Source organism: Balaenoptera acutorostrata, assembly GCF_949987535.1.
Source record: "Balaenoptera acutorostrata chromosome 3 unlocalized genomic scaffold, mBalAcu1.1 SUPER_3_unloc_1, whole genome shotgun sequence".
Lineage (NCBI taxonomy): Eukaryota > Metazoa > Chordata > Mammalia > Artiodactyla > Balaenopteridae > Balaenoptera > Balaenoptera acutorostrata.
The window spans coordinates 813,308-1,098,840 of NW_026645489.1; the positions used below are offsets into that span (position 1 = coordinate 813,308).

The 285,533-nt window shown below is 52.1% G+C and overlaps 4 protein-coding genes and 1 non-coding gene across 11 annotated transcripts; 3 read left to right on the forward strand and 2 right to left on the reverse strand.

Moving 5' to 3' along the window:
• Window positions 1–51,040: 51,040 nt before the first annotated feature.
• CHGA (chromogranin A) lies at window positions 51,041–63,745 on the forward strand. Of its 4 annotated transcripts, none has more exons than XM_007184259.2 (8): window positions 51,041–51,308; window positions 52,115–52,161; window positions 54,458–54,551; window positions 55,405–55,473; window positions 57,699–57,797; window positions 59,345–59,791; window positions 60,522–61,009; window positions 63,263–63,745. In XM_007184259.2, exons 1-8 carry the CDS (start codon window positions 51,263–51,265, stop codon window positions 63,344–63,346), a joined length of 1,374 nt encoding a protein of 457 aa, XP_007184321.2. In that variant the 5' UTR covers window positions 51,041–51,262; the 3' UTR covers window positions 63,347–63,745. The 4 variants fall into 4 exon arrangements, with proteins under 4 accessions (XP_007184321.2, XP_057395206.1, XP_057395205.1 ...); XM_057539223.1 differs by having other exon boundaries at window positions 60,522–60,949; XM_057539222.1 differs by having other exon boundaries at window positions 59,345–59,785.
• A 3,689-nt stretch (window positions 63,746–67,434) lies between these two features.
• Window positions 67,435–230,150, reverse strand: ITPK1 (inositol-tetrakisphosphate 1-kinase). Of its 3 annotated transcripts, XM_057539188.1 has the most exons (11): window positions 230,021–230,126; window positions 229,317–229,548; window positions 189,672–189,696; window positions 134,602–134,727; window positions 112,846–112,963; window positions 89,355–89,453; window positions 88,989–89,029; window positions 84,707–84,872; window positions 78,766–78,833; window positions 73,975–74,137; window positions 67,435–69,598 (listed from the first exon to the last, which is right to left on the reverse strand). In XM_057539188.1, the coding sequence occupies exons 2-11, from the start codon at window positions 229,409–229,411 to the stop codon at window positions 69,240–69,242; spliced, it is 1,260 nt and encodes a 419-aa protein (XP_057395171.1). In that variant the 5' UTR covers window positions 229,412–229,548; window positions 230,021–230,126; the 3' UTR covers window positions 67,435–69,239. The 3 variants fall into 3 exon arrangements, with proteins under 3 accessions (XP_057395171.1, XP_057395172.1, XP_007184320.1); XM_057539189.1 differs by lacking the exon at window positions 229,317–229,548 and having other exon boundaries at window positions 230,021–230,150; XM_007184258.2 differs by lacking the exons at window positions 67,435–69,598; window positions 230,021–230,126 and adding an exon at window positions 69,605–70,410 and having other exon boundaries at window positions 229,317–229,776.
• Window positions 230,151–247,131: 16,981 nt separating this feature from the next.
• LOC114238188 (U6 spliceosomal RNA) lies at window positions 247,132–247,238 on the forward strand. The gene has a single exon (XR_003623601.1). It is a non-coding gene; the product is annotated as a U6 spliceosomal RNA (small nuclear RNA).
• Window positions 247,239–278,468: 31,230 nt separating this feature from the next.
• Window positions 278,469–282,018, reverse strand: MOAP1 (modulator of apoptosis 1). The gene is given in 3 exon segments (XM_007198444.3): window positions 278,469–280,997; window positions 281,000–281,263; window positions 281,266–282,018. Coding segments are annotated over 3 exon segments (1,056 nt in total). The 5' UTR covers window positions 281,357–282,018; the 3' UTR covers window positions 278,469–280,296.
• Window positions 282,019–282,100: 82 nt separating this feature from the next.
• On the forward strand, window positions 282,101–284,379 carry LYSET (lysosomal enzyme trafficking factor). 2 transcript variants are annotated; one of them, XM_057539166.1, is made up of 3 exons: window positions 282,101–282,160; window positions 282,465–282,612; window positions 283,064–284,379. In XM_057539166.1, exons 2-3 carry the CDS (start codon window positions 282,515–282,517, stop codon window positions 283,473–283,475), a joined length of 510 nt encoding a protein of 169 aa, XP_057395149.1. In that variant the 5' UTR covers window positions 282,101–282,160; window positions 282,465–282,514; the 3' UTR covers window positions 283,476–284,379. The 2 variants fall into 2 exon arrangements, with proteins under 2 accessions (XP_057395149.1, XP_057395150.1); XM_057539167.1 differs by lacking the exon at window positions 282,465–282,612 and having other exon boundaries at window positions 282,104–282,160.
• Window positions 284,380–285,533: the final 1,154 nt, after the last annotated feature.

Below are 285,533 nucleotides of genomic sequence, written 5' to 3' on the forward strand. Positions count from 1 at the left end.
ACTGGAGTAGAGTTGATTTACAATGTTGTATTAGTTTCAGGTGTACAGCAAAGTGAATCCGTTATACGTATACACATATCCACTCTCTTTTTTAGATTCTTTTCCATGTAGGTCATTACAGAGTATTGAGTAGAGTTCCCTGTGCTGTACAGTAGGTCCTTATTTGTTATCTATTTTATACATAGTAGTGTGTAGGTGTCAATCCCAATCTCCCCACCCCAGGATTTTGAAGAGTGTGGGCCGGTTATCCTGTAGAAAGACACACAACATGGATGTCTGTTTCCTCACAATTCGATTCAGGTCTCACATTTTGGGGAGGAATTCCCGTACAAGTGATGTCAGGTCAGCACATCAATCCTGGAGCCACGGAATGTCAGTGATGCTAAGTTTGACCACTTAGTTAAAATGGCTCCTGCCCGGTCTCTCCATCATAAAAGCATATTTTTCCTTTTTTTTTTTTTTGGTAATAAGTATTTTGTGGAGTGATACCGTGAGACCATGCAAATACCCTTTTCCCCAACAAATTTTCAGCGGTTTTAGAATGCACTGGCAAAAAGAAAAAACAAAACAAAAAAGAATGCACTGGTGATCCTTGCCTGAATTATTATATTGGTGGTTACAAAATGATGATTTATAAATATATCATTTTTTTCTACCATTGTCAGCTGGCCTTTTTCTTTCTCACCACTCTTTTTTTTTTTTTTAAATACTATCACTGTGTACTTATGAATTCTTTTTTAAAAAATTATTTGTGTTGAAATCCAATGTGGTCGTTATTCTTGTTGATAATTAAACTGTCCCAGGTTTGGCCAGAGGGAGCCCCTTCAAGCCAGCTCTGGCGTCCTTTCCACCTGTCCCCCTTCATTTTGGAGCACATCTTTGCTTTCCAGCATACCAAGATGTTCCAGTCTAATCTGGAACATACCCTGCCCTGGACCTGGAATCAGCCATTTCTGCAAAAAAGGTTCCTTTTCATGGAGAAAGATAGAAAGCAAGATCTCGACATTAGGACCTTCCAGACAATTTTTCAAGTTGCTAACCACATAATATTTCCAGTAACTGGTTGGACCACCACTTAACTATTCCATTAATACTGGGTACTTTGGAGGGAAAGAATCTTTCACTATTCAAAATAACACTGTGATGAAATGCCTTGTGCATAAATATATTTTTTGAACTGAGTGCCTTAGGACACATTCCAGAAGAGAGTCACTGGGTTAAAAGTAGAGGCACTTTTCCGACACGCTTTGCAAGTCACCCAGCTGCCCTCCAGAGAGACAGTAGCCAGCTTGCCGCCCACCAGGAGTAGACCAGTTTCTTAGTGCCTTCTCACCTGCAGCAAGTATTAGAATAAAAACGAGAGAGCAGTTCTTAAAATCCAATGGAGAGCACGGTATCTCATTGGTTTAATTCATTTGACTACTGGTTAGGTTGAATATAATCAGGTAGAACATATTTCATGTTTATTATTTGAATATGTTTTATAAAATCAGGTCATTTTAATGGGAAGACTCAGTAAAAGAGGAACTGCGTGAGTACCATCTAGGTTCTCGTAATTTCTAGATAGTGTATGTGTTTGGTATGATCGCCAAGTGGGAGGGGGACAGACTCTGCTGGGGTCACCAGCAAATGAGGCTCAAAGACCCGAGGCCCCCAGCCTCTGGTCGGTACCTGCTGCAGCACCCAGGGAACCCCCAGGTGACCAGTGCAGCACCCTTCCCTGCGTGCAAAGCCCAGTGGGGAATCACAGCCACAAAGGTGCCCTTAGTCCTGCCAAACAGCTCTATAAGCCCCAAGGGGTGGCCTTCACCCCAAGGATTTTGTTCTTAGAGGTCAGGGCGGCTATCAGGAGGAAGCAGCATGCCACCCGGGGTTTGACTCACTTCCTTCGATGTACTGATCAACAGTCAACGATAGGGAATGCTGGAAAGCGAAGGAGAGAGCTTGTCACTAACATGAGAGCATGCAATGCCACTATTTGTGGCTGAACGGTTAAGTACATAGTCAGCCAGCAATAGGCCATCTGCTTCCAACCAAGCATCTATAGACAGAAGAGCTTTGATCCCATGCCAGCTAGTCATAGATTTAATACCACCATTGTTTCAAAGTAGTGAATGAGTGTAAACAATAATTCAAGATATCTTCAGCAACTGTAATGTGATATCAAAATATCTGTGACTTTCACTGGAAACATATTCACAGGTATAAAATTATGGTTTGTTGTCTATATTCATAATAAAAGGAAAATGCTAAATTTTAGTTCAAGAATAAAGAAAATAATGAGGACTTCCCTGGTGGCGCAGTGGTTAAGAATCCGCCTGCCAGTGCAGGGGACACGGGTTCGAGCCCTGGTCCGGGAAGATCCCACATGCTGCGGAGCAACTAAGCCCATGCGCCACAACTACTGAGCCCATGCGCCACAACTACTGAGCCCATGTGCCACAACTACTGAAGCCCGCATGCCTAGAGCCTGTGCTCCGCAATAAGACAAGCCACCACAATGAGAAGCCCGCGCACCACAACGAAGAGTAGCCCCCTCTCACCGCAACTAGAGACAGCCCGCACTCAGCAACAAAGATCCAACGCAGCCTAAAATAAATAAATGAATAAATAAATTTAAAAAAAGAAAATAATGATATAACTTTCCCCATTTAAGTTCATGGGTCCCCTGAATTCTATCCATAGACCTCTCAAGGGTCCAGCAGTGGTTAACAACCCCTGCATAGATGGAAGGACCCTGGGTCCCTGAGCCCCTGCTGAGAAGGCCACCTGATGACCACCTACTTGCTCTGAGTGAACAATAAATGAACTCTTTTTCTACTAGGCCACTGAGATGTGGAAGTTGTTTGTTACAGCAGCTAGCATGACTTGTTCTAACCAACACAGAAATCAAGCCTTAGATTCAAGAAGTCCAACGAACCCCAGAAAGATGTGCCAGGATGAGAACCTGGCAGTCTGCCCGCAGGGCCCGTCTTTTCCCGCATCCCCACACCCACCCCACTGTCTTCCTGGTTGTGTGAGTGGGTGTACGTCACAATCTCTCTGGGCTTCAGATACTTCAGCCTTTTGTTTTCTCAGTGAACAAATATGAGACAAAGACAAAACAAGACCTGGGAATGCTTTGGAGAAAGAAAAAACACAAGTTCAAGGTCAGAGTGAAAAACAATACCATTAAGATACCATTCCTCAGCAACAAGTAGTGGGAATTATGCACCTGCAGCTCAGACAGACCTGGCTCTGCCAATTGCTTGGAGAGTCACGAGGCCTCTCTGAGCCTCTGTTTCCTTATCTGTAAAGTGGAGACCTAGCCCCTGCAGTGATTGCAAAGATTAGATGAGATAGGGTATGCAACCGTGTCTGATTCTGCCTGGCATACATCAGGCGCTGGATAAATGCAGGCTCCCTTCTCCGGTGTCTCCTGTTCACTGGGAAAACCCCGGGGGCTTGGAAGGAAGACTTGGAGCAGTTTTGCCAGGCCACCTGATGAAAAGAGGGTATCTTTGCAAGCTCCGTTTCCTTGCTCAGCCTATGTGGATTGCTATTTCCTGCCAAGGCTTAATTAAATCCTGGAGCAGTGAGCACAGATAATTAACGGTGAGGCTCATTAGGCGTGACTTTGGTTAATGTCTATGACTGTGGAAGATCCTAGTCATGGGCAATTAGTATTTATCATGTAATTAGGATGCTCAGTTGGCAGGAAGCAGGTGAGCAGCTTGGCTGTGTGGGGCGGCAGGTGGAGGGCTGGGCCTCGCCTGGGCATAGCAGGCTGGATGCGAGCCGGACAGGGACACGCGTCCTGGGAGGGGTTGTGGCCGAGCTTCGCTCTGTGCATGGAGGCCACACGGACAGCTTGAACCCTGAGCAGCTCTGCCTTCAGCCAGACGCTTTCAGCTCAGGGATTCAACAAGCAGAAGCCGGGCGGGGGCGTATGTGAACTTTGAGTTACAATAAAATGGGAAAAAAAACTATTGAAAATTTTACATTGTATTTATTTGCATTCTGAATAGGTAATATATTCACATAACATCAAAATGTATACAAAGACAAACCGCGGAAACCTTCTTCCCGCCCTGACCCCCACCTGCCCAGTTCCCACCCATCCGCACCCTAGGGTGAGACTGATAACTGCTGACCCTGGGTTTCTGTGGATCCTTTTCAGATGTGGTGCTTTGCATGTACGAGCAAATCCAAATATGTACCCTCTCTCCACTTGAAAAAAAAGTATTAGCATAGAAATATACTGTTTTGATTCTTGCTTTTTTTTCTTTTTAACAATAAAGCTTTTCTTTAGGGCAGTGAAACGGCTCTGTATGATACTATAACGGTGGATACATGTCATTATAAACACGTCCAAACCATGGACAAGAGTGAACCCCAGTGTGAACTATGGAGTTTGGGTGATGGTGATGTGTCAGTGTGAGTTCATCAACTGTAGTAAATGCACCTCTCCGTGTGGGTGTTGGTGGAGAATGCTCTGCTTGCCGGGGCGTGTGGTATATGGGAAATATCTGTCCCTTTGGCTCAATTTTGCTATGAATCTAAAACTGCTCGAAAAAAGTCTATTAAATTTTTTAACTTCATTTTTTAAAGAGCTGCAGGGAATTCCACTGGACAGATGTGTCTCAGTTTTTTTAACTGTTGCCTCCTAGTGGACATTTAGGCCGTTTCCAGTCTTCTGCTCTGACAAACAGCACCCCAGTGAATAACGTTGAAGGGGCGATGACCACTGTGATCTTCACGTGGGGGCGTGTCCCTGCAGGCCAAATGCTGTGGCAAAGAGACCTTGGCTGGCAGGAAAGGGTGGTCCGCCATCCCCTGGGCCACTGTCCTGTGCTCTGTTTGCAGGAAGGAGAGAGAGAAAACCCAGGTAAACGAGCCCTTTAAACAGTTGTGTGGATCACTTCTGTCCCCATGCCACTGACACAGTGGCACGGCCGCAGCTGGCTGCTGGGAAGTGTGTCCAGCTGGAAGCATGCCTGGAAGAAGGGGGCACAGAACTGGCAGCACAGATAGCCAGCAATCAGTCCCAAGGGAAATGCCCAGACCTGCATATACTGGACCAATGGATAGAGACTGGAAGATAACGAGTTCTTGGTAAAATGTGTTTGACAGACAAACATCTCTTGAACCGTGAGCTCAAAAGAAAGACATGAAATTTGGAAACCACTGACCAGATGATCCCTTCCGGCTCTTTAAAAGAAATCTCAAAAAAAAACACAAAACAAAACCTAAAATCCAGAAAACAGCAAGTGTTGGCAAGGATGTAGAGAAATTAGAACCCTTTGTGCACTGCTGGTAGGATTGTAAAATAGTCTTACAGTTACAGAAAAACATATGGAGGTTCCTCAAAAAATTAAAAATAGATGACCATATGATCTATCAATCCCACTTCTAGATATGTATCTGAAAGAACTAAAAGCAGTGACTCAAATATTGTTTGTATGTTTATTGCTATATGTTCATAGCATTATTCACGATAATTAAGAGGTGGAAGCAACCCAGATGTCCATCAACACATGAATGGATAAACAAAATATGGTATAAAAATACAAAGGAATATTATTCAGCCTCAAAAAAGAAAGTCGGACACATGCCACAACTTGGATGAATCTTGAGGACATTACGCTAAGTGAAATAAGCCAGTCATGAAAAGATAAATACTGTATGATTCCACTTATATGTGATATCTTAAATAATCAAATTCTTAGAAACAGAAAGTAGAATGGTGGTTGCCAGGGGCTGGGGTAGGGGCAAGGGGACAAGAGAGGAACAGTGAGCTGATGTTCAATGGATACAGACTTTGACTTGCAAGATGTAAAAGTTATGGAGCTCTATTTCATAACAATGTAAATATACTTAACACTGCTCAACTGTACACTTAAAAACAGTTAAGACGGTAAAATTTACGTGTTTTATGCCACAATAAAAAATCTATGAATGTACAACTGAAACTAATACAACATTGTAAATCAACTATACTTCAAGAAAAAGTTGTTTGTTTTGAAAAAAATTTTGTTAATGCATTAAAAGAGAAAGAAAGAAATCTCTGGGCTATCTTTAAAATGTTCATGCTCTGTGACTCAGCTACTCCACTTCTTAGCAAGTAGGGGGAAAACCTATACAATTATTTAAGCGTCAACAGTTCAAGGTGGATTTATTTATATTTATATTAGCATAAAATTGAAAACAACCCCAATGTCTAGAAATGGAAGCGTAGTTGAAGAACTATGGCATCCCCAGTCATAGAAAAATACTGAAGACATTTTAAAAATGCACAAGAAAAAATGCTTACAGAGAATTTATGAACACGGAGAAAGCAAACTTATAATTAATGAAAAAAGAGGAATCAAAATGCTAGGTACCATGCTACGTCAAACCAAAAAAGATCTTCGTACACACACACACACACACACACACACGGAGGAAATGACAGCAAAGTGCTCACAGCATAATCTTCAGGCATAAGATTACAGGGGATTGTTTTTCTTCCTTTCCTCTTGGTCTCTCTCAGTTTCCAAAAGTTAGCAGACAATTTTTTATCATGAAAAATCCCCCACTTGTGGGTAAACAAACTATGGTGCCTCCAGACAGTGGAATATTATTCAGCTCTACCCATTATGCCCTCAAATGACAGGGAGGATCCTGAAAGGCGTACGCTGAGTGAAAGAACCCAGTCTGAAAAGGCCACACTTTTTTAGTTGTATGATTCCAACTACAGGACATTCTGGAAAAGGCAAAAAAAGGATGGAGACAATAAAACGATGATCAGTTGCCAGAGGTTAGGAGGGAAGGGAAGAATGAATAGGTGGGATGTTTAGGGCAGTGAAACTACTCTGTATGACCCTGTGATGGAGGCTACGTGTCAATGCATTTGTCCAAACCCACAGAGTGTGCAGCACCTGTGAGCTCTATGGGGAGTCGCTGTTTAACGGGTACAGAGTTTCTGTTTGAGAGATGGATAGTGGTGATGGTTGCAGAAGAGTGTGAAAGCACTTTATGTCACTGAGCTGTACACTTGAAAATGGTTAGAATAGTGAATTCTGTGTTATGTGTATTTTACCACAACTAAAAAAAAATCGTGAACCCTGTAAACTCTGGACTTTAGGAATAATAATTCACTGATTGTGACAAATGTGCCACACGAATGCAAGGGGTTTGTAGGGGAAACTGAGAGGTGGGGAGGCAGGGGCTCTATGAGAACTCTCTGTACTTTCTGCTAAATTTTTCTGTAAACTTAAAATTGCTCTAAAAAAAATAAAGTCTATTCATTAAAAAAAAAATCCTCACTTTGCTTTTCATTAAAACCACAGCCTGGATTTTGTCAACAGCCGTCTTGCAGGCTGTATGTCTTCCTGGTGGATCTGGACGGGCTCTTGTGCTGGGAGAGAGGGGTCAGCTATGAATCACTCCTTGAATTGGAGAGGTGACCAGTCTCAGCCTGGCCTTGAGAGCAGCCATTTGTCATCCTGGTGGGACACTGCTCTCTCCAGGGACGCTCACGGGACGGGGGACACTTGTGAGTGTCGCCTCCCCTGGGGAGGTCAGTTCTCAGGCAGTGCCAGAGCGTGGTGGGGGGTGGTGTGAGGGTGAGGGGATGTTCCTGGCCATCAGGTGCAGGGGTGGAGGGACAGAGACCATGAAGCCACCCCTCCCCCTGCACTGGGATTCCAATTCCAGCCTCCGGACCTCAGTCACCTCGTCTGCAAATGGGACAATAAACCTCCTTTGCTCCCCACTCCTGCCAAACCTCCTGGGTCTCTGGGGCACCTAGAGGGGTACAGCCCTGTGCTGGATGCTGCAGACATCCTTGCCCCAATCCACAGGGGAGGAGGCAGAGGCCACGGAGAGGGCCAGTGGTCTGCTTCAGGGCACGGCCTCCACCTGCTTTCGTGGGACTGGGCTTTGGGCATACCGATGTACTCTGACGATTGCCTGGAGTGATTTATTGGGGCTTAAGGTAACCTTGAACCTTTTTCCAGAAAGATCCTGTACCCAAGGGCCCTGAGATAAAGGCTGCTCTTTTCCTGCTTGGTATTTATTGTTTTTAAATAATTTACCATTGTTTTTAAGTAATTGCATTTGTTGTAAATAATTTACCAGAAAACGAATCAATGTTCTGTGTGGAACATTTAGACCATACAGATAGAGAGAAGAAAATTAAGATTGCCTCTATTCACACCACCCAGAAATACGGCTCTGGACATTGTGAAGGACATCCTTTTGGTCCCTTTTCCTAGGGCTCTTTACTCGTTCATTATGCAAACTCTTATTACCACTTCCTGGTTGTCAGGCACTGTCCTAGGCTCTGGGAACACAGTATGACAAATAAGATTTGGTTTCTGACCTCAAGGAGATTTAAATGGAGACACACACACGCGCAACACGCACACACACACACACTCTCTCTCTCTCTCTCTCTCTCTCAGTTGGTTTGGCTTTGGTACTCAACATAATGATCATCAGGAACAGGATGTCTTGGGACCATTTTTCCCCACTTAATTTATTATGAACACTTTCCCAAGTGATTAAATATGGTTCCACAGAATCATCTAAATGGCTACATAGTGTTCCATTCTGTGGACGGGCCATCGTTTATTTAACCCGTCTATTGTTGAACATTTAATGCTTCAGTGAAAAGCTTTTATAGCTGTATCTTTGTGCACAGCAATGGTTCTTTCTTTAGGCTAACTACCTAGAAGAGGAATTGCTGGGTCAAGTCATGTTGCTATTTATTGCCTAACTCTCCTCCAGAACACGGAACTGGCTTTCTCTCCCTTTGGCAGGACAATAGTTCTCATGTCCTCCTGCCAGCACTGAGCATTGTCAAGCCTTCTAAGCTTTTTTTTTTTTCACTTTTTGGTATAATTTCAGGTTTACAGAAAGATTGTAAGAATAGTGCAAAGAACTTCCCCCTTACCCAGATTTACCAAGTGCTAACATTACCCCCATTTGCTCGTCTTCTCCCTTTTTTCTGAACAATTTGAGACTACGTTGCAGGTATCATGACTCTTTACCCCAAGTATTTCACTGTGTTTCCTAACAACCTCTTACGTAACCACTGGACAATGATAAAAAAATCAGTAATTTAGCCTTGATACAATACTACTATTTTCTAATCCATAATCCATATTCAAAATTTACCAATTATTCTAATAATGTCCCTCCTGTCCAGGATCCAAATGCAGCATTGATTATACACTGGGTTTAGTTGTCACTTCTCTATGGTCACCTATAACCTGGAGCATTATACATATTTAATACCTTTGCCAATGTGACAGGTCCAAATAGTATCCTGTTGTAATAATGTTCATGTCCTTGACTTCTGGTGAATTGTTCATTTGTCTATCTCCTTTTATGCACTGCCTGCTGGTGTCTCTGTGTCCCCCCGTATGGGGGGATGTCCTCTTTCTCTCATGGATTTATACCAGTACTTTAGGAATCAGACGTGGTTCCTGGAAAAAGGGCTGACCAGTCACCGCCCCCCCACCCGGATCCTCCCGGTGTCCTGTCTCCAGGTAGGCCTTTGGCCAGGGTTTTGAAAGAGCACAGTTGTCTGATCGGAGCAAGGACACCCATCCTTCCTTCTAAACTCTGGGGAGGATGAATGTGATTCCTGTTGGGTTTGACATTTCCTGTGGGATCTGACCCTCTGCCAAGCTGGGCTCTGTTTCCGAGAGGCCACCTGCTGAGTGTCAGCGGCCCCCAAGGTTGCTACTGGTCAATGGCTCCTGGCAACCAAGGCCGGTCTGTGTCCTGGGAGGAGGGATTGTGCGCAATGGAAAGCCCCCCAGGGCGCACCGCAGGGCTGCACCTGGGCCAGCACGGGCCTGCACCTGCCTAAGATGGACAAGCCCTTAACCCATCTGAGCCCTTTCGTCTTCCAGGAAGACGGAAAATGCCAAGGTTCACAGACTCTGAGACACCAGCCGGATGCAGCTGTCAATGCCGGCACACTCCGCATTATCTTATCACTTATAAGTGTTATTTTGTATATAGATTTTATTAAATCAGTTATCACTCTTTTGTGCAGTCATAAAAAGCAAACTATAAAAAAAAAGAAACTTCAGTAGTCACAATCTGACTCTTCTGAATCACATTTTTTTTCCTTCTCTCATGTCTTAATTTTTTCTAATAAGGGAAAATTTAAATACACAAAAGTTAGTGGAAATAGGGTAATGAATTCCCAGGTAATTGTCATCATCTCTGGTCTTATCCATACCCCCCTTCCTGGATTAGTATACAGTAGACTTCAAGACATCATATAATTTCCCCTGTGAACAGTTCAGGTTTTGTCTGCAAAATATAAGGTCCTTTTGTTTTCAACATCATCCTAATATCACATCACACCTAAAAAATAACGTGGGCTTCCCTGGTGGCACAGTGGTTAAGAATCCGCCTGCCAATGCAGAGAACACGGGTTCGAGCCCTGATCTGGGAAGATCCCACATGCTGTGGAGCAACTAAGCCCGTGTGCCACAACTACTGAGCCACTGAGCCTGTGCTCTAGAGCCCGTGAGCCACAACTACTGAGCCCATGTGCCACAACTACTGAGACTGCGCTCTAGAGCCCGTGCTCCATAACAAGAGAAGCCACCGCAATGAGAAGCCCGCACACCACAACGAAGAGTTGCCCCTGCTGGCCACAACTAGAGAAAGCCCACGTGCAGCAACGAAGACCCAACCCAGAAAGAGAGAAAGGAAGAAAGAAAGAAAGAAAGGAAGAAAGAAAGAAAAAGGTAGATGTTAAAAAAAAGAAATCACGTTATTATTTTTTTTAATTTATTTATTTTTGGCTGTGTTGGGTCTCTGTTGCCGTGCATGGGCTTTTTCTAGTTGCGGTGAGCGGGGGCTACTCTTCGTTACGGTGCGCAGGCTTCTCTTTGCTGTGGCTTCTCTTGTTGCGGAGCATGGGGTCTAGGCGCGCGGGCTTCAGTAGCTGTAGCACGCGGGCTCAGTAGTAGTGGCTCATGGGCTCTAGAGCACAGGCTCAGTAATTGTGGCGCACAGGCTTAGTTGCTCCGTGGTTTGTGGGATCTTCCCAGACCAGGGCTCGAACCCGTGTTCCCTGCATTGGCAGGTGGATTCTTAACCACTGCACCACCAGGGAAGTCCCTATAATGTGATTTCTTAATACCATGAAAATATCAAGTCCATGTTAAATGTTCTTATTTTTCTATAGTTGGTTTGTAATGGCCTTCGTGTAAGTCTCTATTTTGTTGATACACCTCTTAAGTCTCTCTGTTATCCCTCCCTCATTTTTCTCCCCTTACAATTTGTTTGTGGAAGAAACTGGGTCATTTGTTCTGCAGAGATTTTCCATTTTGGATTTTTCTGATTGCATTTTACAGTGTCATTTAGCATTCCTCTGTCCCCTGTATTTCCTGCAAACTGGCAGTTAGAGGGTTTTTTAGACAATCAAGAAGAGAAAGTATTCCAGGTGCCTCTCTTGGTCAATGTGAATTTCCCTTAAAGGGGGTTTGGAAAAGCGTTAGAAATGACTGAAGATGTTGGGACGGTGGGATTGGGACCCGCTGGGTAAGCAGTTTGGGGTGGGACACGTCCCCCTCTGGGTCTCCTCTCAGCCGAGGAGCTGAGGGTTGCCTCACTGCCCCTCCCTGGTGCTGACTTTCTGGAATCATTTGGGTAAGGAGGCCTCCGGGGTGCATCACTGATTGGCAACAATGAGCTTGGCCCCGGCTTCTCCAGCCTGAGAACTGAAGGCAGCTGATTCACCTGGTACCAGGCGACCTCAGCTTCCTGTGCAGGCACCGTCAGACCCTTGAACGTGGTGCCCAGGAGTGGGGGCTGGGAAGCCGGCCTGCTTGCAGACGTCCCAGTGGTGTCTAGAACCGCGCTCCTCCTGGTCACATTTATTGGAACATTTACTTCCAAGGTCCCCTGAGTGCTGCTCCTTCCTTAAATAACCCAGAGGGGGCGCCAGTGGGTCTCCTCGCACACAAGTCACAGATCCTAGAAACAGTTCCAAAGCTTTCTTCCCTTCCATTTTCTTTTCTTTTTTTTTTCCCTTTTCTTCCTTCCTTTTCTCCCCCTACCTCCTTCCTACTCTCTCTGGTTTTTTTCCCTCCTCTTTTTTTTTTTTAATTGTTATTGGACTATAGTTGATTTACAATGTTGTGTTAGTTTCTGCTGTACAGCAAAGTGAATCAGTTATACACATATACACATTCTTTTTTAGATTCTATTCCCATATAGGCCATTACAGAGTATTGAGTAGAGTTCCCTGTGCTATACAGTAGGTTCTTATTAGTTATCTATTTTATATACAGCAGTGTGTACATGTCAATCCCAACCTCCCAATTTATCCCTCCCCCCACCTTTCCCCCTCTTTAATGACCAACTCAGTCATTTTTCAGTGCCCTAAGGGGAGCTGCTATTTAACAAAACCTGCAGCAGGTGGGGAACTGCGTGAAGCTGAGTTGCATGAAGCAGGGCCGGCCCCATGGAACTGGCCTTAGTACCCACACAACACAGATGAGGGGTCAGGAGGTCCTGGTTCAAGTCCTGCTTCTGCCGTCAGCTGTGGAAGACCTCCCTTCCCTCCTCCTTCAATTGTCTTACATCCTGACCCTGCCACTTAGCCACTGTGTAAACTTGGGCAAGTTGCCTGACCTCTCTGAGCTTTCCTCACAAGTGATATAAGGCAGGTAGTGGATCCCTACATCACGGGATTAAATAAGGTGACGGTCTGAACACAGAGCCTGGTGCACAGTAAGCGCTCCATAGCGTTATTACTTATAAAGACAAGGTCGGGCTCAGGAACTGCTTTCCCTCTCGGGTCTGAGAAATGCTAGTCTATTAATGATTACAACCTGTGAGCCTACATGTTTGGGGGATGTCGTTTCATTGTGGGTTGAAGTTTTACTTTCCCCCATAAAGTGGCCTCCTCCTCCCCAGGTGATGCAGACCCAACTGGCCCCTGCGAGGTGGCTCTGATCTTCTGCTAGGGCAGGATTATCCCGGGGCCTGCTCCCCACGTGCTCCATGGGCCACACTGGGTCCCTGGCTGGTCCTTTCAGCAGTGGAGGGAGGCAGTGAGCAGACTAAGTGATGGCCTCTAAGTCGAGGCCCGACCCCAAGTGTCTGATGGAAACAGGGTCTGTTTTCCAGGCAGGCTCGGAGTGCCTGGATGTAGGGGTCCCTGTGGGCTCCTGTGGGTGGGGCCCTAGGCCACAAGTTTGGGGGAACAGCAGTGACAGCAAACATGCCTGAGTGCCCGGCCCTAACTTGAGTAAACCAAGAGGAACCGGTCTGTGTGGCAGGGCCTGTGCTTCCCTCGGCGTCACGCCAATGGGTTCTGATGTTTCCATCAGCATAGGAAGAATGGGGCTCAGGTGGCCTTTGTCACGCCTCCAGAGGAACATTTTGCCTCAGTCTCCCTTGGGGCTGGGACCTTCTGAGTCCACCCCGTAGGCCAGGTTTGAGGCAGCTTGGAAGAAGAGGTCTCATCTCCTGCTTCTGGAGTCTTCCCTTGAACCCAGAGCAGGATCCGGGCTTCTCAGGAGCTGCTGGCATATCAGGGCTGGGCTTGGAGACCTCACCCTGCCTGAGGGGAGTGACTGGGGAAGGCAGTTTGTGGGCAGGGAGGATGCTCATCTTCATACAATGGGAATATCTTCTCCATCAGGAAAAGAGGATGATGGGGGAGACATAATAGTGGAAGAAATAACAGCTGAGAATTTTCCATCATAGATGAAAGCTATAAATCCTTAAGTTGAAGAAGCACAAGGAGTCTTGAGCAGGGTTAAAATAAATGACTCCACAAATGGACACACTGCAGATAAACTTCAGGACCCTAAAGTAGAAGAAAAGATCTTAGAAGCTCAGAGAGAAAAGACAAACTGCTTACAAAGGAACAACAGACTATTAACCACAGCAATGGAATCTAGAAGATAATGACATGCTATTTTAATAATAGTTTGAAGTGCTGGGGGAAATACAAGCATCAATTTAAGAATGAGGGAGATACAGAGACTGAGAGAGTTATCACTACCGTGTGTTGAAGGCTCCTAAAGAAAGAATAAAACCCAGTCACAGAGGAAGAATGCATTATAAGAAGGAATCTTGATCAAATCAGTTCAGAAACACGGATACATTTAAACAAATATTCACTGTAGGAAACAACAATCATAAAAATGACTAATTTGAGGAAGCTAAAAAATAAAAATACTGATCAATAAAGACATGTAAGGCAACATGTAGGGCAGAATTGGAGAAAAATACTTGAAGGTTTTTTTATTATTTGGGATAAAAGAGAGATCCTGACAAACCTTAGACTTTATTATATCAAGTGGGTTAAAAATTTAAGAGTAACCTCTAAAGGAAGGAAAATAGAATGTATGACTTCATACCAGTAGAAGAGCAAAGGGGATAAAGAAAATTTCATCAATCCAATGAAAGATACCAAAGAAGGAAAAAAGATGAAATAGACAGGTAAATAGAAAACTGGAAATAAAGGGTTATATATAAGTCTAAACCATCACTATTCACAATAAATGTAAATGAACTAAATTGCCATTTAAAAGGTAAGGATTTTCAGACTGTGTTTCAGAGAAATCCACTGCCTGCTGGTAATAAGAACTCAGACTCTTCTTAATTTCACAGACTCAGACCCTGACTCCAAGATATTTGTCATTTGTTATGAGCACTTTTTTCTTTTCCAACATTTAAAATGCTTTTGTCATCTTCCAACAATCAGATATGATTATACCATTTATACAGTTGAGGAAATCAAGGCTGTGATAAATTTCATAACATCCCAGTTTCCTCAGCTAGTGTGTTGTAGGATTTCAACCCAGGTCAAGAGGACTCCAAGTTTAATGCCCTTTAAAGCCCTAAATCTGCACTTCCTTCTTCTTCCCCTGTTCAAGTGTCTCCCTTGGGTCCCTTATAGCTACAGATCATCCATTAGAGTCACTTCAGTAACATCTGTTCAGGCCATTGATCTGTTTACTCCCTTGCACGGTAACAACATTGTCTTAATTCTTGTCCTTTTATACTTTCATACTAGGTAAGGCTCATTTCTCTTTCAACTTTTTTAAACTGTATGTTTACATTCATTTTCCTATGTTAACTTTAAAATAATTATGCCAAAATTTAAAGACACAGAACTTTACTGGTATTCCATTCAATTTGTTCAATATTCACATTTTCTTGTATTTCCCTCTTTCATCAATCTTAAATGACATTTATTCTCCAGAGGTTCTGCAATAATTTTCTAAGGAGGTCCCACCCTCACAGAGATTCACTGAACTTGGGTTTTCTAAGTAATTAAATTATACCTTCTTCAGATAATGTTACTGTGTTTATTCCTTTCTGGGAGTTATAATTCTTATTCCTGTTTTCTGTCTTTTTGCGTTGGTCAGAACCTCCAAAGCACTATCAAATAATAATGGTGACTGTGGCAGACCTTCTGAATTGTCTACCCCAACCTCCATTCTCTCTTTCCTATTTAATTACAGAATCCTGATTTTTAGCTGGGTACATTGCTATTCAGCATTCTTTGCAGCTACATGGGGCTACATGTCTAAATTCTGATCAATGAGATATAAGTGTTAGTGTTATGTGGGACTTCTTCAAAGTTCCTGTCCTCTGCTCCCTTCTACCTCCTGCTGGCTGGAAAAGTTGATATGATGGCTAGGACTTTAGCTGCCATCTTGGATCACTTGTTAGACAGAATATTGACCCTCAAAGATGTCCATGTCCTAATCCTTAGAACTTGTGAATTTGTTAGTTACTTGGCAAAAAGAATTTTGCTTGTGTGATTAATTTAAAGATCTTGAGATGGGAAGATTATCCTGGTTTATCAAGATGCACTCAATCATAATTACCAGGGTGCTTATAAAGAAAAGAGGAAGGGCACTTCCCTGGCGGTCCAGTGGTTAAGACTCCACACTTCCACTGCAGGGGGCTCCAGTTCGATCACTGGTCAGGGAACTAAGATCCCACATGCTGCATGGCATGGCCAAAAAAGAAAAAAAAGAAAAAGAAAAGAGGAAAGCCGGAGAGTCAGATGAAAGAAAGCAATGTGGAAAAGGCAAGGAAATGGATTCTCCCCTAAAGCCTCCAGAGGGAACACAGCTCTGCCGACACATTGATTTGTGCCCAGTGAGACTCTTTAGGACTTCTGACCTCCAGAACCACAAGATCATAAATTTGTGTTGTAAGGGTGGAAGGCAAGCACTAGGATGGTGGGAAATATAGCAGAAATTTTGTTCCACAATGACAAGGGAGTTGCCCTGGATTTCCTACCTCCAGATTTCTTTTGCCTGATGGAAAATTTTTTTTCTTGTATGAGACATTATTTTTCAGGTCTTTGTTAATTCATAATATTAATATTTGATACAGGGATAGAGACCACCTCATTTTAATCTTGATTTTAATGAGAATTAGTCTAGTCTTCCATCATAAAATGTGATACAAACACGTAAGTTGAGATACTTATTCTTTATTGTGTTAAGACAATTCCTTATACTTTTAATTTTTAGTTTCTAAAATAAAGATGAATTTTTATTGAATGCTTTTGGAGAATCTACTGAGATAATTGTATGCTTTTTCTTGTATGAATTTAATACTTATAAACTTTATTTGTAGCTTTCCATTCTTTTTTTTTTTAAATCTTATTAATTACGAAGTGAATTTTTTTTTAAATTTTTATTTATTTATTTATTTATTTATGGCTGTGTTGGGTCTTCGTTTCTGTGCGAGGGCTTTCTCTAGTTGTGGCAAGCAGGGGCCACTCTTCATCACAGTGCACAGGCCTCTCACTATCACGGCCTCTCTTGTTGCAGAGCACAGGCTCCAGACGCGCAGGCTCAGTAGTTGTGGCTCACGGGCCCAGCTGCTCTGCGGCATGTGGGATCTTCCCAGATCAGGGCTCGAACCCATGTCCCCTGCATTGGCAGGCAGATTCTCAACCACTGCGCCACCAGGGAAGCCCCCCATTCTTGAAATGAATCCTACTTGGTTATGTCATAGTATTCTTTTAATATATAATTGAATCCTAACTACTGAGAAATGTAGACATTTATTCCAGACATCAATGTGATCAACTAGAAATCTGTTATTAAGAGGGGAGGAAAAATGAATACAGTTCTTTCTGTATTTATGACCAGTCTATAGGGTTTGCTCTGTCTACTTCAGATATCATCTAGGGTTATGTTAGATTTGTAAAATAAATTGTGTAGCTCTCTCTATTTTTCTATGTCTCCAACAAGTGTAAATATTTCTTGGGATTATTTGTTCCTTGAAAGTTTGAAAGAATTCATCCATAAAAACATCTGAGTTGAAAACATTTTTAAAAAATAATAACTTGGCCAGTTTCTTTCATGGCCATTACTCCACTCAAATTCTCTATTTCTTGAGTGGAAAGTGTTGAGCTTGGAGTCCTGAATTTGGGTACGGACTTTACCACTTACTGGCTGTCTCTGTTCATTCATTCATTCATTCATTCCATTACTGCCTTTCAACACTAATGCCAAGAGCTGTGCTGAGCACTGGAGATAACAGTGGTAGACAAAATAGTTAGGGTCTCTGCCCTCAAGGCCCTCAAGGTCTTCAGGGGGAGAGAGACCACAAATAGGCAAAGAAAAAGAAAATAAAATGCAAGTGGTTATTGAAAGAAAGAGAGAAAGAGAGAAAGAGAGAAAGAGAGAAAGAAAGAAAGAAAGAAAGAAAGAAAGAAAGAAAGAAAGAAAGAAAGAAAGGAAGGAAGGAAGGAAGGAAGGAAGGAAGGAGAGAAGGAAAGAAGGAAGGAAGGAAGAAAGAAGGAGAGAGAGAGGGAGGGAGGGAGGAAGGTAGGAAAAAAAGGGGCTGAGATTATGAATAAGGGGAAAGCCTTTGAGTGGATGGGTGGTTGAAGATGACCTCTTGGGCAGACACTGTGCCCAGATGCCCTCAGATCCCATCAGCTGGTTCTGTGGCCCATCGCCCTGCATCAGCTCTTCTTCTCAGGGCTCACACCTGCTTCCTTTAGTGAACTGCTCTTGGGTTATTGGAGTGGGAAGTGCCTGAGGTTTAGGTTCCTCCCCCCGGGGACCGGTAGCCACAACTGACCAATGCAGGGGTACAAAGCCCCGGCAGGCCCCTTGCCTGGAGTCAAGGAAAACTCCAAGCAATAAATTACTCTCCAGGGCTCCCCGTGGGGTCAGGCCTGAGATCACACACTTGCTCAGTGTCTCCCCTTTGCCTGTCCTGCATCCCAGCTCCCTTCAGTCTCCCTTCCCCACTCCAGCATTGCTTAATCACTCAATCATGCCTCGCTGTCTCAGGGTTTGCTTTATGTGAACCTGACCTATGATAACCTCTGTGAGGAGATGATCCTAAAGCTGAGATGTAAAGTATGAGAAGTAGCCAGTTAGGGGAAGAGCCAGAGAGGGTCCAGGCGAGAGAAGCTGGATTTGGTGGAAAAGAGAATAACATGTGCAAAGACCCTGAGGTAGAAAGAGGCTTGCTAAATTTGAGACTTGAAAGTGAGTGTTTTGTTTGGGAAATGGTGAGTAGGTGGGAGGGAAGACAGGGCAGCGTCCTGCACCAACATCCTTAGATTTTATCCTGCAGATGGTGGGGGCCAAAGAAAAATTCTGAGCCAGGGAGAGGCAGGATGAGGGCTATGTGCTACGCTGTGAACCTGGGAGCTGAGTAATGCAGCAGAAACGTAGAAGACATCAAGACTTGGGACAGAGAGATCATAGGGGCGGGTGGGGGTTGGCAATGATTTTGGCACAAAGTTATGTGGGCCTGAACTTGGTGGCTGGGGGCGGGGGGAGGGGAGCAAATTGTGGAGAGAGATTAGGAGATAAAATGGAAGAAACTCAGTAGGCTGAGTAGTATAATGGAAAAAATTTCAATTACAAAAGTAATACGTGAAGATATAGTTATTAAGAAATGATTCCAATAAATAAGAAGTGACGGCTTGGGAATAAAGCATTCTTGGATTTGAACTCAAGTGAGGAAGTTCACCTCTCTGGGCGGCAGTTTCAGCATCTGGGAGATGAAGGTGTGCCTAGGCCCCAAGGATTGTTGGGAGGAATAGATGAGAAACGTAGAATTCATCACTTTCCCCCTCTCTCATCCCTTCAAAACGAAAGGGCTGAACCAGAAAGACATTCCCGGAGCTGCCTTTCAGCTCTGACATTCTGTAGTTTTTAACATCCTACAAAACAGGAGCTGAGAGTACAAAAGCCCTGTGTTTGAAGAAGTGTGCTTTCCAAGTAAGCAGAGCACGATTGCAGTCAAAGGCGTTAAGTGGTTTCTGAACGGCTTCAGTGTGATTAAATTCACCACTTAACCAAATTGCTTTCTATTGCCTTGATGGATGCAATTGCAAGGAGGTGAAGGGGCTTAATGTGCAAAGCTCGGCTTGCCTGCCTGACTAATGAATTAACTGTTCCCTCCCCCTGCAGCCTCCCGCCTGCTGGCACCCAGCTTGCTTGCCTGCCCCTAGCCGTTCCCCTGGGCGGAGGTCTCTGGTGTCATAGATTACCACGAGGATGGCCAGCATGGTGTCATCATTGTGTGAAGTCCTGGCCCTGGCATTCCCCCCCATTAGCATTTTCTCCCCAGAGCTGACAATGGTCACAGTAGTCTTTCAGAAAAGAGACAGCATGGTAGGGTAAGAAGACTACTTACTCAAATTTAGGCTCTGGGACCAGCTCTCCTACTTACTAGTGTGGGACCTCCAGCAAGTTACCTAATCATCGAGAGCGCCAGGTCCTAAGCACTTACATGCAACAAGAGCCTTGCTGGATGCTTTCCCACACTATCCCTTTACACGTCCCCTTCCTCAAGGCTATCAGCAGCTCCAAGGGTGGATGTTCTGTTGATCTCTGCATCCCCAGCTCCAAGTCCAGGGTCTGGTGTACAGCAGAGTCTCAGGAAATGATCTGTGTAAAGTGATGAATGTAAGAAAGAATGAATAATTGGGGAAATGATTGGATGAATGAAGGGATGGAGGATAAATGAGTGGAAAGATGGATGGATTGACAGATGGAAAGAAGAAAGGATAAGTGGATAGAGAGTGAAAAGATGGATGGATAATGGATAGAAGGATGCATGATGGTTGGGTGGAAAGATGGATGGATGGAAGGAAGAATGAAAGGATGGATGAAACGATGGAAGAATTAAAGGGTGGGTGGAAGGATGACAGGGTTGAAAGATGGATGGATGCCTGCAGACTGTTCCTCAGAGGGAGGTACCAATCTGAGAGGTCAGCCCCCAATTTTTTTGTCCAAAGCCATTCAACATGTGCCTAGAAGTGACCAGGAGTCTTGAACTTAACTATCTCTCATCCCCACCTATAAAATAATGGGTTAGACTAGCTGATCTTTAAGGTCTTCATTTTAATTCCTGCCCTTGGGAACTTAATTCTTAAGAGAAGTGGGAAAATGATAATATTCAACATTTACAGTTTGAAAGAACATTCACTCACAAACATCATTTCGTGATGATGCCTCAAACAACCTGTGAGAACGGCAGGGCAGCTATATTATAATATTATTTTCCCCATTTGACAGACGGAGACGCTGAGGTTCAGAATAGTAGCACCTGGTATTTAGAACACATACTCTGGAGTTAGACAGCCTAGATTCAAATCTAGGACCAGAGTGACCAGGGATGACTTAATTAACCTCTCTGTGTTTCTGCTTCCTCATCCAAAAAATAATGGGGAGGGCATGGCAAGGATTAATAAAATCATTCATTCATTCATACACACTTATAAGGACACATGTGCTGTGTCCTGTTCTAGGCACTGAAGATGCAGCAGGGAACAAAATTTCCCAACCTCTACCCTTATGGAGCTAATATGCTAACGGAGGGAGAAAACAACAAATAAGCATGTGAGTAAGTTATAAAGTGAGGCAGCTGCAGTAAGTGATGTGGAGAACAGTGGCGCAGGGAAGGGGGAGCGAGTGTTGTCAGTGGGGCCAGGGCTGCAGTTTTAAATTGGGTGACCAGGGAAGGCCTCACTAAGAAGGTGACATTTGGGTGCAGACATAAGGAGGTGAAGGCATGAGCCAGGTGGTACCTGGAGACCTGCATTCCAGGCAGAAGGAGCCATACATGCAAATCCTGTGATCGGGAGCGGACCTGGCATGTTTGAGGAGTAGCATGGGGGCAACACGGGAGGACTAGTTGGGATGAGGTCAGAGAAGTAAGCCGGGAAGGTGCACAGATCCCACAGGACCTTGAGGCCATTGTGGAGACCTCAACCCTCAGAAGCCCCTGGGAGTTTCTGCACAGAGAAGTGACATGATCTGAATGAAGTTTTCAACGGATCACTCTGGCTGCTGGGTCAAGAGTAGACAGAAAGGGATTAAGGGTGATAGTGGGAGGAATTGTTAGAGGGCAAGGGCTGGGAGGGGGGACTTGAGTCAGAGGGGTAGCTGTGGAGGAGGTGAGAAGTGGCTGGATGCTGAACACATGTTGAAGGCAGAGCCAGCAGGGTACTGACAAGCTGGGTGTGGGTGAAAAAGGAGTCGCGGGGATGGACCCAGAGAAGATTCTGCTTAGTGAAATAGAGAGACAAATGCTGTATGACATCACATATGTGGAATCTAAAAAATAATACAAATGAGTGTATATGCAAAACAGAAACGGACTCACAGATATTGTGGTTACCAAAGGGGAGGGGGACAAATTAGGGGTATGGGATTAAGAGACACAAACTACTATGTATAAAATAGATAAGCAACAAGGAAATACATATAGCGGAGAGAATTATAGCCATTATCTTGTAAAAACCCATAATGGAGTATAATCTGCAAAAACACTGTAACGTTGCTGTTTCAGCTGTACAACTGTGCAGCTGAAACTAACACAATATTGAAAATCAGCTATACTTCAATTTAAAAAAAAGATCTTTGGCCTGAGCACCTGGAAGGAGGTCATTGCCGTTTCTTCAGATGGGGAGGTTGCAAAAGGATCACATGTGGTCAGGGAATTTGCCATGAAAATAATGAGATCATCAAGGGAGTTATACTAGATGGAGGGAGTCCAAGGCCTAAGGTTGGGGAGATAGAGGAACCAGCAGTGGAGACTGGGAAGGAGAAGTCAATGGAGTAAGAGGAAAACCAGGAGAGCAAGGTTCCTGGAAGCCAAGAGAAGAACGTGTTTAAAAGAAAGAAGGTGTGTCGAATGTTGTGAAAGGTCAATAAGCTGATGACTGAGAACTGACCGCTAGATTTAGCAATGTGGAGGTCATCGGCGACTGTGTCCAACAATAGAGCAGTGAAAGCCTGATTGAGTGGGTGCATGAGAGTATAAGAGGTGAAGAAATGGAGGCTGGTGTGGTGGACAAGTCTAAAGGAACTTTGATATAAAAGGAAAGAGGGGTGTGGGATTGAGAGAGCTTTTTGTTCTGTTCTTAAGAGGGAGAAATTATATGTTCATATATTGAAAGGAACAATCCTTCATCCATCATCCACCCCCCCCATCCATCCATCCACCCACTCATCCATCCATCCATCCATCCATCCATCCATCCACTCATCCATCTATCCACCTTCCACCCACCCATCCATCCCACCAGCACTTCCTGAGTGCCTCCCTGTGCTGGCCCTGAGCTGGGAGCTGGGATACATAAGCCATCTGCCCTCAAGAGCTCACAAGCTGATAACGGGGGACACAGTCAAAATTGGTAACTGTGGAGTGTAACAAATGCTGTGAACAGGAATATAAAAAAGATAATGGGAGCAAAAAAATATGGAATGCCTGGAGTATTTAGAAGGCTTCACCATGGAGATTGATCTTTGGGCTGGATCTTAAAGGAAACATAGGAGTTTGTCATGTAGACAAAGGAAAGGTAGCTTTGTAGACACACACAGAGAGAGGAACCCCGTGCAAGGAAGTGGGGAGGGCTTGGGTTGGAGCCAGGTTTGAAGGGCTTTGCATCTTCTTTGCAGACACAAGGGAGCCCATGAAAGATCTTGGGCGAGGGAGTGACATGTTGAAGCATAGCTTTTAGGAAGGGGGGGCAGCCTGGAGGGTGGGCTCGGGTGTGGAGAGGACGGCAAGGTCCGTGTCCAGGAAGGGGTCGAAGGCACGGGTGTGAATGAGACCACCAAGAAGGGCGTAGAGTGCAAAGCTAAGAGGGCCCTGAGGCGATGCCAGCCTGGAGAGGGGATGAGGGAGAGGAGTGGTTAAAGGAGGCTGGACCCTCTGCTGCCCTCGACCCTGGTCCAGCTGGTCTCAGTTTGATGTCCACACCCTGCCTGTCCCAAGTGAATTGCTTCTATCTCCCCACTTCCTGGAACCCAGGAAGTATCTGGCTCACCCTCCATCACTGCAGGGACCCCCCCTGCCCCCAGCATCCAGCTTCAGCCTGGACCATCTCCCCCCACCCCCAAACCCCACCGGGAGACCAGAAAGGGGAACTGACTACCTGGGAGGGTCTCATTGCCCTGGGGGGAGTGTCGGTCTCCTTTCCCCTCCTGCTCCCCTGCTCTGCCCCGGCCTCGCCCTTGCTGACCAAGGATTCTCTACCCCCTTGGGCCTTCGAGGGCCCCTGGGCCCCAGAGTCGGAATTCTCCATTTGCAAAAAGAAATGACATTCATCATTTTTGTTTTTCAGATTGAAAAAGGAACAAATGCTTGTTTTATTTTTTAAATCAGATAATCCAGAAAGATAGAAAGGAAATTTAAATTATATACAATTCTATTTCCCAGAGAAAATCACTGTTACCATTTTGCTGTGTATCCTACCAGAATGTTTTCTTTGATAGGCCCAAGTGGGTGTCCACACACACCTTTTTGTGAAACAATAACAGCAGCGCACTCTACACTGTTCTGTGACCTGCTTGTTATTTTTCACTTACATGGTGAGACCAGTCAGCACACCTAGATCTCCAACATTGTTTCTTCTTAGCTGAAGAATATTCTGTGGTGAGAAAGGGCCTTGATTGAATCCCATCCCTCTGCATTTAGGGTCACCTCCTCCAAAACACGTTTCCCGTAAAAACGATGCTCTGTGTACATCTTTGTCCATAAAGCTTTGAGCAAGAAAATGGGGCTGTTCAAACTTGGGGGTTAATATGGCCCCTCCTACTCACATCATGGAGGAAATTGATTTTTATTTTCAAAGTCTGTGGCGATTAAATGAACAATGGTTGCCAGGCAACCCGTGAGTGTGGCCTCAGAGTGGAGGCCAGAGCAAACAGCAGCCTCCACCCTGCCCCCGGGACTCAGAGCATCTCAGGCTCGCTTCTAGGTAATAAGCCCCCTCCCACACTGTCCGGAGCCCCCAGCCCCAGCCATGGCCCCCATCCCATCCTTTCCCCTCCCAAACCGACTCCAGTGGGTCACCAAACGTTTGCTGAAAACAACCCATGTGCGGGGCGGTGTCGGGTGAGGCTGCTGGGATGCACATTATACCCCATGTCCTGGTCAGAGGTAAGCCTCGCGCACTCTTGAGAGGCTCAGGAATTTGGGGGTGTCATCCTACAGAGTCTACAGTGTACACCAGCCATTTTCAAGGTATTTCTTTTTTCTTGTTCTGCCTCGGGTTACCCGGTGGGTAGGACCCACTCCCAGCAGTAATGAGGTATCCAAAGGGCAGGGGTGGGGTGGGAATATCAGTCTCTGAGGAGCCAAGTGCAGTCTGAAAAAGGCCCCTCCACCACGCCCACAGCTGGGGGACCTGGTGTAGCTTCCCAGGGCAGGGGGCACGCCTTTGACCAGCAGGAGCCTGAAGGATTCTGCGCAGGGCAGGGGAACAGAAAAAAATCAATAATGTTGTACTTCTCCCTCCGTGAAGTAGGATTGTTGGTGGGTCTGGAGGCCCAGCCTCCATCACGAAGAGGGACCGCTGGGCCCGCCTGGGCTCTGGGAGTGGCGTGGAAAAGAGCAGAGAGAGTCAGGAGGCGGCAGAGACGGCACCCAGGGAAGGGGGTGGGGTGCTGAGGGAGGAGGAAAGGACCCCCCCTGCAGCCCCAGGGGACCGTGTGGGAGAGGGAAGGAAGCGGGTCAGCAGAAGCGACTTCCAGTCCTGTCCCTCTTACTCCATCCCTCCCCGCTGTGTAGGAATCCCTGCCCTTCCTCACCCAGACAGAAGCTTAACAGCCATAGGTACAAGGAAGGCACCTTCAGTGTCAGTGTGTGCTGGGACTTTACCCACGTTTTCTTCTTCAGCACTAGAGTTGGGCACTCTTATTTCCTCCATTTCACAGATGCAGAAATTGAGGATGAGAACATTCGGTTGTCTTGGCCAAGGGAGAAGAGCCAGTATCAGAACCTGTCTGGCCCACAGCCCCTGCTCCCTCCTACACCACTTTCTTTAAATACGATTTTTTAAAAACAGCTCTTGTTCCTGCACATTTGCTGTTAGAAGTCGCTTTGTGCTAGAAAGAGTAGCTTTGGCCCATGTCCCATCACATGTGACTCCAACCCTGCCCCTCTGGTCTAACACCTGTCACGGCTCATGACACCCATGACAGAGAAGAAAACCAAAGAATCCACCACAGTCATAATCATACCCTCCAGTGGGCCGTCACTGTGCCTTCTGCACTCAAGGGGAAGGGAGAAGCAGATGAGCCCACTGCCATGGTGTTAACCTTGGGCCTGAGGCTGTTCTCAGGGTCCTCCTGGCCATGGTTCTGGGGCGGGGCGGGGGGCAGAGCCACCTACAGGGGTGGGAGAGATGGTGCTACTTTCCTTCTGGATGCGATTCACTCATGCAGGGTTTCTCTCCAGAATGGCAGGGGTGCTTAGGAAGGTGCCCTAGTCGCAGCCACTAGGTGGCCCAGTTCGGCACCCCCCCAAAGTGGCCCCCAATAATCCTCACCTGCATGTGTAGACCTCCCTACGCGGAGCAGGGCTGACCTACGTGAACCACAGGACATTGCAGAAGGGACAGTGAATGGCTTCTGAGGCCAGGTCATGATGGGAAGCCAGCTGTGTGTCATGAGCACCCTCAAGCAGCCCTGTGGGAAGCCCGTGGAGTGAGGAACTGAGGCCTCCTACCAACAGCCAGCACCGGTTTTCCATTCGTGTGAAGGAGCCACCTTGGAAGCAGATCCTTCAACTCCCGTTAAGCCTTCAGATAAGACTGCTGCCCTGGTCGCCATCTTGTCTGCAACCTCACGAGACCCTGAGCCAGAACCATTCTGGGATTCCTAACCCTCAGCCACTGTGGGACAATAAAGGTTTATTGTTGTTTTAAACCAGCTACATGTTGAGGTAATTAGTTACACAGTAATAGATGACTAATACTAACAGAATACCTTAGGGAAACTGGTGAAGCCTGAGGACTGTGTCTGGGTGATTCTGGAAAAATCTTTATTTATTTATTTATTAACGATTACTTATTTATTTGTTTTTAATTTTTTGGCCGTACCAGGCGGAATGTGGGATCCTAGTTCCCTGACCAGGAATCGTACCCACACCCCTTGCACTGGAAGCATGGAATCTCAACCACTGGACCACCAGGGAAGTCCCTGGAAAATTCTTTAAAACAAAGTTTTCGCATCAGGATTCAAGAATGGCACCCAAGAGACGTTAGCCATGGTAGATGCATTAGTGAGAATTCTTTCTGTTACAAAAGACAGAAACTTAACTCATGAGCTTAAGCAAATAAAAAAATGTAAGGGAGGACTTATCCTATCACTAGACTGTGTAACTCGGAAGGATGGGGTGGAGTTAGCTGTAGGCGTGGTGGGATTTGGGTTTACATAATTCCAGGCTCCCAGAAGTGCAAGGGCATGCGCTGGGAGTGGGCTGAGGAGAGGGCTGAGGGTCAGCAGGACTGGAATCCCCAGCATCCTCTGCGCTCTGAATAGGATGGAACGCTGGTGTCAGAGGCTCATCTCCAAGGTCAGGAGAGCAGAGGGTTCCAACATCCCTGTGGGCTGTTCCCCACCTGTTCCTTATATCTCAGTGTCCCCAAGCTTCCACTCTCCACCCTCCCAGGCCTCACTCCACCCCTCCCCCTTCAGCATCAATACCTCCCGGGTCCAGTACCTCTGGACATTGCTACCTGGCCCAGGGCCACTGGCCCTTACCCTCGCCACGGCCAACACTGCCCTCAGTTACCCCAAGCCTTCTGGATTGCAGCAGCAGGCTGCACCATCCACCTGACCACCTGAGTCTGAATCTTCACTTCATCCCCACTCTTCCCTCTCCCTCCATCCCCACCCCCACTGCCCTCTAACAAGCCCCCAGATCGGTCCACAACTGTCTGTCCCACCACCTCCATCCTGCTCCAAGCCATCACCACTTCTCCCCCGGATCACAGTAACCATCTCCCAACTGGTCTCCCTGCTGCCTGTCTTACCTCCCCGCCTCTCCCCTCTCCCCGCCACCCACCACTCTGCCGTCTCTTACTTCTACCTCGGCATCACTTGGCCAGGGCTGTGCATTCCACCTGAAGTTTAATTTCCCACTCTCATCTGCCAGCTGAACTCCCCTTTATCCTTTAGATCTCCGCTCTGGTGTCCCCTCCTCCAAGAAGTCCTCCTGGATGCCCCAGAGCTCATCATTCCCCCCTCGGTGCTGTTGTTGAACCTACCACACTCTGGTTTGTAGAGTGGTTATAAACATGGTGTCCTGAGTCAAAAATGGGATGTTAGCGTTGCCACTCACCAGCTGTAGGACAACCTGGGCAGGGACAGAGTGGGGCCAGCAGCCAGGGAAAGCTCTGGCAATAGAAAAAAGAAGGAGTTCCCCACTTTAGGCAACAGAGAGGGAGAGAAGTGCAGGCAGGGTGTGGGTGGAGAGTAAGGCTGGCCCGGAGTGGAGGGCTGGGGCAGGGATCGGACACTCGTGGGGCACCTGCCTGTGCCTCTCTACATCACCTCGCTTAATCTTTGTAACAAGAGGTGAGCACTATTGTGCACATTTTTACACATTTAGAAAGTGAAGCTCAGGGAGTTTGTGACTTGCTCAGTGTCACGTAGTTATGAAGAACAGAGACAGAATCCAAACTCCAGGTCTGTCGGACTCCAAAGCCTTTCAGCTCTGACACAGAGTCTGTGTAGACCTGGTTGGAGGGTCCTGGGCTTCTCAAGAGGGGAACAAAATGAGAGCTTAGTCAGCCTGGCCCATGGTGGAATATCCCCTCCATTGTGTTGGGTGATAGACTTCTAGTAATACACTCTACGATGGCCCTGGCTTTGAGGTTTCCTCTTCCCAGTTGTTGAATCAGTACAATCCTGCTTACCTCTAGGTCAAAACAGGACACCTTCCCTCATCCAGAGCCTACTCTCCATATCATACCTTGAAATTATCTTGTAATTGCAACATAAGTCCCAATTTATCCCGCCCACCCCTCCACTTCCGCTGGTGCAACATGAGGATGGCCATGGCCAACAGCTCACAGCTCCTGGTGTTGGGTGAAGGGTGTGAAACGGGATGGGGGTAGTCTTCCCTTTCTGGGGATAATTTCGTTTTGTTTCTCTGCTCAGCTCATCTCAGCAGCCAGCCACCTTCAGCCTCCCCAGCTAATTAATCCTTCACTTTCCATCAGCTCTGATTAGATTTTTCTGAGCCGCCAGTCTGAGCAACAGGAAGTCTGGCTTGGACTCCACCTAGGAGGGGAAGTGGCTGACTCAAGGAGGTGGAGGAGGTGTAGAGCTATTGGCAGCAGGAAATCGATGGACTCCCTGGAACTTTCATCCCTTGGAAGCCACATAGGACAAGTTTAATCATTCAATAAATATTTAGTGAGCACCTACCGTGTCCCACCTCTGTTCTCAACATGGCGGTGAACAAGACAGATGAGGTCCCCACCTGTCCTCATGGAGCTGATGTTCTAGATAAACAAATAGAAAACATTGTTTGCTGTGATAAACGCAGTGATGGAAAATAATGTCTGATCCATCTCCTTGTTAGAGTCTCACGGAGATTTGAAGCCGGCTCTCATCCTCACTCTGAATTTCTCCTGCAGGCAAAAGCCCCCACCCTTCCCTCTTCCACTCCTCACGTGGCACATTTTTTATTATGGCCTGTCACCTGCTTAGCACGGTGCTGGCCTGGCTCTCAACTGTTTGCTATTATTCTTTTACAGAAAAGGAAGCTGAGCCACACAGTGAGAGAGTGATGGAGCTGAGATTAGAGACCATGTTCTTCATCTTTCCCGTGGGGAGGGGATGAAACTGACAGCTAAAGGGGAGGCTCTGTGTTTCACTGACCCATCAGGAGCCACGTGGGGATCTGGTGGCTCACACACCCTGGACACACAGGCCATGTCCACAGAAAGTGTCCTCTTTGTACCGTTCTCACTGGAGATCTGAGGATGGCTGGGAGTCAGGAATGTGGGCCCTGGAATTTTACATTTGGACAGAGTTGGGTGGAGATAGATTAATTAAGGTGTCTGCAGGTAAAGTGCCCTCATCCTGAAGGCACAGATCATCCAGCCTGCATTTATCAAACTGCTATCAATGGATCCTCTCTAATGTGAAAACCTCCAAAAGCAAAACAGACACCAGAGGAGCTGCTTTGTTTGAAGCAGGAAGACAGAGCATGGCCAGTGTCCACCAGCCCCAACCCATGACACGTCTGTGTAGCCAGGGCCTCTGCAGAGTACAGTTTCAGAACCACTGAGCTCATCCAACCTCTTCTTTGGAGAAATGGGTGACCCAAGGCCAGATGGTGGATTAGGGACAGAACCTTTAAGGGGCTCACCTGAGATTGGCCAAGTGGAATATAAGGGAAATGGCCACCCTTTTGGCCACACTGCCCTGCTTTCAAACATAGGGAGGTAAGTAGAGACATCAGGGACAAGAGTTACCTGGACTGAGAAGAAATGCCTGGATTCCAGGCTTCCAGCCCAGTTCTGGGCTTGGTTTGTGTATCAGTCAGGATGACTGCAGGTTATGCTGCAGTAACAAGCATCCCCCCAAATCTCTGCTTGAAACAACAAAAGTTTCTCTCTCTCTCTTTCTCTCTCTCTCTCTCTCTCTCTCACACACACACACACACACACACACACAAATTCACTGCCAGTCTGGGCAACTCCAGGGTCACTGTCCCCTGTGAGGTGACCCAGCAACCAAGCTAACCAAGCTGCTTTAATCTTCTGGCACTTACTTCTCAACACTGAGCTTCAGGGTTGGCCAGGGTGGGGAAGGGAACAGGGAGTATCTGGCTCCATACTGCTTTCATCCAGAAGTAAAACACATCACTTCTGCTCACATTTCTTTGGCCAAAGAAAGTCACATGGTCACACAATTCAAGAAGGGGGGCTGGGATCATTGGAAGATGACAGTGCATGTCCAGAAATGGTTGGCAAGCCCTAAACCTGCCAACCACTGTTTCCAAATCAGCAAAATAGACAAAGTAATATCTACCATCATGCCTTCACTCATTCATACATTTACGTATTCAACACACTAATTTTTACTGGGGAAGGTGCTGGCGAAACAGTGACGTAGGGTTGGAACTCGGGTCTCCTGGTTTCTGAGCCAGGGCTTCACCCTCCTCCTACTCATGCTCTCTGCCCGCCTGGCTCACATTTTGGTCTTAGTTTGGCTTCTCCCTAAGGCAGAGCCTGAGACAAGGATTTGGGGGCAGGGAGTTTACTTGGGAGGTGAGCCTGGGAGGCTACAGTGAGGGAGCGAGAAAGAGAGAGACAGGGCAGGAGGGATGCCAACCACGTGCGCATGAGTGAGCTGGTCACTGACATGGGCAACCGGGGCTCCATCCCACCAGGGATCCTCTGAGGAACTGTGTAAAACACACCTCAGAACCGTCCTGAGTGAGGGGAGGCTTGGGCTTGGAGACCCACTGACCACCACCGCCCCGCTGACAGAGGGAGGGCTGTTCCTGCGGAAGTGAATCCCCCAGTTCACTGGGGACAGTGTTGCTGCTGAGGTCCAATGGGGGCTGTGGGATGAGGTGCAGGGCACCAATAGCATCCACTGTAGATGCTGACGGAAAAGCCATGTCCGTCACGAAGCCATATGGAAACCCAACACAAACAGCCCTGCATTGGCCAAACAATGTGGGCGAGCATGTCTCGGGCCAGCTGCTGAGATATTTTCTTCTAACCTCCTTTCCCAATTTGGAAGGAGGTAACTCCTCCACATGCCAACAACGAGGGGAAACAGCAGCACTGTGGTGCCAACTGACTCGGGCGCGGGGAGAGGAGGGCGGGCAGCCACAGGTGCCCCAGGGACAGGTTTCATGCTGGCCTGGACACAGCCTGTCCAGAGGTCAGAAAAATGTGAATGCGACACAACAAGGACACAGAAACCGGTCTATCGGGGCACCTCCTGCGGTCAGCATGTCTGGGAGTCGGAAGACACCACCCCCGTGTTTGGAGCCTCCAGCCCCTTCGAGAACCTTCCATGGTAAGAGGCAGCACGGTGCAGATGGAAGAGTTCCAGCCTCGGAAGCAGATGTTCTGGGTTCAAGTCTTGACTCCGCCACTAACTGCACACCCACCAAGGCTGATAGATCAGAAGGTTGTGTGTGAAGCACACAGTGGGAGCGGTCACTGATCCTCACGGCCAGAGCAAGGCTCGGTCCCCACTGTACAGAGGAGGCAACTGAGATCAGAAAGCCCCAGATCTCGTCCTTCAGAGCATCAGAGCAGGCCCCCCTGAGTCCCTCTGAATCCAAAGCTCCTCTGATCCCACGTTTCTGGAACGAACCCAAAGTCAGCTCTCCAGGTGGGGACACCACAGGAAGACCTCTGCACTGGCGATATGACCCCAGGACGAGGTGAGGCAGGAGGGATGATCACATGACCAGGCCATGTTCCTGGAAAAGTGCAGGTGACTCGCAGGGTCTCAGAAGGAGCCAGGGAGTGAGCTGGGGCCACAAAGGGCACAAGGAATCTTGTTCTTGGGCTGGTCTTGATTTTTCCCTCAAGGTGGGCTTTAGAGCCCTTTTGGAGTCAATGATCTTATTGTCAACGAGTTCTGACAGGTCAGTGGGGGCGGGAGAGTCAGGGGAGGTTCCAAGGGGAGCTGACATTTGGGGTTGGACGGGTCGGGGGGAGGGAAGGCATTCTTGTCCCCTGGGCTCTCACGAAACTAGAACAAATGAATAGAGTCCAGGCTTATTTCAGCAGCGAGGACCCACCGGCTCCTTCCTCTCACTTCCACCACATCTGGATGAGAAGTAGGATTTCCTGGCACCCCATCCTGCTCGCTTCCCATGACCAACTCAGCATCTACCTTCCATACGATGTGTAGGAGGGAAGGGGTGTGGTGGGTGATGGCACAAGGTTGGAGGGGAAAGGCGTCGCATGTCCACCCTGAATGTTTCTCAGAGACCTCCTCCCGTCCTGGGGCTGCTGGGCGGTCCCATAGTCCCATGTACCTCAATCCTGAGCATTTAGTCCAGATAGGCCTATGCCTTGGAGCCAACCTGTGAGCCCTGGGCCAAGGGGCCCATGCTTGTTCTCATGGAGCCTTATATAAAACACACAAGGATGTGAAAGATTGATGCTGGAGCCAGGGACCAGGGAGAGCAAGAGGTGACCTGCCCTGGGGGGAGGGTCTTAACCCTCAGATCAGGTCATATCTGGATCACCCAGAGATCCAGTGATGACTGATAGCTGTCTGGTACCATCTTCAGTGCACAAAACCCTCATCCTTCCTCTGTCTCCGTTTCCTCATCCTGTACAGGGAACAATAACAGTACCTTCCTCGCAAGGCTGTCGTGGGGTGAATGAATGAATAATGTGACGTGCTTAGAACAGTGCCTAGCACATAATAAATTCTCAATGAATGTCAGCTATTTTTTGGTGGTTGTTGTTATGATGATGATTATTCATACATTCATTCAAGTCCAGAGCCTTATAGGTAAGGGTTTGTGTTGGATGAATGATTGAAATAAATGCAAGTGGATAAAATGTTGGCAGCAAATGACATCAAAGATTGAAATAGACACTTGATTTGCACTTGATTTGGTCTGATTAGTTATTATGATCTGGTATCCTGGGAAACTGCTGAATAGTGCGGCTCAGAATAGACAGTTTTCCTCTGTACTGAGTACACCAAGGTACACATGGGGCTTCTGCACTTTGCAACCCACAAAGTGGGCAGGTTCCCTACCCATTTTGCTCATGTCTCTCCTTACCAGACAGTAAACTCTTCCAAGGCAAGGACCATGACTTACGGGCACTCCGAAACCAAGTGTCAACATGGCTGCGGGGACAGAGCATGTGCTTACAAATTTGTATTGAATGAATGAATGAATGAATGAATATTGTCTGATTGACTCAGAAAGTGACAGGACTAAACGTTCGATAAAGGACCTCAGAGGCTTGGCCTGTGAGGGGCTGGGGAATCAGGGGTTAATTATTACCCCTTGAATTGGATTAGATTAGATGTCCACCATTCACTGAAATCGGATTAAGCTGTGTCCAGTTCCAAAGTGGTGAAGAGCTTGGACTTTGGGGTACATCAAGTCTGGGAGGAAATGTTGTCTCAGCCATGCCCCAGCTTTGTAAACTTAGGCAAGTTATTTAATTTCTCTGGGCCTCAGTTTCAGCATCTATAAACTAGACTTGATGATATTTGCTTCTCAGGGATGCTGTGTAAACAAAATTGTCCAGGGTGTGTAAAGCCATTTGCCCCCCAGGGAGGGAGCCATATATTTTTTTTCCCCTTTAAAATTGTTTTATTCAATACAAATTATGTCAGTAGTATAAACTGTTAAAAGAAACGAGTTTTGAGTGAATTGGTCAATTTGCCAAATTGGCTATTTGGCAAAATGATTGTTAGCAAGTTGATTTTTGGCAAAGTAGACCTAGTGTTATCTTACCCCCATCACCATCTCTGCCAGGGCTGGAGGCAATGAAACTTCATCATAGATTCTATGAAGTGGGGATGATAGCAGCCCTCTCCTCTCTCAAGGGATTTGGAACCACTTATGGTGGTGTAAGTGATGGAAGAGTTCTTTGTAAACTGTAGAGTGAGGTGCACATATGAGGAGCACGAGGACGGCTGGAGTAGCAGAGAGAACTCGAACCTGGAGCCCAGCTGGAGTAAACCTCTCAGCCGGGGGGACAGGACTCGGAAAAGACCCAGAAACCCAGTGGCGAGCTTCATCCACAAGGCCGTGGACTCAGGAGTCAGACTGCCTGGGTTCAAGGCCTGCCTCTGCCTCTCGCTACTGTCTGTGACCCTGGGCAGTGACTTAATGTCACAAGGCCTGAATGCCCTCGCTGGTGAGGTAGCGTTACAGTGAGTACTTGGTGGGGCTGGGGGTTAGGACGAGCCTGTGAAGTGCTCAGTCGGGCTCCTGGGACACAGTAGCACCCAGTAAATGCAGCTGCTCCCGGTTCTCCACAACCTCACTCTCCCACCCACTCTCAAGGGGCAGCAAGACCTCCTGCCTCAGCTGGTCCAGTCTTGGGTTTGCACAGTATGAGGAGAAAATAAACCAGAAGGACAGCAAGGGAAGGGGAAGCAGGGTGACCCGCCTTACAGGGGAGGTCATTATCGTAGGAGGCAGGGACCATCGTGACCCCCATTTCACAGGTGGGGTCACTGAGGCGCTGCTGGCACCAGGCCTCACATCCAGGCCTGTTCGTGCTCAAGGCCGGTGCTCGTTCAGCTCAACCAGGATCCCTCTGTGGCGCTGACTCCAGACACCGTGTGGGGCCCCGGGGCCGGAGGAGAACACACGGACGGAAACCAAGCGGGTGCTTGGCCCAGCCCAGCGCCCCATCCCCACCCCGACTCCGACTCCTCCCCCGTTCCTTCCACCCCCTAACTATGCCCTCGTGCCCTGGGGTGCTCTCCTGGGCTGGTGTCCCTGTCGGCCTCTCCAGGATGCTGGGACAGGGTCAGGAATCACCAGCTTGGCCTGTGTCCTTCTCTGCCACAGATAACAGGTAATTGCTTTTGTCCCTTATCTCACTCTTTATTACTTCCCTGGGGAGATGCTATAACCATGGCCTCTCTGCAAATTAGGCCAGTCTCCCGGCTGCAAGCACGAGCCGAGGGGCCACTGTCAGGGAGGAGTGAGCTGTGGAGGGGAGATTATATCTTCCGGTGGCAGGGACACACTGTCCCTTGGCTCAGGACGTGCCGACAGGCCATGGATGACTCCTGGGAGCATGACCAGTGCCCTGCCGAAGAAGTGCTGGATCCAGAGGTAGAAGTGTGAATCTTGTCTTGGGCTCTGCCCTAGGCTTGCTGTATGACCTCAGGCCCAGCACTTAACCTCTCTGGGTTCTAGGTTTTTCTTGGGTCAGAGGGGGACGATAACTCTTTCCCCATGATAATCAAGCCAGCTTGGAACTGGGAGACATCAATTCCGTGTATTCTCAGTGTGTTCTAGATTCTTGCGGCAGCTTCTTTCTTTAAAATAGCTTTATTGACATACATTTGCACATATTTAAAATGTACAATTTGGTAAGTTTTGACATATGTGTACCCCTGGGATGCCATCACCACAATCAAGATAGTGAACACAGGGCTTCCCTGGTGGCGCAGTGCTTAAGAATCCGCCTGCCAATGCAGGGGACACGGGTTCCAGCCCTGGTCCGGGAAGATCCCATATGCCGCAGAGCAACTAAGCCCGTGTGCCAAAACTACTGAGCCTGCGCTCTAGAGCCCATGCCCTACAACAAGAGAAGCCACCGCAATGAGAAGCCCACGCACCGCAACAAAGAGTAGCCCCCTCTCTCCGCAACTAGAGAAAGCCCACGCACAGCAACAAAGACCCAATGCAGCCAAAAATAAATAAATAAAATTAATTAATTAAAAAAAAAAAGATAGTGAACACATCCATTCTCTCCCCACATTTCCTCTTGGTCCTTTGTGATCCCTCCTTCCCCTCCCCACCTCCACATTCCAGGCAACCCACCGCTCATCTGCCTCCTGTCACTATAGATTCATTTGCATGTCCTAGAATTTTATACAAACGGAATTATACACTATGTATTTTTTTTGTCTGGTTTCTATTTTGAGATTCATCCATATTGTGTATTTCAACAGTACATTTCTCTTTATTGCTAAGTCATCGCCCATTAATGGATATGCTACAACATTTTTATTCATTTATCTGTTGATAGATACTTGAGTTGTTTCCAGTTTGGGGTGATTACAAGTAAAGCTGCTATGAATATTCATGTACAAGTATTGGATGCTTTCGTTTCTCTTGGGTAAATACCTAGGAGTGGAATGGCTAGTCATATGGTATAGGTGTTTGTTTAATTTTTCAAGAAATGAAAAATTGTTTTCCAAAATAGTTGTACCATTTTACATTCCCACCAACAGTATATGAGTTCAAGTTCCTCCACATCTTCACAAACACTTGACACAATCAGTCTTTTTAATTTTAGATGTTCCAATAGGCATGTGGTGGTATCTCATTGCAGTGCTTCTTCAGAGAAGCACGTGGGTGTCCACGCCCCCTGCCCAAGGCCAGGTTGTCTTTCTTAATTAGGAGTTGAGGCAGGGCATGGGGACCCCTGGAGTTCTCTGGGTGCATCTTTCACTCTTCCCTTCTGCTACTGGAGAGGCTGTTGAGGACACAAGGTGACCTCCCAAGTACCTTGCCTGCCTCGGGATTCTGGGACAAATGCACTTGAGACCAAGCTTTCACCTTTGGTAAAAATTCTCTGGCCTCTCAATATCATTGTCCTATGTCCACTTGGGCATTTAATATTTATTGGCATTCAATGCCTTGGGAATAAGATCTCTCTCTGGGATCCCAGGATGAGGTGGTGGAGTAGCCTGAACCACCTGGCCTGGAGCTGGGAGCCAAGAGGACTGGGTCCGGGGTGGGACCCATGGCTTCTTCAGAGCACCATCATCAGGGGAATGACAGCAGCTGAAGGCCTCAGAGGCCCTCCAAGCTGGGAGGCTCCCTGGTTCTGAGGCCAAGTCATTGGGCTTTTGCCCCCCAAACCTTCTGTCCAGGCACAGATCTTCTCCAGAAGAGCTGGCACGCACGGAACAAAATTCGTTGTTTACATTTAGGACCAAATGCTTCTCACCATGTGTCTTCCACCAGAGAAAGCTGAGATATGGTTAAAGTCACCTGGAAGTAAGAGTGGAAGAATGGGTGTTTCAAATGTCCTTCTAAGATGCAGTGGGTATCACAGGCTGAGCCCTCCCATTATCGGAAGTGAGGCCACCCACAAAAAAACTGTCTTGAGTTTCATGTGGGAAATGTCCTAGATTTTTTTGTTTATCTTAAAGAGCTTGGGAGGAAGGATTCATGGAGATGTGGGAGACATGGCCAGTGACTCAGGAGGCATGATTTCAGCAAAGAAAGGGACTGCTCAGAAAATCAAGTCCAAAGCCCTCCCTCCATCATTTCAACCATATTTAAAGGAAAAAATTGAGGTCCAGAAAGGTGAACAGACCTGCCCCAGGTCATCCAGTCATTATGAGGTAGAGCTGGGACAATGTCTCTAAAATGAGGCAAGACATGGGGCTGCACTAGTTCCCATGAAGGAAGGAGGGTCCTTAACCACAAAAATATCATTGTGAGGGACTTGATGGAGTAGGCACACGACTCCCCTACCATCCAACTTCTCAGAGGTGGAACATGTCTAACTCTTCGGAAATAAGATGCCATGAAATAAAACAGCTACATCAACTGAGAAACAAAACCACAATTCTAATTATTCTATAATTATCTTAAAATTTCAAAAATTTGAACAAGCTTGGGGGAAAAAAAAAGATATTAAAAACTATGGCCCCTGGGACCTGTCAGACAAAAATCATTAACCAGTGTCCTGGGTTCCCTGGAGGGAGGTGACGGTTCAGAACCGTAGACAGCGGCCCACGAAGCCGCCCTTAATCTTGTTTCATCTGTGCCTCTAGGAGAGCGCTGCCTTCCCCTACAGCCACAGAGTAAATCAGAGAGTTTGTGGAGCATCATTTGAGCTCAATTGCCTCTACACGAAGAGCCAGGGCGAGTATATTCACAGGGTGACACAACATCTATAGGGTTCTGAAAGCACCCACGTCCCCCAGACATCTCCCCGACCAGTATCCCACCTTGTGAGAAATTCCACCATCGTTCTTGTATTTGGGTTAAGCTATTTTCATCTCCGTGAAAAAACACAGGTCATGTTCCTATGACTGTAGGGTTGAGGATGATTTGAAGCAATGTCCTTCTCCCCCAAAGGCTTGAAATCTAGTTGAGTAGATAGAATATTTACATATGAGGTCAATGCCCAGGCTAATACGGTAGCTGATGATGGTCAAATAGTTAAGGGCTAAAAGATCTCTGAGGATAGTGAGATCTGAGTGGTGTGGGCTGGTCAGAAAGCCTTTCTGGAGTGGAAGGTGTCGAGAGGAGTTGATCTGAGCCTTACAGTTTGAGGGAAACAAGCAAAAGCAGAGGCGTTCTTGGCAGGGGGCACATGAGAAAGGTTTGGGGGCAGGAGTGTGTGCGACAACACGTATGACACAGGGGAGGCGGGGAGGGGTGAGGACAGTAATTAGTGTGGTATGGCTGATGGGGGCGGGAGTGGAATAATAGGAGAGGAGGCCAAAGAAATAGGAGGGGACCGTTCTGAGGGGGTGAATTCCTCCCTTTGCTGGAGGGTGAACCTGTGGCACAACCTCACACTCTAGCTCCTCTTGCCCCTGAATAATACTTCCCCACCTCCCTGTGCCTGGTGCCCCGTCACCCCACTCCCGTGGGTCCCCCATACTGTAGAGTAAACGCCTGACAGAGCCGAGACTTTGGCACCTCCTCCTGGGGGTGCAGGTGGGAGAGCAGAGCTTTGACCTCAGCAAAGAAGCACGGAAGCAGAGTCCAGTCCGAGAAGGAAGAGGAGCATTCTGGGGCAGGTGGACAAAGCCGAGGACTCCAGGGTGGCACCTGGACTTAGGTCTCGGTAGGAGGGAAGGTCCACGATTAAACCCCGCCCAGTCCAGGATTTTCTGCCGGCTCCTGCAGGGCGGGGACACAGGAGGAGAAGGGTAGCCCACGTGGCTCGTGGTCTCTGAGCCCGGGGGCTGGGGGAGGGAGGCAGAGAACAGCCTGTTCTTCGGGGGAGAAGGCTGCCCAGCTAACTGGCTCTGAAAGCATTTGGCAGGAGAGAAGATGCTCGAGTGGCCTGCAGGCCCCTGCCGGCGAGGAGCTCCCCGTGCATCCATCCAGGCCGGCGCTCCCCAGAGCCCTTCTACCTGGGCCCCCGGCCCGCAGCTGGGCTGCCTGGGGAGGGGCAGGGCCTGGCGCTGGAGGAATTGCTCACCACCTGCCCGTCTGTGGAGAGCAGATCAGCACCACTCGGGTCTCCAGCGCCCCACCCATAACATCCCCTTTCCGGGCCCCCACTTTGCAGGGCACTAGATGCAGCTGTGAGGAGCTTGAACATCAGAGATACTCAGTCACCTGAAGGAAAACCACATCCCAAAGTTACTACAATGACAGGCAGAGTGACTTGCCACTCACTGTGGGCAGGCCCTGTGTCAAAGCACCCAACTGTACAGCAACTCCTTTTTTTTTTAAATTAATTAATTTATTTTTGGGACTGTGTTGTGTCTTCGTTGCTGCGCGTGGGCTTTCTCTAGTTGCGGCGAGAAGGGGCGCAGGCTTCTCATTGCGGTGGCTTCTCTTGTTGCGGAGCACAGGCTCTAGACACACAGGCTCAGTAGTTGTGGCTCGTGGGCTCTAGAGCGCAGGCTCAGTAGCTGTGGCGCATGGGCTTAGTTGCTCCACGGCCTGTGGGATCTTCCCGGACCAGGGCTCGAACCCATGTCCCCTGCACTGGCAGGCAGATTCTTAACCACTGCGCCAACAGGGAAGTAGCCCCAGGAGGTAAGTAGTATCATCAACACCCCCCATTTTACAGATGAGAAAACGGAGGCACTCCCAGACATTGAGCTGCCCAGCCCTGCTGATGCTGAAGAGTGAAGGACGTGGCTCGTTAGTCAGTCCCATACAAGATGGACCACACGAGCCAAATGCTCCACCGGGGGACAGAGCCTGAGGGAGAGGGGGCAGGGAGAGAGCTACGACAGCCACCTGGGACACCCAGGAACTGTGCTGGAGCTTTCCCTCCTGTTATCAGCTCCCGAGACGCCCCAGACATACTTGGAACTGACAGATGCTGGTGACTGAATTCTCTCAGTTCAATTCATAGAAATCATGCAAAAAATTATTTTGGCCATTTTGTAGAATAGGAACAGAGGCTCAGAAAGGTTCAGTGACTTTTGCAAGGTGACACAGTAGTACCAGGAAGAGCCAGGATTCATACCCAGGCCAGACTCCAAAGTGCAGCCCTTTTCACCATCCTAAGTGGCTTCTGCCAGCTGGTCGGGGGCTCTGGGGACCAGGATCGCCCTGAAATCACCTGAAGACTCTTCCCTGGGAGGCTCTGGAGGCCAGCCTTTTGGGGGCCTGTAGAACTGAGAGGCTGGGGTCCGGGTGGGGTGTGGGGTCCCGTCTCCCTCGGAGTCCTGGCCGCGGGGCCCCATTCCAGAAGCCCCCTGCGTTGCTTTGACCCTGTTGGGAGGGCAGGGGTGCCTCCCGCTTCTCTCCCGACCGCAGTGCCTCGGCCGAACAGTCAGGCCAGCTCCTCTACTCTCCTCTGCCCTGAGCCTGCCTCTCACCCATCCTCTCTCCCCCAGACCCCTGGTTTCCCGCGTCTGGTCTCCTTGGCCTGACTTCAGGGTTGCACGCCACAAAGCAGTTCTTCCACAGTATTGTCTCTATGGAGGCTCTGCAGATCCACCTCCCAGGTGATCTCCCCCTTGGATCCAGAAGTTTCTGACCCAGAGGTGTCTCCCTAGAAAAGACATCCTGCTTGGGAGTGAAGTGCCGCTGCGGCCCCCTGTGGGAATCTGGCTGCAGGAAGGAGGAAGAGAGGTGGGTTATGGGGACGACCTCTCGTGTCGCAGTTTGGCCCAGGCCGGGTCCTTCTTTCCAGTCTGCTGTGCCTCGAGCCCCCGTGAGCTCGCCTCTGCGTCCAGGACTTGGCACCCATGGCAACCTCCCCCTACCTCTCCCGCCACCCTCCTGGGCTGGGGCCCACCGAAGCCCTTGTCCGCCCACTGAGGCCTGTAAACCGCTTTATTAGATTAAAGCAAACATCTGCGAAAGAAGAAAAGCAAAACCTTAATTGGAGGCCCCTGGGGATGTTTGCAGAGACAGATGGGAGAGGATCTAATGAAATCACCTCGTACAACCTCTGTGCAGACCTCGCAGATAAAACACCATTGCCCAGCAACGGAGCTTTGCTACCTGGAAGCCCGATAAGGGGCTTAGAGGAGCTGTGTGTTTGGAAAACGTGATTTTGCAGGCAGGGCCAAGGGTATGTTGACTCTGCCCGATGCCCTGGGCTCCCCCATCACATGAGCAGCTGCCACTTTCTCTGGGGTACAGGCACAAAGCTGCTGCGAAGGACCCCCCTGGCAGGGACTCCCCACGTGGAGGTGTCCTGAGCCTCACAGCCAGAGGAGCAGCGGTTCACTCCCTGGGATCTGGTGCTCCCCAAAGGGAACATTTCAGGGCACCTGGGGCAGTGGTGGCAAAGGCTTCCTCTTCTCTCCCTGGCTCCTGGTTCAGAAGCATCTCTGCAGGCCCTCTGGAATGAAGTGGGGTGTTCGGGCTGCTGGGAGCTAGCTAGGCCTGATGGGCACATCTATACAACACCTTGTAGCCTCTGGGTTCCTCCCACTTTCTGCTGCCCGTCTTCTCCCAGTGATTCCTGTTTTCTTCAAAGTAAAAGCCAAAGTCCTCACCAAAGCCCACGAGGCCCTACCTGATCTGGCCCAATATTGTCTTATCCCCGACTAATCTCTGCCTCACTCACTCTCTTCCAGCCACCTTGGTCTTTTTAATCTGCCTCAAATCTGCCAGGTGTGGTCCTGTCCCACAGCCTTTGCACTGACTGTTCATTCTGCCTGGAATGTTCTCCCAGATGTCCACATGGCTCTCTCCCTTGACCCTTCTCAATGGGGCCCTACCCTGACCACCTGTTTGATGAGGCCACAACTTCCCACCCAGCTATTCTCAGGCCCCTTACTCTGTTCTGCTCCTTCTTTTTTCCCAACATCACCACCTTCTGACCTACTGTATAATGTGCTTATTTATTAGGTTTTATTGGGTTTTTTAACCATTTTTTAAATTGAAGTATAGTTAATTTACAGTGTGTTAGTTTCAGGTGTACAGCAAAGTGATTCAATGATCTATCTACCTATCTATCATCTATTTTTCAGATTCTTTTCCATTATAGGTTATTACAAGATATTGAATAGAGTTCCCTGTGCTATACAGTAGTTCCTTGTTGTTTATCTATTTTATACATAGTAGTGTGTATATGTAAAACTCCTAATTTATCTCTCTCCCTGCCCCCACTAGCTGCTTTGGTAACCATAAGTTTGTTTTCGATGTCTGTGAGTCTATTTCTGTTTTGTAAATAAGTTCATTTGTATCATTTTTTTAGATTCCACATATAAGTGATACCATATTATATTTGTCTTTCTCTGTCTTATGTTTTATTGTTTATTGCCTGTCTCCTCAGCCTCCAAGAAGGCAGGGGTCTTGCTTCTTTTCTTCACCAGCATACTCCAAGCATTGAGAACAAAGCCTGGAACACAGTAGGTGCTCAATAAATGTTTGTTGAATGAAGGTCTCCCCTTCCCTGTCCCCTAACAGATTTGGTAGAACTGGGGAGAAAGAGGCTGGGTCCAGAGAGGCCAGAGTGCACCTCCCGAGGTAACTGTGCACCCCTGGGGAAGACCTGGGGCAGCCCTCCCCGCATAGCCCCACCACTAGCAACCTCAGGGGGAGGGGAAGGCGGTCTTGTCCAGGAAGGAAAACCCAAGGCTGGGCACCAGGAGCACTTGGCTCCCATTACAGCCCTGTGTGACTTGGGACAAGGCGCTGCCCATCTCTGAGTCTCAATTTACTGTCAGATGATATTAACATTTACCTTCTTTATCTAAAAGCAGTAAACTTCCACATTACGGCTTTCCACACGACAGCCTGAGGTCGACTCCTGCCTCTGCCACTCACCAGGCTGTGTGGTATTAGGCAGGTTTGCGACCTCTCTGAACCTCCACCTCCTGATATTAATGAGGATAATGATAGGGTTTCATCACAGGTGTGTGAAGCAGTCACTACGTGCTAAAGGGTCAGGTGCTGCGGTTCAGATCTCATTTACACTCAGCACAACTGTGTGTCCTGCATCTTCACAGCCATGTTTCAGCTGGGGACGCTGAGGCAGAGAGTAGGAAACAAACCAGGGTCACTTGGCGACTCGCTGGTAGCTCCTGGGTAGACTTTGCATCTGGCTCCAGGGCTCTCTCCACCCCCTCATTCCAGCACTGTAGCTTGCCTGATGCAACGTCCGCTCCCCAACCCAGTGGATTCTGGCCTTGGCCCTTCCTCACCATCGGGACCTCACCTTGGTCAGAGGCCTGGAAGTGGTCTAGCGCTGACAAGATACTTCCTGGGTAGGACAGGAGTCTAAAGAGCCACCCTCCAAATTAATGCAAAGAACAATCAAGCTCCAGAGCCAGGGATGGAGGGAAATCTGTCAGGGTCCAGAAGGGCTGGAGTCTTAGGCACTGAGCTCCACGTGGCTCAGGATGGAGGACCATCAAGGGATCGAGAGATGGATGCTGTCAGACCACCCACACCCCACACAGAGCACGGGGGAGCGGGGGAAGGGGCAGTCAGCATCTTGGTGTGGGTTCTGCAAGTCAAGGGTCAAGGATTCGCGGAATCGTGGTGGAGGGGTGGGAAGGAAGCGGGGGTGGAGGGTAGGGGGCGAGGAGAGGAAAGGAAATCAATAAAGAGTGTGCTAGCAATAGTGTGTGCAGGCAAGCCCGACCCCAGGGTGAGGAACCAGCTGAATTCCTCAGGGAGCCAATGAGAAGCTGTACAAAAAACCCCTCCTTGGAATAGCGCCCAGGGGTGAGGAAGGTGGGGTGCTTCTAAATGAACCTCTGACACTTGTCTTCCATTGGCTTCCCCCCAAATATTTACCTTCCCATATTTTGACACCCCTGGAAGCCTAAAATCCTTTTCCTTTCTCTTGTCACTTCTCTACAAACTTATTTGTTAAGATGCTATATAAGCCCAAGTTCTAACCATCCCTTTGAGTTACTCATCACCGAGATTTCTCCTGTGTGAGGTGCACCACATGCATTAATAAACTATTTTTCTCTTGTTGAAAAAATAAATAAATGAACATCTGAGGGCAAGTCCCTGAGCTTTCAGCTTCCAGTGAATGCGAGCAGAGCAGACTTCTGGGTTTCTGTGAAAACCCTTTGGGCACCAAGGGGTAGATCCTGGCAGTGGGAGGTAGCCCAGGACCCTGAGAGGCCCAAGAGACATGGGCAGGGCTTGGACTGCATCTGGTAGAGTTAGGCTCACCGGCTCAACTGGGGCTGCAGCCAGCCCTGAGCCTGCCGCGCCCCATAGGCACAGACAGGCTGCCTCTGGGGTCTCCCTTGGTGGTGTATTCTGGGGGACTGCACTTCTGTGAGAACCACCTCCGAAGTCCTGGGAGACCAGCTCTGGTGGGGGCTCTGGTGCCCCTCCCCAGTGGGCGCCCCCAGCAGGACGCCCACTCCCCCAGCTTAGAGCCCGGAGCGCTCCCAGGGACGCTAGCTGGGGGGCAGCTTCTGCCCCACAGAGGGACTAGGATGCTGATTCTGTCCCCCTGCTCTCACCCCTCAGAGTAGAAGGCCTCCACCTTCATGCAGCCAGCACCCTCCCACAGCAGTGGCCATAGAGAGTGCTTTCAAACTTTTCATTGTGGTAAAATACACAGAACATAAAGTTTACCATTTTAGCCATTTTTAGGTGCACAGCTCAGTGGCATTAAGTACCTTCACATTGTTGCACAACCATCACCATCTATCCCCATAATTTTTTATCTTCTCCAACAGAAATGCTGTTCCCATAATGCAAACCCCCCCATCCCCCCCTCCCCAGCCCCTGCTCCTGGCAACCTCCATTCTATCTTCTGTCTCTGAATTTGACTAAAGAGTGATTTTTTAAAAAGCATTTCAGTGTAGTTCTCACTGCCCAAATCTGCTTTCTGTTCTCTCCTCCTCCCCACCAACCCCAGGTTGGCCCTTGGACTCTGGAGTTAGGGGGTAGCATTTTGGCTGCCAGTCCCATACCTCTTTCATCCATTTCTTCACTCTTTTCAGTCACTGAAGCAGTGGAACAATTGAGGGCCAGGAGAACCAGTTCTGGCTCTTACAACTTGCTGTGTGATCTTAGGTAAGTGCCTTTCTATCTCTGAACCACAGGAATGGGACTAGAATCTTGGCAATACCAGTGTCACTCACTGAGTTTCTTACAGACCTGGAAACTGATAGTTTTAAGGCATTAATTCAGACAACTGCCCATTAACCAGGAGATTTCTATGCCCGTGATCAAACCCTGAAGTGTTGACATCCTTTATAAAGCCTGCATGGTTTGAATGAATTTGAATGGTGTTGTCTGTGATACGGAAATAAATAGTGCCTGGCATTGAGTAGTCCTTTTCCTTTGACATAGTGACAAGGGGTCTATAAACACTCCCACCATCAGCACCCTATTCACCTGGACACCCTCCACCCCAGTGTTGCTGTTTGCTGTCAGAACTGTTCACTGTCCTTACTGGCTATTTCCTTGTTTCAGTAGGGGTTCAAGTGCAGAAAGCAGGATAGTAAACAATTTACAGAATCACTGGGAGGACTGAAGAAGTTGACTGTAGTGTGTTTCCAGAAAGAGCTCACAAAGCCACACCCCAGAACTGAGCTGCCACGGGAGCTGCCCATGCCAGGATCAGGAAACTTCTTGCCAAGTCAGAACGCTGCCACCACAGCCGCTGACTCCAGAGCCACCCACCTCTGCCATGTCCACAGGAGCAACATATTGGCTCTGCACCGTCTCTCTCCACACAGTTCCTGAGCAAGTACCTCTGATTGGTGGAACCTAAATCACAGCCAAGTCTTCAGCTGCAAGGGATTCTGGGAAATGTAGTTTTTAGTTTTCCTACTTCTGCCCAACTGGAGAGGGTCGGAATGCAGATTGAACAATCGAATCCACAGTGTCCTCCATATACTCACAAGGTAAAGAGCTCCTGACTTTGCTTTGCCCCCTACCTCCTGCTCTCGGTGAGCTATGCTATAGCTCCCACCACCTACTCAGCTCAATGCTTCATCTAACATACAAAACCAAGGCAGTATATATACTTAGCTATAATCATAACACATTCTGTGCGTGGATCAAAATTTGGCAGTAGATCTGGGAAACTGTCAGGGGGAGCCATGAGGAGTGGGTAGACTGAGAAATACTGGTTCCCTAGTACTCTAACATGATCCTAAGATGGGCTGCTAAGCCCACCTTCAGAGCAGACCGTCCTTCTCTCTGATTCCTCTTACTGCATAATTGATGGAGAGCTAACCACATCTTGGCTTTAGGATTTTGCATTTCGGCAGGAGTGATTCACAGAAAGAACATTTGTCTGGGAGGAAAAAAAAAAACCAAACAAACAAACAAAAAAAACCAAGGACCTGACCATGGGCACCAGATGAGAGGCATTTGCTTTAAGCAGAAGTGGCTCCAGAATGTCAAGACAAGAGGAGCTTAGGGGCAGTGACCTGATTAGAAATGGGGGTTAGAGAACTTTTTCAAAACTTTATATATAAAGCCAGGACATGGCTTTTTATGAAGATTGCCTGTATAGACTTGGAGCAATAAATAGAGCCTTTCACCATGTTTCATCCACCTAAAGCTGGAAAAACATCAATTGTCTTTCTCAGAGATGAGAAACCTTAGAAAGCCTGAAGGCAGTAGTTTTGGATGGGCGTTGATGATGAAGATCAGTTAAACATAAGGCTGGTAGAGGGCGTAAGGCATGGGAAATGGAGGGGGGTGACACAGACATGACTGGTCCCCCACTCCACCGTTTCCTAGCTGTGTGACCTTGGAAGAGTTCCTCCATCTCTCTGAGCTTTGGCTTCTGCATATGAGAAACAGAGATGTTGATATCTTAGGCACAGGTTTATTGTAAAGATGAAATAAAATAACATGTATAAAGCCCTGTAGCAGAGGTCAGTGTTCCACCTATGTCCCCTTGCACCACCTCGGAGGTTACCTGTAGACAGTTCCCACACATGCCAACAGCTTCCAGTGTTTCTCTGTCTGAGGGTACTCTCTGGCAGTGGGAGTTTGCTTGGCCCTTTCACAGAGCAGACAGGAAGTGCGGGGAAATCAACTTCTTCAGGTGAGACCCTCAGTGAGGGAAAGGAATCGACAGGTAAGTATCCCAGCATCCTCGCTCCAGTGGAAAAATCCCGAGGTGTATCCTACACAGTTTCTCAGTAAGTCCCAGCTAGACTGAGTCTCCACTGCCCTCAGTGGTAACTTGCTTATCAATACACATTTCGTTGGTTCTTTTCTTTTCCTTGTCTCACTTTCCTACTCCCTTGCTGATGGAATAACTTCCAAATGAAGCACTCCCAAATCCTCGCTTAGGGTCTGCTTTTGGGGAAACCCAATCACAGACAAGCATCTGGGGCTTCCCTGGTGGCGCAGTGGTTAAGAATCCGCCTGTCAGTGCAGGGGACACGGGTTCGAGCCCTGGTCCGGGAAGATCCCACATGCCACGGAGCAACTAAGCCCGTGCACCACAACTACTGAGTCTGCGCTCTAGAGCCTGTGAGCCACAACTACTGAAGTCCGCGCGCCTAGAACCTGTGCTCTGCAACAAGGGAAGCCATCGCAATGAGAAGCCCGCGCACCGCAACGAAGACCCAACACAGCCAAAAATAAATAAATAAAATGAATAAATTTATTAAAAACAAAGACAACCATCTAACCCAATGCCTGGCTCCTTAAAAGGGACCCATCAACAGCACCATACAGGGTTCCTCATCAGAACCATAACACAGAAATTATTTGAGTGGCTAGTTTTTCAGTTCTCCCAAGAATGGTGCATAATTTGTACCATTTTAGATGCATGCAAGAGATACTAATTCATGATGAATGCCTTAGGATATTGGGCTTCATTCTCTTGTAAAACTGCATCCGTAAACAAGCATAAGAATTGTGTCTGCCTCATAGGGCTGTATTGTAACTCTTAGAACAGTGCCTGGTTCTTAGCAAGTTTTCCACAAGGGTTAGTTGTGGCATCACCCCCATGGGTTGTGTGGTACAGAATGCACATCGTCCTCCAGTATCCCGTCTTCCTTTAGTAATCAGAACCTCCCCGTGGCTGCCCAGTCTCCCTTACAACTAGGTGTGTCCACGTGCCTAAGTCCTAGCCAGAGGGCTGTGAGAAGTTTTGCAGGCAAGGTCTGCATCAGAACCTTACAGAGAAGCTGCTTGGTCTCCATCTACCCTTTTCCCCCTTTGAGATGGTTGAGAAATGGTGGCAACCAGAATAGCTGCCTTGATATCAAAGGTGGAAAATGTTTGTTGAGGATGACAGAGCCGCCCCATGAATCCAAACTGTTCACTCTGGGACTGTTGTGGAAGAGATACATAAGACCCCATCTTATTTCACTGTATTTTAGGGTCTTTCGTTCCAGTGGCTTATCCTTACCTAACCAATCCAGCCCAAAGCCAAAGATGGGATCAATGGATGTGAGTTTTCTCCTTCTTTCAGTTTTCCATTGTGCCGACCACGTGCCCAGCACTATGCCAGAAACTGAAGTCGAAAGATGAGCAGGATGCAGACCAAATCCCAAGGAGCTCAAAGTGTAACGAGATAGAACGGTCTAGAGGCAAAAAATTCCAACCACGTGTGATAAACGCTCACACAAATGTTGTGGAGGCAGAGAAGAGGGAGCAATTACCTCAGGTCCTAAAAAGGATGGAAGCATTTGCCAGGCTATAGGGGAGGGAGTGGTATGATAATGAGAGGCATTCCAGGGAGCGGTAACAGCATGTGAGAAATCATGAGATGGGGGGAACCATGGACATTTGAGCAAAACAAGCTCTAGGTCCAACTTTACCATTCACTGGCCATGTGGCATCTTGGAAGCTCATGTTAACATCCTGGGTCTCAGTTTCCAAATCTGCAAAGTAGAATAAAGACAATCCTGCTCTAACTTAGGCTGAGGATTATCGTAAGGGCTCAGAGATGGAACATTCTGAAGAGCTCTACGGCGTGGTGTAAGTGCTAGTTACTGGCATCGTCACTTGTAAAGCCTAGTCTGGGACATTTTTGCCGGTTGGTTAAGCTCAGTTTCACGGAGCAAACAGGATCAGGCTTCTGGAGAACTAGTGCTCCCGGGAAGGTGGCAGGCGCTCTGAAACTTCCCAGGAGAAAAATCCACTCGGCTTGGAAAGTGGTTCAACTTTCTTCACGGCAGTTGGGCAATGCACATCCAGTGTCTTAAAATGTCCATTTTCTTCGACTGAGGAGTTCACCTACTGTTATATGAAATGACATGAAAGAATTGCAAATGCTACAGAGGTTTGTGTACAAGGCTGTATGTTGCAAACCTTTGCACCACGTTCAGGATGACCCACATCAGAAGGGCGCTTATGTTTTCAGTGTTTGGCTGAAGTTTTTCACTGGGAACTGTCCTTTACTAAGGGAGCCACCTCCACAAAGACTATAGAACATACACTTTAAAAGGATCAGTACTTCTCTCTGGGTTGTGTGAGTACAGGTGATGTTCTGTATTTCTGTGCATTTCCAAGTTTTTCAGACAGACTCCATGTTACTGTTCAGCTCTATTCTCCAGGCCGTTTCCCCTCTACCTCCTTACTGAACACGCCAGGCACATTCCTCCCTCTGGGCGACTGCACTTGCCGTCCCTCTGCCCCTGGACACATGCAACCCCCTCCCCCAGCAACTTCAGGTGACTTGCTAAAATGTCACTTCCTTCGTGAGGCCTCCTTAGATCCACCCTCTTTACAATATAACCCAACCCCTTCCCCCAGCACACCCATCCCCCTTCCCTGCTTCATTTTTGTCCATAGCACTTGTCCCCACCTGACATACCGTGCATACCTACAGCAGCTAAGTGCTGTCCTAAGCACATAGTAGGTGATTAACAAACAGTGGTTAAATGAATGAATACCTGCATGAACAGGACCTTTTTAGTCTCTTCTGAGCTTCTGCCAGCTTTTCCTTTAGGGGCGGGAAGTGGGAAGTAGCAGCAGCAGATGGGAGGGGACGGTTACAGGAAGAAGGAGGGGCTCTTGGACGATGCCAGCTGATGCCAAACTGTTGCCCAGATACCCGCTTCACTATGACAGCGGGGTCAGGTGGCAAAGGGTGAGAGCAGTAATGTGGCCGGAGCATAAGGGCCTCAGGGCAGAGAGAAACAAACCAGGAAACCAGCCTTACACACAAACCATCCAGGTTTTGAGAACACTCAAGAGGAGGTGAGAGCTGTCCTCAAACACACAAATGGGTTATCAGCCACAGGAAGGTGATCCTAGGGGCTGAACTAGGTCTAATGCGTACAAGTTACAAGGACCTCTATTTCGGTTTGATATCAAGAACTGTCCCCTGCTCCTCCCTCCCCACCCCCCATGAGCGCTGTCCAACAATGGCCAAGGCCCAGGATTCACTCATCTGTGGGTTGAACTTTCAATCAGTACATTCAACAGTTATCAATTAAGGGCATTTACTCTGTCAGGTGCCCTGCTCAGGACTGTAAAAGCAATGAAGACTAAACGTTATTCAAATGAATAAATGCATATTAGAAATCGTGAAAGCACAAAACTCGGTTCAGAGAGAGAGGCCTGATTCAGACAAGGGCTCGGGGACCTCTAGACGGCCTCCTAGATATTTGAGGGAGCCCTGAATGGTGAGCATGCCTCCAGCCAGTGGGATCAAGGAAGCAAGACCCCCTCAAGAGGGACCGTCAGGAGCAAGGAGTGGTGCGCTAGAATTGGCAGGGACCTCAGCGCACTTTGGCGGCACACGAGGTCCAGAGACTGGAGGTGACTTGCCCACGGACACACAGCAAATCGGTGGAGCCGTCGAGGGGTGGACGGTCAGCTGAGTCCCCCGTGCCACCTCCTGGAAGCCAGATATCCGCCTCGCTGCCTCACCCAAGAGCTGTGTGAGGCGGTGGCCATCGGCAACAGCCGTGAGGCTGGGGGTGGAGCGAACTGCGGCCAGACCCCCGGAGGGATGGGAAAAGGGGGTAGGGGCGGGTCCGATGACGTCATTTCCGGGGTCCGGGGTGTATATAAGCGGGGCGCGAGGGTACCGCTGCTGCAGTGCCCGAGCCCAGTGGGGAAAGGCGGTGGGCGGGCCGACAGGCGGACGCACACAGAGACCTTGCGACCCCCATCCCCGCGCCTGCGTCGCCGGGGCCGCCCGGAGCGACCAGTCCAGCCACCCCTCGCCCCAGTGCGCGCCGCGCCCGGCCCCAGACCGCCAGCTGCTCGGCGCCCCGGGTTCGCCATGCGCTCCGCCGCGGTCCTGGCGCTGCTACTCTGCGCCGGGCAAGGTGAGCGAGCGCGGGGCCTTGGGGGAGAGGGTCCCGGGCGCCCCTGCCTGCTCTTGCCCTGCCTGCCCTGAGGTCCGGGCCCCGCGCAGCGCCGCGCGCTCCTCCATGCCTTCCCTCCGGCGCGGCGAGTTTTCAGCGCCACGGACAGCGCCTCGCCTCCCACCCGGCCCCGCAAAGGGGCCCGGGAGCTGATCCCGCAGGCCTGGCTCTTTGACTCGGACTCCCGACCCCGCGGGGCAGGGTCCCCTGACGTCCCCACCCCGTGTCTGGGCTGCTTCGGGGCCGGCGCCGGCTCTGCGTCGTGGCTGGCCAAGGTCATCGGGGTAGGTGGGAGGACGGCTGCGGGCTCCCCACTGGCCTGCCTCCCCCTGCATCCTCCCTCTCCCCGCGTCTGGCTGCCCTTGACTTCTGCCTCTCCCCTCCCCTGTCGCAGTCCTGCTCTTCCATCTCTTCCGCTCACCTCATCCTCTTTTTTGTCACCTCTGGGGTCTCTCTGCCTCTCCCTCATCCTCCCCCACCCCAATCCCACTCAGCCGTTGGCCTGTTTTCACCGCTCTTGCTTTCAGCTCACACACCCCCTCCAGAGCACGAGCTTTCCCACGGGGAAGGGTTAGGGCTCTCAGCGCAGCCTCTGGGAGCCACCTCCGTGCGGGCAGCAGCTGGGGAAGGGAAATAAAATCAGTTCAGCGTCTCATTTGGGTGGAGGTGGTCTTAAGAGGGAGCGCCCCTGATGGAACCAGTCTGGAAGGACCGCGTTCTCCCCTCGGAGCAGAGGAGTGACCCCAGCTCTCTCTTTCTCTTCCTAGTCATTGCCCTCCCTGTGAACAGCCCTATGAATAAAGGGGACACTGAGGTAAGAGGGGGTGCGGGGATGCCCCGGGATGGGGGGCAGGAGCATAAAGCCAAGAGCCAGCACTGCGGCTGCTGAGCCTGGGGACAGCTTCGCCAGAAGAAGACATCGAAGTCTGCTAGATTTCCTTGCTCTCCTCCTGTGGGGCCTTCCCCGGCCTCCTCTGAGTTGGGTGTGCAGCCCGATGGGGCCTGTGTCTTACCCGCGGGGCCCAGGTGCCAGGCCCACTGTCCTGAACACTCCGAATCTCACAGGCCCACCACGGGCTGGCGGGGGTGACTTCTCTGAGGCTGTGGTTGTCCACCGACCTGCGGGAACAGTCTTCATCTGCCTGGCTCTGGCCTCCCGCTTTGCTCTTCCCCAGAGCCCTGCCAGCAACACACCCGCCCCGTCCCCCAGTCACTAAAGCCCTGGCTGGCTCTCCCAAAGTGCCACAGTGAAAACACTCTTGATCATGGCTCCTGCACCCAGGGTCCCAGCCAGTTGGGGCTGCTGGTGGAGGTCACCCAGGAAAGGGCCTTAGAAGACACTGGTGGGGGCTTCTGTGGCCAGCAAAAGACACTCTATGTTGGGTGTACACTCGAAATTTATTCATGTCTGAGTTGGGGCTGTTTTTCCAGTCTCTGATGTTCACAGATACCTCCACTTGGGAGCCAGAAATTTCTACTCCCTGCCTTTTCAGGAGCAGTTTTCTTCTGTTCCAGAGAGGCTGTAGTTGAAACCCGAAACATCAAAGAGATTTCAGCCTCAGTTTGCTCATTTATATTTCCTATTCATTAGTTACAGACAGGCCTAAATTTAAACCTATACCACTCATTGTAGCTGTGTGATGTTGAGAAGATTCCTTAACTTTTCTGAGCTTCCCCTTTTCCTGTCTATAATAATATTTCCTTTGAGGGGAGTTGTAAGGAATTGGAATCATGTGAAGTACCTGGCACATAGTTGGTCCTCAGTAAATAAGCATTTTTATTGCTAGAGCTTCCTTTCATGACCTCCCCATCACTCTTGGGACCCATACCCAATTCCTCTCTCCCAGAATCTGTCCTCATGGAGTGGTGGTTATCTGATATTCCCAGTGCAAGACTTTTGGTTGCAGGGAGATATAGGATGCAGGCTATAAGCTCCTCCCTGCCAGGTCCCTTATGGGAGACACTTTGTCTTCAGCAGCCTGGGGTCAGAGACACCGGAGCAGCTGGTGAAGACCTGCATGTTTTAACCTAGGATGCCATGACTACCGCAGAGCCTGTTTGCCGGTTTGCCATCCTGGATCTTTGGATGGGTTGCCTTGGCATCCCGTAAACACAGCCTTCCACCCCCTCACTCCCCACCAGTGTTGCCTATTGCGTGTCTGATACCTCCTGCTCCTCTGCCCAGCTCTAGGCAGCTGAAGCAGGTTGGGAGTCGTGAATCCCTCCCTGGGTGTGTGTGGCACTTCATGCATTATATTTTCCCATCTGTGCCTCATCACCCTGGGAGGGGAAGTTGGGAAGGTCTTCTCACTCCCATTTTACAAATGAGGAAATTGAGGCTCACAGAGGTCAAGTCGCTTGCCCAAGATCACACAGCTAGGATCTCACACTACCGTTGACACCATCTTCAGATATCATTCACTTACTGGCTGCCTGATTATCCGTAGCACCTTGCTGGGCGCTAGATAAGACGCTCAGAGATATGGCTGCTGTCGGCCTGGGATGGACACCCAGATGTAGCAGATAGAAGTGTGCCCACATCCAGCCGGGGGATTCACCTGCTGGGTGACTATGGAGCCAGACTGTGAGGCTGTCACTCCCCGCCTGTGACAACACCATGGATATCTAGAGACAGTTTTCCAAGTCTTGTTTCCAGACAGGGTAGAGCCAGGAAAGGTCTTTGCTCTCCACTGGGTGGTCCAGAAAGGCTTCCTGGAGATAGCTGACCTTTTGGGCATCTGCAAGACTAAAGTACTTTTGCAAGACACACCTCTAATGCCCAGGAGCATTCCCCATCTTCAGAGAAACCCTTGGGATGAGAGGGTACAGGGTACCCACCCCCACCTTAGAGGGGCTCCTGCCAGCCTGGTGATTGGAGCGCCTGGCACTTGGTAAGCACTGTGTAAGGTTTTTTGGTTTTGTTTTTAATCATTACTATTGCTGTTACTATGTAGCTAAGAAAGCAGAGCTGTGCCCCTGAGCTAGGCGTCCCTGGACTCCTAAAGACACAAGAGAATGTCCTTATGTCCTCTGTAGAAATTTACCCTGGAACTTCAGGGAACTGAGCCCCACGCCCAAACCAGCCCCAACCTGCCCCGCTCTCTTCCCAGGTGATGAAGTGCATCGTGGAGGTCATTTCTGACACGCTCTCCAAGCCCAGCCCCATGCCTGTCAGCCAGGAGTGTTTCGAGACACTCCGAGGAGGTATGAGCCAGGCTTGGGGTGAGGGGCTGCTGCCTGCTGGGCTGGGGGGCAGTGACATGGGTGTGTCGTTTTTGATGGAATTCAGTGATTTAATTCAGTAGTCACTGACCAAGTGCCTGCCTTAGCCAGGCCTGTGCTGGGTGGTATAGAGAGATGAAGGGCTCACAGCCCCTGTGAGCCCAGAGCTTACAGACTAGCAGAAGGGACAGATATGAACACAATTAACCAGAATCCTGGGCAGAATGAAACCAGGGTTGGAACAGCAAGCCACCAGAATGTGAGCTCCCTGTGGACAAAGACTTTGTGTGCTGTATCCCCAGTGCCGAGAACAGCCACTGGCACCTGGTAGATACCCTATAGATGTATGATGAATAAAAGAACACTATGGGTGGGTGGGCATGAGAAGGACAGAGCTTTCCAAGCAGGCAGTCAATGTTGGATAGATCCAACATTAGCACTGGGGTTGGGCTTTAAGATAAAAGTTGAAAATCAGTAAGTAGAAAAATGAAAAAAGAGTACCCCAGGTGGCGTGGACAACACAGGCAAAGGCGTGGAGATGAGAAAACATGTTGTGTTTAGAGACACCCCCGCATCACCTCAGGGGCTGCCATCTCTTGGCGAAGGTCTGGGTGCAGGGACTGTGGCCTACCTTTCTGATATAATAGCAAATGGAGAGAGATACCTTGGAAAGGAGGTCATTTCAGAAGTGTTATCTCAAGACCCAATCTTGCTGCCACCACCCAGGTTTTGAGTTTCCAGAATAAATTCGTTGTGCTCAGCTGAAAATATTGATGGCAATCTCTTTCTGGGCTGTTCTCTGGAAACCACCCGTAACGACTCTTCTTCATTGCAGATGAACGGATCCTCTCAATCCTGCGACATCAGAATTTGCTGAAAGAGCTCCAAGACCTCGCTCTCCAAGGTATTTTCCAACCGCTGCATGCGAATCTGAGTAAATTCCAGTAACTGAGAGTCAGAAAATCATGGTGGAAGGTTGAGCAAGGTCTTGTTTCTGGTACTCAGTTATTGCCTTTCAATTATAGGGTGGCAAGGTGGGGTCCTCTGTACCACCTGGTACGGTCTATAATTAATGTAATTAAAGAGATCAAGGCCCAGAGAGGTTGAGTGACTTGTCCAAGGTCACATAGTAAGTTAAGGACATCCCAAGACCAGATGCAGCTCTTCTAATACCCCATGGTCTCTTGAGTTCAGCCATTTTAGAGGGGACACTTTCAAGACTAGGTTGCAGAGAGGATCCCTTTTCTCTGTTAACGGAAAAGAAAACTGGTCTCCAGGAGAGAGGAGGGGCCCCTTTGCCCTTGTGAGCTTCTGCTCAAGGGGGAGATGGGAGAAGCAGGGTCTTGCTTGCCCCAAAACACAGACCAGACTTGCAGTGTGCTTTCAGAGCGAGACATGGCTTTCTCCAAGAGGTTAAGAAAATCGACTGATGCTCTTGGGAATGGAGTGATTTTGTGAGGTAGTGAGCTCCTTGTCACTGAGGATGTTCAAGCAGAGCCTGGACAGGATGCTGGGAAGGAGGGTTAGGCTGATGTCATCCCACAGAGTTAGCTGCTCTGCCCAACCCCAGGCTCCCCCTTGGGTTCATGTGAGGCACAGAGGCCTCCCTGGCAAATTGGAAACAACGGGTTCTGGCCCTGCATCTGCCCCAGGCTGACTCCCTGTGGGAAGTGGCTTTTATTTGGGGCAGAGCCATAGGCACCCTTGTGCCTCTCCCTGAGAATGGCCCTCAAGCATGAATCTTGCGTCTCCCTCCAGAGAAAGTGAGGGCCCATCTTTAGGGCTGGGCTTGTGTCTTGGATGGGGTAGGGTGGAGGGCATGAAGGCTGCTGGGGCTCAGGGGAGGCCCCCACTCTGAGGCTTCTGGGGCAGACTGGGCCACGTGGGAGAATGGAGAGCGATTTGGGGAGGTGGCAAGTGAAAATAACCACAGCAGGAGGGCTCCCTGAGACCCTCCCCAAGTTAGCACGCCATTCTTTCTCTCACTCGCTCGTCCTCCTGGAAGACAAACATCCACTGCATATCGTTGCTAGGAGGGCAATATGATAATTTTTAAATTAAGTATTGAATGACTGACTTACTGCATTTAAATAATTAAATATAATGTCAATGGAGACTACTATAGGGGATGTGTCCTGAAACATCTGTTTACACACATACACACACATGTGTGTGTGTATCTAATATAAACAGTGTCCAATATACAGGTACATTATTATTTTCTATTAAAAGAGTATGGGATAGATCTATGTGTCTGTCTTTCCATCCATCCATCCATCCATCCATCCATCCATCCACTCATCCGCCCACTCCCTCTTCTGTACTCTCATGTCTTCTGCACACCTCTATCCTAGCATTTACCATGCAGCAACCCTGTTTTATAGATAAGCAACCAGGTGCTGGATCGCCCAAGTCACCCAAGGTCACAGAGCAAGGAATTAACCAGGAAGTGTGAACCCCAGTCGGCCGGGGGCCAGATCTGGACATACCCCCGGCCCACAGCCCCCATGTCAGCCTGCTCTGGCCACCCCAGAAATTCTCATCATGGGAAAAAATCACCACCAGCTGCAGAGTTGGCCTGTCCCGGGCCACCATCAAGAACCAGGGATGGGTGGAGACAGAGCAGACAGCATAGCCTGGGGCTGATGCAGGGAGAAGGGTCTCTGGTGCTGACCCTGGGCTTGGATGCAGACAAGAGCTCAACCTGGGCTTATGGGGTCCAGGGGGAACAGGGGTTGCCTGAATCAAGAGCCCCCACGAGGGGACAAGCAGTCACTATTACCTCTTGCGGCAGGGTCCCCTAGCTACCAGCCAGGTCCTGAGGGCCCCTCCACTCTCTGCTTCTGCCCCTGGGACCATCTGCTCCATCTGCGCCTTTATTGCTCCATGAGCGGCAGGGCTTGTTCTTATTTCCTGGGTGAGAAATGGAGTCTGGAGAGGTGATGGGGCCGGGAGGGGGCAGCCAGCCCTCACCACCCCCCACCAGCTCCTGCCCCCTCAGTCTCTCACTGGGCAAGCCCAGAACACGATGTGCCCACTTTACAGATGAGGAAACAGAGGCCTTCCCTCTCATAGACAAATATGCGGAGCTCAGACCAAATGGGACTTTTTTCTCCATTTTTCATACAGGAGCCAAGGAGAGGACACATCAGCAGAAGAAACACAGCAGTTACGAGGATGAACTCTCAGAGGTTCTGGAGAAGCAGAATGACCAGGCCGAGCTGAAGGGTCAGTGCCGACCAGTCTGGCCAGAGACCAGGGGAGGGAGGATGAAAATAACAGTAGTTATGATAGATCGAGGGCTCCTGGGAGTCAGAAGCCCCTCCTTTAGGCCCTGTAAGGTAGCTCATATTTCCTTCTCTTTACAAATGGGGAAACTGAGTCCCAAGGAGGTTGAAGTACCTTCCCAAGGCATAATTGGAGATGTGAATCTGGGTCTGTCTCACTCCAAAGCCCTTGATCGGTCCCATCTGCCCACTGCAGGGACTGACACTCCTGGGCAGGAAGTCTCTGGCCTGGCAGATGGGCAGCTTCGACTCTTCCCAGTGGCCACCGCAGCAGGGTCCCCACCCCTAGCGCCTGCCCTCCCGGGAATTAGTGGTGCCTTAGCATAGCCTAGTGGCAGCAGGATCCCAGAGGGGTAGGTTTGAAACACTAAATGAACCTGGATCATCTTTCTGGAAACCAGAGAGCTTTTAGGGGTCACAGATCATGGCTTAGGTCAAGGGGATGCTCTGTTACTCACCTTTCTGCCTAGAAACAGCCACACACTTGCCCCTGCAGCCCTGCTCTTTGCATGTGGAAGGTGAGTGAATAGGGCCAGTTCCTAAGAGCGGGGATCTCGGTGGTCTTCCGTCAGGGCTGAGAGGGGAAGCCTGCTGGTGTGGCCGAGGTGCCCTCGCATTGGCCAAGGCTGTCACCCTAGTGGCTGCTTGGGGCACAGCAGGGACTCCCACATTTTGGCTCCATGGAAATGAGTGTCTGGTTGACTCTGGATGTCTGCCATGGGCTGTAGGAGGGGAATAGTGTAGCATTAATGGGGGTGGCAGCCACATGTCAGTGCGAAGAGCACCCGGTACTTGGCATTTGGAAGTTTGGGTTCGAGGCTCAGCTCTGCTGTGAGCACAGACAGGTCACCTTACCTTTCTGAGGATCGGTTTGAGTTTCTGTCAAATGGGCATGGGAGCTCTTCCACCTGGAGTCCTGGAGTCAAATGATGGAATGTACTTGGTAGTGTCTTGTTCAACAGTGATCATTCTAGCAGTGGGAGGGATTTTTACTAGTTAGAAGGCTGTCTTCAAAGCAGCTACAAGAAAATACCTTTTAATGAAACCTGACAAACGTTGAGGAATTGAGCACTTTCACAGGATGCTCAAGACAGAATACCTGCACAGAGGGGAGAATGAAGTTGCGGTAATGGTGCCTCTTACACAGAGAGGTTAAGGAACTTGCCCAAGATCACACAGCAATTCAACTGCTGTCTTAATTTTAAATTCAGGGCTCTATCTTCTGGGGTCATTTTCAAGGTCTTTTTAGAAAAAAAAAAAATCACATCCTGCTTCGAGAGGTAGAATTACAGAGAAAGAAACATAATCCAGTTGTGCTCAGGTCAAACCCAGACATGGAGAGGGCAACCCTAATTCTCTCATGGGTGTCTTGGGCTGGGCTTACTGGAAGCCAAGAGATACAGTGACTAAGATATGAAATTGGGCCCTGGGGAGATCCCACGTGCAGCCTGGTCCTCAGGGCCTGACTTTGCTCTGTTGTTTCTGTAGAGGGGACAGAAGAGGCGTCCTCCAAGGATGCTACAGAAAAAAGAGGAGATTCTAAAGAGGTGGAGAGGAATGGTGAAGATGCGGACGGAGCCAGGCCTCAGGCCGCCCCGGAGCTTGGGCAGGGGTCCAAGGTTGAGGAGGACAACCAGGCCCCAGGGGAGGAGGAGGCCTCCTCCAATACCCACCCCCTAGCCAGCCTCTCCAGCCAGAAACACCCAGGCCCACAGGCCGAGGAGGACAGCGAGGGCCCCTCCCAGGGTCCAGTGGGCAGAGAGAAGGGCCTGAGTGCCGAGCAAGGGCAGCAGGCAAAGAGAGAAGAGGAGGAGGAGGAGGAGGAGGAGGAGGCAGAGGCTGGAGAGAAGGCTGTCCCGGAGGAAGAAAGCCCCCCCACCGCAGCATTTAACCCCCACCCGAGCCTCGGCTACAAGGAGATGCAGAGGGGTGAGAGTATGTATGATGTCTGAGACGTCAACAAATGTGTCGGGGAGAGGGGGATGGGACGGAGGGGGGGGCCTCACCCATAATCTCATTCCACCTTCACAACAGCCCTGAAAGGTAGGTATTATCTCCATTTGCCTGATGGGAAACCAAGGCTCAGAGAGGTTAAGTAATTTGCCCATGGTCACACAGCTAATCTGTGTAAAAGCTGAGATTCCAACCCAGGCTCGTCTGATTCCAAAACCCTGCATCCCCCACTGTCCCACATAGCCCCTCCCCAGCCCCACCCCCCCGAGGGGAGAGGGACTTTGCAGCGTGGGTGGGTGGGCTTTGGGAACAGAGGGACAGCATGACAGGTGGGAACAGGCTGGTCTGGGGACACTGTTAGCTTCACCCAGGGTTTAGGAAAGCCCCTGGCTCCTCGTGAGGCCCTGGTCAGGGTCTTTCCTCCCTCCCCAGCTGGGTGACCCCCGGGTCAGGGCTTCTGGGGTGAGAGGGCCGAAGGAAGAGGCAGGCTCTGGCCAACCCACCCCTCAGAGCTTTATTGGGTCTTGTAAAGCATGGTGTCAAGATGGCTTTTCCCTCCAAATGGAATCCGTTGTGAGGGGCTGAGCTGGACCCCGCATACGGGGTCTGTGGTCCCAACCGTGGCCACAGAGAGGCCCCAGGGAGTGGCAGGGACCGGGGAAAGTGGCAGTCCCTCCCTCATTCTCCTGCTCTTGTCCACCACCTGCTCCAGGTTGGCCCGAGGCTCTGGCTGTGGATGGAGCCGGGAAGACTGGGGCTGAGGAGGCTCAGTCCCCCAAGGGGAAGGGGGAGCGGGAGCACCCCCAGCAGGAGGAGGAGGAGGAGGAGGAGGTGGCAGGGGCCCCTCAAGGCCTGTTCCGGGGCGGGAAGAGCGGGTCACCGGAGAAGGAGGAGGAGGAGGAGCGGCTCTCCACGGAGTGGGAGGACGCCAAGCGATGGAGCAGGATGGACCAGCTGGCCACGGAGCTGACAGCCGAGAAGCGGCTGGAGGGGCAGGAGGACGAGGAAGACCCAGACCGTGCCACGAAGCTCTCCTTCCGGGCCCGGGGCTACGACTTCGGGGGTCCTGGGCTGCAGCTGCGACGAGGCTGGAGGCCATCCTCCCGGGAGGACAGCGTCGAGGCGGGCCTGCCCCTCCAGGTGCGTGGCTACCCGGAGGAGAAGAAAGAGGAGGAGGGCAGCGCCAACCGCAGACCAGAGGTTGGTATGGGGTGGGGGCCGGCCCTGGGCCAGGCCCCGGGAGCATGGGCCCAGCTGGGGGTCAGCTGCAGCCAGACATGTGGCCCCTGCACCACTGAGGGGACACTGTCCCCCTTGGAGTCTGGGACTGGAGGGGCACTCAGACAGGGGGCTCTTGGGAAACCGGGAAGGGACAGGGGGAAAGGGTGTGTCAGGCAGGGGGGCAAGTGAACCCCAGCTCATGGAGGGGGCCACCCAGGAAAGCTGGCGGACAGGAGACAGAAGCGTTCAGGTCAGCGCGCAGAAGCTGGAGAGCTGGTGAGTTAAGCCCAGTTCCCAGAGGTGCTGGGCGGGGACTTTGTCCTGAAGGCAATAGGGAACCTCTGCAGGTTTGGGAGCAGGACAAGGGAGTGACTGGTGGAGCTTGGAGCTTTGGATGGAGAGAGCTTGGAAACTAAAAAGACCTGGCAGGGACTGGCCTGGGGAGGGCTACTTGCTGCCTGGGGGATCCAGGCTCAGGGCAGCATTGGCCTTGAGAGCTGGGAGGGCACGGCAGGAGGGGACACTGAGGCATCCTGGGAAGGCCCTACTGTTGGTCCAGCCATGTCCTCTCCTGGCCCCCGTGCAGCCCAACCGCACCCTCCTCCCAGGTTCAGGCCCTGCCTCCCACCCCGATGGCAAAGGCAGCAGGGGCAGGGCCAGCTGGACCTCAGGGCCTGGTGGTGATGGGTGGGGAAGGCACGGACATGTGCCAGAAGACCTGGGCCCTGCCTCCTAGCTGGGTGACCTTGGGCCACTCACTCCCCTTCTCTGAGCCTCATTGGTTCCCCCGTTTGTGAAATGGGGGTAAGAAGTCCTTTCTGCTCACCTCATTATCATGATCAGAATGCACACGAGCTTTGAAAACCTGGCCATGCCCAGGGCTACTTGGGAAGCTCAGTGGGGTGCAGGGACATGGTCCCATAGGAGGGGATAGGATGGGACTTTGGGGCAGGCTGGCGACACCACCTTGGGGCTGGAGGAGGCCTTGGGGGGTCTTCAGGCCTCAGTGCCCAGGTGGGAATCGGGGCCTTACGGGGGGTGGGACATGTTCAAGGCTCTGGCCCCAGTGCTCTTCTCTGCCCACCCAGAAGAGGATGTGGTCCCTTCCTTGGGTCCCCAAGCCATTCTCTGGGCCTGGGACCAGGGTCCCAGCAGCCTGAGAGGAAGAAGCCTCCTTCTTGGGAGCTGGCGCTAAGAGAGGTCACCTGCCTATGTCTCCAAGGACTGAGGGGACGGGGCTCCAGGAAGCAGCAGCCTGCCCCCCATCCCTCCCCAAGGCTGGGCACCTTTGATCGTTGCCTTCCCCACCCACAGAAGCTGGACAGAGCCAGGTGCCCTGGGGCACCCTCCAGCTTCCCTTCTCCACAGGCAGAGGGAGGCTTGGGCCGCAGGGCGGAGAAACGGGGACCCCTGAGTCCTGTGGACAGGACAGAGCAGGGCCCCGTCCACTCAGCCCAAAGATCTTAGAAACGGCCCCAGAATCACAGAACTCCTGCCCGGGGGCTACTCCAAGATGGGGGCCTCTGGGGTCCCTGTTTCCATGGCAACCATCATCCGTCTGTTCTGACGGGGCCCCAGGTGGGTGCCCTCTGCTTGGCATCAGGCAGGGACCCCAGGAAGACCACCCTTCTCAGGTCAAAGCTGGGGCGTGGCCTTCCCTGACTCCTGCTCTGAGTCTGAGGGCATGCTCTTGTGGGTGTCAGTCCCAGACGGTCCCCTGCTGCCCTGGACCACCCTGGCAGCTGGAGCTCGGGGACCCAGTGACTGGGACTGAGGATGCAAGCCCAGCCCTAGGCAGCTCTCACGTCCTGAAACCTGGGCCACAGACCGCTGACCCCTCAGGTAGGAAGGCCTGTGGCAGACAGGAAACCCAGGCACGGCCTCACCCAGGAAGCCATCGTCACAGTCTAGGCCTTGGGGTTGGGGCAGTGGAAGGAGCTCTGAAGGGCACCCGGGGCTTCGTTTTCCACGTGCCCGCGCAGAACCATTCAGGAGGCGGCGGGCCTGAGTCCCCCTGGCACATTTCTGCACCCAGTGCTCCTGAGAGCAGCCCGGCAGGGTGGCACCACTGTCCCCACGGAACAGATGAGGCCCTTGAGACTCAGAAAGGCAAAGCCACCTGTCCAAGGCCACACAGCTAACCCGGGCACAACCAGTCTGTCTGCACGCCCCATGCTGCTGGCACAGGCTTCCTGGGCCAGTCCCCGTGTGACTCTTCACATTCTCTCCCAGGACCAGGAGCTGGAGAGCCTGTCGGCCATCGAGGCGGAGCTGGAGAAGGTGGCCCACGAGCTGCAGGAGCTGCGGCGGGGCTGAGGCGCCGGCTGGCCCCACCAGCCAGGGCCCCGAGGCACCCTGTGGTCCTGGCTCTGTTGTCCCCTTTGCAGGTCTTGGCCAGATGGCCCGGGCGCTGCTTCCGGTAGGGAGGCCGCCCCCAGCCTGCCCAAGCCCAAGCCACCCTGTTGCCCCTACGCTCCTTTCCTCCTGCTCCTGACCCCTGCCCCAGTGCGGCCCCCTGCAGGGCGGACCCCTGACTTTAAACAATTTTCCTCTCTCTGAACACGGGCAGCTTTCTCGAAGTTTCCCTTCCACCATTAGAGCCACTGGGCACAACTGCAATAACTTCTGACTTTTTGGTGAAAGCTGAGAACTCCTGACTCTAACATATTCTGTACAAAATTTATCTAAGGATCAATAAATCTGCTCTGGGCTCTTCCCTGTTTCTTTGAACCTTCCCCCGCCTTGACTCCAAGTGGGGTGGGATGGACTGGATTTCAGGCAAAAGGACAAGGGGAGGTTCACTTCCCTTGGGGTGGCTCTGGGCCACTTTCCAGCCAGGGGATCGTGGGCAAGTGACATCGCTGCTTGAAGCATCAGTTTCCTCATCTGTAAAATGGTGCTGACACCTGCCCCAAAGCACGTGTGGGATTAAATAACACTCTTCCCCTATCTCCCAGCCACACATGAACTGGGCCATGCAGGGGCGGGGCCACTTTGGGAAACAACCTCTGTTCTCTCTCTGCTGGGTAGAAGCCCTGACAGCCCTGGTTTAGTGCCTGTCACCAAGGCCACAGGCCCCAGCCAGCTCTGGGCTTCCTGACCTGGGCCTCTGAGCTGCAGGCCCCCCTCGGCATCAATCTGTCATCCCCTCTGACCTGATACGTGCACAGGACTCGGGGGCGTCTGAAGTTCTTGAACTTAATGGTTCACTATAGCATGGCAGTCTTAGTCGCAGTTTTGAGAACGAGGAAACTGAGGCTCACAGGGTGAGATGACTCATCGACATCACAGGCAGGAGTGATGCCCAAAACATTTAACCACGGGGGCTGCAGGATTATGCAACCAGAACAGACAGGCTGGTGCGCTGGACCGGTGTGGATCAGCTGAATATCAGGGCCGATCATTCAGTCATTCAACACACACCCGTGAGCAGCTGCTATGGGCCCGGCAGGCCTGGGCACACATGGCCCGGACAAGCCCTGACTTCAAGAAACACACTGCCCAGAGAATGTGGGCCTGGAATCCCCAGCCTAGCTGTAGAGTTTGGACAAGCATTCCTGGTGCTCTTGGAGCCTCACCTATAAAATGGGGGCAATACTTATGACCTCCTCACCAGATCATGGTGAGGATTCGAGGGTCTAGACAGCCTGGACCAGAAAACCATTACAATGGCGATACAAGTCGCTTGAGGGGCCTTGGCAAGTCTGGGCCTCTCCTGAGTCTGGCGAGGGGGCTGCTGCCGCCGCTCATCCCCTGAAGCACAGAGGGACACCCTCCAAAGAGCTGGCACCATAAGGTGTTTATTCACATGTTTCAAAGGGACAGGTTTACACCCCATCCCCAACAATTACCGAAATAACAAACACAGCACTAACTGTATTCCACTAGTCAGCTATCAGGACACCCACCACCAAGACCACTTAGCAAACAAAGAACACGGGACACCTTGTCCCTGAGATACCCCATCCCAGAGATGGGCCACCTGTGTTGCCATAAACACACGGGGCAGAAGTGCAACCAAGTCAAAAGAGCCAGGGGTTCTTGGTTTTTACAGAAGCCGTGATTTTACATATAGTACATATAGATTCATATAAACATTATATACATGTATGCACACAAATTAAGTACAAGCCAGCTTGGGGTTCTGGCAAACGTGGCTCGTGAACAGGATTGAAACAAACATTTGTCACAAAGCACAGGTGTCAGCGCCGAAACTGGAACTGCCAACGTCTTGGTGAAATCACTGTGGGAGAAGCTTTTCAAAAGAGAAAGCAAGCTTCAAAGAAGTGGGATCCACACCCAGCCCCAGAAGCCGAGGTTGGTCTGGCTGTGGGAAAGAGAGTCCCTCCAAGTCGCCAGGTCATGGGCAACTCTGGAAGTAGAGGGGAAATGCAACCATTTCTGGAAAAGGCCCCAGGTGGTGTGGGTGGGGCCTGGTGGTCGGAACCAGAAGGAAAAGGGCCCGGGTGCTTCCATGCCAACAGTCGGCTCTCCAGTAAACAGCATGTGGGGGGAGGGCCATTCCGAGATCACACTGGCAAGCTGTGCAGAGAAGGGGCAAAGGCACAGAGCCTTGCTCACGGAGGGTAGGACCGACAGGAGAACCGCCTGTCTGGAGGCCTCGGCCACAGCATCTCACACTCAGGCTCTGGCACGGGCAGGGCGGTGTGTGCGGCATCAGGGCGTGGCCAGGCTCACCGAGGAGGCCAGAACCTTCGTCAAGGGTGGATGCACTCCTCTACCTCGTGGTAAGCCACGTGCAGGGGCCATGCTCCTTCAAGACAGCCAGCATGCCGCTCAAGGTCTCTGGAGCTCAGGGGCCCTTGAGCCATGGCCCGGGAAGGGTGACGAGGTGTCGGGGATCCCGCTGGGTGAAGGGTCAGTTTCTAGGGGGGAGAGGGGAGCGCAGATGCAAACCCCAGGGGCACCAGTGAAGCCATTCAACGGTTCTCTGTGGCCAGCGGCGTGCGAGTCCCTGAGCTGAGGACCAGTCTTCCAGCAAGGACAGGGCGCCGCAGTGTCCCTCGGTCCTAGAGGGGCTGCACGGCAGACAACAGCTGCTCTTCCCAGTTGGCTTAAAGGACGGCTTTCTGCCAGGGTCCTTCAACCTTCCATACAGCGCACTTGGCAGTCCTCTGGGTAAAGAGGAATCCTTTCTCAAGTTTGTTTTCTCCCTCACTGATGGCATTAACTCAGACAATGCCCCATATAAACTCTCCGGGGACTCCAGCTGCGTCAGTCTCCTGCAGGTGATGCTGCAGGATCTCTGGTCCAGCCCGACCCACCCGGCGCTGCAAACCCATACTGCCAAGGGCAACCCCCCCGCCCCCAGGCTCTCGTGGGGAGGAGACATCCAGCTCCTATACTCAGTTGGGGCTTAGTGCTTGTGGAAACACATCATGATATAACCTGCAAGCAGAGCCCGGCCCGCAGCCTCTGCTCCAGGCTGCCCAGGGCAGAGACCTTGCAAGTGACCCTCAGAACCTACCCAAGGCCTCAGGCAAAACGTGGCCCCGCCACTTGCTCCTGGAGCCCTTCGGCAGCCCCAGCCACTGACCACCACCCAGATGCTGCAGGGCACGGCCCCCAACAGGCCCACCAACTGGCAAAACAGCTTGGGGAGGAGAGTCCCGACTGCCCCCGGGATGCCAGCAGGGCCGGCTCCAGGCACCACACGTGTACACCACAGCAGGCCCTTCCCACGGGCCCTCGACGGTGCTGAGAGTGACAGAGGCAGCAGCACCAAGCCCTGGGGAAGAAGAGACCGCAAAGGCTGAGGGCCTTGCGGGGGTCTGTCTTCCCCTGATGCGGAAGCCCCAGGGCCAGGGACACGGAGACCTAAGAGGAGACCAACTCCATGGCCGGTGTCCGGGGACCCGGTCAGCGTGCACCAGGTGACACTGAGGGTGGGGGTCGCTCGGTGAGGCCTCATTGCTGCTCACAACCCCCTGCCCATCTACGCTCCTGGACACGGCTCCCTCCGCCCCTGCAAAGACGGCCGCTGTCTGCTGGGCCCGGGGAGAGGCCCGCACACCCTCAAGCACGGCCTGTCCCTTCCCCACCGCCGTGCAGCTCCTGGGCCTTTATGAAGCCTAACCCCGCCCCTCGGTTTCCCCACCCTGCTGGCCACCCGCATCGAGGCTGGTGGAAAGTGCCACGTCGCTGCAAAACAGTTACTTGATATCTGGGCCCTGGACGCTAACATGTGAGACCCGGAGGGGAGGCATCGATTAAACAGGACACGACGTGGCCAGGGGCCCCGCCTGGCACCGGGTCACCCTGCACTCCCGACCTGTGCTGACTTGGATCAGGACTGGAATTTTACTCAAAAAGGTAAAGCTGTTTTATTAAAAGACTGGAGGACGGCATAAGCTTTGAGCAACATTTTGTAAACACGTGTGAAATGCAGTTTGATTTCAGTAGTTTATTTTGGAGACAAAGCAGTGCAAGAGGCCGGCCACGCTTTCCTGTTCCCCCGGCGCTTGGGGTTAGGCTAGGAAAGGTGACGTACAGACATTATAATCAGGGTTCAACACTCAAGTCGTGTAAACACGGTGGTCGGAGGGCCCGTGGTTTCTAGGACAGCTGGGCAGTTCTGACGGCAGCCGCCCCCCACCCCAGCCCTTCCTTTCCCAAAGTGGGCAACTGCCACGCCCCTGCTGACCAGGCCTGAAGGTGTCTCTGAGCGCCCAGCTCCGCAGCCGCTCTCAATCCATCCTCCCTGGACCACGCAGGATGGCCCAGAGGCCTGTTCCTCTTCCTCAAGAGTGACTGACAGCTGAAGACACAAGGCCATGCTCAGGGGGTCCTATGCATCCCGCCGGACGGTCACACCGTCCGAGGATTGACAAAGCCCCTCACTGATCCCCTTCTCTGCAAAGGGGGCTGCCGGCCTGCCTGGACCTCGGGATTGGACTGACCAGCTGGTGGTCTGTCGGCTGCCATCAGGGGCTGGGATAACTCTAATAGGAGAAGCGGGTAATGTGCTTTCTCACCTCTGGGGCTGCAAGCCCCCTCGCACCTGGCTGGCTGAGTGCTTGGGGCTGGCAGTGAGCACGAAAGGGGCAGATCAGGCCTTCTGGGCAGGCGTGGAGCAACGCGCAGCCTCCTTCTGCCTGGAGGGAGAGCCCCAAATCGCCTCGATGCCAAGGAGACGCTCATCTGGGTTGACGTCACGGAGACGCAGGCCGCACTGTAGGGGCCAGGGCGTCAAGCCTGCCCTTGAGTTTCCTGGTCATGGCCGCCCGGCGACTCTTGGAATGATTGGCCCAAAGTCACAGCACAAATCCTTGGCACAAGCAGGATCAGCCCGGAGGCTCCCAACCAGGCAGGCTCCTCCTGGGTCCAGGGAGCAGCGGCGCGTGGTCAGGGGAGGAGGCCCCGTTGCAGGGCTGCGTGGGACACGTGCTGACGGGCCAAGCGGACTCCAGGGAGCTGGACGTGGAGAGAGGCAGCCGACCCAGGGCTGTGGCCTTCCCGGGGAAGCCTCCTCCTCCTCTGCTTTCGTGAGCGGGCAGCAGGTGGACCACAGCCCAGACTCCCTGCGTGGAATCCCCGAGGAAGGGGTAGCTGGGGCCTCCTGCTGCCCCTGGCTCCTGCTTTCGGGAGGGGCAGCTGCACACCGGATGGGGCTTTAAGCCAGCGGTAAGAGAAACGGGGCCGGGCCTGGCGTGGCGGCTCGGAGAGAAGAGAGACGGGCAACCGTTTGCTGGCTCTGCTCAGCCGCCGACAGCCTGACCAGGGATGGCCTGCTCCAGGGTCCCCGAGGCCTGGGCCACAGCAGCCATTGAGAAGAACAGACATGGACGTGCTCGGGCACTCACACACGCATGGCGACCACGCACACGCACGCACACCCACACGCACACACGCACGCACACCCCACCTCACATTCAGACCTAGTGTTGAAAACACAAGCGTGTGTAAACTCAGTGGAGAGATCTGCACAGCAGGAATCAGGCGGGATTGTCCCTCTTCCGCGAGGCTGGACCACTTGGGGTTCTCTTCCGTCCCCACCCCCACCCCTCATGTAGATCATGACATCAGAGAATCAGGTTAAAAATTAAAAAAAAAAAAAAAAAAAAAAGAAGGAGGAGAAGGAGAATCAGATCCTTGGGAATTCTTAGTAGTAGCGTCACGGTCGGGAGCTGCTCGCCCAGCGTGTGTGTTCTGCAGCCCGCGCCACCCCTCAGGGTCCCGGGCCCCGTGGCTACTGGGAGGAGGCCTTGGTGGCCAGCGAGGCCACGCAGTGCTGCTGGAAGCTGGGCGACACGGCGGCGGTGCAGCCGAGTCTCTGGTGCGGCAGCTTGGAGGCGCTGCCCGCGCCCACGCCGCCCACGTCGGCCTCGGCCGTCCAGGGCGGCTCCTGGCCCATCATGCTGCTGCAGCAGCCGGGGCTGGCGCTGCACGTCCGCTCGGCCGCCAGGCCGCCCGCCTGCTCCGCCAGGAGCCTGCTGTGCCTCAGCGGGGCCACGTCCCCCGTGCCTGCCGCGGCCGCGCTCTGGCCCTGCAGCACGGTGGTGATGTGGTTCAGGAGGTCCGTGAAGAACTCGCTCACGCCCTCGTAGCCTGGGGGTGGGAGAGACAGACAGCACGCTGAGCCAGGTGGGTGCGGGGGGCGCGAAGGGGCTCCCGGACCCACGAGGGCTGGTCGAGCGCACACAGCCTGGACTCCAAGCCCGGTGCGTGCGGCCCCAAGGGGCCAGTCCTTGAACTCGGCTGCCCCCAGAGGGTGAGAAGCCGCTGAGAAAGCGCCCTGTCCCTGCTGAGCACAGCTTCGCCATCTCATTTAATGACCCCCCCTCCCCACGTGGTCTGATGCCATCATGCGGGGGAGGTGGAGTGGCCAGAGGTGGCAGGACAGAAAGCCCGCTCCTCCAGCTGTGAATCAGAAACACCCCTCCCCTCCACGTGGCCCGGCTCCAGCTTCCCTGTGTGTAAGCTGAGGACGGGGGAAGGGGGGCTCCTGTGGGCAGGACTGGGAGGGGCTGGAACGTGGGTGAGGCCTGATCAACAGCAGCTGCTCCTGGAACTGAGTCCATTTCCCTCTCAGCCCCCAAAGTGTCAATACCTGCAAGGAGGCCCGCCATGCTGCGTACTCCCCGCAGCAAAGCCAAGAGATGGAGACTGGGCACCCCCCAGCAAGGCCACCAAGCTAACACCGCTTCCCTAACAAGAGGGCCCAGACCTCCGGAACAGAAACCGCCGGTACCCACCTGGGGCCTGCGTTTCCCATCACAGATGCAATTGCGAATGTCAGCAAACAGTCCTCGGAGCCACCCATCAAGCAAATTTCGGATCTAGCTCGAGGATTTTGCTGACTTCTGAAAGCTGCTTCGACAGAAATTCGACACGGGGTGGGTGCCCCCGCCCCCGCCTGCCTGAACCAATTCACAGCGATGAGAACCAGGCACACGGCTGCAAGAACAATGACCGGGACAGGAGGCAGGTCCCCAAAAAGGCACAGAGTGCCTGCATTGGGAGGGGGCCCAGGTACCACCCCCTGCCCCGGGACGTGACCCCATCGCTGACACCAGGCCTGGTGCTGAGAGGTACCGACCCCTCGCACGTCCTCTGGGATGGTCTTCACAGCCGTTGGCACGAGCTGCAGGAGAGTGAAGGTTCGGACTTGGGCAGGTGCGTTAGCGCGTACAGAAAAGGCTGCCCAGGGGCCAGGCAGATGGGGCTGCCCCACTGTCCGCGCTCTTATGTGTCCACCAAACAGTGCTGTGGTTTTGAGGGAGCCCGAGGCTGAGAGGGGCAAGCGGAGGTGCCCAGAGTAAAAACAAAACTGGGTATATATTGGCATGCACAGCACTTGCCCTGCTCAACACTCCCTCTCTTGATCATCGCAACCCTCTGTCCCCATTTTCCAGATGAGGAAATGGAGGCACAGAGTTAAGCAACCAGCCCCAAACACCAAAAGAGTTATCAGCAGGTGGACACGTGTTCACCGTGAGGGTGAGTATGGTGACAATGTCCGCGGCTAGCGTTCATCCAGGCTCACCAAGTGCTGGCCCCCGGCTACACGCTTCACATTCCTCGCTCGTGGCATCCTTATAGCCCCCGGGGAGTGAGACCTGAGGGTTATCTCCACTGTACAGATGAGGACACGAAGCTCTAAGCAGCAGCACTGGCATCTGAACCAGGCCCTTTGGTGCCACCTGTGCCTTGAATACATGTGGTGCGGGGTGCCCCACTCTAGGCCTGGGGGCTTCCTCGGCCCTGGGGCTGGGGGTGAAGGGCAGGGCAGTCACGGGCCATCGGCAGACGTGCTGCTGGGTTTCCAGGGCAGAGATGCAAGCAGGGGAGAAGAGCTGAGATCCGCTGACGGGCCACCAAGGAACATAAGCTGTTCCCTCAGCGACAGCGCTGCCGTCCCCGGACGAGGCCCGGCCCACGGCTCCACGCAGCCTGGGGAGGGCGGGCTGAGGCGTGAAGGAGCACTGCAGGGCAGGCACTGAGCACACGCCATCTCCTCTGCTAGGAGGGGAGAAGTGCTCCCACTGTGCACGAGTGAACACTGAGGCTGCCCCCTCAGGAGGTTCGCCTCAGCAGACGGTGAGGGCAGCCAGGATCTGAACCCACGACTCAAGCTAAGAAGCAGGCAGCCTCAGGTCAGGGGCCCAGGGCCCAGGCCCAGCCCCACTACCTGGTAGCCATGTGACCTTGGACGTGTCACCCAGCCCCCTGGCCCCACGTGCCTGGCAGTAAATGGAGATCCTGATGGTCCCTTGCACGCTGTGTGGTTGTGAGGATGAAATGAAACCCTGGGGGTAAAGGTCCCCAGGCAGGCTGGGCACCACTGGCGGCCACTGCTGTCACCACTGCCCAGAGCCCAGCACACAGGCTGTCTGGCGGGGCTGCTACCGGACACCCATGGCCCGAGGTACAGGGTGAGGGGGCCCAGGACCATAAGCACTCCAGATCCAGGCCCGTAAATCAAGCAGGGAGAGAACGGGGCCCCAGGCGGCCGTCTCCTGGACACCGCCTCCTCTGGGGCCCCAAGCCCCACGCGCTCCCGGGGCCTAACTCAGCACCGGGCTCCCTCACGGTGTCCTCGGGGCTCAGCTCCATCACTCAGGCTTGGCCCGCCGGGGGCCTCCTCTTGGCTTCCCCTGTCCACGCTGGCTCACAGTGGCCGTCCCTTCTCTGAACACCCGGGATGCCCTCAGAATGCCCGGCCCGAGTCACACAGGTGCTGGCTGGGCAGGGCCAACTCAGGACCCAGCACAAATCCGCAGCTCAGTTGCAGAGTTCCTCTCCCCCCGATCCTTCTAGAACCTCCACCCCAACAGCCGGGCATTGCCCTGCCCGGTCCCCCCAACCCACTGACTCGGCCACCTTTTCGCTGTCGCTCCGTCCACGTCCTCCCTGATTTAGATCCTCTGATTTATTATAATTGTTCCCCTGATGCAGCCTCAATTCCCCTGTGCTCTCTCATTTCGTCACCCTCGCTCATCAAAAACCCACCTCTCCGTCCAGGCTGCACCCACGGTGACTACAGAAAAATAGGCCATTGTCCCAAAGGGTCTCAATTTCTATTCACGAACACAGACCTCAGATGGCCGCGCCACCTCGCTCAGAGTGAACGGCAACATGGTGGGCTCCCCTCTGACCTCTGACCTCCCTGCTGCACGAGGCCTCAGGCCACAGGCCCCCCTCCGCAGGCCCTGCCCGGGATCCTTAGAGGTGGCTCCCTCCCTTCTTGCCAGGCCCTGCTCCCACTCCCGCTTCACAGAGGAGCCCCTGGCACCCCCGTCCCCCGAGGGCAGGGCCCCCGCTGCCCCCCACTGTCTGCAGCAGCTGGGGAATGCAGTGGGCCTTCCACGAACTGCATGACAGAGACAGGAGGGGCCTCCCCCGAACCTGGGTTTCCTTGGCTGTGAATCGTGGTGCTGGCCGGGCCTGGCCCGCATGCTCTCAGTGCAGGGGACACGCGTCAAGCACCCAGCCTGGTGCCCCATGAGTGCTCCCCAAGCACGGGGGCTTCCTGCTCCCTGCGCACGCCCACTGAGCAGTGCCCTCCTGCAAGCAGGGCTCTCACGTGAGATGCTAGCCTCCCCGAGGGTGGGAACCGCTTCCTCTCTTCATATCCACTGAGCAGTGACGATGGCTCTACCTCCAGGGCAGGTGCTTAATAAAGGCAAGAGCCACGGCCTTGAGACGGAGATGCCCACCGAGAGGGTAAGCGCCCAGGCTGCTCTGGGCCAGAGGGAGCGAAGCAGCACTCTGTCCCTGACCTGCCGTGAAGATGGGGAGTCGCTTGGCCTCAGCACGTGTCTCTGTGAAGTAGCTCAGCCCAGGGCCACCACCACCATCACTGCTGAAGCTAACGGTCCCCTTGAGGGTTCTTTGGTGATGTCTCCCGCTGAGCCCCTCCCTGAGTTGGGATCCAAGGGGTGCAGGGCAGAGCCTGGTGGGGCAGCAGGCCCGGCGGTGCTTCCCGCCTCAGGGCTGCCGCAGACAGCACGGAGCAGGCGCCCCAGCCGCGGGGAGCTGGCTGGATCCGAGCGTGTCCCCAGCATGGTGGCTCAGGGCGGGGGAAGGAGCACGGCCTTGCCACCACCCTGCAGTATGACCTGGGACAACTTCTCCCTCCCTCCCTGCGTGTAAACTAGGGTTCATATGCCCTCCACTGTCCTTTCAGCTCTTTAAACCTACAAGGGCCCAAGAGGTCAGCTGAGATTTGGCCCAGAAAGGCTACTGCTGATGGCATCGGGCCAGGAGAGGCAGGGGAAAGAACACGCGTTTAGCTGCAGGCCCACTAGGCTCCCTGTAAACCCACTGGCTGGTGGGGCTGAGGCTGAGCAGGGGGCTGCTCTGACCCCGGGCCCCAGACAGTGAGGGATGGAGCTGGTCAGCCCGACTCTCCGGCCCCCGCCACCCACCCAAGGCCACCGCTCTACAGACCGGTGAAGGCGGCGCCCGGCCCCACCGCTCACCTGGGAAGGCGTTGATGTCGATGACGGCGTGCTGCCCGGTCTGGTTGTTGATGATGATGTCGATCCCAAAGAGCGACACGCCCAGCGCCTGCCGCAGGGCCCGGGACAGCTCCCGGATGACCTCGTCACTCGGCCGCTCGAAGACACCCTCGATCTTGTCCAGCTGCCACACACACACACACACACACACACACACACACACACACACACACGAGTCAGGCCTTGGGTGGGGAGGCTCCACACCTCGTCACACACAGAGACCCCCCAGTGAGGTGGCACAAGCCGGGCCTTACCTGCAGGCAAGAGGCAGGACAGACCCACCAGAGTTGGCACAAGGATGGCCATTTCCAAGTCCTGCCACGGGCTGGGCAGGTGCTGGGTATACAGCGTACGTGACCTCCAGTCCTCATAACCACCAGGGAGGCGAGCGAGCACCATTATCAGCATTTTATACACAGGGGAGCTGAAGCTCAGAGAGGGTCAGGGGCCGGTCCAGGGCCACACAGCTCAGGGCTGGATTTGCACCCAGGCATTTAAGCCTGTAAAACCCAAGCCTCTTAGCAAGGAGGAAGGGGATGGAGAGTCTGTTGTGAACCCAGGAAGACTGTGTGGTTCAGGGAGCCTGTGAGCTGGACCTTGAAGATAGGGAGGATTGAGGGGGGCGGGGGGAAGGGACCCAGGTGAGAGCACAGTGGAAGCAAAGGTGCAGAGGCAGGAACCCACAGGAGAGAGCTGGGAGCAGCTGGAACGGTTAGGGCAGAGGCGGGCAGAGTGGGGAATTTCTGTCAGCATCACCGCACTGGCCCACCATTGCCAGAGCCTCGAGGCTGTGAGGTGATGGGTTCCGTGGACTGGCCTTCATTTACTGGCTGGAACTGGGCAGGGGCGGGTGGTGGTCACAGGGCTCCTGGGTGGGGCTCACAATTCTCCCCTTCCGGATGAGTCGCTAACTCTGGTGTGTCCACACTAACTCATGCTCAGTGGGCTTCCCCAAAGAGTCTACTCTGCTGCACCTGCCCAACTCCTGGGTCCAAGTTCAGCTTCTGGCGAAGCTCCCACAGGGCTCGTGGGGTCGTCCCCTGGACTCCCGCTGACACCGCTCGCTTTCTGCTCTAATCACAGCTGGCCTGGGACAGGCACACAAGTCTTCATGGGCTCAAGCGTGGCCCCTGGCCCGGGCCTCCAAGGAAGTAGAACACCGCCCTGGGAAGGACTGAAGTCCGAGGGATCTGGATTTGAATCCTGACCGTGACTTCCTAGCTCTGTGGTCTTAGGGGGAAGTACTTGGCCTCTGTGTGCGTCAGCCTGCTCATCTGCAAAACAGGGCCAACGAGGCCTCCATCGCAGACTGCTGGGAGGAATCACAAGGTCATTGATGTGATGGGGACAGCACATGCCTGGCTGGAGGAGCCGCTCCACTTGCATTTCAGGGCGTGGACGGCAGCATGTCAGCCGGAACAGGGCTCACGTGTGGTGCTCAGGAGATACCAGAGTCCTACGGACTGTGGGCTCGGGGCCAAAGGGGAAGCACAGGAGCTCATCCATCAGAAATAGAAAAGAAGCTGGGTCAAAAAGCTAAATGGAGAATTACCATGTGACCCAGCAATTCCACCCCAGGTGTGTAACTTGTATGCCACTGTTCATAGCTGCATTATTCACAATAGGCAAACGGTAGAAACAACCCAAATGTCCATCAACAGATGACTGGATAAACAAAATGGGTTACCCACACAATGGAATATTGTTCTCACAATGCTACCACGTGGATGAACCTTGAAAATATCAGGCTATGTGAAAAAAGCCAGACACAATAGGTCACATACTGTACAGTTCCATTAATATGAAAGGTCCAGAATAGGTAAATCCACAGAGACAAAAAAGCAGATTAGTGGTTGCCAGGGGCTGGGAGGAGGGGGAATGAGGAGTGACACTTAATGGGTACAGGATTCTCTTTTGGGTGATGCAAATGCTTTGGAACTAGACAGAGGTGGCAGTTGCACGACATTGTGAATGTACTTAACGCCACTGAACGGTTCACATTAAAACGACTAATGTTAACAAGAAGTGAGGCTGGGTCAGGTGGGCTGGGGACAGAGCCCTGGGCACCCAGGACACATGGTGCTTACCCCCAGCTCAGGAAGCCGAATGGCTGATGGGGAACTTCCAGACACGTGCAGGGCAGGGACCCTACAACCGGGCACCGTCGTGTGCTACTGTGAAAGCCACCTCCACCGGCTCTGCATAGCAGGCGGCGACCCCCAACAGCGCCCATGACCCCGCTGCCTCGGCGTCTCGTCCAGGGGAGATGCTTTCTAAGCGGCTGCGTTAGCTTCGCCGTGACAGGCACCTGCCTGAGCCCAGGTCAGCAGCCTGGCCACTGGTCCTGCGGCCCGGGTCCCTCACCGAGTCAGAGCCCTGGGAGGACGCCTGGCATTGCCCAGTCCCTGCTGCGTGCCCTGAGCCATAGAGGGCCCTGCCGTGTCTTGTTTTCTCACCCCAGGAAACGGGGTAATAAAAACACCCCCGCCGCCACGGGCCTGTGGCTCAGGCCTGGCAGCAAGGGGACCAATGGCCGCTGCTTTGTTACAAAGCCTCGTGACCCCGCTGTTTATAAAAGCACTTTCTCGGCTCAGCTAAGGAATCTCAGAAGTCCTTCTGGAGCCCTTTGATTGTCTGAAACAAGGAGGCGATGGAGGCGGTAAGAGGTGCTCAGGTGGACCCCCCGGGTCCCCCGTCACCAGTCACAGCTGACACTGACTGAGCACCTACGGCACACCCAGCACTGCCATGGTGCTTTTCATCTAGGGGCTCCCTGAACACCACCACCACCCTACAGGGTGGGACGGGGAACCCGAGGCTCAGAGAGGCAATGTCACTTGCCCAAGGCCACACAGCTGGAAGGTTGTGGAGCTTGGGTCTGACCCCAGGCAGTCTCATCAGTGTCACACTCTTAACCAATACCCTGTACCCGTGTCTGCGGGGGCTGCCAGTTGGGTGTGGGAGCTGCGTCCACCCAGGGAGGGAGGAGGGGCTTCAAGGCCAGGGCAGGGCTCCCGGCACCTGCATGAGGCCGAGATGGAGACTGGAGGGACTCCAGCGAGCAGGAGGTTGCTAAGGGGCTTGTCTGGACACCCAGGTCTGGGAATGGACTTGTCTGTGCAGGTGGGCCTGACATCCCGAGGGGAAAGGGGACGGCTGACTGCATTTCCCTTTTCTCTTTCCCACGTTGCCAGCCCTGGGGGAATCCCCACACAGCAGTCATGAGATGAGGGGAAGGGGGAGACGGCAGCGAGGACTAAAGGTGGAGAGAAGGCCCCGCAGTGTCTCCAGGCCGACCTTTCCCACGTGGCAGATGGAGACGCAGGCTGAATGGTAGGTGGGTGATTAGCCAGGAAGGTGACTTTGCTTCTGGCCCTCACAGTGACCCTCTGGCATCAGTTAACAGCCCAGTGGTGACTAGAGCTGCGCTGTGCCAGGGGAGTGGCAGGGACAGCCTCTTGGCAAGTCCGCGGAATGCCAACCCCCTCCAAGAGTCACAGGCCGAATAAGGTCTGAGAGCCTCGCAGGGAAGACGCCCTGCGGAGCTGGGCCAGCCTGAAGTTTCTACAGCTTTTATGAGACCAGAACGTTTTCTAGCACAGAACGCCTATTTACGTCTTATAATGTGCACAGCCAGGCGCTGAGGGGTTCTGTTTAAAATCTGGTTGTTCTCCAAGCATCCTTGACCACAAAGCTTGTTCCCAGGGAATGTCTATTAACATCTGGAGGGACACTGGTGTTCCTTCCAGGTCCCTTCCACGCCTGTGCTCTGTCGAACCCTCAGCACACAGCTGGCTCCTCAAAGGAACCAGAAACAAACAAGAAAAGCACAGGCGGCCTCGGTCGGGGGACAGGAGGCCCGAACCTGGAACGAGGCGGGGTGAGGCCCAGAGGTGGGGGTCTGCTGTGGAGGGGACACTGGCAAACCCTCCGAGCATGGCCAGGACACTGGCAAACCCTCCGAGCATGGCCAGGAGGGGAGCAGGAGAGCTGGCAGAGGGCTCATTTCCGCGGCAGTGGCGGCAGAGACCCCTGGCTCTCAGGACACACGGAGGAACAGCAGAGGGTGGCCCAGTGCTGACTTGTAACTGCTCAGCAATTGCCAGGGAGATAAGAAATCCCAAATTCCCGGAAGACCCAGCTTCGGCATCAGACTAATCTGGGGTCAAACCTCATCTCTGTCCCTGAGTGAGGAGCCCTGTGAATCCGGCTGAGCACAGCCCTCCCGCCTCAGGAAAGTGGGGATGTCTGGCCACCCCTGCAAGGCTGTTTTGGGCCGCAGGGCATCGAGGATGGAGCCTGACACACAGCGACATTCGCTGAACAGCAGTCCCGAGCCCATTACCCACCGTGAACTACCCCAGCAGCCCCAGATGTACACGGCAGGCTCTTAACAAACGCTCACTGGACTCACGTGGGCAAGGAAAGAAAAAGGAAAATTGAGGTGGTGCTGTCTCCTGCTCCCTTTTCTTAAATCAGGCAAAAGGCAGATTAGAAAGCAGGGCTTCAAATTCCTCACGGCTGGGGGGATTTCCTCACGTAGGAGGAGAGTTCGAAAATCATCCACTTGGAGTAGCCTAGCGACGAGCGGGCGTGGCTGTGATGACCACTGGCGCGAAGGCCCGAAGCAAGCAAGGAAGAGGGGTCTCTGGAACCTCCCTGGGCCCCTGGCCTGGGGGGAAGGTCCTGCCACCCTGCCCCGCTGGAGAGCCAAAAGCACCCCACACCCAGCGCTCGGCGGGAGGGACATACCGCGGTCAGGACCGATGACGATTCTGGCTTGGACACGTTGTGGCTGTTGAAGAAGATGGACTCGCGGTCTGAAAAGGCAAAGACAGGAAGAAGCCGGAGTTAGAAGCTCGAGGCGGGGACGGCGATTCCAGCACCCGACACCAGGGGACAGCACCACCCCAGCCATAGGCCACAGTGGCCTTCAGGCTCAGCGTCCAGCGGCAGCCACCTGGGCCTCCCTACCCACCCCAAGAAGACATGACGCCACGGAGGGACGCACGGCCAGGCAGGGCCCCTGTTTCCATTTTTCTTCCTGTATAAAAATGAATGGCTTGATGAGCACACCTCTGCCTCTGCTCTCGTCTTACAGAACCGTACCTGATTTTCCCCAATACCTGCGGCCCCCCCTCCCCAAAGTGTGTCCAGAGTGTCTCACGGACATGGCACCAGAAAGGGGGCTAAGTGACTGGGAAATGCTGCATATGTGAACATCAAAGGCCCAGAGTAAAGAGGTCAACTGATGCCATTTAATCCAGCATCCCCCTCCCGGTTCTGCCCACGGAACGCCTTTTCAGGGTAGCAGTGGAGAAACGGCTAGGCTGCCACTTGGCACCTGAGTGTTTAAAATACAAAAGGTTTTGCTGTTTCCCCACTATTTAAGGAAAAAATAGGAAATCAGAGCATGGGCTTCTGTAGGACCCATCCAAGAAAGCATACAGAGTAATTTCTGTTTGGCTTTGGAAGTTAGCACAGCCCCATGAAATACCCTCCACATCTCCCACCCCCTCCCTCCCTGCTCCCACTGCCCCCTGGGCCCCCTCGGTCCCATGGGGGCGGCCGAGAGGCAGATCAATCCCAAGGTCATTGAGAGTGATGAGCAGGTGGTTTGTTCATTCAGCCCCTGGAGAGTAAAGGCAGGTCAGTCGGTCAGAAACATGTTCTCCAGCAGCTGGAAGTGTGGCGCACAAATGCACGAATCACAAAACCATGAGCCTCGGGGCTGAGATCTAGTAAAGGCCATCATCACACTATGATCCCCCCCCCCCCCAAGAATGGCCTGGGCCACGAGCCCCGACGTGGCCTCAGCAGCCTCTGCTTTAGTCCTTCCTGGCAGGGCGTTATGGCTCCCGTCCCCCAGGACACATTGCTCATCCCTGGGACCCAGGCCCCTAAGCGCCGGCCAGGAAGGGCCCTGGCTGAGCACCGCTGTGTGCCAGGGGCCAGACCGAGAAGGCACCTGCTCTGGCTGCCAACGCCCGCCCTCCCACCTCCAGGATTACAGCGCTGCAACAATCATGCATGAGGAAGTGATTCGGGCGGAGGCTGAGCAGGCAGGCGCTGAGATGTACCTGGCATCTTTCCCGCTAGCGGGGCGTGCAGGCCCCTTGCCGCCCCGGTGTGCCCAACAGTCCTCCTACCGCTCCGACCAGAGCCAGTCCAGACGGGGGGCACGAGAGATGGTCCTGGGGAGGAGCCTGGGGAAAATAAACACCCTGCAGGACTGGTGCCAAGCAGCCCCACCGACCTCGACTCCTGGGCGCCGACAGCCAAGAAGAGTGAGCCTTCGGAGGGTGGCAAGCCCCATGGGCCAGAGCCCGGAGCAGGGCTCGAGCAGCTGGGATGGGCGTTCCGGCCTTCTGCAGGCACTGCCCACCTTCTCAGCCTGTAGCCAAGCCTGGTCCAGTCCTACTGAGCTCAGGGCGCCTCCCACCCACCCTGCGGGACCCAAGGGCAATCGCCAGGACGGCAGAGCAGGCCTGGGGAGAGAAAGGCCACCCAGAGCAGGTGCACACAGCCAAGTTCAGGGAGGCTGGGAAGCCTGCAAGAGCCACAGGGAACACCATGGGTGCTTAGCTAGGCCAGGAAGGGAAGGAAGTGGGCGCTCGGAGGGGTGTACCCAGTGCCCATTGAACGGGACAGACCACGTCACCCAACAGCTTCTTGTGGCAAGATCGAAAGTGTGGACCATTTCAAAGGAGACTCGTTTCTCCTCCTGGCTAACGCTGACCTGGGAGCCCTGGCCAGACGACTGTTCAGCAGGGAGGGGAGAGCTGCTCTTTACTCAGATCCTCCCCATGTGCGGCCTGAGCAAGGGCCGGACAGAGTGGGAGCGGCTTCCGGCCATTTGATGAACCAGGAGACTGTGGAAGCTGAGACGGGTCAGAAAGGGTCAGAGCATCCCTTGGTGCCAGTTTCCTTGGGCAGCTTCAGGATACCGAGTTCCCTAAAGATAAGCCTGGCTGGGCCCTTGCACCTTGATCACAGGTGCACCCTGGATTGGGGGGGCCCATCCCCTCTCTGTTCCTGGACTAGTCCCAAGTCACACGGAGCCCCGTGAAGAACCACCAAGAACGCCCACAGGAGAGGGGAGGCAATAAGAGGGATATGGGTATTTTTGTCCCCAATTTACAGACAAGAAAAAGAGGTTCAAAAGAAGCAGAGTAAGTGACAAGTTTAGCATCCAAATATCCCAGTGAGTCTGAGGTACAGCTGTGAGCTGTGGCCAAGCCTTCTTCAGCTTCATTTGCTTAATCTTCACATCTCTGGCGGGGGGAGATGTGAAGATTTCTTCACATGTCATGGCGCTGCCGACGGTGGCCCAGGTCTCCTCCCAGATCCCATGCAAGCATCAGCTCTGCACAGGGGCCGGCCCCGGCAGCCCTGCCCGAGTGTCTCCCCTCACCCAGCGGTGTCCCAGGACCCACTGTTTCCTCTGGGGTCCCTCATCTGTGCTGCTACAATTCGTCCTTTCATTACTTCTTCCCTGGTGTGTAGTTTCTCCCGCTAGAAGATGAGCACACGAGGGCATGACACTTGGCTGATTATCTAGTTCCCTGCTGGATCCCAGGGCTGAGCGCCTGGCAGGTTCAAGGAAACAGGGCATTTGTTACACCCGAGGGCCTCTCGATGCAAGATCACCAAATCTGGCCCGCCACCTGTGTTTGTAAATAAAGGTTTATTGGAACGCAGCCACGCCCATTCGCTTACATGTTGTCTACAGTGGCTCTCAGGCAACAACAGCAGCATTAAATAATTATGACAGAACTGGAAACATTTACTCTGGACTTTTGCAGAAAAAGCCTGCTGACCCTTGCTCTATGTGGTAAGCGATGTCGTTCCTTTACATACATACCCCTAAGGAAAAAAAGGCCCACATGCAGAGTATAACAAAGGCGCTGTGCCCACAGAGGAAAAGAAACAGAAATAAACCCACCGCACAGAAAGGGGAGCAGAGAAACACGCCCACTGCGACTCTGGAACTAGTGGGGAGAGGGAAGCAGTCTCCCCAAGACCGTGGACCAAGGGCAGAGAACATGTCTTCCTGGGGCTGGCACAGGCCAACCTCAACCCTCTCCGTAAAAACCTGACTTCAGTTCCAGCAAAGACAACTGCAAGAGGCCTGTGGCCGTAAGACACACCTGACTTCAGAGATGCTAACAGGTGAAAACCGAAAGTACATCTGAGAATCAAAAGAACACAGTAGTTGTGGAGGGAAAGCTGGTGTCCTCATCGCCACTGCAGGTCAAAAGAATCCCACTCAAGGAGCCCCCATCTCCCTGCATGGACAGGGGAGGCCGGGGGGCCCGCCACGCAGGGCCATGGGAACCAGAAAGCTGGAAGGGGGCTGGAAAGAAGCCAGAGCCCTGAAGCCCCCTGCTCAATTGGTCCAGCTTAAAGAGCCGCTGTCACACTGTGCTTCTCATCCAGAAAGAGAACACACGTGTGAAAAGAACAATGAGCTGGTGTGATGCCCTGAAGACAGTGGACATAGAGTCAGTTTCGGGGATGGAGGGACGGACACAGTGAAAATCACTCAGCTCGCCTGGGCATAATAAACACTTCTCCGTTAGCTCTGTGTTTCTCCACTGATTTACTCGGCCCCAGCCTGCATATTATGGTAAACTGGCAACCTGGAATGGCCATGAGAAGACACAGATGTGGAGCCCTTGTCCTCAGACACAGAACACAGAGCCCACGCCCAGCCACTAGTGGTTCCCAGATGGAAACTGGCCCAGGCCTTTGCAACCAGGAGAAAAAGGGGAGGAAAAGAGGGACACTTCTCATGTGGAAAGGAAGGAAACCAGGTGGTATATTTCTTTTAGAGATGGAGTGATTTTTGGTAAAATAAATAAAAAGCTATACCTACTCTTCCCTTAATACATTTCGCATAGACTTAAAGAACATATTTTTAAAAATCAGGAAACAATATAAACAGGCTTAAAAAAATATCAGCCCCATCCTGCCCACAACTGATAAGAATGCCTCTTGCCAGTACACAGTCACATACAAAAAGACCCCTCCTGACATCGGTCCCCCACCCCCAGATCATTCCATCAGCCCAGTGGGTAGAGGCAAGGACAAGTGTGAGGACCGGCATGCCCTGCAAGCCCCGCCAGCACTCAGAAGGGCAATGGAAAGAGACATAATTTCCACAGTGTCTGCTCTCTGGGTTGTGTTAATGGGAAGAACGGCTGAGAGAGGACGGGAACAGCTGGACTTCATTCAAGAGGCGTGGCCTGGGGCTTCCCTGGTGGCGCAGTGGTTAAGAATCCGCCTGCCAATGCAGGAGACATGGGTTCCAGCCCTGGTCCGGGAAGATCCCACATGCCGTGGAGCAACTAAGCCTGTGCGCCACAACTACTGAGTCTGCGCTCTAGAGCCCGCGAGCCACAACTACTGAGCCCGCATGCCACAACTACTGAAGCCCGGGCACCTAGAGCCCGTGCTCCGCTACAAGAGAAGCCACTGCAATGAGAAGCCCGTGCACCACAACGAAGAGTAGCCCCTGCTTGCCCCAACTAGAGAAAGCCCGCGCGCAGCAACGAAGACCCAATACAGCCATAAATAAATAAATAAATTTATTAAAAAAAAAAAAAAAAGAGGAGTGGCTTGAAGCCATGAGGAGCGGATGGTGAGAGGCAGTCCCAGCAGACGGATTTTAGGAAGACACATCTGTTTGCTCAGAGGGAAATAACGCAGCCTGGGCATTTCATCTGGTGATGGCGGGTTTCCCGTCCAGAGAGAAACACACAGTGAGTGAGAGCAAACCACACCAGGGCAACCAGACATCCTCCGAGGGGTCCTCTTGGAAGACCGTGCTTATTCCAGAGACACTGCCACTGTTCCAAAGGTTTCCGGAACTTGCCTTAGAGATGCCTCCAGAACCACTAGAACAGTCTTTTAAGCAGCCCCAATACCAGCAAATCCTTGTCTTAGTGTCAGTTTTTGAAACGGCCAAGGGTCACCTGGAGCCGGTGAGCAGCTGAAGAAAAGCTGAGCGCGTGGAGCCCCTCAGCCTCCCTAGAGGACCCCCTCAGATGCCCCGATGCTGGCAGAACCCTGCAAATGCCACCACTGTGTGACATCTGAGGGACACGGAGGACCATCATCCACTGATCCAAAACACGCTCACCGATGCGTTCCTCAGCCCTGTGGGGGACCCGGCAGGCTGACTGTGCCCACTCCTGACCTGCCCGGGGTCCCGCAGCTGGGAAGTCCTGTGCCCTGTGCGCTAACTCCGAAGAGAGCATGCGTCCACCTCAGCGGCTGCAGAAGCAGCAGGGAACTCAGTGTTTCCCAGCTGGGAAAAGGAGACGTGATAAAGCAGCCAGCGCTCTGGTCCTCAAAGTATGAGGGGCCCCTCCCTCCCTATCCCTCCCTGGCTTCGCTGAAGGGACCATCATCCATTCCAGCATGTTCCCTGTGAGCCTCATTATCGCGTGGGGCCCCGGGAAGCGGCCTGGGTGCAGAAAGCTTTCAGGTTCTTCCTGGAATTTATGGCAGTTGAGACAGACGGAGCCCTTACAATGACCTGGCGTGCCCCAAGACCTCTTTACCTACTGGACACAACTCTTCCAACCTTCAGATCACCTCTCCCCGCTCCAGAAACTGGCAGCTAGTGCCGTGCTCCAGCCGTGCCCCTGAGCTCAGGGCATCCAGAGATGGCGCGAGGCTCAGTTACCTGATGTGCCCGCGGAGAAGTTCTTCAGCGAGGGCCTCTGGACCACGGTATAGGACTCGCCGACCACAAACACCTTGTACAGGACGGCGTTGTGGTTGATGAAATTCTGGACCACGCAGGGCAGCTGGATGGCGCTCAGGCCCTCCTGGTTGAACACGATGGCCATCTGGGGAGACAGGGGGCCAAGGGCTTGGTCAGAGTCCACTACCTCCTCAGCCCCAGACACGGGGTGTGTCACCTGTCCAGAGCACTGCCACCAAGGCCCACCCCTGGTCCTGTAGCACAAGCGCTCCCCAAGAAGAGTCTCAAGCCAGGGTGAGTGGAGTGGGACTTGAGAAGAACACCTGGGGATCAATCCACTCCTGCTATGGGGGTTTGGACATCCTGCACCATCAGGGCCGCCATGTAAGGCTGAGCTGGCTGTGCACTGCACAATTCCACTACTCACACTGCACCCAGGGAATGGGACCCCCTGGGTTGTGTACTACTTAACCCTTATGACCTCCTAGAGGTTCCTCCACAAAGTCTTTGGTCGGGGTGGGAGGCGCGGGTGGCACGGCCAGGAAGCGGAAGACAATGGATCAGGGTTTGGGAGGCCTTGGGTCCAAGCCTGCATAACGACAAGCGCTGCCTTTTGAGCACTCATGACACACCTGGCCCTGTTCTAACCACTTTATATGAATCACCTGGTGTTTCCCTCGCAATGTACCCCTGAGGTGGGCACTGACACCACGCCCCTTTTACAGATGAGGAAACTGAGGCCCTGCGGCACTTAGTGGCTGCTGGAAAGTGACAGAGCCCAGAATGGGCTGGGGTCCAACAGCCCCCAGCCTTGCCGTCTTACACACTGAGTGAGCCACACGAGCACTTGAGGAATGGGAACATGCCGCTCCCCGTCCCTGAATCCTCTGGGGACAAAGGCCTCCAACAGGAGGGTCTGGCAGGGGACTGAGGTCGAGATGGGAAGAGGGGCGGCTGGAGAAAGCCTGCCCGCTTTGGCTGAGGCAGGGCCCACTGCAGCCAGCTGCCAGAGCCGGGGCCACGGCTAATGCTTCGTTCAAGGCCACGGGGCCCCAAGAAGGAGCCACCAGACGCCCAGAGCTGCTGGGAGGGGTAACGGGCTGGACAGCTGGCCACCACACTGGCTGTTGCCTCTCACATCAACTGTCACAGAGCACCACCACGACGTGCCTGGTGCTCAGCCGGGTGGGGCAGAAGTAGAGATCCAGGTCACACGGGGAAACAAAAGGTGTGTGTGTGTGTGTGTGTGTGTGTGCGCGCCGCAGTGAATTATCTCCTTAGCCATCTGATGAAAGTAAGAGAGCCATACATGGGTTCAAGACCCAGCCCTGGGGCTTCCCTGGTGGTGCAGTGGTTGAGAATCTGCCTGCTAATGCAGGGGACACGGGTTCGAGCCCTGGTCTGGGAAGATCCCACATGCCACGGAGCAGCTGGGCCCGTGAGCCACAACTACTGAGCCTGCGCGTCTGGAGCCTGTGCCCCGCAACGGGAGGGGCCGCGATAGTGAAAGGCCCGCGCACCGCGATGAAGAGCGGTCCCCGCACCGCGATGAAGAGTGGCCCCCACTTGCCGCAACTAGAGAAAGCCCTCGCACGAACCGAAGACCCAACACAGCCAAAAATAAATAAATAAATAAATAAAGTAGCTATAAAATTAAAAAAAAAAAAAAAAAAAAAAAAAAAGACCCAGCCCTGGCGCTTGCTGCATAAGCCCTGTTTAAGCTCCATTCTCCTCACCTGTAAAATACCATCAGTAACCACCATGGTGGGGCTTCCCTGGCGGTCCAGTGGTTAAGACTCCGCACTTGCACTGCAGGGGGCATGGGTTCGATCCCTGGTCAGGGAACTAAGATCCCGCATGTCGTGTAGTGTGGCCAAAAAAATTAAAAATAAATAAATAAAATCACCACCATGGGGTAGCTTCAGGGTCCTCCGAGCTTTTGGCTCAGTGAGGGTTTTTTTTGGCTTTTTTTTTAAAGGAGGGGATATGGTATTCCACTGTGGAGCAAACTTGTGTACTTATACCAGATTAAAGCCAAGACAGGAGCCCAAACCATCGTGTGAACATAAGATGAAAACAAACTAGTCCTGACTTCAGTTGAGCGAGGGACCGGGGGATCAGAGGTAGGGCTCGGGCAGACTGGGGTACAGGTGAGGACCCCGGTCAGAAAGCCCCCTTTCCTGTGTAAAGCTAATCACGTGCACAGAGATGCCCTCCCTCCTCGCTGCACTCAGCATCCCCGGGCACCCCTGAGGGGGGTGACGAGCCTCGGCGTCCCACCCCCAGGCTCAGGCCACGGAGGGCACCCCGCCAGAGGGGGCGTCCCTCTGATGCTAACAGCCTCTCAGGAGGCAGACGGCCCGCAGTACACAAGCCCCCTGGGAATCTGCAACACCCCAGATCCCAATCTCAGGGCTCTGTCCCTGACCCCCACCCAGCAGAGGAGCCCCTCCCGGAAACAGCGCACTGCAGGCTGGGGGAGCCCCAGGGGTGGGGCAGTGGGGGGGACATGGCTCACACCTTGGAGCCAGACTTGGATAACTGGACTGAGGGGTGAAGTAGCCTCCCCTGAAGGCGCTTGACCCCATGGAGTCAAGACTCCCCCGGAGGAGGGTGGCCACCTCGATCCGGAACCCCCGCCCCGTCAGCAATGACCCAGCGGGCTCCAGGGCAACTGGTTCCACGACAGCGTATCAAACACTCCCTGGGCCAGGCCCCATGGCAGCACATGCAGCAACTCCCTTACCCTTACAACAGCCACCATATCCCCAGTTACAAGTGTGGGACGGAAACTCAGAGAAGCTGGGTAATCTGCCCGAAGTCACACAGCTGGTGGTGTTCAGAACCAGACCTGGTCCCAGGCTGGTGTGATTCCAAAGTTCTTACGTCAACAGCAGAAGCGGTTCCTTCCTGGCAGGCTGACCTATTCTGCATTAGGCTGGTCTAATTACACTAACGACTGCAGTTGCCTTTCTGTCCTGAAAACCCCGAGGCACTGACCAACAGAGGAACCGTTTGGTGGTGAAAAGGGCCAGGTGGAAGGTCGGGGAGCAGGTGCTGGTGCCGAGGGGAGTGTGGGTTCCAGGGACACGATTCTGGCTGCTCTGAAGCCTTCCTGCTCCCTCCCGGGGCCCGGCCCAGGCGCACACCCCTGGCCCAGAGCCCAGGCAGGCCTGGACAGGGAAGGCTCCACGAGGGCTCCTGACCTTAGGAGACAGCTGACCTTTGCTACAGGCCAGGATTTCCTGCCCTCACGTTCCCTCCCACAAGCAAAGGGACCCCCTCGGCCTTGCAGCCCCATCATGGCATGTACCACACCACAGGGACACATCTGTTCACAGACATTTCCCCATAAATGCATGCCAGGGATAAAGACACTACATACATCTTCTCCAGGGTGCACTGCCAGGGTTGTCCATGTTTAGTCATAGGTCTTGGGGGAGCATTTCTAACGGCGGGGCTGCCCGGGACAGACTCTCCCACAGGGCCTTCTGGGTGGGTCAAATGTCTACGGCCCAGGGTGTCCTCCCATGCACCTAATGAGGGGGTCCCCAGGCTGGGCTGTGCCCCTGAAGACAATGTCCCAGGCATGGTTATTAAGGACGGCGACAGACCCAGCAGAGCCCCTGCCTGGCCATTAGCTCCTCTTGCCCCCAAAAGGCTTCCTCCGCTCAGTCTCCCAACCACACCCCGCTGGTGCCCTCCGCCTCCGGGACTCTGTGCTCCCCGCCAGGGCAGGACTCACATCTTACGCATCCTTCCCGCGGCACCCAAGGCCGGGAACGACTACTGGGTGAACACAGGAATGAATGAGAGGGTGGGGCAATCACGTACACGGCAGGTAGGGTACTCCTTCCGCCTCTCACCCCCTTCCCAAATTCAGCACGACTGGCAGATCCCTGTGGGCAGCGATGGCATCTTTTCAGCGGGGCCCAGGCCAGTGCCTGGCACAGAGCAGGAAGTGACTGACTGACACCGACGGGCCAAAGGACTGGTCAGTTGGAGGCCTGGCTCGCCCGGGCACAAAGGGGGCAGGCACAGCCATCGCGGCCTCGGGGACAGGACAGGCACAGGGTGTGGGTGTGGGTGGAGACAGCGTACAAAGCCGCGACCATCAGGAGCAGGACACGGAGCGGGATCCAGCAGCAGGCCTGGCGGGCTCCCAGAGAGACACCGCGAGCTGAACGGATCGGGGGCAGGGGGACGGCAGGGGTGGGGAGGCGGGGCACAGGGCAGTCAAGTCGTCACATCTCCCACTCACCTCGTGAGAGTTGGTGCCATGAGCCACTCTGGTTTTGCAAACTGTGGGTGGGGGAGAGAAAAACAGAGGGGTTAGCGAGGTTATTCACCCCCAAAGCCCAGCCTTGCAGGTACAGGGAGAAACTCGACAACTCCCGCAGCCCCTCAGGGGAGGGGCAGGTGGGAGCTGGAGGGCAGCGCGGACTCGACCAGGGCCAGCACCTGCCCACGGGTGAGCTGGACGGACGCCGCCGGGCCAGGCCCTCACCACCCAGGAACCCAGGGACCCGGGGCCATGCCCTCCCCGGCGGCCGAGGCCTGCCTGCACCCTCGGGAAGTTTAAGGCCCACCCGGCCCCCACGCGGCACGCTCAGGGCGCGGTACGCACTGAACGGGAAGGCCAGGCCATTCTCCTCCAGGAGCCGCATGGTGTCGTCTCCGCCCAGGCTCGTGAGCTCCATGAAGGGTGGTGAGCAGATCCTGTCATCTGGGGGTGGAGGAGAAGCCCGAGTCAGCACCGCCCTCTCCTCGGGGCGCCCTCAGCGCCCCTGCCCACCCCATCTGACGGCCCATACGCCGCAGTCACCCACACGCCCCAGGAATGAGAGCACAGACTTTCATTACATTTTCTAATAGCATTTCTGTAATGACGGAACCAATACATGATAACGGCAAAGGCTGAAGATCAACTAAAAGTGAAAACCAGACCCAGTCACAGATACGACTGCGATTACCTCCTAGCCCGCACTTGGGCATGTGACACACACACACAGCTCCCCAACGAGGTACTCAACAAAACTCAATTTGAGTTTTGTAACTCAAATTTTCACTCAATCAACTATGAACTCTGTTCTGGGGCAATGAAGACTTCCCCCTCTAAAGGGTAAGCTGGGACGAAGTGAGAGAGTGGCATGGACTTATATACACTACCAAATGTAAAATAGATAGCTAGTGGGAAGCAGCCGCATAGCACAGGGAGATCAGCTCAGCGCTTTGTGACCACGTAGAGGGGTGGGATAGGGAGGGTGGGAGGGAGATGCAAGAGGGAGGAGATATGGGGATGTATGTATATGTATAGCTGATTCACTTTGTTACACAGCAGAAACTAACATACCATTGCAAAGCAATTATACTCCAATAAAGATGTTAAAAAAAAAAAAAAGACTTCCCCCTCCATACGCAGTATCAGCTTAATGATAATCACAGGAACGACACCAGCCCTTCAGCTCTTACCCCGGGTCTAGCACTGCCAAGGGCTTTACGTACATCACCTCTGAAGTCTGCAAATAATCCCGTGGGGAGGACGCTGAGGGTGGGGTGGGGGGATTAAAGAGCGGCTCGCAGTCACACAGGGACCCCTGGCATGCAGCCTCTCGCCATCTAACAGAGGCGGCTCCTGACCCCTCTGTCACCCCGACGGGCCACACGCGGGCACAGGCACCGCCCTCCTCCTGCCACCACACTCCAGCCCCGGCCCCACTCCCTACGCCGCTGCTTTCCTGAGTCCCCGCTCTTGCAGGGGTGCGCGCTCACCCTGTGGGTTCCAGGCGTGTTTGGTTTTCTGAGAAGCTCTGGGAGCTGGGTGTGCTCTGTTCGTCAGGACGCTCCTGGTGCCAGACACCGAGTGAGGGCAAAACAGATTATTCGTGGGAAAACAAAGTGTATTCTGAATCTCTCTACTGATTCTTAAATTGCATGACTGGTTTGTTATTACTACTCAGTCTACCTCCATCCCCACTCAGGGCACCAGCTCCCAGGAGGTAAGACCACCCTGTATTTCTGGGCACAGGAGCTGGGAAAGGCTGAGCATTAGTGGGATGGGGGTGACACCCGCATCCCCGCCACAAACTTAGAAACCAAACCGAAAGCAAACAATAAAGCAGCTTGTCTCCAACAGCTTCTACTACTTGGCTGGCTAAGAGGTCAGTACATTAAAACATTGAAACCAAGGTAAGATCCAGCTTCACATATCTCATAAAAGCCAGTGCCAAGAATTACACAGGGAACATTAAAAGTGGTCTAATTTCCCTCCCCGCCCCCTACCCCCACCAGCAAAGTCCAAACTCCAAACAGGCGCAGAGTGATGGCAGGTTCTCGGGGACCCAAGGAGGGTGGAGCCCTGGCAGATGGCGAGGCAGGCCCTCTGCACGGAGCACTCATATTCCTCAGGGACAGATGCTGAGACAGAGGCCCAAAGAGGCAGTCTTTGCCCAAGGTCACTTGACAGCCACATACAGAGCCAGGACAAGGAGCCAGGCTCACATGGCAGGCCAGGAGAAGAGAAGCCAGGGACATCAGAGCAGGGAGGTAGGGTTGGGGCGGGGGGAGGGTGTCCTGGCTCTCAGCTGTAAGCCATTGTCTAAACAGGGCCCCATTTCTGCACCCCCTGCCCAGAGTCAGAGCCGGGGTGGAAACACTGGTGAGGGGCTGGCAGGCTGCGGAAGGAGGAAGCGCTCTGCGCAATGGCTCCTTGCTGCAGCCCCTCCAGCCCAGCCCTAACGGGGCGTGACGCTCCAGGCCAAACAAACTGGAGAGTGTGGCAGCAGGCCGGCTTGCAGCAGTTGCCCACCTGGCCTGGCAGGGGGTCCACCCTGGACCCAGCCCTCCCATGGGAAGACTCGGAGATCCCTGGAGTCAAACAGACCTCCTCCGGTCAGAGCTTCCGGAGTTTTCGGAGCAGGTGAATCTGCCTGGCTTTCAGATCCGCCTTACAATGCCCTTCCCACCCCAGCCCAAAGTTTTTAAGTAACGTCACGGCTAACGGCCAACAGTCAATAAACCCCACTTGTTATGTGCCAGACACTGTTCCACACAGCCTGCAAAGCAATCATCTACCCTCACAAGAACCCCACAAAGAGGTGCTGCCACCCCCATTTTACAGATAAAGAAAATGGGGCACAGGGAGGTGAAGCTCCCTGTCCAGAGTCACACAGCGAGTAGGGGGTGCAGCTGGGGGCTCATCCCCGGGCAGCTGGCTCCCAAGTCCATGCTACTGACCACAGCCTCCCTAGGAGAAAAAGTGCCCGCTCCGTATCAACAGAATAAAGGACGAAACCCACACGATCCTCTCAATAGATGCAGAAAAAGCATTTGAGCTAAAACTATAAAATGCTTAGAAGAACACACAGGTGTAAATCTTTATGACCTTGGATTAGACATGGTTTCTTAGATACCAAAAGCACAAGCAACCAAAGTAAAAATAGACACATCTGAAGTCATCAAAATTTAAAACTTGTGTGCGTCAAAGGACACGATCAAGAAAGTGAAAAGACAACCCACAGAATGGGGGGAAATATTTGCAAATCATATCTCTGATAAGGGTCTAGTATCCAAAATTTATGAAGAACTATTAACAACCAAACAATTAAAAGACCAATAACCCAATTTTAAAAATGGGCAAAGGATCTGAAACGGACAGTTCTCAAAATAGGACGTACGAATAGCCAATAAGCACGGGAAAGGATGCTCAACATCATTAGCCATCAGAGGAATGAAGATCAAAACCGCACCTATTAGGTTGGCTACAACCAAAAAGACAGACAATAACAAGTGTCCTGACATTGCTGGTGGGAATGTAAAATGGTCCAGCTGCTTTGAGAAACAGTCTGGCAGTTCTTCAAACAGTCAAACATAGTTCCAGTGTGACCCAGCAGTCCACTCCTAGCTGTACAACCAAGAGGACAGAAACACATGTCCACACAAAAACCTGTCCAGGAATGTTCATAACAGCGTTATTCATCACAGCCAAAGAGTGGCAACAACCCAAATGTCAATCAACTGATGAGTGGGTAAATAAAACGTGATATATCCATGCAATGGAATATATCCAGCCATAAAAAGCACTGATTCATGCTACAATGTAGATAAACCTTGAAAACATTCTGCTAAGTGAAGGAAGCCAGTTAGAAAAGCCACAAAATATATGACTTTACCCCAAATGTCCAGAATGGGCCGATCCATAGAGACAGAAAGGAGACTGGTGGTTGCCAGGGCCTGGGGGGCAGGTGGAATGCGGAGTGAGTGCAAATGGGTACATTCCTTTTTGGGATGATGAAAATGTTCTGGGATTAGATAATTGTGATGGTTGTACAACTCTGTGAATATATTCAAACCTACTGAACTGTATCTACACTTTAAAAAGGTGGATTTTATGGTATGTGGCTTATACCAATTGAAAAAGAAAAATAAGGAAAAAACCCCAGCGGCAGCAGCTGCCATCCAGCGAGCACTCGCTCTCTGCGGGAAACTGTGCTAAATAAATGCTTCGGGTACAGTGTCTCCTTCGATCCTCCAGAAAACCTGCAGAGACCCGTCCCCCAGCCCCGCCCCTGCCAAGGCCAGGGTGAACCAGAGAAGGATGAGGAGTGCTCTCCCGGAGATATCTGGGGTCCAGATGAAATGCAGACACGAGACACTTCCAACGAACAGGCCGCATCCAGCATTAGGCCAGACACCCACACCTTTCCGAAATCTCAGGCTCTGGTGTCTGAGGTGGTAGCCTGGGTGGTGGCAGGACCCAGCAGAGGTGGCCAAGGACCGAGTGTGACAAGAAAGAGGGGCCCAGGCACAGCGTCATGCTCTTCTTCCTTTATCCTAACTTGGAGCTTGTTGACCACACCCTGAGAAACAGGCACTACCAGCTGCAAACCCCACGCCCTCTCCAGGGTGGGACCGGGACCGAGACCTCCCTGATCATGCGGCCTGAAAGGCCCCCAGACCAAGCTCAGTCTGTGGGGGTCAGCCTTGGGGAAAGGCAGTCCTGTGCCCACAGGGCAGAGGCTGGAAAGGAACGTGTGTCCCTCACTGGGCTGCAGGCTGCCCCACGCCCGGGGCCTGTCCCAACGCTGGACTCGGGTACAGCAGCCCACCATGACTCTACTGCTTGTAGCCAAAATCATCCTGCCACGCCTGTGAAATCACAGTAAATTAGAAACTACTACTGTTTCTATTTTGGTTTCAACAACCGGTCACCAACAAAAAAATGTGTTGTATCCCTGGAGCCAGACACCCAGCAATGAAGGAACACAGGCAACGCTGCCTCGTGGAGCTTACATTCCAGGTGCAGGGACCGGACAATAAGCCCGATGGATGAGTAAAAGGGACAGCTAGATGGTGCTGGCGGGTGACACGGGGAGCGCGAGGGGGCTGCCAGTGGAGGTGGAGGTGTGACCGGGTTGTGCCTCGCTGAGCGAAGGCACAGGAAGGTGAGCGGTCAGCCTAGGCATCTGGGGGAAACGCGCGCCTGGCAGACGGAACGGCCAGTGCAAAGGCCCTGCTTGAGGACACGCTGCCGTCTGGTCATACAAACGGACCCAGCCTTTGAGATGAAGACGGTGACATCAGTCTAGCTCGTGGACACAAAGGTCACCTGAGTGGGAGGGTCGAGGAAGCAGCCGCACCCTGCAGCGGTGGAGCCAGCGCCTTGGTGGCAGCAGACAGGCCGGCCCCGCCCCACGTGAGGGACAGCGACAGCAGAGTTCCCTCCAGCTCCGCCCTGGGAAAATCACAACAGTGCCAACAGCTCTTCTCCCCCAAATAGAATAAGACTCTTTCTATCAGTCAGCACTGGGCGCTATTTCTGGTTCCCGGAAAAAGGCTACTGCTGCTTATTTATCTGTCGTCTTTATTTCTGGATGGGAGTTGGAAAGAGGGTTTTTTTTAGTCAGATGGTGGGTTGTGTTCTGTTAAGAGCTGAAATATTAGCCCCTGGGAACCTGAAACACCCGCTCTTCCCTCTCTGCTACCCTCATCAGAGAACGTGAAGCCAGAGGTCCTCGGAGATGGCAAGTCCTATCACATCCAGAGAGGGGAAGAGAATAGTTCAAGACCATACACAAGTCACAGGCAGGCCCAGGGTAAGAATCCAGGTGTCCAAGTCACATCACTGCCCTGTCCACTCTGGCAGGTGGCCACGCTCCCATGCAACTGGTGGCAGCTGATACAGAACTAGCAAGAGGACAAAAGACTATGACAAACAGGTGCTACAAGAGGACAACTAGGGGTAGGGGAGAGGGGGAGACAGCACTTTGAAGGTGCAGCTTTGAAGCCTGACTTTGAACCTGGGGTAAACTAGCTGTAACCTTTGGCAAATGACTGAACAATGCTGGGCCTTGCTCTTTTCATCTGTAAAATGGGAGCGATGCTTCCCTAGAGGGTTGTTGGGAGGCCTTGGCACCTAACAGGCACATAGCAGTGGCTGCTATTTCTATGACTACACTGGGCAAGGCCACCTGGGCTGCCCACAGGAGAGTGGGTAGGTTCTGAATCGTGGCCACCGGTCCATGTCCAGCTACCGGGGACGTTGGGCCCCGGGCCTCACCCTCCTTGGCTCCCTGGCTGTGCCCAGCATGCTGCCAGCAGAGCAGGCCCTCTGCACACAGACGCGGAGGAAGCCTTGGCGGGGCCTCGGCGATGCGGGGCCTGGGGAGAGCCGTGACAAGACTCTGCTTCGGTTCTTTTCTCCCAGACAGGTATAACTTCTTCACCCAGATGAGACCCAGTGGAAACAAAACCTGGGGCAGGGACAGTCCCCAAGGACATGCAGAGTGGGAATCCTTTGCAGGGCGGGGCCCCAGAGAATGACACCCACGAGTGAGGGCTGTGCTGAGGCGAGAGGAGCTGCAGACAGACCAGAGAAGCGGCTCCGAGGGCCTGGAGCCCGCTGCGTGCTCCTAGGCAGCGGGGAGGACTCACCTGGGACGTGCCAGGGGGAGGAGTTACTACATTCGAGGGCTCTGTCTCCCTCTCTAGAACACTGATTCCATGAGGGCAGGGGCTGGTGGGTTTATTCACTGCTGTGGGCCCAGTGCCTAGAACACTGAGGTACACAGTAGGTGCTCAACAAGTGCTTGCTGACTGAAGGGACTGATCTTCGACAGCGCCCTACGCACAAGGCCGGCTCCTCGGGCATCTAGGCCACATCTGGAGAGACACAGAGCCTATGGTCAGTGTGCTTGGGCGCCGAGGTCCCACATTCCAGGCCGCCTGCCTGCTACCTGCGCCCTCGGGCCACCGCTGCACCCTCACACTCCGCTCCCCCGAGGCCTGCCCACCCGGGTCTGTTCCATCTGAAAAGACGACAGCTGTCACAGCTGTCCCCTCTCAGCCTGGCCGCTGGCTTCTCTGGAGGACTTTCCCCTGCAGAAGCATCTTGTTTATCTACTTTGCTATGACTCTGACTGGACTTTCCTTTTTAATTGTTTTTACTGAATGCTGTTGCCACCAGTATTTTCCTGTGATTTTGCATTTCCTGGTCACCCGACTGGTGACATTTCCCCTCAGGTCAGACATTCATGTTTGTGCCAATCTTCCCCCACCATGGGCTGAACACCTCTCATGCATGATAAGGCTCTGGGCTTGTGATGAGTCATTTCCACAGGCCGCATTCCCAGGAGGGGGGCCGCGCTCCACCGCCATCAACGTTTCTATGTTTCTTGCCACGGGGTCATGCTGCTTCCCAAAGGGACGGCGGCCGTTTCCTGGGGCACCAGCAATGCAGGGTCTTGACCGTGCCTTCCCAGCCCCAGGCAGTCCCTTTTTCAGAAATCTGGGCAGTACTTTCATGAGGGAGGATGACGGGTGACACAGTGAATGGTCCAACCCCCGCATACAGGGTCACTCAGGGTCGAGCAGGCCCCGCAGCACAGGGAGCGAGGCCTGGAGACACCGGCTGGCGTGGGGGGCTGGGGGCAAGGCCCGTGCATGACCCAGTGAGCGAAAGCCCTGGACGGGGGCCCGGAGACCTGCATGCAAGTTCCGGCAGCTCCCCTGGGCCCAGGCGAGCCACGTGGCCTTTCAGGTCTTGGGCTCCTATCAGTAGACCGGGGGTCATTAATCACTCCTGTCTACTTGCTGGAGTTGAAAGGATGAGGAAAAAGTGCTGCGAAATGCCAGCTAAAGAAGCCAGCTCCCCCTTGGCGGGGATGGGGGTGCAGGGAGTGCGGTGGGCAAGGGCCTGGAGTTGCCATCTGTTCACACGCACCCCCCCCCCCAACGACACGACACGGGAGCCTCTGGGCTCACAGGTGCCACTGGGAGCCGGGTGGTGGCGAAGGGCCCCTCACCCGGCTCCCAACAGGTGCACCCCAAGACCTGCGTGCTGAAGGCAGCACCGAGGGAGCGTGTGACTCAGGTACGAGCCAGCAGACCGACCCCCGGGAGAGCAGGGCTGCGCTAGGGAGCACCTGCAGACTTCTAACGGCATCCTGGAGAGACCAGGGAGGGCTCCTCGGGGGGAGGCGACATCCCGGTGGGCCTCGGTGAAGGCCGGAAATTTCAGACCATGCAAACCCTCCCTCCTCCGTCAGAGAGCTGCTGCCTCGACTTGGGGCTCCACCTTTCAGGCAGAATGTGGGCTCCGTGAAGGCAGGGGCCTTGTCTACCGTGTTCATGGCTGCATCCCCAACAAACAAGTGCACGAGTGAATGAACGAAGCGCCGGCCTGGGCTCCCACCTCTCCTGGCCGGAGGGAGGTGGCCCTTATCAAAAGGCAGGTTCCCTCACACCTCGGCCCAGGACCCCCCAGCTGGGGGCACCAGATGCTGCCTCTCAGAGCCGGGCTCGGCCCTGCTTCCCTGGGCCACTCCCCATTCCCCGGGGCCTGGGCTGTATGGCAGGACAGAGCCTTATTCAGGAGGGGACAGTGAGGAGATCCACTGTGTCACTGACAGCAGGCACGGGAGCGGGGAGGCGTGGGCAGGGTCCGGGCTGTCACTCAATCTTCTGAGAGTTGAGTAAAACTAACACCCTGATTTCACAGGCCCTGGAGCCTCTGCACATGCTGGTCCCTTGGCCCTGCAAGCCCCTTCTTGCAGCTCCTTCCTGGCCTGGGACGCTCCTGCTCGTGCCCCAAGCCCTGGGTCAGGCCACCTCCCTCCTCTGAGCACCCGCTTCTCCCACACCTCGGAGGAGGCCTCCCCTGTGGGCTCACCAGGGCCCGGTGTGCCTGGCTTTGAATCCCGGCTCCACCTCGTATCAGCTGTGCCACGCTGGCCAAGTAACTTCACTTCGGCCTCAGCTTCCTCGTGGGAAAGAGGACAACAAAAACAGTACCGACTTCACAGGGTTGTCTCCCACTCCCCCACGTTTACAAAATGTATTTTAAAATTATGAAACAGTTCCTTAATACAGTTCCCTCCAGGAAGAGCAGCTGCACCCCAGCATCTGGGTAGCTGTAGTGGCCCCAGACTGCCCAGCACGACCCATCCCAGGTTCAACCCTTGGATGATCCGCTGGGACAGACAGAACAAGTGCGGTGGCCCAGGGCTGGGGCTTCTTCCCAGCTGCTGGCGTCTGTTAACCAAGGAACCCCCTTCTTGGTACCCTCACCCCAGAACCATCTTCTCCCCACTGTGGCTGCAAAATACCCACAAACCACTGGGTTCCCGGCATCCTGCCCACCTCAGCTACCATCCAGCCCAAACTACACACAGCGGCTGGATCCCGGATCATCTTCCTAAAGCTCCGACCTATACATTGAAGCAGCTCTCAGCTCAATAATTGTCCAAGGCTGACGTGCGTGAAGAGCCTTTCCAGGCTCCTGCAACATGATTCTGTTTGCCTTCCCATTATGGGCTGCACTGTGTCCCCCCAAATTCATATGCTGAAGGCCCAACCCTCAGGACCTCAGAATGTGGCTATTATTTGGAGATAGGGCCTTTAAAGAGGGGATTAAGTTAAAATGAGGTCACGTGGGGGCCCTAATCCAACTGACTAATGTCCTTAAGAAGAGGAGACAGGAGACAGAGGGAAGACCATGACAAGACACAGGGAGAAGACAGCCACCTACAAGCCAAGGAGAGAAGCCTCAGAGGAAACCAGCCCTGCCAGCACCTTGATCTTGGACTTCCAGCCTCCAGAAATGTGAGAAAACTAACTTCTGTGATTTAAGCCACCCAGTCTGTGGCGCTTTGTTGTAGCAGCCCTGGCAATCTAACTCACTTCCCAGCTCCTCTCAGATGCAGAACCAAGATCATTCCCAGCCAAAGCCCGGCTCCACGCGGAGTGGTCTCCTCATCATTCCCCACACACGCCTCTGGACTCCCCTCCTCCCACCAGTCGGCAACAACCCGCTCAGCCGCTGTCACTCAATTTCCCCTAAGCCCCTGGGAACAAGCTGTCTCCTAACAATGACACCTCCCCTGCATCTTCTACTGGCAGTCTCACCTGTTCCACTACCATCTCTCTCCTGCATCGCTACCTTGTTTGCTTGCTCACTTCTGGTCCCCCAGTAAATTTCCACACATTTGGGTTCTGACTGTGCAACCAGGCGGTACGTTCCTTGGGGTCAGGACCTGGCCTGACCCCTAGCCCAGTGCTGCTCAGAGAAGGCAGCCATCAGTAAAAACTCTCTGACAAGTGCACATGTGTGAGATGAACCGAATAAGTGTGAGCTGTGAGCCCGGAAACAAAAGGAGAAAGGGGAGCATGGAGGAGCACAACTGACCAGCACAGGGAGAGAAAGGAGGCGGCCTGCAACTCCTCGACTGGCCACCAGGCAGCGCTGTTGCTCTGGCGCAGCCCTAGTGACTGTGGCCATGGGGCGTGAGTGCTGGCCTGGCCTGCCAACCTGCACACTCCAGTGTTCATGACTCGTCTGGCGCCTGATTGTCCAAAGTCACCTGCCCCCTGCCGTCATCCTGTTAGGGGGCAGGAGCCACGTGTTCTCGAATCCTAGACAGGGAAAGACGTTCTGTGTATCCTGGGCAAACCAAGTCTTAGCCTGACAGCCCCTCTGAAGACAACCGAGTGGCTTTTTGGCTCGTGGTGACGGTAGCCACCCAGTAATTCAGAACAGACAAGGGGGGGAGGGACAGCAGCCGCAGGCCTGGATCAGGAGGAGGCGGCCAGGAAGGGCCCGGATGACAAGCCCATGGGACGAGAAGAGATGCAAGTGGGAAGCGGTCTCTGAAGTGGAGCCGGGCCTGGGCGTGAGGAGGGCGCTTCCCGTCCGCACCTTGACTCTCCTGCTCCCCCTGTCCGCAGTATAATGTCCTGCCCACCAGCCTGGCCACGGAAGGGCTCCCCAAGGCAGTGCTCCGCCCTCGCCTCCCCGCTCTCCTCAGGAGGCACCTTCCTGGGATGCCCCCGAGCCGCCCCGCCCCACCTCGATGAGTCAGAATCTGCTGGTTCCCCCCAGCGACACTCAGGAACTGTCCCCTGCTCTGACCCCGCACGCCCCCTAGCACCCGCTTCCAGTTCACTCTGCATTCCCTTTATGGAAGGTGACTCATCTCTCCCTATAGCCCGAGGCCCCCTGGAGGCACAGAGGCTGGATTTGTGGGGGGATTTGTGTCGGGCTTCAAAAGGGCGGAAACGATTGGACGACGGTGACATCATCCTGTCTCTTCAGACCCATTCACAGCCCCAGATGACATGAAACTGAAATAATATGTTTTGTTTTGTTTAAGTCATTAAAGTTCCAGCCCTTGAAGCCCTGGAGATGTGGGGACTGGGGAGCCTGACTCATGGGAACCACCTGGAAATCTGCCAGGGCTTTGGGTTGATCCCGGGAGAGGCCGATCCTCATCCTCGTAGCCTCTCGTAGGCCATGGGTGTACGTAGTGGTGGGCTGGGTGCCTGGGTTCGGATCCCAGGTCCACTGTCTCACCCTGGGCTGGCCGCCTCTCTGTGCCTCTGTTTCCACATCTGCAAGATGGGGGTAACACCGGCTCCTACACCCTAGGCTCCTTGTGAGGATGTGAGGACTAGATGAGTCACCGTGAGTGGCTGTGCAGGGGGAAGCACCACGTAAGGCTTGGCTGCCTTCAGTTGGCATTGGGTCTGCTCCTCCTTGTGCGCTGAGGCCCAGTCTACAACCTGGGCATCCATTCTGAACCCACGATGGGGTGGAGGGCTCCCCAGGAGTTGGGACTGTCTCATGAGTATCAGGCTTAGGACACAGGTGGCCCTTGAGGTACCCCCTCCGGGAAAAGGGAGGAGAGAAGGCCCTGCCCGCTGCTCAGGTACCAAGGGGCTCAGACGGAGTCAGAGGCTGAGAGAGGCCGAAAGTGAAGGGTGTACGGGAGCTGGGTGCTGAGGCAACCTGGGGCGAGCCTTCCCCAGGCACGGCTGGGCACTCACTGCTCACCGTCCAGTTCACCCACGGCGTCTGAGGGGAAGAAGGGCCTGACACCTCAGAAGGTCACGTGAGGACAGTGGATGTGAGGAGAGGCCAGGGTTCCATCCACCCAGGCCCACGGCCACACAGACCAGGCGGCGAACCTGGAGGCCTCAGGGCCCAGGAGCCAGCCTGGATGGTGCTCCTCCCCAGGACCCCGAGGGGAGGCGGAGAGAAGTGGCGCTTCCTGAGTGCCGACAGGCTCACGCTGTGTCCCTGCCGCTCACATGGTGAGGGAGGGCTCGGCAGGGGTGCCGTGCAGAGGCCCAGCCTGGTGCTGCCTGAGGCACAGGGAGGGCCGGACAGCCTTTGCTGGCTTGAAGATGGAGGGGCCCATGAGAAGGAATATGGGGGCTCTAAGAGCAGAGGGTGGCCCCTTGCTGACAGCCAGCAGGGAAACTGGGACCTCAGTCCTGCAGCCACAAGGAAGTGATTCCTGCCAATAAGCATGAGCCTGGGAGCGGGTTCTTCCTCGGGGCCTTCGGATGAGAACTCAGCCCAGCTGACACCTTGATTCCCATCTAAGACACCCTGAGACCAGAAACCAGCCACGCTAGGTAGACTTCTGACCTACTGAACTGTGAGATAACAAAGGGGGGATGTTGAAAGCCACTCAGTTTGTAGTTACCTGTTATGCAGCAATAGGAAACTAATAGGCTTGGTTATTATGAGTTTTCAAAGGGGGACCTTGACTCTGTTATTTGGAGACACTGGGTAGGGGGGTGGGGGCATTTCAGCAGTGGCTGCAGCCCCTACCCTGCTCCCTGGAGGCTTCTGAGGGGCCCCCCTAAGGCCCTGCTACCAGCCTGATCCTCAGCTCCCCAGCTACAGGCGTGCTGTTGGGGAAAATACTGGAAGGTGGGGAACCAGCCTGAAATTGGGGGAGGGGGTGGCTTCTGGGCAGGAACAGAGGGGAACAAAGGCCACAGGTCTGACAGTCCCCAGTCTGACATGGCCCTGGTCAGCTGGACCAGCTTCCATCCAGTCTGACTCAGCTAAAGACCTGTTTCTTCTCGAGGGGACAGAGTACTATCTGCACCCAGTGTGCTCGAGGCCAGGAGCGTGGAAGTCAGACACTGGCCCCGGTGGAGACAGGGACATTCCTGAGTCCCATTCCAGCTTATGGAAACGGCTGCTGGAAACGCGGATTAACTCTGTGGCAGCTGTTTGCACTGATTTATGGCCCCTTCCGGACCCAAAGGCTCACTGCCCCACTCGGCTCCAACTCCCAAAACGCAGCAGCCTTTGCTGTTTTCAAGACGTTTTAAAAAATAATATTTGAAGTGCTCTCTCTGGTCATACATATTCTAAAAGCAGAATAGAAAACGTTAGCTTGGTCCAGTGCAAAGATGAAGCTTCCAGCAACGAAACAGTCCATATTTGTAAACAATACGACAATCTCCTTAATCCCAAAAGGGGCTCTAACCAATCAATAAGAAAAAGACCAACAACCCAAGAGAAAAATGGGCAACTAACATGAAAAAATTCATACACAGAAGAAATGCAAAGGGGCAACAGACACAAGAAGAAATGCGTAATCTTGTCAATAATGGAAGAAATGCAAATGAAGGTAAGTCAGTTATCATTTCTCCAGCAGCCATGTACTCTAAGGAGTAAAATTTGTTCAAACCTTTTGAAGAACAATCCAGCAATACCTGCAAAGTGAGAAACGTTTATAATGGTCTTTGCGCAATTCCACTTCTAGGGATTAATTTTACAGACCTATGCAAAGACCTGTGTTTACTGCAGCTCAGTTAAAAGAAAAAATCCAAATCAAACTGGAATGACTTTATGAGCCCCATATAATTGAGTAAATTATGGGTTTTTTTTTCATTCACACGCTGAAATCTTATGTTGTCATCAAAAAGGGCAGATCAGACCTAGTCTTCCTCATCTTCGTGGGCTGACATGGAAAGAAGCCAAGACACATGTTCAGTGGAGAAAAAGCAAGTTATAGGAGAACACAAGTAGTAGGACACTGTTTCCTTTCTTTCTTTATTTTTTTAAGCACACATGTATTTGTACATGTATGAGAAGAGCCTGGAAGGATGGATTCCATACTTAAGAGCGGCTGCCTCTGGGAAGAGAGGTGCAGGCTAAACAGATTTGAGCCACTGGCAATCAGGCCCCTGCCTGCTGACAGAGGGACTTCAGGACCAGATCTGAGCAGGGCTGGGGGTGAGCGGCCCTCAGGAGGCATCCAGTCCAGCAATACCTGAGGTGTGCTGGGTGGACCAGGCCTCTTACCATAAGCGCAACAAACACGAGGCGGGGGGGACCCATAACTGATTAGGTGGAAAAGGCTAAATATTGCTGTATTTCATCAATTCTAGGGCGTGGGTTTTGTTTTGTTTTGTTTTCTTCATTTTCCATCTCTGAAGTTGAGATGTGGCTCATCATTTATGGTGTGTCACAATTTAATTAGCATTTTATTCTTTATTTGTAAATATAAGCTATCAGCACAACTTCCACCGGTGGTAAAATTCAGCTTGCCTGCCTCTGAGAGACTGAAGATTCATACTAGCACATAAAGGCTCTGAGAAGTCCTGCAGCAAAGAAACGTGTCTACTCCAGATTTCTCCACCACATCTGACACAACCCCCAACTTTTCCTTTTCCTTCTTAATTCTCATCTTTGCCTTTCCCTTTGTTTACAAATGAGATCATGCTGGGACTCCATGGAGGCCCCTCCCCACCAGGGATGTCTGAGAAGTCAGAGAAGTCCCTGTCACTTTCCAGTGCAACTGGGGCGAAGGGAGGCACACTCATTCTTTAAAACTCTGTATAGGGACTTCCCTGGTGGCGCAGTGGTTAAGAATCCGCCTGCCAATGCAGGGGACACGGGTTCGAGCCCTGGTCCGGGAAGATCCCACGTGCCACGGAGCAACTAAGCCCATGCGCCACAACTACTGAGCCTGCGCTCTAGAGCCTGCGAGCCACAACTACTGAGCCCACGTGCCGCAACTACTGCAGCCCGCGCGCCTAGAGCCCGTGCTCCACAACAAGAGAAGCCACTGCAATGAGAAGCACGCGCACTGCAACGAAGAGTAGCCCCTGCTCGCCGCAACTAGAGAAAGCCCGCGTGCAGCAACAAAGACCCAACACAGCCAAAAATAAATAAATAAATAAATTTATTTTTAAAAAAAAACAAAACTCTGTATAAAGACCATTTGGCAAAAACCGCAATAGCAACAATTGTCATCAAGAACCATCAATGGATGCTTTAAAAAAAAAAAAAAAGTGGGTAAAAGTCTGACAAGAAACAGGATGACTGCAAAGTGTCTCCTTATGAGATAACTGCCAACACAAAGAGAAAAACAGAAATTTGCAGAGGAGAACCATGGCAGACACAACTCTGACCAAATAATCTATTAGCCAGAGGGAAGACACACTGATGTCATGTCCTCCTGATCGGAGGGGGGAACAGTATTGCTGGTGTGGTGCTCCTGCCCCAAATGCAGAATCTCCACCTACTCAAGGGAAAACATCAGATACACCCAAATTGAGGGACACGCGGCAAAATAAACAGTCAAGGCTCCTCCAAAGTGTCAAGGTCATGAAAGACAAACAATCTGCGGCCCCGCTCTAGGTGGACGGAGTCCACAGATGGACAACCAGACTGGATCCTGAGCCAGGAACAGGGTAGCAGTGGGAGAGCTGTGAAATTGTTTAATAACCGTATTGCTATTGATGTGAATTTCCTGGCTTAGAGAACTATAAACTGTCACACAAGATGTTAACACTGGACGCAGCTGTGCAAAGGGTATACAGACGGGCATTTTGTGTAGCATTTTTTGCACCTTTTTTGGGTAAGTTTAAAATTACTTAAAAATAAAAATTATACTAAAAAGTTGTATACAGTCAGCTCTCTGTATCCACGGAGTTCAACCAACCATGAATAGAAAATATTCAGGAAAAAAAATTGCATTAAGTTCCAAAAAGCAAAACTTGAATTTGTCATGTGCCAGCAAATATTTACATAGCATTTTATTGTATTTACAACTATTTACACAGAATTTGCATTGCATTGGGTATTAGAAGTAATCTAGAGATGATTTAAAGTATATAGGATGGGACTTCCCTGGTGGCGCAGTGGTTAAGAATCCGCCTGCCAATGCAGGGGACACGGGTTCGAGCCCTGGCCTGGGAAGATCCCACATGCTGTGGAGCAACTAAGCCTGTGCGCCACAACTACTGAGCCTGCGCTCTAGAGCCCCCATGCCACAACTACTGAAACCCACGCACCTAGAGCCCGTGCTCCGTAACAAGAGAAGCCACCGCAATGAGAGGCCCACGCACTGCAATGAAGAGTAGACCCCGCTAGCCGCAACTAGAGAAAGCCCGCGCACAGCAACGAAGACCCAACGCAGCCAAAAATACATACATACATACATACATAAATTTATAAAATGCTATAAAAAAATTAAGTATACAGGAGGATGTGCGTAGATTCTGTGCAAACACTATGCCGTCTTATATAAGGGCCTCCAGCACCCTCTGAGTTTGGTATCCGTGGGGGGTCCTGGAACCAATCCCTCACAGATATGAGGAATGCTAATGTGAACTTTACAATAAATCCATAAAACTGATATAATTAAAAATAAACCCACGTAATGCATTTCAAACATGGGTGTGGGTGCTCAGGAAGGACGGATGGAGAGGGGAGTGCTGTCCAAGGGGCCTGGTCACAGGGTCGCAGAGGTCACGATCAAGGACGCCAGCATGGATTTGGTGCTAAAAAGAATCTCAGGAACCCAGGACTCATAGGGTCACAACACACCGCGTGTGGTCTGAAACACCACAACCCAGTGTCACCCAGGAGAATTACCATCTATTGAGTATTTATGCCTTAAACGCATAACCACGTTTAATCCTTGTAACGACACTGTGAGGAAGGGGCTGCTATCATTATTCCCATTTTACAGGTAGGAAAGCTGAGGCTCCGTGGTGCAGTTAAATAACTTGCCTAAATGCACACAGCCAGGCCATCTGAGTCCAGATGCACCACAGCACTGCTTCTGAAAAGACTGCTGCGGAGGCGTGCGTCCCCGGGACTGAGCTGGAGGCACAGAGTGGCCCATGGTCAGTCCTCCCACCTCTCTGGGCCTCTCTCCTCATCTTTAAGATACGGAGAACAGTTTGGAGGCATCAAGAGCTCAAGATCTCTTTCAGCTGGAAAGACACTAGGTGGGTCTTACATTCACACTGAAGTATAAGTGACTGGTGTCTAGTACTTTCTGATCAACCTTGACCAACAGGTGTGTTTGAGCATCCGTCTGCCCTACCATGTCCCGGGGAAGAGATGTTGAGATTTCTCACCTGGGCACCGGGAGACTGAGTGTGAAGGGGGAAGAAGGCTCTGGGGATCTCGAGTCTGCAGGGGTCAGTCATCTCAACAAGGGGAAAGGGAGCCAGAGGTCCCAAAGACAGCGTCTGGCTCACCTACTGGCCCAGGTCAGCCTTGCACAGGCAGGGGCTGCAGGGACAGGCCTGGAGGAGCCATCAGGGCCGGGTTTGGTGCGGGGGGTCACTCGGGAGTGCCTCCTGAGAGGGCGGGTCTGTGGGTCAGGAGGAAACAGGGGTTCCCAGCAGGGTCTGTGTAACGCGCGGGACAGGCCCGAGCATCTCCGTGTGCCGGCAGATGAGCAGGAAACCTGGCATCTCGTCCAGAGCCTCCCTTTTCTCAACTGAAAAAGGGGATCATTACAGCCCCCTCGGGAGGGTTAGCAACAAGGGGAGGAGAAGCCACCCACCCAGGGCCAGGCCGGCCCTACGTGCTCTCCTCACGACTCCCTGGGCGAGGGCGTTTACCTCCTGTGGGCAGGTGACAGATGGGAGACTCGCCAGGGCTCAGGACTGACTCGGGCCCCGGGGCGGGGCCAGCTGCCTCCTAATGCGGACACGGGGCCCACCTCGGCCTGGCCGACAGGCGGTGCGCCACCACCACCCTGCGCTGCAGACCCCGCACCTCCATCCGAACGCGGGGTCTCTGCCTGCACGGCTGCAAGTGGCTGCCGTGGGAACGAGGACAATGTTTCTACCAAGTGCCCCAAAGTCCTGGAGTGGAATCAGGCGCCGAGCACCCACGCCAAGGCCCCCGCCTCACTGTCAGCCCATGGGGCCCGAGCCTCTTCCGTGGCCACCCGCTCCGGCGGTGTGTCCAGGCCTGGCCTGGCGCCGGTCCTCCCTCACACCAGACCCCTCGGCCCCGTGACGTGGGCAGGCTGACACCCGGAGAGCCCCGGGCAGGTAGGTGCCACAGGGCCAACTCCTTACAGGCCCACCCGACAGGTGTGCGAAGCATCGTCCTGGTGGGTTAATCCAAAACTCCAGCCTCTTGCACAAAATCGGGGCTGGAAGCTAATCCTGACTCGGGAGTAACAGTCCTCGGGGGGCTACACCCCTCTCCTCTTTGTCCTCTGAGACTCCAGGCCCTGCTACTAACTACCAGCTTCTGCCACGTGCCTCCCACCCAAACCCCGGGCACCCTGTGGGACCAAGAGGAGGAGCTGAGAGCACCTGGGCGCCCACCTCTGGGTCACACCTGCTGCAGTGGACAGGGCCAGACTTCCCCACACCTCCCCCCGAGGTGATGACAACCGCGCATCATAGACGAGCAAAGGACTCTGAGAGGGCCAGTGACCGCCCAGGCCGAACCAGTGGGGCTGAGATTTCAGCCCAGGCTTGTCAGTGCCGAAGCCTGTTCTTTTCCATTACAATGTATCACTGTTCTCAAAAGGGACAGGACTTTTGTTTCCTCAATAACCACACGGGGCAGAGACTCCATGACCGAAGCAGGGATCTTGGCTGGACAATGCCATCGCCTGGACACCAGAGGGCACCCGGGGGCAGTGCCAGCTGGCGGTGCAAGAGCAGCAGGGCCAGAGCCCAAACTGCATCCATCGTGGCCTCGACCCCTCCTCGTCAGGCTGGGAGCCAGATTCGGGAACCACTGGCTAAGAGGACACCCAGATGGCGTGGGTTCAAACCCCAGCTCTGCCCCTAGTAGCTCTGCGGCCTTAACCAACTAGATTCAATGGGTATCAGTATCCTCACCGCTATGGGGTGGTAACAGTAGTGCCTTCCTCACAGGGTCATCGTGAGGATTAAATCAGCTAATACAGTGCTTGGCATGCAGCCAGTGCTGCCGGGGTGCCACCTGAGCGCTGACAAAGCGGCCCTAGAGGAACAGTGACCTGCAGGCGCCACTGGGGACACAGGGGGACCTGGGGCCCAGGCCTTGACTCCAAGGCTCCTCCCACTCTCTCGTCTCCCACCCACGGCCCTCCGGCCCCCTCCTCTGAGTGAGACCCCCCCCTCGACCACACCCCACCCCCACCCCGAGGCAGCTGCCCTGCGGGAATCATGTCTCCCAGGCTCTACGGAATGTCATTTTCTCTTTGCTTGGTGTCTACATTACTCCATTTCAATCCAGCCTCCAAACGGCCTGCAAGATGAGCCCTGATTAAATTCCCATAAAACCACAGGCAGAGACGCTCGATCTGCAGTGTGCACCCCCCGTCCCCAGGGAGGCCCGGCGTCCGGATGGCCATCTGTCACCCCCAGAGCGCATGTGTGGGAGCTGCCGGGACAGCCACACCTCATCGGCAGCCGTCTCGGAAGGGCTTCTGAGCCCTTTGCCCTGCGGCCTGAGACCCTCCACCACCTGCTGCCCCCAGGGCCAAGGACACAAACCCACAATCTCCAATCACAGCCCAGCTTTCTCGCCCATCGCTCCGGCCAGCTCAGAAGCCGGCTAGAGCCTTGCCCAGGATCACTTGGCCTAGGGCGGCAGAGCCAGGCCTTGGTCTCGGGGCTTCCACCTCTAAACTCCGGCCCTATGCGGCAAAGCAGGTGCCCACGAGAGAAGAGGCCTGCAGATGCGTGTCCAGCAACCTTGGCAGGTGACGCAGCCTCCCGCTCCCCGCAAGCCGGCAGCAGGCAGCGTTCAACTTCTGGGAGGCTCCTGTACTTGGTTTGGATTGGATCCAGGTTCAGTGCCATCTCTGCCTCTGGCTAAAGGGTGTGGGTGCAGCCCCGCCCAGAGGCAATCACCTGTTAGGGAAACCTGTGGCCCAGGCACTCTGGGGTGGATCACTCCGTCAGCCTACTGACCTCATGTTGTATGAGTTGTCATGTGGAAGGAGTGTGCTGCTGAGGTCACCCACCCTGGCCAGCTGGAAGGGGAAAGGTCATTCCAAGAGCCACTCACCCATGGATGCCGCAGGCAGGAACCCACTTCCCGGAGGGGAAGGCGGACAACTAGTTGTGCCCCAAACTCATCCTCCCCGTTCTGCCACGGTGACGGAGCTCCCAAATGTTAGCTGGCCACATGGTTGCCCAGAAAAAAGACCACTTTCCCCGATTCCCTTGCAGCTCAGTTTGTAACTCAGGTCTGACCACTGAGGTATGAAAGAGCATCTCTGTAGCTGCCAGAATTTTTCCTTAAAAGATACCCAGGGCTGTTTCCTTTTGCTTCCTTTTTCTTAGTCCCCTCTCCATCTTAACGTCTAGACTATAGATGTGGTGGTTGGAGTTGCAGCACCACCTTGGACCAGGAGGGCCACACCAGAAGAACAACGAGCTGGGGGAAGCCTAGGTCCCCGCCATCACTCGCCAGCACCGGCCAGCCTTCCTCTGGGCTTTTACGTGAGAGAGAAATGAAGTCCATCTCATTTAATCCACCCTCCAGGTCTCTGCTATGGCAGCAACTTTGTCAGCGGGTTTCAGACTGACACGTCTGCAGCCGAAAGGACCCTGCCTCCCCTCCAGGCTCTGCATTAGGAAAAGATAAGCTCTGGGAGTGCGGAACTGAGACAGGGCCAACCACACGGAACCGCCCAGGTCCTCAGACAGGTGAGGCTGGGAGCTCCGCGCAGCAGGCCTCACCTGTCCCGAACAGCTGATACTCTGTACAGAGACGGATGGCCCACCTGAGCGTGGACCCTCGGTCCAAGGGCTCCGCCTGTTAGCCCCGGGAGACCCTCCCCCTGTGCCACAGCCCACCAGCCCACCCCCAGCGCAGAGCAGGGAGCCCTGTCACCTCCCTGCAGCAGCCTCACCCACTGCCCTGTCTTCTGTGCAGGTACCAAGGCCCTCTGAGGACAGGGAGAGCCACGCTGGCACAGGGGTGGCGACAACTCCAGGAGTTTCTGCCAAGCCCCTTCTCCCAACACAAAAGCGGTGTCACCTGGACTGCTGTACTTGAGGAACTGAAAGGGTAATTACGGCCCTTTACAGCAGGCCTAACAGGGCTGCGAGCCTCCAGGAATCGCAGGAGTGCGGCAGGGGAGCGCCAGGGATGCGCTTCCCAGAGCAGGTTCTCTGCATCCGCGCCAGGAGCAGCCTCGCCTCTGGGAGGATGGGAGGTGGGAGCCAGCAGTGCGTCCGCATGTACCGCCCCGGGTGGGCAGGAAAAGGCTCCAGGAAGTCCCAGCCTCTGCCTGCCCTCCTGGAAGAATACCAGCCCGGCTCGGCGTGCACGATAAGGAAAATCCAGGGTGCAGCGGTCACGGCCCACCCACACAATTCCTGCTGGCCCAGGACCAAGCCGGTCTTGAGAGTTTGGTCAACAAGTTCTCACTGGGCCCCCTAGCAGGCAGCCCCTGAGCTGACCTCACCTGGGTTGGAGCTGAGCGGGGTCTGTGTCCCCGCTGGGGGCCAGTCACCAGCGCCTCACACCTGTGGCTGGGTGGGAGGTCGCCCTCCCAACAGTAACGACCATCAAACTCTACCTCTAGGCCGCATCTGCACCGCCTGTCTAAAATGTATTCTCATCTCCTCACTCACCAGCTCACATACCTTCAAAGGCTGCTCTCGAATGGAGTTCCCAACTGCCCAAGGTGTCCGAAGCCCCCCCTCTGACCGATGGTCTGCAAGTCCACACAAGCACCCCACTTCAGCTCCCTCCCTGCTTCGCTCACACCCCTGCCCTGTCTGGGAGGCTTTCGCCCCCTCGGTACTCACCCCCCAGGGACAGCCCTGCTTCCTGTGCGCCCTGCGGTCCAGCCCGCTGAACACGCATGCTCACACTGTAGGCCTGGGCTCACCCTTGACCCCAGCCCTGATTCTCTACCCATGAAAACGGAGACAGACTCCAAGATCCAATCCAGATGCCTCGGCGCTTTCCAGTGTAACAGGAGCAGGAACAGTGGCTCCCATTCCTGGGTGACCCCATACTGTCATCTCCTGTCCCTTCGCAAATAGTTGGCATCTAACACACACACTTCCTGGGAAAAGGTGGATTTCCTTTCCAGAACCAACGTTCAGCCAAAGCATCACTATAGATCTTCCTTCTCATCTGGGGGTTCTGGTTCAACCCAGGGAAGGAATGCAAAGGGAACGGAAGTTGACACGGTCACTGACCACTCCAGACCCAAGGATGGGAGGATGCTAGCATGTTGAAAATCCCTGCCTGCTTTGGGGCCCCCCAGGATGTCACGTCCACGTTGTCTCCTGGTGACGGCCAGGCACCCAGGGCAAAATGCCTCAAGACCTCTTCCAGGACAGCCAGGTCCACCAGCCAGCTCTTGCACAGAGCAGGTTCCTTAGAGAACCAAGCACTCACCAATTCTCCTGACCAGGGTCCATGACTGCATCCATGCCAGGTGCTTGCTAGATCCAGGGCCCTCTGACTATGGACATGAAAGTCAAGCTTAGCGGTTAGGAGTTGGGGAGCCTGAGTCAGAGAGACGTGGCCAGATTCTAGCTCTGCAGCTTACAGGCTTGTGTGATGTTGGCACACCTGTTAACCTCTCAGAGCCTCCTCTGCAAAGCAGGGAGGATGGATGATCTGGCCCACCTTCAGAAGCACCAGAAGAGAGAATGTAAGAAGAAGGCTTAGCCCAGTGCTGGGCACACAGCATGTACCCAATAAATCCTGCTCCTATTATTCCCATGCTGGTCCCGTGAGCCAAAGCACCCACTGGTCCAACCATCACATGAACAACACCTGGGGCCAAGTCACCATCCAGGTCAGGGCTCAAGGCAGCCCCTTTAGGTCACACACATGTGGCCTGGATGGCAGGAACAAGGGCTGCCTCTCTTGCCTCTAAGATGGATTCTCATGCAGCCCCAAGGCCCAGGCGCAGCACTTTCTCTTAAAGTTAAACAAGAACCCTCAGCAGGGAACGCCTGGACCAAGGGGAGAACTAGGAGGTTACTGTTAACGTGAATCTTTCCAGAAAGCCCTTCTCACGTAAACAATCACCTTGGAAAGGCAGTCTGACTTCTCTGGAGCTGCCCTGCCCTGGGACGTGTGGAGCACGAGTCCTCGGGGGCAGAGGCCGCAGCTGGCAGGAGACGCTCCTGGCTGCAAGAACAGAGTGTACCCCGCAAGGTCCAGCCACCACATTACATATCTCCGTGTGTTTGATTAAAGGCCCTTCAATTTCTCTGTTTGTCTCTTTTGCCCGGTTACATAACTCCACTCGCCCGCTTGCCGCTGAGCTATTCTACACACACTTCTGCTCTCTAACCACTGTGTTATCTGGATACTTCATCACCACTCGTGGGTTTAAGACAACAAAACTTGAAGTGGTTGGAGCCACTCTCCCAAAGAGAGCACCCCAGGGCTTTTACTTCCTAACTCTGCTGGTCACAGAGGGAGAAGGAAAGGCCCTCCCCAGAACGTACAGCTGCTTCCTGGGTCAAAGTGTTTAAAAAGACCGGACCCCCGTCCCTCCTCCCACCCCACGTAATGACCACCTTGTGTCCACGAGGTGGGCCGACTGCCACGGATGCTGAGCCACTCACGTCCGTACCTTTCATGTAGGCCTCGATCTTCCGGATGAGCTCATAGGACTTGGACCGGTCAAGCAGGGTTCTGATGGCGGGAAGGGGGTCCAGGACAATGGTCTCAGGGTGGGCATCAATGTATTCCTGAGAGGAAAAAACACTCCGGTTAGAGAGGGAAGACTGATGCTGAAACGAGGGTGACAAGCAAGATTTCATCCCGCGTGCCATCCCCACATCCATCTCTCTGTTCTCCATCCCCCCCACCAGCCCTGACTTCTGGTTGAGGCATCACCTGGTCTCAGGAAACTGCCTCCACCCACTCAGCCCCACTGGGATCATGTGACTTTGGTCAGACCAATCAGCATGTTCCACCTCCTGGGGCTGCTGGCTCAGGAGAGGACATGTGACCCGAGTCCATTCAATCAGAGGCAGGCTCAGCGCTGTTGCTGGGAATGCCGGGACAGGAGCACTCTCCCTCCCTGAGGACAAGAGGAAGCTGGGAGACCGAGCAGCTGGGAGCAGTCATCCTGGGATCTGAAGGAGAGAGAGCTGATGGAGCCCAAACTCAAAGTGGAGCCCAAACTGAGAAAACAGAGCCGAGAAAAGGAGAACAACTCGGTTCTGGTCAGCTTGTTCAACTCCTGGATAAAGCCTCACCTGAAACCCGATCTGCTCCACGGGTGGATTATGCTCAATGAGTGGCCAGCACCCGGCACTGATAAGGGTTCTGAGGCAGGGCTGGGGAGAGTGGGATGCCAGGATTCAGTAGGTCTGTGGGAAGGTGATGAGACACTCGCCATGGGGCAGCAACCCGGCCCACAGGTGCTCACTCCAGTAAGTGCTTATTAATACCCATTAGCTTCATGGTAGACCATGGAAATGCAAGCAGAACTATGATAAGATTAGCCTTTAAGGAAGTTACAATCTTCTTGGGGAAATAACATTAAGGCACATGAGGAACAAGAAACCATTATTTGCAATGTAATTCAACAGAAGACAGAGCAAGATTTTTCCAGGAAAAGAACTCAGGGATCTTGGGCCACCATGAGACACCTCTGTGATTCCAAGAGCTCCAAGTCACAACAGGGGGCTAGAGCAGCTTGTCAGGAAGACAAAGTAAATGAGAACCCCTCTGGCTCTAAAACTCCATGATTCTATGGACACAAATGGGGGATGCTGGAGTAACAGGAGAGGGGCTCAGAGACAAGGCTGGGTGTAAGGAAGGCCATTCACTAGCTGTTGTTGTTACTGTGGGTTGAATTGTGCACACCCACCCCCAGATCTGTTCAAGTCCTAACCCCCGGTCCCTGTGAACGTGACCTTATTTGGAAATGTCTTTACAGATGGAATCGAGTTAACATGCGGTTATACAGGATTAGGATGGACCCTCATCCATTGACTGGTATCTTCAAGACGAGGAAAATTTGGACACAGAGACACACAGGGAGAAGGCTGTGTGAAGATGAAGACAGTGACCGAGCTCAGCTACAAGGTAAGGATGGCCAAAGACCACCGGCCACCAGCGGATTTCCCATCAGTCTCCAGAAGGAACCAATCCTGCAGACACCTTGATTTTAGACTTCCAGCCTCCTTAACTGTGAGAGAATGAATGTCTGTTGTTTTAGGCCACTTAGTTTGTGGTACTTTGTTACGGGAGCCCCAGGGAATAAATACACCAGCTTAATTCACCCCTCCCCGCCCATTCCACAAGATCTGTTTGTGAGGTCAGCAGAGGCCAGGAGGAAAAGCCATAATGCTTCTCTTCTAGTAAACCTTATCAGAAAAAAGAACGCTCCATTTGGGATTTTTTTTTCCCCTGGTGAACCTATTTTGGTTCCTAGTAATCATTTTTAAGAGCCCTCAACACAAAAGCAGAGATTCATATCTACCTCTCTGAAATCTGTTCCCGCCTTGTGTTTCATACCAAAGTAGCTGGTTATGAGCTCATTGGTGTCCTTTTCTCTGGACGTTTAAAAGAAGTCTCCGTCCCTGAGGGGTGGCCAGTGCACGCATCTGGGGAGGCCTTCTTCCCGTCCTCACACCTGTGAACTCCACAGGGCCTACACGCTCTTGCCGCAGAAGGTCCTCTCCCAGCACGTGCATCTGCAGACCCAAATGCAGAACAGAAGGTGCCTTCGCGACTTCCTCCTCCTCCTGAGAGCCTGGCCCGCTGCCCTGCTCATACAGAACAAGCAGGCAGCTGACGCAGGAGGGCCCACGTCTGGCACCCACAGGGGACGTGGGAACGAGCTGAGAGATGTCTGTAAGGAAGGTCTATCCAAGGATATACCTTGGATAGGTTCTCTCTCCTACAGCCTCACTTCGGGGTACCGAACCTCTCTGCTGCAGGCTCCCCAAAGGGAACTCTCCCCATCAGCACTGTTCCTTTACCGGAGCTTGTTCCTTTGAACCAGATCTATGCTGCCACAAGAGCATGTCATTCGTGAGACACCAAGATCGACATATACGACCGAAATCATGTTAATGTCCTCGTGTTAAAAGGTCATCCACTCAACAAACTTCACGGCATCCACGGCGCTCAGGGCATCGTGCAGGGTGCAAACAACACTGGACGAATGACAGCCTTCTAGGTTTTCCCCTACCGCATCTGGCCAATGAATTCACGTTCTGGGCTATGAACTGAAAGCACTGCAATGCCCTCACCACCCCCTGCCAGGAAGCAGTGCAGTACAGAGGGGAGAGCAAGGGACCGAGAGTCAAGAAACCCAGTCTCCCGCTGTGATCACCTGCCGCTGTCGCCCTGGGCGAGCCATTTGGTTTCTCTCGTCTCAGTTTCCTCTCGGTCTGTGAGTTGCGAGTATAAGTTGGAGAAACCTAGGAGTAGTGTTTAGGAGGCACACTTCAAGGCCACACACGGGGCTGTTCTAGAACAGGACGGGCAGCCACTGGTAGAGGCATTACAGGTAACGGCAGGGACACACACAAGCTCACTGCTTTCCTTCAAAAGGAAGGCGACATCAGAGACGTTGCTTCGACGGGCTGGCCCAATTCTCCCCCAACCACTGAGGTCCAGTAAACCGTGACCCGCCCTCAAATATCCCCACCGCAGTACCGAGAAGAATGTCCACATGGTTGCCAGATAACACAAAGCTGGTTCTGGTTCCACTTTTGTGCATTAGGGCAGCGGCCTTTATAGAGAGAACTCAGACTCATTAAGACGTGAACTGAAGCCAAAGAAGCTAGAAGAAACCAAAGGGGGGAAGATGTGACAAGCAGGCACCAACAAGCTTTTGAGCCGGGATGAAAGCATCAGAATTAACAGAAGAATTATTCCTAAACATGATCTCTGTTGGGACGAGGACAGAGAGGGCAAAGAAAGAGTTTTTCCAATCACCCCATTATCCACAAGTGGATTTTCTTCCAAGCCTTTCAGTTTATCTATTGTATCGCAGGCTTCATGCATTTTTCACAGGTCTCTTAGAATTACCAAACAAATTGCTGGAAGGGTGAGCGCCCTATTACTGTTTTATCACCACTCGGAGGAAGAGAGGCCCAAACCGTCTCCACGGCAAATGGTAAACACATGTTCTGTTAGACAGCCTGCCTCGAAACACCTAGAAAGGGATCCTGGAAGTTAACAGCGAAGAGCCTGGCTTTAAGCAGCTAAAGCAAGGGAAACGCAGAGATATATAGCTCGGGGTCAGCAGGGCCAGGAAGAAGTCTAGAGAATACTGACGAAGGGGCACAGATGGGCCAGATGCTCCACCACCACCACCAAGGCCCATGGGGTGATGACACCAAGAGGGGCACCGGGCCCTCTGCTGGGCTGGGGAGGAGTGGGCAGGGGTCAAGTTTTCCCCACTGAGAATCTGAGCCGAATGAGAGATGAACCAAGATGAACATGAGAGATACCATTTCCTCTGCAGTTCCATCTATGGCCAGGAAAGGAGCAGGAGTGGGACACAAGGATTTGCTCTCAGCTAATAGAAAATGCAGGTGGGAGTCCCAAGTTCAAATCCTGCCTCTGCCACCTTGTGTCTGTGAAGAAGAAACTGGAATTAATCTCTGACATTCCATTTCCTGTGTGTAAACGTACATTTTGAATAAAACCTATCTCAGGGAGCTGCCATGGACGACGAGGAGATGACAATGACAGATATGCAAAGAGTTGGTAGGGGGAGTTCCCTGGTGGTCTAATGGTTAGGACTCAGCTCTTTCACTGCCGTGGCCCAGGTTCAATCCCTGGTTGGGGAACTGAGATCCTGAAAGCTGCACGGTGCAGCCAAAATAAATTTTTAAAAAAGAAAGAAAGAAAAAAAAAAAGAAAGAAAGAAAACAGTTGGTAGATACAAAAACAAAAAGGATTCTCATGGTTCTGCAGCACATGGACTCAGGGCCCAACCCGACCTAAGATCTCTGAGCCCGTTGTACCCTGCTCTGCCTGGCAGACATGGGGGCGGGCCACCTCTGCACTTGGGGTGAGCAACCAGAGCATGACACGATCCCCGACCCAGGGCAGCCGAGGCTGCAGGGAGCAACCCTCTGCAGACAGCTCAGGTCCTGACAGAGCCCAGCTGCAGTTGGCCAGCCCGCTCCTCGCAGGGAAGCAGGAAAGGCACCCAGTATCCACCCCCTGGATCCTCAGGAGGTAACAGGGCTCTGGCCCACTCCCCCAAAACACCGCAGGTCTCTTTCTAGGAAGTGGTAGCACAGGGAGCTATATTCAATATCCTGTGATAGATCATAATGGAAAAGAATACTAAAGAATGTATATATATATGTGTAACTGAATCACTTTGCTGTACAGCAGAGATCAACACAACACTGTAAATCAACTTATACTTCAATTAAAAAAAAAAAGTGGTGACTCATTTTTCAGAGATGTGTACTAAAACAATTTACAGATTAAATATGATGTCTAGCATCTGCTTCACAATAACCGGGCACAGGGAGAGAAGTAGGTGAGGCACAGGTGAAAGCACAGCGGCCACAAGCCGCTGACTCGTGAAGCTGGGTGAAGTACGGGGGAGTGCATTGCAGCACCCTCTCAAGCATTTTTAAATTTTCCAAAACAAAAAGTTTGGGGGGAAATGGAGGGAGTGGGGGAAGTAACGAGGTCCTCTCTTTCTTCAACTCCCTGCACCCACAATTGTGCCAGAAATGAGTTCAAACAGCAACACTATCTTTCAGGAAGGAGCAGGAGGCCGCCACCCAGATGGGAAACACAATGAGAGATTACTCATGGTAAAGATGATAATAAATAATCATAATTGATAATAATTTAGAATAATAGCAGCTACCATTTACCCAGGACTGGCTACATGCACGCCACTGGGTAAAGCGGTTTGCAAGTACTATTTCTTTTAACATAAAAATCCTATGAGGTAAGAGCTAAAACTGTAAATCTCTTAGAAGAACACACTGGTGTAAATCTTTGTGACCTTCGATTAGACAATGGTTTCTTAGGTATGATACCAAAAGTACAAGCAAGAAAAAATGATAAACCAGACATCATCAACAGCAGGAGCTTACGTGGGTCCAGGATGCCACCTGCCTTGGACCTGAAGTGAGGGAGTGCCCGGGCACGGCCTCACCTCATCACGCTCGGGACCCAGAAGCTGGAAGGCTGCCTGCTGGGCCGTGTGCCCCTGAGAGCCCAGCTGGGCACAGCCTAGCCTCTAACCCTGACGGCAGGACTGGGAATTCAGGCTTGATGGATGGCTCTGGAAATCTACGCCTCTGGGGGAAGGCGAGCTAGGATGGAGGAAGGGCCACCACACAGAGTGCTGGGAGCCCCGTCTCCTCTCTGGGCCTCAGCTTCCTCTTCTGCCAAGTGAAGGCCAATGCTGGGAAGAGGTTACACGCATAGGAAGCAGCTGGAGGCCGCCAGACCCGCATCAAATCCTGCTTTCCCCACTTGCTGTGTGGGGCCTCTGTAAGCCTCAGTCCTCATCTGTCCACAACTCAGTAGGGCAGGTCTAGAATAGGAAACAGAGGACCGAAGCCTGGGGCCAGCGGTGGGAGGAGAATGGAGAGGCTGGGAGCTGCCTGGACCTCCCACGAATAAGCAGAGTCTCCTACTGGGTCTCTGGGTGGCCAGCTGTTTGAAAGATGGCTTCGTGGGTTCACATCCAGCAGGTGCTTATGCAAGCCCCACAGCGGGAGTGAGCCTGATGCCCTGTTCTTGGGGCGCTGTCAACCTCCGGCAAAGGCAGGGCAGGGAACAGCATGGCGAATGCTAACAAGGGGCACGCGCAGGGCTGCGTGAGCTAAGCACCGGCCCCCCGCCAAGCATTCTGCGCATTAACCTGCAGCCTGGAGGGAGAATTTCACAAAAATCCTGCGGGCCGGGACCAGTGGCGGGGGGCAGGGACCAGGTTGGAAGCCATTCATGGAACAGGGGATTGACAGCACCCGGTTTGTTGGAGAAAGTCTGTCTCTTGGTTTGGTAACTGGCCTCCTTCCCTCCAGTGGCCCTGTTCCCCACCCCGGGAAGAGAGTGTCACGGGGCAGGACAGGGGCTCTGCACTGGGAGTAGGAAGCGAGCCCACTGCCCAAGGCTGAGGAAGGAGCAGAGAAGGGCAGGGCGGAGCCAGGCAGGGCCGGGCTGGGCCGGGCTCAGGGGAGCTGCGCTGCTCTACTGCTTCATCCGGTGCTCGGTTCGCGGTGTATCTGTGTGTAGCAAATATTCATCAAGCTATTCACAAAATGCACACTTTTCTCTGTGTATATTATACTTCAATTAAAAAAAAAAAAAAAAAAAGGTGGGCAGGGAGAGAAAGCAAGCACTGGCCTAAACAGCAAGTCCCTGCTCTGCAGTGTGGCCTGCCTTGCGCTTACCCGGTCTGGGACTCCAGCCTCCCATGTGGCATAGATCAAAAGTGGAAAACGGGGGCCCAATTCCACCATGACCACCTCCACGGCCCTGGGAGCCATCACCACTGATCACGGCGGCGATCACTTGGGAATTACAACCACCTTTTGTGCTAAATACTCCCAATGGGACTTCAGAATCCTGATTATCACTTGGTTCTAGAAGTAGAGAAGCATCGGCACTCAAGACGAACCCCACACGCCACGCACAGGAGAAACTCTCCAAGAAGATTCCCAGGAGCCCACGAATCAGGGTCTGTGTTTCAGTTAACACTCAGCCACCAAACGCATGCTGAGGAAGAACTCAAATGACTTCCTTGTAGCTGTTAAACATTACTCGCGGGGGCTTTTTACAGGAAAGGGGGTGACCTTGGGCTTACTCAGCATAATCTCACTCCTTCTGGCTCCTCCTGAGAGCATGACCGGCACCCAAACCGTTCAGCTGATGGCACAAAGGCTGGCCTTTTAAAGAGCTCCTTCCACACCAAGTGGTAGGTGAAAGCCAGGAAGCTTCTAGTTCCTCAAGTCTTGACACCATGATGGAGGACCTGGCAAGATGCTAGGACGTGTTACTATTATTGATAATTACAACAGTAATAATGATAGCAGCTAACTTTTCCTAAATGCTCACCAAGTGCAGGACAATGTCCTACGCCTTGCAGCAACTGACATTTTATTCCTCACAACAACCCTATATAGTAAGTCCTATTAGCAGCCCCATTTGATAGACAGAGAAACTCAGGCTCAGAGAACCTCAGTACCTTGCCCAGGCTCCCCCAGCTAGGAGGTAGCCAAGATGGGACCTGAACCCACACCATTTGGCTCCAGAGCCCTCTAGTTTCTAGTCAGTGAAACAGGCATGGCAAACCTGGGTAAAAGAAAAGCATCTCAATTCTAGCTATAGCCAGGATCACTCAGGTTCATTCTTTTAAAAATATATATATATTTTTAATTTTCCATTATTTATTTATTTACATAAAACAAAAAAGACTGGGTACTTTTACGTGGGCACACAATTCCCATGTGGTGATGTTGAACCTTTCCTTAAGCACCAAGTCATGGAGGTTTACTGGAATGAAAAGTATACTGGGAATCAGAAGCCTTAGACTCTTAGACTCTTGGTGTCACTAAATAATTTTGTGACGTGATAAAAATTTACATTTTCTCAGATCTAAAAACCTAAAAACCTTCTTTTAAAACTCATGTTAAAAGGAAAAAAAGTAAGCCTTTCTCATGTTCTGCCAGGCCAAGTCTTTAGCCTAGAGGCCTTTAGCCTGGTGGTTCAGCCCGTGAGGCCGGGCACACTGCGTCTGATGGCAGCACAAGGAAAAGCAAAAAAAAGAAAAGGCTGCAGGCCCACTTGCTCCTCCCATCACCCCAGGGTCTGCATCCTGCTTCACTCTTCACTCAAAGGCGCCCAGGGACCACCACACTGGGCCAGAGTCTGCATCTGTCCCCAACCCTGGCTCAAGACAAACTAACACAACTGAAGACAGGCACTTCTTAGGAGAGCAAACAAATGGCACGGCCGGACGCCGGAGTCCACAGCGGCCTCTGGGAGGACAACTAACAAATCCTCTGGGCAGACCACCGAAGCCTGTAATCAACTGAGGCCAGGACCCAATGTCTCTGAGTCAAAGCCTTCCTGACACCACTCAGAATACCTGCCTGTTCATTAGCGCTTACAGAAAACCACACACCACGGACAGTCCTGAGGAATCCACACTAGGCCCCAGTGCCTGGATGTAACAGTGTGCCAGGCAGCCACGGCCCTAGCTAAACCCTGGCACCCATGGCTGCTCAAGAATCACAGGCCGAGGGTCTAAAGAGGCAGCCGGATCTGGCATGGGGCTGCGCCTGGAGATCCCTGCAGCTAAACCTTGAGAGTAGAGGCTCCCAGGAGCCAAGAAAGGGTCGTGGCGCCATCCAGTGCACACTAGGGGCAGGACCGCTGAGTCCAGCCACACGGGGAGCCATCTGCAGCCTACTGAGCGGTTCAGTGCGCAACCTGTGTAACTGTCCCTGACAGCCAGCCAGCCAGCCAAGGCTTTTGCCTTCCAATCACTGGCAGACCACCCCTTTCAGGGCAGCTGCGGCACCGGGGCAGTCCCAACCCCAGCACCAGGACCCTGAGGCACTGTGAAAGTTAAGGCAAAGGCAGAGTCAAGAAATCTGGGTTCAAGTCCTGGAATCCCCATTAACTTTATGTGTGCTTCTGAAGGTCACAAGTTATTTGTATCTCAGTTTTCTCGTCTATAAACAAGAGAGTCGGAATAATGTATTTTTAACATCCTTTCTGACTTTTAAGTTCTAGGATTCTTTGATTCTGTGACATGATGAACAGAGAAAGAAAGCTCTTTGGGCCTGATGGAGCCAGACTGCTACATGGGAGCCCAGGGCCTGCTGCCCTCGAGCAGGTGCACAGCACTGTGACTGCACAGGACAACCTTGGCAGGGCGGCAGGACACAGCAGAGGGAAGAAGGCCAGCAGGACGGGCGCACGAGTGACAGATAACGGCTCCACGCCGGCGACAGACACCCACTCCCTAGCTCAACCAAGCCCATACACACCCTGAGACTGTCCTTTGCAGTCACCAGATGACTCTCCAGCCCTCACAGACTCAGCCTGGCGCGTAGACGGCATGTCCTCACCTACTACCGCTTCTCTAACTCTCCTCAAATGGCTCCCGGCGAGAGCTGGGCTTCCCCACCCAGCAGACGCCTTGGTCTTAATCAACCCTCGTTTGTATTCCAGAGAGATCTCAGGTGTCTGTGCCCCCAGCCTGAGGCCTCCCAGACAGCATGAGACCAGGGAGGGTGAGAGCCCCTGATGGACGTGTGTGTGTTTGGGAGGGAGGGGGTCACCTCTTCAGCCTCAGAGCGGCCATTTCCCACCCACCCTCACTGGGGGCTCGTAAGTGGACAGAGACGCGGGGGTGACTGGTGATAACAGAGTAGGGCAGGGCTGCCATATGGGGGTGCGGGTGGGAGAGCAGGGAAAAGGAGAGGAGAGAGGGTTCCTGGAAGCCAATGACGTTGACCCACAAAGGGTCACAGGCATGGGACACGTGTAAAGACATTCCAAAAGCAGAGGCAGGGGGTGAGGGGCCCGCGCGGCTAGGTGGACGTAGGTGAAGACAGGCGGGAGAGGCAACTGGAGACAGACCAGCCAAGGGGCTTGGACTTGATCCTAAAGCAATAGGGTCCTGAGGCGGGGAGTGACGAGCCAGCTCTGAGTCTGGCGGTGACCCGTCTAGCGGTGTGCAAGGCCAAGAGACCAAGCTCGGAAGGGACGAGGCCTGGGCAGTGTGTCAGGCGCAGTGCTGGCCTTGGGGGCACGTGCGCCGGGCTTCGCCGTTCAGGAAGGACTGAGATGCTGCCTGACCTTTGGCACAATACTGTCTCCGATCTGGCAGAGCTGCTGAAAGGAAAATGACGATGCAATTTGCCCCTCAGCCTATTTTGCTCTTCAGACCCGTTATTTAAACCCACAAGCTCAGGCCCGGGTGGTCAGGCCCTTCCAGCACAGGGAGTACAGAGGAGAAAGGTAGGGTGTGCACGAGCACCAGACAGGAGCAAGGTGGCCCAGACACTGCCCCTCCCAGGGCCCTGAGTGCCCCACGGAAAAAAACAACAGGATGAGGAGGGGACTGCTACGGTCCCGGCACTCTCCGATTCTCTGCAACTTGGCCAAATTCAACTGATTAGAAACACCTCCCGAAGTGGTGGGACATGGGCCAGCACTTGCTTGGAGGGAGTGTTATTGGCCCAACTGCTATGGAGAGAAATTGGGCAACAACCAAAATTAAGGCTACATAAATTCAGCATTTCTATATCTAGGTATTTATCCCACATAATTCCATACATGTGCACACAAAGATATACGTACAAAGATATTTAATCGCTGCAGCATGTATCCAAAACATGATCAGAAATGTCCTAAGTGTCTATCAGTAGAGAAATGGTTAAGAAAAGGATTTAAGGCCATTTAATGGAAAACTATGCAGCCATTAAAAAGAATAAGGCAGCCTGAAGGAAGGAATGATATGAAATCATTTCCAAGAAAGATCACACAGAACAATGGCTTTGTGTGAGGACGGGAAGGCAGTCTTTGCTCATGTACACGGAACTCCCCCACAAAGGCTCCAGGCTGCTGCAACCATGGCTGCCCCCAGGACGGGGATGGGCTGGCTGGGCAGCAGGGGTGGGAAAAGACTCCTTGAATTTGCTGCATGTGCACGTGTTACCTACATCAGACGGCAGAGAGCCAGACAGAGGGGACACAGGCAAGGCCATGCCTACGGAATCCACCAGAACCACAGTGCATGAATAGGCTGGTAAAACTCACTGTCCCGGGGGCAGGAGGTGGGAGAAACACTGGAGCGTTTGGGAAGCTTCCTGGGAGCAGAACGCCAGCAATAACCCCCCACTGTCCCTGCTGGTGAACAAAAGTCACAGAACCAGGGGTTCAGGAAAGACAAGAAGAGGTTGGAGCACCCAGGCGCCAGGCTCTAGAATGAACTGGATGTGACCTGTGCCACGGACGGAGCAGGGGGAAACCCCTTCCAGATGAGGGGTGGGGGAAGCAGAGCACCTGTGGAGGCGGGGCTGGGCCCGAGCATCCTGGGTGTGTGACCTGCACACCCGCCCCAGTGTGCCCGCCAGTGGCATCCAGGTCACAGGCACCCCCATCCCATCCCCAGGCCGGATGCCACCCACGACTGTCCATCCGCCTGAGTCACCTTCCCGGACGGTCTGCGGTGACACGCGCCTCGCTCAGCCATCTGGGAGAGAAAACCGGGGTCCCCGTGGGGACGACACACTGTTGTTGACAGAGCTCACAGCAAGTCCATGAAGAAAAGCAATCCCATCAAAGTGTAACCCCGAACGCTGAGGAAGAGGGGGCGGGGAGGAAACGGAACACTTTACCATCTGAGACAACAAACACCTTCGCCCCCGCTTCCAGGCGCCCCGACTAGAACAATACCTCCCTTTCTGTCCCAGACCGCAGCACCAAACTTCTGTGTTCTCCACCTCCCGTCAGCAGGAGGCTGGCAAGGTGCCCGGTCAGGCTGCGCACCTGACAAATGTCACATGCCCTGTCACAGTGCCAGGGCACTACTCAGGTCCTCAGGCAAACAGAGAGGGACCTCGGCCACACACCGCCTCCGGGACTGGGGAGGGATCTGCAGAGCTGGGTGCCAGCCAGGAGAAGGCATCTCCTCACGGTTGACACTAAACTAAGACAGGCTGGCCTTGCCACTCAGGGGTCACTGTCGGGACCGGAGGGGGTCCCAGTGGTTATGTGACCAGGTGTCACAGCTGCCAGCCGAGCGAAGTGAGAACCGGACAGGGCCTGCCTGGTCCCAGGAGCTCGGCTCCACCCCGGCTCAGCAGCAAACCCCTCACCCCTTAAGCACCTGTCTTAACCCCGCGCGCCTTCTCCACACACCTGTTCAGGTGAGCCCGTGGAGCAGCCCCTGCCTTCGGGCCGCTTCCCAGGATCCCGGCCACAGGCCGGCTCTGCCCGCCCACCCGGGGCCACAGCCCTCCAGCCAGGGTCCGACTTTCAGTTCCCGGAGCAAGCGCAGGTCTCGCCGAGGCCTGCAGGTTCCCTCTCCTGCTCTGCTGGGTGAGCAAGGGTACAGCCGGGACTTGGGGCACCCCAGCGCTGTTGGCGGGGAGAGAGGAATCGTCTGCAACCAGAGCAGAGTTCGCAGTGTGCCGCTGAACTCTGGGACGCGGGGCCGCTTGGGCCGGGGGAGGCCTGGGCCCCTCACCCCTGCACGAAGCCACCCCACCTTCCCAGCCTCTGGCTGCAGGAGGACAGAGAACAGAGACAGCTACTGCTGCCGGCCGTGACCCTGGCAATGACCCCTAGTGCTGCGACAACTGTCTCACTTCCTGCTGCACACCTCAGCCCTCTTCTAACTGGCAGCCATTGCACCCTCGGTCCGCACATTCTCCCGCCGCTGCTGCGCTCAGCTGCACCAGCCTATTCCAGGTCCTCAGGCCTCTGTGCCCGTCTTGCCAAGGGGCCTGGCAAACGTAGCCCCCTCGGCCTGCTCCCCTCCCTCCCCCTGCTCACTAGGCCTTTTAGGCCTCGGCTCAAGTGTCACCTCCTCAGAGAGGTGATAACACCCTCCCTGTTATCACAGGTCTTGATTTTTCTTCTTCCTAGAACTTACCATAAATGGAGACTATGTTGCTTTTCCTCCATTTACTTGTGTTTTGTTAGCATCAACCCTGCCTCCCCTACAGCAACACACACACCCACTCACACACTCACTCACACACACACACACACACACACACATACTCCATGGGGACAGGGGCTGCGTCCACCTGATCTGTCCTAGTTTTTGTATCTGCGATGTCTTTTAGGATTCCTGGCACACAGCAAGTGCTCAATTAAGACTTGTGGAATGAATGCCACAGTGGTTATTTGATGAATGATCTCATGGATCAATGGAGAGACTGAGAGATACCCGCCAGGTCAGGGGCTGGAAGTCAGGGAGTGTGTGAGGCCTGAGGCAGGGGGCACGGACCCCAGCCAGCGTGGGAGGGGCTCACAGAAGGTCCTCGTGGCTCACTCTGTCCGTCTCCAGAGGATGGAGGTCAGCGGAGGCCCAGCCCGTGGCCCACCAGAGCAGCTTTACTCTTGGCTGGTGAGAGACTTTGTGATTTATTACACAAAGTCGAAAGAAACCACATGGGCCTTTATCGTGGGCACAAAGACCACATGGGTGGCACAGAAGCAAGTCAGGAAGTCATGGCCCCAAAGAGGCCAAGAGAAGAGTGAAAGAGATGTTCCTGCCGTAGATGTTCCTGAAATAAAGAACCCACAGGACTACAGACCTCTTGGCGGGAGTTCCCAATCTCCAAAACCCAGATACTGGTACTCGAGGAGCCCAACACGTCCACAGGGCCGAACTAAGGAACCCTGAAATGATGTGTATACACAAGTTTTCCCTATGACTTTGGGAAAATGTATTATTAGCAAACGTTGGTATTTCTAAAACCCAGCAGACCTACAACCCTGAGCTGTGAAATGGTGAGTGTCCACGCGCACACAGAGGGACCACGGCCAGCGCGCCGGGTGAGCTCAGGCTTCCGTGTGGCCGTCCCTCCCACCGCCCCACCTAGTGCTGTACAAAGTCCATCTCTGCTCTGGGCAGGTAACAGGCAGGGCCATAAAGCTGTGCATCTTCCTGGGGGGCTGGCCTCCCCCTCCACAGGGAAAGGCCCTGCAGACACTCAATGGCCCTAAATGGCCCCAAGCTCCCTGGGGCAGAATGAGAGATTCACAGCCACTGCCCGCTGGCCTGGGCTGGGCGCACAATGGGCAGATTGTGCGGCCACTTCCGCCATGGGAGGAGGGGCCTCGTGACCCAGGGCAGCAGTCATGGGGAGGCTGACCTCACGGCCTCCCCGGGACAGGATCTGTCCTTGGGCCAGGGCCACCAGATCTAGCCAGCTCTGCCTCCCCTGGCCTCTGCCGGCCAACATTTTATCATCGTGTGGCACCAACGATGTCAGAGCAATGCTAGACAGTGACCGGGAACCACTGGCTCTCAACCCTCCAGGGGTCCGTCCGCTGCCGGCCAAAGCCCCTCTGAAGCATATCTGAAAAGAGCACAAGCCGCCTTCTTACTGATTGGCTGTAGGCAAGTGATTTAAACTTCCTTGGGCCTCAGTTTTGTCACCTAAAAAAATGGGGAAGTAATTCCATTTTTTCCATGGATTGATGTAAGTACCAAATGAGATACAAGATGTGGAGTGCCCAAGGCAGAGAGGGCCGCCTGGGATGTGCTCGGCAAACAGTGGCCTCTCCCGCAGCTCCATGGTGACGGCCTGAATCACTCCCTGGTGCTCAGGGCTCTGACCCCCGTCCAGAAGGCCCACATGCCACCAGGCACTGCCCCCAAAACAGACAGAAACTCACTTAACTTTTGATACGTTTAGACGTCATCTTCTTAATCAGATTAGAAAGCCTCCAACGACAAAAACTGTTGTTTCTTCTACTTCCCCTCGGTGCCTACAGCACACAGTACAGAGCCCCGTGCTGGCAGCTGCTCAGTAAACATCTGAGGTCGACAGGGTTTGAGTCAACACAGCTGTGAAATCATTTCAGAGCCAGAGGGGTCTCGGAGTAAAACGGAGCTGTGGTCTTGGAGGTGATCACCACTGTTCACGGCAATGGCCTTTTGGATTGGGTACCACTGCTCTCAATGCCACCGTCTTCTGCTGGCATCCTGGCATGTTCCTGGCATGGCAGGCGGGGAAACCGAGGCCCAGGTGGGTGAGCTGGTGAGGGGTGGAGCCAGGCACAGTATCCAAAGTCCCCCTGAAGGCCACCTGGCCCTGCCTCTAAGGACAGTCCATATTTCTACCCCCCTGTCCCAGAGCACAACTCTCACTTGGGGACACTTTCATAATCACTGTCTCACTGACTTCTCTAAGCGCTCTCAAGTTGGCTGCAACCGACAGTCACAGATAAGGCTGCTAGACTATCGTCAGGGTATGATAACGAGCCAACACAACTGAGTGGTCACTAAGTGCTCCAGCCGGGCAGAGTGTTTTACACGTGTTCTCACACGCCAGGCGCTAACAGTAAGAGTGGCAAATGCTTACACGCACTTGGGGCCGAGGGCATCATGCATGTTAACTTGTTGAAGCGTCTTTTTTATTTTTTAGAAGAAAAGGGCCCTGTGTATTGTTGTTCACCACGTTCGGCTCCCCGGCCTGCAGGCGGCTCCTAGGTCCCTGATCCCTGCCTGGAGGACCCGTGTGGCCACTGAAATGTTAGGAGTCCCCAGCTTGTGTCACTCTGGGGCAGAAACTAAGAGCCAGGATGAGCTTCACTGAGGTCTCTTCCCTCGGCCACCACGACCCGTTAGCAGCTGCCCGTCATCCAGGTCCCAGACGTGCAGCAGAGCTCAGCCAGCCCTCGGAGGGTGTGCAGTACAGGGTAGAAGGAGGCCTGTGCTGGGTCCCAGGAGCTGCTCGTTACTGCAGCGCGGCCGAGCCGATCCCCACAGAATGGAGAGGGAGGGGTCTTGAAAGTCACCCCCTCCGATGTCCTCCAGCATCTCAGGAGGACACTGGAGCCTGCAGCTACACTGCCAGGGAGCAGCGGGCCACATGCAGGCCCGCTTCCTGCCCCGGGGCCGGGCCCCAGCAGATTCTCAACTCTCGCCTCGAGGATCATCAGTGCTCTGAGGGCTGGACACGTGTTAACATACTCAGTCCCCCCACAGTCCTGGGAGGTGTGGACGACGGCTGTCCACTTTTTATAGACGAGGGAACTGAGCACATGCCAAAGGCCAGCCGGCAAGCAGTGGGGAGGCCGGCTCTGAATCCAGGCAAGGGCTCGCGTTATCAGCGCTCCTAACCACCCTGCTGTGGGCGCCCAACAGTCTGGAGGAGGAAAAAGGCAAATCTGAGGGCTCTAGACATTTGCACACAGAGTATAAGGAGGGCTCCAAGGAAGATATACAAGTGTTCAACAGACATGCAGAAAGATGCTTGACATCATTAGCTGCCAGGGAAATTTTAAACCAATTCAAAACTACAAGATACCATTGCACGCCCACTAGGATGGCCAAAATCAAAGTCAGATAAGTGTTGGCAAGGATGTAGAGAGACTGGAACCTTTATATGCGGTGGGGATCTAAAATAGCACAGCCACCAGGGAAAACAGTCTGGCGGTTCCTCAACCGACCACCTGCCCCAGCAATTCCACTCCTGGGTGTATACTCCAGAGAAATGAAAACACACGTACGCATAAAAACATGCGCATGAATGCTTCCGACAGCATTCTTCATAACAGGCAAAAGGTGGAAACCACCAACTGTCCACCAGCTGATGACTGGACAGACACAATGTGGTCTAGCCATACACTGGAATATTATTCAGCCATGAAAAGGAAAGCAGCACAGATTCACGGTACAACATGGATGAACCTTAAAAACATTATGCTATGGGAAAGAAACCAGTCACAAAAGATGGTATTGTCTTTTGTTTTTGGCCTCTACACGTGGCCTGTGGGATCTTAAGTTTCCCAACCAAGGATTGAACCCGCGCCCTCGGCAGTGCAAGCGTGGAGTCCTAACCACTAGACCACCAGGGAATTCCGAAAGACGGTGTATTATATGATTCCATGCATATTAAAGTCCAGAACAGAGAAATCTGTAGAGACAGAAAGTGGTGGTTGTCTACGGCTGGGGTGGGCGGGGGGTGACAGTTAAAGGGTACAGCATTTCTTTCTGAGGTGATGAAAATGTTCTAAAACTGACTGTCGTGATGGTTGTACACATCTGTGGATACATTAAAAACCACTGGATGGTACACTTTGAAAGAGTGAATTGTATGGTATGTGCATCATATCTCAATAAACTTGTTTCTTAAAAGGATAAGGGGTAGGGGGTAGGGAGCTGGGCTACTGAAATGCTACTTCCTTTCAGGTAATGATGACGAAGAACCAACGGGCAAAGTGTGCGTTCTCTGCCGACATCCCCGCGGCGAGGGAAGAGCACCCTCCCAGATCCACTTCATACAACCAAACAGCTGACGGGACCCGAGAGGTGAGGGGGGCGGGGCATCGTCCTGCACGGGCCCAGGAGGGCCGGGCCGGACCGCTCAGAGGCTGGCCTGTCACGGCTGAGCAAGGAACACTCAGGACCACAGGGGCCCTGGAGTGAGGAGGGGTCACAGCTGAGCCTCCGATGGCATGAGTCCCTCTCCATCTCAGAAAATTGCCAGGTTCCAGTGACCACGGTGTCCCCACTGCTTGGAGTTCAACCTGCACTGGCAATTCCCGCTCCTAAGCAGGGCCTCTCGTTCCAGTCAAATCTGATCTTATCGCTCCCACCCCGAGCCTTCAGGATAAAGTCCAAGCCCCACAGCCTGGTGTGAAAAGCACTCTCTCCACTCTTATGGTCCTGCAGGTCCCCACATCCGAAGGGAGGTCCACGTGCACCCAAAAGGCGGTGCTGTCTGCCTCCTGAGCCCGCCCCGCCCCCTCCCAGCTACCCACTGGAGCCACTTCCTCCCTCCCCTGACCCGCCTGGGCGCCCTGCACCAGCCCCGCACCCACGACGCTCTTCCACTTCACAGACACGTAGGCGTGTCTCCTACGTACCAGGCACTGTGTGCGGCAAAGGGGATACCCGGGGAGCTTGAAGCAGACGTGATCCCTGCCCCTGCGGAGCTAACCCCCAGATGGAGAGACTGGCAGAAGCAACCAGTAGAGAATGACAAACTTCCAAATGGAGGGAAGGAAAGGTGCAAAGTATTAAGGGCCCGGGACAGGGAATGTATCCTAGGTCAGGTAATCAGAGAGACATCCCTGAGGAAGGGATACCTGAGCTGAGAGCTGGGGGTGGGGATGAATTCCAATTAAGGGAACGTCCTGTGCAAAGGCACTGAGGTGGAAAAGAGCTCAGAGGTTGAGCAGCTGCTGCAGGAGGGCCAGCAAGGCAAGGAAGGGGCAGGTGGGACAAGGTGAGGCTGGGGAGGTGGGGAAGGAGACCGCGGCCAGACTGCAGGCCTCACGGGCCACGTCAGAGGCTACAGTCTTCACTATCATCGCAATGAAAAGGTGTGAAAGAGTTTTTAGTCAGGACGAGCGGGGATCAGGTCCGCGTGTCTCCTAGTTCGTCACTCCGGGGTCCGCGAGTGCAGTTCCTGTTTCGCGAGGCCTCCCCTCCGGGCTGGGAGCTCCTGTGGGTGGTGCTCAGCAAGCAGTGTGCAGAGGGAGCTGTCCCTGTGGCCACACAGGGGGTCCAGGGGCCATCTGGGGGACACTTAACATCCTTCCAGCTAATGAAGATGGGGAGGAGAGGTGACAGTTTAGACTCATACCTCCTCCTTCCGAGCTCATTCAGGGAAACCCCAGGAAGATCCACCTAGACGGTACCACCTGACTCATGGAATACAGTCACCATAACGCTTCTAGCAATTCTGGGGCAGCAGCAGAAGGGGTCCCCCTCAGCCCCCCGGGCCACACCTGACACCTGGCCCTGGATGCCACAGTGAGAAGGCTCTCGTCGCTCCCCTGAAGAAGCAGCTCTAGAGGCCAGGAGACCCCACCACCACCCCAGCGCCGCTCGCCCCGATGGACTCGGCCCCCAGGGGACCTCTGTCCAGGTCTGTTCCCTGATAACTGAATCTCGGGCAGAGCCTCGGCGGCACCAAGCTGTCGGCTCCAAAAGAACTTGGCGCAGAAAAACAACTGAATCATCCTGATGATTCTCCAAGCCAAGCCCTCTTGAGGACAATATTTCTTTTGGGGGGGGGGGAGGGAGGTGGCAGCTTGGGAGTTGATTTCTATGGCAACCAGCTTTAGTGATCTGCATCAGCTCCAGACACACAACCCCCAACCTGTCCACAAGGGCAGCCAGAAAAAAAGCATAACCTCTCAGCTCTGAGAATTCCTGTCCATCCCTGGGTCCTGGAGGTTTAACGGAAGCATCCCATGGGCGGAATGCTCTAGGGCTGTCAGAAACATCTCAGAAACTCATCTATCTTGACCCACACAGCCCCAAGCCACTTCCCCAGGGACCCAAATATTGCCTTTGGTGAAGGCCCTTCGAGCTGAGCCCTTTCTGGGGCAAACCACCTTTCTCCGTTTTCTTACAACAAAATGCAGAAAGACCAGCTTTGCAAACCCAAGCCCGGGGCCCCGCTTCCCGGTCTCTGAAATCTGAACGTCCCTCTGCCTCTCCTGACCCTGGGCCCCTCCCCACACCTAAGCCCATGCCTCCCTGTTCATGTCCCGAGAATAAATATTAAAACAGGAATCTGAAAACGACGGCACGGTCAAGGTCAAGTGTCAGTCTGTGGCCTGGCTCTGAACTTGAATCTCGTATCTCGCGCAGGGTGGGAAGACCAGGTCAGTGCCGACAGTCCGGGGCCCCGTGGCGGGAGGATGGCCTGTGTGCTGCTGAGCAGCCCTCACCTGGCACCTCTCAGTCCCTCTCTCCACCGGCCCCTGCCCTTCTCCTCTCTTCTCAGGGCCTGTGCAAAGTGCAGCCTGTCACCCTTCTCCCCAAAGGATTGTGCTCTTCGCAAAAGAGGAAACGTCCCGGCCTTAGCAGATATCCGCTTCATGCTCAAGCACAGACGGCAGTGAAAATTTATCCCAGAGATACTGAGACTGGAAGGTTATCCTGAGGTCACCTCAGGCATCTGAGGGCCGGCTGCTGTGTGTGCCCTGGGTGGGACAGACTCCTGGGACCCAGCCGAGACCTCCCTGGGAAATGCAGCCGGTGGCTGAAACCCTTGAAGCTGCACGTCCCCACGTCCTGCCTGACATGCTCTCCAACCTTCTCTGCACAAGAACAGGAACACAGGGGTCCAAGTTCCCCTTCAGTGCTCAGCCACCGCCTGCCTGCGCCGTGGGCTGTGGGTGTGAGTGCGGGGAGCAGGGGATGGGAGGCCCCCCAGGGTTGGTTGTTCCCTAACTCCCCGTCCTTTATCTAAGAAAGTAATGACACAGGCAGTAGCGGTGGGAGCAGCTGTAAGAACTCAGCAAATATTAGACACTTCTACATACTCCAAGACATTTACTTCTCGTAGCAACCTGCCCACCCTAAGAAGTAGGACCTAGCAGCAACCCCATTTTACAGAAGAGGAAACTAAGGCTCGAGGGGGTCATGTGATCACACTGGTATCGACCACCAACTAAGCACTCGCTGGGGCCTGAGCACCAGGTGAAGCACTTCTTACGCATCGTGTTGTTTACTCCTCCCAGCACGGTATGAGGTTTTCCTGGTACTAACACCATTTTACAAATAAGAAAACTGAGGCTTGGCGAGCTCACAGAGGAGCCCAAACACGCCTTTCCCCACGGCCCCCCAGCCCCACGGAAGCGGAAGAGCCTTCAGGTTGCTGGCCAGGCAAAGGCCTGCAGGGCGCCACGTGTGGACAGCACACCTCCCCAGGTGCGTGGGGGAGTGGGAGGGGACACCAGCAGGGCCACAAACGGGCCACCAGGGCTCAGGGAGCCACTTGCTCACGGGAAGCGGGAATCTGGCAGAGTCGGTCAAGGAGGGGGCGAGAGCCACAGGGAGGTGAGGGAGGCTGAGGTCACCGACCCTGGACACATGGGGGAAAGAAAATGCTGTCAGCAGGAGGGCTACTATGTGGCGATGAGAGTCCCCTTTGTCCTGATAAAGAAAGACAGGACGTCAACCCTCCAGTTATCACACACTGCAAAGTGCTGGCTCGAGCATCCCTCCCACAGGGAGGCCCTCTCTCTCTCGGCTGCATTTTCACTGATAACATGACCTTGTTTTTCATGACCCCTGAGCCACTTTCCTGAGGAATGAATCACACTCTTGTCCACAACACAGAAAACACAGGGCAAGTCAGCGGCGGCAATGGCAGCACCCCCTAAAGTGGTGGGCGGGTTACCGTGGGGTCAGGACCCAGGCTACTGGGGAAACGGGGAAGGGAGAAGGGAAAAGACAAGAAGACTTGGTCCCAGCTCAGAGATGGGCACACAGAGTCAAAGCCGTGAGCTCGGAGAGGGGTTCTCCACCAAGGCAGGACTCAGGGGCCAAGGGCAGCCGCTCCAGTTCAAAGGCCCTCGGGGGTCCCTTTCTCCAGGGGTGGCAAGAGGGTTCCGCCCCTGTGCCAACTCAACACCTGTGGCTGCGGCTGTGTGTCGCTGAGGACGCAAAGGCACGTGTGGACTCTGCAGTGCTCAGATCGGTAAATCAGGTCTCTAAGCGTAGAGGGCAGAGAGGGTTCCAACCGTGCCCTGGTTCAATCCCGTCTCGCCTCCGACGAGACGGAGGCCCCGGCAGGGAAGTGCCCGACCACAAGCCCATGTCTTCTTGGCAGTGGCAGAGCCGTGTGTACACAGTACGCGGCAAGACAGCTCCACGGCTTTAGAAATGCACAGAACCACTCCCAGCCTTCCGCCTCACCCCTCCACGCACCTGGAACCTGTGCACCAGCTCCAGGGACTGGCTGTCGTTCTGGTCGGCTTCGAGGATGACATCGGTCAGTTTGTGGATGATGACGTCCAGGGGGCCCTGCTCCTCGACTGGCCGGCTAAGGTTCAGCTGCAAGCGGGAGACACAGAGAAGAAGAACAACTTCAGCTCCTGGGCCCGCTGCCCCGTCTACCCCGTCCCCTCTGCACGTCCCCGCGGCACGGCGAGGGGGCAGGAGGGGGCTGGCACTCGTGGGACAGGACGGGACAAATGGGGTGAACTCACTGAGGGCCTGGAGCCCTTCCGGGGCAGGCCCTGTGCTTACACTTCTGTCCCCGAGCCCCAAGCGGCCCGGGACACAGAAAATACACACGTGGAATCAGGGTGACGAAGTATCTGTGGGTCAGGGGAGAGTCACTGTGAAAGCATGTACTGGCCACACTGCAGCTGCCCTACCACCCAGGTTTTTCAGGTGGGCACACCAGGGTTCAGGGAGGTCAAGTCCAACGACTGAAGTCACACGGCCAGACCTGAACTGAGATCCAAGCGGACGCTCTCTCCACGAAACTACACACAGTCTCGGCAAAGCTGTGATCTGCGCGAATCTAAGAGCTGCTGCTTTGAGAGGCCAGAAGCTGGCACTTCACACTGAGATCAGGGCCTATGATGACAAAGTCAGGGGGCGCTGGGCTGCCTGGGGTCCCTGAGGCACGGCTCGCCCTGCTCCACTGGGGGACGTGTTTGTTTTTTCAAGAGCATGGGGTTGGGAAGGTCGGGCCCCGGGGGAGCCAGAGCTGCTGGCTGACAGACAGTCGGCATCACCTGACCCCCAAGACAGGAGCACCTGCCAACAGCCGGGGCCGCCTGACACCGAGCTTCCTGACTGGCCAGATGTCTGCCGCCCGGCACGCGGCCGCCACCAGCTGCACGGCCCGCTCCCTTGGAGGTGACGGCGCCAGCCCGGCACCTGGCTGACCCCCCCGGGTGGCCTCAGCAGAGGCCGGAGACGGCCACCAGCCCCATCCCTGCCCTCAGCCCCACCCCCAGGGGGGCCTCCCTCCGGGATTCCTGGCTGTTTGTTTCAAAGTCATTCATAAAGAAATCACGGCGACAGCTCTGGGCAGACACTGTGCTAAAAACGTATGTCCGTTCGTTTCTTTTCATTTTCAAACCACACAGTGAGAAGCAATCCCACAAACACAGACTTCTGAGACCTGCCTAGGACCTCACGGTGAGAAGGCAGAGCCAGAGCTGAAGCCGGGCCTGTCGTTCAGCGCCTGTCCCCCGCCCCATGCCTGCTCTGTGCCACGGGAGGCTGTCCTCTACAGCCACGACCACCGGCTGCCTTGTCCTCTGGCTGCTGGCCGAGTCCGGCCATTTGGAGGCCCCAGCAGAAGATGGGAGAGGAGGAGGGGAGAGGAGTCTGGCTGTTTGCTCCCACCGTCCCCATTGCGCAGGGCAGCCCCTCTCCCAAGACCACCACTGTCTCTAAGCTCTTCCTTCCCCTAGTCCCCTGAGGCCTGGGGTGGTGACAGCCCGCCATTCTCGGGGTGCCTCACCACCTCCCGCTGGCTCCTTTGACCCTGCCCACACCTTGCCAGCCTCCCTTATTTAAACTCTTTTTCCGTTAAGGCTTCGGAATGTGCCAGCTCTTTTCTGCTGATATCCTTAACTCCTCTTTTTTATTGTCTGCCAGGAAAGATGTTAAGGGATTTTACCTATTTGGAAAAAAAAAAAAAAAAATCCCATGGACTTCACCAAAAGAAAATACTGAAGAACACCGATCCTTCCCCGTGGTGACTAGCCTGTGTACAAAACAGCAAAAATCAGACCAGCTGAGAAGCTGGTCATCTTCTGGGACTCCTGGACGGGGAAGGGAAACGGCATTTGTCCTCACAGCACAGCCAGGAGCTGGGGGTGACGGTCCCCCTTCACAGACCAGGACACCTAGAGCCCAGGAGGAAAAATGACCGGGCAAGGCCTCGCGGGTGGGAGATGGCCCGGCTGGGGCCTGGACAAACAGTGACGCCAATGGGCTCAGCCCGCAGCCAAGCTGCTAGGTGTCCTGGGGCCTGTGCAAAAGCCTAGCAGCATCCCTGGGCCTCAGTTTCCCCTTGGATAAAAAAACAGTAAACTCCAAGGACCTTTCCGCTTCTGTCCGCGGATTCATTATTACATTCCCATCCAACTCCACTTCCCAGAATAAAACAGAATTGGAAGGAAGGCAGAGCAGCCAGTGGGAAGTGGGAACAGGGGCAAAGAACACCTCATTCTCAAGGTGCCACAGACACAAGCCCATTTGTGTTGTAACCGCGGCTCCACTGTGACAGGCACCAAAACAAGAGGCCAATATTTTCAGACCAAGACAGCCACGGATGGAAGAGAACTGGGTCACATGGTGATGCTGGGCAGGGCGCCCCGGGCCTCAGAAACCCCATCCCAGAGGGAACATTTCCCATGCAGCAAGAGGGGACAGAGTCAGCCCCTGAGAGGAACCTGGCGTCCCAGTGCGTTTGCGGAAGGAGGTGGGCAGGAAATGCCCTCAGCTCAGGCTCGCCTGGCATCACCCAAGGCCTGTAGACCTGACAACCGTGGGCTGTTTGGAAAATAAGCTCCCCGCGTTCCCGGCCGCCCCACTGAAGGTAAACAGTTGAGTTTTGGAAGCCGGCCACCTTCCTTTGTGTATTTTCCAAGCATTTTTGTGCCAGTGAAACCCTTTCACGAGAACAGCAATCAGGACACACGTCAGGCCTGGATGGTCTCCGCTCAGCATCGCTGCAGCATCCTTGCTGGGGCCCAAGCAGAGCTGCCAGTGGCTCTAAAAGGCCCTCCAGCACCGCCTTTCCTCAAGGGACCAGGCAAGCCTTGGTCATCCTGAGGGGGTCTACCCCAAGGAGCCGGCAGTCTCTCCCCACTGGCTGGGAAGGGGGAGAAGGCCCTCTGGGGCTGCATCCTCAGGAGCGGTACTCAGTAGGCTCTGGGCGCACGTGGGAGAGAACCCAGGACCCTGCAGAGGGGGGGACCCTCAGAGGGGGGATGACACAGGAGGGACCCTCAGGAGGGGGAGGCAGTGCCACAGAGGAGGGGACACTGCAGAGAAGGGGGACCGCAGAAGACAGGACCCTCAGGAGGGGGATACTGCAGAAGAGGGGACCCTCAGAGAGGGAGGGTGTCAGAGACGAGGGGCCCTCGGATGGAGGGTGCTGCACAGAAGGGAACCCTGGGACCGGGGGAGGCGCCTCAGAGGATTCATTCCCCAGATGCAGTGGGGGTGGGGGCTCGGGTGGAAGTGAACTCACTTCAGTTGTGTCATTTTGTTTTTCTGACCACACTGTGTTCGCAGAAAAGGGAACTTTCCCAGGGACCTGTTCTCTTCCTCAGAAAGGGTCCCTCTCAGCCAGTCACAAGGTGTCCCGATGAAAGGGCCGCCTGCCGTGGCCAGAGGAGGTCTGCAGGCGCCACGTTTCCAATTCATGCCACCCTGTGAGGCCAACGCTGGATGCTGTTCTGTGAGCGCTCAGAACTCGGAGAAAACAAGGGCCCCCTGTTTCCTCGGCGAAGAAGGCAGTGAGGCGGACTAGGGTGGAGGGAGGGCTGGGAGGAGATGGGACAAAGGCCCGCGGACCCCGGTGGCCTAACAGTCACCTCTGGCCTCCGAAACAAGCAACCCCATCATGCCCAGGCCCGGACCCAAGGTGAGCTGGGCTCCGCCTACCCCCGTCTTCCCCACCACCTGGTCGAGGAAGACAGGATGGGATAATGGGCACAGCAGACGCCTGGAAACCCCTCCCGGCTCAGATGCTTCTGGGCTGGAGCAGGTCACTTAATTGCTCTGTGCCTCGGTTTCCCTATTCATAAAATGAGGATGTCGTAACTACACCTCCCAGGGCTGGATGAGAACATTCCGTTTAGAGATGTGGCACATGAGCCCTCCAGACAAGTTCCTGCTTCTGCTTGGTCACTTGTTAATTCGACAAGTATTTTCTGGACCCCTCCTGTGTGCCAGGCACAGACGACGACCCCTGCCCTCTCAACTCAGGGCCTCAGGCGGCCGTAGGAACATCTCTGTTCACTTTGGATGCAGCCCCAGCTGCCCCAGACCTTGCACAGGGCAATGCTCTGCTCCTCTGCCAGAGCGAGCCCTCTGCCTGGAATGTCCCCCACCCCACATCCCCCTGTCCACATGCGAGCTCTTACTCATCTTCCAAGTCCCAGCTCAGAAGGTCAATCCTTTTCCAGACTTCTGAACTCACCCCTCCCCAAACAGGAAGAATTAATGGCTCCCTCGTCTCACCCGTGTCCCCAGGACCCTCTGCACATCCCTCCAGGATTGCAATGTAACTTCCAAGTATAAAGGCATTTCTTTAACCCTCTGTCTCCTCCACAAGACCGTGAGATCCCCAAAGACCAGGGCTGGGGCTTGGCATCCCCAGGACCTAGAACCGGGGCTCCAGGCAAGAGCTCGGTAAACGTTTGCTAAATGCGCTGGCAGTTTTAAAGAACAGAGAGAACAACGCAGACCAAGGAGGAGGGGCTTTCCACAGAGCAGGGTGACTCTTTTCTGCTAAGAGGGTTGAAATAGCCTCCCAGAGGAAGAGGTGTCCAGATCAAGCCATGGAGGGGAGAAGGAAGAATGGGACCTCCAGACATGGGCGGCGGAAGGGAGGTGTAATCCAGGTAGAGGGGGCAGCTGCAAAGATGCAGGACTCACCTGCATTAAATCCTCTCCTGTATCTATCAATTCCAAATGCCTCAGGTGCCCTAAGCTACCACCTCAGCAGAAAGAGCTTTTCCTACAGCACTGGCCCCTGAATGGCACCTTGGGCAGGGGGGGTAGGGTGAGGGGTGGCCCATAACCGCCCCTCTCTCATGCCCGATCGGCAGGCTGGAAGCCGAGGACCCAGCGGAAGACTCCAATGCCTAGGGGACCCGAATTCGGCTGTGGTATGAACAACTAATAAATCTTCAGTGCATTAAGCCACTAAGAATTTGGGGTTGCCGGCTTTGGCAGTTAGTCTACCCTAATACAGTCCCCAGAGGGGAGAGTGTGGATGGGGGAAGGGCGGGGGGTGCCGAGATGAGATCAAAGGCAGAGGGTTTCAGCTCTCTGGAGGGTTCTCTGGGCTGTACTTCCAGCTCTCCCTTTGCTCCCAAACTCCTGCACGTGCTTCCCTGACGTGATCAATAACCAGCTAGACACAAAAGAAGCAGGTTCATCGGGGAGGCTGGGGACTCGGGAGAACTGGCTCCCACCCCTGCTCACGCTCGGGGCCATTCATCCTCTCTGGATGCAACATGCAAGGTGTTCTACCCAGAGGCCTGGGCTGCTAAAAAAAGTCTACACTTCTCTGAACACCCAGACAGGCTGTAACTGACCTCTCAACTGCAAAGGCTGCAAGTGAAGCCAGTGAGGACATCAGGCAGGTGTGGTTTCACAACCATGCTCGGCAGCCGGGTCTTGTCAGGAGTGGCTGTGAAGCTATGAGGCCTGACACATTATTTAAGCTCTGTGTCGCTCTCACGGGTCCCCAGCTCAGGCTGTTGTGAGAATTGAACCAGTTAATGTGTGTAAATTACTTAGGACGGAGCCCAACACAGGGCAAGTGTGCAAGAGCCATGCACCGGTGCCTGGACAACAAGGCTTCTGGCCTCAAAACTCAGGTTCCGAGGGGGGTGACCACACAGCCCTGTCCTCAAATGGGGTTTTCCTGGATGATAGGAGTGTCTTTTATTCTGATGGGGCAACACTTGGTGGGCTGGATAGGGGCGGGTCACCAGCAAGATTAAGGCATGATTAGATCAAGCCATGACTACAACTTTCAGCCCCACTCCCTATCCTTTGGCGGGGGGGGGATGTGCTGGAAAATGAAATCGTGACAAATCATGCCTTTGTGATGAAGCTTTCACAGAAAATTCCACAGGTACGGGGTTCAGGCAGCGTCCTGGCTGGTGAGCACGTGGAGGGGCTGGGAGAGTGGGTTGCTCAGAGGGCACAGAAGCCTCATCCCACGCACCTTGCCTGACGCACCTCTTCCATCTGGATGTTCAACTGTATCCTTTCCCATAACCCTTTATAATAAGCTGGTAAATAGTAAGTCCACTGTTTTCCTGAATTCCGGAAGCCACTCCGGCAAATTAATCAAACTAGAGGAGGGGGTCATGAGAACCTGTGACTCACAGCTTGAGGGGTCAGGAGCACGGGTAACAACCTAAACTTGCAATCAGCATCTGATAAGCCCACAAGGATTCATCTAGTGGGACTGAGTCCTTACCCTGTGGCATCCGACACTCATCTCCAGGTGATTGGGGTCAAAACTGAGTTAAACCGTGGGACACCCAGCTGGTGTCGCAGGATTGCGTGGTGTGGGAAAAGCCCCCCGACACCTGCTATCAGACATGGTGAGTGTGTAAAATTGTGACAGTAAAGGAGAATTGCAGGAGGTATGCTTTTCCTATTCAGTTGTGCACTCAAAAAGATCAGCTATTCCATTTCCCTATTCTTAGTCTTCACATTACTACTGACCAGTGGAAATTTCCCCCATGTACTGTTAACAAGAGCTCAGGTGCAGGCGAGAATTTGAATTCTGCAAAGCTAGGTCACTTGTCCTAGCTCATATTAGACTCCTCAACGTGTTCACGCTGCCACATTAAAATGGACCATCATTGTTAATGATGATAAGTAACACAGAGTCCTGACTTTGGGCCACAGACGAGCTAACAAGCACTGACCGCAGGAGATGCAGGTGAGGACACTGGGTCACGGACAGGTTAAGTGGCCTGCCCAAGGTCATCCCATTACAGCTGCATGGGAACCTGGTCTCTCTCCTGCCAAAGCCAGACAATTAGCCACTAAGCCAAAGGGTGCCCCGGGCACCTGGGCTTTCCTTCCATCCCTTTTCTGCCCCTCAATTCACCCCTGCGGATGGCGTGTTTTCAGCTGTGACTTCCAATGCAAGTCACTAGATGAAAAGTTTTTGACTCAGCCAAGGTCCAGACTCAATGGCCCTGATGAACAGCAAGTGGGCAGAAGTCTGATTTATTCCTCTGGACTCTCCACAGGTCTGAGAAGCGGGGACGGATCTGCCATATGCAACATGGAAAGGCCCCGCCGGGCAGAAGCAGGGCTCTCCCGAGAGAAAAGTCAGGTCTGGTGCCTCAGGGACAGACTGCAAAAGGGTGCCTGGCCTCGGAGGATGCAGCCCCAGTCCCGTGTTTCTTGGTGGGGTTGGTTCCAAAAGATGACAGGGGAGAGCAGCCCGAAGGCCCTTCCCAGCAAGAGCGACTCTCCCTCCCAAAGGAGCTCAAAGTGGCCCTCAGAGACCTCAGGAGCTGGGGGTCACGTGGGGCTGGCCACCAAGACCTGCAGGCTGAGCCAAGCACGACGCTGGTCACCCCGGCAGCCTCTGCCCCAACACTCCCTGACCCACTGCCCCAATCTCTCAGCAACTGGTCTCCAATTACTAGCATAACAAACAACAATCTGGTTAAGGCAGAAGCGTGGATAACCTTTCTCCCCCAGAAGAGGAAGGGCCAACTCGCTTCAACGGCCTAATGATGAAGGTCCCTTGTGTGCAGCTCCAAAGTTCTGGGAATCTGCAAGCCAACTTTATCTCAAGGAGCCGGAGAAGTCATTGCCTCTAGCACTTAAGACAGTGTTGGCAAAGCCTTAGTGCCGGGCTGAGCCCTCAGCAGGCCGTCCGGCAGGCACGGTGCCGAGGAGCAGTGTCATCTCTCCCTTCCTGGAGACTTCTCTGCTCTCGGACCCTCCAAACCCTCAGCAGTCACAGTGCTTGCTGGATCCGCTTCCTCCGAGACCAACCAGTAACTGCCCTTCGGGTTCAGATCGGACTTTTCTGGGCCCCAGGCAGGATGCTTACACCACTGGTGAGTTTCAGAAAAAAGAGTTCTCCTTGGCCTGTGTGCCCTCGCTGAGGTCCAGGACTGTGTCCTGTTCCTCCCTGTGACCCCTGCATAGCCTGGCACAGTGCCCGGCTGTGCCAGAGACCAGCTAACACGTGCTGAAATGCTTCCCTGAGGCTAGAGACTCAGACCATCCACCCATCAACCTACCCATCCGTTCACACAACGTTTATTGAGCACTTACACAGCCACCTCTCCAAGTAAATGTTATCCCCATTGTGCACTGAGAAAATGAAGACAGAAGGACAAGGTAACTTGCCCAAGGGCACTGCCAGTGGGGGGCAGGCCCAAGGGATTTCTGACCCCAGTCTCTTACCTGCTCCTTTCCCCACAGCCATCACCCTCATTCTGTTTTCAGCACGCTGTCCCGGCTCCCAGGGGCCAGGACCCCCAAGGTGCCCTAGCTTAGTATGCCTACACCGTGCTCAGGGAGGGGGGTTCCACAGGGCCCATTGGAACCCCCAATCAAAGTCTTCTGCAGAAGTCCAAGTGGTCCCAGGAACAAGCTGCAGACACCCTGAGCCTGGCAGGGTGAGAAAGTCGAGGGTGCCTTGGGGCCACAGAGCGAACAAGGATACATGCCCAGGGGACAAGCAGGGTGATATGCACGCCCCAGTTCCAGCACTAGGTCGTGCACCCTGCAGAGAGGCGGCCTGGCCTCACAGGGAGCCCGAGACGTCCAAGGCCTTACAGTAGCTGCGTTCTCAGCCAAGCTAGCAGGCCATGAACTTCCGGGGGCTAGAAAGGCCGGGCTCCAACCACAGCACAAAAGAGCAAAGGAGGAGCCACCCCTCGGTCACCCGCACGGCTTCCTGGGCTTGAGTCTTGCCCTCCCAAGCAGAACATGAGCGTCTTGAGGCCCCCTGCCTCTGGGTGTCTGTGTACAACCAAGTATAATGCAGGATCGGAGAGTCACCAGACACTGACCCTCAAGGACCCAAGAGGGTGGATGAGGAAAAGAGGCAAAGGGACAACAGTCCCCACAGACAGGCTTCCGTTCACCTCAGCTGACCATCCCAAAGCTAAAAGCCTGGGCTGAGACGGGGTGAGGCTCTCCATCCGAGCTCTCAGCCAGCTCAATTCAAATGCCACCATCCCTCTTGCAGAGCCCCCCCGACCCCAACCCTGCACCGGCTCTCACCTTTCTCCCTGCACTTCCCACCGAGGATTTCAGATCAAGCACTGACCGACCTGGATGCCAACTTCCCTCCCAGATGGTAAACTTGAAGTTGGTACCCAACGCATGCTGCATCCTCCACCCGAACGACACGCGCGGCCAACAAGGTGATGGAGGTGTGAGAGATCGGCACTCTGCGGGCCACAGGGGTGAGTGTCTGCAGGGAGCAGAACGTGACTGCAGGATGTGCAAAAGCAAATGGGGTGAGACGTGTCTCATTTGACAAACTCTCAAAACATCAAGAACGCAATAACTGCAATCCTTGTTTCTGCTCTTTAAGATTTAAATAAAAGAGAAACCGCCACTGCTTCACGAATCAGACACAAAAGACTGTTCTTCAGTCTGGCCTTGTTTTCTCGGAATCTCAGTGTGTGGGGATGATGAGAGTACCTGCTTTGTAGGGCTGCTCTTTCAGCCGTTCGCTCATCCTTTCACCCACCCGCGCACCCAGCCGTGCATTCGTTCACTCACTCAGCAGTTCCTGTGAGTGAACACTTTGTGCCTGGCTTTGCTTGAGTGCTGAAGATACAACAGTGGACAGCACGGCCAAGGTCCCTGTCTCAGGACCTCATACTCTAGTGGAGGAAGATGGACAATAAACAAATAAATAAAATAATTTCAGGTGCCATCAAGCATCACAACATGAAGAAAATCAGTGTAGAGCGCATACTGCGGGGGGAAGGGGGTGGGACGGACTCAACAGAGAAGGCCTGTTAGGAGTTGAATTCTGTCCCCCCACCAAAAACGTTAGATTGAAGTCCTAACCGTCAGTACCGTAGAAGGTGACCTTATTTAGGAACTGGCGCATTGCAGATGTAATTCGTTAAGCTGAGGTCATACTGGAGTAGGGTGGGCCCCTAACTCCATATGACTGGTGTCCTTATAAAAAGGAGGAATTTGGGTGCTGACACACATCAGGGAGAATGTCACGTGAAGATGAAGGTGGAGACCAGGGTGATGCATCTACAAGCTAAGGACACCAAAGATCACCAGTAACACCAGAAGTTAGAAGAGAGGCCTGGCAGGTCCTCCCTCACAGCCTCAGAAGGAACCCACCCAGCTGACACCCTGATCTCGACTGCCAGCCTCCGGAGCTGTGAGACAATACATATGTTGTTTAAGCCGCACAATCTTGAATTCGTTACAGGGCAGCCCAGGGAACTAACGCGAGGCCTCCCCAAGGACCCACCATCTGAGCTGAGACCTGAACAAGGAGAAGGACCCAGGAATGATGGAGGAGGAACGGGGAAAGCCGGGTGGGGCCGAGCACAGGCTGCATTGGGGTGGGGTGGGGTCTCAGGGGGAGGGGGACAAGGACATGGGGCAGGTTGTGTAGAGCTGCCAAGGACGGGACTGGGAGTTGGGAAGGTGTCCCCAGTGGGAGGGGAAGTCCCCGGAGGGCGCTGGGCAGGGAGTTACCTCTCAGTTCTCTCTGAAGAGACCACTCTGGAAGTTAACACCTGTGAGGTGTCGGCAACCGGCCTCGAACACACTGGAAGCACTTAACATGCACAGTTGTCAATTTTATGGCCTCACAGAACAGAGGGTTTAAGAAAGAACTTCAAAAACCAGGATACTCTGAAGAGGGCAGGTCAGGAGCCTGCACTGACCGGCCGAGTAACGGGGGGCCATCACTTTCCTTGTCTGTAATATGAGGCCCCCGGGGCTGGTACCCAGAGCTGGTGGGATGAGAATAGCTGACCACCCCCAGCTGGGATTCCCAAACCATGCCCCCTTGCTCCCTGCCCAGCCCTGGCTCCCGGCCCAGGGTGGTTTTTTTCCTGCTGACAACAGAAAACACATCTCAATGTTGCCTTTATCTCCACGATCTTTGCAGAACGGCAACTGGCAGCTCGGGTCACAAGCGGCTAAGAATTCTCCAGGCCAAAAATACATACTCTTTGTGCCTCCTCTTTAACAATAAGAAAGGAAAACTTTGAGTCAAACTTCTACAAAGCCTGCAAAGATTATTTTTCAAGCCCCAAAGCAGTACCCTTTCTATAGTCATTTATTTCCAGTCCAAAGAGAGCATCCCTTGAGGCAGTTTCCAAACTGGTATTTGATATAATGTTAATGAAAGCATTTTTTAAAAATTAAACACATCCCATGAAAAAGAGAAGTTCAGTACTCTCCAAATCGCTTGAAAAGGCGCTGGGTAGTATCAAGTCAAACTGGCATCTTTAGCGCAGGGCTCAAGTATTTTAAAATGCTCGTGTGCACTGGCCACTGACAAAGGGAGAAAGTTGGCGCTAGAACCCTTCCCAAACTCACTTGGGAGAATTCTAGAGAATGCCGGGTCTCAGAAATGTAGAAACTTAACCAAACCACCACGGAAAATCCTAGACAATGTATGTGCCCACCCCTGCCCTGCAATGGGAGGAAGTCCCCAAGGATCACCACACACCACACGGGAGGGGGCAGCTTGATGCACTTCTGATCAGCAACTTCCCAGAGCGGCACGCGGTGACCCTGATAGGTGGCTAAGACTCGTGACGGGGAGACTGCAATGCCCTCAACGGCTCTCAGCAGCTGGCTTTAAGCTCAGCTTTTAAGCTCAGGTCAACGGGTGACAGTGGTGACAGGACAGCTCACGCACCCTGAGAAGCCAGCCCTTCTGGCCGGGGGTGGGCCTGCGTCCAGGCCTTCTGCAAAGGGCCTGGCAGTTCCATCTCACTGCGGCAACAGCTGCTTAGAGGCGCTTAGGAGGCCTCGACAAGGAGACGCCCGGAAGAGACTCAGAGTGAAAGCAGAGAGCTGAAAACGCCCGCGAGCACGGCAAAGGCTCCACTTCCTAAAGCAGGGCGGAGGAATGAAATCAGTCGCGGGTTTTTCCCAGGGTCTACAAATTAAATCAGCGAGTCCATTCTCTACGTCTGCATCTTTATTCCTGTCCTGCCCCTAGGTTCTTCATAACCGTTTTATTTTCTTTTTTTTTTTAAGATTCCATATATATGTGTTAGCATACAGTATTTGTTTTTCTCTTTCTGACTTACTTCACTCTGTATGACAGACTCTAGGTCCATCCACGTCACTATAAATAACTCAATTTCGTTTCTCTTTATGGCTGAGTAATATTCCATTGTATATATGTGCCACATCTTCTTTACCCATTCATCTGTCGATGGACACTTAGTTTGCTTCCATGTCCTGGCTATTGTAAATAGAGCTGCAATGAACACTGTGGTACACGACTTTTTGAATTATGGTTTTCTCAGGGTATATGCCCAGTAGTGGGATTGCTGGGTCGTATGGTAGTTCTATTTTTAGTTTTTTAAGGAACCTCCATACTGTTCTCCAGTGGCTGTATCAATTTACATTCCCACCAACAGTACAAGAGGGTTCCCTTTTCTCCACACCCTCTCCGGCATTTATTGTTTGTAGATTTTTTGATGATGGTCATTCTGACTGGTGTGAGGTGATACCTCACTGTAGTTTTGAGGACACGGGGAGGGGGAAAGGGGAGCTGGGACGAAGTGAGAGAGTGGCATGGACTTATATACACTACCAAATGTAAAATAGATAGCTAGTGGGAAGCAGCCGCATAGCACAGGGAGATCAGCTCAGCGCTTTGTGACCACGTAGAGGGGTGGGATAGGGAGGGTGGGAGGGAGACGCAAGAGGGAGGAGATATGGGGATGTATGTATATGCATAGCTGATTCACTTTGTTATAAAGCAGAAACTAACACACCATTATAAAGCAACTATACTCCAATAAAGATGTTTAAAAAAAAATTAAATCAGCAAATGCAAAAGTGTTGTCATAGATTCTGCTCAGAGGCCTGTGACTCAGTGGAATTTGGTATTAACTGCAGTCCTACAGGTGAGAGGAAGACCCGAGGGTCACCCAAACTAAGCCTGGGGGGCGAGGCGACCAGGTTCAGGAAGGTCCTGGAGGGGGTGACATCGAGTTTAAACTAACTGCACTAGCACAGCTGCACCTCAGAGGAACTCGAAGAAACAGCCACTGTATCAACGCACAGGGTTGCCAAGCCTAGCGCGTAGGTACTTTTTCTCGTCTAGCAGGAGCCTTTATCAATGTTGCACACAGGGGACACTCTTCCCATCATACATCCCCCAGCACCTCCTCTGGGCCTGGCCCCTTGCTGGGCACAGGCATAAGGACCAGGGCCGAAGGCAGAGAGAAAACCAACCAGGAATCAGTACACAGTGACCACGGGGGTGGCCAGGGCAGGAGTGGAGGACCGTGCAAGGGGTTAGGACAGCCAGGGTCGGGGGTGAGGGGTGTAACCGAAAGAGAGCGAGCTTCGTCAGGGAAGAGGCCACACTGGAACTGATCCTGAGCAGGGGGCCATGGGGCCAGCGCGTGTGAAGGGGCTCAGGTCAGAGAAGAGGTGGGAGTCTGGGGACAGAGGAGAAGCCAGAAAGAGGGTCACACAGATACCTCAGGGCCTCAGGAGCCAGGGAGGGTTTGTAATGGGAGAGAATGGCCGTGTGTGTGTGTGTGTGTGTGTGTGTCTAGCAGGATAAGAACACGGCACAGGAGGGCTCCTGGGCAGCAAGGGGGCAAAGAGAAAGGTGTAGAACCAGGGCAGCAATGGGGGTAGGGAGGGAAGAAGCAGGAATATACAGGGGCCGAGTGGCTGGGGACCGAGGATGGGGTGGGGTGTGCACACAGGACATATGCCTGTCAAGCAGTAGGGGTATGGGGTGCTGGCCACAGCCTTTCTCCAAAGCCACGAGTGGAAGAAAAGAGTGGGCTCTCACAGCTACTGAAGCCCGCGCACCTAGAGCCCGGGCTCCGCAACGAGAGAAGCCATCGCGATGAGAAGCCCACGCACCACAACGAAGAGTAGCCCCCCACTCGCTGCAACTAGAGAAAGCCTGCGCACAGCAACGAAGACCCAACGCAGCCAAAAAAAAAAAAAAAGAGTGGGCTCTGACGCCGGGGTCCCAGACTCCCAAAGTGTGAGCCCCCAAAAGCGATCTAATATTTTCCCCATTGGTCCTGCCTAAGCTCTGATCCGACACCCTGGTCGCAGTGCCCTCCCTCAGCATCCTGCCCCAGCCAGGCCCTCAGAGGCTGGCTGACTTAGGAGGGAGATCCCGCAGCATCCAGCAGTTCCTATGGCAACCACCCCTTCCTGTCTCTGCAGGAGGGGGAGACTCTGGAAAACCCAAAGGTAAAGCAGCGGGATTTGCTGGAAGGCAAGGAGACCCTTGAGTTCCTTGATCCTGACCCAGAAAACTCTCCTTCTCTCTGGGGAGCCTACAAGCGTCCTCAGAAGGTGACTCCAGTCCCTCTGCCCGGTTATGCCTATACTCTTTTATTTGTGTGCATTTCCAGAAGCTTCTGCCAGGAACGGACATGGGAGGTGGGCTCTGCCATAGTTCTGACCGTCCTGGGTTGAGATGATCTGTCTGCTCTGCTTCCCCTGCTCAGAGGGCGGGGCGTGTCCTAGTCACCCGTGCGAGGTGGGGACTCGGCAAATGTCCCTGCTGGCTGAATGGATGCGCGCCAACCCGCCCAGCAAGGTCAAGTCAGAAACTGAGATGAGAGCCGCGGCAGTGAACTCACCGGGTGGAGAGGACAGGTCACAGCTGCAGCAGAGCAGGCTACAGAGCTCCAGCACACGGGGCAGCGGGCCCTTACCGCCGGGCCCAGGATTCGGTGGGCCCCTCCGCCCGGACGTCCCCACCCTCCTGCAAACCCCTCACCTCTCAGGCCTGGCGGTTCCTCCGCAGGCCTTTCCCTCCCCGCCCCACCCCAGGCAGCACCGAGGGGCCGGTTCTCTGGGCACCCATGGCCTACGTGCCGGCCTGCTGGTGAGCACACACCTCTCTCCCTGGAATCTCCCAGGACAGTGCCCTGCTCCCCCCTGCGCACCGTCCCTTGTCTCATCCCCTCGCTGATCCCGGGGACCTGGTCAGGCCACTTCACAGTCATTCACTCAACACACAGGAACCAAGCTCTCGCTGTGTATGCACCCGACCCCAGGCCAGGGTGGCAGGGAAGGCTCTCGGGGGCAGACGCAGGCACCATGGGGCAGTGAGGCATAAGAGAACAGCAGCTCTTCCAGAATGACCAAGAGTGCAGCAGGGACACAAATGAAGGTGCAGTTATTCAAGCAGGCGGTCAGGAAGTCCACTCAGAGGAGGCGGCCAGTGAGCTGAGCCGTGAAGGTATGTCTGGGGGCGCACATCTGCACCCATTTACCAGGGAGTCCCAAATCAGCAGTGCAGACCAAAGCGCCATGGAAATCCTGCATCTGGAATCCAGGGAGAATGGGAGGTCAGCAGATGGCCAAAGAGGCAGCGTTGCCTCGGACATAGGGCTCGGAGAGCAGGGTTGCTGGAAGGGGCAGCAGAAACCGGCATGGCTGATCCTGACACCAGGAATGGGAAGGAGTGGTCCACGAGGCACCACCGAGGCCGTCCAGGACAGCAATAACCATAGGCTGAGCGGTGACTAGTGCCCTGCAGCGCCGCACCCGTCTAACCCTCCTTGGTACTAGATGACAGCAAAGCCAGGGTTCAACCAAACCTGAGTCAGCCTGGGACCTGAAGGCCGGGACCCTGAGCGTGGCCCGGCCAGGGGTCCGTAACGGTCTGGGGCCCATGGCGTTGAACCGTGGGCCTGGATGTCCCAGACAAAACTTGGTGGGAAGAAGTATGTGGTGCCAGGTGGCTACCCCTTCCCAGCCTTGACCTGAGCACTGTGATGACTAGTTCATGGTTCTCTAATTCCCAAAGAGCACCCTAAGAGAGGATGGAAACAGGCGGGAGGGCGTGTTCACCAAGGCCACCCCTTCCCCAAGCCTCAATGACGAAATCAGTGAAATCTGCCCCCTTCCCAAGGAGCTCACGATCGGCAAGCTGGAGGGCCACAGGGAGCAGACGAGGACACGAGACAGACACTGTCCCCATCCTGCTGGGAGCGCTGCCCCAGGATGCCTGCAGGGTGCAGAGGACTGCAATGTCCGAAGGGCATATGGTCAAGGCCACAGTGAGAAAAACTGCAAACGTCTCGTGGAGGTTTAAGGTAAACTCAAAGACAGGGAGAGAACACACAGAAATGGGACTTAGGCTCCTCTTATAAGCAGCTGATTACACGTTCTTCTGACGTCACCAACGATTAATAAACACGGCTTTCACCGAGACGCTGCCGGGGGCACACGGCCCGTCTGACCCTCCAGACTTGTTCCGCTGGCTGGTGGCCCCTCCCCACTGCTCCCCCCACAGGTCTCTGGGGCAGAGGGCTCCCCTGTCCGGCTCCATATTTTCTCCCCGCTGCCCCCACCCCCCAAGCTCGGACCCATCGCCTGGGAACACTGACCCTATTCTCTCTGCTCTGGGATCGTGACCCAGAACACGAGCTGCCTTCTCTCCCACTCATCTCAGTACCAGGGGGCAGGGAGAGAGGATGGCTCTCAGAGCTGGGAAATGCTAAGAAAAATCTCCCTGGAGCAGAGCCAGGAGGGGCCGGAAGGATAGACGGCTACCAAAGCGAGGTGATCTGGAAGGAAGAAAACGGCTGTGCCTGCCAGCGGTGCAGCCCAGACCACAGGGGGGTCGCTGGGGGCCGTGCCTGTCAGCGGTGCAGCCCAGACCCCAGGGGGGGTCGCTGGGGGCTGTACCTGCCAGCGGTGCAGCCCAGACCACAGAGGGGTTGCTGGGGGCTGTACCTGCCAGCGGTGCAGCCCAGACCACAGGGGGGTCGCTGGGGAGCGGGGAAAACCCCAGAACAGAGCCTCCGGCTAGCGAAAACCCCGATATTCTCCCCACCCTCATCCACTCAACAATGCTCCTTTTTTCTTGGGCAGTGACCCTACTTGTCAGGGCTGTTCTTGGACAAGGCTGGCCCTGAGGGCTGTCCCCTGCTCCCTGGGTGGCTCCCTGCTCTGGGACAGAGCCTGGCTGAGTCAGTCCCAATCCCTGGGGGCCGCAAAGCAACCCCCCAACCACAGCACACCTCCCTGCCAAGCCCCTGGTCCCAGGACAAAGCCACCTCCATGTCCCTCGCATGGTCAGCAGGGAAAGAATGACAGGAAAAGAGATGCAGAGCACTTCTTCACCCAGGAGGTCAGACCCCACCTGCCTGCAAGGGCGGGGAGGGGGCATCTGCCTTTATTTCAGACAGGCCCGGGGGTCAAACTCACACTGACTCTTAACAAAAATTCAAAACTTAGCAAGGATTCTTTAAGGTATTTCAAGAAGCATGAAGGCTGGGTCTCACTGTTGGAGTGAAATGGCAACCACAGATGAAGGCCCAGCTCAGGCTTCGATCTAACCCCAGGATGGAGCAGCCTGACCTTCGCAGCCACCTGCAGGCTCGGTCCCTTCACACAGGGGAGCCAGGCCCGGGACTCAAGAACAGCAACTAGAGATGGCGGGGCTGGAACACAAACACAGCTTCCAGAAGGGTGCGGTCTGAAAGCCCAAGACAGTAATGCCACTTGGTGCCCCACGGAGCCCAAATGGGACTCGGGCTCCTCTGCTTGCCAGGAGCTCAGATTCTAGAGTGTTCCACAGCGGAGACAAAGAAAATCAGGCTGACTGGAAAGATATCAGATGTGGCTATGAAGTAATGCGACTTCCTGATCAAATTAATAGCTGCTCCTTGTAAGAGATGTTTAAATTCCAAGTTACTTATTCACACCAGATAATTCTTCCTTGATTTCAGAGGTAACCAATACTACCTTGGTATACATCCCTCCAATTTTTCGGTATATTTTCCCCAAATTGGAGTCATACTACATAAACAGATTTGGATCCTACGTTTTAAGTAAGTGTGCTATAATGGACATTTTCCTATGGCATTACATGTTCTTCTAAATCACTGCCATTTAAAGACCAATAAAGCATCATTTATTTCACCAACTCCCTACCATTTAACATTTGGTTGTTTCTAATTGTACAATAACATAAGAAAAAGGATTAAATTGTATCCCATATACTCTTTTTTTAAAAGGGAAAGAAGAGTGGGATATACCGTTAAACCTGTAAAACCACTTTTCAGAAGACAAAGAGATAAGCTCCAAGCAACTACCTAAAACAATGCATTTAGCAGAAAACCTCATTTCTTGATCCTGCCAGAAAATAAGATGTTCGACAACTACTCCTAATACCTGTGCCCTGTTTCTTGCTCAATTCTTCTCTGAACTGAGCCCCAAAAGATGTTTCCCAAGTTCTGCAGTAAGTTTCCTGTGCTACTGCCACTGACTGCCCCCCTCGGCTGCTAGGGCATACTCCTGCACCCAGCTCCCGAGGGGGCCCAGCCACGACAAAAGCCCACCCATGACTCCCCTTATGCTACCAAACGAAGCCCAAGCCCAGAGTTCCTGAGTGCCTGCCTCCAGCTGGGATCCGGACGCAATCTGCCTTCCCCGGGGGCTCCTGTGGGCCAAGCAAGACTCCTGCTCACTGCTCCCCAGGAACCCTGCATCCCCACCTCCTTGTTTGGAACAGGATTTCCTCAATTAATCGGCCCATCAACTTCTATAAGAATCCTCCTTCGCTCTGTGCCTACTTCTTTATAAACCTAAGACCCACAGACCCTGCCTGGGTGGCCACTCAACCCCCTGTGCTTCAGCTACCACTGAAGGGGGGAAGGGAGGCACCAGCCCCTGAAAGGGTCACTTGAAGTGGCTCTTGACACTTGGAGGCCTCTCGGGATCAACATGCCCTCCCCGCTCGGCACCTCCAGCAGGCCAGTAGTGCCCGGGCCGGTGTGTGGCCTCAATACCACTGGATGGGCTGACCCCAGCCCTTGGCTGGCACCGTTGCCATCCACAAAGCCGAGGTGGGAGGGAAAGGGGCGTTTTCACTTCTCCTCCAGGACCTTCTCTGCCCTCAGCAACTCCTCCAGAGGGGGCCCTGTTCTGCAGACCCACCGCCTCTCCATCCAGCTCCCCAGACCCCCAAATGACCATTCTCTTCTGGATGGGGTGAGAGCACACACTGGGGTCCCCCCACCTCCAACACAGGCTACCCAAGGAACGCCCAGCGCATCTTCCATGGTTTCAGGAAACGTTTTGTTCCTTTTGGGTAAAACTGCCTTAATTTTAAAAACTACCTATTCACACATCTGGCAGGCTCTTCATCCTTACCGTTCCCCTGGGAGGAGAGAACAGTCAGGGGATTCCACACCCATTTTACAGACCAGAGAACTGAGCACTCTGAGGGTCTGCGTGAGGGCAGATGTTAAGCCTAGGGCCCATCCTTGGGGCTTCACGAAGCAAGGTTTACTTCCTGCTACGAACAGGGCCTGGGCCCAGGGTCCCAGGCGTGGCCCTAAGGTACATGGACAGAGCAGGGGGAAGAGGCAGGTCTCTGCCCACCATGCCACCCCCACCTGCACCAGCTCCCACCAAGGACAGAGTGAGGTCCAAGCCCCCGGCCAGAGCACACAGGGTCCCCTGTCACACTACTCGTGCACACTCCCCCCTGACCATGAACACCGTACGTGTCAAAGGCCAGCGCTGGGTCAGGTCTCGGGGGCTCGTCCCTCCCCCTCCTCTAGCTGGTGAGCTCCCAGCCTTCCCCAAAGGGGATGTTCAAACACTCCCTCCTCGGGAGGCCACCCTGAGGCCCGGGCAGGCCGTGGCTCTGTGGCCACCCTGGCATGCTGCCCTTGTCCCCCGCCAAGCCTGCCTCCCCCCACCCCCAGGGCAGGGGGCACGTGGGGTTGTGGAAACAGCCAAGCTTGCAAGGCAGAGGGACCCGGTGCCAGGTCCTGACCCACCTGCTGGATAGCCTTGGGGCGGAGCGAGGCACTTAACCTCACCTGCTAGAAAGGAAGGACGGTACCTGCTTCACAAGGTGTCATGTGGCCAGAAGGAGACAGGACGCGAGCTGCACGGAGTGCAGGGCAGACGCTCCGCGTGTACTTCTCCTCCCCGTCAACACAGAGTCGGGGCAGCAGGTGTCGGCTGATCCTGCACAGTTGCCATGGACTAACCCTGGGCAGCAGTGTGAGGGGCACAGTGTTCTGTCCTGCCCTGGCCTTTCTTACCACTGCCGATGGCAGGCCCGAGGTCAGGGTTATCTGCTTACCAACCGCCCTGGCTTCCAGCACAACTCACTCACTCACTCACGAGGACTGTCCTCGGCTCTTTACTCCTCAAAGACCCCAGCAGGTGAACACTACTGTCATTTACATCTCATTGATGAGGAAAGAGATTCTAAGAGGCTATGAGGCCAGGGCCAGGCTGTACTGGCAAGTGGCAGAGCTGGGCTTTGAATGAGGCAGGCTGACCAGAAGGAAGGGAGGAAGGGGAAGGAGAAGGGGAAGGGGAAGGGGAGGGAGAGGGAAGAGAGCGAGAGGGAGAGGGAGAGCGAGAGCGAGAGGGAGAGGGAGAGGGAGAGGGAAGGGAAGGAAAGGAAGAAGGGAAGGAAAGGAAAGGAAGAAGGGAAGGAAGGAAGGGAGGAAGGAAGGAAGGAAAGAGGAGGGAGGGAGGGAGGAAGGAAGGAAGGAAAGAGGAGGGAGGGAGGGAGGAAGGAAGGAAGGAAAGAGGAGGGAGGGAGGGAGGAACCCCCTGCATAACTGAATTCTATGTTCTCTCCTCACAGTCACACTTTGTCCAAACCTTGCCCACAACCTCCTCCCTGCAGGCCTTTTATCCCACGAAGTTCCCTCTGAATGCCCCCTCCTCCAAGAAGTCTTCCTTGACCCTTCCCTGCAGGTAGGCATGGCAATCCTTCTCCCCTTCCCTGCTCTCAGCATGTGTTACTCCCGAGTCCCAGAGACCAGTGGGTTCTGGGGTGTGAGCGCAGAACTGCCCCAGGGCTGCCATGAACAGCGCCACACTAAAAAGGCCAGCGTGCAGCCCAGAGTCAGCAGGAAGCCAGGAGAGCCACGCCCGGAAACCGGACCCCAGGAAGGGAGGCTGCACCCTGAAGCACAAGGAAAGTGGGTCCTGCAGCAGTCAGAAGAGGACGCACTGCACAGCCCAAACCCAGGCACGTGCGCTCCCCGGCCGGCTGGCACCTGCCTCCGCGGCCATGAATGCTCCTGTCCCTGCTTCCTGGACAGCAGGGCCAGGAGGTGGTCTGGCATGTGCCCACACCCAGCATGTGTCCACGTCCAAGTGCAGGATGGCCTGGCCTCCACGATCCATGGGAAGACATGTAAATTGAGAAGTACAGATGCTGGAAACCCCCAAAACACAGCAAAGCTCTACCGTGGCCCCCATGCCGACCCTCTCTGACCATGAGCTCCGGTAGCAGGGACCCCATCTCACCCGGCCTGTGCCCCCCACGGTGTCTAATGCCGCACGCCATCTACAAAATGACAACAGCGGTGACGGCCTGCCACGCACCTGCCATGTGCGGGCACCTTCACGCCCATCTCAACCCTCAGGACGCCCCCCGCAGTGGGGGGCAGCTCAAGTCATTTAAGTTAAGGACATTAACCTTCTAGAGTACAAATAACATAAATGTCCCAGGTCTCAGAGGAACAGAGCCAGGACTGAAACACAGATCTAACACGTGTGAAACACGTTTTTCCTACTGCTGCCCCCGATATTCTAATAAACATCCACTGAATGAATGACAGCCATAAATGAACAGAAAGTATAGCTAAGAATGAAAACAGTCCCTCTCTCCTCAGCTAGGTACCTTCAATGCCAGTCCCTGGGTGGGCCTTGATGCTGGAGGTTTTGGAAAACGCCTGATACTTTTTCAGGTCACCAACCCCCTGCAACATGTAGCCATTTGGCAAAAGGATTTGTTTGAGGCTGCGATCTCACTGTTTTGAGGTTGTTGATCAAACACCCTTTCCACGGACATGGCTGGAACTGGGCCAGGTAGAGCTGGGCCCTAACAGGACTTTGAAGAAAAGTCCCTTTTCTGTCTGCCCCGTCTTCATTTCAGGGGGAACTGGGGCTGGTGGGGTGACCCAGGTCCTGGCTTCAGGATGTTGGGGGGCTCAGGAACACAGGGATATGCTAGTGGGCAGAGAAAGGGAAAGGAGCCTCAGACAAGGAGAAGAAAATTAAAATTTCAGCCCTATCCCTAAAACCTTTCTCACCCAGCTACTCCCAGGATAAGAAAGCCAGGCTGCCCATCGAGGCCCACACTTTGAGTAAAGTCTTAAAAAGAGCTTGGTATTGGCACAAAATACTGACCCAGGTCAGCCACCTGGGCCACGGGTGGCTTCAGGGCACACACAGCTGTAAAGCTGGGGCTCAGAGAGGTAAAATGACTTGCCCAAGATCACACAGCTAAGAGAGGCCAGGATTCAAATCCACCCCAGTGTGTGCAGAGAGGCGAGAGGAAAGGGGAGAGGTAAGGAAGGGTTCCCTGGGGGAGGCAGGTAAAAGGCCAGGTGGGCTTCTGAAGGCAGGAATACCAGCGGGAAAGCACAGTGGGGATGGAGGTGACAAAAGCCCACATGCTCTCTGGGGTCACTGCAGGAAACATTTAACACACGCGTGGGTCAACCCACTGACCATTCTTCCCTTTGGGGCTGTTACCAACAGGAAACCTGCGACCCTGTCAAGCAGGGGCAGTGCCATCTTGGGTCCACACCAACAGGCAGCTCCACCTGCCCAGCCCTACGCGCCTGGAAGAGCAAAGTACAAAATACGCCGGTGGGGACTGTGCACCCCGGCTTGGGCCGGCCCCAGCCAGGCTGGGAGGAGGCTAGTTCTTATCTGTAGCCTGATTAAAGCCAGACTGAATTTCCAAGATCTTTAAGCCCTAAGGCCAGGAGCGCTATAATCAGGTGCCTCTCCCTGGAGTGTATCAGGGTTCTGGGGGCCACGCTCAAACCACAATCTCTTCATGACCTGTCAGGGGCAGGCCTGGCACCTGCCCAGCATCCTGCAGGGAGCTGCCCACGGCCGTTCCCACACCACACCCCTGACCCTTGACGGCCCACCCACACCTTCCTGCAGCTCTGGTCTCAACTCCGTCCCTGACACAGTTGCTGCCTGAGAGACCAGTATGCAGGCACGATCCCCACCCTGAGTTCTGAGCCCACGGAGAACCTTCTCCCCTCCCCCAGAGCTCTCTGCTCCCATCATTCCAGAATCTGGCTTGCAAAGGACCAGCCCCTCGCCGCTCTCCCCTTTGGCCCCAACACCCAGGAAGGCCAGAGCCAGCAGCCGCAGGGGAATTCCATGGGGACAAGCCTATGAGCAAATGGAGGAGCACAGAAGAAATGCCCAACAGCAGAAATGTAAACAACGAGGCAGCGGCGGTGCGGGATAACAGGGAGCGGCGGGGACCGTGGGCAAGCGGTAACGAATTCAAAGCGAAAAACGTAAATGTCCTATGTGGGCCAAGTGTGTCACTTGCAGGCCAGGTACTGTCCAAGTCCCCAGGTCCACCCCCTCTACACAGATGGGGAGGCTGAGGCCCAGCCGCGAGGCAGGGGGAACAGAACGAAGGTCAGGCAGTAATTACTGAGAGTCCAGGATAACATTGAGCTTGAAGCCTAGGCCAGTGCTAATTAACCACCTTCCCCCACCTGCTGAGCTATGGCCCTGGTGAGTGATGCTGCACGAGGCTGGGACGTGGATAACCCACAGGGCCTCCTGATAAAGGACTGAAAGCTGCCCACATAATGAACCCCCAGGGCCTGGGGTTCATTATATGCGATAACAGATCAATGCTGACCATCCCCCAACTCCATGGGGATCTCAGACTCTGGAGGAGGAAAAGCGGGGGTGTGGGGTCGGTGCGGGGTCGGGGGGGGGGCGGCCAGCACTGCGGGGTGGGAAGAGGGGCATTGTCTCACACCAGCTGGAAGGGCCGCCTCAGGTACCCACGCTGGCTAGGAAGGAAGGAGGAAGAAAATCCACACTGTGCCAACTGGGTCCAGCCCCGGGGACCCCAGCCGGGGGCAGGCTCCGGGGCTCCAGGGCCAGAACCAGTCCAGCTACGGAGCCAGAGAGGTGGGGGGAAGGCACATTTAAGGGCCCCATCCCCGTAAGTTGTCCCCTAAAGAACCCTGACTTCACAGCCCAGGCCACATGGCCTTTCAGCCTGAGATGAAAGTCTGCGTCTGAAGTTCCAGGTCTGATGACGATGATTCACCAGGCCCCGGGTCCTCACCACCGCACGCACAGCGTTTCAAGATCAGATCAGATCTTCAAGCCTCACCTCTCAGAAATAAGCAGAGGGGCCAGGTATGTCTCTGGGCAAACCCTCAGGCTCCTCTGGCAGCCTTTGAATTCAACTCCTCTAATGTGTGTGTGTGTGTGCTGGGGGGCGGATTTCAGTGCAGCCTTTGAATTCAACTCCTCTGATGACCCCAAAGAGCCCTGCTGCAGAGCACAAGGCCTGAAGTATGCTGTGCTGCCTCATAACAAAGGCTCTTCAACAAATCACCAGGATGGGGGCAAAGGTGAGAGGAAGGGAGATGGTGTGTCTTCTTGAAAGGTATTACAGCACTCAAGAGCCAATTAGAGACCCTGGTTACAGGCAAATCAGGGAACTGATTAACAAGAACCAGTTATTAAAATTAAGTTATGTTTTCACTACATTTCACTGAACTCTCTAATTCAGACTTTTCACTGCTTTGGAACTAATCTCTGAGTCCAGTCTCTAGCCTGGGAGAAACCCAGTCCACCCTGGGCCAGAACTGCCCGAGCATCCTTCCTGAACTGCTCTCCTCACCCATTCAAAAACCTTCCATGGCTCCCCAGTGCCCCTACACAAAGACCCGCACTGCCCCGGCCTTCCTTCCCCACTCCCAGCTCAATGCCTCCCAAAGCAGTTCTCTACTCTGGCCCCTCCTGGTCCTTGAACCTGGCCCCATGCCCTGTGGCCTGCACATCCCCAGTTTCCCTGCCACCCCCTCCCCGACCAGGCTCTTTTCTGCCTGTGTGTGGTCTGAACACAACTCAAATCTTAACTCTCAGGCCATCTTGATCTTGCCTCCCAGGCTGACCATAAACTCAACTTCAGACCGTTTTGTGGGCTGTGCTCAGGGTCCCAGACACGCACAAACTTGCTTACAGGAAGTCGCTTACAGGAAAGTCACAACCACTGAGCAAGCCTCGGGCTAGTTCCTTTCCTATTTTGTGGAGGAGGAATTGTGCTAACCCAGGGCCCCAGGGCTGGGCACCAGGATCTGTGCTGCGTCCGCCTGGCTCGAACTTCCTCCCCCACGTGTCCCCCACCGGGTGCTCTTGATAAAAGGAAACCATGAACCATGTCCCTGTCATAAAAGAGATAAGACCTGCGTACAGGAAGTGGTGAAACGGCTGGACACAATTTAGTGCCCAGAGGCTCCCGGGTGCTCTGCAGCTTCGGGACCCACGGGGAAGGGCCAGGTAGGGAGGGACAGCCCAAAAGACTAGGGGAAAAGAACACAAAACAAAATACCTCCAAGTGAGTGGTCACCAGGAAAGCAAGGGGCAGAATCAGGGAATCAGTACTTTTCCATTTCTCCGTGGACGGAACACTCCAACCACCTTCTCCTGCCCCATGTGACACTGCCTCTCACGGCAGCTGAGAAACTCTCCAGCAAACAAGAACAGCAAACGGATCGTTCGTTATCGTCAAAGCTCGACTGCTGAGGAACCTACGCAGACGGGTCCCCACATCAGTAGCAGTCAACGGAACCACCCAAAGGGTGGACGGGCAAGCAGTGTACACGACCTGGCGTCCAGCCATCCGCCACCATCGGATGCCCACCATAAGCCTCGGTCCAGGGTGAACAGCAAGTAGGGAAATCACTACGGCCTCTGCCTTCTCTCTCCATCCTCCTCCCAACTCAACTAACCGTCCCCTCCCCAAAGTCCGAAAATGGAAGGGCAGGGGCGGGTACTGAAGTGGGCGAGAAGACACAAATGAAAAAGTCTGGGTCCTCGAGCGAGGCAGGCTGCTGGTGAACCACCGACTGCTTTTGCCAGCCTTGCACCCATGGCCCACCCTCCATATAGTCCCAGGGGAGAACCTTTCTCGCCTACTTTTAAGCCACATAATTCCCAGGGGTTTACGCCTTCCTCACTGTCAGGATGGGCATGGGACTCAGGCCTGGCCAATTAGAACATCGCACCATCCAGACCTGTGTCTGATTCAAGAACAGGTGTTACAGGTTGAACTATGTCCCTCAACAAAATAGGTTAAGCTCTAACTCCCACAGCTGTGAATGCGGCCTTATTTGGAAACAGGGTCTCTGTAGACGTAATCAAGTTGGAATGAGGCCATTAGGGTGGGCCCCGATCCAATACAATGGTATTCTGATAAGAAGAGAAAAAGTGCCATGCGAAGACACAGACACACAGGGAGAGGAAGGCCAGGTGGAGATGGAGGCAGAGATTGGAGTGGTGCAGCCGTATGTCAGGGGCCGCCAGAATCTGGACGAGGCAAGGAGAAGCCAGAGGGAGTGTGGCCCTACCAACGCCTCGATTTCCAACTCCTTGCCTCCAGAACTGAGAATAAATTTCTGCTGTTTGAATTTGTTATGGTAGCCCCGGGTAACTAATATAATAGGTATGTAACCCAAGTCAGACCAATCAGAAGCAGCAAGCATCAGCCAGCCGAGGGACTTTTGCTGGAACTCAGGGCAAAAGCAAAGTCATACTTGCTTCCTACGAAGTTGTTAAACTTATGGGATGGAGTTGCTGGCAACCTTTTTCACACGACCTGGCAAAGCCTGCCCCAACGGAACCCACATAAGGAGCCTGAAAAGTGAAGAAATACTTCCGATGACATAAATTTGAGTCCTTGATGGCCTAAAACCCATCAACCTAGACTTTTTGAGACATACGTGCTAATAAATTCTATTTATTCACATTTCCTTAAGTCTCCTTTCAAGTTGAAAATCTGTCACTTAACTACCGAAAGAGTTTTTAAGTTTTATCATACACGAAGTACAATTTGTTTTTTTTTTTAACATAACGTATGTCCAAATAAACATGAGCCCCAATAGTCAACCCCTTGGGCATCTAAACTTTCAACACGAACAGCACTGGTGTCCTTCTCCTTGGCACATGCCTTCCACCTTCAAAGTTTTGTTTCCATGATGGCCAGGACTTATCCCAAAGGTACACTTGATCTTTGATAAGAAAAAACAGCTCAGCCAAGTTCAGAATAAACAGTGAAGATATGTTTGATTTTAAGAAATGTTGACTGAAAATGGCTTGAACCTGAGGACAGAAAGTTTAGAGGGAGGTGGGTCTCTAGAGGGTTTCAACAGCTTGATGTCAGCAAGAACCCAGGCTCTTTTCAGGTTTTTATTCTGCCATGCTTCCTATGATACATTTCTGTCCTCATGCCTTTTGCCTCATGGTCACAAAACAGCTGCCATAGCTCCAGGTACCCTGTCCCCAGAGGGCATCTGGAAGGCAAGAAAAGGGGGACAAGGTCAAACTGCTACCTTTTTGTAACACAGGAAATACTCTTCTCCCTTACATCTTACTGGTCAGAACCGCAAGACATGGGTGCCTCTAACTGTAAGGGAGGCTTGAGATGCAAGTCTTGGACAAAGGGAACTATGTTGTCACGACAGGCCTAGGTCAATCACCAATGCCACCTGGAGCAAAAGAGAAATGGTGGAAGACGGAGAGTGAAGATGTGCCAGGAAGGCAACTTCCCAGATGCTAAAGAAAAATGGAGTCCACGTGTGCCTTACAAATCCTAAAAAACCACTTCTGTGGCATCTACGTGACCTTAGGGTGAAGTCAACAAATAGGAAGAATCAATTATCAAGCCCCCCCACCCCCGCAGGTGCCAGGTTCTTTGCTAAGTACTTAGATGAATGCCCTCAAGGACCTCACGGGTAAGGGGGATTGGGGGGCAGGAGCTGGTCAACCTTAGACGGTGGAGCGTCTGGAGGGAGACCGGGGATCCTGGGCCAGGCCCGCGGCAGCCCCCAGGAGTGAGCGGTCTCCTGGTGGGGGGGGGGGGGGCACATATGGGAAGTCAGGGAAGGCTGCCAATAGGAAGTGACACCTGACCTGCATCTTTAGGATGAAAACGGTGTGACAAGGTGGGTCACGACAGGCATGTGCAGGCACACAGATGGGGCAGTTAAGGGTTCGCTGTGTCTGACTTGGGGAGTGGCAGAGCCCAAACTGGGAGGAGCATGGTAAGCGGTTCTCAGGGGCTAGACTTTCACCTGAAGACAAGGAAAGCAGGGGAGTGACTCAGGTAGTCTCGATGAGAGACGATGCCACAAGGTGGGAGCTGGGCCAAGAGGCAGGGATGCCAGTCAGAGGTGTGGCCGTCCTGGGTAAGGGGTGACGGGAGACCTACGACCGAAGGAGGGAGGTAGGGATTGGCAAGGAAACATCCAAAGGGAGAACCACCAGGGCCCGAAACTGATGAGCTGGGGATGTGGAGGGACAGAGGGACGTGGGCTGGCTGCCTGGGTGGGAGATGGGAGGCACTGCTTCTTTATGACTCAAGAAAACAGGAGAGGAAACAAGTCTGGAGAGGATGGAGGTGAGTGAAGATACAGAACACGGTGCCTCCAGGCAGAGATGCTTCCCAGACATTCGAGGCCTGACGAGGGTAGGGGCAGACAAGTGCACCTCCACTCAGCTTCACCCGGCTGCAAAAGACCATGTGAGGATCAGACTTCCTGGGGCAAAGCAAAAGCCCGGGGAACAGCAGGCTGCAGGAGAGCTTCTCACTGCCTTAAATAGAAGCAAACTGATCTGCAAGTTTACACAAGGAGGGCTGGGTTGCCCTGGGGGACCCCCACAAAGCACATTTTAAAGAAAGCCCAGTGGTTATGCTACTTCTCTCGTCCGTGTTGCCAGTGTGTAAAATCAAAACTGAGCTGCGTTTGTAAAAGGCTTGTCTTCCAAGAGCCCCGAGCGGGCAGGACACAGCCCCTCTTATCTTGTCACCTCTGTGCCGTGGAGAGGTAGGTCCTTCCACTCCAGCTTGCCCCGTGATCCACCAGGTCCCTGTCCTGCACACGGAGCCCTGCACTCTCGAGCATCACTTGTTCCAAGTGGTTCTCCAAGATTCCCAATTAGCGACTTCTGCCAAGTCCACCGCAAGAGAGAAGGGAACAAAGGCTGACACCAGGAGTCAGGGGTCTCAAGGGGGCATCTCTTGCAGCTGGTCTCTGAGAGCTTCCCCTCCATCCGTGCTGCGAGGTCCTTCTTGGCTCCCACTCCTCTCCTCGCATGACTAACGCTTCCTCCTTTATATTCCCTCACCCACTCAGAAAGGTGGCAAACCACAGTCCTGGAGAGGTTTGGCAAGCGTAATTCTTGAAAGATGGGGTCAGGTGGGGACAGGTTAGACCTCACAGCCGACCCACTGCAGAGCCCGCCATGACCAGCAGTGTCCAGTAGGTGGCGCCACCACGGTCTTGGGAGGAAGTGAGTGTTGCCGACGAGTCAGCAGACACGCAGACACCAGACGTGCACAGTACCTGCACAGGAGATTAAAATGCTACGCTCTCCAATAATGGTGACCAGAGGGTACTGAAAGAGATTCAGAGTCTCCCCAAAGCCAGGTTCTGTCTTCCCACTGATGGGAAGCTCCTGGGAGACTGGGGCAGTTCTGCTCTCAACTATATCCCAGTGCTCGGCACAGAACCCAGCTGGCCTGGCACACAGATGAATGAATGCCTGATGAATGGATCAAGCCAATGACGGGCAGACTCCACTCCCAGGGCTTCACCTCCCTGGCCATCCCGCTCACCTCACTGCTCAACAGCACTCTGCACACACAGTACCTTGAATGACTGAGGCCTGGGGGGAGTGGGCTGCCGGGGTCCAGGGCCCCGGCTCTGTTGGACCCCGACCTCCATCTCCCGACTCTGCTCCCTGTACCAGTGATGTTCAAACCTTCTCTGACCTGTGATGTCTTGCTTGAAAGGAAATTCCCCCACAAATCAAACGTAGATAAAAGAGCTGCAGCTACGGTTGAAGGGAGCCTGTCGTATGCGGGGGTCAGCAACGCCACCCTCAAAAAGCAGGTGCTCCTCCCTCAAGGAACCTTCAGGTTCTTGAGGGTTCTGCTCAAACTGTGCTAGCCCTTCTTGCCAGCCCTAATCCAATGAGCTTGGGAAACCACGCTGTGCCTCGCAATTCCTTAGTGTGGGAAATGGAAAACAGCAGATGTAGCGGAAGTCTTTCAATCTGAAAGCTGAGTAACTTGCCAATCCCTGCCACTGTAGCACATATGGGGTGGTGGTTTCTATTCCTTCTGAGTGAGGACTGTCAAGAACAACTCTGTCATGAGAAATTCCAGCACATTCCACTCCTGAGAGCACCAGTATCTTCAGTTCACCCTTTTGGTCACCAGAGCTTGCTTGGGAGGAGCCTTAATCTCTGCCTGAGGGTTCACATGGGGTTAGGGGAGAACTGAGAGAACAGAAAGCACCATGGGTTCAAATCCTAGCTCTGCCAATTAGGAGCTCTGTGACCCTAAAATTTACACATCTAAAAGACAGGGTAATTAATCATCTCTACAGCTCATAGGACTGTCTTGGGGTTTACATGGGGATTTTTTTCAAGTGCTTTATAAACCACTCCCAAATGTTAGCTATATTTACATTGATTTTATTGCTGGGCTTCTAAAGGCCAAGCAGAGCAGACTGAGTTTCTCCTGAAGGTCTTTTATTACAGATGCCAGGCAGATTTATGGCAGCCTGCTTCTCCCACCAGGATCCCAGGATCCTGGACTCTGTACAAAGTCTACGTCTTGGTGTCAGACACTGGCTGACACTCTCCACCCAGGGAGGCTTAGTCTGGGCTGTCCTTATCCTGGGGGTCCCATCTGTCCCGGTGGGAGTGCAAAAAGAAATGCCCAGAGCCTGCCTGAGTGTGATCCAGGGGGCTGGACGTCACCAGCCTCCCGGATTGTGAGCAACCCACCCCTTGCCCTGGTCCACCCTGCACTCACGTAATACCTGCCTGCCTCACCACCCTCCTCCCAAACCCAGGATCCCCAGGGGCCGATGACCAGAGCACATGAGCTCAGGCACAGAGGAAAGGTGCCGCATCTCCCTTCCCAGGTCCAGTCCCCCACTCTGACGGCAGGCAGTGCAATCTCGGGAAGGACCCCTGGGCACAATCCCCTGGATGCCCCCAAAGGACTCAGAAGGAGCTTCCATGGCCCCGCCACGTCCTTCAGCACCACTGCTTAAACCCAGTGGTCCTCAGACGGGGGTCCTCGACCAGCAGCGTCGACATCACCTGGAAGCTTATCAGAGATGCAAATTCTCGACCCCTCAGACCCGCTGGTTCAGAGACTCTGGAGTGCGGCTGGCCACCAGGTGGAAGACGCTCTCCTGGGAATTCTAGTGACACTCAAGTTTGAGAACCACGGCTTTAATCCAGTGAGCCTCACCCTGGTTGCCTATTAGAATCGCCTGGGGAACTTTAACATAAACCAATGCTCAGGACCCAACCCCCGAGATTTTGATTTAATTAATGCTGCCCCCAACAGTAAGTGTGCAAATTTTTTTCCTCAAATACTTTAAAAAGAATACAAGGAACACAGAGGGTTCTTAGGGCAGTGAGACGACATGATACTATATGGTGTCTGATACTGTGATACGACACTGATAATGGTGGACACGTGTCATTACACTGTTGTCAAAACCCACAGAATGTGCCACATCAAGAGCAGACCCCAGTGTAAACTATGGACTTCGGGAGACGATGACATGCCCGTGTAGGTTCATTAGCTGTAACAAATGCAGCACTCTGGTGGGAGATGGTAATGGGGGAGGCTGTGTGTGTGTGTGTGTGTGTGTGTGTGTGTGTGTGTGTGTGGTCAGAGAGTACACGGGAACTCTGTACCCTCGCCTTAATTTTGCTGTGAACCTAAAACCACTCTAAATAAAAAAATCTTGGGAATTCCCTGGCGGTCCAGTGGTTAGGACTCCGCATTATCACTGCTGAGGGTCCAGGTTCAATCCCAGGTTGGGGAACTAAGATCCCACAAGCTGCATGGCAGAAGAAAAAAAAAAAAAAAAAAAAGTAGTCCATAAAATAAATACAATATAAAAAAAAAAGAAGAAGAAGAAGAAGGTGATTGTGATTCAGGTGGTCTGTGGAGCCTGGGGTGCTGCTTGGGAGGTGGGCAGGACAGCCAGGTTTCAGAGTCGGCAGGTTAGACCACACAGCTCTGGCGCTCAGGGAAGACACCGAGAGGAGGGAATTAACAGTCACAACTGACGGAGGGAAAGTTGGGGTGGGGACAGGCGGGCTTTCTTGAAAGCACATTCTTGTAGCCCATCCAATGGCTCATTCATTCCAACTGAGCTTTCACCATCTTCCCTCCCCACATCCGCCTTAACCCCTCCCTCTGGTGCAGTCAGTACATCAAGAACTGGCCTGAGTCACTCCACTTGGAGTCAACCACAGTCCCCACTTTCTAGGTGGTGAACTGGAGCAAGTCACCACGTGTACCTGCTTTGACCTCCGTTTCCTCATCTGCACATGGAGGGTGTTGAGAGGCTGGAGTGGGATACGGCGCAGGGCACAGGGTAAGCGCACAACACAGTGAATGCAGGTTGTAATACGCAGCTGCTACAGCCTGGAGCCCACGTCCGAACACCCTTCACTCCATAAATGCTCACTAGTGCCTGCTCCAGGCCAGAGGCTGGGGGTACAGAATTTGCACCCCTTTGACTCCAGGGAGGCTCAAGTCCCTCCATGAAGGGCAAGGAGGACGTCCCTGAGGCTGCTGGCTTCCCAGCAGGTGGTCTCTCCTTGGAGCCTGTCACCCGTGGCGAGGGGAGCCTCTTCCCCAGAGGGAGCCTCCGGAGGGACGCCCGTGTCCCGACAGGCACTGCTGCTTAAGAATCAATGTTCTAGAGAGAGCCCAAGGGTACGTGTTACAGAAAACAGCACACCCTCTGCTTCCCGTTGCTTTTTTTTTTTTTTTTGCCTTTTATGTTTTATAAGCCTTTTACTGAAGTATAACATACAATAACAGAAAAAGCATGTATCACAAGTGAGCAGTGTGATGGAGATTCACAGAAGGATGCCCAAGATCAAGACTGAGAAGAGAACATTTGCAGGACCCCAGCAAGCCCCATCAGGTCCCCCGGGTCCCTGTCCCCAGAGGTAACCACTAGCCTGCCTTCCAGCTCCCCCAACCCCCGCCCCAGAGTAGTTTCACCTGTTCAGGAACTTTACTATCAGTGCTCTTCCAGGTCTGAGCAGCATGTCAACGGGACATCCATGTTCTGCGTGTGGTGGTCTTTGGTTCATTGTCATCGCTGCGTATGTGACTATGACACCCTGATGTACCCATTCTCCAGCAGATGGACATTTGGGCTGTTTCCACGCGGAGGCTATTATGACTACTGCTGCTTGGAACATTCTATGCCTGTCTTCTGGTGGACACAGCGCTCCTTTCTCTTGGGTAGACACCTGGGGTGGAACTGTGGGGTCAAAGGGCAGGGATAGCTCAGCTTTAATCAAGCCATGTTCCAAAACCCCACACCAGTCCCCAGTGCTTTACCCTGCTTTATTTCTCTCCCTATCGCTCTGCACCATCTCACTCACTTCAGACGTTAATCTCTTTTTAGTCTCTTGCCCTTCTAGACGTCGACACTACATGAGGGCAGGGATTTTTGTTCACTGCTAAGTCCCCAGAGCCTCTGGGGACACTGCCTGGCCCAGAGAAGATACTCAACAAACGCCTGTAGGCCAGCCTCTGAGCTTTTCTGCATTCTCACCTGCACACAAGAGTCGGGACACCTCTCAGCCGTCCCTCTGTCCTTCCTCCCGCAGGTGCCTTTCTATTCATCCAGTCCCCAGTCCCAGATGCCGATCAGGACTCGACTGAAGGCCGCGAGCTCCCGGGAATTCATGCCACGCCACATCCCTTCCCCGGGACGGAGCATCCAGCCTCCTGGGAAAAGTCCAGCCTCAAGTCTCGGTCCTGTGAAGGCCAGCTGACGGCAGTGCATTCCTGAGTGCCGGCTGCAGGCCAAGCCCGCAGGAGTCAGGAGGGGCGGCCAGAGCACCCAGTAGTGAGGGGAGAGAGCCGGGAAAGTGGGTCAGGCAGCCCCATGGGGCTGAGGCAGGTGAGGCCTTTGGATCACAGGGGCGCTCCGGAGAAGCTGGACCTGACCCAGTCCAGGGAAAGCAGAGAGGGCTTCAAGGAGGAGGTTTCTCAGGAGCTGCCTGTTCCGAGATGCCTATAATTCCCCAGAGAGAGAAGGCTGGGGCAGGCATGGCAAGCAGAGATGGGCATGTGCAGAGCTGGGGGGTAGAGGGATAGATGCAGCAGGGCCGAGGGGAATGGGGGAGATGGAGTTGGAAAGATCTCAGGGTAAGATGGTGGTGGAGACAAAGAACTGCCAGGCCAAGGCCCCTGGGCTCTGTCCTAAGGACCAGGAGCCAAAGGGGTGTCCTGAAGTGGTCACCCGATGGCAGTGTGTCGGGCACAGGCGAGAGGGCACCTGCCATCTTGCTGAACCGCAAGCTGCGAGCCGGCAAGTCTGGGGAGTGTGTGCATTTCCCACAGGCGCCCCGCGGTGCAGGCGCTGCCCGTCCCCAGACCCACTTGGAGCAGCAAGGGCTTGGAGGGGCAGAGCTAGGAGGCTGGAGCAGTGCACCCCCCATGGGAAGGCGGGGGCCAGCAGGAAGGAGGTAAAGTTGGCACGGAATCCACAGTGTTGAACACCTTGCCTGACCCAAGGCTGGCCCTCCGTGCAACAGCCGTGGCTCTCTCTACCTCACACTGCCAGCCCTTCCAGAACCTTCCATGCCACCTTGGGGCAGGGCCTCCCCTCCGGAGTCTCAGACCCTGGCGTCACCAGGGCAACAGCCCACAAACAAGGGAGCCCAGGCCTCAGCACCATAAACAACCCTGACAGATTCAATAAATAGAGATGTACTGCAGCAATTTGTGGGGAATTTATAAGAAATGAAAAATCCAATGTGGACAATAAACAACCCATTGCAGAATCTGCCCCCGCTTAAAGCTGAATAAACCACGTGCGAGCATTTTTCGAGCATGACATTGCGAGCCTGAAAACTGGGCTTTGCCAGGAATGCTTCCTGAGCCTCCGAAGCTGGGTGCTGCTGGGGAGAGGGCATCCGCTCGTCTGCTCACTTCATAGGGCGCTTTACAGTTTATACAGCGCCTGCACCTGCGCTCGCCCACCTGGTCCTCCCAAAGGGGTGAGTTTGATTAACACCATTACGATGATGAGCCTTGCAGTCAGCACAGAGCCTGAAGCACAGTGACTTGCCCAAGGTCACACGGCTGGTCAAAGTCAGAGAGGATGCAAACCCCGGTCCGCTGACTCCAAACCACTGTGCGCACAGAGGCAGCCATGTGTGCATTTGCTACACCCACAGCAAGTGCACCCGAGTGAGGTCTGATGTGGGGAGCTGGCTGAATTCTCTAGAAATTTGCCTTATTTAAAGAGCATCAAAGGGGCCTGTTTCAAACGGATCAACACAATCTCACTCACACTCATGCGCCACCCAGGAGGGCGGGCGGGAGGGCTCAGATCTCCGACTCTGCAGTGCAAGCGTGGCAACCTCACCAGGCTGTCTTCAAGATGAAAGGCTAAGAAATAAGGAGGCACAGATGGAGAGAATGACTGGGAGGTTTTCTACCCCTGCTTTCTGAAGAGTCAGAGATTCACAGGAGGGGAGGGCGAGATGGAACCCCCGAGATCGCATCAGGGCCAGCAGCCTGTTCCACAGAGAAGGAACCAAAGCCGGCCCGGCTGCACGAGGGCAATGAGCCCGGGGAACACGACTTGGGAACACCCGCGGGTGCCGCCTGGTCAGACTCTCCAGGTCACCGAACATTACAGGATTAGAACAACGGGAACAAACTTGGGTGGGAGAGATGAGTGCAGAACCACCAAGCAGGGCGGGCAGGTGTGGGCCTTCTCCCAACAAGGGGTCACAGGCTACAACAGGCGAGCATCAGCGGGGGTGGGGAGGGGGGGGGACAGTGTACCGAGCTCAGGAATGGGGGTGACTCTGCTCTGCCGCAAAGGCCCATGCAAGACAACAGGGCTGGGTGTGTGGCATCCTCGGAAAAGTCTCGAAGGCACAATAGGTTTTTATGGGAAACCAGGGACGTCCAGTTAGCACTGGGGCAGGTGGGGAGTATGGTAAGAGTAGCAAGAGCCCAGGCCTATGGGAGTCAGGTCTCTCTGGTTCAAAGACCCCAGTGGTTGGTACTTGCTAGCTCTGTGGCCTTAGATACGTCCTTAAGCAAGTGACCTATCTGAGCCTCAGATTCCTCATCTGCACAATAGGGAGAATGAGAAATAGATTCCCACCTCCCAGAACTACCAAGATAAAAGTATAAATGTCCAAGAAAGATGGGGACCCAGGCTCAGCAATGACAAGGAACTGGTTCGAAGTCATGTGGTCAGGATTCTGTAGGATAGTGACCCATATCCACACTGGAAATTCTCCTCCAAAGTCTGGGCTGGGCCCTTTCCGGCACAGAAGCACCGCAGGGTTTGACTCCGGGCTGTACCCAACTCTCCCACCCTGAAGGGAACCTGACATGAAAGCTGGTGTTTGATACTCTTTTTCAAAAACTAACTTTCCAGTCCTCAGTTCCCCGAAAACAACCTGGCAGCCGAAGGACAGGGGTGAATCCTGACACACCACCACCAGCCACAGATTTCTGAACACGGTTTTCGTGCCAGGCTTTGTGGTAGATGTCCTGACTCTATCTCAATGAATCTTCTCAACCTCAGAGGTAGGTGCCATGAGAATCCCCTTCCACATGAGGAGGCTGGGACCAGAAGGCAAATGACTCGCCCACCGGCACTTGTGAGGATAAGGCTGGTCCCTTGACGGAGATGCTCGCCGCCTCTGCCGGGGCGCGGCGGGGGGAGGGGGGGTTGGTGTTAGGGAGACGGGAGCTCTCCACTCTCAGAAGTGGTCTGAACTTCAGCTTGGCTAGCGAACCGCAGGTATGTGCAAAGAAGGGCAAAGCACCTGGGAGCAGGAGGGGTCGCAGAGAGGGCGGGAAGACCATGGTGGATGGGCCCAGGGAAGCAGCCTGCAGCCTGGCGGTGCTGGAGACCACCCACCCAGGGGCCAACACCTCAGCATGGGTCCACACTCTCCATCCCTTTCCCCAGGTCGGGAACACACACGGGCAACAGCCTCCAGCCATGAAGGACAGAGAGGGGAGCTCCGGGGCATGGGTGAGAACTGAAGGAGGGGAGAGAGGACGCATGAGAGAGAAACAGAACCTGGGTGCATCCAAAAGTCCAGCAGGACAAACTCCAAAACCAATGTCCCTTTCTACAATTCCCTATAATGTTGGGCTTTTTTTTCCCCAAGGAGTACATACGACTTTTCATAAACTGTGAAAACAACAAATATGATTTATTATTCACATAGCCCACAGAAATAATCACCAACTTGCCCCAACAATAAAAGAACCAGATGTTCATCACAGCAGTATTTACAAGTGACAAACCAGAACCACAGCCAACATCCACCAAGAGAATTCAGTAACTTTTGCTGACAGAGAGAACATTATGTAGCCATTAAGAAAACAAGTCTGTGGGACTTCCCTGGCGGTCCAGTGGCTAAGACTCTGCACTCCCAGTGCAGGGGGCCCGGGTTCGATCCCTGCTCAGGGATCCCGCATGCATGCTGCAACCAAGAGCCCGCATGCTGCAGTGAAGATCCCGTGTGCTGCAACTAAGACCCGGTGCAGCCAAATAAATAAATTAAATATTTTTTTAAAAAAAGAAGAAAGAAAGAAAAAGAAAACAAGCCTGAGTGGAGCCTTTAACAAAAGGGGAAACTTGATCAACAATATGTTAAGTGTGTTTGAGGGGAGCAGGTACAAACAGAAAACAATTTTGTTTAAAATATATAAACATGTTCCATTTCTACACAGAGAGAAAAAACTCAAAGGACATTCGTGACGGGCGACTGCTGGTTATCTCTGGGCCACAAGTAAACACATTTTGCTCCTACCAGCCACAAAGGAGGCTCTCCTGGACCATTTTTTTTTTTTTTTTGGTCCCCCTCGTGGCCTGCAGTCATGCGACAGTCACCATGGTTTATTTATTTATTTATTTATTTTAAGTATTTTTTTTAAACGTTTCTTTAATTAATAAATTTATTTATATTTATTTTTGGCTGTGTTGGGTCTTCGTTTCTATGCGAGGGCTTTCTCCAGTTGCGGCGAGCGGGGGCCACTCTTCATCGCGGTGCGCGGGCCTCTCTCTGTCGCGGCCTCTCTTGTTGCGGAGCACAGGCTCCAGACGCGCAGGCTCAGTAGTTGTGGCTCACGGGCCTAGTTGCTCCGCGGCATGTGGGATCTTCCCAGACCAGGGCTCGAACCCGTGTCCCCTGCATTGGCAGGCAGATTCTTAACCACTGCGCCACCAGGGAAGCCCTCCTGGACCATTTTGAAAGACATTTTCAAACTGCTTCTGGAGGGTCAGAGAATCAAGCGAGACGGAGGTGCCACCTTGGCGGGTGGCCCGGGTCCCAAGGCAGCACCATACCGTTTGAGGCAGCAAACGGGTCCAGAACGGCCCGGCTAGAGAGTCCCTGGGTTCTGCGGACAGACGGGCCTGGCCTCAACACACCTCAGGGTGTTTCATCTTCTCCCCATCAGAGGTCCTTGTCCCTATCAGGCAAATGATGGCACTGAGGCCTCAGACAGCAAAGCAAGAAGGCTGAGGCCCAAAGCTGGCTTGGGGACACCCTTGTCCTTATTGAAGTGGGAGCCGGGAATGGTCAGCCTGGGATATTCACTCGATACATACTCTTATTAAGCCCTGGGCTTAGGGGAGGGCTGGGCCTCACATTCATCAAGTTCAATAAATGGGTACCCCCCAGCCCCCCACTGTGTATCTCCCCCTCCTCTTGTGCCAGGCTCCCTTCCCCTCAGGCCACACTCCTAGGACACTAGCTCAGTCCCAAAGGCATCCTTTCTCAGCCAGGCTTTTGATGCTCCTGTCAAAACACTGTAAATAACGTATTTCCACTTGGCAGGGCCTGCAGCAAAAATATTGCCCGGGCAGGGAGAAAGCAGTGAGGCAAGGGCTGCTTCCACGCCAGGAAACCCACACCCTGCATGCCCAGGGATCCAGGGGCCCCACCCACCAGGGATGGGAGAGACTCCAAGTCGCGGCCAAATTTCTGACCCATCAGACAAAGGGATGGGCTTCAAAGGACCCTTCAAGTGATCTCAGGAGCAAGAAAACCAGTGAGCTGCTGGCAGGTCCTTACCAGCCCCCAACCTGACCTCAGGCTACTCACGGCTCTCCTTTAGGAAGGCCTTCCCACCTGCCCTGGTCTCATCACATTCATCAGTCCTGTCACTATCTGGTAGATGAGCCTCAGAGAGGTTTTGCCACTTGCCTAGGGTTGCACAGCTACGAAGGGGAGAAGCTGGACCAGGGGCCAGTCACTGAATTCTCAGTCCAGGGGGAGGTGGGAAGGGGCAGAGCAAGCACTGGCTTCACGGTTGCACAGCCTGGAATCCAACCCCAGCTCTGCTGCTCACCTTCTGGGCAGCACAGGGCAAAGACACTCCACCTGCCTGAACCTCAGTGCTCTCGCCTGGAAAGTGGGAACGTGGGCAAGGCCCAGACTATCACTGCTGCCACCTGGGCTGGTTCACAGAAGCGCAGCCCAAAGACATCACAGCGCTGTGGAATCATTACGTGGGCATTTCAGAGCTCTGAAGCAATATCACTAGGTGATCGCTGCCCAGGTGCCCAGGCTGGTCACCTTCTTTTGAGAACCGGGGAGCCCTAAATGTTCCCCCAGGACACCTGATGAAAGCACCCCCCCAACTCCCATCGGACCTCTGAGCGCCTCCCAAGTGGCTTCTGTGTAAGTGATGAGTGAGCCCCGCTCCAGGCCAAGTTCTCCGGACACAGCGTGAGCCGGGATCTCCTTATAGGGTATGCTCTGAGGGCACTGCAGAATGTTCAAAACGAGAAAGACTCAGACTGCTGGTCCGTCTGGAAAACCGGCCTGCGGGGAAGGGGGACACGGCAGCCAGGCCGACTGGGTCCCTGAAAGGTCTGCCCCTGCCTGTCACTCATACAGGACATCAGAGAACCTGGGAGAAAGGCGAAGGTGGGGGTGGAAACTGCGGGGGTTCCCGGGGGAGTTCTCAAGGTGGGGATGGCTGAAGGGGAGCCAAGCTGCAGCTCTGGGTTCACAAACTTTTGGAAAAGCCATGAAATCGCAGCTGTGCACATGCCTCCTGGGGCTTCCCCCAGCCAAGGCGAAGCTAGCACGCCGGGTTGGGGAGGAGGGCTTATGTGGCCAGGGTCAGGGGTCAGCACCCCTCAGAGGTGATGCCTTTACCCGATTATGGCTGGGCGCAGGGAGATCTAGAAACAGGAGGTAAATCAGCCTGCCCCCAGCCAGGGCAAACTCGGCTCCAACCCCAGAGGGTACCACAAACCAGGCTGCCCACACCCCAGCCTAGGAGAGGCCTCGGGCTGCCACGTCCAGGACGGCGCCCCCGAGTGGGGACCCCATGGGCCCACAGCAGGAGCAAGGTCCCTGTCAGCCCTGCTCTAAGCAAACCAGACAGGTGCAACTGACACTGTAGACATTTCTGGCTTCTTTTTCTTTCCTTGTGATAACAAATCAAACAAGAGAGATCCTTTTACTTTGGCTCATCTACCAACCCAATGGTTCACCTGCACAACACTTTAGAGTCATATGAATTTCCATGGGCCGCAAGGACGACGAGGATAATGGCTCCCGTAAATAATAACAAACAGCTGCTTCTGAGGACGGCTACGTACCAGGCTCTGCGCCGTTCCTTCGCTGCACTGGCTCAATCTCATGACAACTCTGCAAGGCCAGTTCCAGTATTATTGCCTTTTTGTCAACGGCTCTTTGGGGGTAACTTGTCCAGTTGTAAGTCCAGAGCCCGAGTGTGCTGGCAGAGTCAGCTGCAGCCCAACACCCATGCCCACTCTCTTCTCCAAGTTCATGTGAGGGGACAGCATGCCCAGCCAAAAGACCGCACTTCCAGCCTGCTGGCCGCCAGGATCGAGTGCCTATTAGAACACTCGTGACCAAGGCAAGGTAGGCAGCAGTGTAACGTGGGACTTCTGGGGAGGCCACCTAGGGAGAACAGACTCAGGTGCGAGGCGGGGTGCCCTACTCCCTGACCACTTTCCTACGGCCTGGAATGTCAACACGATGGCTGAAGCCCCAGCAGCCATCTTCAGCAAGGAGGTGATCCGGAGCCTAGAAGCCAGGGCGGAGGATGGCGTGGCACAGAGAGAAAAGGGTTCCGTGCAACTTTACGGAGCCCACACACCAGCTCTAAGTTCCTGCATCCGGCTTCTTTCACATGGAGAGAAATAAACATGGTAATTCTTTTAAGCCACCATGATTTCCAATCTGCCGCTGGCAGATGAATGCAAATCCCGATGGCTCCAGAGTGAAGCTGCAGGCGGACGGGGTGTTGCAGAATGAGAGCTGGCCAGGCAGAGGGGCTGGGGGTGGGGGTGGGTCCAGGAGAGCTCCCCCTGCCCCCGCCAAAAGGACAATGTCCCTGCACCACAGACTCATGGAGGATGTGCTCAGGCCACCATACTTCTGCTTCTCTTGAAAGTCTCCCTTTTTGTCCAGGTCAAGAGAAGAATTTCCGATTTGTGACACTGACGAGGTTCTTCAACATTTGAGGAAGGAAGGTTCAATCTTCTCCATGGTTTGTTACTCCCCCTCCTGGGAACTCAGAGTTCTTCTCCTCCATGGCAGCTAATCTCATTTCCCTGCACGCTTTGGCTACCAGGAAGCTCAGAACTACCCTGCCGTACCCTCACAGCAGCAGGGCCTGACAGGTAGTATTAATCCTCCTCTGTTCCTCAGCCTCGACTTAATCCTATCTTACTAACCTTGCCTTCAGGGCAAGAGATAAGCGTGTAAACACTAGAGTTTAGAGCAGAACACTAAAAGGCAGGAATATCCCTAGACTATGAAAGTAATGAAAGTAACGCAGTTTTCTCTTTCTGGGAATAGCTAAAATGACAAACTAACAAGTTAGCACTTCATAAGTACAAGGGAAATTCTCCGGTTTACGTACACTTTCTGACCTTTCAAAGTGGTGCTACATGACGCATCACCCTAGTGCTGGGGAAAAAGAAAAAAAAAAAGAAATTCCAAGACCCTTCACCCGGCCTCAGCCTTCACACACCGTCAAGCACAGGTTAAGAACCCTCCACAATATACAAATACGTTATTCCTCTACTTCCTCCACTCAAAGGCTCATTAGATCTTCACATACCAGTTTTGAAAGTATTAAAAGATTTTTAAATAGGTGTTAGAAAACCAAAAGAGAAAAAAAAAAGGGTATATTAGCACAGGCATAGGGGAAAAAATGGAAAACTTAGCAGTGGTTATTGCTGGAGAATAAAATGAATAGGGAACTTTTCTAATTCATATATTTCTACCATATTTAATTATTTTTCCACTGATTTCCAAAGATTCAGTGATAAGATGCACCTATAAGCCAGAAGGCACGCCAGGCTGGCAGGGCCCCCAGGAGAAGACATGGTCCACAGCCTTAAGGAGCTTCCAGAGAAGGGGAGAAGCTGCCAGAATATGTGATTATGCCATGGAATGGGAGCTTCTGTGCCTAGGAGGTTGGGGGCACAGGGTGGAGGGGGCCCAGATGACGGAGAGGCTCCCTGGGCCTGGGGGGTCCAGGAAGGCTTTGAGGAGCTAGTGGCAGTGAGCTTGGCCACACAGATGAATGAGTGCCCACCAGATGGAACAGGACGAGGGCCGTGGCGGGCTGCCGGGACAGGATACATGCAGGAGCAGGCTGAGGCTCTGCAGACGGTGCTCTGGGGTGCACGTGAGGGCGTGGCCCGGGCTGGGCTCCCCAGAGTGAGAACCAACTGCTAAAGGCTTTGTGGATCCCTCCAAGGAAGGGTCTTCACCCTGTACGCTGGGCCCTGCAGCCACGCTGTGACGAGATGGAGCTTGTCTGGGAAAGAGCACTTGGGCAGCAGATGGGCCAGTCCAGGAGAGAGGTCAAGACACCCGGGCAAAGGAACTGCAAGCAAGCGCTGGCTTCAGAGATGATGCACAAGCAGCAGTGGGGTGTAGAGGTTATGAGATGGACCAGAGCCTGCGTGCTGGGCTCGGCTCTGCCTCACGCCGGCTCAGAGGCTGGGGCAAGCTCTCTCTGACTCAGTTTCCTCATCCGTAAAGCAGGGATAATAAAAGTGTATCCACTGGGACCTCCCTGGCGGTCCAGTGGTTAGGACTCAGAGCTCTCACTGCCGAGGGCCCAGGTTCAATCCCTGGTCAGGGAACTAAGATCCCGCAAGCCAAGCGGCACAGCCAAAAACAAAAACCAAACAAACAAAAAGTTTATCCATCAAATAGAGCTAATAATTGCACTAAATAACAGTCCTTCTCTGGATTGTTGTGGGGATTAAATTATTTAATGCACGTAAGCGCTTAGAGAAGTTCCCAGAACACAGTAAGGCTGTGTCCACATTGCTTTGAACATCTCCCCAACACCGTTATAATGACCACTCCTAGGGAGGGACCAATGTGAACCCAATCAATTCACGCACATCCCGGGTTTCTAACAGCCACCAGCGGCCCTGAAGTCAGCAGGAAGATAGCAGGGCCCCAAGGACCTGCCCCAGCGCTGCCTCTCATTCGCCTCCCAGGGGCCGGGAACTGCTACAGCGCAGGGGCCGGACCCAGAAGCTGGGCCCATCGCCTGGCAGCACCCCAACCCACCTCTGAATGGCCCACCGAGAGGTTAAGAACAAGGGCTGGTCCTTACCTTACAGAGACATGTAGTGACACATTCATGCATGAACTGACAGAATGGTGAAGCCTGGCCTCAAACTGTCCAGTGGGGAACGAGGTCTCCCGGAAGTGATACTGGCCAGGTGGTCACGGACACCAAGCTGAGCGATGGGCACACAGGGTGCCCTGTACTGCCCTCCCTAATCTGCTATGTTACGTGAGTCTTCCATAATAGAAAGTTCTCGGCTCAGTCCTTCATTCATTCACCCAGCAAACACAGAGCACACACAGGGCCAGGTGCTGCCCTCCTCAGAGACAGGAGGGTTCACTGCAGCATTATTTACAATAGCCAGGACATGAAGGCAACCTAAATGTCCATCGGCAGATGAATGGATAAAGAAGATGTGGTACCTATATACAATGGAATATTAGCCATAAAAAGGAAAGAAATTGGGTCATTTGTAGATGTGGATGGACTTAGAGACTGTCGTACAGAGTGAAGTAAGTCAGAAAGAGAAAAACAAATATCGTATATTAACGCATATATGTGGAATCTAGAAAAATGGTACAGATGAACCTATTTGTAGGGCAGCAATAGAGACACAGACGTAGAGAACGGACGTGTGGACACGTGAATTGGGAGGTTGGGACTGACATATATACACTACCACGTGTGAAACAGATAGCTAGTGGGAACCTGCTGTATCGCACAGGGAGCTCAGCTCGGTGCTCTGTGATGACCTAGATGGGTGGGATGGGTGGGGGGCGAGGTTCAAGAGGGAGGGGATATATGTATACGTATAGCTGATTCACTTCATTGTACAGCAGAAACTAACACAACATTGTAAAGAAACTACACCCAAATAAACAAATAAATAAAATGAGATATACCATGAAAAAAAAAAAAAAAAAGACAGAGGAGGGTTCTGGCCCAGGAGCACGCATCCTCAGGCAGCTCCAGTTTGGGGGGAGGTCTGCTGGGGGAGCAGGGAAGGTGTCACTGGCAAGGTGACATCTGAACAGGTCTAACAGCACAAATAGAAACACGAGAGTGGGGAGGGGGCCGGAGAGGGAGACGCCAGCTTCTTAGCCCCCGAAAGATTTAAGGACGTTTCGTGGTCCGCGAAACAGCAGAAGGCAGCGCCCGTCTCCACTCCTGCTTTCCCAGTGCCAGCTGTGCCGCCGGGGTCCTCAAGTCAATTCACCATTTCACACAGAGTCTCAGCCCCAGAAGGTGCACCCTCCCCAGCTCAAACGGGCACCAACTATTTGCAATGGAGCTTCTGCAACTGGAAACGTGCCCGCCGGCTCACCTGGGGGCGTGGATTCGGCAGCTCTGGGCTGGCCCTCTAACCTGCTCCCAGGCAATGGCTGGGGCACCACACTTTGAGTAACACTCTAGACAACTTCACCCCAGAACAACCTCAAAACAGGTGGCTACTTTCAAAGCGGAACCTTTGCTTCTGGCTCTTTCTATCCCTTTTAAGCCCTTCCTATTTCGCCACGCTTCTTCTTCCTTTCGCTTTTACGTGCTTACTTGTTGTAACCCCCGAGGTGGCCAGTGAAATCGGAAGGCCCGCCAACGGCAGAGGGACGAGGAGATGGAACCCTGACGCGTGGTGTGGACCAGTGCTGCAGCCGGGGTGGGGGTGGGCTGGGGGTGGGTGCCTGGCTCCCGCAGAGCCCACCCAGGCACCCGGATTCCAGCTTGCCTGGCCGGAGTGCTTTCTGTTCAAGGATTTACTCAAGTTGACTCAGCGAGTCAAAGGCCAGGAAAGAACACCCCAGAACTGAGCTTCACAGCCCTCTGAAGCCACGCAGGACTGCACTGACGCCGGAGATGGTTGCTATTTGTAACAGCAAGCCTAAAAAGCTCAAGAATAAAAATAAAACAGGCAGAACTGAAACCATTCAGTAGACGTCGACAGCACTTACATCGTCATTTTCCCACGCTGCCCTCCAAAATATGATCTCTTCTGAACAGCTACTATGAACAGCTGGTATGCTCCCCAACATATAATACTTCCCCAGCCCCATGTATCACTATTATAAAAATACTTTGATGATCATGCTTACAGATAAATGTGACTAACTCCATTCATTAAATATATGTTAAGTAAATAAGAATAAAAACAACTTTCAAAGTTTTGAAAATGATACAAATATCTGTGTTTCAAATCTTAAAAAATAAAATCTATCTTTTAAAAAGGAATTAAGTTAAAATCCACAATAGTTAGAAACCGAAAAGTGTTACTTTGGCAGGGGGACAGAAAGATCACATTCTTTGCACAACATATTTTTCTAAGCAGCACAGTTTCACCTGCAGCTGTATCCCCCGCCCTACACACATATAAACCACACCATTCATAACAAAGGATCAGGGAAAATAAGCCCACAATCCTTGAGCTTCTATTAGGCGTCTTAGGTCCTGCGTGTTAAGTGTCATCCCAATTTAAAGATGAGGAAAGTGAGATCACACACAGTCAGAAAATAGACTAACGGAAACTCAAACCCAGACCTCTGGATTCCATGTGGAGGCTGAACTCAGCCAAGAACAATCTATATCCCAATTATGGTCCCAAACGGCCACGTGGAAACATTCTGTGCAGAGCCAACTTCCCAGTCCCATGACCACCCTCCCTGGAGGTACTGGGGTCTGCTGCCAGAGGTCAGCATCAGAGTCATACTCAGGTGGCCTTCAGAAAGCCCCTGCCCATAAGGAAGTGGCCAGCTGGCTGCCCTGGGCTCTTCCAGCTGCAAGGATGTCAGGGGCCCAAGAAACACCAAGGCAACCAATATTCCCCAAGCCCCTTACACTGGGCTCCAGAGCACCCAGTAGAGGGAGCAGATGGAAGGAAGAATGTTCACAGGTGTCCAATCCTACCTGGGCCCCAATTACCTGGAAATAAAATCCAGGAGGCACCAAGGTCAGCCAGCTGGGCCACCCTGGAGGGAGAGTGGGTGGCAGAGGGAACCCAGCTGGGGATTAATCATTTGACACCTTTAACAACGTACTTCTTGAAACAATTTTTGAATCGTGAAAATATTAACTAAATAACATACATTTTTTAAAGGTGAATGGCGAATCCAGCACCTATAATCCTTGGAGGAAGGCGTACCACTCACTCAGCCATGTGACTCTCCTTCTGGCTCTCAATGAGGAAGCAGCTACTGAACTCAGCTGCCTGCCTTCAACACACCTGTCTGAACCAGCGTTCGCCCCCTGCTGCTCCTCCTCCTGCACCCCCCAGCCTGAGGACTGACTCCTCACTCTCTGTCGCTCCCCCCCCAACCCAGGCACCACACCCCGCCCTCTGTCTCCCCTGCCATCCACTACTGCGTCCATTCCAGCCAGACCCCAGGGTCCCCGTTAGGCTCCAGCCCCAGCCTCCAACAAGAAGACCCAGCTCTTCACCCTCCTGCCCGGCTTGTCTAATCCCCCACCGTGTGCCCTCCCACTGGGACCCTCCCCCATCACCTCTAACTGGCGCGCACACCTCTCCCACGGAGAAGCCCTTTGATGCCCCCAGCATCCCATGGTCAGCTCACCCGGCCCTCCTGTGGGCTGGCCCTGCCGCCCTCTTGACCTGGCTGCTTCCTGACTCCTTCACGGCCGGCCGAGGCCTCGGCACTTCCAAACCATTCCACTGGCAGTCAAAAGACCCCCTTTCCCAGCCCCTGGGTCCTCGTACAGGCTGTGCTCCCTGCCTGAAATGACATTCAAATACCTCACCTCCCCACCCACACGTACGCCTCGTTTATCCTGTATCAAGAGGCATCAACTTCCCCGTAAGGCCTTCCCCGCCCCCCGCCCACTCCCTGCTTTCATGCCTGCTGCCCCTGTGTCCTCGCAGGGCCCACAAAGGCACAGACAAGCCCTCCCACCCTCCAGGCTTGCCCACGTGCTCGGGGCCCCTGTCACTGCACCCCTCCAACTCCAGATGCCCAGCACCCAGTCCTCCATCAGCCCTGGGCATGTGGCCTGCTCTCGGCGTCTTTCTGTCTGTCTCTCTTAGCCTTTCCTCTTCTGCTTTATCCTCTGCCACCCAACCTCCTGCCCTGAATGCTCTGTGCAGAAAGGGGGAGACGAACACACAAAGAACTCCAACATCTCAAGTGGGCAACAACTCTGCAGTAACCCCCAGGAAAAGCCTGCAGCCCACCCTTCACTCTTTTGCAAGCTGGGGAAATGTATTTACTTCCTCACCGGCTTGAGAAACAGTGGCCGCTCCAGAGACTGGGGTTTCGTAATGTCTGAATTCTCAAGGAATTTGTAAGGAGGACAATGAATCTCGAACCAGCAACTGTGCTTCTCACACTTACAGCTTGCTCACTTGCATTTTAAACTAAGACTCCAACCCCTCTCGTGCTAACAGCCATCTCCCTCTCCCCTGGCGCTTTGAAGATAACTGGTGAAAGACAGCCCTCGGAACCTGGCGGGCAGGGGGTGGGATGCGATATACATGTTCCTGAGGATGCCAAGGCTGGAGGTGGGCAGGGCAGTAGGCACGTTGTTCTCTCCGGATCTTCTTCCACGAAATTCAGGGTTGCCCTAGAAAGGGGCGATGGGGTCCAGGGACGGAGAACTCACAGGCTTCCCTCCCAAGCCTTCCCCACAGATCAGGTCAGAGTGGAAAATGCTCCCAGGGGAAGGCGTCCTGCAAGGCTGACGCAAGCCTCCTGCCCAGACCTCAGCAGAGCCCCGGGCCACAGATGACCCAAGTGGCCAAGGAATGTTTTCTCCCAACAAAGGTTCACTGGGTGGAAGGGCCGTGACGGCTGTGCCGTGCTCAGCACTTGGTCACCTTAGCGCCTAGTTGTTTCGGGAGGAGAAGGGCCTCGGGAGCAGGTCCAGCCCTGAGCGGGGCTGTGGGCTCGAACCTACCTCTCAGCCGGGCTCTGTCAGGTGGACGAGGCTCATCGCCACTAGCCAGGCTCACCCTGCCCTCCTCCAGGAAGGAAGCCTTCCTGACTTACCAGGCGGGGTCAGGACCCTCCTCCGTGCCTGTGCCCGTGATCCCCAGCACTTTGGCCCCTGGCTGCCAACTGCAGACTTCAGAGAGCTGCAGGGATGGGGCCTGGGCCCGTGTGAGTCCCCAGCACCTGCAGCCTGGTACACAGCAGGCACCCAGTAAAGGTTTGCTGAATCCTGCTGCAAGGGGGGCCCCAGTCTTCCCAATCGGTACCTGCCGGCTATGAGGGGCCCTCACCTCATTGGCTCAGCAAGGCCAATTGGTAACACCTGAAATGGAGGAGTCAAGGGGCCCTGTGCATCCAGCACCCTCATCACAATAGTACAGACGAGACAACTGAGGCAAACAGGTACCTGCGACCATCATTGTCATGACAGGTGGCCCCTGAGGACACAGGGGTGGAGGGCATCTTGTCCCACTCTCCCCCTGTGCTCTAGTCGAGTCCCAGCCCTGATCACAGAGCAGGACTTCCACTCCTCCCAGCCCTGCTGGACTCGGGCTCACCTGGGGCTTCTCACGCCACCTGAGCAGGTAACGGCAGGTGTTTATTATTTTTTTTTTTTTTTGAATTTTTAAAAATAATTTATTTATTTTTGGCTGCATTGGGTCTTCGTTGCTGCTCACGGGCTTTCTCTAGTTGTGGAGATGGGGCTTCTCATTGCAGTGGCTCCTCTTGTTGCGGAGCTTGGGCTCTAGGTGCATGGGCTTCAGTAGTTGTGGCATGCAGGCTCAGTAGTTGTGGCACACGGGCTTAGTTGCTCTGTGGCATGTGGGATCTTCCCAGACCAGGGCTCGAACCGGTGTCCCCTGCATTGGCAGGCGGATTCTTAACCACTGCGCCACCAGGGAAGCCCAAGAATGAGTCTTGATCTGAGTATCTGGTTTCAGGATTTAATGAAGCTCAGGTTCTTGATGTCTCATCGTAGAAAGAATTCAGTGAGAGACAAAGTGATAGGTAAGAAGTGGATTTATTTAGAGAGAAACACACTCCACAGACAGAGTGTGGGCCACCTCAGAAGGTGAGAAAGGCCGGCAGGTGTTTATTATTATCAAGCATCACTTGGCCTAACAGACCCATGTTAGGGGAGGTCAGCTGGCCTGCAGACAAGCCCACTGCCAAAGCCTTTCTGAGTCTCAGCAGACACACAGGCCCCAGAGGCCAAGTGGCCCAGTCCCAGCGGGGCCTCTGATGGCCTGAGAGCCGGCCTGCTGTCCCCCCTCTCTGAGGTGGTGTCTGCCTCAGAGCCTGGTTCTGGGAAGCAAACGGGGTAACGCTCTAAAGCAGTGGCCTTCAAACCAAACCCCCCAAAATAAATGTTTAAAACTGTATATCAATTTGCACATTTTCAAGTTGACATCTGAAATTTCTCATCGTAAGTTTAAATACTTGTAGAGGATGTAATTTCCAACATATTGTAAATATTAACATTTCAAAATAAAACTGTTACTGTTTCTCTTTTAAATGGATCTAGTGGAATCTAAATACCATAGCGATTTGAGATCCACCATCATCCATCTTAAAATTACAGAATCGGACGCTTCTTAAACACGTGGAAAGATAGCAAGGCTCCTTCTGCCTCCTCAAACTCCAATTTCCAATCCACATCCCTCAGAGATGTTTCCACTATCAGTGTATTTCATGTTTGAAGGCCTTTCATTGATTAGTCTATCGTAGTACGAGGCCAAAAAAAAAAGAATACAAATGTCTTAATTTTTTAATTTCATTTGACCATAAAGCTCTAAGTGTCAAAATTTTTCTTCTGGATTGAATTATTATTACAATTACTATTAATACATAATTGATCAATATAACAGAAATATATTATAAATTTGTATAAGTAATAATCATAAAAATTAAGCCTTATTAGAAATACATCTCAGAAGAGATGAAAGGTAATTTTTAAAAATTATTTCACATATCCAGAGATGACTATTACCGACTGCTAGAATAAAGCAGTGTTTATTATCAATTCTATCTCCATTTTTCAATTTTTATAGTGCTGAAACCACCTATTCAAATAAATATAAAAAATGGAAAGGAAACAGATTTACCACAGCGAATTCTCTGAATTCCTTTAGAATTACATGGCAAGAATTACAGTAATTTATTATCAAAACTCATTTTTAATGTTCTATCAGCTGACAACTCAATCAGGCCCTCTTTCAATTCTGTTGCAAGCAAAGAACTGGAACTACCTCACCTGCCCAGCATCCTAACAACGAGTCACATGGCGCCCAGGCAGGATGTATGCCCCGGGGTCACACACCACGTTCAGATCTGCCTGTGGGTAATGAGAGTGTGTGCTTCTCCTGTAGACAACCAGCTTCCAGTGTGCCAGGCACGGTGCCAGCTGCTTTACCCAAATTAATGCAATTCGTCCTCACAACCATCCCAGGGGACAGGCACCACTATTATCCCCATTTTACAGACAGGGAGCCTGAGGCACCTGGGGGTTAGGAAACTGGCCCGAGGTCAGACGGTCAGAAACATGAACCCAGGCCGTCTGGCTCCCACCCCCACTACGTGCACTGCCTCTGTAGAGATGGATGGAGGGCTGATGGGAGAGTTTACAAGCTCCTTCCCAAGCAGATCAGCTGTGGGAACTAACACATGAGGAGGCTGAGGATCTGCAAGAGTCACTTTCTTAAATGTGCTCCCACCCCCTCCTTGGAGAGGTTACACACAAATGCTTCCTTCCATTAAATGGCATCATTGCCTGGTATACAGTAGTGCCCAATAGATGTTAGCACCCATAGTGTTACTACTGCCATTCAATAGCTGGAAGAACAAGTCTCGTGACCAAGACAAACACTGCAGGTCTTACCATCATTTTACAGTCTTGGTTCCCGACCCTAGGTCCCAGCATGCTTTTTTTAAATAGTAGCCAAAGCCCAGGTAATAACAGGTATGGAAGCATGTAGTAAACCGAGCCATCTATTAACATGCAGGGGAGACCCAGTTATCAGAAAAACCATGGGCTTTACAGACAAACCAACTGCACTCAAATCCAACTCGACCGCTTACCAGCTGAGTTCCCTGAGAGAAGTCACAACATTCTGAACCTGCTTCCTAATCTCTAAAATGGACGTGAAAACACCACTCACATTACCAGGTGGCTGCACAAAATGGGACAATGTCCTTCAGAGCACCTGACACAGGAAATACTGGGTGGAGGCTGGTGGCATGCTTACTCTCAACCTCTTCAGTCACTGCCACCCAGTGACTGGCAAAGCCCCATCTCCAGCAGCCAGTGGCCCACCAGCCTGTGGTCTGGTGCACAGAGGCTCAGCTGATTTTGAAAAAAAACAGCCAAGTGGCTTGGTTTCCAATTTTTGCAAAGAGCCTTTTCTCTACGTCTTGAAATTTCAAGTTCTCCAAACACTCGGGGATGCCAGGAGGAGGTGAAGAGAGAGGTGTCGTGGTGGGTTTTATTTTTAGATGTCGGCATGGAAGGCTTCCAGCCTGCCTTCACACTGGTCCCCAGCCACCACTTCCTCCCTCAAGTCATCACCAAAATGAACAGTAGGCCCATCAAAAAAGATTTCATAACTCTTCTTCTGCCTGGTACATTCTAAAACAATGGCTTCAGTTTCTCATTCCACCCACAAAGTGGATTAAAGGTTTTCATCTTCCCAGGAAGCCATGTAAAGCGAACACACTGACCCCTTGGTTGTCCCTCACATCCTGAAGCTCCAAGGCACCCCCCCGTCCCCCCTCCTCTCCCCTCCCGTGGGAGGGGTGGCATCCCACTGTGCTATAGTCCGGGATCTGGTGTGAACAGAAATCAGGTATTGGGGGTAAAGCATATTTCTTCACCTTTTAAGCAGTGGTTGTTCATGAGCACGTGAATTCACTTCCTCTAAAAACAGCTCCCAACAGAAATTTCCTCATGGACCCTGATGGGAGGCTGTAGCTAACCTCAGGGAAGCACTTGGCCCTTCACACAGTAACCTCCAACGATCGCTCCAACTATGGGTCTAGGCCTTGGTGGTGGGTATAGGAGCATCTACAAAGGATCTCGGGGCTTCCAAGGTAACCGTTAAAAAGGACTGAGAGACAAAACTAAGCCAAAGCATCCTGGAGCAGGAAACACCTAAGCTCCAGAATGACACCTAGCTAGGAGACACCTAGCTCCAGAATGACACAAATACAACCGTACCTCCTCTGCCCACTGTTGGACCCCTAGCAGGCATTACCAATCAATCCCTGTCCTCAGCCATTCACGGATTTTAGAATCCTCCAGGCACCCACTACTAATCAATCAGAAATGGCACTGAAAGCATACTTTTTAGTATGCTTCAGACCTCCCCCTTTTGATGGATGGAGAAACTGAGGTCCACAGAAAAGTTCAGTGAAGATCATGAAACTGCAGAGCCAAGAAGAGGCAGGATGAAAAATACACAGCTGCTCAGAGGCTTCTAGAAACTACCTCCTCTCCCAAAACAAACCTCAGCCTTGGGGTGACAAGTTCAACCCACAAGCTATGAAGAACGAGGCCAGGAGGAAGAACTCAGCAGCCGGCCACTCTGGCAGCCAGACAGAGGCGCCCAGCCTCACCCCACCAACCAGCCCCACCCTGGTCCCAGGAGCAGAGCAGCTTGAGACCAACACCCACCGAACCTGCTAGGTGTGGGGAGGGGGACTGGGGCCGGAGTTAACACGGAGGGCTCCGAAAGCTTCTCAGCAGGCTTTTATGAAAACCTACCGCAGATATTCTATCGGAGGGCCTGGCTCCCCATCGGCCCTGAGGTAGCCCCGGCCGGGGTTACCCTCTCTGCAGCTACAGCTGGAAGAAGGGCTGCCAGCCGAGCTGCACAGACAGGCAGACTCACCCTGGACGGGGACAGAGAGGGCGACAGCAAGCACAGCCAGGCCACCCTCGGGTCTCACCAAGACCCACTGCTACCTGCTAGGGAGCAGGCAAAACCTCAGGAGCAAATGTCACAGCCTGCCCCTGACGAAGAGCTGAGGGAACCTTCATGCCGACACAGAGAGCAGTGGCCCCCTTCCCATCCCCCGTGAGTCGTCACTGCCAGGACAAGTGCAGCTGGCCAGAGGGATCCCCTGGCGTGAACCCCCGTCCCTCCCCACTCTCAGGCAGATCCAACCTCCCGGCATTACTGCTGTGGTCCGAGCCTGTCATCTATTTTGAGCCCACAGGGCAAGCCCCACCCCACCCCCCGGGAGAGCTCCTCTCTCCAACCATCCTTCCTTCCCCAGTGAGCTCCTGACCCCAGTCCAACTCAGGGTGAGGCAACACAGGGGTCAGGAGCCCCCGCTGACTCAGTCCACACTCCAGGGGCCAGGGGCACATTGGGAAGATCAGATGTGGCCACTGAGAGCAGAAAAGGGGTGACGAGGGGGAGGGGGACGAACCCTGGGGCCGGGGGAGGAGCATCGGTGGAGCAGATGATACCACGTCAGCCATAGTACAAGAATGGTCCAGACTTCCCTGGTGGTCCAGTGGTAAAGAATCCACCTTCCAATGCAGGGCACACAGGTTCGATCCCTGGTCGGGGAACTAAGATCCCACATGCTGCGGGACAACTAAGCCCTTGCACCACAACTACTGAGCTCGCGCACCACAACGGAAGATCCCGCATGTCACAACTAAGACCCGACACAGCTAAATAAATAAATAAATAAATAAATAAATAAATAAATAAATAGGGCTTCCCTGGTGGCGCAGTGGTTGAGAATCTGCCTGCCGATGCAGGGGACACGGGTTCGAGCCCTGGTCTGGGAGGATCCCACATGCTGCAGAGCAACTGGGCCCGTGAGCCACAACTACTGAGCCTGCGCATCTGGAGCCTGTGCTCCCCAACAAGAGAGGCCACGACAGTGAGAGGCCTGCGCACCGCGATGAAGAGTGGCCCCTGCTCTCTGCAACTAGAGAAAGCCCTCGCACAGAAATGAAGACCCAACACAGCCAAATAAATAAATAAAATAAATTTTTAAAACTTGCTATCACTACACATTTAAAAAAAAAAAAAAAAAAGAATGGTCCAGTGCAGGAGAAGGCTCGTCCCCAGAGCTCTAACAGCCGAAGCAGAGGCCCTGTGGGCTGCAGCTCCCGCAGCAGAGCCAGGCAAGCATCTGGAAGCAGGACGAGTGGCTGGGTGGCTACGCCCCTCACCCTGCCCATCCCCACGCCCGCCAAGGGCGCCATCACTCCCGCACCAGCAAAGCAGAGCAGTTCCTCAACCCCGACACACCGCCAGCTCCAGCTCGGTCCCGCTGGGGCGGCAATCGCGTCGACTGCACAGGGAGAGAAGTTAAAAACGAGAGCACGTAAGGAGAGGCCAAGCGCCCAGACTCTTCAGGGAGGGAGGAACAGTGAACGCTGAAGGCCCCCCCAGCTGAACAACGGCGAGGGTGTGGTCTGTACTCACCTGCACGACTTCTATCCCTCGCTTCCTGTGGAGAAAAACAAAGAAGACACAGGTTACTCCAGCAGGCAGGAAGCATCCTTCCAGAAACTTCACTACGGCCAGCTGGAGGCAGAGCAGCGAGGAGACTGCAGCTGCACCTCTCAGGCCATGGTCCCCAGAACGGCCTTGTTTTCAAGGGGGAGGTTTATGAACTCCTAGCCAGTCCTCAAAGCCACCTTCCGGCTGAAAGAGAGGGCTGGGTGCCCAGAGGAAGCTGGCTGGAGGCCGCTCACGGCCAGCCGTCCCGTACGCCAATCCCGGGGCCAAGGCTTCGTGGGCGCAGCTCCAGCCTGGACCACCCCAAGACCCCACCACCACCGATGGCCTTAACCCAAGCCCCCAACCACATTCCCTCCCAGGTCAGGTCGGACACCTTGGCCCAGTCCCTCAGGCCGGCCTCAGCCCATCCCACCGCAGCCCATCCACATTCCCACGTGCAAGAGGCCCCAGGCCCTTCAGTCCTGCCCGGCTGCTTGTCTGCTGCTGGCCATCTCTGCCCCACTGACACCCTGCCCACCCTCTGAGCCTGGTTCAACCACCACGGTCCTCGCCAATATCCTTCCAGGCCTGGACCTCCCCGTGTCTCCCCACACAATCCCAGGGCCGCCGTTCTCCCACACGCGTGCCCTCACTCACCCCACCCCGTGGAGCCTGAGTTGGGGTCCGCGTCTCCAGAGGAGTACACAAAGGCTCCCTGCCGACTCCCCTACCCTCAGCCCTTACTGCAAGCGGTTCGGGACACGCAGGGCCGCGTGGCATCTCCAAGCCTCGGTCTCCACCCTCCATCCCAGCCTTCAGGACTCAGCTCCGACAGACGCTCTCCCAGGAAGCCTTCCCTGACTCACGATGTCCTCTCCCGGCCCCCACACGCAGGGTGAACTTGGGGCACCGCTTCCCAGCCCGTGGTTCCGGAGCACCGACGGGCTGTCCCCTGGGGGCGGAGCGCGTGTGGACCGCAGACAGCACGCCAACAGCCCGGGCCGTGCGCGCTTTCCTGAGAACAGAGGCTGAGTCCCCACAGACACTCAGAGGAGGCTGTGATCAGGCGAGGTCAGGGCCTGGGGCCCTCTCGCTCTCAATCCCTCCTTGGAGCAGGGTCTGGGCAAGTCCGCTGTGCGCCCGCCTGGCATCCAGACGCCCCTGAACATAGATGCAGGAGCTGCAGCTCGGTTCCTGTGCCCGGCTTGGCCCTTGGGGGACAATACAGATGAAACAGCCATGGTTCGGGCCCCCGAGAGGCTCACAGCCTAAGGGAGGAGACGACACAAAGCCCCAGGGGAACCTCCAGGCCACGGTGAGCAGGCGCGGCACCTCACACGGCACAGCGGGGGGGACGCCCGCCAACCCTCACGGCTGTCACTGAGCTCCTCCAACGAGCATTTCCCAGCACCTTCCGAGCGCCGGGGCACAGCGCGGAAACTCACAAGGAGGCCACCACGTAAGACAGCAAGACGCAGCAGGGGGTGACCAGGTCACACTGCAGGACGTGCCCAGCTGCCCGGCCCTCCACACCCAACACCTCCCAGGACCCCGGACCCCAAGGAACCCAATCTGAAAACCACAGTAGTTGATGCTTTCAGGGTCCTCGCCGTCACTCAGCTTTCTCTGCAGTTCTGGAAGGAATGGCAGCCGATATGCATCTGCTTCCATGATTTCATGAGGGGACGGGCTGGACACGACAGCACCGCCCTGGGCCACCAGAGCCCACGGCAGGGGGACAGACGGCATCACTTGGAACCCATGTCACATCCAGGCGTCGGCTCACAACCCACACCATTCATTTCTGAGCCCTGTGGACACCCCAGAGCCCCTGCCTCATTCCCAGACCGTCCTGGCCCCCAGGGAGCATCAGTGACAGTAACCTGCCACAGTCACTTGGCTTGTGACTGTGACTGGCTAGGTTGGGCTCAGCGTGCCTCCTCACCCTGCCCGTCCCCATCCGCAGCCCTGGATGGGGATCTTCAACAGCTGAGGGGGGAGCCTCGGGTGACGATTCTCGGGGACAGACAGACGGCCTGCAGGAGACAGGCCCGTGTGTACGTGACCCACACCAGGTGGAGAGGGCTTCTGCCAGGCGCCGGGCCCGGCCTGGATTCTCCTTCCGAGTTAATTCTCTCGGCATCCAGATTATCCCGGCGCGTGGCTCTCATGTCCTTAGGAAGGCAGCTGCGGTCACTTCCGATCCATCCACATCAGACATCAGCCCAGACAGTTCCCACCCTCCTTACCCCTGTCCTAAAAAACAAACCGGACTCTCCCTTTGAAAACAGATGGGACACGGAAATAAAAGAAACAAAAAAAGTGGTCTCGAGGACAGACTGACAACCTCAAGTAGGGCTGAGCTCCCAGGAGCCAGTGCAGTTTCTCTGCAGCTCAGAGCACCAAGAACAGGATAAACTGCGCCTCTGGCAGAAAAGAGAGGGCTCGGGTCCCCTTTCCACACACATCCGGCCACACGTACACCAGACACCCTCGTGGTGAGAGGAGCTAAGGCCCACTGAGTGCTCGCAGCACCTTCCGCGGTGATTGCCCATTACTCTGACCGGCAAGCTGAGGCCCAGCTGCCTCAGGAGAGTGGGCGCTGGCTCTGCAGCCGGGCTCCCCACACCACGCAGTCATGGCGCAGTTGGCTCAGGAGGTGCCAAGAGGGCAAGCCTGGTCTCCACGGCCCAGGGCCTCGGTGTAATGGGGAGCCTAGGGACGCAAGTGGAAAACCACGTTCCCTAGGGTGGTGGGATGCCGTGCACCCCATCACCGCCCGCTCAGGAAACTAAGGTATAAGCCTCCCGGGGCTCCTTTCTGCGCCTGAAACTTCTGCAGAACAAAGGTACCAAGAATGTTCATTTCCCGAGCAGCGGGCTCCTGAAACCCAGCCCTAACCAGAAAGTTCAGAAATTGAATCATGACACCAAAGGAGAAGCGGGAGGAGGGGGCGAAGGAGGGAGGGAGGCGGGAGGGGGAGAAGGGAAGAGAAACCAAACTTGTCGTCAACTGAGTAGACTGCTCCTCCTGAAAACCCCAGCTCCTCGACCTCACCCCACAGACACACTTGAACGGGCAAAGCATTTCAGGCTGCGGATGTTAACTGCCACACTGCCTGAGACAGCAAAAGCCTGGCAGCGCCTAAACCCCCCAAGAGGGGCCACTAACAAACTACATGCAGTCAAAGGAATACTATGCAGCAGTTAAAAGAACAAGGAAGTGCTCCAGGCCCCATACTGCATTCGCTATCTCCAAGACACTGCTACGGGAAAGCAACATGCAAACCCTGTGGGCCGCAGACAGTTATCTGGGTTAAGCACAACATCCAGGACAAAAAAGGCATGCTTGCATATATGCAGAACAAATCTGAAAGTACTACCAGAAAATAGTTGTGGTCCAGCCTCTAGTCAAGGGCAAGGGCAAAGGTGGCTGGGAGGTGATGTGAGGAGACTTCCTTTTCACTGTGCACCCTCGTGCATTTCTTGAATTTTGTGCCAGGTGCCTCTAACGCATGCCCCAAAACTAGGGAAATTTATATTTTTTTATTTTTTACAAAATAACAGTTGCCAGCATTCCCAGGGTCTGGCATAAAGTAGATATGCCTGATGAAGGCATGGGTCAATCGACCAGTTGATGACGTGAAGAAGAGGAGCTCAGGATTTATCTAGAAAAGCTCCCCTGTGCTGCTCAGAGAGGAGCTGCCATGACACCCCTTCCGGGGCCACTGGACTGTCACGCATCAGAGCATCCAGTTTGGATTCTAAGCCCATTTAAATACTCGGGCACCGGGGAAACAGATGGGGAGGGAACACACTGCAGTGTTAACTGTGGCTGCAGCAGTAAAGTGATGTGTGGTTCTTTTCCTTTTCTGGTAGTTTCTAAGTTTTCGACAATGAGCATAGATACTACTTCTAAAATTATAGAAAAAGTAACAATAAAAGTTAAATAATTAAAGAATTTTACTTAAAACCTGCACCTCAAGAAAATACAGGCTCTAAAATTGTCATTTCCTTGATAAATACTGGATTAATAAGTTTTGGACAGAGGTCTACCTCACAACTCATAATATAAACCTGTTTTTCCAAAAGCTGGATATCCCATAAGGGAGGATCCATTTTGCAAAAGGGGCCTCCCTCTCCAGACGACCAAGGAGAGCATACCCTTGGGGAATTTAAAATACTTACAAAACGGAGTCTCTTTTCAGGGGAGAAGACAGAGCAATCAGAGAAGGCTTCAAGGAGGAGGCGGCATTTGCCATTCGAACAAAAACTGAAGGGCAACTACAGACAGACACTGGGGAGAAGAAGTTAAAGAGGAATAACACGAGGAGTGTCCCCCCCTTCCCAAAAGTCATCTGGGAGTGTGGAAGCATAAGCCCCACTGAGAGGGCAGGCGGGGGCCATGAGAAGTGGATAGAAGATGCAGGCTGGGCACAGCCCAGGGGCCCAGAATGTCACCCCAGGGGCCAGTGGCTTCCAAATGCCAGGATAGATGACTAAGAATGACCCTTGGAACTTGTCAAAAATACTAAATTCAAGGTCCGGTCCCAAAGCCTCTGATTCAGGAGGCGAAGGGCAGGGTCTGAGAGGAACTCGGGGCTCGTGCAGTCCACAAGGAGCAACTCCTGCCGCTTGAGGAGCAGCAGGGCCAGACATGCCCGGGAAGGGGCGGGGGCTTGTTCGTTCAGGGGCAGTCCCTCCAGGCCTTGGGGACAGGAGTAAAGGTCACGAAAGAACCAGAGCCAGCTGTGATGCTCACAGTCTGGGTGCAGCAGGCTGAGAACACACGCCAGCACCAGGGAGGGAGCGTCGCAGGAAGACGGCAACTTCTCCATTTTTTGACCGCGGTGGTGCCAGGAGGTGGTCAGAAGCCCCCACTGAGCTGAGCAAACAGTTCAGGCCTGTCTGGGAGGCAGGCAGACGTGGAAGAGGTGGGGGGCGTCCCCACGAGGAGAACGTGGAACCAGACACAACTGTACCTCGTGCCTCACTTTCCTCACCTGTCAAGCGAGGAGAATCCTGGACCCCACCGCACAGGACTGCTGGGCCCACGCTGGGGCTGGGGGCCTGTTACTTCTGTTCTGCCCGGTCTTCCTGCCCTCTCAGAACTGCCCCTCCTCTATCCATGTGATTCTGGTGGGCAAACAGAAAACTGAGGGGCTGCAGCCCCTCCGGGGGTGGGCACGTGGCCTGGCACCTCACTTAGCTGCAGGATGAGCGCGGGACCCAAGCCAGACCAGCCCGGGGCCTTTCCAGGACGAGTCCTGGGGCACTGCCAGCAGCACGAAGGGCACGTCCTGGAAACGTCAGAGGACGCCGTGGGCAAACTCTCAAGAAGGAGGCTACGCCAGGAGAAAAGGCCAGCACTCCCTTGCCAGAGGGCAAGGCCCCAATCCAGCCGGCCTAGAGCCTGCCCTCTCTGGACTTTCAGTTGTGGATTTTGAGTTTCTGTCACTGGCCACTGTCTTGCTTAATATAGCAGAGCTTAGTAAGAGCAGCACCCACTTCCTGAAGACGACAAAAATTACCCCAAATGACACGGCGTAGAGAGGGGGGACAATACAGGACAGGAGTCCAGCGAAGAGGACCAAAAGCAAGAGGACTAGAAAAGAGCAAGGTCCCAGAAGCCAGGGAGGCAGGACCATCCAGAGGCACCAGCCCAAACCACTCAGAGGCCACCATAAGGCCTGAGGCTCAGCCGCTGGGTGTGGCATCAGGAAGGGTAACAAGGTACACCTTGGGACACCAGCAGGCCTGCCTCACAGCAGAGCGGGGCCTGCGAAAACCAGCAGCAAGCACAGGACGTGTTGCTGAGCAGCCCCGGGTCTCAGCTTTCACATCTGTTAAATGGGTCTGACCTTTCCAGACCTTCCAGGGCAAGTATGAGAACCGAGGGCTGCGGGCAAGCGAAGCACATGCAATGGTGAGTCAGCAGGGAAGAGGGGATTAGGCCGAGACAGCGGTACCCTCTGACCAACAAGGAAAGAAAAGTCCCGTGACAGCTGGGAGAATTCCAGGTGCTCTGAGAGAGCAGAGCAGCGACCAAAGAAGAGTGAAGTCTGCCAAAACGGGGGCCCTTGGGTTCATCAAGAATCGCTTTCTTGGGACTTCCCTAGTGGTCCAGTGGTTAAGACTTCGCCTTCCAATGCAGGGGGTAGGGGTTCGCTCCCTGGTTGGGGAGCTAAGATCCCACATGCCTCGCGGTCAGAAAACCAAAACATAAAAAAAACCAGAAGCAATATTGTAACAAATTCAATAAAAGACTTTAAAAATGGTCCACATCAAAAAAAAAAAAAACTTTAGGGACTCCCCTGGTAGTACAGTGGTCGAGAATCTGCCTGCCAATGCAGGGGCCATGGGTCCGAGCCCTGGTCCGGGAAGATCCCACACGCCGCGGAGCAACTAAGCCCGTGCGCCACAACTACTGAGCCCGCGTGCCACAACTACTGAAGCCCGCGCGCCTAGAGCCCATGCTCAGCCACAAGACAAGCCACCGCAATGAGAAGCCTGCGCACTGCAATGAGGAGTAGCCCCCGCTCTCTGCAACTAGGGAAAGCCCCCGCGCAGCGACGAAGATGAAACGCAGCCAAAAATAAATTAATTAATTAAAAAAAAAAAAGAATTGCTTTGTCATGATATGCAAAGCCACAGCCACCTGCCTCCCACCCAGGCACAGCAGAGGGCTGGCCACAGCGGACAGCAGAGGAAGGACAACCCCGCTGGGGAGGGAGGCTGGCCAGGCTGCCTCGGAGCAATTTCACAGCAGAGGGGATCAACCCGGAAACACAGGTTTCCCCCAAGCCAACGGGCAGGGAGAAAGAAGCTGCACCTGCACCAGAGCTAAAAACCACTTAGAGACGGGAAGTGTATAATTATATAAGTGGAAAGCCAGGCACATTCACATCCCAGCCATTTGTAGCACAGCTTGGTAATTACCAGATTTCAGGAGCCCCGAATAACAGGCCCTTTAGCACCACGAGGCCTGCAGGCAAACCCCATGCCCCCGTCTCTCCCCAGCCTGCAGAAGGCAGGGCCCTCGAAATGTCTCCCGAGGACTCAGGGTTCCCCGAATAGGCGGCTGGGCCTTCTCCTTCACCCGAGTGCGCAGAGGGACACGCTGTCCCCACCGCCCCAATGCCACACCGGCATCACCACCTAACCCACGCTCGAGGACAGCTCCTTAGGAGCCCTCCTTGGCTCCCGTCCTCCTCAGAGACCCCACACCCCAGCACAGAGCATGGATGTGAAGGACGCCTGGCTCCGTGCCGCTGCCCCCTGCTAGGCTAAGAGCTAGTAAAGTGGACATTAATGGTGACCACCAATATGACAGCTCTCCTCCTCCTGGGCACTCCCCTGGACATACATACACACACACACACACACACACACACACACACACACACACACTCACTCACTCACTCACTCACCAGGCTAGGCACAGCCATGTGGCTTGCTTTGGCCAAGGAAATGTGCACAGAAGTGACCCGTGTCACTCCTGAGTAGAAGCATCCGATGGCCAGTGGTCGGCTCTCCAGCCAGTCCTCCTGGTCCTCAGCAACTGTGGGAGCACGGGGGCACAGACGGCCCCCAAAGCCATCCCAGACCCACTCCTGGAAAGAAACCTGGCTGGGCGGCTATGAAGCCAGGCTGGGAACCAGAAAAAACTCTATTAAGAGGAACTTCAGCTTAGCAGTGGTTCTCAACCGGGACAATTTTGCCCCAAGGGGAGATTTAGCAACATCCGAAGACATTTTTGATGGTCACACGTGGGGGAAGTGCTCCTGACATCCAGAGGGTAGAGGCCCTACAAGGCACAGAACAGCCCTTAAACAGAGAATGATCTGCAACACAGTGCCGAGAATGAGAAATGCCGAGATGCAGAGGACCAGCACTGAGCCACCCCAGGGAGGCTGCCAGCCCTGGAGAGTCACGCAGGCCCAGAGGGCACTCTGAATGAGCTATAAATAAACCTGTTGTGGCAAACCTCTCAGGGATGCCTGTTATTGTAGCCTAACCGGGCCTAACCTGACTGATCAACGCTCCTTGAGGAAACGGGGCTTGTGCCCTCTGTCTACACCCCAGATTCCTAGCACAGTACCTAGCGCAAGTCCCTCCTTTCATCAAACTCCCCCAAGAGAGACCCTATGCTACAAAAACACGCAGGCCTGACCTAACTCTGTGCCTTTGCGCAAGCTGTTCCCTCTGCTGGAATGCCCCTCCTCCTCCGGCAAACTCCTGCTCATCCATTAGGGGAAGCTCAAGCATCATACTTGCCAAGAGGCTGTTCCCTGCCCCTTCCCTGGGCAGAAGTAATGGCTCTTTAGCCACACAGCCATGGACACTTAAAAGACTGCTCTGGGGGCTTCCCTGGTGGCGCAGTGGTTGAGAATCTGCCTGCCAATGCAGGGGACATGGGTTCGAGCCCTGGTCTGGGAAGATCCCACATGCCGTGGAGCAGCTGGGCCCGTGAGCCACAATTGCTGAGCCTGCGTGTCTGGAGCCTGTGCTCCACAACAAGAGAGGCCGCGATAGTGAGAGGCCCGCACACTGCGATGAAGAGTGGCCCCCGCTTGCCGCAACTAGAGAAAGCCCTCGCACAGAAACGAAGACCCAACACAGCCATAAATTAAAAACAAACAAACAAACAAACAAAAAAACCACTGTAAATCAACTACTTCAATGAAAAAAATCTTAAAGAAAAAAAAAAAAGACTGCTCTGTGCTCAGTTTCGGGCCATGAGCCCCTGAGGTCTGAGAGTTTGTTCTTTACTCCAGTGCCCCGTGCCCACCACCGACACCCCCCACCTGGCAGGTACTCTGCAAGCACTTCCTGAATGAGACTGACAGCCTCCAGTTCATCCCTCAGTGCCCCTGCCGGTCAGCGTCCTCGGCAGCCTGGTTCACTTGTCAGCCTGGTTCACTTGTCGATGGTTTCGTAATTTGGATTTGTCTTCTCTTAGCAGCGCCAGAAAGCGAAATGGCCCAATACAAAGGCAACATACGAAGAGAATTTTAAAGCCAGTGCAAACATTTGAATTGTTTGGACAGCTCCAAGAAAGAACCAGATAAACTGGAAGCTAGCATGTCTTTTTTTCTCGGGGGGGGGGGGGCAGGTGGGAGGTCAGGGGGAATGTAAAACCCTTCCCCTGATTGGACAGTCCCCACCTCCGGTAACTGAAGACCTTGCCCCTGACTAGGTGCCCCACCTGCAGGAGGTGGGCCAGAGGGTCCCCGCCGTGGCATGAGTCAGCGTGTCCCTTCCGACCTAGAACGAGCCCATGGGGTGCCTGGAATTGGCTTTTCCTCATGAACCCAGGATGTGGGCAAGAGGCAGAGCTAGTGACTCACCTTCCCGGCATCTCCAGGAGGAAAACAGAACCACCAGGGCCAAAAGGCCTTTGCTGTGGAGGCACATGGCGGCACAGGGGCTGAGGCACTTTAAAACCCCACCCCCTCAACTTTCAGTGTGGGGAAACTGAGGCAGGGGTGGAGATTACCCAAGAATGTGTTCTGCTGCATCCAAAGTGTCACATTTCAGATTAGAAACCGCCCTGACTTTTCATCTGAAAATAAATGTTGAAATTCCCTTAACGCCTCCACTTTTCAATATAAAAATTCTCTACTTGAAATTCTTTTTAGGTCTTTCACTACCCCCTTGCGGGTGCTAAAATTTTTTCCTTCTCGTAATTAAGGATGGGCCCTAGGAGCGGGAGACCCACAGGGGCATCAGGCAGGGCTGGTTCCAGCGCTTTCCCCCACCCCCAGCCCCAGCAGTCAGTCGGCCTGCCTCAGGGCTAATGACTCAGTCGGTTCTCTTCAGAGCAGTTTCTTATTCCCAGGAATGCGAAGTCACTTTAACATCAGCCCAGTGAACAAGGTAAGCTCCAGCAGGAAGGGAGACAGGAATCCCTGTGCTGATATTTCTGCCTTTTGGACCCACTGGGGGAGGGAGAAGCCTGCCCAAGAAGTTCTGAATTGTTTTTAGCACCTATCCTCAAGGTACCACACGCTCTCAAAATAACTGCACAAGTGTGTGTCCCAGGACTGCTTCTGGGATGCTGACACTCTTTTACAGGCTGCATTCCAGAGCAGATTAAATATCTCCATCCACCCAGATCCTGCTGCTAGCACTCCCTTACAATTGAAAGCTCCCTCCTGCCCGAGGGCTGGAATCCAAGACCAAGAGAAGGGTTCTTTGAGCCACCATGGTTGGGGGGCGGGGGGAATCTCTGCCCAGCCGCTGTGCTGGACTCCAAGCACAGGAGCACAGAGTTCCCTGTCTGACTGCCATCAAACATTTGCTGGCCTTCTCCATCCAGCTCTGGGCTGGCCTGGGAACAGAGGGACCCCCAAGCCACAAGCCCTGCCTAGAGGTGCCGGTGGCCACGGGGCCCTTGAACACAGCAAGCCCCTGGGGGATGGCGGTGAGCACGGGAAGGTTTCTGAAGACGGCTGCTTGAGCTGAGCCCCAGGGGTGGCCAGGAGGGGGGCTGCCAAGGCGTGCCGGGAGAAGGCTGCCAAGCACCAGCTACAGCTGGGGCAATGCCAGGGCCCCTGGGCACTGGGGTTCCCTGGGCCCCTCTGCCACAAGCACCAAGGCTGCTGTCACATCAAAGCAAAGGCGAGGTTAGCCCCATCCCAATCTCTGAAAACTTAAACCACAAGCACCTTATTCAAATACTTCCCCAACCCCCAACTACTTGTAGGATGGGGGTGGTGGGAAGGCAGGCCCAGGGAGTCAAGTAACAACCTTACCCATTGGTCTGTGACTAAGGGCAGGGAGTCAGAGCCTGGCTCTGACCTTGACCTAGTCCCTCCTGACCGGTTCTGAAAAAGGCAGTGCATCAGAACAGTATATTCATTTCCTATTGCTGTGGTAACAAATTACTACAAAGTAGGGCTGAAAATAACACAAGTGTATTCTCTTGCAGCTCTGGAGGTCAGGAGTCTAAAACGGGTCAGCAGGGCTGTGCTCCTTCTGGAGGCTCTGGGGAGAAATCATGCCTTTGCCGTTTCCAGTTCTAGAAGCTGCCTGCATTCCTTGGCTTGTGGCCTCATCATTCTGACCTCTGCTTCCACTGTCACATCTCCCTCCGACCCTCCTCTTATAAGGACCCCTGTGATGACACTGGGCCCTCCCAGATAATCCAGAATAGTCTCCCATCTCAAGATCCTTGACCTTAATCACATCTGCAAAGTCCCTTTGCTACATAAGGGACCGTATTCACAGGTTCTGAGGACAACTGGGTGGAGGGGGACATTATTCTGTCTATCCCAACAACAAGGCTCTCGCAGCTCTGCCAGCCCCGGAATCTCAGACACTCCCTCAAAGTGCCCACGTGTGGGCTGGTGGCAGATTAAGATTTGTCCAGAGGTTCGTTGGGGATCTCGACAGTCACCAAGGAGGAGGCTGGGGCTCAGCGCGCACAGTGCCCGCAGGACTCCAAAGGGGCAATGGATATAACCAAACACTGACATGGGTCCCTGATGGGAAGAGGCAACCAGGGCCTGGGTGGCGAAGACCTAAGGCCCCAGGCCTGGAAGGCTTGGTTGTAAATTGGGGGAAGGGGTGATATTCCTGACCCTTGGGTCCACCTCAAGGTCTATGAGAAATGCCCAGACCACCTAGGCCTCCCCACCCTCCGCTCCAAGGCCACCCGGCTCCAGCAAAGGCCATGGCTCCAAGCTGCCAAGTGGATGCAAGAGACACTCCCCAAACTGAGGCGTTTGGGGCCTGAGCCCAGCACCTAGGCACACCGGGGCCAGAGAGGGCCTGCAGAGCCCCCATTTACAGGCCCGGGGTATCAGGCCCTGGCCCCTGCCCACTTCAGATGCACTGAGCAGCAAACTCTAGAAACAAGCAGTGGCTTCATCTGGTGCCTCTGAGACCCTCAAATTTCAAGGAAGGTTCCAAAGGCCTGGACACAGCCCAAACAAATGATTGGCAACACCTATAATTCCTGAGCCCCTCATTCCCCGCTCAGGGAAAAAGGGGATGGAGGAAGAGGCAGGGGTAGGAGGCGGGGGCCAGGAGGGGCCTATGAGATGTGCAACAACGGCCACTTAGCATTCATTTCAAAGGCTGCATTAGGGGGTGTGACTGTCCTATTTTTTCAAGAGAGGACATTTAGAGAGGTTAAGAAACTCACCCAAACATTATGCTAAGTGAGAAAAGCCAGAGAGCGAAGGACAAATACTCCATGGTATCACTCCTAAGTAGAATCTTAAAAAAAAAAAAAAAAAAATCAAACTCAAAGAAACAGAGAACAGAATGGTGGTTTCCAGGGGCTGGGGATGGGGCTGGGGGCAGGAGGAAATGGGGAGAGGTTGGTAAAGAGACAAACTTTCAGTTATCAGAAGAATATGGTCTGAGGATCTAATGAATAATACAGTGACTATAGGTGACAATACTGTATTATATAACTGAAATTTGCTGAGAGTAGAACTTCACTGTTTTCACCAAAAAAAGGAAGGGGAGTAAATATGTGAGGGGATAGATGTGTTAATTAACTCAATTAATCCTTCCACAATGTGGAATATCGAATCATCACATCATATACTCTAAATATATTACAATTTTGTCAACTATACCTCAATAAAGATGGAAAAAATACATATGTATTGAAAAAAAAGAAAGAAAGAAAGAAAAGGAAAGAAAAGAAAAGGAACTCACCCAAAGACTCACGGCAAACAAGCCACAGCAGAACCACAGTCTAAGGTCTGGTCTGTCAGCAAAGACCATCCTTGTCCAGTGATCTATGAGGGTGCAGGTCCAGCCAGGTTTGCTAGGGGTGAAGTTTCTGGGATTTCTGGAGGAGGAATTGTTCTGGACAGACCTGCCTCTCCTCCCCCCGGCCCAGCCACTGCCCCAAGTCTGGGCTGAAATCCTTCCTCAGACCCCTGACCCCCAGGAGCCTGGAGGAGGGGTGTCATGGTCCCTGGGAGGCCTGAGGGTCAACAGCCCAGAAGGGGCTTCCTGAGGAGCTGTGACTGGCCACAGGCATCCCGAGACCACTGTGCAGTGGGGACAGGACACGCCTGGGTCACCCAAGGCCCAGAGGGAAGGGGAGCCAGCACGCCTGTTTTCCCCTCTCCAAGGGACTGACAGCTCCTTCAGGCCACTGTGTCACCTGAAATCCACACTTTCCAAGCAGGAGGAACCCTTCCTACAAAGCAGAGGGACAAGGAAGCAGATTTCGGCTCAACTGTAGAAGAGGCTGCCGGCTCCCCAAGCAAGGCTGTCCAGGCAGGTGGTGACCGCCTCGTGGTAGGATGGATTCAAGCCAAGGCTGGCTGCCCGTGTCACAGAACGGAGACAGGTACATGGGGAAGGGGATGGGGCTAACGTCTTAGGAGGCCTTCCCCATCTCTAAAGGTTTCTGACCCCCAAGGAGAAGGAGCAATCGGCCCTCTGGGCCCCCCGAGGAGGAGAGAACGAGCCCGGGGCCTCAGAGGGCCCCACCACCAAAAGCTGAAGCCCCAGAGCCTCCTCCCTGCAGGCAGGCACGTGCCCCACCTCCTTCCTGCCCGGCCTCCCACCCTGCCAGGCTCTGCAGCTGGGAGCCATGGCAACAGGCCCCAAACAGCCGGAGAAATCCCTCCGAGAGCCCCACGCAGGGTGTCACAGCAGCCGCCAACCCGAAGCCAAGAGCCGGTGCCCTGGGCAGAAGTGAGAAACACCAAAAAGAGGAAGCCCCGAGTCCAGCCAGAGGAGAAGAACGCTTCAGTGCCAGCAAAGGGCAGCCTCCCCGCCCCAAGAGACACAGGCCTCCGTCCCGAGGGCCACCAGGACCATAGGCCACCATCCTGCCGACCCTGCCCACCTCCCAGGGGTCCAGCCTGTGACCCTCTACATCTAAGACGTGACTCATCCCCTCCCTGCCCCCCACTCCTTCAGCTGCCCTCGCCACCCTCCCCCAGCATTCAAGACCTCTGCAGCAGGTGCCCACCTCCTCACGCACCCCGTCTGCCCCAGCACACCTGGCTCCGTGCCCTCCCCCACCTGCCCACGCTGGAACATCACCACCCCTGCCCACCATCCACAGCACTGGAAGCCTCTTCCTCACACAGAGGGCAGCCCAAGAAGAAGGTGGCCGAGGAGCCCAAGGAGATAAACCCCAACTGGAAGGGCCAGTAAAGAGTGCCTTCTCCTGACCTAGGTGCCCCCTTACCTAAGGACAATGCACACAGCCCACTCTGTTCCAGTCCTTGTTGGGGAGTGGGGGGCCCACTTCCCTGAGTCAGGATGTTAACCTGCTGGACAGTTCTCCAGGAATGACCTTAATTGCCAGGATAAGAACTCAAGATAGAGAAGAATGGGTCCAATTTGCAGGAGGTGGGGAAAGGAGACTGTCTTTTTTCTTTTTTTTTTTTTTTGGCCAAGGTTTTCTTAAACCAGATACCTCCTGATGGCTTGCTTTCCATCCAAGGCATTCTTTTACTCATTCATTTATTTCATGCCTATTTCTTGAGCACCTACTACATGCCCAGCATGGTGGACACACACAGTCCTCAAGGAGCTTACAGCATAGAGGGGAGGGTGAACAAGCAAACAACTGAAGTAAGTACAACAAGCTGTGACATGTTCTGAAAGGAACACTCAAGGAACTGACAGAGAAGGGGGGACTGTGCTGAGATCAAAAGGCTGAGGAGCAGCCAGATGTGTGGTGGGGGGAAGAGCCTGCAAAGCAGCAGGAACAGCATGTGCAAAGGTCCTGAGGTAGAAGGAGCTTAGGGCAGCTGAAGAACTCAGAAAAGATCATGGAGGCTGATCCATGGTGAGGATCGAGAGGGGCAGGAGGTATGTCTGGGGCCCTGAGGGGCTGTTTTTGTACCATTTGCATCCCTGTGCAAAAAATTTTCTTTTTGCTTAAGCTCATCTGAATTGGGTTTTCTGTCACTTGCATCCACAGAATCCTACAACATCCTACAACAATGCATCATATTCTATCACCCTCTCCACCAACCTGGGCCTCAATCTTGAAAGCAAACACTCCCACCCATCCAGTCGCCCAAGCCAGAGCCTGCACCACCCTCCACTTCTCTCCCACTGCCCCATCAGTCACCAAAGGTTTCATTTGGGCCTCTAGACAGCCAAGGGCTGGTGGTCCCTCTCCCATGGAGGTGGCCTACTGCATGCTGGGAGGAGGGGCAGGAAGAGAAAAGCAGATGGTCTCTTGGCTGAGGGAAAAAGAGAACCCCCAATAACACTGGCTGGCTGATTGCATATAATTATGAAAAAAAAACGTTATTTAAAATTAGCTTCCCAAATGCGAATATAATTTCAAGCGTCCGTTGCAGTGTGATTACAATGTCAGCCCAAGGAATGTTTTACCACCAGCACAGATCATTCAGGCCCCTGCAGGCAAAAAATAACGAAGCCAACAGGGGCACCACTGCTCCCCGAGAAGCACTCCCAGCTGCCCAGGGGAAGAACCAGCCCAGGAAACCCAGCCCAGAACCAGGCCGGCTCCCTTCCACATCTGGCTCAGGGCCTTCCCCAAGAAGGCAAGAGGCATGTCTTTCTTCTTTTTTTCTCTATCTTTAGGGTCTTTGATGTTCAGACTCAAACCCCAAGAGCAGCCAGTTAATAATAACAAGGACAGCTTCAGTCTCTGTATGCCTCCTACACCCAGGTGCTCTACGCTGTGCCTCAGTTTTCCCATCTGTAAACTGGGCATGACAATGGAGTGTAATTCACAGCATGCTGAAGACTGAATGACGCCCGGGCAGCCAGTCAACAAGCCTCCCTCTCCCACTGAAGCCTCAGAACAGCACTGCCAGCTCTACAGACGTGGAACCTGACCCTCAGAAAGGCTACACGAGCTCTTCGGCTAGTGGCTGAGGAGCAGGGATGGAAACCCAGTTCGGCCTGAGTCCAAACTCCACACTCTTGTCACCTGAGTGCTTGTTGGGCTCGGGGGGTGGTGGAGAAGGGGCCGCTCCAAGCTCCTCAGTGTGCCCCTCCTGGCAGAGCTGCCAGGCCAGCGTGCACTCTGACCTCAGCCCGCAGCCCGGCTCTCCCCAACCTTGGCACACAACCCTCTTCGGGACTCTGGGTTTTAAAACGCCACAGGCTCTGGCTGGGCGGCTGACTTCCACTATTCCCCTCTCTCCCCAGGGGATGTCTTTTAGCTCTGGGCCCTCTGCCTCCTAGGGTCCCCCCATTTTATACACAAGAACCAAGGCCCAGAACTGAGAGGGACTTGAGGTCACAGGGAGGTCACACCCAGGATGAGCCTGGAACGCAGGAGGTGGGGGGCACCACACTGGCATCCCCAGTCTGCACCAGCACCCAAGGAAGGGAAAGGCTATAAGAGCCCCATTTCAAAGATGAGAAAATCGAGGTTTGGAGAAGTATAAAGGGATAAGGTCAGGGTCTCCAACAAGGGAACAGGAGAGCCATGACCCCCAGGCCAGAGAACCAGCCACACGGAGTGCCCACAAGCACACTGCCACGCGGGCCTCGACGGATGTGTGAGGACAGTGAGCCACCAGAGCGGCCACCAGAGCAGGCCACACCCACACCTGGTGGCTGGGTGGCAACAAAGCCAGCCTAGTGGTGGTTCTCACTGGAAGCGATTTTGCCTCAGGGGACATGTGGCGATGCCTGGAGACATTTTTGGTTGTCACAATGGGGGAAGGGGTGGCACCCAGTGGCTGGAGGCCAGGGATGCTGCTACATCCCGCAATCCACAGGACAGCCCCCAACAAGCAGAAGGATCCAGCCCGAAATGTCAATCGTACCAAGGCTGAGCTACAGAAATCTGTGAACAAGGATTTGGATCTTCCTGGACATGGGGTTGGTTCAAAACAACAAGACTTTCAAATAAATAAATATGCATATGTGTGTGTGTGTATGTGTGTGTGTATTTATGTAAATATGGATATAGGTATGCACACGTGTTTGCTTGCATTTGCTAGAATATCCTGGAAGCATAAAAAACTAGGAACAATTCCAAGGGGGAAGCTAGTGGTGAAGGGGCACAGCTAGACCCTTTGCACTCTAAGTCCCTTCTTGCCTTTTGATTTGAATCGTGTGACTATATTGTCTATTTCAATACATTTATATTCTCTGAAAATAAAAAAATAACACTTCCCTGCATGTAGAGTCTCTTTCAACTACCCAGCTTCTGGTTTGAAAGCCTCTGGAGCAGGATGACCTGAGGTCAGCCTTCCCAAACCTCTTCCTGACAACGCCGTGATTAGATCCTGGATTCGGACGCCCACAGAGGCACGAGGACAAACCCCAGAGAGTTCCACACACCCCCTGATCTGCCCCTCCGAGCCTGTCCCCACAGGGCAGGGCTCCCCACCCCCAGCTGTCTCCTCTTCACACTCGCCACCACCTGTGCCCCCAAAATGACGCTCATAAAAGCAGGACTCTCTTTAATTCTTTTTTTTTTAAATTTATTTATTTATTTATTTATTTATGGCTGCATTGGGTCTTCGTTGCTGCGTGCGGGCTTTCTCTAGTTGCGGTGAGCAGGGGCTACTCTTCGTTGCAGTGCGCAGGCTTCTCAATGCGGTGGCTTCTCTTGTTGCGGAGCATGGGCTCTAGGCACACGGGCTTCAGTAGTTGTGGCACGCAGGCTCAGTAGTTGTGGCATGCGGGCTTCAGTAGTTGTGGCATGCAGGCTCAGTAGTTGTGGCTCACGGGCTCTGGAGCGCAGGCTCAGTAGCTGTGGCGCACGGGCTTAGTTGCTCCGCGGCATGTGGGATCTTCCCAGACCAGGGCTCGAACCTGTGTCCCCTGAATTGGCAGGCGGATTCTTAACCACTGCGCCACCAGGGAAGTCCCAGGACTCTCTTTACTTCTACGACCCACAGCCGTGCACCTATGGACTCAATGCCCACTTCCGGACCGGGTAGGCAGATGAACAAGCACCCAAGTCTGGGGGGCAGGCCCGGCCTCATTCACAGAGGACAGGCCCGCCGGTTCTGGAGCCCCAAGAGCAGAGCTGCGCACTGCTCTCAGCCCTTCGCAGAAAGTCCGCTAGGCCTTCAACTACCCCAGTGAGGAACCTGAGTGCAATGAATACCCCAAATCCAACACAACTCCCTCCCCCGCTGCCCCTAAGTGGTCGGGCCTAGGCCTCATTCCCCCTTCCCTCCCCCGGCCCCACACCCAGGGGTCAGCAGGTGTCCACCCAGTGCTTCTCAGACGTGAGTGTGTAACGTGCACAGGCACCTCCCGAGGATCCCGCCACAACGCAGATTCTGCTCAGCGGGCCTGGGGCAGGCGGGCTCCTGCCTTGCTCTCGAGCTCCAGGGGTGCGGCGGCCGCCTGCCACACCCTGAGCATGAGGTCCTCACGCGTCCCCAGCCACCAGCCCAGTTCACCTCCATCTGCCACCGCACCCTCTGGACCCCCGTCACCTCTCGCCTGGACAACCATGGCTGCCTCCCCCTCCCAGCCCCCCCAGAGCCCACCTCTGATCTGTCCTCCACAGGAGCTGGCCAGTGGCCCAGCTCACATGCCTGCTGGGGCTCCCACAGCCTCCGGGACAGGCCCAGACTCCCGCAGGGATGGCTCACGGGGTAAAGGCCACCTGACCTTGACTCAAGCCTGCCCCAAATGCCAAGGTCCAGACGGACTGGACTGCACTGGGCTCCTGGGACGCTCCCTCCAGCGTTCATGGCCTCGCTCCACCTCTCTCAGGAGGGAGGCTCTGGGGGTCACCCAGCTCTAACCCTGAGGGGTCCAGTAGAGGTCACTTAGCCTCGGCAAGAGCCTCCAGCCTCCGTTTCCTCCTTGGTTCAGGCCTGAGGGCCTGTGGGGTCTCCTCCTCCCTCCCTCCCGGAGGCTGGGGTGGGGGGAGGGGAGAGGGGGAGGGGGGCAGGGGGCGGGGCTGCCAGGCAGGGGACGGAGGCAGACAGAGGAAGGTAGCTGTTCTGCGCTGCTTCGCAATGAGAAAGAAAGGAAACAAGCAGCAGGGCTGTATCTGTCGGTCTGCTCTGGAAACTCATCTGTGCCCACAGCTCAGAGGAGGCTAAGAGGGACGTCCCCCCACCCCTGCACACCACCCCTCGCCTAAATCAACAAGAGGCTGTCAGACGGGCTCGGCCTCCAGGACCCAGTTTAAAAGCCACCATTTCATCATCAAGTGCTTGCCGTGTGCTAAGTGCCATCCATGGACCTCTCGTCCACCCACCGGCGCTGCAAGGTGGGGGGGACTGTCACCATCCCCAAGAGAAGCTTAGAGACTTGCAAGGACCTCCCAGCAGGGCAGCCAGAATCTGAGCCGGGGGCGGGGCAGGGGCGGGACCCTCCAGGCTCCAGGCTCCTCACCACACCTGTTCACCTGCACAGCCGTACCTGCCGCTCACAGAGTGGGGAAGAGCATCAGAGGTGCTCCCTCCCCTGGACCCCACCTCACTGCTCTCTAGATGCTCATCAGCCCAGGCTTCCAGTGGCTCTCGGCAGCCCCCATCTGCCCCTGACCCGACACGTCCAGAGTCGCTGTTTGAGGACCCCTGACCTCACAGATCACAGCTTCCCACATGCCGGCTCGCTACGTGGACTTCCTTAAATCCACACTCCTCTGTCCAGTGATCTCCTGCCGGCCGACCCTCAAAGACCCAGCGGAAGCCTTCCTGGATCCTCTAGACGGAGAAAGCTGCCCCAGCCCCCGACTACTACCGCTGTTCCGAACATGAGCTAACTAGCCTAACCCTTCAGCGCTTCTACCTCCCGCACCCAACTGCGCTCCTGGGTGCTCCCAGCTTAGTACCGGCTCTAACCCACACCCACAGCACCAGCCGATAACACCACCTCCACAACTTCAATACCATCTGCCTCCCGTTTACCCAGGAACCTGGGATGGGGTACTTCTACCATTTATAAATAAATAAATGCGGCAGGCGGTGGACGACAGGGCTTTACATTCGTTATTTCAACTGACACATCAACCGTGAATGTTAAAAAGTGCTTTGCTTATCCTACAGATGTAGGAACTGAGGCTCAAGAGAAGCTCAACAACTTGCCCCAAACGACAGAGCTAGAAAGTGGCAGAAGCAAGGTTGAAACCCAGGTCCCTCCTTCCAAAGCCCACTCTGGGCACTTTGTTATTCAGTTGGAGGGAGGGGAGCCCAGGCTGCCCCAAGTGTACAGAAGTGTCCCTGTGACCGCCCAGCCAGGAGGACGGCCTGCTCCAGGACACAGTCACACACACAGGTCCTCACCCACCTGAGGGCTGAGCACGGCCCCAGGGGCGCAAGGAGCCAATGCTTTTCAGCTGACATTTAACATCCTCAAGGATAATAGACACAGACAGCCTCAACACCTTGCCCTGGAGCTCTGAACACTGCCCAAAGCTTTTAAAGGGGTCATTGATGTTCAAGGACTATCTTGTGGGGTGATTTGATGGGAGTCTTTGCCGTCCCCTCTCACGTAAATAAAACTCAAGCTGCACGCCACGGCCTGGGCAGCCCTGAAGAATCTGGCTCCACCTCCGTCTCTATTGCTCCCTCCCTCACACCTCACAAGCCTGGCTCCAGCCAAGCCCTCCTCCCTGCTGCTCCACAAACACACCAAGCTCCTTGGCCCTAAGGCACCCCAGGGCCTTTGCACTTGCTCCTCGCCCTGCCTGAGATGCTCCAGACTCTCCACAGCTTGCTTCTTTCTGACCAGTCAGGTCACAGAAGGAGTCTCTCCTTTAGAAAGGCCTTCTCTGACCACCCTGGGGACAGTCCCCAGACGGCTTCACATCACTGCTATCACTTCATTTCCTGTTCCCTCCTGAAATCACCCCTTTAACTCACTGGTTGACATGTCTGTCACCCACACACACCTCCCCCCATGGACCAGAGCTCCAAAGGATGGGGCCTTTTCCATCCTGGCCATCCGCACCCCTTGCAATGACTTTGCCGCTGCGACCAAGCCAACAGAGTGGCATTAGTATCATTGTCCCAATTTCACAGACGAGAAAACTGAGGTTCACACAGTTAAGCTCTTTGCCGAAGGTCACAAAGCTAATAAGTCACGGAGTGGATACAGGACCAAGCTGTGTCTCCCAAAATGTCTTCTCTGAGATGCTAACATGTCGAACACAAAACGCTAAGTCAAAGACAATAAGGTTTCTTTCTGGCAAGATGTCTTAGGATTTCTAATATGCTATTGTGTGTTTTAAATCTCCAGGTATGCACTGCTCCCCAAACTTATATGACCATGGAATTGCTCGTTGGTGGATTACCTTGTAGAAATCTTACAAGATAATTGTTCTAAAGAATGCTTACACATCGTCCTTCCTGAAAATCCAGGCCAAGTGTGTCAAACAAGCAGCTTTCACCTGGGATCCACAGAACCTTTGCTTCAGAGACCCTGTGGCATTCTCTGTGTTTTGGTATATGTGTATTATTACATGTCATTTCTTCAGAATAGGATCTATAGCTTTCATCAGAATCTCAAAGATCTCCACAACCTCTAAGAAAGGTTAAGAAGCAACTGTTCTACAGAAACAGGTGATTTATGTGACAGCCTCAATATTTCCCTGAGTAAATTCCATTTATGTACTAAAAAAAAAAAAAAAAAAAGAAAAGAAAGAGGTGAAGTTCATTTTTCTCACCCCCTGAATCCGGGTGGGCCTTGAACCTTGTTTGGCCAACAGACTGTGGTGGAGAGACCAGGCCTCCAGAGGCCTTGGAAACGCCCACTGTCTTGGACCCCTGCCCCCTGGATAAGAGCACACACCCAGGTAGGCTGCTGGGCGATGAGACACCCATGGCCGGGTCACCCCCATCACCCTGGCTGAGCAGAGACCAAGCCGCAGAAGTAGAGATCCTGACTGACCGGCCGCTGACCGCAGATACACAAGGGAGCCCAGCCCAAACCACCGCGCCGCAGAGCAGTGAGCTTACAAGTGGTTACTGTTTAAAGGCACTACACTGGGGATGGTTTGTTATTCAACAATAACTGATAAAGCTCTTACTTACACGTAATGGAATCAGAAAGGGAAGGAAGGCAATTATATTCACAATGATATCCAATGCAGCATTATCCACACCAGCAAGAAAACTGGAAATAATCTAAATATTCAATCATAAGATTATAGCTCAATATATCACAGTGTAGACACCCAACAGAGCTATCGCGTAGCAATGAATAGGGACGATCCTCTATCGTACTTTATTTTCAGGTGGGATAACATCATTGGGAATATGTTTTAAGTCCTTAGCTTTTTTGCCAGCAGGCGGGGGACAAGGGGAGGGAATGATGACACTTTTATTATCTCTTAAGATATTTGGTTTATGAAAAGGAAAATTAAACTATAAATACATGATCATATTGATTATGTAAGTCCTTAGCTTTTAAGGATCATACTAAATTATTTACATATGAACTATGGCTGAGATTTTCTTCAAAATAATACGAGGGAAATAAATAAAACAAGATGAGCCATAAGTTAATAATGGTTAATACTTGGTATGTGGGGAGGGAGTTCATTTTATTATTCTTTCTTTTATACATGTGGGAAATGTTCATAATCAAAGTTCATAGAAATTTTTAAAAGATCACTCTAAAGCCTGTAGCGGGACTTCCCTGGTGGAGCAGTGGTTAAGAATCCACCTGCCAATGCAGGGGACACGGGTTTGAGCCCTGGTCCGGGAAGATCCCACATGCCGCGGAGCAACTAAGCCCGTGAGCCACAGGTACTGAGCCTGAGCTCTAGAGTCGGCGAGCCACAACTACTGAGCCCGTGTGCCACAACTACTGAAGCCCACGCACCTAGAGCCCGTGCTCCACAACAAGAGAAGCCACTGGAATGAGAAGACTGCGCACCGCAACGAAGAGTAGCCCCCGCTCACTGCAACTAGAGAAAGCCCGCGCACAGCAACGGAGACTCAATGCAGCCAAAAATAAATAAATAAATAAGTAAGTGAGTGAGTTTATTTATTTATTTATTTTTTAAAAAGACTGTAGCAACATGGAATTAGTTTACACTACAAGGCTGTGTGCAGAAAGCAAAAATCAAAAAGCTACCCATACGATGTTTCCAACTCTGCAACTTTAGATACAAAAAAGGAACTAGAGGTGGTGGGGTGAGGAGGAGAGGAATGATTTGTCTCTTCAAATTTTGCTTTCATGATGTTACACTGTCTTTACAGAGGACCAAAAATGCCGAGAAAAAAGATGACGTTCTTTCATTTCCTTCAGCTGGGGCTCAGCATGAGTGAGGGGCTGGGTGGTGGGGGACCCCACCCAGAAGCACGTGGGGCTGGGAAGGAGGAAGACTCTGACGGAAGCAGCTGAGGAAATCCAGACTTGGCGGAGCTAGAGAGGACCCCCTCCCCCGCCCTCAACCGGCCCCAGCAAGAGTGCTGGGTTAGGAGGCTATCAACCAAGATTGGTCCTTCCCAGTTTAAGGGGCCACACCAGCTACCCCTTCCTTTGACCAGTTTTGAGATCACAGATGATATTCAGCTCTCTAAATATTTATCTCTAGGCAGAAAAAAAAATTATTTAGGGAAGAGCGTAAATTATAATCAGCTCCCCCATCATGTGTCAGAGACCACCTCCACCAATTCAGCCATCACCTCCTCTGATCCCCTGAACTTCCCAACTGGGTGCTAATGTCCCCATTTTACAGACGAGGAAAAGGAGGCCCATCACCTGCCCCAGGTCAGTCATGCCCTGGGCACTGGGGCTGGGTTCAGGAGCCAGTGGAGGGCCTGGGCCAGCACACCTGTTGGCTTCCTTCCAGGCAGCACCTCCAGTAAGGGCCACATGCATGTGGGGCAGGAGGTAGACACCCACACGCACTGAGGAACCCCAGCCTTAGATGGATGGCAACCCCTGTACAACCCCTGCCAGGTGAGATGCTACTGACTGAAGGTTTGTGTCCCCCCAAAATTCATGTTAAAGCCCTAACCCCCAATGCGATGGTATTGGAATGGGGGGGGCTTTTGGGAGGTACTTAATGTTAGATGAGGTCATGCAGGCAGAGACCCCACAATGGGGTTACTGCCCTTACAAGATGAAAAGACCAGAGCTCTCTCCCCACCATGTGAGGACACAGAGAGAAGGTGGTCATCTATGAACCAGGAAGTGGACCCTCATTGGGAACCAAACTGGCAGGCACCTTGATCTCGGACTTCCCAGCCTCCAGAACTGTGAGAAATAAACGCCTATTGTTTACGGTGCCCAGCCTATGACATTTGTTACGGCAGCCCAGGCAGACTAAGGGAGAAGGTAAACCATGAGCCCCGGGGCAAGCCTAGAACCCCCAAGAGAAACTGACAAGGGGTCTTTTTCAAGCCTGAGGTTGTACTAGCACAGAAGAGTAAAGCTATGTTCATATATTATTTCCTAGACAACGACAGTTCAACATCTGTACAAGTATAGAATCACCCATAAGCTATATTAAAGGGAAAAAGAAGTTAATTGTACGAGAGCATGGATAATGGCCACCACTGTTTCAGAAACAAAAAAGGGGGCTGTGCATGTGTGTGTGTGTGGGTACACAAGGGCTTACACAGACACAACACGTGTCTGAGACAACAGGCGAGAACGTGGTAACACGGCAGCCTCCAGGGCCTGGGGTGAAGTGTAAGGGAGGCCGACTTTTCACTGCACGCTCTTAGGTGTGGTTTAAATTTTGATCACGTACATTATTCTTTTTTAACAGAAGTTTTTTAGCGCTATTCACAAGTCAGATGTAAACCTGCCCACAAGAAACTATGGAATTTCATGCAGACAAGTCACTGACCTTCTCCAGCTTGGTTTCTGTTTTCAAGTGCTGTTTTTAATCAGCTGATAAACTGAAATGACCCCTCCTCGCAGCCTCACATAACAGACCTGATGAGCTGACAACTCGGGCCCAAACAGCAGTCTGTCCAGCTAAGCCAGAAGTATTTGCTCCCCAGGACCTCTGAGTTGGGGGCCTTCAAATAGGGACTCTGATGAAGGCCACACAGCTCGACAGTGAGAATGAATGAGACGTGAGCTTCGTGACCCGGCTGCTTCATCACACAGCCCCAGGAAGCTACCGGGGGGGCTGACAGATGTCAGGCCAGGCCTGCAGTCCACGGTGGCCACAGCAAAAAGGAGGGCCTGGGACAGCCTTCCCTTCCACTGTTTTCCCACCACCACTACCTCTATCTACCTGCCACCAAAGGCCACGCCACTAAGAAGAACCGCTGGCCTATGAGAATTCGGGAACACCCAAGTCGAGGCACCCGGCAGGCAGGGCAAGGGCACTGAGCGGCGCAGCCACCGGCTTCTCAAGGGGTCCTTGCTCTCCCACTGGTTCCAGAAAGGAACCATGAGGCAGCAAAACCCCTCACCAGGCCCCACCACGCTGAGCCTTCTCCCGGCCTCCAGCCCTGCCCCTTCGCCAGGGGCCCTCAGGACTGGGGCCCTGAGGAGTGCAGGGCCCGGGTGTGAGGCCACCGGCCGTCAGCAGTCCCTTCCTCCCCTTCCAGGTGGAACCACTCCCAGCAGGCCTGCTCGGATGTGGGAGAGCTGGCAGCAGAGCCCGCGTCCCGCACTAATGCCCCCCTCTGCAGGAGGACCGAGCCCCCAGGCCAGAAGCTCACAGCTGCGAAATCCCGCAGGCTCCCGGGGAAAAGGCACCTAAACATTCCGCGGCGTGCATGGGACAGGGCCAGACAGCAACAGGGCGACGGCGTGTTTACGTAACACAAGACTGTTTCACCCCAAACACTCGGTGTCAAAACCCCACAGTTCCACACGGCAGGGCCGGGAAGACATCGGCTTTCACCCTGGACTCCAGGCAGCCTCTGCCCAAGGCCCCAGACCCCATCCCTCAAGGCAGGGTTACATAAGTCCTTCCTCCAGGAGGCCCCTGCGTGACCACTGGGCCCAGGGCCCTCAGAATCTGCCTGCGTCCGACCCGCCGGGGGAATGAACCAGCTCGGGTTTGTCTGAGGGGAAAGAGGAAGCCAGGGGCCCAGCCTCAGGCTCTCACTTGTGGAGGTGGCCGTCCCTCCCCACTGGGAACAGCGCCCTGTCCCCGGAGCCCAGAACCACAGAGTATCCCCACCTCCCCTGGCTGCCCAGCGGCCAATCCCACTGTCTTCAGGGAAGTCCCCAGCTTCCCGCGTGGGGTCCACCCGGCCCACACGCAGATCACGTGGTAGGGAACGGGGCACTCCCCGGCCCCAGCACCTGGCTGCGGCCCAGGCTCACCTACGTCCCAGGTGCAGGGAGGCCCCGAAGCCACCAGCCCGGGTCTGCATCCCAGCCCTGCCACCGACGAGCTGTGACCCTGGACTAGTTATTTAACCTCTCTGTGTCTTCACTCCTGTTAGGAAACAGGGGTACTAAAAGCCCACACCCTGATAGGGTGTAAGGCAGATCAAAGGAGGAACACAAGGGTGTAACACAAGGAACTCGGCACTCAGAATAAAGGTCAGTTGTGAGGACTCACCTTGTATCACATGGGCCTGAGAATGAAGCCACACGAGGGAGGCCAGGGACACAGAGAGACCGGGTCCCGAGGACACCATGAGAGTCCCTGAATCCACCTATACCTGAAGCCAGACCTCTGCATGGAGTTAACACTTACAGGAGCCCCTTTATTACTGAACCCAGTTGGCACTGAGGCTTCTACCGAAACGAAGACACTGCTGCCACTTGCAGAAATCAGTCAGACAATCGCCCTTCTGCTCAGATCTTTAACTTCATCCCAGCAACTCTCCACGCCTGTTGGCTGATTGAGAGAGAGAAGCCTGGAGGACACGGCTGTCCCGGCTGCCCCACTGTGTCCTCCAGCAGTGAAGACAGATTTGCAGGCGCCTGGCCAGTCCTCAGGTCTCACTCCCAGGGGAGTCCCCATTCCCCCCACCCCAGAACTGTCCATGTCCCAAACGGCTACCCGCCCACTCCCCCGCCCTGCCCAGGGCAGCATTCCAAATCCAAAGAGCTTGCCCTTTCGGCATTCCTGGCAAAGTTGGAGGAAAGACAGGAAAGACCACCAGCCTGGGGGTCCTACCCCCAACTGCCTGGGCCCATGAACCAAAAGAACTCATCCTGGACGAGGCGGGGTCTGCCAACAGTGGCTCAGAACGGAACAGAATAGACCCCGGCCTCACATTCGACCTGCGGTTCCCCGGAAGCCAAAGGAGGAGGATCTGTGGGCTCCAGGGCTCAGGCCCAGCACATCGGGTTGATTCCCTGTGTGCATGAACCATCAAGGCCGGACACTCTGAGCTGCAAATCCTCACCTGCAAGGACCCCTTCTGGCTCCAAGATTTGGGGAAATTCCTCCTCTCAGACGGCGGACCTCCGCATCTCACCAGCAGGGGAGGTTTACTCTCCATCACCCATCGACACAGAGGGCGTGACTACAGGTTGAAGGAGTGAAGAGCAGCCCTCCCCTGCTTCTGTCAGAGATGGCCTCTGGCCTGAACAAGAAAGGAGAAAGTTTGTGTGCTGAGCCCCTCCTGTGCGCACGCACGAGGCTGACTCTTATCAAGGAGGAAATTAAGGCCCAGAGAGGGGTCCAAAACACACCCGGGTCACCCATCCAGTAAGAGGCTGAGTCAGCCTTCATATCCCACCACTGACCAAGATACACACTGTCCCCGGGACATCACAAGGAATCCAGCACAGCCCTACCTAAGAGGCTTCCGAAACTCAGCTTGCCCATCTTCTTCCCAGATATGAGGGCTGCTCAAACATAAGCTCCAGGGTCAACAGCTCCATCACCCTTTAATGGCTGACTCTGAATAACAGAGTTACCATTTGCCCACCAAGGGCCAGGCTCTGCGCTAAAAAAGACTCAAGTTGCCTCAGCTCACCCAATCTGCAGAACTATTCTGCTGCAGGTTGGTAGAAAATTCCCATTTCAGGTATAGAAACGAAAGCCTCGGAGAGGTTAGGTGGCTTGGCCCAAAGTCACACAGCCAGAACCCAGCACCCCTGACTCCAAGTTCCTGCTCCTGATCTTGAAGCTCTTTCACAAGCATCCCCCCCACTTCTGAAGCCGAGGAATGGCTCCAACGAGAATGTTCACAAGAGCCTTCCAGGTTTTTGGGGTCTTTCCAAGGTGCTTCCAAAACCCTCTACCTTCAGTAGAAAAAGCACCAAGGTTCCCCAAGGTGACCCCAAAGAGGGACACGCATGGCAATTTAAACAGAAGAGTAGGCCATGGGGCCTCATCCACATAGGCTCAGAGGATTTCAAGGAAGGAGCGTGTGAGGCGGGAGTGGCAGGATCCTGGGAATCTGAACGATGCTGTCTGGACAGAGCACGTCACAAACTGGGCGGCCCGGACTCGGCATCCACAGGACGGATGGCGGTGCTGCTGAAAGGTGACTCAGCTGATACCCAGCCTGAGTGGACACCAACAGAGCCAGCACCTAAACTTCCTGACTCCAGGCAAGCCATACATCCAATTGAAATTGAAAATGAAAAAGAGAAAAGTTAAAAACTAAAGGGCACCAAGGACGGGTCATTAGAAAAGAGCTCAGACAAAAGGAAAGCCATCCTCTCATCCTCTGCCTTCGTTTACAAAGAAAAAAACTGTTAATGGTCAAGGGTTGGAGCTTTAGACTCACAGAAAGTGCTGTTCAGATCGCGCCCCCAGGAGTGACCAGCTATGAAACCCGGGGAAGGTCCCTCACCCTCTCTGAGCCTGTTTCCGCGTGTGGACTGAGAGCCTTAAAGCACAGGGTCAGGCCCGTGGCTGGAGCTCCAGAATCGGGAGCCACTGTTATTCCCAGGGCTCAGCTGTTCTCGTAACGCTGGAAATGATGCCACGACATCCACGGCCTCCTCCGTGCCAGGGCAGCCACAGCCGCTCCCCCAAGGGAATAAGCACATCCCTCACCAGCAGGGGCACGGAGTCCCAGGGGCTCAGGCAGCGAGGCTCTGAGCAACCGAACCTCCTTAGGCACAGGCCACAACGTGCTGCGCCCGGGTCAAAGTGCAGGCGGGGGGCTTGGGGGCTGATTCCGCAAGAAGCAGAACTCCTTCCTGACAGGACCCTGCAGCCCCTGCCCAGACCTGCCCACAGGGAGGCGGGAACAGATCTCTGACAGAATGGCCAGAATTCCTTTGCTTTTCAAGGATCCCACAATGAATGTCAGGACTTTTAGAATAAAATCTTAAAGAATGTAAGCTTTAGTGTCAGCAAGGCCAGGTTCAAATCCAAGCTGCCCCACCTACTAGCTCTGCAACTTGGGGCTACCTCTGCATCTTCCTTCTGGGCCTCCGTACCATAGGCTGGGGAACAAAGAGGAAACCCCATCCAGAGAGAAACCAAGAGTCCCACAGCACTGAACATTCCTCAGAAAGACGTCCAGGAACCCGGGAGGACGGGAGACAGCACAACAGCCCCTGGGGACTCACAAATACCCCTCCCCCACATGCCCCCTTCTCTCCTCTCCAAGGGTCCCCCCCATCCCCCCTAGAGAACAGAAAGCCACACACAACCTGCACCCCCCTGCTACCACCCTCCCCTCCATGGGACCCAGCCCAATGCACGGCAAGGAAGAGCCTTCCGCAGCCCCAGGCCGCCCCCGGGGTGCTCACTGCTGCACGGGTCCACAGCACCCAAACTCATCCACCAGGAAGGGGGGTGCCTAGCAACCTGCGCTGGGACAAGGGCCCCAGGGAGGGGTCCGGAGGTTTCCACACCACAGCCCTCAATTGTTGGATGGATAAAGGGTGTGAGGCAGAAATGAAAGCAAAACTCCCATAGGGGCCTCCACTCTGCAGCCACCTACCACGCACAGCCCCTCCCAGGAAGCAGTGAGCTGAGAGGCTGGGGGCATGTCCCGGGCACTGGCGCTGGAGGTCTCCCACACCAGAAAAGGATAGGGGAGCCGGGAAGGGAGGCTCTCTGCCTGCCCTGGGCTGGGGGCTCCCACCAGAGATGTGTCAAAGGCCCCAGACCCTGGCCTGGTCGGGTAGGAGGGCGTGGGAGGTGGCCCACAGGGAGGGGGAGTCCTGTCACGTCCGAAGCACCTGCCATGCTCAGCAGCCCTAGAGGTGGGTGTCCTATGCCCACTTTACAGATGGAGGAGCAGAGGCCTGGGGAGGCGGAATGGCTTGTCAGTCATCTACAGTCAATCAGGCAAGTCTTGTGCTCTGAGTTTACAGCCATCTCACCACCCACCACCCCTCTGGGCCCCGTAACTGCACACAGAGGATGCTCAGAAAAGAATGCCTTGATTTTCTTCTGAAACTGGGTATCAGTCCAACGGTACCAAGATGTCACATTCAAGACGGAGATAAAAGCCACCTGGCAGCGTAGAAACAGCAGGGTTCCAAGAGTCAGTGAGCCCCGAGGGTGAATCCAAGCTCTGCCACTCACAGCTGAATGAGTAGGCAAGTCATCTCGCCTCTCCCCAAGCCTCGGTGTTCTCATCTAGCAAATGGAGATACGCCGCCTTGGAGAGTAGATTCCTGACCTACAATAGTGCCCGGCCCGTGGTAAGTTCTCCCTGTGCTCTGAAATCTGGGATGAGCCACTGATCCAGGAGGGAACAGGAGGGAACGTCAACACAGCCCTTCTGAAGCATGGAGGGCCTCCTGGACAAGCCCCCCGGTTCTGGTTTCATGGCTCAGAGGCTCTAAGACCCGAGCAGGCAGAAGGCCGATGGGGAGCCAACGGGTTTGCAGACTCAACTGCAGAATAAGGCACCGCAGGCTGTGCTCCGGCCTCTGCTCCCGGCCCTGCCCTGATAACCAGCGTGCACCTGGCTGGGCCGGTCCCCAGGAACGTCTCCTGTGCAAAAGCTAGCTCCTCCCCAGCCTCAGGACCCACCTCTAAGTAACTTCAGTGCAAACCAGCAGCCAGAGGCGAGACATTTTTAAAAGGGGAAACAGGACCGCCCAAAAGGTAGCAACCGGCAGGCAGGGAAGCTGGGTGGGCAGCCTAGTGCCCCTGCCTTGCCCCCCTCCCGTGTGATGAGGCTCAAACGAGGCAGCAGATGGCGAGTACCTCACCAGAGTCTCCCAGGGTGGGCTCCGGGGAACACGAGTCCCGCACAGGGACTCCGGGAACAGGCCAGCCTGGGAACCTCGACATCCCAGATGCCCTCCTGGAAAGCCCCTGTCCCAGAGAAGCCCCACAGTAAAGAAGCTGCTTTAGCCTGTTTAACTCAGCGGCAAACGTGCCTGATGGTTCGGGCGTGAGGCCTAGTAACACTGTTGGGGAAATGACAGTGTCCATTTCCCAGAAGAATCAGCAGGGCACTTGTTAGGAGGAGGCTCCCAGACCCTTTCCCTGGAGAATTTTAAGGGGGAGGGGGTGGACTCAAGGATACGTTTTTCACTGGTGCCCCCAGTGCTTCTTTTGTTGGGCGAGTTCAGCAAACACTGGCCTGGAGGAAAGTAAATGAGTGTAAAAGAGAGCAAGTATCCTTCCCCCCACTCCCTGGGCACCTGAGGCCTAACCTGAGCTTTAGGAAGGGTCAGCTGGCCTAGGGTCTACCAGGGCCATAGGGTCCCCCACCCATCCCCGCCCCAGGCCCCCAAAGCCCAGAACTGCTCATTCCTGAACACAAAGGCTGGACTGAACGAGGCCAGAGGGGAGCATCTGTCCTCCTGTCTGGCCCCCAGAGCACAGCTGCAGCCTCATGTGGAGGAAGGTTCCAGGGCCACCCCCCTGGTTCCCTTTCACACTGTCAGGGAACAACGCTACTGCAGGAAACCCTGCTGCCTCCTTTGACCACCACCTGTCTAATGTGGAAACCGGCCTGCTCTTCCCTAGACGGCTGCCCTCAGTCCTCAGGGAACCCAGGGCCACAGCAGAGGCAGGCCAGGGCGTGTGACCGCCGGGCAGCAGACCCCACCCATCCTGAAGCTCTTTAGCTCCTAGAGAAACAGGCACTCGCCCCTCATTAAACGTCACCTCCTCAGACAGGCCTTCTCTGACCACATAGTGCTGAAGTGGCTGCAGGTGCTCCTGTCGTGGCTTTCCCATCTGCAGGCTTCCTGGCTCTAGTTCCACCTTGCAGCGTTTTAAATGTATCTGTGTGCTGGTTTCCCTTCATCTCCTTGCCAGGCGCAGGGGGGCAGGGACCAGCACAAGGCAAGCCAGGGTGGATGCTCGGGACTTGCTGAGGGAATGAAGGAATGAAGCCGACGGCCTCCTCCCCGACCTGGGACCTACCACCTTCACCCTGGGTCTTCCTTCCTGGCCCAGAGCACTCCAGGGTCACAAGTAGCTTTGGCTGAGTCACAGGGACACAGAAAAGGCTTCCAAAACCCGCCAGTCAGTTCCTTCATCCACCAACACATGCTCTCTTGAGCCCCTACTGTGAGCCCTGGTACAAGCCCTGGGGCTTCAGCAGGGAACAGAACTGTCAAAGTCTCGACTTTTATGGAACCAACTTTCCAAAGGAGAGACAGACAATGAGCAGAGAGAAAGAACAAGGGCAGCCAGGGGGCACTAAGGGTTTAGGATCCTGAGCAAAAGGAAAGAAAAAAAGGGCATCTCCCGGAAGCTATCTTTGGGAGGGACTTTGGCCTGTGTGTCCTGCTTCTCCCTCTGGGGCAGCTGGCGGCTTAGCAGAGTCTACCCAGCGGGCTCTGACGGCAGGGCTGCTGGGAACACCAAGGGCAGTTAACAGGTGGGCGCCCCGCACCCACGGGCCTGGGAAGGAAGGGGGCAGGAGTCTGGGGATCCTTCACGGAATGATTCCCAAATCTGCACAGCCAGTGACAGACCCACCCCCCTGAGCCCTAAAAATGGGGCACCCCCAGGAGCTGTCAGCCCGACAGGCTGAGGCAATCCTGCCCATGAGGCCCAGCTGGGGAGGCACAGGCCACAAGGGCAGCTGCTTTCTGAGGGCAGCTGGGAGCAGGCAAGACAAAGCAGCAGGCGGAATTCAAACAGCCCAATGGGAACGGCCTCATTCACAGCTTCAGAGGAAGCGCTGTTTGAAAAGAGGCTTCAGCAGGCAGCGGGGAGGGCGCGCTGGTCTTGGAGTGGGGCGAGTGCCCCCTCCCCCGACCCCTACCACGTCCCGCTGTGTCGCCTTGGACAAGCCACCAAGCCACCGCACCCTGCCTGGGCTTCCCTGGGGAGCGCGGCACTCTCCCCTAAGCAGGCCACACACCCAGGCCGGGTCCCCGAGGGTCAGCGGAGGGGGAAAGGTCGGGATGGGCCCGATTCATGCACCAAGAGGGAAGGGGTTTAAGACTCTGGCTTTGCCAGGGAGGGAGTAGGTGCTCAGTTCCTGAATGATGATTTGCTTTCTAAATGAATCTTACTTTCTATAAAGGAGGTACCAGAACATTCCCTCAAAAAGCTAGCTTACCAGCTGAATTCAAAATACAAGTAGGAACAGAAACCCTATTTACATCCAACTGTTCAGGAACTGCACTCATGCGGCACTTCACTAAGCATTTACTGAATGCCCCAAACCTGCTAAATCACGAGGGAGAAATAACCCGTGGAGGCAGGAGGGCCCAGCGGTTAGGATGGGAGGCCCCGGCCTGATGCACAAGTGGGCCCAGCTCTGCCCCACGCCTGCCCAAGCACAGCCAGCGCCGCCTACGTGAACTCAATCTCACCGTCATAAGAGAAATGAAAACCAAAAGTGCCATTTCTCACCCATGTGTGTGGCCAAGATCAGAAATATCTGTCCACGAGCTGTGCTGGGGAGAGTGTGCGTGACAGGCCCTCCCACGCGCTGTCATCTGTGAGCAGTGCCCCGTCCTGGGAGTGGTTTCAGAACTGCCACGAAAAAGTAAAATGCCTACGCCCTTTGACCCAGGGCTCACTCACCTAGCAATGAGCACTCAGGCGATGGGGCAGAGCACTCCCTGCCCCACCGTCTACACCAGCAGAAGCCAACCACAGGGCAAGAAATACGGTCCACTGTTCTAAGATCTGGACCCCAGAGCCGTTAAAGAAACGGGGCGAGTGATACAGAACTGTCTCCAAAGAAGCAGTGATGTTCAATTTCTCTAAGACACGGTGTTCCGTGAAAGGAGCCGAGGGCAAAGCGATATGGGCGGAAGAGACCCACGCACACGCACCGTGTGTGTTTTGCACAAAACACCTCGAGAGAGGGGGGAGGGGCAATATAGGAGTAGGGGATTTTTTGAAAAAAAGGTTATTATGGGATTATATAAAATAATATGTGTGAAACTTGTGAAAGTTGTAAAGCACTACAGAATTTCAAGAATCTTTCATTCAATTAAAAAAAAAAAGTTAAAAAGGAAAAAAAAAAAAAACACCTCCAGAGAAAGAGACTGCCAACAGCACATGTCCCTGAGTGACCGGAATTCAAGAACAAGAAGGAAACGGACTGACTTTTCATTGTGTATTTTGAGTCCTTTTCATTGTGTATTTTGAATCCTCTGGGTTTTATTTTAACATGTGCATGTATTTAATATTCAAAAAGATAAAACAATACATGTTAGTGAATAACAGCATCATGATTGCTCATGGAGACTCTTGGCATTTTCAGGAAACCCAGCACAAACTCCTCTTGAATCTCAGAACTTAAAAAAATGAAAGTATCATCTGGCATGAACGTAATTTTCTCAGGCTCCCCATCCATAAAATAGGTGAGGACGGCAGCCCCGCCCCACAAGGGGCTGTAAGAGTCCCACAGGCCGGGTGTGAAGCGAGATGCTGGGAGGCACCGGGCAGGGTAGCCCCCCCCCCTTAGCCGTGCCCGCCGGCCCCCCACACACCTCACACCCAGGCAGGATGAGCAGTTAGCAATCCCTCCCGGACTCCAGGGTCACTCAGAAACTGCCCAGGCCGGGGACACTCGATCTGCAAATGCCAAAGACCTGGGAATAAAAAGGCATCCGTGGGCGGAAGCGCACTCACCCACTCACCAAGGACCGCAACCGCCGCTCACAGGGTTCCAGGCACAGTACGCATCCGCACGCTGACAGTTTTAAGGCTCATAACCCTGAGCTAATACTGTCATCATCCTCACTTTAAAGATGAGGACACTGAGGCACATGCCCAGGGTCACATGGGTGGCCTGTTGTAGACCCAGGCCTGGGACCCAGGCAGGCTCATCAACAGACAGCAGCGCCCAGATGGCCGTCTTCTCCTGTGGGAAGCCCAGTTTGCTCCCTCGGAGGCTGTTGGAAAGTGTTTACTTGCAAGGCTGCGTATGGACAGTCCTGGTGCACAGCTGCAAAGAAACCCTAAGTCAGCACCTCTTCCCACCTCCACGCCCCCAAAATGGTGCCAGATCCAGACACTAAGACAAACAGAAAAATACCCACTCACAGACCAGCACCACTTAATCCAGGGAAAGAGTCTCCTTCCTCCCCATTATGAATCTCCCAAAAGGATCCCAGCACAGAATAATGTTAAACCATCCCAGAAAAAAATGAACCTTCTGGATTCCTTCATTTAAAGAAAGGAATGGGGACTTCCCTGGCAGTCCAATGGTTAAGACTCCGCGCTTCCACTGCAGGGGGTGCGGGTTCGATCCCTGGTCGGGGAACTAAGATCCCACATGCCGCGCAGCAAAAAAGTAAAAAATAAAAAAAATTTAAAAATAAAAATAAAGACAGGAATGTAGGCCCTGAGGGGCCCTGAGGGGAAGGGACGGCCTGGGGGTACCCTGGAGGCCAGGTTGCTGTTAACACCAAACTCCCAGCTCCCTCCTTCTGGAGCTTCCAAGAGCCCAGGCCTAAGCTGGGCAAAGAACTTCTTAATACACAAGGCAGCCACCTCCTCAGGTGTAGAGACCTGGGGTCTGGGCTCAGGGAAGCCCTCCACTCTGAATGCAAGTCCCTCGTATGCCCCAAGCCTCAGTTTCCCCATTCTGCCACCCTGAGCTACAGGGAGGATGATGTGAGATGAGATTCCAGCATTAGAAAGTCAGGTAACACGACAGTAAAGACAGACAGAGGTTCACCCACGTTCTACACCAAAATGCTTCGTGATGTCCTGTGCCTTTCCACCACCTCCTGCAACACAAGTTCAGCCGCAGGAAAGAGGAGTGGGGGGGTGAGGCGTTGGAGGGTTGACACAGAAAACACGGACAAAGGGAACCAGGTCAGCCAGGCTTTCCACACAGGGCACTGTGGAGAACTAAGAAAATTAAAAATTAAAAAATCACCCAACATGCACTTCCCTGGTGGCGCAGTGGTTAAGAATCTGCCTGCCAATGCAGGGGACACGGGTTCGAGCCCTGGTCCGGGAGGATCCCGTATACCGCGGAGCAACTAAGCCCGTGCGCCACAACTGCTGAGCTCATGTGCCACAACTACTGAAGCCCGCGGGCCTAGAGCCCCTGCTCCACAACAAGAGAAAGCCGCCACAATGAGAAGCCCGTGCACAGCAACCAAGAGCAGCCCCCGCTCACCGCAACTAGAGAAAGCCCGCGCACAGCAATGAAGGCCCAACACAGCTAAAAAAAAAAAATTACAAGACATTTCCAACTAACAGCTTTCCTTCTCTACTCCCCGCCTGAAGTTCCTTCTGAACTTCTCGAAAAGGCACAAAGGGAGGTGTGAGGGAGCTGCGAGCATGCTCCAGTGTGAGGGGAAGGGGAAGGCAGGTAGGAGGGTATGAGAACACCAGAGCCGTCCCCGTGGAGAAGGGAAGACATGCAGGAGAGGGGCGGGAACAAACAGTGCCACGAAAAACAAGCTGAGTCAAGGCCCATCTGTCGAGGAGCCAGAAAGCCCATCCCATCGAGGTGCACCAGGGTCCGAAGGGTTGGCCCTCACGCCTGCTAAGGTGTCCCAGCGGGACCTGCTCCAACGGCCCACGGACGCCTGCAGCGGGTGATGCCCTCAGAGAGCAGACGTTACACCTGCTGAGGCCACAGCTCAGCCTTGCAAGGAAGTGTCTCCAAGACAAAACGGCAGCAGCTGGACCCCCGTGAAGATAATGAGGGGGTCCGCCCAACTGTCGGAGATGCCCAAGGAGAAAGGACTTGCTTTCCGTATGGGTCTCAAGGTGCCCAGGTTGGACCCATTCTAGAAATTGAACAAAAGGAACAAAAGTATGGAGGCTGCTCCGTCTCATGCCATATCCCCGTCTGTAAAACAAAGGGGCTGGGGGGACTTCCCTGGCGGTCCAGTGGTTAAGACTCGGCGCTTCCATTGCAGGGGGCACGGGTTTGATCCCTGATTGGGGAACTAAGATCCCGCAAGCCGGGCGGTGCGGCCAAGAAAAACAGGGGCATGGGAGCGGTGGGGGTCAGGGCGGGGGGGGCGCTGGTGAGATGATCTCCCACCCCCCTTCCTGCTCTAAGGTTTTTACAAGGCCTGACTGACGTTCGACTAAACAAACAACTCACCCCGATCCACTCAGGTCATCCTCTCTGCCACTGACACTGCCCCAAACATTCGGAGCAGAGCCTCAAGCCATTTTCAAACATCTCTGGACTTCTTAACTATGGAACTCACAGACAATTCATCACCCATCCAAATGGGAGCGCTGCACCCACGGATTGTGAAAGTCAAAAACATGACAATGTCCATCTACACCCCCTTCTCGGCCACTGAAACTTGCACCAGCATTCACATCAAACACGAGAGCAGCAAAGGACTCTGGCCACTCTCGAGGGTGGGAGTGTTTTGCACCCAGTACAGAAATGCGGCCACCAGGGGGCGCTGCCCTGAAAGTAATAAAGGAGAGAAGAAACAGAAAAATTCTTTTTGGTGTTTTCTTTTCCTTCCTAAGCTTAAGTGACAAAATATCTAAAGCACCCCTGATGAAAACACAAAGTGGGTTTCCTGAGGTTCTAGAATGACCCAGATGTTTCCCTTCCTCTCTTTGAAGCCCATTTGGCCAGAAGAACGCAACTAGACTCTGAACACAATAACCCCTTCAGAGAAATCAACACTCTGTGCTGGATTTCCCCCAGAATGGTTGACATCACAGCTTGCCCTGAAGCCCCCTCTTTAAAGACAGGAGGGTCCACGGGTAGGGAAAGCCAATCGGCAAGCCCAGCCTGAGGACCCAGCCACAAGTCTCGGCTGGAACTGTTTTGCGAGAGCCTCCTAATTACCAAGCAAAACATACCAACCAGATGACAAGCCTCATGCTTTAGCTGCAGGCACAGGATGACACAAATACAGAGAGACCTCAGGAAAAAGGGTGCAAGGTATCAGTGGGGATTTCCCAAGTCTTAAATGACTGCAGGGGGAGCTCGGGCACCTACCATAACACCAGCACCAGACTTCGAGAACACGTCAAAGGGGCTTCTCCACATTTCTTCAGTGTCTAGGGCACATTTTCCACAAGTGTGTGTATCTGCGGTGCAATGTTCAAGTGCCCCTTTTTAACGCTGCAAAAGTCTTCAGACCCACTTTCAAAGCTCTGGCTGCAAGTTCCTCCTGGTTTCCTTGTGAATTCCCCGGCCACTCGGCATGCCCTACTGACCACGAAAAGCTTGCTTTCTCCTGGGGAAGCCAGCATGAGAGAAGGCAGCCAACTCCATCCCCAGACCAAGGGATGCAGAGCCAGGAGCTGTTTTATACAAGGTGCGCCCCTCTGGCTGTGGGGAGAGGAGCTCCTGGCGGGCTGGAACAAGGCAAAGGAGCAACAGGCCCGGGGGACAGGCATGAGGGGCACAGAGGTACTGCCAGGCCAGCCTGTGCGGGCCAGCTCAGACTGGCCACTTGCTCCGCACACCAGGAGATAAGGAAACCCAATTGTTCAATTCATCATTATGTTTGGTGACCCAACAGGGACAAAAATGCAAGTGGGACCCATTTTCGAGAATCAAATCTACCAAGTGGAGACACTGCATAACAAAAGGGTTTTCCACCTAGAGTTTGCAAAAGGCGTGAGGAGCTTGATTCTCTCAGGCTTTCACTGAGAACAGGATTTAACTAACAGCTTCTCAGAGGCAAAGCCACCGTGGTGGAACAAGGTGAGGCATACCTGACCCAAGGCTAGAGGCATCTGTAATGGACTAAGAATGTGATCTTAGTAAAACACCCGGAGTCTCCCCCACTGTGACCAGCATGGGGAGGTGGGGCGGGGGGGTGGAGCCCAGAGGGACGAAAGCCATTCTACACCGCAAGCATCTACCCAGCACCTCCTCTGCACCAGCCACTCCGTAGCTGTGGGACCCCGGGCCGGGTACCCCATTTCTCTGCGGATGGATTCCCCTTCTTAGACACGTGGCCCTGAATCACCAACCCAGCCAATTCCCAAGGCTGGTGCGAGGCTCTAATGAGACAGCAAATCACATACATGCCAAGTATTGCTACTCGCTTCAAAGAGGCTTAATCCAGTGACATGCAATGACAGCTTCTTGCAAAGAGAGCTGCACCGGCGGGGCACATAGTAGGTGGTCCGCAAACATACAAACATTGGTGCCCTTCTCCATGAAGGGAAGCGGACGAGAGAAGAAAAACACTCCAGTTCAAAAGTAACCTACAGCCACAGGCAGACAGCGTGGATACCCCGATTTCCCAGGTCCCTCTGCCACCTTTAGCAGCGTTCCCACCGTGCCCTGGGGAGCCAGGGGTCTCCCCACCCGGGGTCCCAGTGCACCTGAGAGCCCTCGTCCGTGCCACACCGCCCATACTGGCCACTGCTTCTCTCGAACACAGCCGGCGGCCACCACCGCCACCTGGCTACTCGGACTCAGTGTCCCCGCGCACCGCTCCTTTCCGTTTCGCTCTAACCTCCCAAAACAGCCGCTGAGGCTAAACTGGGCTCAGGCCGGGGGTCCCCGGACGCCGGAGCCCCGTCCCTCCATACCTGCACAGCTCGGCGAAGGCCTGGAAATTCAGCTTCTTGATTTTCTTCTCGCTCAGCCAGTAGCCAACTCTCTTCCCTTTCAGAAAGGTCTGCATCTTCCTTTTCGGGCGGGGAGCTGGGGTCCGGAGGAAATCGCCCACAGGCCGAGTCTGGCGGCCCGGCGCGCGCCGCGAGCTTGCGGGCACCTCCTCCCGGCGGCGGGGACGCGGAACGGGGCTCCAGGCGCGCAGTCCTGCCGGGAGGGGCGGGCCGGGGCGGGGCGGGCGCCCAGGCGGAGGGAGCGGCGCTCAGCGCAGCATTCCACTGGCTGCCGCCGCGTCGGGGCCGCCCGCGCCGCCACCGCCCACGCCCCCGCCGCCCGCCGGGCTCCCGGCGCGCAAGTTCGCGAGCGCCAGGCCGGGCCGGGGAGGAGAGGAGGGAGGCCCTCCCTCGCCGGCGCCGCCCAGCCCACCGCCCTCCCGGCGCTCGGGACCGAGCAACACGCCCTCCAGCGGCGGCCACGGCGGATCGCCCCCGCGCTCGGGCTGCGCGCCGCCCCCGAGTTCCTCCTCCTCGCCCTCCCTCTCGCTCTCGCCCGCGGTCTCCACTCCGAGTCCCCGGCGGCGCGTTCGGCCGATCCGACCCGGGCGCGTGCCCTTCCCGGCGCGCTCGGACCCCGGCGTGGCGCACGCAGCCGCCCGCTCCCCCCGCCCAGCCGTCCTCACCCGCCGCCGCCGCCACTTCCTCCTCGTCCCCGTCCTCGGCCTAGCCCGCAGCCCGCCGCCGCCGCCGTGCTGACCCGGCCGGGCGGCCCGCTGGACCCCGCCGGGGCGGAGGAAGCGCGGCCGCGCCGGCCGCTAGGGGGCAGCACCGCCCGCCGCCTCTTAAAGGCGCCGCGCCTTCCCCCGCCTGGTCCTTTGGTGCGTGTTTGTGTCGAGGCTCTGGCTGTTGAGCTTGGGGACTGAGGGCGCGGGACTGAATTTAGGGCAGCCCTTGCCAAGTGCTTTTACTTTTTAAAGGAACGAGAGGAGTCGTGGTGTGGGCATTTTCTGCTTGTCCTTTGGGAGTGATCGAGCCACTGAGTTTCATTCATCAAAAGCATCTCTGTCACCCAGCACTATTCAGTCCCAACTGCTGCAGAGGGCGCGGGAGGAGGTGGGCGGGGGGGGGCGGCGGATGCAGACACTCAATGAGATCATCTGTCTTCCCCGGAGGAGACAGACCCAGGCCCAGGATGGGGGCCCCTAGGGTGGGGACATGAACACCCAGGGACCTTCTCAGGCTTAGGAAGTTAACCACCAGTCACACTCTGGGTCCCCTCCAACGGAGCGGGGCGAGGGAAGAGACTAGAAGTATCAAGGATCAGGGTGGGACACTCCCAGAAGACACTTTCCTTTCAGGGTGCAGGGCGGCCGCAGCCTCAGCGCTCTTGATTCATTAACCCCACCCTGCCTGCCCAAGCCCTGTGGGGCGGTAGCGGAGCATCCTGCCTTCAAAGAGTCTGGGAGAGGGCTTCCCTGGTGGCGCAGTGGTTGAGAATCTGCCTGCTAATGCAGGGGACACGGGTTCGAGCCCTGGCCTGGGAAGATCCCACATGCCGCAGAGCGGCTGGGCCCGTGAGCCACAACTGCTGAGCCTGCGCGTCTGGAGCCTGTGCTCCGCAACGAGAGAGGCCCGCGCATCGCGATGAAGAGTGGCCCCCGCTTGCCACAACTGGAGAAAGCCCTCGCACAGAGACGAAGACCCAACACAGCCAAAATCAATCAATCAATCAATCAATCAAACATACGCATCTGATTCAAGATCCTCATTAAAAAAAAAAAAAAAAAAGAGTCTGGGAGAAGTGGGCATCTCTCCCCAGGACCCGGCAGAGAAAATGAATGGGGGGTGGGAGGGGTCTCAGATTTTCAGGGAAGACATTTAAGCTGACCTTGGAAAATAAGGAGGATGTTGACGGGCCTGAGAAGGGGGAATAGCTTGAATAGAGGCAGGGAGAAATGGAAGAACAAAGTTGTTAGGGGTGACAGACTCTCCTTGACCAAACTGGAGCTCATTCTTTAAGGCCCAGCCCTAGGCGCCTGCCTTCTTCCCCTAATTACAGCTTCCCCCATCCTTCTTCCTGCAGGGCTTCCCAGTTGCAACCAAGTGAAGCTTGTCCACACCTGACTCTGGGAGTGAGCACACAGGTCCTCTGTGTCCGCCTCTCAGCTAGCTCCACCCTTCACCCATCTCCCCCCCTCCTTGCACCCCTGCTGGGTGACCTTGCAGTCCACTTACCCTCTCTGGGCCTCAGGTCCTCCCTCTTACCTTAGGAGGTAAGCCCTGCCTCATGAGAGCACTTCAGGCTGCAAAAGACCAGTGGCTATGAGGTCTAAAATGTATGGTGTTATGAGGGGGCGTGGTGCAGAGTGGGGACAGAAGGAGAGGAGAGATGTCTCTCATTGAAATGGGAAGAACAGTCTTTGGCTTTAGAAAGACCTGGCTTGGGGGGGTCCTAGTTCAGTTCCTCCCAGCTTGGACAAGTCACTTAAGTTCTGCCTCTGAGCTCTGGGTGGAGAAAGTAATGCTTGCCTTAAAGGATTATGGTGAATCTGAGAAATATTTGGGGAGGATTAAGACAGGGTATTCGACTGGTCCTCAGCAGGTCATCAGAAATGGGGCTTGTTACTGTCTCACCCAAGGACTCTTCTTTTTAAACTGAAGTACAATTGACTTGCAATATTATATTAGCTTCAGGTGTATAACATAATGATTCAATACATTATGAATTGATCACCACGATAAGTCTAGTTACCATCTGTCACCATACAAAGTGATTACAATATGATTGACTATATTATTGACTATATTCCCTGTGCTGTTATTTATTTTGGAGCTGGAAGTTTGTCCCTCTTAATCTCCGTCACCTATTTTGCCCATTCCCCGCCCCCTCCCTGCAACCACAACTTTGTTCTCTGTATCTATTAGTCTGTTTCCATTTTATTATGTTTGTTCATTTGTTTTCTTAGAGTCAACATATAAGTAAAATCATGGTGTTTGCCTTTCTCTGTCTGACTTATTTCACTTACATAATAACCTCTAGGTTCATCCATGTTGTCACAAACAGTAAGATTCTTCTTTATGGCTGAGTAATATTCGTGTGTGTGTGTGTGTGTGTGTACCACATCTTTATCCATTCATCTATGAATGGACACTTAAGTTGCTTCTATACAAGGATTCTTTTTTTTAATTTTTATTTTATATTAGAGTATAATGGATTTATAATATTGTGTTAGTTTCAGGTGTACAGCAAAGTGATTCATTTATACTATACATATATCCATTCTTTTTCAGATTCTTTTCCCATATAGGTTATTACAGAATATTGAGTAGCGTTCCCTGTATTATACAGTAGGTCCTTGCTGATTATCTATTTTTATATATAGTAGTGTGTATATGTAAGGATTCTTTTTTTTTTTTAATTTATTTATTTATTTTTGGCTGTGTTGGGTCTTCGTTTCTGCGCGAGGGCTTTCTTCAGTTGCGGCGAGCGGGGGCCACTCTTCATCGCGATGCGCAGGCCTCTCACTATCGCGCCCTCTCTTGTTGCGGAGCACAGGCTCCAGACGCGCAGGCTCAGTAGTTGTGGCTCACGGGCCTAGTTGCTCCGCGGCATGTGGGATCTTCCCAGACGAGGGCTCGAACCCGTGTCCCCTGCATTGGCAGGCAGATTCTCAACCACTGCGCCACCAGGGAAGCCCTATGTAAGGATTCTTAACTTGAGGCCCAATTAAGTCCCCTCCTTACCCCACCCTAGGACTTCAGGAACCCCTGCAGCTGCCAGAAATTATATGTATAATGACCGTAGCTTTCAACAAACTCTCAGAGTCTGAGTCACTGATTACTCCAACTTCCTGTCTTAGCAATGAAGCAATGGACCCAGAGAGGGAAAAGGATTTGCCCAAGATCACAGAGCAGAAAAGAGGGAAAGCTAGAACCAGCATCCCAAGGTCAAGAGGCCCCTCACCCCCATGGCTTACCATCATTCTGGAGATGGGAGGGATGTGAGAGGAGAGGGACAGGTTCTGAGGGCCAGGACCCCTGCCCAGGGCAAATCAGGATCCTCCCATGCATTGATAAGACCGGGGACCTACCCACACTTCTCTGGAACCCTGGGCAGTTCATGGCCTCAAACCGCCTCTCCATTGAGAATGGGAAACTATACATTTTTACTTCTGTTTTAAGTTGTTGGTCATCCCCCAGGGAGCTCCAGGGCTAGAACCACCCTTCAGAGCTGTCCCACCTTGACCGAGGGAGTGAGCCTTTCTGCCTGCCCCATCCCTGCTCAATCAACCAGACTTTGAATATGGGCTGACCTAAGGAAGGGGCACAATCTGGGGCCATATATTTCTCAGATTCACCACTTCCTCCTTTCTTTCAGTGCCACAGAGCCCATCAACCCTTCCCCACAACCCTTGCCCACTTCTCTGTGCCCACTAGTTCAGCTAGTCTGTTCTCCACCCTTCAGCCAGAGCAGTCGTCAGAATGCAAGTCAGATTTGATCAGTCCAGCCAGACTGCACCATTGCCCTCCCCACACGCCACGCTGCTGAAGTGGCTTTCTACTGTACTTGGGGTAAAATCAAAACTCCCTGATAACGTCAAGGCCTCCCACCCTCATCTCCCACCACCTTCCTCTCACCCTGCCACCTCCATCCTGGCCTCTTGTGGTCCTTGCTGTCCCTAGAGCCTTTAGTATGCAGCCCTTTTTTTTCTGGAATGTTCTTCCCTCTCTTTGCTTATTAACTCATCCACCAGCTCTTAGCCCAGGTGTCCCTTCCTGGCATCTCAGCCATCTAGATCTCTGCACCTCCAGTGAGGATGGTCATCCCACTTGCCCCTTTGAGTGGTGTACTTGACTAATGTTTGTCTCACCACTAGACTGTAAGCCCCTTGAGGGCAGGGACTGTGCTTTTCTCTGCTCACCAGTTTTCCCATAACACAACAGTAGATAATACTTGGGACTTCCCTGGTGGCGCAGTGGTTAAGAATCCACCTGCCAATGCAGGGGACGCGGGTTCGATCCTTGCTCCGGGAAGATCCCACAGGCCACAGAGCAACTAAGCCCGTGGGCCACAACTACTGAGCCCGCGTGCCACAGCTACTGAAGCCCATGCCCCTAGAGCCCGTGCTCCGCAACAAGAGAAGCCACCACAGTGAGAAGCCCGCGCATCGCAACGAAGAGAAGCCCCTGCTCACCGCAACTAGAGAAAGCCCGTGCCCAGCAAGGAAGACCCAACGCAGCCAAAAAATTTTTAATTAATTAATTAATAATTTTTTAAAAAACAGTAGATAATACTGGCTGGGCGCTATCTGGATTCTAGAGGAAGCCAAACTGCCTCTAACAGTTCCCTACCCTCAGAAGTGCTCATTAAAAGTGACTGATTAAATGAACCTCAGGTAAGTCCCTCCAGGTGGTCCCTGACCTCTCTGAGGTGGGAGACTCCAGAAGGGGAGTCTTGAGACATCTACATTCCCTTTGGGAGGCAGATGAACCATTAAGGGATTAAATGGGGTAGTGTGTGTGTCCATTGCCTAGGGCCATCTGGGAGAGGATTCCAGAGCGGGGAGAGGAACAGTAGAGAGAGAGCCTTGGGGAGGAAGGGCACCTCCTCCTTGGGAAGTAGGGAAGGCCTCCTAACCCCAATCCTTCCCCTGGGGGAGGAGGCTTTGGGAGGTGAGACAATGTAGTGATTGAGAATTTAGACCTAGGGTTCAGCCGATAGACCAGAATTCTAGCTGTGTGACCTTATGCAAGCTTCTTAACCTCTCTGAGCCTTGCCTCATCTGAGAACCATAAGATGGTGTCCATTTGTAGGAGACTGGTTAAGTAAACCGATTCTGCAACAGTCTGACACAAAGTTAAATGTGCTAGCTCAAGATAGCTAGACTGGCATGAACATTTATTATCTGTGTGACCAGGGGCAAGTTAATACATCTGTCTAAACCTCAGTTTGATCATCTATTATGTGGGAGTGATTATCAAATGTAGCTCACAAGGTTAGCGAGAAGTTTGAATGAGTCTAAATTCATAAAGGACTGTATCAGACATGGCTTATGAGTGTTAGCCAACATCATCCATAAGTGGACCCCTACGGCCATTTAAACAATCAAATAGGATAATATCTGTTCATTCACTCAATCAGTAAATATTTCTTAAGTATCTGCTATGTGTCAGGAACTATTCGAGGCACTAGGGCTACTGCAGTGATGAAAACAGTGCAAAAATAGGAGGCAGATGGACCTCCCCCCCAGCCCCCCTGTCCTTGTGGAGCTTATATTCTCATAAATGACCTAGTATATTAGTAAGTGATACATGTTACAAAAAAATAATAAAGCGTACAAGGAAGATGGGAAATGGCGGATCGCCATCTTAATCAAGTAGTCAGGGTAAATCCCACTGGAAGGTGACATTTAGCCAAAATGCAACAAAGGTGAGCAAGCAAGTCATGCAGATATCTGGGGTAAGAGCTCTCAGGCAGAGGAAGAGCAAATGCTCTAAGATAGCCTTGGTGTTGACAAGGGGCAGTCAGGAGGCTAGACGGGCTGCAGCAGAATGAGCAATGGAGGAGGAATAGGAGGTGAGTCCACAGAGGGACCACACACGGCTCCTGGGCCACTGCAAGGACATTGCCTTTTACTCTGAGCAAGATAGGATTCCTTGGAGGAATACAGGACCTCGTCTTGTTTAACCAGGATCACTCTGCTACTGTGTGGAGGAGAGACTGGGCGGGGGAGCAAGGATGGAGGAGAGAGGGACCAGTTAGTGTTCTCTTGCAATAATCTAGGTAATGAATGATGGTGGCTCAGACCCAGGTAGCAGCGAAGATGGTGAGAATTGGTCAGATATTGACTCAGTGGGATTTGTTGGTGGGTGGGATATAGGGTTTGAGAGCAAGAGAAAACTCACGGATGTCTGAGGTTTAGAGTCCGAGCAATTGGAAAAATGGAGTTGAAATGGGGAAGACGGCAGGAGGTGAAGGGTTAGGGGCTTAAGTCAGGAGTTCTGTTTTAGACAGTTTCGGTTTGAGACATCGGTCAAACATCTGATGGAGATGTCAAGCAAGCAATTTGATAAGAAATCTGGAGTTCAAGGGCATGACTCAGGCTAGAGATATAAAATCGGGAGTTGTCAGTATAGGGGTGGTATAAAGCCTGGATGAGATCACCGAGGGTGTGAGTGTAGACAGAGAAAAGTTCAAGGACAAGGCCAGGGACATTACAATATTCAGAGGTCAGGAAGGAGAGGAGGAGACAGCAAAAGAGCCGAAGATATAGGAGGAAACCCAGGAGAGTACTAGCCCCGGAAGCCTCGTGCAGGCTGCCTGCCTGGGGGACAGAGCAATCAGCTGGTGGCGTAAGGGGACTACTGACAGGTGGCCTTGGATCTGAACACAGGGAGGTCATCGGTGGCCTTCATAAGAGCAAATATGGAAGACTGTCTCATATATGTAAAATCAAAACACCCAGGTGTAATACAGTGTGGATGGTAGGCTGCCACTGAGTAAAAAACTTAGGGGACCACATATCCATGTATATATTTGCGTGGACAGAGAATGTCTGTTTTCTGAAAAGATACACAAAAAACAGTGGCTGCTTTTAGGGAGAGGAACTTGGAAAAGGAGGTTCCTGCAGTGAGAGGAATCATATTTCATCGCATATTTGTTAAGTGATTAAAATATTTTTCATCAAATTTATATCGCTTTTTCAACTAAACATAGTTATAAAAAGGAAAAACACATGAATATTATGAAATGAGAAATATATATAAAATGCTGACCTATAACAGAAGCCCAGTAAATGTCCATTTCCTGTTGAAAGGTTTGTTTACAGAAAGGGAAACTTCCAAGGCAGTCCTGTGGGTTGGCTTGTCTTCACCAAGATGAAAATGAATCGGAATTTTTTGCCAGTATGCATCTTTTGAAAATAACATTTTCCAATAATTAGTGTTATCATACTTTAAAACATGAAAAACAAAAAAAATAAATCAAAACTAAACAAAAACAGGAAAAACAATTCCTTAATGACATCTAAAACTTGATCCATATTTAAATATCCCTATTTGCCTCTACGAGTTTTTTTATGACTGGTTTGTCCAAACCAGGATCCAGACCAAGGCCTTGCGTTGTCTTTGGTTGTGATGTCTCTTGAGCTCTTCTGACCTCAACCAACTCCCCTCGTGAAAGACACTGCGTTGATTGTCCTACAGAAGGACCAACCTTCTGGGATTGTTCGGTGTCTTCTTCGTGGTACCGTTTAGCTTGTCCGTCTATCTCTCCATTTCTTGGAAACTAGAAGTTAGATCTAAAATCTTGATTAGATTCAAGTTAAAAGCTTTTGGCTGAAATACGTTATAGATGGTGTTATGTTTACCAGAAAATGCATAAGGTCCTCTTATGCTGAGATGCTTACATATGTTTCCACCCACATAACCACAGCCCAAATCAAGACTGAGAACATTCCTAGCTCCCCAGCGGGCTCCCTCACATGCCCCCTCCCAGATAACAGCCCACACACAAAGGAAACCTCTATTCTGACTTTCTTCACGCAGATGAGTTTGGTCTGCTTCAGTACTCCATATAAGTAACATCTTATAATATGAACTCTTTCACTCAACATTATCTGTGATATGCACACATATTTTTGTGGGTATCAAGGTTTTTCCCCTGTTATTGTCTTATTTCATTAGATGAATATGCCACAATTTTGTTGTCCATTCCCTTGCTGATAGACTTCCTAATAGTTTTAACACCATTAGATAATTTTGCCAGAATTGTTGATTTCCTTGAAGATTGCAGAACTGATCAGACTCTAAATCAGCTGCCATTGTCAGAAAAAAGTGGCATAGGAGAGATTTAAACTGACATTGCAGGTCTAGTGGGAGAGAGATGATTCAATTCAAGAGATGTTCATTTAGAGTATACACAGCTACTGAGACCACGAACCTGGTCTTCAAAGAACTCTTCAGTACATTGCTTTACAGACTTCTACAGCCACCTGCAAAGAACAGTGTGTTCTCCCCATCTTGATACTGAATGAGGACCCTGATGGACAAAGTGCCCAGCTGAAGGCCACACAGTGAGGGCAGAGTGGGACCTGCCGCCTCCTGCTGGGCTTTCCCCACCATTTCCTGTTGCTGTGGGAAGAAGCACAGAGGTCTAGGACAGGAACCCTCTTCTCAAGACCGCTGGTGGAAAGAAGGAAGGAAACACTCAGAGAAACAAGGAAGTGCAATCGAGTTTTGCAATGCGGCTGGCTGCAGCAACGTGCCCTTTGTACAGGCCAATAAACCGAGGCAGAGGGAGAAAGCCAGCAGCATCCAGTTCTGCCTGTGACCTGAGCAAGGCCAAGTTCCAAGGTTTGCAAGGCCAAAGTCTCCTTGGGCGATGCCAGCTCTCTGCTCACACCATTATATTCATGCCCAAAGCCAAAGTGGTGAAAAAGCAGGGACCAGGCCTGTGCATGGGGATTTGTCTCCATGATGCCCCCCTTCTATGACATCTGTTCTCCTTCCACGGCCTGGGAAACGTCCCTCTCAAAGCCATCAGTAACCTCCATGCCAAACATTTAGCGACATTCCTTTAGTCCTCTGTGGCACTTAGAAAACACAGCTATTGACTAACTATATTAAGCAATGCCACCCGCAGCCCACCCCTGGCAGCCCCGTGAGCCCCAGTGACATCCACCCTCTGGGGTCATGGGGAAAGAGGCCCCTGGTGGCCTCTCGGGTCCTAAATTGCTTTTCCTGGCACCGTCCTGCCCTCTGCGCTCTGCCAGAGGACTGCAAAGGGACCTCACTTTACGAGAACCCAAGATTTAAAAGGAAAAGTATAAACAAGCTCACAACCCATGTGCCTCAGCAGTTGACGCTTTCCCAGGCCAACCTTGGGTCTAGAACATGAGTCCATCTACAGCAGCGAGTCTCAAACACCACTTCCAAGCACACATCGATTGCAGAAAGGGAAGCATACACACACGACCCAAGAGCTGTGTGCTTCTTCAACTCCAATGAGCACACGATCACCTGGATTTTGTTCAAGTGCATGTTCTGATTCACTGGGCCTGGGGCAGGGCCTGACACCCTGCATTTCCAGCCAGCAATGCTGTTGTTGCTGGTGTACGTGCCACTCTGAGCAGCAAGGCACTAGAAACTGTAGTGAAACACAGGCGGCTGTACTTAGAATCACTGAAGAGATTTTAACAATAAATACCTCTGCCTGCGCCCCACCCCAGACCAATGGATCAGAATTCTTGATGAGGGGAAGGGAACATGGAGAGAAAGTGAGACTCAAAAATAAATGAGTGGCACCTAGCATGGACCATGATGATAGTGTACAGTGAAACGAAGAGTATAATTTTAAAACCCTGTGCCTCTAAGACCAGCATAAAGAAATGCCAGAAATTAGAGTCAGAGAGAGAGAGAGAGAGAGAAAGAGAGAAAAGAGTCTTCCCCAAGATATTTGGATGCACGTGGGGATTGAGCACTATACCAAGATACAGAAAGAAATGAATCACAAAATTATCATCATCATTTATAATCAGGTACCCAATATTCTTTACAGTTTAAAAGAATAATAGCTACTATGCATACATTTATGAGGGTCCTACAGTGTGCATGCAGGAGCATTGTCAGTCCTCGTAACAGCCCTACGCTGGGTTCACACTTATTTCCTCCCATTTTACACCCGAGGAAGCTGAGGGGCAGAGAGATTAAGGAATTGCCCCAAGGTCGGTGTGACTGGTGAGGCTGGAGCTGAACTCGGCCTCATGCTGTAAACCCACCACTGGTTTTTGTACAGCCCATGAGCTGAGAATGGTTCTTCCATTTTTACATGGTTGGGGAAAAAAGTCCAAAGAAGAAGAATTCATGTCATGTGAAAATTACACAAAATTCAGATTTCAGCGTGTACAAATCAAGGTTTATTGGCACGCAGCCACACCCATTCTTTTCTGTCTTGTCCATGGCTGCTTTCCTGTAGCAACAGAGTTGAATGATTGTGACGGAGACCGTATGGCCAGCAAAGCTGAAAATGTTTACATCTGGCCTTTTCCAGAAAAGCTTTGCTGACCCCTGCTCTGAATGGTTACCCCGTTTATAAATTCTCTACTTTTCTGTTTTTATACTTAAATGAGCGCTGTTTTTATCCTAAAACTACTAAATTCGAGCATGTATAAAGTAGCTTTTATAGGGTCATATAACAAACTAATTGAGATTTCTGGAGGATGAATTCAAGCCCATGAATACAAACGTATTCAGTGCTCAGATGTGTGAGGCCATAAAAACATTTACAACAAAAGGAAATCTTATCCTTTCTCATATATGGATATGTAGCAACTGGAGGCTAGACCAGGCCTGGAAGAGGCTAGACCAGGCCTGGAAGAGGCAAGCAGCTGACTAAGAAAATCAAAATGACAAACTAAAGAGGGTGAAGTACCCGCCAAGTTATTTCCATGTGTTTGTAGGATATATGAAACATTCATTTAGCAAATATCTCTTGAGGCCAATTACATACTCTGGGGAGTCAGAAGAAAGAAACACAGACCTTGGCCTCAAGAAGCTCATGATCTAGTGGGAAAATCAGGCGAGTATGTACACAGCTGTATGAGACCATGAGAAGAGGATATCCTGGCAGGCATCCTGGAGGAGGTGAGTCTAGAATGGTGAATTAGCAGGTACTACATAGAAGTGTGGCTGTAAGACACTCAAGGGCAGGCTTTGTGTGTTTCTCAGCTCTGTATTCCAACTGCTCTGTTGCAGGGCTGTGCCTGGCACCTGAGAGGCATTTCTTAAATATTTTTAATTCATGAGAAGGTAAGGAGGGAAGATGAGAGAATCACAGTGTAGGTCTCTGAGAGATAACCTTGGGTAGATTCTGGATTCTGCCTGGCTACCTGGGAAGACGGGGAGGATCCTGGAAGACTTTTCAGCTTTGTTTTGTTTTGTTTTAACGATAAAATGAATATACATTTATTAAAGGACATTTGGAAAAAAGAAACTATGGAAGAAAAAATTACCTAACAATCAGGATTAGCATTTATTTCCTTCCAGTGTCTTTTCTCTCAACAGGTAGCAAGTTTTTATTTTAATTTCGTGTCCTGCTTTTGCCTCTCTCATTGTCAGACTTTAAGCATCCTCTATGTTGTAACAGCCTTAAGAATCATTGGTTTTAATGACTGCCTAGTTGTCTGATGACTAGACCATCAACTCATGTAACTAATCCCCTGATATTGGACCTGAGTTATTCTCTGGTTTTCAATCTTATTGTGAGGATTCAGCAATTCCCTTACGTACAGCACTGCCATGAACGTGTTAGCAATTGTTATAGATAGTTCTGGATGAATGTCTTTATCCCTAAAGCTTACTTATGATTTTGTCCTTGGAAATGAGGGGAATAATGGGTTCAAACTCCTTCAGTATCAAAAAGTCAAAAGTATTTCCCAAAGGCTGAAACTGACTTCAAACCTCCTGGGCAGCTTTTTAAATGGTGATACCTACTCAGAAGCAGCCTTCTCAGTTTTTCAGCTGTTTTTAGTGCAAAGGGGCTGAGTTTTCATATGTAAATGACATCAGGTACTAAGTCTCTGAGTTACCTGCACGAAGTCTTTCTCTGACAGGTGCTGACTCCCTTTTAAGACACCAGTCAGACCCCAGTTGTTTACCGTATTTACGCGCAGCCCCCAAATGTTGCCGGATCAAGCAAATAAAAATATTGGAGGTCAGTTACATTGGAATCTCGGATAAACAATGAATAATTTTTTGGTATAAGTATGTCCCAAATGGGCTGTGAGGTACACTTATACTTTAAAAAAGTATTTGTTGTTGAGATTCAAATTTAACTAGGCCTCCTGTATTTTACCCAGGTGTATCTAACCCTACCCATGAAGAGCCCATCCAACCTTTGAAGCCCCCTCATTGTGAATGTGACCTTTATCTGCCCCCCGGGGTTAGTTCCTTCTGTTCTCCTGGGAGTGGGACTAGCCATGTTGATTGGATGCCAAGGGTCCTATCCCCGATGCCGTATTAAGAAAGCTGGGCACGGCCTAGAGGAGCTGGCTTTGTTTGTTTTGTTGGGTAAAGATTTTGCCTGCTTATATTAGTGGGTAAATGTTAGTTTTCTTTTGGGAGAGCCAGAAATATCCAGGCAGGCCTGGCCCCAGAAGGCTTGATGGAATAGGTCAGAGCAGCTTCTTCCATGGTGTCCTTGAGGAAAGGCCCTCATGGATTTCCAAGGCCAGTGGAAAGAGAAAAGAGCATTTTAGCCTTAAGAAGCAGACGGTCGGGGGCCGAGGGATGGGGGGTGGTCAAGCTTAAAGAGATGTCAGGGACCATCTCCCCAACATGTTGGTGTGAAAGGACTCTAAAAGCCTGCTGGGGGCTTCCCTGGTGGCGCAGTGGTTAAGAATCCGCCTGCCAATGCAGGGGACACGGGTTCGAGCCCTGGTCTGGGAAGATCCCACATGCCGTGGAGCAATTAAGCCCGTGCACCACAACTACGGAGCCCGTGTGCCACAACTACTGAAGCCCGCGTGCCTAGAGCCCGGGCTCCGCAACAAGAGAAGCCACCGCAATGAGAAGCCCGCACACCGCAACGAAGAGTAGCCCCCGCTCGCTGCAGCTAGAGAAGGCCGGTGTGCAGCAACGAAGACCCAACGCAGACAAAAATAAATAAATAAAAAAAAAAAAAAAAAAAAAGCCTGCTGGAAGCTCTCTGGACCCCTTTCCTGACAGGCCTCTGTTCACCCAGAGTGCTCTCCTCCATTTTACATCCACACCCCGACTTCCAGAAAGCTCTTCTGTCTTTTGTACCCAACCTGAGACTCCCTCTGACTCCCTCTTTAGAACTTTTCATCTTCTAACCTAAGACTGAGGTCACCCTGAGGAGTCCTTCTCTTCCAGCTTCTGCAGTGTGAGCGCTGACCTCCCTCCTGGGCTCTGACCCGTGATCACCCAACAAGACTCTCTGTCCTCTGATTGCCCTTCAGAGAGGAGCAGATAGTCATCCCACCCTTACCCACTGGCTGGTCTTCTATCTCCAGGCCAGAATGGCCCCATTTCCTCCAGCTGGATGCTCTCTTCTGAGCCTGCTCCAGGCTCACCTGAGCCCACCTGGGTCTGCCTGGCTGCCTTAAGGCAGAGTCAAAATCTCTTCCCTTGAGAGAGATATGTCTGTTTACGTGGCCTCGTATCAAATTAGCTTTTTGGACTGGTTCTACCGCTTCCCTTCATAGATAAGGAGGCTGAGGCCAAGTAGCCTGCCCAAAGTCACACAGCAAATGGGTGGCGGAACAACACCTTGAACCCGGGTCTCTGGCTCCTAAGCCGGACTTCTTTCTGCTGTCACACACAGTCCTGCCCAGAGTGTATCAGGAGGGGTATATAGCCTGGAGGCTCTGCCTGTGGATAGTGAGGGCCTGGTATCCAAAACCCAGGCCTTACGCCTGGTGGATGCATGACACTGAGAACCTTTCGCAGCCTCTCTACTGAGATGATTCTGCACACACTCTTTTTTTTTTTTTTTTTAATTTATTTATTTTTGGCTGTGTTGGGTCTTCGTTTCTGTGCGAGGGCTTTCTCTAGTTGCGGCAAGCGGGGTCCACTCTTCATCGCGGTGCGCAGGCCTCTCTCTGTTGCGGCCTCTCTCGTTGCGGAGCACAGGCTCCAGACGCGCAGGCTCAGTAGTTGTGGCTCACGGGCTTAGTTGCTCCGCGGCATGTGGGATCTTCCCAGACCAGGGCTCGAACCCGTGTCCCCTGCATTGGCAGGCGGATTCTCAACCACTGCGCCACCAGGGAAGCCCTGCACACACTTTAATGTTGAGTTCTAGGGATGGAAATTAGGGTGCTCTTGGACACCACTCATGGATCCACTCCCTCACTGAGCGCCCTCCATGTGCCAGGTGTTGTTCTGGGCACTGGAGATGTGGCATCGAAAGAAACAAAGCCCTGCCCTCCTGCAGCTCATATTCTAGTCTCAGACACAAGCAACACAAACAAAAAATGTAGACCACTGTACAAGGTCAGGGAGTGGTGTGTGCGGAGAGGAAAAATCAAAACGGGGGCCCACCTATGGTTCTCACCCTGGACTCTCGTGCCAACCAGTGGACATTTTGACAATTTCCAGGGCTTTTTCTGCTTGTCACAATAAGGGCGGGCAGGTGCATAGCAGGTGTTTAGCTGGCTGGTGCAGGCACACCAGACATCCTGCAATGCACAAGACACATGAAGCAATGAGGGGCTGAAAACTGACCTCCTTCGTGAAACTCTGGAATATCCCAGCAGACATCTATGTAGGTGAAAAATCTGCTTATAATTATATGAGCCTAGAACCTAACTTGGTTTTATAAATAAGCAGCAAGTATTTTATACACAGATTTATCACTCACTGCATCTTCAGGAATTCAAGAACTATGTATACAGAGGGAAGGTTACACTATGTTTTGTTTGGGATTCCACCAAGAGTTAGTTGTTCACTGTTTTAGGAAATCACATCTCTGTAGAATCTGAGTGAACACGTTGTATCTTTGTGGCTGTCACATTTATAAGAACTCTAGGTATAAGTGCAGAGAGCTGCCAGAACATCTATTTGTTAAAATACATATTAAATTATTAAACATTCATTTCCTTTTATTTTTCCCTTAAATTATTGTACATCCTATTGATTTTTTTAAAAGTATGTGCTTAGGTAGGTTTTATTTTATGCTTATGTGAATTTATTTCATGCTTATAAAATGTGATAAAAGGGGGCAAATGTGCTAATGAGCAGGGGCCCTACAGGGGGAAGGAAGGAGCCATGAGCATATCTGGGGAAGAGTGTTCCAGGCAGAAGGAACAGGGTCTGTGAATGGGGGCGGGGGGTTGGTGGAGAGAAGACCCATGGAAGGGAGGCTTGTCAGCCATGGCAAAGACCATGGACTCTGTCCCTGGCCCTAGGTCAGCGCTGAGGATTCAGGGTTGAGCTGGCAGGACAAACATGTCCCAGGGGCCAGGACCAAGCAGGAAAGGGACATAATTTAACTCCTTCCTTTTTTTAAAGCTCACTGTGGTTGCCTGATGGGCAGCGGCTAGGAGGCTACTGCAGGGGTCCCGCCTTGACAGTGGCTTGGATTAGGGGAGGAGGCCAGGGTGGTCAGATCTGTGATGTATTTTGAAGGTAAAACCCACAAAATTTGTTGATGCAAATGTGATAGAAAAAAAACACACACACAGTAGTCAAGGACTCACTCCTCAGAGAAAGGGTGACAAAAGGAGGGAGCTGGCTAATCCACAGGGGATATTCAGCTTTCCAGTTAGGAGATTAAATTGAGAGAGGTTTTGCACTTTGAAAATACAAAGGATCTCTAAAAATGTAAAAAATTAAGCCTAATTAAAAAGCACTTGTTAGCGTATGTTTAAGCTGGGCGGTAGGTCTGGGGGCTGGGGATTATTTTATTACTATGTCTTATGACTTGCATATGTATGTTACATATTTTTTTTGGCACCTGTTAAATATCACACAGTGGTACTTTTTAAAAAGCTTGGCACTGACATCTTTTGTGCGCCCAGGACTCTATTTCCTGGACAAAGACAGAACTAGCCAGAGCATGGGTAGCGTCAGACCAACAGGTGGAGGTCAAGAGAACACTGAAGTGAGAGGTCAAGGGCTCAGAGCAGGATAATGGAGCCAGTGGAGCTGGACTTCAAGGGCTCAAGTTCTGGCCTTGATGTTTGTCACGTGACCTTGGGCAGGTTCACTCACTTCTCTAAGATTATATGGGTTTTTTTGGTTTTTTGTTTATTTATTTATTTTTGGCTGTGTTGGGTCTTCGTTGCTGTGCGCGGGCTTTCTCTAGTTGTAGCGAGCAAGGGCTACTCTTCGTTGCAGTGTGCGGGCTTCTCATTGCAGTGACTTCTCTTGTCAAGGAGCATGGGCTCTAGGCGCGTGGGCTTCAGTAGTTGCAGCACGCAGGTTCAGCAGTTGTGGTTCACAGGCTTAGCTGCTCTGCGGCATGTGTGATCTTCCCAGACCAGGGCTCGAACCCACGTCCCCTGCATTGGCAGGTGGATTCTTAACCACTGTGCCAGCAGGGAAGTCCTCACTCACTTCTCCAAAACTCAGTATCCTCATCTGTAAAATAAGGATCATCACAGTGCCTCCCCCTAATATTACTGTGAGGACTAAAAAGAGATAATACATGCAAAACCACCAGCACAATGCCTGGCAGGGATGCCGCTTTTGTGGTTGCTGTTGTACTTGAGGATGGGATCAGAAGACGAGAAGGGTGTTAGCTGGATGCTCTTGAAGAACAGCTACCTGGGCGCTGGGCTCCCCAGTAAGTATAGGAGCCCCCACCCAGGGCTCTTGCTGGAGAAGCATCCAGTTTTCGTGCTTCCAGCATCCTCCTTCAAAGGCGTCCTGCAGTCCAGGCCCTTTGATTAGCACCTTCTTTCTTCAAGCAGAAGGCAAATCCAATCTCAGCTTCCCTGTGGCCCAGGGTTAAGAGGGAAATGTTTTCTCCAGAAGGTCACTTTGTTCTGTACCTATAAGCAAGCTAAACGGGAGGCCAAGTTATAATGAGGAGGCTATTTGACGAGCAGGGGGAAGTAAAGGGATTGATAACATCTTAAGATGTGCATCTGGTCTCTTCCCCCTTCCCTTGGTCAGGCTGGGGACATGGTAGGGCCAGGCTCGAGGAGGGACCTGAGTGGTCAAGGGATTGGTACATACAGGCAGACCAAGCAAACATGGAAATAGTGTGGAAATAATGGGATCCAGTTTCTCACCATCAGAGAAGAGAGTAACGTCTGATGGAAAAGAGGGAGTGCTCACTTCGGCAGCACATACACTAAAATTGGAACAATACAGAGAAGATTAGCGTGGCCTCTGCACAAGTATGACATGCAAATTCGTGAAGCGGTCCATATTAAAAAAAAAAAAAAAAAAGGGGACTCCCCTGGCGGTCCAGTGGTTAAAACTCCAGGCTTCCAATGCTGGAGGCAGGGGTTCAATCCCTGGTCAGGGAACTAAGATTCCACATGCTGCATGGCGAAATAATTGAAGTATACAAAATGTAGCATTTAACTGTGCAATACAATTATAAAGAAAAAAAAAGAAAGAAAAAGAAAAGAGGAAAAGACTAGAGCAAACCCTGAGTGTTGAATTGGAATTAGAAATGTTGGTGTAAACTCATGGTTTTTAAATGGATGTATAAATGCAGGAGTTTGTATTAGATGCATGTATTAAGGTGTATACACACACACATATACACACACACACATATGTATATACACACACACATATGTATATACACATGTATTTCCTACTCCTATCTGCCGGAAAGCCTGGAAGCAGTGTCAGCTCGGTATCAATAAGCATACATAGCACACAGGTCATGGTGTTTTTCTTTTTGTTTTTTTTGGCCCCACCACATGGCATGCGGGATCTTAGTTCCCTGACCAGGGATCGAACCCTCACCCCCTGCATTGGAAGCACGGAGTCTTAACCACTGGACAGCCAGGGAAGTCCCCAGGTCATGGTTTCTAATCACCATTCTCCACCAAACCCACTAAAACTCATTATTCAAATGATTGAGTCCAAGGCTGAGGCATGGAAATTACAAGATGAGCCTGGAACATCTTGTGCCAAATGTAAGGAAATATTCAAAAAAACAAAATGATGTGTGTATATCAAAGTAACACAAGAGTCAACCGAATAGTCAAATAGATAATTGTCAAACTGACAATAGTCAAAGTCAAAACAATGTAAACATTTGTCTGGCTCTTTTTTGGATACCATGAGCATCTTAATGGTTTATTAAGTATCTTAGTCTATTTGGCTGCTACAACAAAAATACCATAGACTGGGTGTCCTAAAAACAACAGAAATTTCTCTCTCACAGTTTTGGAGGTCAGGAAGTCCAAGATCAAGATTCTGGCAGATTCTGTTTCTGGCAAGAGCCTGCTTGCCGTCTTCTCCCTGTGTTCTCACATGATGGAAGGGACAAGGGAGCTCTCTGGGGTCTGTTTTATAAGGGCACTAATCCCATTCGTGAAAGCTCTGTCCTCTTGACCTCCCAGAACCCCAACCTCCAAATGCCATCATATGGGAGATAGGATTTAACATACAAATTTTAGCGGTATACGGTCTATAGCACTGAGTACTTGATAGAGTATAGGTTTGGCTGCTATAACAAAACCCAAAGATTGACAATGGCTGAACAAATAGAAGTTTAATTCTCTTGCCTTTAAAAGTCTGAGCTGGTATGGTGCCTCTCCTCCACTAAGTCATTAGGAACCTAGGTTCCTTCTGTCTTCTTTCTCCGCATCCTCAACACTCAGCTTCTACCTCATGGGTCAATATGGCTGCTCCACCTCCTGCCAGCACATCCCTGTTCCAGCCAGAAGGACAGAAGAAAAGAGAGAAGAGGTGAATATGTACCCTCTCTTTTTTTTTTTTTTTTTTTGAAGAAACGTAACAGGACCTGTCGTCTTTTGCCCTCTTTAAGGACATGACCTAGAAGTTGTACATATCACTTCTGGTTACATCACACTCTCCAGAACATTGTTACCAGGTCGTGCCCATCTGCAAGGGAAGCTGGCAGAAAAAAATGTAGTATTTAGCTAAGCAACTACGTACCTAGCTAAAAATTACTTTACCATGTTAGAAAGGGATAACAGGAACTGGGGGACAGTAGGCAGTCTCTGCCACTCTTACAAATAAATTCCTTGTTTTGCTTTAGTTAAACAGAGTTGATTTCTGTTGCATGTGACCAACGTGAGAGGAGTACAGGAAAAGGGGACACTAACTTTTATTGACCAACCCCTGTGTCCCAGGCACATCACACAGATCATCTCTTTTAATCTTAGCAGTGACTCAATAAAGTAGGGTTTGACCGGTGAGGAAACTGAGGCTCAGAGAGACAAAGTAATCTGCTCACAGTCACAAGCCAGGAGTGACAGAGCTAGAATCTGAACCTAGATCTCTGAGACCCCGAGTTCAGGCTTTTCCCATGGTACCACACTTGGGGTGCTCTTCCTTTGCCCAAGACAGCCCCCAGGCCCCTAACCACCCCTCGCCCCACTGGTGCTGGGAATACACCAGCCATAGCAATGCCTGCTTCTCACTTTCTGCGTGTGTCTCAGTCTGTCTATGGTTGGCATCTTCTCCCTTTAGCAATGTTGACGCCAGCCTCAATGACGCACATCTGTGCTTAGACAGTAGGCTGTGTCTGTAGCTACACCCTGATCTCATGATTAGAACTTGGGTGTTAGGACACACCTCAGCCATCCCTCAGTCACTCATGTACTCTAAATAAGACAATGATAGATGCTATCCCAAGGAGCAGCCTGTGTAGCAAAAGACTCAAAAATAAACATAAGCTTAAGAGCACTGAAGGTGCTAAGAGAGAGGTATGTTTGGGGTAAAGCAGGGCACACGGGATGTAGGAGTTAGGAAGGGCTTCAGAGAAAAGAAGTTATTTGGTCCATGAATCCCCTGAAACGATATGCAAATCTTTGTGTGTCTGTATGTGTGTTTCCTCCAAGGTGAAGGTTCATGATCTTTATCATATTCTCCAAATGATTGACAACTCATGGGGTAGAGACTCTGGGCTAGAGATTGAGAAGGCTGAGGAGGCCAGGGTGTGGCGATGGGGTGGGGATGGTGTGGGCAGGAACGAGATGGAGGAGGGCACAGGTCACTGCTCAGAGGAACAGCCTGCCATGATAAGGAGCCTGGACTTCACTCCAAGGGCAATAGGCAATTATTGCCTAGGTGAGGTCTCTGTCTTATGCCTGGCCTATGTCACGTAGCCCTCAGAATTCTGGATTGTCTAATGGTGTCTCCTAAGTTATGTGAGTACACAGAGAATCAGCTTCCCACAAACACCAGATGAGGCTTCTCATGGGAGATGCACTGGGTCACGAAGCATGAGTAGGAGTTTGCCCCGATGTTTTAGTCAAAAAGACTATTTGGGCTGTATGTTATGGCAACCCCCTGGAATTGTCGTAAAACCATCGATGTGCTTGCTAATGTTTAATAACCAGTTTTTAGTGGGGGACACTGATTTGTAGCATTTGCCAATTCCTGTGGTGTAAATACTGCAGCTGTGGCCTATGTCAAGCTCCCAAAGTGACGTCATGGAGAAAGATGTACAATTAGCTTTCAGGAGCTAGTGTGAACCAGCTCCAGGACACCATTGCTTAAACCCCATTTATTATAAGAATATAAGTGAGGGGAAGGGGCGATATAGGGGTGGGGGAGTGGGAGGTACGAACTATTGGGTGTAAGACAGGCTCAAGGATATATTTACAACACGGGGACTAGAGCCAATATTTTGTAATAACTGTAAATGGAAAGTAACCTTTAAAAATTGTATAAAAATTTAAAAATACATATACATATATGTGTATCTCATGGGGACCAAGCTGGAGCTGCAGCCAGGTTTCCGACAGAACTGGAAGCAGGAACTGAGAGCTTCTGCAACCTCGGCTACCCTTCCCCTCTCTCCTCCTTCTCCCTCTTCTATTTGCACTCTTGTCTCCTGTTGAGGCAGATTGGCTTTCTCTGCTCCCCAGTCCATGGATCAAAGAACTGCTACTGCCAACAGTTTCCAGATTTTCCCTCTTGACAAGAAACCAGCCAGACTGAAGCTTGGCCTCTCTTAGTCCAATTTCAAATTTCTTGGAGTCCATTGGCCCAGCTTGGGTCAGGTGCTCGGCCCTGGTCCAATCAGCTGTGATGAGAGGGCAGGCCGTCATTATACCAAGATGGCGGGCGAGCAAGCCTTCTGATGCTACAAGTCTGGGGTGTTAGGGAAGGAGAAGTAACCAGAGGAAAAGGAAGCGAGCTCTGAGCCACCAACTCCTTAGGTATCTTGAGGCAGGAAACAGGGGAAATTAATCATATAATAGTTCATGCTGTCTCCTCTAGTCTTGAACTATCCACCTAGAGAATCACTAATTCATTCATTTACTCATTTATTCATGCATTCAGCATTAATTTGAGGTTTATTGAATATATACTCTATATTAGAGGATATGTGGGACTAAAAAGGAAGGGGAAGATGAACAAGATTTAGTAACCATCCTCCAGGAGTTTGCCATCTGGGAGTAAGACAAAACGTCCATGACGCAAGCTTCACAGAAGTACATTTGAAGTGCCCATCCCCTGAGGACCGCATGGGGGAGCGGTGGCCGGCAGCCTCTGAGACAGCCCCAGTGAGCCTTGCCTGCTGGTATTCATATCCCTGTGTAGTTCCCTTCCACACTGCACTAGGGTTGGTCTGTGTGGCCAACAGAATAAAGTAGAAGTGATAATAGGACACTTCTGAGCACAGGTTATGAAAGACTGTGGCTTCCATGTTGGGTCCCCTCTGTCTTGCTCTCTTGGATCACTCACTCTGGAGGATGCCAGCTGCCAGGTCATGAGCAGCCCTATGGAAAAAGCTCAGGGGGCCAGGAACTGAAGGCTTCTGCCAACAGCCATGCGAGTGAGGTGGGTAGTCAAGCCTTCAGAGTAGACCGCAGCCCCGTCAACAGCCTGACTACAATCTCATGAGACACCCTGAGCGAGAACCACTCAGCTAAGCCACTCTCAGATCCCTGACCCTCACAAATGATGGGAGATAATAAATATTTGTTGATTTAAGCTGCAAAGTTTTGGGGTGATTTGTTACACAGCGATAGATGACTAACGCAGGAGGCGAAATTTGAAGTGGATCTTAAAGGATGAACTCACCAAGCAGAAACAAAGAAAGGCAAACAAAGAAAGTCCTTCTAGCAATGCCACGTGCAAAGCTGTAGACAAGAAAGTGCAGGACATGAATGGGGAACAGTAGCTTGGTGTGGCCAGAACTTGAGAATCATGAAATTCTTAGATGGTTCCTGGTATGGTAAGTGCTCTGTGAGTGTTGACACTTCTCATTAGGAATTGGGGGCTGAGAACTAACTCCATGGGGCCCCAGGACCCATGAAACTGCAGACACTCCATATCACAGTGGGAATAAGAGTGTCAAGAGAAGCAGCACTGAGGCCCAGAAGGCCTGCAAAGTGTGGCGTGGTGACCCCGTAACTGAGCAGGTGGCCCAGAGGGAGCCTCTGGCCCGGCCTCGGGGTAAGTCCTGGCTGACCTCTAGAAGGTGACTTCCCTAAGGTAGTGTCTCCCAGGGGGAGGGGGAGGATCTAGCTGGCTGAAAGCTTGTGGTGAATGAGGAACCTCCAGGCTGGGGTCCACAGCTCTGTGTGAACCCAGTGCTTGGTAGTGGTGTGTCTGGGCCCCTGGGAAGGCTCTGGCCTGGGAGGTCTAGGGCAGACAGGCCCTGATAGTGCTGTGGAGTAGAGAAGGCCAGTGCCACCTTGGACGTCAGGGTTGGAGGGGCCTGAGCTTTGCTCCTGGGCCTTGACTGCAGAGCCTGCTCTGGGGACAGCCCGTTGTGGAAGTGAGCCTGGCCAGCCCCAGCTCTGGCCTCCCACCCTGACTGCTTGGAGAGCTGGCGGCCCAGATCTCTCCTCCTCCTGTCTGTACTGGACGGGGGGAGAGGGGGTCATAGACTCCCTGCCATCTGCATCTGTGTTGCTCCCCTACCCAACACCAAACCCAATTTGGCATTTCCTGGGCCTCATCTTGCCTCTTTGCCCGCATCATCACTGCTCCTGAAATCTGAAAGAAGAGAATACCTGGAGATGGAGCTTGGTCCTCATCCGCCCCCAGTGATTGGGTCAGAGGAAAACATGTGACCCTACCTGGGCCGATCAGAGACCATGAGGGTCAGCTTCCAGACTCAAGGTGAAGCCAGGAGGTAAGAAGCATTCTTTTCATGAGAGCAAGCTGGAGTTGGGGGTAGCAACCTTGCCTGCATTCAGAGAAAGCTTGAATAAGAAGAAAACTGAGGAGTTCCCTGGCAATCCAGTGGTTAGGACACTGAACTTCCACTGCAGGGGACACGGGTTGGATCCCTGGTTGGGGAACTAAGATCCCACAAGCAGCGCAGCATGGGAAAAAAAAAAAAAGACAACTAAAGTGGAGAAAAGCAGAGCCTAGCAAGAGTGGGATTTCTGATCCATTGTTTAAGCACTGTGCTAAGCAAAAGCCAATATGCTTAATTTTTCATGTATGCCAGCTAGAGTTAGCAACCTGGCCTGGGTCCCCAGAAAGCAGAGCCTGAGGCAAAGGCTTTTGCTACTCGTTTATAAGGGAGTGCAATTCCAGAGAGCAGAAATCCTTGTCCCTTGACAAGAGAGGTGGGTGAGAAGGAGGCACTGGCAATATGAGGGTGCTTTGTCTTCCAGGACTGTCCTCTCAAAAGCTCATACATTTCATCTCAGGACAGTCCACTGAGGGAAAAAGGGTAAGAATTTATCCACTTCTCCCACCTCCCATTGGTCAAAGGTTTGCCTAGCTGGGCATTAACGCCCCTGCTGTCCCACATCCAAGTTGTAGGGCTGCCCTTTGGGCCGGGAGCTACTGGGGCCTCTGGGAACACTGGAACTTAGAGTCTTTGCGGGGAGAGAGGCGGGGAGGCAGGAATTAAACAAGTAACTGCAAGGTGATGAGTGTTTTGAAGAAAGAGAGCAGGATATTCTGGGCGGGGTCAGGAAAGGCCATCTGATGAAGAGGTGGTGAATCCAAATGTAGATCCAGAGGAGGAGCTGGAGTTAGCCAGGCCACGGGGGTGATGGCGAGGAAGAGCCATCCTGAAGCCTGAAGTCCAGAAAGAGCTCGGTGGGTTTGGGGAACTACAAGAAGGCCAATATTGTGCAGCACGTAGAGCCAGGCAGGTCGGTAAGCATTTACAGAGCACTAAGTATATACGAAGACAGACGACAGACGAGGCCCCCTATAGTTTGAGCTGCCCCGCCCCTTCATATTGTTTTCAGAGAACTGTGCTTTGTTCCTTCCTGCCCCACCGGGTGCCCTACCTTAGGAACCACCTGGGTCCCAGATTGAACCACACCCCTCTGGCCCCAGTTGATTGGGCTAGAGGTGAACACCTCACCGAGGCTGGACCAATCAGGGTCTTGACTCCTGGAGACTGGGGAGGTTGGGACAGAGAGAGTGATAAGGCTCTTGGCTCAGGGCTGGACAAGTTACATCTCCACTCAGGAGATGCTGGCAGCCAAGTTCTCAGCCGAGGCGACCAGAAAGGAGTGAAAGATACTTCTGCAGAGAGGAGGTGTTAATGAGGCAGATGCAAGAGGTGAGGAATTGCCAGAGAGCCTGGTGTTCTGCCAAGCAGTGGCTGCACCCCTACCCTGGGGATCCTTGAAACAAAGCCCCTTTTTTGCTTAAATTGCATCCAGTGGGTTTCTATCTTTTGCAACGAAACAAACCCTAACCTTAGTGCTCGAGCTTTATAGATGCATAAATCCGGCAGGATTTCTGCCCTGAAGAAGGTCATAAACCAGCGGGAGAGATGGACATATACACTGAACATTAACTACAGGGCCATAAGTGCTATAATAAAAGTTTGTTCAAGGCAGGGAGGTTGTGCAGAGATAAAGTAAGATAACAGATGTAAAAGCATTTCGAAAAGAAAAACGTGTTATGTATGTCCCCTATCATCATACTTAGGCAATTCAATTGCATTTCTACTTCGATTTAATCAGGAACACAGCCACCCGACTTCCAGAATAATGCTGATTTTATAAGGCAGATGCTGTTATCTGGCAATGAGTAAGTTATCCAGGGTCTCATGCTTTCTTTCTCCTCATCGGTGTTTGGTGAGTGGATGGAAAAAATAACATTACGATTTCCCAAAGAATTGGGAAGCACTTGCCGTTTCTGCCTTGCTGCTATGTCACAATTTTCTACCCTTTCTGTCCCGCCTACATCAACCTCTCCTTGACTCCAGGAAACTAAAAGGCTGCTGACTCAACTAAAATAAAATCTTGCAAGTGAATCACTGATTGAGAGGTTTGCTGATAGACACGCCATTGCTATGTGAACTACAGATAGTGGCATTATGTCTGGAGAAAAAGGAATGACTGCTTCCATCTAAACAATCTTCAGAATCATCCTGTGCAAGGACGCTTTGAACATTGAAATATGTTACGAAAGAGCAATTATATCTTATTGAGAAATACCTTCCCTCCACCTCCATCAAAGACAGATACCTGTTTATTCCTGATGAATTTTTTTTTAATATTTATTTATTTGGCTGCACCGGGTCTTCGTTGCGGCATGCGGGATCTAGATCAAACCCGGGCCCCTGCATTGGGAGCGTGGAGTCTTAGCCACTGGACCACCAGGGAAGTCCCCTCCTGCTGAATTTTTGATGGTGGAGCACAAGGATAGCTTAGAGTCACCCTGTTGCACAGGAACAAAAGCAGGCGTTGGTATCACCTGACCTAGGTTCAAATTCCAGCTCTACTGATTGTCAGCTGTGGGGTCTTGGGCAAATTACTTAACCTCTCTGAGCCTTGGTTTCCTCATTATTGAAGGAAGGAAAAGACACTGACAAAAGATCAGCCATCGGGGTGGATGGGTGGGTACTAGAACCAGGTAGAGTTATAAGGATTAAATAAGAGAAGGAGGGTAAGCACAACCTAACATGAAATGGAGCAAAAAGTGTTTGTTTCTTCACTTGTGTCCTGGAGGGAATTGGGTTTTCTGGGACAGGTTGGGAGAGCAGAACTTCCTTTCTAGCTGAGCTGATCTACTCCTAGGGATCAGAATCTGATCAATCACATGTTTCTTCACTTGTGTCCTGGAGGGAATTGGGTTTTCTGGGACAGGTTGGGAGAGCAGAACTTCCTTTCTAGCTGAGCTGATCTACTCCTAGGGATCAGAATCTGATCAATCACATTTCATGAGAATGATGGGTTTCTAGAGCTTTGCATTATTTAAAACTCAGTAGTCTAAGAATAATTTCCCCACACGAATAATTCTAAAGTTGGGGGCATGATCCTCAGAGCACAGATTTTACAACCGTTGTAGTCTGGTGCTTTCATTGGACCTTTGCTGTCTGCACCATCTCTAATAATTTTGCAGAGCTCTCACACATAAATTAATAGCAAGAGCTATCACAGTGACTGGCCTTCTTCATAGCACTTTATCTCAGCTAACCTACTGCAGAAGTGATCACAACATTAATGCATTGTTCAGCCTCAGCCCCTCCAAGACCACTTGAACTCAAAGTCCCAATACACCTTCGCACCACTGTGTTTCCCACACTGTTGATGCAGCCTATGTTATTTGTCTACCTGTTGAAGTGGCGCCGCCCTGTGGCAATGTCGTGAACGGTGTACGATACCCAGTCTCACCACTTTTGAAATGAAGGGATTCTTGACTAATATTTTAATTGGGTGGGGTTCTGTATTGCAATTATGAGGCATAGTATCAGGCTTTCTTCATATTCTTCCATTATTTCGGATTTCCACAATTCAAATGAACATCACATGGAACTACACTATAATCGACTTACTTAAATCTTTTAACTCCAGAATCAGGAGTTTCTATTAAAGTTTTCCCATCCAGAACATTTTTAGGAGGGCTACTAAATTTGGGGATTAAAATAACAGTGTGTGTGTGTGTGTGTGTGTGTGTGTGTGTGTGTGTGATACACTTATCTTTCTGTGGGCATTGTGTCTATCTTACAGAAGCTCTAGGAGGAGGGCGTTGTGGGGGTCACTTCTATTTTATGATCAGGACCCTGAAGCCAAAAGAGATGTAAAAGATTTCCCCAACATCTTACTGGAACAACGCCTGGATCTCCTGGATACTAATCCTCAGACACTGTTTAAGTTTTCAATGTTTCAGCTGCCTTTAAAATTTTTTTGTCTCCTGATGCTCCTTCCACCCCTCAGAATAAGTGAGAAATATGCAGACTTCAAATCAGACAGACCTAGGTTTATATGCCAGCTTCAGCAGCAGCGCAGCTCGGGCAGAGGCTAAAGCAATCTGAGCCTTAGGTTTCTCTACCTTTACAAATAAAATTGACATTAAAAGCATGCGCACAGGGACTTCCCTGGTGGTGCAGTGGATAAGAATCCGCCTGCCAATTCAGGGGACACGGGTTCAATCCCTGGTCCAAGAAGATCCCACCTGCCGTGGAGCAACTAAGCCCGTGCACCACAACTACTGAGCCTGTGCCGTAGAGCCCGTGAGCCACAACTACTGAAGCCCGAGTGCCACAACTAACTACTGAAGCCTGCGCGCCTAGAGCCCGTGCTCTGCAACAAGAGAAGCCACCGCAATGAGAAGCCTGCGCACCGCAACAAAGAGTAGCCCCCGTTTACCACAGCTAGAGAAAGCCCACGCACAGCAACGAAGACCCAACACAGCCAAAAAAATTAAAATTAAATCTTTAAAAAAATAAAGAAAATAAAAATATGCGCACACACACACGCGTGTGAAAAGGCTGGTGAAATCTGAATAAGTTCTGTAGATTGTACCAATGTCAATTTCCTGGTTTTGGTATTGTACTGTATTATGTAAGATGTCACCATTAGGGGAAGCTAATTAAGAGTACATGGAACTCTCTGTACTATTTTTCAACTTCCTGTGAGACTATGATTATCTTTCAATGAAAACATTTTTTTTTTTAATTTAGGCAATGAATTGATAAAGACAGAATCTCCAGAATATATTTTCAAATGTTAGTGATCTCCTGGTCTTTACTGAACCATGGGAGAAATGCTTATGTCATAATATTGTTTGGGGGAAAAAAAGTCTACTGAATTGCCCTCACGGTGTGATTACAACTATATTCAAGTAAAGGAAATTTTTACCACAAAGAAGTGGAGGAAAATACTTTGAAAAGTTAATGGTATCCACACACCTATGGTCAATTAATCTTTGACAAAGGAGGCAAGAATATACAATGGAGAAAAGACAGTCTCTTCAGCAAGTGGCATTGGGAAAGCTGGACAGCTACATGTAAATCAATGAAGTTAGAACACTCCCTCACATCATACACAAAAATAAACTCAAAATGGCTTAAAGACTTAAACGTGACACCATAAAACTCCTAGAAGAGAACATAGGCAAAACGTTCTCTGACATAAACCACAGTAATGTTTTCTTAGGTCAGTCTCCCGAGGCAATAGATATAAAAGCAAAAATAAACAAATGGGAGCTAATCAAACGTATAAACTTTTGCACAGCAAAGGAAACCGTAAACAAAATGAAAAGATGACCTACAGACTGGGAGAAAATATTTGCAAATGATGTGACGGACAAGGGCTTAATTACCAAAATATACAAACAGCTCATAGAACTCAATAACAAAAAAATAAACAACCCAATCGAAAAATGGGCAGAAGACCTAAGTAGAAATTTCTATGAAGAAAACATACAGATGGCCAACAGGCACATGAAAAGATACTCAACATCACTAATTATTAGAGAAATGCCAATCAAAACTACAATGAGGTATCACATCAGAATGGTCAGAATGGTCATCATCAAAAAGTCTACAAATAATAAATGCTGAAGAGGATGAGGAGAAAAGGGAACCCTCCTACACTGTTGGTGGGAATGTAAATTGGTGCAGCCACTATGGAAAACGGTCTGGAGGTTCCTTAAAAAACTAAAAATAGAGCTATCATATGACCCAGCAATCCCACTCCTGGGCATATACCCGGAGAAAACTCTAATTTGAAAAGATACATATGCCCAATGTTCATTGCAGCACTATTTACAATAGCCAAGACATGGAAGCAACCTAAATGTCCATCAACAGAGGAATGGATAAAGAAGATGTGGTACATATATACAATGGAATATTACTCAGCCATAAAAAGAGAATGAAATAATACCATTTGCAGCAACAAGGATGGACCTAGAGATTATCATACTAAGTGAAGTAAGTCAGACAGAGAAAGACAAATATATGATATCACTTATATGTGGAATCTAAAAAATGATACAAATGAACTTATTTAAAAAACAGAAACAGACTCACAGATTTCGAAAACAAACTTATGGTTACCAAATGGGAAAGAGGGACAGGGAAGGATAAATTTGGAGTTTGGGATTAGCAGATACTAACTATTATATATAAAATAGATAAACAACAAGGGTCCTACTGTATAACATAAGGAACTATATTAAATATCTTATAATAACCTGTAATGGAAAAGAATCTGAAAAAGAATATATATATATAATATGTATATATATTATATATATACATACATATATCTGCATGTATGTTTGTATAACTGAATCACTTGACTGTGCACCAGAAACTAACACAACATTGTAAATCAACTGTATTTCAATTTAAAAAAATGTTTTTAAGTTAGTAATGATTATCTCCGAGTAGTAGGAATTTGGTTCTTACCCACTTTACTGTATTTTCCAAATTTTCTACTATGAATCTGACTTGTGTAATCAAGGAAAGTTACTTCATCGAAAGAAGAACAGACTGGAGCTGAGTCAGAAAATCCAAGATATGTGGTTGCCTGTCACTCTGGACAGTATTGGTCTTGGAGAGTTGAGGCACTCTTTATTATTTAATAAAATGAATTATAAAATAAATTATACATGCTTATGTGAAAAATGCATATAGTAGGGTGGAAAGGAAATTCCTTAACTACTTCCTTCCTACTTTCCAGAGGTAAGCATTGTTAACTGTTTATTTTCCATTTTTTTTTCCAGACCATACTCATGTCAGACTTCTTGGGGAAATTTGCAGCTCAAGTTTCAAAGAAGCACAGAGGAAAGGCAATCATATCTTATGTTGTTTGCTTCCAGAAGGAACCTCACTCTGACCAGGATTGCATCAAGCCTCCTCCTTGAATGTATACGAGCTGTCTGCATTTGTCTTTGGAAACTCACCCCCAGGCCCTTCCATCTATTGAAAGCTTCCCAAGCTGTTTCTGCAGGTCAGCAGAGGACGTCTCCAGGGCCCATTCATGTGGCCACTGAGAAATCTCTCTTTTCTTCTCCCCATGAAACCCCGGGTGGTGCTTTTCTTTTTTTTTTTTTTTTTCCAGCTCCATCTTATGTTTTTATTTGTGAGACTTTGCAGAAATGAATGAATGCCAGAAATATGTAAGGACGTTTTGTTACTGTTTGAAGGTTTTCTACAAGATGGCAAAATTTTCATTTTTATGAAAAGTATTTCTAATTTGCTCCCTCAAGCAAAGTTTTTTTGTTTTGTTTTACTGTACTTTTTTTTTTAAACATCTTTATTGGAGTATAATTGCTTTACAATGGTATGTTTCTGCTTTATAACAAAGTGAATCAGCTATATATATACATATATCCCCATATCTCCTCCCTCTTGCATCTTCCTCCCTCCCACCCTCCCTATCCCACCCCTCTAGGTGGTCACAAAGCACTGAGCTTATCTCCCTGTGCTATGCGGCAGCTTCCCACTAGCTATCTATTTTCGGGTGGTGCTTTTCATCTTGGGGTCTGTAGGCATATTACTGGAGGTCTATGGGTTCTACCAAAAGTTTTGAAAGTTGTGATTTCATTTTTGGATCATCTAGATGACCACCCCAGAACCAAGCGCCACTTCACTATTTTAAACTTGCTTTTCCATTCGGATTAAGGTCACGTTCGTGGCAGATGAATCAGTGTGCTGTATCATTGAAGGCAAATATTTCACTAGAGTTCAAAGAGAGAAAGATGGCAAGAGAATTGGGTGGTCCTGCGAGATGATGGATTTTGCAGCTCTCATCTCCTTTCCATCCAACTTGTGACGATATGCATTAGCAGTTAAGTGTGGTAGAAATAAACAATAAAAGAGTTTCACTAAATGCTTTCAAAACATTTCCTGTATTATGTTTGGCAGGGTGCACAATTAAACTGATTGGCTCATTAAAGTAATGGATAGGCAGTTAAAAAGGAGTTTATTATTCAACCCCCCCCCCAAAATCAACAGTGATACTGTCAGTAACTCAAATAATAGTCCGTTACCTGCCCCCCCCCAAAAAAAAGTCAAGTTGAAAATACATCTTTCTCCCATTAAACCACACACCAGTGATTCACAGTGACCCAGTGTCGGTAAAACATCATCCATCACGCTGATTTAATGTTAATTTGAAGTTCATGAGTTTTTGTTTGTATTTTTTTTAATTTATTTTATTTTTGGCTGCGTTGGGTTTTCGTTGCTGTGCACCAGTTTTCTCTAGTTGTGGCGAGCAGGGGCTACTCTTCGTTGCGGTGCGTGGGCTTCTCATTGTGGTGGCTTTTCTTGTTGTGGAGCACGTGCTCTAGGCACGCGGGCTTCAGTAGTTGTGGCGCGCGGGCTCAGTAGTTGTGGCGCACGGGCTTGTGGCATGTGGGATGTGGGATCTTCCCGGACCAGGGCTTGAACCCGTGTCCCCTGCATTGGCAGGTGAATTCTTAACCACTGTGCCACCAGGGAAGCCCTGTTTGTATTTTTAAGTTTATTTTCCTTTAAAAGCTGGGGAAGCACATGAACTTTCTAAATATGAAAATTTAACAGTTTTGTTTTTCTTCCCTGCCTTGGAAGGATTCAACACAGTCTAGGAAGGGAGTCTGTCCCCACCCCCAGCCCCAAGCACATACCCCGGGGGGCAAATATTTCTGAATATTTCCCTTCCCTTTCCCAGTAGTAGATGAAAAAAATGAGTCCTTCCAGCCCTCGGGGCAAGGGAAACCAGTTTTTCAATGGGTAATGATTTAGTGTCCGGTTTTATTGGCCCATCAGGCTCTACCGGGAAAGAGAGAGAGAGACTAGGGCTTTTGTGTGAAGGGATTAAGTGGGGAGGGCTGCGTGTGAAGCACTGTTGAGTCCCCGCCCGGGGCCTTCCTGAAGCCTCACCAGCTTCTCCCGGGAGGCTCTGGATACAGATGCCTCTGTGGTCTGCACGCAGAATGGATCAGGTTCTGGCAGGGACAACACCCAGTGATGCCACAAGACTGTGTCCTGTCCCCGTGTGACTATGCACTGCAGATGCCTCCTTGAAATGCTCCAGGACCCCAGGGGCCCCAAGGGCACGCCTGGCCACCCAGAGAGAGGGATGGGAGGAGGCCCCATGGCTGTACTTAGTTGGGGAATGACAAACTCGAGCTGGAGGCCCCCAACCTGGGACAGTGATTGGAGACAATCCAGGCACCAATCAACCGCGTCAAAAGACATCCCCGAGGAGGGGGCCTGCCCCACTGCTGCTGGTACACGGGAGAGGGCACAAGGAAGCAGACTTGGAGGTGCTGAAGGAATCTGGAGGCTGGGACCAACCACAGTTCCAAGACGACGCAGACAAGAGCTTCAAGCAGCAGGAAAGATGTCCCTTCTCCATTCCTCCCTCCCAGCCTTTCTCTAGATGGGCTAGACCCATCAGAAAGCCATCTGGCAAGGTCTGGAATGTGGTTTTCAGAGTCCCATCCCCAAAGCAGGCAGATGGGTGGGCTTGGGATGGAGAGACACTAGGCCAGTGACCACCAAACCACATTTAAGGCCAGGGAGGAGTTAATATCCTGTGTTTCATTCAGGACCCTGAGCTACAAGCCCCAGAAGCCACTCCGGCTGATTGAAGCTGAAAAGGAACTGACCAAAGATTAGAAATTGGGCCAGAAACACCGGCAGGATCACAGCCCAGAACCAGATCAGAAAGGACACTGCTGCCATCTAGCATCTGACGTTGCTGCCCTGGTGTGATAGATTCTGCTATTTTCCAGGACGGATTCCTTCTCCTCTCTTCTGGCCCATGCCTCCCTGCCCTGCTGACTCTGGGCTTGTCCGTGTGACCTGCACTGATCCATGGAATGTGGGCAACTTGACTGTGTGCCCTTTCTGAGCAGTGTTTCTGCCCTGCTCTTGACTACTCCAGGGAGCTGCTGTTCCTCCAGCACGAGCTCCAGAAAGATGTGGAGCACTCCTGATCCCAGCCGACAGCCTGGAGCCCAGCCCGTGGGCGCCCAGGAGAAACCAGTCAACGTGCAGTACACCGACGACCCATCCACAGAACTGTGAATGAGAAACACACATTTGCTCTTGGAAGCTACTGAGATTTGGGGGCTATTTGTTAACACAGTAGAAGCTGACAAATACACATGACCAGCTGGCAGAATCTCTCCTCCCCTGCTTCTTTACAAAAGAGCTCCAGCTCCAGATACAAAATCCTCTGTGGAGGTGTCCACCGGCAAAGCCCAGGTCACACACCTGTGTGCACCTGACAGGAAGACTGGGAAAGTGCGTATCAGGTGTTGCCTTTTTCTATAGAAGTAGGTGGGCTCCATATCTTTTGTATTCCAATCAGACTCGGCGCGGGGCCTCTGGGTTGAATAGTGTCCTCCAAGAATTCATGTCTACCCGGAACCTCAGAATGTGATCTTATTTGAAATAGGGATTTTGCAGATGTAAGTGGTTAGGATAAGGTCATACTGGGTTAGGGTGGGCCCTAATCCAATGACTGGTATCTTTATAAGAAGAGAAAACTGAGACACAGAGAGATACACAGGGAGAAGGCCATGTGATGAAAGAGGCAGAGATTTGGTGATGTGTCTACAAGCAAGGAACACGGACGATTGCTGGCCACCACCAGAAGCAAAAAGAGAGCATGGAACTGATCCTTCCCTAAGGCCTTCAGAGAGAGCAGGGCACTGCTGACGCCTTGCTTTTGACTTTTAGCCTCCAGAATTGTGAGAGAATACATTTCTGTTGTTTTAAGCCACCCAGTTTGTGGTCCATTGTTACAGCAGCCCCAGGAAACTAATGCAGTGGGCAAATCCCCACATATAAGAAGGCGGTATAAAAGCTCCCCGCCCTCCCGCAACAAATTCCCTTTTCTCATACTTATTTCAGTAATATTCTGAAACAATAATTCAAGAGGAGGATTCTTCAATATTCTTTCTTTCTTTCTTTGGCTGCACCAGGTCTTAGTTGTGGCAGGCAGAATCTAGTTCCCTGACCAGGGATCGAACCCAGGCCCCCTGCATTGGGAGCACTGAGTCTTAACCGCTGGACCACCAGGGAAGTCCCTGATTTTTCTTTAAAAGCAGTTTGCACATCAGCTCAAGGGAGTGTTGCAAGGGCGTCCCCTGGGCACCATGGCCCCTGAAGAAGGAATTTGGTGTTTTGGGTTCCTTCCTTCTCCTGGATCCCATTTGATCCAAAGATAACTTTGCCTGGATAGGGTTACTCCAGACCCTTGGAGGAAAAGAGATGCCTCTTCAAAAAGTCTGTATTTCAGGGTACAGGGGCTGCTGTAGGGACAAAATGTGTAGGGCTGGAGTCTGATATCTGAGGACGACCTCAGCTGATTCTGCTAGACTCCAAGTCACAGCCACAGCCTTTCTAGCAAACACTAGTGCCACCTGTTAGACTCTCTCCAAGTCACTTTGAAATAGTGTGGGGAGTATAAAGGTGTTTCTTATGTGTCTTTTTAACATTGGAGATTCAACAAGGCCATGACATGGAGAAAAGGGAGAGGGGCCGCTTTAATTAACAGAATTCAGAGGCATAACAACCAAGGGCCATGTGTGGTCTTGTTTGAGTCCTGATTCCCATAAATCAACTGTAAGAAGATCTTTTTTGAGCTAATCAGGGAAATTTGAATATGAACTGGGTATTAGAGGATACCAAGTCATTAGTGACACTTTTGTCAGATGTGATATTGGCATGATAAGAAAAGGTCTATTTTTTCAGAGGTACATACTGAAGTATGTAGGGACCAAACGCCATCATGTTTGGGATATGCTTTGAAAACATTATAATGGTGGACTCAAATTTTGGCCATTGATTTTAGGTAAGAGATGTGATTTCTAGCAGTCTATCTACTTGCCCTTAGTATGAGACCATTTTGAAAACAAGCATATCATATTGTAACAAATGGAAAAAGCAATAAAGCTATTTGTAAAAATATTTAAAATCATCAGAGAAAGGGAACCCTCCTACACTGTTGGTGGGAATGTAAATTGGTACAACCACTATAGAGAACAGTATGGAGGTTCCTTAAAAAACTAAAAATGGAACTACCGTATGATTCAACAATCCCACTCCTGGACATATATCTGGAGAAAACCATAATTCCAAAAGATACATGCACCCCAATGTTCATTGCAGCACTACTTACAATAGCCAAGACATGGAAGCAACCTAAATGTCCATCAACAGAGGAATGGATAAAGAAGATGTGGTACATATAATACAATGGAATATTACTCAGCCATAAAAAGGAATGAAACTGGCTCATTCATAGAGATGTGGATGGACGTAGACAGTGTCATACAGAGTGAAGTAAGTCAGAAAGAGAAAAACAAATATCATATAATAACACATATATGTGGAATCTAGAAAAATGGTATAGATGATCTTATTTGCAAAGCAGAAATAGAGACACAGACATCAAGAACAAATATATGGATACCAAGGGGGGAAGGGGTGGGGTGAGAGGAATTGGGAGACTGGGATTGACATATACACATTATTGATACTATGTATAAAATACACAACTTATGGGAACATACTGTATAGCACAGGGAACTCTACCTAATGCACTGTGGTAACTTAAATGGGAGGGAAGTCCAAAAGGGAGGGGATATCTGTATGTGTATGGCTGATTCATTTTGCTGTGCAGTGGAGGCTAACAAAACATCATAAAGCAATCATACACCAATAAAAATTAATTAAAAAAAGAAGATGTGGTATATACATATACACTGGAATATTACTCAGCCATAAAAAAGAATGAAATAATGCCATTTGCAGCAACATGGATGGACCTAGAGATTATCATACTAAGCGAAGTAAGTTAGACAGAGAAAGGCAGATATCATATGATTATCACTCATGTGAAATCTAATTTTAAAAAATGATATAAGTGAACTTATTTACAAAACAGAAACAGACACACAGATTTCGAAAACAAACTTCTGGTTACCAAAGGGGAAATGTGGGCGGGGGAGGGATAAATTAGGAGCTTGGGATTAACATACACACACTACTATATAGAAAATAGGTAATCAACAAGGACCTACTGTATAGCACAGGGAACTCTACTCAATATTCTGTGATAACCTATATGGGAAAAGAATCTGAAAAAGAATAAATATATGTATATGTAAAACTGAATCACCATGTTGTACACCTGAAACTAACACAACATTGTAAATCAACTATACTCCAGTGAAACTTAAACATAAGTAAATAAATAATTAATTTTAAAAAATAACATTGGAGAGATATTAGGTTAAACCCTGTATATTAAACACACGTGTTTATTTACACCTGAAACTCATCCAAGGACTAAAACAAAGATGGATCTAGAGAACAAGGAGAAGGGGGTGTGTCTGCTGCCAGGGAGAGCTGTGTCTCAGTCCACTCGGGCAGGACAACAAAATAGCACAGACTGGGTGGCTTATAAACAGCAGACATTTATTTCTCAGAGTCTGGAGGCTGGAAGTCAGCAATCAGGGGGCCAGCATGGTCAGGTGTGGGTTTTCTTCTGGGTTGAAGACTTCTCATTGTATCCTCACATGGTGAAGGGGTGAGGGAGCTCTCTGGAGCCTCTTTTTATAAAGGGCACTAATCCCACTCATGAGGACTCCACCTGCACTACCTAATCATATCCCAGTGTCCCACCTCCTAATAATATCATCTTTGGGGTTTAGGATATCAACAAATACATTTTGGAGGGACACAAACATTCAGACCACAGCAAGACATCAACACATTTTTTGGAATAAGGACAAATATTGAAGGAATGGTACTGACCTACAAGAGCAGAGGAAGGTACAGAGGAAGAGGAAGTCCCTGCAGGGGGGCAGGCAATGCAAAGCAAATCTTCACCCCTCCCAGAAATTCCAAAGACATTAAAGGCACCAGGGACAGAAGCAGGCACTGTAAGGACATGGGACTGAAGACAGGGTGTAGCAGGTTGAATAACGGCCCCCAAAGATATCAGGTCCTAATTGCTGGAACCTGCGAATGTTGCCTTACTTGGAGAAAAGGGTCTTTGCAGATGTGACTAAATTAAGGATCTTAAGATGGAGAGATTATCCTGGATTATCCAGGTGGCCTTAAAGGTAATCACAGATGTAATCATAAGAGGAAGCAGAGAGGGATTTGACGCAGACACAGAGGAGAAGGCCATATGAAGACGGAGACATTTAAAGATGGTGTCCTTAAAGACTGGAATGATGTGACCACAAGCCAAGGAATGCCAGCAACCAGCACACCTCAGGAGGCAAGGAATGGATTCTATCCTAGAGCCTCCGGAGGGAGGGTAGCCTGCTGACCCTTTGATTTTGGACCAATGAAACTGATTTTGTACTTCTGGACTCTTGGCTTGTGAGAGAATAAATTTCTGTTGTTTTAAGCCACCAAGTTTGTGGTAATTTGCTAGAGCAGCCACGGGAAACATTCAGACAATTTGGCTGAAAATCAGATAAAGGAACAGTAGGACACCCGGAGCCCGACCTTAACCTGTGCTGCCCCACCTTGGCAGGAGATGGAGGTTTATTCTCTGGACAAGTTGAATTTGAACCAGAGATGCTCCTGACTCAGGGATGCCAGACACAATGTAGGGTGAAGTGAGGCTCGTGATGGAAAACCTGGATAGTAATGAGGGTCCGCATTCCCAGCAGGAGATGCAGGGCCTCCGTATCCCATCTGACTCCTGCAATGTAAGTAGTCAGGCTCATCCCCCTTGGGCAGGAAATTTAAGGATCGTTCCCTGGAGAAACTGGTCAGAGAGAAAAGGCCTTTAGCTACTGACATTTGGGGGTTCCCCCAACCAAGAAGCTGGGCTGCTATCCCAGAACCCTGTGGTGAAGCCTCAAGTCCCACCCATGAAAACAGCGCTTAAAATCAGGTTTTCAGTGCCCCACTTTGAGATGAGACTTGACAGCTAAGGAGCATTGCACAATTGAGAACCCACCACACATTTTCTCAGACTCATTTGAGAAAAGCTTCCAACACAAAAGAGAATAAAACAAACAGAAGAAAAAAACTAGGATGCAGGGCTGCCCATAAACATCATAAGATGCAGCCCCTGGTGGCTTCCACCCATGTGAGGGCCTCAGGACAGCATTTCCCAGGTCCTCACACAGGATGGATCTGATTGGGGGAAACAGGAATAAGGTAGGGAACAGTAGAAAACTAAAAATATAAACTCAAACTCAAACAAACCAAACAAACTGGAATAAAAATCCTGAAGGACAATGAAGGATAATGAGCCATTGAGACAGACTGCACTTTCCAATTATATATTTATCCCATTCCACATCCTCTTTTCACAATGGGAATGGAGTGGGATCTATGCCTTTTCCTTAAATCCTTCAATCTGGGTGGTGGAAGGGTCTTGACTGCCCAGCCAGTAACTGGTGAGTCCAGCAGAAGGGATGCTGTTGGACTTCTGGGGCTGGGTCATAAAAAGGATACAGCCTCGGGCTTCCCTGGTGGCGCAGTGGTTGAGAATCTGCCTGCCAGTGCAGGGGACGCGGGTTCAAGCCCTGGTCTGGAAGATCCCACATGCCGCGGAGCAACTCGGCCCGTGAGCCACAATTACTGAGCCTGCGCGTCTGGAGCCTGTGCTCCGCAACAAGAGACGCGGCGATAGTGAGAGGCCTGCGCACCGCGATGAAGAGTGGCCCCCGCACCGCGATGAAGAGTGGCCCCCGCTTGCCACAACTAGAGAAAGCCCTCGCACAGAAACGAAGACCCAACACAGCCATACATACATACATACATACATACATACATACATACATAAAAAGAATGTAAGCAGACAAGAATAGCATTAAAAAAAAAAAAAGGATACAGCCTCTGCCTGACAGCTGGGGATATTTCCCCTGGGAACCCAACCACTATGTTGTGAGGAAGCCCAGGCCACATGGAAAGGCCCGGCAGACAAAATCCTGTCTTCTGGCAGGCAACATCCACCCTTCCCCAGCTGGCCCTGAGCTGGCCCCAGCATCAATGGCCAGACAAGGGAGTGATAAGACTTCAGATGATTCTAGGTCCCTTGCCTCAGAGTCTTCTAGCTGAGGCCCCAGACATCATGTAACAGAGACAAGCCATCCCTGCTCAGCCCTGTCTGAATTCCTGACCCAAGAAAACTGTGAGAGATAATAAGTGATTTTTGTTGTCTAAGTTTTAAGGTAATTAGTTAGGCAGTAATAGATCATTGGTAGTAAAAGTAATACAGCCATGAAATTAGGACAGAAAATCAATAAAAATGGAATAATCACACAACATGGATGAGTGAGAAGTAACGCTATAACTGAATTTAAAATTCAACAGACACCACATTGTAAACCAACCATAGGTCAATTTAAAAAATTAATTTTTAAAAGAAAAGAAAAGAAAAAGAAAAAAAATTTTCAACAGAAAGGCTGGCAGAGGGCGCTGAGGAGATGGAGTTCATCTTGCTGCGGCTTCGCTCAGGTCACGTGCTCACCTTGCACGAATGTGACTCGCTGATTAGTTCAGGTCTGGGTCACGCATCCACCCCTAAACTACGGCTAAGCTACGGCAGAGAAAATCCCCAAACAAAACTGGGGCTACTGCCAGAAAAAGAGAGAGCAAACTCGGAGTCGAGCACAGAGGTCCTGGGGGACCTGCACATTTCTTCAGTCGCTCTGCTCTCAACTAAACCCAAATCCAAGTCACTGAGAGAAAAAGCCTGTCTTGAGCATCCCTTGCTTGGCCAGTCTCCCAGCACTAGAGGAATCCCCTCCGGCTGGCTGGGACTCGCACACCTGCTCGCTGCGGAGAAGTTGCTTAGCCTCTGCTTGGCTTAACGCATTACCAGTTACTATGAAAAAATGAGAGAATAGCGTTGGCCTTTTGGAGTTTATCTCTTATGCTTTTTTGGGTTTTCTTTTACTTATTTAAGAATGTGTAAACATTACACCAATAGGAAGTATTCATTGGAACAAAGCAGAAACTTCATTTTTTAAGAAAAGGATAAAATTGCACATAATTCTGCCACCCAAAGATAACTACTGTTAACATTCTGATGTATGCTTTGCCAGATTTTCTTCTTTACAAATATATTTATGTGTTTGTCAACACAGAAATAGATTGTTCCATAAATACCGTTGTACTCGACTTTTTTCACTCAATAGTAGGTTGTAGATCTATTTGTATACCAAAAAATATCCTTCTATTAGGCTGAACCATATGGAATTACCAAAATTCAGTTTTGAACTACAGAAACAGTGATTGCATATGGTTTCACCCAGCATAATTTTGTTTTAACCACTGCAGATTTTATAGCCGTTTGGGCATGGCATAATTTATTCAGCCTATCACTTATTATTGGGCACTTAGTTTCCAATTTTTTTTCACAATGATTAAAAAATATTGCAATGGAAAACTCTTTTAGCCCATTCTTTGTAGCCTTTTTTTTTTTTTTTTTTTTTTTTTGGCTGCGTCGCGTCTTAGTTGCGACACGCGGGATCTTCGTTGCAGCACGTGGGCTTCTCTCTAGTTGTGGCGCACGGGCTCCAGAGTGTGTGGGCTCAGTAGCTGCGGCTCCCGGGCTTAGTTGCCCTGCGGCATGTGGGATCTTAGTTCCCCTGCGGCATGTGGGATCTCAGTTCCCCCACCAGGGACTAAACCCCCGTCCCCTGCATTGGAAGTTGAATTCTTTACCACTGGACCACCAGGGAAGTCCCTTTGTGGCCATTCTTACTTAGTATCTTGGGATACATTTCTATAAATGGAATACATTAGATTAAAGGAATGTACATTTTATTTATTATTTTTAAATTAATTTTTATTGGAGTATAATTACTTTACAATGTTGTATTAGTTTCAGGTGTACAGCAAAGCGAATCAGTAATACATATACATGTATCCACTCTTTTTTAGATTACTTTCCCATATGGGTCATTACAGAGTATTGAGTAGAGTTCCCTGTGGTATACAGCAGGTTCTTATTAGTTATCTATTTTATATATAGTAGTGTGTATGTGTCAATCCCAACCTCCCAATTTATCCCCCCGCCCCACAAAGGAATGCACAGTTTAAAAGCTTTTGTTGCATACTGAAGGAATAGTTTCTGAGAAGCCAGAGCTGGTTGGGACAAGGTAAGTCTTCTCCCCGCTCCCCAGAGGATGGGAGTGTCAGGGGCCCTGGGGGTTATTGCTTCTCCCTAAAGGGCAGTCAAAAGGGAAGGAGTTGAAATCAGAAGGGAATCAGAAACTAGGAAGCAGCTGGACATTTACTCCTTGGAGCAGAGAGAGACTGAGGAGGTAATTATGCCTGTAACTCTAAAAAGCTGAACATATGCTGGTTGTAAAACCTAAGAGGGCCCACGGCAGCCTTTAGAAGGGACAAAGAACAAATCTGTGTTTCTTACTCTGATCCATGAAAGAGTTAAATTAGAGAAAAGGAATGTAATGGAGGATTATTTTTCTTTTAACCTGGATCTAATAGAGGAATTTGATCATTTAAAGGGTAAATAGGGGCTTCCCTCGTGGCGCAGTGGTTGAGAATCTACCTGCCAATGCAGGGGACACAGGTTCGAGCCCTGGTCTGGGAAGATCCCACATGCCGCGGAGCAACTAGGCCCGTGAGCCACAACTACTGAGCCTGCGCGTCTGGAGCCTGTTCTCCGCAACAAGAGAGGCCGCGATAGTGAGAGGCCTGCGCACCGCGATGAAGAGTGGCCCCCGCTCGCCACAACTAGAGAAAGCCCTCGCACAGAAACGAAGACCCAACACAACCATTAATTAATTAATTTTTTAAAAAAACCAAAAAACAGAAAAGAGGCTCTTATTTTTTTAAAAAAAAGGGTAAATACAAAGTAGAAGTAACAAAAATATAGACTTTGTAAAACAAACAAACAACCAGTAGCTGCCATAGCCTATGCCTTGGCCCCCAGTATTCTCACCTCCTGGAATTCACACTTTTGTGCAATCTCCTCTCCTTGAGAACGGGCTAGATTTATTGACTTGCTGCTAATGAGTAGAATATGGCAGAAGTAATGGGATGTCACTTTTGATAAGATTATAAAAAGACTGTGGCTTCCATCTTGCGTGTTCTCTCAATCTCTCTTGGATTGCTTGCTTCTGGTGGAAATGGTGGAAGTCAGCTGCCGTATCACAATGCAGCCGTGTGGCGAGGCCTCCGTGGGTGAGCTTGGAAGATTTCCTAAGCGACGGCCACAGCCCTGGCTGACACCTCTGTCAGAGAGCCAGAACCTCCCAGTTAAGTCGCTCCCAGATTTTTGATCCAGGGATCAACTGTTGGTTTTCAGCCTCTAAATTTGGGGGCAATTAGTTGTGCAGGAACAGAGAACAAATACAATAGCTGTTTGTTGAGAACTTACTGTGCAGCAGGTACAGTTCTCTGCACTTTACATTATGAATTCATTTGGTCTTCACAATGACTCTGCAAGTGCTGTAATCACTCCCATTTTCAGTTGAAGACACTGAAGTCCAGAAAGGGTTAATAAACTTTCCCAAAGCCATAGAGTTAGAAAATGGTGAAGCTGGAATCTTATTTGAGGTAGTCTGGCACCAGAGTCATGCTCACATAAATAAAGATGAAAAAAGAGCTGCTCATATTTCAGTGGATAGAATTGCATTATTTGCCCACGCCCAAAACAAGCAGTTTGGCAAAGGGTACTGAATCATCTTAAACTAACCAGGATTTACCACCCCTACTCCCTGCAGGGGCCAGGGAAAGGCTAGGTTTCACCTGAAATTCACAGTTCTGTGAAGTGGGTGAACAAATCTGGCTTTGGATACAAAGGGGGGAGAGTTAATGGTTGTGGGGTGGTAGCTAACTATTGTCTCCTCTGCAGCCTAAGCTGGGTTGTATTATTATTATTTATTTTGGAGGAAGAGAGAAGGGAGTGGTGACGGATAGGGTTTCAGGTTATATAGTCAGAACCTGGTTTACCAGTGATTATATTCATGTTCTCATACCCACTCTTGAAGTTGTGCTAGTTTGGTTCAGAGCCAAGATACTCTTGGAGGCTGTCTGGCACAGTGGTTAAGGTACTAGCTCTAGGACAGACGGATCTTGGTAGCTTCTAGCTGTGTGACTCTGGGCAAGCCACTTTACTTATCCAAAAGTCTGTTTGCTTCTTTGAAATTAGTGATAGAAATATACCGACAAAGGTTGTGGTCAGAATTAAATAAGGTAATATATGTAAAGCATTCGGCACCATGCCTGCAACATAGGAAGAGCTTAACAAATGATAGCCATGATAGTATATTATATATCATATAATATATAATAATTATATATCATAATTATTATATATCATTATATATTATATCTATGCATATAATTATCATTATATATATTATTACATCACAGCACTACTGATTAATTAAGAAATATTTATTACCTTCCAAGTGAGAAACACCGTGTTGGGCTTATATGGGGATAAAATACACCTTGATATCAGGGAAAACACAGAACCTAGTTAGGGAGTTAGTACACTTACCAAAAGATATCCTGATAATATTTGGGAACACATGTTAAGTGACAAATATTAGGCGTGTTAAGAATTTAGAGTCAGGGACTTCCTGGGTGGTGCAGTGGTTAAGAATCCACCTGCCAATGCAGGGGACACGGGTTCGAGCCCCAGTCCGGAAGATCCCACATGCCATGGAGCAACTAAGCCTGTGCGCCACAACTACTGAGCCTGTGCTCTAGAGCCCGTGAGCCACAACTACTGAACCTGAGCTCTAGAGCCCGTGAGCCACAGCTTCTGAGGCCCTGTGCCACAACTACTGAAGCCCGCGTGCCTAGAGCTGGTGCTCCGCAACAAGAGAAGCCACCGCAATGAGAAGTCCACGCACCACAACGAAGAGTCAGTTTTTACATTAAGGATATTCAAATAAAGATAATTAGAAGATCTTTTGAGTCACACAGTTTTAGAGTTATAAGGGATCATAGAGTTTGTAGGAAAGTAAACTGAAGTCCAAGAGGAATTAAGTGCCTTTACTTCAGGTCATAGTGCAAGCCAGAGGCAGGCTCAGATTTGGGTTCAAGTTTGGGCTCTGCCACTAACTAGCTGTGTTCCCTGAGCAAACCAGTCACCTTCTCTGAGCCTCATTTGCCTCATGGGCAATATTCTATCATTCTAGACCCCACCCCTGCGACTCCCAACCCACCCCTCAGGGTGGGGACTAAGAGACTTACAGCCCTACTTTACACTGAATTATTTAACATACTGGTCCAGTTTATATGGTAACCCACATGCACATAAGAAAACTAACACCTCTGAAAGCAGAGTTAGGCTTGCTTACCAGCAGAGGCAGGAGAGTGTATGGGAAACCTATGATAGCTAAAGATTAGTACTGTCAAGGGACTTCCCTGGTGGCACAGTGGTTAAGACTCCATGCTCCCAATGCAGGGGGCCTGGGTTTGATCCCTGCTCAAGGAACTAGATCCCACATGCATGCCGCAATTAATAGCCCACCTGCCACAACTAAGGATCACGCCTGCTGCAACTAAGACCTGGCACAACCAAATAAATAAATAAATAAATATTTTAAAAAATAAAATAAAATAAGAGACTTCCAGAAGCTGATCTCTAAAATCATCTAGTTTCCAATTTTGTGAAATGTGCTGGGAGTGCAGTGGAATCGCTAAGGATGTTCTTCATTTGCACAGATGGATCAGTCCCTTTGTCATGGCCAGGCCTCTCTGCCAAGGTAGTTAGAAGATTCTATAAACAATAAGGTCTTACCGTATAGCACAGGGAACTATATTCAATATTCTGTGATAGGGGATTCCCTGGCGGTCCAGTGGTTAGACTTGGCAATTTCACTGCGGTGGCCCAGGTTCAATCCCTGGTCAGGGAACTAAGATCCTGCAAGCCGCACGGCACAGCCAAAAAAAAAGAAAAAAGTCCTGTGATAAACCAAATGGAAAAGAATATTAAAAAAGAATGTGTATATATATGTGTGTGTGTGTGTATATATATATATAACTGAATCACTTTGCTGTACAGCAGAAATTAACACAACATTGTAAATCAACTATACTTCAATTTAAAAAAAAAAAGATTCTAGAAGTGTCATGGACCTAGAGAGGAAGTCACTGTTTCAGATTGAGTATTTAAATATTTTTCCACATAAAGGCTTGAGAGAACTTACGTGGTGACGCAGTGGTTAAGAATCCGCCTGCCAATTCAGGAGACATGGTGTTCGAGTCCTGGTCCGGGAAGATCCCACACGCCGTGGAGCAACTAAGCCCATGCACCACAACTATTGAGCCTGTGCTCTAGAGCCCGCGAGCCACAACTACTGAAGCTCGCGTGCCTACAGCCCATGCTCCACAAGAGAAGCCACCGCTTGCCGTGACTAGAGAAAGCCCGCGCACAGCAATGAAGATCCAATGCAGCCAAAAATAAATAAATAAAATTTTAAAAAGACTTGGGAAATGTTCCAGTCTTTGAGGGGGCAGGTATGACGACACTTACATAAGAAATAATCCCTTTCCCCGCTTTGGTCTGGCTAAGGCCTAACCTGAGTGCTTACCGCCACCTGGTGGTGTTTAGATGAATAACCATTTTGGGGAAGGGCCGGCACTCCAGTTACTCACTCCCTAGTGACTTAATTCCAAGGCCATTTGTTATCTGCTTGCGTACGTATGTATGCTTAAGTATCTGTGTATATATTTCAACGAACATCTTATTTTAGAATAGTTTTATACTTACAGAAAAGTTACAAAGATAGTGCAGAGAGTTTTTGTTTGTTCTTTTTTAGAATTTTATCATTTTTATTTGCATTTCTTTGATTACTAGAGCAGCCAAATAGCTGTTGATGTCTTTTGGCTATTGGTATTTTTTTCCCTGTGCTGTATAGTAGGTCCTTGTTGGTTATCCATTTTACATACAGCAGTGTGTACATATCAATCCCAAACTCCCTAACTATCCCTCCCCGCCACCCTTCCCCTCTGGTAACCATAAATTCATTCTCTAAGTCTGTGAGTCTGTTTCAGTTTTGTAAATAAGTTCATTTGTATCTTTTTTTTTTTTTTTTAGATTCCACATATAAGCAACATCATATGGTATTTGTCTTTCTCAGTACAGAGTTTGTGTATACTCACGTAGTTTCCCCTATTAACATCTTTAAAGATTTTTTTTTAAGTTTATTTATTAATTTATTTATTTTTGGCTGCGTTGGGTCTTCGTTGCTGCATGCAGGCTTTCTCTAGTTGTGGCAAGCGGAGGCTACTCTTTGTTGCGGTGCACAGGCTTCTCATTGCAGAGGCTTGTCTTGTTGTAGAGCTTGGGCTCTAGGTGCGTGGGCTTCAGTAGTTGTGGCACACGGGCTCAGTAGTTGTGGCTCGTGGGCTCTAGAGTGCAGGCTCAGTAGTTGTGGCTCATGGGCTTAGTTGCTCCGTGGCATGTGGGATCTTCCCGGACTAGGGCTCGAACCCATGTCTCCTGCATTGGCAGGCGGATTCTTAACTACGCCACCAGGGAAGCCCCTAACATCTTTCATTACCTTAGTAATTTGTCACCTCCAAGAAGCTAACAATGATATGTTACCATTAACTAAACTCTAGACCATATTCGGATTTCATTTCTCTATTAAGGTCTTTTGTTCCAAAATCCCTGCCAGAATACCACATTACATTTAGTCACCAGGTCTCCTTACTCTCCTGTGGTCTGTGACAGTTTCTCAGTCTTGTTTTTCATGATCTTGACAGTTTTGAGGAGTGTTGGTTAGGTATTTTGTAGAATGTCCCTCCATGTGGGTTTGTCTGGTGTTTTTCTCGTAACTAGACTGGGTTATGGGTTCTGAGGAAATAAAGTGCCCTTGTCATTGCATCGTTATCAGGAATACGTGCCATCAACTTGACTGATCACTGATATTAACCTTGTCTTAGCAAGGTAGTCCTTGCCACGTTTGTTCACTGAAAAGTTACTATTTTTCCTTTCCATATTCTATGTCTGAATTCAGCCCACACTTAAAGGGGGACAGGAATAAACTCCAACTCCTAAAGGGGGAAATAGCCACACTAATGATTTGAAATTCTTCTGTAAGGAAAACTAGACTCTTCTCCCACATTTACTTATATCATAATGAACTCATGGATACTTATTTTATACTTTGGGTTATAACCCAATACTACGCTATTTATTTTGTTCCTCAAATTAATTGTCGCTTTCGCCAGTGGGAGCTCTTTCAGGCTTGCTCCTGTGTTCCTTTGATGTGCCAACTGATTTTTGCTTTATGAGCACTTCTTCTGCATATTTATTTTTAATATAAAAAAACAACACATTTAGGAAATAAAACTAAATTACCCTTATAGTCCCATCATCCCAACACAACTGGTATTTTAGTGATCTGTTTGTCATTTACATTTTTGAAACATAGCTTATAAAGAACATATGTTTTATTACTTCACCTGATTACATAAACATAACTGCCATGTTTTACAATTATGTTGTGTTTACCAGATGCATATGTCAGAACACCTTAAGAAAAGCTCTCTGGAGTCGGACTATGTGCCTCCCGCGCCCCCGGGGCACTGAATCTTTGCTCCTCAATCCTCTCATCCAGAAAAGGGAGGAAATGATGGTGTTTTTCACAGAATTTAACAAAGCAGCATAGAGTAGATTAATAGCAAGGACCCTGGAAATAGATGGCCTGAGTATAAATCCTGACCCTGGAAGGATTTAGTTAGGAAATCCTGGGCAAGTAACTTAACATCTCTGTGCCACGGTTTCATCTGTAAAATGGGAAAACAAAAGGCCTTGCTTCTTACTATTGTTGGAGGACCAAATGCATTCAGTGGTGCTCAGCGCTTATTCCATAGCAAGTGCTCAGTGTCAGCTATTATTGTTGACATGGCAGGGCTTATAACCTAAATTTAATTATACAATCTACTCCCCCTGCCCACCCCCCATCTCCGTGCCTCACATACAGGAGAGGTGCAACATTTTTTTTCTAGTTAATTAATTTTTTTTGGCTGTGTTGGGTTTTCGTTGCTGCGCACAGGCTTTCTCTAGTTGCGGTGAGCGGGGGCTACTCTTTGTTGCAGTGCGCGGGCTTCTCATTGTGGTGGCTTCTCTTGTTGTGGAGCACGGGCTCTCGGGCTCTAGGCGCGCAGGCTTCAGTAGTTGTGGGTCCCGGGCTCTAGAGCGCAAGCTCAGTAGTTGTGGTTCGCACGGGCTTAGTTGCTCCGAGGCATGTGGGATCTTCCCAGACCAGGGCTCAAACCTGTGTCCCCTGCACTGGCAGGCGGATTCTTAACCACTGTGCCACCAGGGAAGCCTCGAGGTGCAACATTTATTAACACCCATGTGTGCACACATTCACAGTGTCTGTTTATCAGCAAAATGCAGCTAATAACACTTCTTACTACTAAGGTGGCAAATAAATGACTATACGCATATAAACAAGATCGGAATTACACCTTTGGATTTATCCATATGTCATCTAGTATTCAGCTTCTCTTTCCTCACCTTTATCGAAGTGTAACTGAGAAGTTAAAATTATATACATTTAAGGGGTACAACATGATGGTTTGATGTGTATTTAACCTTCCATAGTGTGAGAACTTATGGGAACTTATAAATAACGAAACCATGACATTTAGTCTTAACAGAAACATTATACTATGCCTTCAAATCTAAACCAAAAACGTATATCCCAGAATTGGTTCTTTGGGGGTATTTTTTATTAAAGATAAAGACTTTCAGTCTGATCTTTCAGCAATTTTCATTTTTTCTTCATGCTTTCACTCTTTTTTTTAGAGACCAAATCACTAACCCATGTCCACTCTCCCTGCTGCCTGTGGGTCTTACAGGTTCTCATACTCCCCACTTCTTAGTGTCCAGTTTGCAGTAGTGATTAAGATGTAGTCCACACTAACGCATACTAACAGTTCATTTATTAAATGTTGTTAACAATCTGCCCTGCTTCCCTTGTGAGGCTGGGTCCAGACACCCTTAGGATTGCTTCTCTTTCTTAGCAATGGAAAGAACATTGGCCTTGCCGTAAGGCAGATGACAGAATTCTGAAACTAGTTGTTTTCTTATATTGCAGGATTTTTAAGAGGATTAAGTGAGGAAGTACATGGAACATTTAGTCCAGTCTGCCGTGCAGAGGTATGCAATGTTCCTGTCTTTCTTTTCACCCTCCAGATTCAACGCCCTGATGCCTTTGAACCTGCTACTTGCACTAATTTATACAGTCTCATTTCACTCTATTGTACTTCAGGAGAAGGTCCTGCCAGCACTCTCACTTAGAAAACTACTCCCTACCCACCTGGGCACCAGGAGGAAAGTGTCCAAGGGACTAAGACTGTGCAAGTTCAGTGGTTTTCAGATTCATGCTTTTGGAACCCTTTGTTCAAGTGAAATCTCCCTTGGAACCTTGATACAAACTAGGTAAAAAGGTCATTTTATTCACATTTCTTTATTTTATAAGTTCACATCTATAATTTTGTAACCTATTAAAATGATATTCAGAACTAGATGCTTTGAGACACACATCAGAAATCTGGGGTTAGCGGCAGCAGCTGAAAACTGACCAGTGCTTTGAGACACACATCAGAAATCTGGGGTTAGAGGTAGCAGCTGCAAACTGACCAACTGCAGCATTTAATTCTGCCTCTTGTTTTGATGGCATAGAATCAATAAAATTCCGACTCACACAGAAAATAACCTCTTAACCCCTGCTCACGATCTTCATGATTAATGTAGGGCCGTACACACCCCAGAACTATCTATGACACATTATCACATCTGACAGCTACACTTGCACCTATTATCACACAAGCTGACATCTGAACGAGATCAGATCAGCATGTGCACCTGAGCCTTGCCTGTCCTCTCAGAGTATCACACGTGCGTAGTGATGAGACTTTTTGTACAACTGTGTGTGATAAAAAAAAAAATTCACAGGGTGAATTTAAATATATAAATACCAGTGCAGAACTACATCCTTCTAGTCAATGACACATTTAGGAGACATTAAATGGGCACAGAAATGACAAAGGATTATACTGAGAACTGCACAAAAATGAGTTACTTGGCAACACAAGATAGGGATTGGTTAATGTCTGTCACTGAGCATATAGACTGTTCTACCTTATGCTCTGCTCACTGCCAGAGAGCCCTTCCTGATTTCCCAAGATTCAGGTGAAATGCCCCGCTAATCCAGCCTGGAGGAGGGCCTCCTCCTCCTCCTCAGCTGCCTCTTCATCCTTTATTAGTGTCAGTAACTGCAATAAGCCAGGGGCTGAGCCGTCCTCTGACACAGCAAACTTCCTGCGCGGTGTGCTGTGGACTGCTCCAGCAATGCCCTGCTCCAGGCGGGCCTGATTCACAACTTCTTGCTCAACTGCTCCTCTCTCTACCAGTTTCTGTAGTGAAGGCTCCAACCTTAGTACATAAGCAGACAATTTTTTTTCATCGTTCTGGTAAGTGGTCAGATATTTGACCCGCAACACCCTAGGATTATCGGTAACCCCAAATACCTGCTCCAGAGCATGCAGGCATTCAGGGACTGTAATTAAAGGCTTGTTTATCTTGAGGACACGAATGATATCAGATGCCGGGCCTCTAAGGCTCTCTAGCAATCACCTTCTTTTTTCGGCATCTGACACCTGCCATGTCTTCACCATTTGAGTGGCATGAAACAGCCAGGATTCAAACTCTTCTTTTTCTGGCTCTGGAGGATCACTGCCTGAGAATACTCTCAGCTTTTTGTATTTCAGGTGTTGCAGGGCAGGCTGAAGAGCCTCATCTAATGCCTGTGCCAACATAGGAGCCCGCACTTCTGGGATCATGTCCTGGTCTAGGTCAAAAAGGTCGTTTCCATACCCAAGAGCTCGGTAAACTCACCCAATGTCACGCCCTCTCCCTCTAGGAATTCATGTAACCTGCTTAAAAATTCATTGTATGGGTCAGGGGTCTTAAAGATTACTCTCCAGGCACCCCCGCTTCCGGGTATCTCTTTAGGGACCAGAGCATGACTCGTCTCCTCAGGAAGTCCTATTAAGGCTGCATTCCTGTTCTCTTCCCTCCGGAACATCCTCCCGAGCAGTCGGTACTCGCTCAAGGGAGCTAAACCAGATCGCAGAGCCTCCTCAATTTCTGCCTTTTACAGGTCTGGGGGATGCCGGCAATCAACAGCGCTTTCCGCGGGTTTACATCCATCCCCCTACACCAGTCTTCTAAGAGCCTCAGCGTCATGATGCCCAAAACAACACATTTAAATTCCAATTTGTCCCGGCCACTGATGCCACTGCAATTCACAGTATTCCTCCGCGGTAACCGAGTTAAGTCTCGTCAACTTCTGCAGTTCCGACGGGCAGTGAAGATGAAGTAGTCACGTTAGTTCAAGTTGCAAATGAATAACCCGAGCCCGGAGAAGCCCCGCGCACCCGCGCCGGCGGCCGGCCGCACTGCGGCAAGCAGCCACCTTACCCTCTCCGGTCTCGGGCGACCCGCAGCAGACAGCGGGGTCCCACTTCCCCGCGCAGTTATCTAGTAGTCATGTCTGGGTCCGTCACCGGTGGCCGAGGCGCCAGGGCCTGCTTCCGACGCTTCCCGGGCGGCCAGGTCCGAGGGGCGGGAGAGCGGCTTCTCCTGCACTCGGATGGACACTCTAGAGGGATACCCGAACTGCGCAGAGGCGCGCCGGGGGATGGCTGACCGCCCGTTGCTGCGGTGCTCTCCGCGGCGAGGAACGACGGGGGCGATCAGAGCCGCGAGCGCAGCGACGAGGAGAGGCTTTGAGGAGCGCTGAAGCGGCCAGGCCCAGACTGCCACCCACCTGAAGGGTAGCGCCACAACCGGCGCCTCCGTAGCCTCCCCCGAGTCCCAGCTGAGCTGTTTCGGGCGCGCTTGGGGAGGCGGTGCCGCGGCGGAGGCTCCCTGACGTCACGAGTGGGCGGGCCTTTAGGGGGCGGGGCAAGCGCGCTTCCGGCCCGAGCCGGAAGCTCCGACTGTGGCAGCATCCGGGACGGCGGGCGGGTGGCCCAACCGGGACAGGAGGTGAGATCCGGGACCTGCCCAGCTCTGCAGGCTCGGCCTGTGGCCGCTGCCGGGCCCTGGGCTCCCGGCGCTGCAAGGCGGAGAGGCCCGGGTCTGGCGCCGCCCGCGCAGCCCTGTCGCGGCGGCGGGCGCTGCAGCGCGACAGGGGGCGGGGCCGGCTGCAGGGGAGGCCAGGGTGGCTGGGGAGCCTCCCGGCTGGGCCGAGTGACACAGGCTGGGGCTCCGGCAACGGCGACAGGGGCCGGGCCGCCGCGTGACCGGCTGCAGTCACGCTGTGCTTAATCACAATTAGCTTTTGCTCCAGGCTGGCCGTGCTCACCATTCTCCCAGCCGGTGACCCCGGGGATTTCTTTTATGGTGGCTTTCTCTGAAATGCCAAAGCCACCCGATTATTCAGAGCTGAGTGACTCTTTAACGCTTGCCGTGGGAACAGGAAGATTTTCGGGACCACTGTAAGTGTTTAAGAGTTGCTGTCTTAACTTGGGGGCTCCGACATTGGTTTGACTTGTAGAACCAAGTTTTCATGTCTGAAGCAATACTGTTAATTCAGAAAGTATTTGAAGTATAGAAGTGAAATGTTCCTTAGGAAACTAGTTTAATTACAATTTAAGGGAACGTGTGCTGGACCTATTTAAGCCAGATTTAGTGATTTATTTATCTGTGGGATTCAGTAAAAAGCACACTTCATACTGAAACTTTACTTCCGCATAACTATTACATAAAACAACCTGTAAGATGTTTATATTTCTTAATAGATGTAAATTTAACTTAGTTATTTTAAACCTCAAATGTGTTAGGGAGTATTTTAGAGCTCATTGGACAAAAAGTACGTACATTTGGGATAGTTGACATGACAGCATTACTAGAGCCTCACTGTGTTCTTATTGTTGTTTTAACTCAAAGGCACAGAGCATGGAGAATGATGAACTTCCGTCAGCGTATGGGATGGATTGGAGTGGGATTGTATCTGTTAGCAAGTGCAGCAGCATTTTACTATGTTTTTGAAATCAACGAGACTTACAATAGGCTGGCCTTGGAACACATTCAACAGCACCCAGAGGAGCCCCTTGAAGGAACCACATGGACACACTCCTTGAAAGCTCGATTACTCTCCCTGCCTTTTTGGTTTTGGACAGTTATTTTTCTGATACCTTACTTGCAGATGTTTTTGTTCCTTTATTCTTGTACAAGAGCTGACCCCAAAACGGTGGGCTACTGTATTATTCCCATATGCTTGGCAGTTATATGCAATCGCCACCAGGCATTTGTCAAGGCTTCTAATCAGATCAGCAGACTACAACTGATTGACACATAAAATCAGTCACCATTTTTTCCTTACAAGTACAAAACTGCCAGTACCGTATGAAGCTTGATCACAAGACTGCAGTTTCTTCACAGATCTCAGGAAGCTGTGGTGGGGCAGAGGCTTTTTAAAGAATGGGACTAGGGGACTATCTTTATCTGAATATTGAATTTTTAGGTAAAGCCTGTGATACAGTACTACAAAATCATGTTGATGACTTCAGATTTTGGAAGTAAAATTTTATCTGTTATTTGCATTCTTTAGAAACTTGAATAAGTACCTGGATTCATATTTTTATTCTACTGTGCAACATAGTGATGATTCAGAAATTTTTCCTTTGGGGAAAAAATGAACATTTCCATTGCGTTTAATGTAAAAAGGTCCAAACATGGTCATAAAATTTAAATTTTATACAATTACTTGGCTTGCTTTAAAATTCTTCAGACTAAAACACCAGTTCTTCCTGTTGTAGCTAAGCCAACTATTTATGCTTGTTTGCTATCAGCTTGTGAGAAATTGGTATAAAATTATTGAGGTGATGGCTGTCTTGAGAAGCAAAATGTGTTCTTCGTTTTGGTAATGCTACTGGCATTATTAATTAGCTAGAATTATTCATGCAACTTTTTTTTTTTTAAACTACTTGGGAAGAGACTAAGTGTTTGAAAGTTGAGAAATCTAACACATAGAAGATGGAAACAGGGTGTTCAATGAAAATACTTAAGCCAGTCCCTGTCAGATGTGTGACATCTAAAAGATGCTCTCAAGTCATCGTCCTGATTTTCTTTTCTGCCTAAGGTCCAGTCTTCAGACGTTAGGTTAATTGCATGAAGATGTGATCCCTGTACTGCCTCCTTTGCATCTGTACTTACTACCTCATGTCTGGTAACAATACAAGTAACTAAAACATGGAAAATTAGATATTAGGATTATTTTTCTTTTTTTCTGGGTGAGATCAAGATATATTTTTATACAGTTATGTCATCAATACCAGGGAAATGTTTACACTGACCGATTTGAATAAGAATCATAACATTTTTTGGTGCTTACTCCTTTGGGCCCTGTCCTAAGAGCTTTACATGAATTATCTCATTTAGTCCTCCCAACAACCCTATGAGGTAACAGTTATTATTATCCAGATTTTACAGATTAGGCCCGTGAGGTGGGGAAGTTAAGTAACTTGCCAAAGTTTACACAGCCAAGAAGCAGAGCCAGAGTTCTAACCTGGCATCTGATGCCTTTATTCCTAATCACTGAGCTGTGACAAATGTTTCAACACTGGGTACTGTCTGCCTAACCATGCTAAAGATTGGAAAAGAACTGAGAAAGGTTTTTCTCAATTTGTGTGAGCAACTGAAAATCTAAAAGTTTTCAAGCAACCTCAACCTTTACCTTATATCAGGTTTGACTAGAATGGAAGGCTGAGCATTCCATAGCAAGCTTTTACTTGAAAGATAAAGCAGGTACTCTTGTAACTCAAAAGCAGCACCATCAGATTCTTCTCTTCTTCTCCAATTAATCTCATTTCTCTCCTTTACTACTTCCAAAGGTCTAGTTACTGAAATGATATATTTTTTGCTACAATACATTGAATCTTCAAATTAAGCAGCAGTTTGAAATATATGTTTCTGCAAGGGTCAGATAACCAAATCACTTGTATCTTTTGAATACTTACTAAAAGTATGCATGCTGCAGGCAGTTTCCTGAGTGATACACATTCATGCTGCACAAGAGTCCTATGAGGCAGGTATGTATTGGTACTAGTACCATTTTACAGAAGAGGAAAACGAGGAAACCTGAAGCACATACCAATTAATAACTTGCTCATGGTCACACAGCAAGTGGAAGAGCTAGGATTTGAACCCAGGATATCTGGCTTCAGATCTCCAGTTCTATCATTCCACTATACTGCTTATCAAAAAAAAGATTAAGGAAAGTCATTGAGCAGTTTCTTGTTTTGTCTTGAGGCAATGATAGTTTGGAAATGATTTAAGGAAATTATTTCCATTATTTTTTGTTTTATAAATGCTTGATGTAATGCAAGGTTTGTGAGTTTGCTATTTGTCTTGTAAG

What these genes read in the sequence shown, in the direction of transcription:
- CHGA (XM_007184259.2), top strand. Translation starts at nt 51,263, where the DNA reads ATGCGCTCCGCCGCGGTCCTGGCGCTGCTACTCTGCGCCGGGCAAG. An exon ending in GCTACTCTGCGCCGGGCAAG is followed by an intron (nt 51,309 to 52,114) that starts GTGAGCGAGCGC and finishes TTCTCTTCCTAG; the next exon opens with TCATTGCCCTCCCTGTGAAC. An exon ending in TTTCGAGACACTCCGAGGAG is followed by an intron (nt 54,552 to 55,404) that starts GTATGAGCCAGG and finishes TCTTCATTGCAG; the next exon opens with ATGAACGGATCCTCTCAATC.
- ITPK1 (XM_057539188.1), bottom strand. Translation starts at nt 229,411, where the DNA reads ATGCAGACCTTTCTGAAAGGGAAGAGAGTTGGCTACTGGCTGAGCGAG. An exon ending in TGGCCTGGCCTTCCCGTTCA is followed by an intron (nt 89,030 to 89,354) that starts GTGCGTACCGCG and finishes CCCCACCCACAG; the next exon opens with TTTGCAAAACCAGAGTGGCT. An exon ending in CGACATCAACGCCTTCCCAG is followed by an intron (nt 69,599 to 73,974) that starts GTGAGCGGTGGG and finishes TCCCACCCCCAG; the next exon opens with GCTACGAGGGCGTGAGCGAG.
- LYSET (XM_057539166.1), top strand. Translation starts at nt 282,515, where the DNA reads ATGGTGGCTTTCTCTGAAATGCCAAAGCCACCCGATTATTCAGAGCTG. An exon ending in GGAAGATTTTCGGGACCACT is followed by an intron (nt 282,613 to 283,063) that starts GTAAGTGTTTAA and finishes TTTAACTCAAAG; the next exon opens with GCACAGAGCATGGAGAATGA.